Here is a 253,061-nt window from a genome sequence, read left to right as displayed (position 1 = left end):
ACTCCAGGTGTCTGGACCACAGGATCCTCAATATAACAGTCCCAGCCTTACTTCCAGGCCATCCTCTGAAGGGAGGACAAGGAAGCCTGGGTGCCCAGCCCTGGCCAAGGGGGCCGATGTCTGCAGGGGGTCTGAGGAGAGGGTGCTTCTGCAGGACACGTGGTACAGGTGTGCAGGTAAGTTCTCTGCAAGTTTGAGAGACAGATGTGGGAAGGAGGAGGTGGGGAAGGACCACGGGCCAGGCATCAGGGCCGGATTTCCTTGTTCAGACATTTTCTGCAGGTGCTATGAAGAATCTTTAGGCTATTCCATCAAGCCTGACTGTCTCAGTTGTCATAAAGGCACAGTGTCAAGGTCGGGGGCTGGCACACATTTCATTCAGTGATTAGCCTGATCAATGCAGAAATAGAGACATAGAAATCAGATGTGGGAAGTGGGGGATGGAGTGAACTGGGAGACTGGGACTGACGTATATACAGTATCAGTACTATGTATAAAACAGATAACTAATGAAAACCTGCTGCGTGGCTCAGGGAACTCTATGCAGTGCTCTGTGGTGACCCAAATGGGAAGGAAATTAAAAAAAAGGGGGGATAATATATATGCTGCTGCTGCTAAGTTGATTCAGTCGTGTCCGACTCTGTGCGACCCCATAGACGGCAGCGTCCCTGGGATTCTCCAGGCAAGAACACTGGAGTGGGTTGCCATTTCCTTCTCCAATGCATGAAAGTGAAAAGTGAAAGTGAAGTCGCTCAGTCGTGTCTGACTCCTAGCGACCCCATGGACAGCAGCCTACCAGGCTCCTCCGTCCGTGGAATTTTCCAGGCAAGAGTACTGGAGTGGGGTGCCATTGCCTTCTCCAGATAATATATATACGTATGGCTGATTCACTTTGCTGTACAGCAGAAACTAATATAACATTGTTAAGCAGCTATACTCCAACGAAAATATATTATAAAATAAAACTACATAAGATTAAAAGTAAATAAAACTGTATGTGATAAAAATACATTAAAAAATAAAACTATAGACAATAAAAATAAATTTTTAAAATAAATGAAACTATACACATTAAAAATAAATTTTAAAATAAAGCTATATATAATAAAAACTATATATAAATTTATACATATAAAATTATTTATCGCTTCAGTTGTGTCCAACTTTTTGCATGCTCATGGACCATAGCCCACCAGGTTCCTCTGTCCAGGGGATTCTCCAGGCATGAATACTGGAGTAATTTGCCATTTCCTTCTCCAGGGGATCTTCCTGATCCAGGGATCGAACCTGCATCTCTTGAGTCTCCTGCAATGACAGGTGAGTTCTTTACCACTAGTGCCACCAGGGAAGTCCTATATACAACATAAATTTATTTATATACAATAAATAAAACTATATACAATAAAATAATTGGTCTGATCAATAACATTTAAATATTTACACATAGTATGTGGGCCTCCATAATGGTATCCAACTAACATGGCAGTTGAGCTGGGGACCCTCCCCCTGGCCTTGGGCAGCCACATTCTCATCCTTCTGATACTTAGTGAGGGTAAATGGGGCCCAGAGACATCAGTGGATTCTCCCTCCTTTTCCATCCTCTTAAAAAGAAAGTCAGCCTTAACATAACCAATCTTGGTGAGTTACAAATGATATTAACAAAGTTCCGTCTAGTCAAAGCTATGGTTTTTCCAGTAGTCATGTATGGATGTGACAGTTGGACTGTAAAGAAAGCTGAGCACCGAAGAATGGATGCTTTTGAACTGTGGTGTTGGAGAAGACTCTTGAGAATCTCTTGGTCTGCAAGGAGATCCAACCAGTCCATCCTAAAGGAGATCAGTCCTGAGTATTCATTGGAAGGACTGATGCTGAAGCTGAAACTCCAATACTTTGCCCACCTGATGTGAAGAACTGACCATTGGAAAAGACCCTGATGCCGGAAAAGATTGAAGGTGGGAGGAGAAGGGGACGACAGAGGATGAGATGGTTGGATTGCATCACTGATGCGATGGACATGAGTTTGAGTAAGCTCTGGGAGTTGGCAATGGACAGGGAAGCCTGGCATGCTGCAGTCCATGTGGTCGCAAAGAGTCGGACATGACTGAGCAGCTGAACTGAACCATTTGAAAATACGAATGGGAGATGCCCATTCAGGAACAAGGAATAAAAACAAGATTTCAGTCAAGAAGGTGGATCTTGTTCGAAAGAGCTAACCACTCATTTGTGATCTCTGTGGTTGGTGTTATCAGCCAAGCAGTGTTGCCATGGAAACCCCTTTCCGGCCTCGTGGCCCTATTCTGGTCCTTGTCACCCATGACGTCCAAATGCTCATAAAATTGTAATGTATTCTAATTGTTCTGAGTCTGCCCCCTGCATAACTGCTCTCCATGTAACTGCACAGTGTGCCCTGTGCTTCTAGTTCAAAGTGGAACTTTACCTTTCTCAGGAGCAAAATTCAGTTCAGCCACACATTCAGAGACATGGCCCCCAAAGGGAAGGTCAAAATTCTTTTTCCTCTGCTTCTGGGTATTGTCCAGCTGGTCTCTAGAGTAAGGCCATAACTTCTGCGTTATTCACTCAGTTGTGTCTGACTCTTTGGGACCCCATGGACTGTAGACTGCCAGGCTCCTCTGTCTATGGGATTCTCCAGGCAATAATACTGCACTGTGTTGCCCTCCACTCATGCAGGGGATCTTCCCGACCCAGGGATTGAACGGGTCTCCTGCATTACAGGAAGATTCTTTACTGTCTGAGCCACCAGGGAAGACCAACAGCCTCCATGGGCTTCATTAAAGGTTTCCTTCTGTGAGAAGGAAGACAGATTACAAAATGAGATTTCTTCTCCCAGCAGAAATATTTATTGCACAAATGCCAGGCGTCACAGTGGAATCTGTTCAGTTCCAAGTGCAGGCTTTCAGGATTGTAGACTTATCATTCAGTTTTGTAAGCATCGTAGAAAACGGAAGGGAAAACAATGACTTTCCCTTAGAAACACAAACTTGAGTGTAAATATTAAACCTTTGGTGAACTGGCAAAAATAAAATGAATTTCCAGATTGCACAGAGCCCTTCACTCCACACCCCTGTGTGTAAAAAATCAGCTTTCAAAGGAGGTATCTGAGCTTAGAAAAACAAAGCTCAAAGTGGCCACCGCCAAAGCAACTTTGGACCAGGGACAACTTTGCCCAAGGTGAAGTCCAGGAATGTCTTCATTTGTGTGTGGTCAGTCATTCAGTCATTTCCCACTCTTTTTAGCTCCATGGACTGTAGCCCCCTAGGCTCCTCTGTCCATGGAATTCTCCAGGCAAAAATACTGGGGTGGGGAGCCATTTCCTTCTCCAGGGGATCTTCCTGACCCAGAGATCGAACCCACGTCTCTTATCTATCTCCTGCATTTGCAGGTGGGTTCTTTACCCCTAGAACCACCTGGGATGTCCATGCCTTCATTTGGATGCTGTTTAATAACACCAGTGCCGGATTCATCCATTATAATCCGAAAGAAACATGACAACATTGCTAGCAGAGAGCTGAAAATTTGAGTGGAAGGAAAAACACATAAGAACAACAGAATTTGAACTTTTGAGGGTCAAACAGGATTTTTTAAAAAAAGAGAGAGACAAGGAATGAAGCAAAGAATGGACAGTATGGCATTAATATTTGCAGCAGAAAATTTCTGGTTCTAAGTAATGAGATATCCAATGCAAAATGGTTTAAGAGAGAATAGGAAGGGTGTGACTAGATACAATTAAAAGCCCAGGAACCTTCAGGTATAGCTGCGTCCAGGCTCTCCTGTGAAGTCCTCCAACTGTTGCCACTCTCTCGGGCTCTCAGTCCTTTCTCTGTGTTAATTCCATGCCCAGGCAGGCAGAAAGATGGCCACCGGAAGCATCAGACTAGCTCTATAATTTCTCAGTTGTTGTTCTTGTTTAGTCATTAAATCATTAAGTCTTCATGACCCCACGGACTGTAGCCTGCCAAATTCCTCTGTCCATGGGGCTTCTCCAGGCAAGAATACTGGAGTGAGTTGCCGTTTTCTCCTCCAGGGGATCTTCCTGACCCAGGGATCAAACCCAAGTCTCCTGCATCTCCTGCACCAGCAGGCAGATTCTTTATCACTGTGCCACCTCAGAAGCCCATGATCGCTCAGGACCTCCAGTGAAAACAACCATTCTTTTTTGCTAACCATGCAAACAAAATACTCAGAATTGAATCTCTTTAGATCACAGTATTGTGTGTCTATTTATCAAGCCACTGCAGTGTCTACGCGTATTGGATGCTCTTGTTACCTGGGTCAAATGCCTGCCTCCAGAGCCAAAGAAAACTCAGATTAAAAGTGGGCTCACTCCCCTCCTCCACAAAGTATATGGTTTTGCTAACAGAAGGACAGAAATTAGATGCAGACTGGATGAAGATGGTCCAGTTTTACCTAACATCTTAGCACTCAGAATATCAGTGCCCTTCAGGGGCCACAACAGTGCTCACCTGTGAAGCCTGCAGTGGTCATAAATGAGTCCCACTGTGCTCAATTCCTCTACCCAATCAGCACCTGGAGAATGGACACAATTTCGAACATCTGCATCTTATTCACTGCTGGCTCTGTACTCCACCACACACAGGCATTAAAATAAAAAAGTGCTTGTGTGTCTAGATAGAGGAATCAGAAGTTACTGAACAGAAGTGAACATATGTTTTGTCATTTCTTCTTGCCTTAGTTAATATTTTTGTGGTTTTGACAGCCAGTCTTTAAGAAAATGTCAAATCCCTCTTTTCACTTTCCTTTTCTTTGCTCCCTCCATCCCCACACCGCCACTCTGATAGCCAGTGATGCTGGGAAAAGATAACAAGATCTTGGGTATGATACAAATGCATGGGGTTTGGGGCTGACAGCTCTGAGATGCTGTTGGATCTCTCAAGGGGAGTTCTGCACATCCTCACTGGGGCAGCGCTAAAACGGCTGATAAAGTTGCGTTCAGCCTTCATCGGAGCAAGTAACAACCTCTCCAAACAGAAAGTAAATCAATAGCACTTGAAGGCTGGGTTCCTGGTTCAGAGGCAGAAAATGTTAATCACGTTCTCCTCTCTGATTCCCTTTTGCATCTCTGCAGATACCCATGTAGAAGAGTCAGCAGAGGAAATGGTGAACTGGGAGATGAGTATATTTAAGGAGGTATTTTCACTTACTGAACCAGCAGGACCCTGAGACACATTTTATATCATGTTTTTACAGGAGTCAAAATAGCATAAAATTGGGCTAACTTCTCCTGGTTTTCCTTTGCTAAGTACACACACACACACACACACACACACACACACACACACCCCAGTTCCCACATTGCCAACAAAATAGCAGATAAGCAAAAGAAGAGACAACGGTCCATTAGCCAAAAGTAATATTTTAAGAATAGCTTCCTTGGGAATTTCCCTGGGGGGTCTAGTGGTTAAGACTTCATGCTTCCTATGCAGAAGGTGCAGGTTCAATCCTTAGTCAGGGAACTAAAATCCCACATTCCACAAGACCAAAAAAAAAAAAAAGCTTTTGTTGAGATACTTGTGACTTTCTTGGTCACAAGCATCAGGAGTTGACTCTAGCTACTGAGCTCAAAAAAAGTGTCCTCCACAGCTGTTGGGGAGCTCACAGAACCCTGGGCAGGACAAGAGAAGCAGTGTGGAGGCTAAGATTCCAAGAACCACATCCAACGTCACACAGCAGACCCAGCCAGATACGCAGAAACTGACATTGCTATTGCTGGTCCATGGAGCCCTAGAGAAGACCCCCAGCTGGTACAGAACTCCCGCTCCCCTCAGTGATCCCACCTCTGCCCCAGGAGCATGTCCCTGCATCACTGAAAAAGGACCAGAGACACTCCTACCGCCAACAGCTACGCCTTGTTTCAGCCAACAAAAATGACAGTGCTAGGCTGAACTTTATTCATGGTGCCGACGCTGGAACCCAAATAGCATTGAGTAAATCTCAGTGATTCAGCTCAGGTGCTTGCCCTTGGGAAAGGCAGTGCCATGGCCCTGGAGCATCTATCTCTGTGCGTCATTGCTGCAAGAATTATCACACCCTGATACTGAGCACTCTCAGTAGCTAATCATGTAGGCAGCCAAGAGGGTCATTAGATACATGAGCTTGGTGAAGAGGGTGCTGCTGCTGCTGCTAAGTCACTTCAGTCGTGTCCGACTCTGTGCAAGCCCACAGATGGCAGCCCACCAGCACACATTTTGGCAGAAGATGGCTGCTGGTCACAAGGAACAGCTGTCTCCATTCATGACGTTAGTGTTTTCCTACATATAAGAAGATGGGAGAAATTGGACTCACAAAGTCTTCTCCTGAAAATATCTATCTGAAGCCCTGTTCTGCCAGTTTTTCCCAGAGTACAGAGTACTTCCCTCCTGATCTCCACCTTGAACTCCTTTCAGGGTGTGTCGAAGGTCAGTGGCTGCAGTGGCCAGTGACTTCATCCCTGTGGAACCAGACAGAGAGTGACAATTTGTAGTCACTTGCTGTGAAGGGAAACATTAAGAGTAGACCCCAGTAGTGAGGACTCAACTCCTCAAAACTGAGTCCCGACTGCCCTCTCTGCTCCATCTCTGTACTGTACCCTGCCACCTGCTAAGCTCCTCTACAGCCTCTTCACCAGCACCCCCTCCTCTGAACCCCACAAACTTAAGTCCCCTCTACCTTGCCCTGTTCCTTTCCAATCACCCTTCTGATGCCACCTGAGACTTTGGCTGGAAAACATAGAACTTAAATGGAAGATGATAGGGGTGTTTCCAGCCAGGGTTCTTGGCCTTTCCCAATCAATAGAAATTGATCAGAGGGCGGACAAGAAATTCAGGCAAGGTTTTACTGGGGCTCCTGCTGCAGCAGTGGGGAGCAAGAACAAATAACTGGCTCCCTTGCTCACTCCCAGTGGAGGGGGGTAGCGAGTTGGTTCCTTATGTGGCATGAGGGTAAAGGGGTGTTCAGGGGTCAAGTCCGAGGGGAAGCTTAGGTGGTTTGCCCACCCCTCTGGTGGTGGTGTGTGTAGGGGTTATGTACAGTACCCTGCTCTGGCTCCCAATGCCCTGTTTCTGCCCCCAGCTCCTCATAAGTGATAGTTGGGTTTTGGGGGGTTTTGTATCTTTTGGGTCCAGAATTTGCCCCAACCATGCATGCATTCAGTTATTTCTAGTCCTATATAGTTTCTTTGTATTTTGTTGCTCAAAGAGAGGTGTATCCAGGTGCAAGCTTTGCAGCAAAGGGTCCCAGGTCCCAAGCCTGCCTCAGGGGCAAAAAGCAAAAAAAATTATTTATTTGGAGGTATAGGTGAGAGTCGTGATCTGAAAGGTTTGAAATACATTTTCCTTTGCTTTCTGGAACTGAGAAAAGTAATAAAATAAAAAAAATATATTACTCTATGGTTATTACATTAGTCAGGGTTGTCCAGAGAAACAGAACCAATAGGATCTATAAAGAGAAAGATAAGAGGAGATTTGTTACAGGAACTGACTCAGGCAATTACAGAAGCGGAGAAGTCTCACAATCTGCCATCGGTTAGCTGGAGATTCGGGAAAATGTGTTAGTCACTCAGTCGTGTCTGACTCATTGCGACCCCACGGAGTGTGGCCCGCCGGGCTCCTCTGTCCATGGAATTCTCCAGGCAAGAATACTGGAGTGGGTTAGCCATTCTCTTCTCCAGGAGATCTTCCTGATCCAAGGATCAAACCTGGGTTACCCACATTATAGGCATATCCTTTTTTATTATTATTTTTAATTGAAGGATAATTGCTTTACAATATTGTGTTGGTTTCCGTCATACATCTACAGGAATCAGCCATAGGTGTACATAGGTCCCCTCCCTTTTGAACCTCCCTCCCACCTCCCACCCCATCCAGGCAGATATTTTACCATCTGAGACACCAGGGAAGCCGGTGGTGAAATTTAATGTAGATCAAAAGGTCTGAAAATCAAGAGGCGGATGGCGTGGGTTCCCAGTCTGAGGGCGCTGACCTGAGCAGAAGATAGATGTCTCAGCCCCCTAGGGAGAGAGAATTTACATTTCCTCTGCCGTTTTTCCTCGGTGTATGCGATGAGGCACACCAGGCACTACCAGGTGAGGATGATTTTTTTTTTTTTTTTTGCCACAGCAGATCTTAGCTTTGGCCTTCAAGATCTTCAAACTTTGTTGCAGCACGTGGAATGTGAATGTACAGATTCAAATGCCCATGTCATCCACAGACACCCTCACAGATGCCCCTAGAAGTAATATAGACCAGATACCTGGGCATCCCCTAGCTTAGCCAGTGAGCACATAAAATTACCCATCACATTGGATTTCCCTGGCGGTTCAGTGGTTAAGACTCTGTGCTTTCACTGCAGGGGGCACAGGTTCGATCCCGGTCAGGAAAATAAGACCCCACAGGCCTCGAGGCTTGGCCAAAAATAATTAATAGAATTAAATTAACCATCAGAGTGATGAGACCCACACTTCTAAGTAAGCTCAAGATGGAGATAGGTGTCTGTGTTTTGAAGTATGTGTGGCGGTGGTGATTTAGTCGCTAAGTCGTGTCCGAGTCTTGTGACCCCATGGACTGTAGCCTGCCAGGCATGGGTAAAATTGTTGAAAATACTTCATGAAGATTATATTTAAAAGATGAGGTGTGATTACCGATTTTATAATGTTTTGTTATGATTTTTTGCCAAGAATAGACATTCCTTATCTTCAAGGTGCACTTATCCATAAGACTATTGCTTGGCGATTTTCAGGAATTGGGCAGGAAAATGAAAGGGCTCTTTGGGCTTGGATGATGGAAGGTTCTGGAATCTAGCAGGTTTGCACTTCCATTGGGCTACTTGAGTCTCTAGTTACTTAAGAGAACTTAGAGCTTAGGCTGTAATTAACGTGAATTTGACATAAGTGAAAATTTTTTTTTAATGTGGCAACCATAAGGTGTCGATAAAATTTCAATTATCAGCAAAATTTAAAACAACATGGATCTCATAAATGTTTCAAAAATCACATACATTTAAAGCTATCAGATAAAGTCAGTTGTGTGCTGTAGGCTGTCTAATGATATATTTTGATTCCACTTTTTTTTACCAGGTAAACAGAATTAACCACCAACATCCATTAGGAATCTTGAATGAAATGTCAGGGTACCCCAGGCCTTTGGAAATGCATTCTCATCAAAGAGCAGTTTTCCTAAATTCTCATGTGTATAGTCTCGGGCTTCCCAGGTGGCTCAGAGGTAAAGAGTCTGCCTGCCATGCAGGAGACACAGGAGGTGCATGTGGGTTCAGTCCTTGGGTCAGGAAGATCCCCTGGAGGAGGGCAAGGAAACCCACTCCAGTGTTCTTGCCTGGAGAATTCCATGGATAGAGGAGACTGTGGGCTACAGTCCACAGGGTGGCAAAGAGTTAGATATTATTTAGCAACTAAACAACAATAATGCTTCTCATCTCAAATGCAGAAATACCCTGGCCATTAAATCTTTGAAAAGATTCTCAGTTGCAGTGAAGATGGGGAAAATATACAAAGTGAAATTGAAAGTGAAGTTGCTCAGTCTTGTCCGACTCTTTGCGATCCCGTGGACTATAGCCCACCAGGCTCTTCTGTCCGTGGGATTCTCCAGGCAAGAATACTGGAGTGGGTTGCCATTTTCTTCTCCAGGGGATCTTCCCAACCCAGGGATCAAACCCAGGTCTCCCACATTGCAGGCAGACGCTTTAACCTCTGAGCCACCAGGGAAGCCCAGTATACAAAGGAAAACAAAATATTTTTGACTTCTCAGATAGTAAAAGATGATGACAAGATCATATGCCAGGCATAGTACCTACATTGTTTGCAATCACGTGTATGGATCTGATTCATTTGGAGGGCAACTTAGGAATGGCTCCAAGTGTGACAGGGCACAGGGAGTGACTATTGATAACTTGATTTCTTTCTGGGGTGGTGAAAACTTGCATTGGTTGAAATGATTGCAGTTATGTGAATGTACCAAAAACGTAAGCATGTGTACTTGCTCAGTCGCTTCAGTCGTGTCCAACTCTTTGTGAACCTATGGACTATAACCCGCCAGTCTCCTCTGTCCACAGGACTCTCCAGGTAAAAATACTGGAGTGGGTTGTCATGCCCTCCTCCAGGGGATCTTCCCAACCCAGGGACTGAACCCGCATCTCCTGCGTCTTCTGCATTGCGGGAAGATTCTTTGCTTACTGAGCCACCTGGGAAACCCAACAAAAACTGTATAGATTGTCAGTTCTACTCTAAAAAGTATTAAAAGGTATTTGAACATGTGTAGCTTTCCTCCACTCTTCTGAGTCACAGAATATAATAAGTGGCTACTTTATCAGTTTTCCCAAAAGTGCGATATACACTAACACCATTTTAGATGCGTGGGAGAAAAGTTAATTTATTACATACAATGGACGCCTTAGGGCAAAGGGTGTAATTCTTGTGGAAACCCTAGTTGAGAAAGCTGTGGATTTCTAAAATGCTGGAAAATTGGAAACAGCCTAAAAGTTTCAGCAAAGGGGTAATGACTGAACCAACACATTCACCTAATGCACTAGCCTGAAGCTATTCAACAGAATAATAGAAGTAGCTACACTGACCTACTAATATTTCCATGATAAACTGCTAAGCTTAAAAGAAAATTGTACCATAATGAGATACCGCTTCACACCCACTAGAATGACATTTATTTTAAAAGGCAGAGTAAAACAAGTGTTGGCAAGGATGTAGAGAGGTTGGAACTCACACACTGCCGGTAGGAAGGTACAATCAGATGGTCACTTTGCAAAACAGTCTGACAGTTCCTCAGAAGTTCAAACATAGAGGTACCCTTGTGCTTGCATGCTCAGTAGCTCAGTTGTGTCTGACTCTTTGCAACCTTATGGACCAGAGCCCCCCAGGCTGCTCTGTCCACGGAGTTCTCCAGGCAAGAATATTGGAGTGGGTAGCCAAGTTCTCCTCCGGAGGCTCTTACCACCTCAGGGATCAAACCCAAGTCTGCTGCTGTCTCCTGCATTACAGGCAGATTCTCTACCACTGAGCAACCAGCGAAGCCCAGAGCTACCCTTGTGAACACAGTTCTACCCCGTGGTATATACTCAGCAGAAACAAAGACACACGTCCTCTCAAAACGTTGTACATGAATGTTCATGGCAGTGTTTTTCATGTTAGCCCCAAAGTGTGAATAATCCTAATGTCTATCCACAGATGAATGAACAAAAGTGGTATAACAATACAATGGAATATTGCTCAGCCAAAAAAAAAAAAAAGGAATGAAATGCTGATACATGCTATAACCCACGTGAACCTTGCAAATGTGATGCTGAGTGAAAGAACTCAGGCACGCAAAGTTCCCTAGCAGTCCAGTGGCTAATACATTCAGCTTCCAATGCAGGAGGCAAAGTTTTGATCCCGGGTTGGGAAGTAAGATTCCACATTGGCAAAAGGTTTTTTTTTTTTTTTTTTAATTAAAAAAAATGAAAGAAACCAGGTGTAAGAGTTCACATATTGTGTGATTCCATTTGTATAAAATGTCCACACAGGCAAATCCATAGGGACAGAGACTAGGTTAGTAGTTACCTGGGACTTGGGAGAGGGCAGTGTGGGGAGTGGTCATTGATGGCTACAGGGTTTCTTTCTCAGGTGGTGAAAATGTGCCTTGATTGTGGTGATAGTTACACAATTCTGTAAACGTACCAAAAGCCATCAAACTGTACACTTTAAATGGATGCATTGTACGACACATAAGTGTCTCAATAATGCAAGCAAGAAAGTTGCAAGTGAGGGATTTCCCTGGTGGTGCAGTGGTTAGGACGCCAAGCCTCCACTGCAGAGGGCACAGGTTCAATTCCCCATCGGGAAACTGAGATCCCACATGCCACACAGCACAGTTAAAAAAAGAAAATTGCAGGTGAAAAAGAAGTTGCTGGGGAAATGAAGGTTCAGAGGCAGGACTGGGCTTGGTTCTGGGCTGAAGAAACGCTGGAGTTGGGTAAGGAATACATGAGAGCCCACACATGTCTCTCTACTTTGCATAAAAAAAACAGTCAACAAATACATGTATGTATATGGTAGATCAAACCAGCCTGGCAGGGTGTTGATTCCTGGAAGCTGAATGATGAACCTGTGAAGTAAGATTTTTTTATTGAAGTACAGATTTTTTTACTGAAGTACAATTGATTTAGGGTTTCCAAGGTGGCGCTGGTGGTAAAGAACGCACCTGCCAATGCAGAAGACATAAGAGACACAGGTTCAATCCCTGGATTTGGAAGATCCTCTGGGGGAGGGTATGGCAGCCCACTCCAGTATTCTTGCCTGGCGAATTCCATGGACAGAGGAAGCTGGCGGGCTATGGTCCATAGGGTTGCACAGAGTCAGATACGCCTGAAGCAACTTAGCATGCACACACACAGTTGATTTACAGTGTTTCAGGTTTACAGAAAAGTGATTCAGTTATGCATATATACATTCATTTTCATATTCTTTCCCTTATAGGTCATTACAAGATATTGGATATAGTTTCCTGTGCTGTATAGTAGGTCCTTACTGTTTATCTGTTTTATATATAGTATCTACTCATCCCAAACTTCTAACTCATCCCTTCCCCTCTTTCTCCTTTGCTAACCGTAAGTTTGCCTTCCTTGTCTGTGAGTCTCTTTCTGCTTTTTAAATAAGTTTATTCATATCATTTTTAAGATTCCACATGCAAGTAATATCATATGATGTTTGTCTTTCTCTGATTTATTTCATCAGTATGACAATCTCTAGGTCCATCCATGTTGCTGCATATGCCATGATTTCATTCTTTTTATGGCTAAGTAGTATTCCATTCGGAGAAGGCAATGGCACCCCACTCCAGTACTCTTGCCTGGAAAATCCCATGGATGGAGGAGCCTGGTGGGCTGCAGTCCATGAGGTCGCTAACAGTCAGACACGACTGAGCGACTTCACTTTCACTTTTCACTTTCATGCATTAGAGAAGGAAATGGTAACCCACTCCAGTATTCTTGCCTGGAGAAGCCCAGGGACAGGGGGGCCTGGTGGGCTGCCGTCTATGGGGTCGCACAGAGTTGGACACGACTGAGCGACTTAGCAGTATTCCATTGGATATTTGTACCACATCATCTTTATCCATTCCTCTGTCGATGGACACTTATGTTACTTCTGTGTCTTGTAAGTAGCGTTATAATGAACACTGAGCTGCATGTGTCTTTTCAAATTATGGCTTTTGTCTTTACTTTTTAAATTTTGTTAGGAAATTCCATACTGTTTAGGAAGATTTTTTCCAAGTAAGACAAATAACAACATTAAGATTATAATTTCCTCTTAGCTAAAGTAATCGCAATAATCCAAATAAAACTAAAACATGCAAAGAAGGTTATAATCAGTACCAGTGGTTATCTCTGATGTGCTGGGCTGGGTCATAACAAGGTACCCTCATTTTGTAATTTATATGTTTTTTCATTGTTTGAATTTTTACAACTAGTAGGTACTGTCTGAGAACAAAAATAGAGATCGGGTATTTTTTAATTTAATTTTTATTTTATACTGCAGTATAGTTGATTTGGGCTTCCCTGATGGCTCAGATGGTAAAGAATCCACCAGCAATGCGAGAGACCTGGGTTCAATCCCTGGGTTGGGAAGATCCCTGGAGAAGGGAATGGCGACCCACTCCAGTATCCTTTCCTGGAGAATCCCCATGGACAGAGGAGCCTGGTGGATTATAGTCCGAGGGGTCACAAAGAGTCAGACACAACTGAGCGACTTAGCACAGCACACACACATGGTTGATTTACAATGTTCTCTTAGTTTCGAGGGTACAGCAGAGTGATTCAGTTATACATATACAGATATCCGCTCTTTTTTAGATTCTTTTCCCAGATAGATTTTCACAGAATATTGAATAGAATTTCCTGTGTTATAAAGTAGGTCTTTGTTGATTATCTATTTCATATATAGTGATGTGTATCTGCTAATCTCAAACTCCTAATTTATCTCCCCCCTCCCACTGAAGCTTTCTGATAGGGGATATTTTTAATTGCACAAATAAAACCAAGAGCACCCCAGCTCTTAGTTCTCCTGTGCTCGGTGTCCTCAGCTAGACCACATGTGTTCAAAGCACCTTGCAAAATTCTTGTGAGGTTGAAACGGACTCACACACCCAGGCACTTGGCCAAGAGCAGCAGAAACCATCTCTTACCTCCCCCCAACCTTCCTTCACAGAGGCAGCGATCCTGAACAGAATTTTGACTTTGGTGAATGGCCCGCCATTCACCCAAATACCACATCATCATCTTTCTTCCTTGTGATGTGTCCTCTTTGCCCTAGCCCCTAAAAGTCCTTCTCATAGGTGTGAGTCAGGTGCATCCATTACATCTGGTAAGTGTATCTGCTAAGTCACAGCACAGGTGACCCGTCAGCGCTGGAACACCAAATGGTTCTCCAGGGGTCTGAAAATTATGACTCTCCCCAGGTGTCTGCCCTTCAACAAACCAGCATCTGTACAGACAAGCTCTGACCTTCAAAAGTTTGCTGAGTGTCAGGGAGGGTCAGGAAAGTACCTTGGGCTGACACAGAGCCCAGGGCTCTGATGTTGACTCAGACGTGATTACATCTTACAACTGGAATCTTATCTGGGTGATTTGTGGCTGGACCTGTGACTCTTCTCCAGCCTGATGAAACGATGCCGATAAAGGCTTTTCCAATCCCATCGAGGAAAACAGATCACAGCTGGACCCACTGCCGACAGTGAGTTTTGAAAATGAAGGACATTTTTTTTCTTTAAATGAAAGACTTTGTCAAGGTTTATGGTGAGGCAGGCCTAAATAACCTTGTAATTCATTCCCACCAGGGCCCTGGAATTAAAGTAAACGCGTGGATAGCCAGGGTGGAGCGTGGCCTCCATCATTCCCGAGAATGTACTTAGAGATGGAAAGTGATGAGCAAGTGTGGGGAACATTTTGCACCCGAGGCAAAACTAGTCTCATTACCAGGTAAGGAAATATCCCTCATCTTCCACTGTCAATTCCGTCAACATTGCCAGAAGCAAAAGAAGAGATTTTACTTTTGTTGTTATTGTTGTGCGTTCATAATCAGTCATGTCCAGTTCTTTGCGACCCCCTGAACTGTAGCACACCAGGCTCCTCTCCATGAGATTTTCCAGGCAAGAATACTGGGGTGGTTTGCCATTTCCTGCTTCAGGGGATCCCCCCATCCCAGGGATAAAACCCAAGTCTCCTGTGTCTCTTGCATCGGCAGATGTATTCTTTTACCACTGGGAAGCCCGTTATTGTTGTTAGTGTCCAACTGCAAAAAGCACTGTCAGCTCTGTTACACACTGGAACCAAAAGGGATGAGGCTTGAGAGGGAAACAGCTGCTCCTTGGATTCGGTGGCCCATACAGGGTGGCCTGATGGGGATCGAGGTCCTCACTCTGCCACTATGTGACAATGACATCCTGAGACGTGGCCTAGATCAGACAAGCATATCACTCAGTAAAGCCCCCAGCCCTTCAAATACTCACTCAACATTTTAAAAGCTTTTCTATGGGGACATCCTGGCAATCCAGTGGTTAAGACTCAGTGTATCCACTGCAAGAGGTGTGGGTTCAATGTCTGGTTGGGGAACTACAATACCACATGCCTCAAGGAACCGCTAGAAAGTAAAAAAAAAAATAAAATAAAATAGATAAATTTAAAAAATTAAAACTTCCCTATTAATCCATTCATTCACTGAAATAGTGTTCTGTGTGTAATGCTCATTTCTAGGCAATGAGGGTGCTATCGTAAACAAGACAAGCAAACTCCCTGAATACATGAATCTTACATTTTCTGGGAAAGATAGATTGCTAATAAGGAAGCAACTAAGTAATACTCTTAATATAAAAGTTATATTGTTAGCTATATTACCAGTGTGAAAGAACTTCAAAAACATTATGCCAAGTGAAAGAAGCTAGGCACAGAAAGGCGTCTATTGAATGATTCGACTTACACGAACTGTCCAGAAGAGGCAAATCCATAGGCAAAGAAAGTAAGTCAGTGCATGCCAGCGGCTGGGGGAGGGGAAATGGGGGCCCGCTGCTGGGTCCTGGTGTCTTTCTTGAATGATGAGAATGCTCTAAATTTGGTGTGGGCATGAGATACACGCATATGTATGGCTAAGTCTCTGCTGGCGACCCGAAACTATCACAACACTGTTGATCAGCTCCAATGCGAAGTAAAAAGCTTCATAAAAAATAAATTATTTATTTAAAATAAAAATTAAAAAAAATTTAATAAAATTGATATGGGCATGGATCTATAAGTTTGTGAATGCAAGAAAAAAAATCACTGAGTTGTATACTTTAATAAGGTAAGATGTAATAGACATGAACTATGTCTCAATAAAGCTGTTCAAAGAAAGTGATGCCCTGGAAATAGGTTCATCTGTGGTGATCTAGATGGGTAGGATGGGTTGGGGGGGCGGTGGGAGAAAGGCTCAAGAGGGAGGGGATATATGTATCCATATAGCTGTTCACTTTTTTGTACAGCGGAAACTAACACAACCTTGTAAAGCAATTATACTTCAATTTTTTAAAAATCTATATACCTGAAAAATAGATAAAGACAGTGGTGATAGCAGCTGTATGTTTTTGCTGAGTAAATGCTACCCCAAGACAATGTGAGTTAATAACTGCTTATTGTTGATCCTGAGCTTATGGGTCAGTTCAGGGGCTCAGTTGATCTTGGCTGGCTGCCCGTGAGTCTGCAGTCAGCCAAAGAGGAGGCTGAGGGTGGTGATGGCCTCACTCACCTGTCTGGTCATTGGCATATTCTTGGCTGGGCAAGGGGACATGAGTGGGCCATGTGTCACCTTCCACCAGGCTGGTCTGGGCTTATGGTGCCCACAGGATCCTAAGAAACAGTGTGTGAGGCTTTTAGAGACCTTGAAACTGACAAACACCACTTCCTCTACATCCTTTGGACTAAGGCAAGTCCCCAAAATAGCCCCAAATCAAGACTGGAGACTCTGTATTAACAGCTCTATTTGGCTATAATTCACACACCATCTAATTCATTCATGTAAAGTGTCTCAGTAGCTTTCAGTCCATTCTGCATCCATCACCATGATCACTTTTAGGACATCCTTATTAGCCCCAGAAGAAACTCTTCATCCCTTAATCTGACATCCTATTCCTTGAATCCCCAGTCCAGGCCTGTGCATGCCCTAATCTCCTTTCTGTCTCTATGGATTCGCTTGCTCAGGATATTGGATAGAAATGGAATCTAACAAACAGCACTTGGCCTTTTGCATCTCATTTCTTTCGGTTTACACATTTTCAAGGCTCATCCATGTTGCAGCCTTCATTCTCTTAAAAAAATACTTCTATATATATTCACTGCTGCATGCGGGCTTTCTCTAGTTGCAGCAAGCGGGGGCCACTCTGTGGTTGCAGCACACAGGCTGCTCGTTATGGTGGCTTCTCCTGCTGTGGAGCACGGACTCCAGGCATGCTGGCTTTGTTAGTGGTGGCACATGGGCTCAGTAGCTGTGGTAGACCCCGCTTCCCAAAGGACTTGCCTGGTGGCTCAGTCAGTAAAGAACCTGCCTGCGATGCAGGAGATGTGCGTTTGATCCCTGGGTCAGGAAGATCCTCTGGAGAAGGGCATGGCTACCCGCTCCAGTGTTCTTGCCTGGAGAATCCCATGGACAGAGGAGCCCAGCAAGCTACAGTCTGCAGGGTCACACAGAGTCAGACATGACTTAGCAACTAAACCACCACTGTTCCCCCAAACTAGAGAAAAGCCTGAAAAACAACAAAGACTCAGCACAGCCAAAGGAAAGAAACGAAATTATTTTTAAAAAAGAAGAGGGAAATTCAGACACAGAGACACGGGAGAAGATGAGGAGAGCAGAGACCAGAGTGATGAGTCTACACTCCACGGATTGTCGGCATCTGGTTGCCACAAGCCAAGCCTGCCACCGCCTTGACTTTGGACGTTTACCGTCCAGACTGAGAGGGACTGAGTTCCCATTGTTTTAAGCCACTGTGCTACGGTACTCTGTTATGGTGGCCCTAGGAATGGCATGTATTACGAATTCCAGAATTTTGTTTTTTAATTCCTTACAACAAAGGGACAGGAATGAGAGCCTGTCTGGAGTTTAGAGGTGGAAATAAAAGGCTTGCATCACACCCTCCAGCCTCATGCTCAGGCCCTCCACTCTCAGAGCATTGCTCACCCCCCAGCTCAGCTCACCTGTGACGGGACAGCGTGTTTCTCTGTCAGCGAGTGAGTGACCTTCGTTGTGATGACTAGAGCAAAAGCTGCCGCATGCTTGTCTCTCCTGCCAGGACAGAGCCTTTTTATCGTAGGAAAGAAAATATACGGTTTCTCATTTTAAAGGATTATGGGCCGTGGATGCCTGCTTTCTGTACCTTGGAAGCATATAAAAATGTAGGAGTGATGAAAGTGAATAACTTGAAGTCTGCATACGATAAAGTAATTTTATTTTTATTATAAAGCAGTTTGGCTTGAGGTGACAAAAAGATGTTAATATTTGGGAGGGCTGGAGTTTTTCCTTTGGTCAAGGACAAGGGTTGGTTTGGGGGAGGGCATTCAGTTACAGACAATTGAAGCTTTGGACTGACTCTTCAAATACGAACTTGGATGAGTTGGACATCCTAGGGAATGGAACCCATGTATCATTATTATCATATGATACCCTGAGCTTGTCCTGTGCTATCACATGATATCCTGAGACTGTGTCTCCAAGGTTGACACTTAGCTGATCTATGCCCATGTATGCACACACACACACGTCACAGACATGCCCCCACACAGATGCACACACACACTTTGCACGTGAATTCACATACACACACATAGACATGAAAAGATACATGTGCACACATATGCATAGGTGCATATGCACACACACACAAATAAACGTGTGCACACGTGCACACATGTACAGAGTTGTTTAGTTGCTAAGTTGTGTCTGCCTCTTCGCAACCTCATGGACTGTAGCCCGCTAGGCTCCTCTGTCCGTGGGATTTTACAGGTGAGAATACTGGAGTGGGACACACACACCTGACAGTCATGGGCTGAACACACATGCACATTCAGATGTACAGATACACGAACCCATAAACACACATGAATGGTCATGCACACTCGTATACACACACTGACACGTGTGCACGCACACAAACATAGATGTGCCCATATACGTGCACACGACTCTCCCTCCCCATCACCTGTTCCCAGATCTCACACTCGGTGGGTGGGTTCAGTCTGCTCTGGTGGGTGCTCTTCTTGGGATCTTTACTGGAGACCCCAAGGAAAGGTGGACCACCCGAGGCCCTGCTGCTTCTCTGTTGACTATGTGGACACCTTCTTTGGGAAGGGTCCTAAGATGGAATTCCTAGATTGTGATAAATCGCATGGATCCTGCCCCCCACCACCACCCTTCTTCCTGTAGCTCCGTCACCTGGGAAACTGTTGCAGGCAAGGACCCTGACCGTGCGACTGGGACCCGGAAGACCAAAGGCATCAATAGGACACAGTGCCCAGAGGCCAGCGGAGAAGATGCCTCCCAGCGGAGTAAGCCTGGGAGATGGGGCCCTTCCCACCTCCTGGAGTAATTGCGTGCATGCTCAGTCATGTCCGATTCCTTGCAACCCCATGAGCTGTAGCCCGCCAGGCTCCTCCATCCATGGGATTATCCCGGCAAGAACATTACAGTGGGTTGCTGCTTCCTTCTCCAGAGGATCTTCCCCACTCAGGGGTCAAACCCACATCTCTTCTGTTTCCTGTATTGGCAGGCGGGTTCTTCTATTACTGAGCCACCGGGGAAACAAACGCTTCCTTATCCACCGTTATCTCTTCTTATCGCGAGGGGGCGCTCAAAACATTGCCTTCTCCTGTGGAGGTGACCTCGTGAGGTGATGTGATGCAGAGATGTTCAGTCCATTCACATCCTTGGGCGGCCACCACCTTCAACAAATCCAGAGCAATTTCAGCCCCTAAAAGGGAAACCCTGTGCCCACCAGTGCTCACGCCCCTTCCCTCCCCTTCCGGCCCCTGGCACCCACTAGTCAGCTCTCTGTCTCTACTCTAGACATTTCACATAAATGGAATCATACAGAATGTGGCCTTTTGTGTCTGGCTTTCACTTACCACCACATTTTTGAGATTCATCCTTGCAAATATTTGTATGAGTACTTCATGCCTTTTTATGACTGAATACTGCTCCAGTGTGGATATATCACAGTGTGTTTATCCACTCATCCATTGATGGGTATTTGCACTATTTTCACTTTTTTTTCTGTCAAGAATATTTGTGTAAAAATTTTTTATCTGAACACTTGTTTCCATTCTTTTAGGTAGGTGGTTCAGCAGTAAATAATCAGCCTGTAATGTGGGAGACCTGGAGACATAGGTTCGATTTCTGGGTCAGAAAGTGCCCTGGAGGAAGAAATGACAACCCACTGTAGTAATCTTGCCCAGAAAATCCCATGGCGGTTGCAAAAGAGTCGGACGTGACTGAGCGACTAAACAACAATAACAACGGGAGGAACGGAATTGCTGGGTCATATGATCGTTCTGTTTAACGTCTTTCTCTTTTTTTAGCTGTGTGGAGTCTTAATCCCCAGACCAGGGATCAAGCTTGCATCGCCTGCATTGCACAAAGGATCCTTAAACACTGGAAGCCAGGGAAGTCTCTGTTTAACTTTTTGAGGGTCTGCCAAGCTGTTTATGCCTTTTTTTCCAGTTTATACATTTTAAGTAATTAAATAGAACACAAATACAGAAGGCTGAAATGATACATTGTAATCTATTATTAAATTATAATTTACATAAATTACTATGATAATACATTATTCTAAGATGAACACCCTGGTAACTAGCACCTATACCATCTAACCCAGAAGTTCTTTGCCCTGTGTGTGCCCCCACAATTGTAATCCCACCTCTTCCTTAAGGATAGCCAGTACCTTGACATTTAGGCATCATTTTTTCAAGTAAGTGAACACTATAGCTTGGTGATCTTTTCAGTCTCAAACATAAGGTTCATTCCATTTAGTCACTGCCTATGGTGGTACAGTAAATAATCTGCCTGCCAATGCAGGAGATGCAAGAGACCAGGATTCAAATCCCTGGGTCAGGAGGATCCCCTGGAGAAGAAAATGGCAACCCACTCCAGTATTCTTGCCTGGAGAATCCCATGGACAGAGGAGTCTGGCGGGCTTCAGTCCATGGAGTTGCCAAGAGTTAGACACGACTGAGCTCACATATATACCAGCACGACACGACTGAGCGACTGAACTGAACTGGACTGAACTCTGTGTGGATGAGCTATCATTATATATGTGAGATACATTATAATCAGTATCTGTCCTTGAACATAAGGATTGCTCCCAATGCTTTGCTATGACTTTTAGGGGACTCTCCATCCCTCTAAGGCCATTAGCTCCTCTTCTGTGAAAGAAAAGATGGGGTGATAATAACTTCCCCATTTGAAAGGAAGTCAGGAAGAGGATCTGACAAAGTGTAAAGCATCACAAAAACGTAGGTCCGGGTCCTGTGCTGGATCCTGAGAGAACCTAGGTGTCCAGGGAATGATTGTGGAGTGGAACGTGTTCATTAGGGAGCGCCTTGCCAAGTCCAAGCAGCAAGGTGTGCGTGCATGCGTGCTAAGTCACTCAGTCATGTCCGATACTTTGCAACCCTGTGGACTCCTCTGGATCCCCGTGGACTGTAGCCCACCAGGCTCCTCTGTCCATGGGATTCTCCAGGCAAGAACCCTGGAGTGGGTAGCCATGCCCTCCTCCAGGGGATATGCAAGGTGAATTTTCCTAAATAACCACACCACTTCCCACATTCCACCTGTTCTTAGAATGTAACAGAGGCTCCTTTCCCAGGGAGGTAGTCTCAGTTCTTCTTCATGTATCGTGAGGGGACCCGGTGACTGCTCCACTGACAGCATATGGTGGAGTTGATGCTACATGACTTTCAAATTAAGGTCTTAGAAAGAATACCACTCCTATTTGCGTTTCTCTCGTAATGAATGATGCTGAGCACCTTTTCATGTGTCTGTTGGCCATCTGTATGTCTTCTTTGGAGAAATATCTGTTTAAGTCTTCTACCCATTGTTTGATTGGTGTTTTTTTTTTTTTATATTGAGCTTGTATATTTTTGAGGTTAATCTTTTGCCCCTTACTTCATTTGTAAATATTTTCTCCCATTCTGAGCTTTGTCTTTTCATCTTGTTTATGATTTCCTTTGCTGTACAAAAGCTTTTAAGTTGCTCTGTGATGACCTAGAGGGGTGGGATGAGGGGTGGTTGGGAGGGAGGCTGAAGAGGGAGGTGATATATGTATACCTATAGTAAGTAAGTGTTGGTCGTTCAGTCGTGCCCGACTCTTTACGATGCCATGGACTGCAGCCCACCAGGCTTCTCTGTCCATGAGATTTTCCAGGCAAGGATACTGGAGTGGGTTGCCATTTCCTTCTCCAGGGAATCTTCCCAACCCAGGGATAGAACCCGGGTCTCCTGCACTGCAGGCAGATTCTTAACTGACTGAGCTACAAGGGAAGCCCGTATGTATACTTATAGCTGATTCGTATTGTTGTGCCGCAGAAACTAACACAACACTTTAAAGCAATTATATGCCAAATGAAATTTTTCCTTAATTAAAATTAAAAAAAGAATACAGTTCCTGCCTGGCTGTATCTGGAAAATCCTCACTTCCTGGAATACACTTGCTCCACCTCGCTGTGAGGAAGCCCACACACTGAAAGAGATCTCCACGGAGAGCTCACGTAGAAATACCACATGACACACCCACGTGGAGAGGGTCACGTGGGGCCTTCCCTGATCTCCCTCTGTCTGGAATGGTTTCATATCCTCATTCCCAAACCAGATCTGTCAGCAAAATGAGATTCTCATGACTGGTTTAGGAAAGCATACAGCTCTGTGGAGGGACAGTCATTAACCCAATAAAGATGGGTACTCTTTGCAAGAAGGAAGGCAGGTGGATGCTTGTTTTTTCCTATTTATTTATTTATTTATGGCTCCAGTGCAGGAGACCTGGGTCAGGAAGAGAATGGCAACCCACTCCCAGTATTCTTGCCTGGAGAATCCCATGGGCAGAGGAGCCTGGTGGGCTACAGTTCACGGAGTTGCAAAGAGAAGGACACGATTCGGGAACTAACACTTACACTATGGCTGTGCTGGGTCTTCATTGCTTTGTGCAGCTTTTCTCTTGTTGCGACAAGTCGAAACGACTCTCCAGTTGCGGTGCCCGGGCTTCTCATTGTGGTGGCTTCTCTTGTTGTGGAGCACAGACTATAGGCACTGGAGCTTCAGTAGTTGCAGCCCACAGGCTCAGTAGTTGTGGCACATGGGCTTAGCTGCTCCATTGTATGTGGGGCCTTCCCGGACCAGGGATCGAACCTGTGTCCCCTGCATTGGCAGGTGGGTTCTTATCCACTCTGCCACCAGGGAAGTTCAGCAGGTGAATGGTTTAAGGAGATTCCTACAGTATCTGCTGGAAGGGAGGAGAGGGGAGGCCAAGTGCAGGTAGAGCTGAGCTGGTCTTTGAAGGATATGATGAACGGTGGAGAAAAGAAAACATTCTTTTGTACAAAAGAGTTCTGTTGAGACTTTTTAAAGCTAAAAACTCCTAAATCTTCCTTCCAGTCCTTGTGAGCTTCAATCCTTTTACCTGACCAGCATTTTAAGACATTTGTCTGTGTTCAGCATTTTACCACTTGGATCAGATGTCCGCAGACTACTCAGCTGTTTAAATACCCAAAGAGTGGCACTTTCTTATCTATTAGCATCCTCAGCAGGGCTGCAGAATGTGTGAACCAGATTGAATTTCCCATCAGCCTTGAGCTTCCCCTTAGCGGCAATCCACTCCCAGGGAGAGAAATCAATGGAGAGGTAATTAAGGATCATGTCGTATCGGGAAATAATTACGGGGGGAGGAGGACCCCAGACAGTAGTTCTCAGATGTTGTGTCTTGCCAGGTGATTCACCAGCAAACAAAGACGTGAAGATTCCTTTGTGGGAAGGAAGAAAGGTGTTCTCAATATGGCAATCAAAGGGATTGAAGATGGCAACGGAGGTGTCATCCTTCTAGGAAAGAAACCACCCTTCTTCACAGAAGGTGTATTGGAAACCTCACAGGCTTCGCTTGCTGTGAGTGCAGCAGGGTGGGGTGGAACTTAGAAATATCTTTCAGATATTGGTAGAAAACAATCTACTATGTGTTAAGCTCATTTCACTTGGAATCCAGGGAGCAGCTGAGCCACTGTTCTCCAGAACATAGGTTAAATTTGACCCCAGTCCTTTCTCTTTATAACCATAAAACCTTTATACATCATTTCAGCAAATTCTTCATCCCCCAACTCCCCAGACATACAGCTCTGGCCCTTCCCTAGAGAAAGCCAGTCACGTGAGCTTCTTGGATTTCATCAATGTCTTAACAAACTACTATTATGGTAGCAAATCTCCATTGTCTTGGTAGCTTGAGTGGTCAGTTGCTCAGTCGTGTCTGACTCTTTTTGGCCCCATGGACTGTAGCCCTCCAGCTTCCTCTGTCCATAGAATTTTCCAGGCAAGAATACTGGAGTGGGGTGCCATTTCCTACTCCAGGGGATCTTTCCAACCCAAGGATCAAACCTGTGTCTCTTGAGTCTCCTGCACTGGCAGGTGGATTCTTTACCACTAGCGCCACCTGGGAAGCCCCCTTGGTAGCTTACTGCAGCTCAGATTGGTTTCTCACTTACATTCCCATCCAAGGCAGGGCAGGAAGGCTTCTGTGGACACACTCATGAAGCATGTGACTTCCAAGATCACTGTGGCAAAAGATGAGTGTGATCGCCTGAATAAGAGACCCTTGAAATGTCAATATTCGAATCCCAAAAACCCTTGAATATGTTTCATTCCATGGCAGAAGGGACTTTGCAGATGTGATAGGATTTAGCATCATTGTTGAAAAGATCATGTTAGATAATGTGTGCTGTGCTTAGTTATTCAGTTGTGTCTGACTCTTTGCGGTCCCACGGAGCCTGCCTGACTCCTCTGTCCATGGGAATTCTCCAGGCAAGAATACTGGAGTGGGTTGCCATGCCCTCCTCCAGGAGATCTTCCCAACCCAGGGATCAAACCCAGGCCTCCTGCATTGCAGGCAGATTCTTTACCATCTGAATCACCAGGGAAGCCCAGATAATGAGGGTACTATTACCACCAAGTCCTTGTAAGAGGGAGGCGGAGAAAATGGACAACCCAAGAGGAGTGTCAGAGAAGAGTCAGATGGCAGAAGCAGAGATTAGAATGAGATGGCTGGACCATCACCATATTGTAATTATCATCCAAATAAAATTTTAAAAGAATGAAATGATAGGGAGCCAAGAAATGCCAGCAACCTCTGCAGGCAAAGGACAGAATCTCTCCCCGGGAGCCTGTAGAAGGAGCCAGCCCTGGCTTCCACTGCATATCAGTTTGTAACTGCACCCATTTACAATACACACACACATACACACACACACTCACACACACACAGACACACACACACAGAGACATACATACATACATACACACACACACACACACACACACACACACACACAGGGGAAGCCAATGTGAAGATACAGGGAGAAGATGTCTGTCTACAAAGCCAAGGAGACAGCCCTGGACAGACTCTCCTTCACAGCCTTCAGAAGACATCAGTCCTAGGACTTCCCTGGTTATCCAGTGGTTAAGAATCCACTTTCCAATGGAGGAAACTCAGGTTCCATCCCTGGTCTGGGAAGATCCCACATGTCCAGGAGTGACTGAGGCCAAATGCCCAACTACTGAGCCTTTGACCCACAACAAAAGCTCTCACGTGATGCAGTGAAGATCCTGAGTGCCACAAAGACCCAATGAGCCAAATTAATAGTAAATAAATATTTAAACAAAAGAGAGAGAGAGGGGACAGCCTGCTGAGACCTTGGTTTTAGACTTCTAGCCTTCCGAATTTCAAATCTGTACATTTCCATAGTTATGCCAGTCTATTTTTTGCCACTTCTGTGTTCTCTCATCAAGGAGACTTGTTCCAAAATTAACCAGTGATCAGAGCCTTTAGAAATGTAGTACTTTAACCAAAGTTCTGGTAGTTGAGAAATCTTTAGGACTGTGGACTCTGAGTTTCCAGATATTTGGGAAGACGTTCCTTGGAATGGGAATGGCTGGGCAGTTTTTCAGTTCAGTTCAGTTCAGTCGCTCAGTCGTGTCTGACTCTGCGACCCCATGAATTGCAGCATGCCAGGCCTCTCTGTCCATCACCAGCTCCAGGAGTTCACTCAAACTCACGTCCATCGAGTCGGTGACGCCATCCAGTCACCTCATCCTCTGTCGTCCCCTTTTCCTCCTGCCCCCAATCCCTCCCAGCATCAGAGTCTTTTCCAATGAGTCAACTCTTTGCATGAGGTGGCCAAAGTACTGGAGTTTCAGCTTTAGCATCATTCCTTCCAAAGAACACCCAGGGCTGATCTCCTTTAGAATGGACTGGTTAGATCTCCTTGCAGTCCAAGGGACTCTCAAGAGTCTTCTCCAAAAAAAAAAAAAAAAAAAAGAGTCTTCTCCAACACCACAGTTCAAAAGCATCAGTTCTTCGGTGCTCAGCTTTCTTCTCAGTCCAACTCTCACATCCATACATGACCACTGGAAAAACCATAGCCTTGACTAGATGGACCTTAGTCGGCAAAGTAATGTCTCTGTTTTTGAATACGCTATCTAGGTTGGTCATAACTTTTCTTCCAAGGAGTAAGTGTCTTTTAATTTCATGGCTGCACTCACCATCTGCAGTGATTTTGGAGCCCAAAAAGGATAGCCTATCTCCAAAGAGGTGCTGCCAGAGAGAATCAAAATATGGGCTCCACTGACATTCAGCCATATTCATCTTTGTTCCCTTTTCCCACTTGGAATAGCTGGAGACTCTCTCCATTTCCTGACAGGGGAGGAAACAGAGGGCGCTCCATGTAAAGAAATCCCACCAGGAAGAATCAGACCCAGAGAGGGGCAAGGACTGTGCTAACAACCTGTGCCTTTGTTTCCCCATCTTACGATGAGTCTAATAGGGACTTTCCTGGCAGTCCAGTGGTTAAGACTTCACCTTCCAATGCAGTGAGTGCAGGTTCAATCCCTGGTCTGGGAGCTAAGATCCCTCATGCTCCATGGCCAAAAAAAAAAAAAAAAACATAAAGCAGAAATGATGTTGTTTGTAGCAAATCCAATGAAGACTTTAAAAATGGTTCATATTAAAAAAAGGAAGCTTTTTTTAAAAAATGAGTCTAGTAAAAGGATGCACTCTGTAGGGTTGCTACGAGTATTCGGTGACTTAAGCCAGGGCCAAGAGTTTAGATCCATGTCTGGCGCTTGGCCGGCATTCAACAATGAGAGTTTGCAAACAAGAATTGTGGGCGTTTGGAGACCAGTCCATCAAAATAAGAGAGGAAGGGGAAAAAAAGCTCTGCAATTAATTGCAAAGTCATAAAAACATGGGTAAATTTCATGTTTCTTTTGAAATTTTTCAGACTTCCTGATTCGTTTTTGTGGATCTTTGCCATTCTGGTCTAGACCTGATTATAGCATAAAGGCATATTACTGTTAGCGAATATTGGTATGTATTTATATTCTGGACGTATGAAAATGCTCTGTAATGAAACGCTACCCATCTTTGATTTATAAAAGCTAAGAAAACAAACCCCAAACATAAGGGACTTCCATGGCGGTCCAGTGATTAAGATTCTGCACTCCCAATGCATGGGGGCCAAGTCCGATCCTTGGTTGGGGAACTAAGATCCCAAATGCTGTGCAGCACAGCCAGAACACACACACACACACACACACACACACACACACACACACACACCCCAGCAACAAAAGCAGGGCTTCCCTGGTGGCTCGGTCATGAAGAATCCAGCTGCCAATGCAGGAGACTTAGTTTCGACCCCTGACCCAGGAAGATCCCACAGGCCACAGAGCAACTGGGCTAGCACACCACAACTATTGGAACTGTGTTCTGGAGCCCAGAGCCGCAACCGCTGAAGCCCGAGCACCCTACAGCCTGTGCTCCCAAACAGGAGAGGCCACCGCAGTGAGAAGCCACAGGCCGCAACTCGAGAGGGGCCCCCGCTGCAACTAGAGAAAGTCCACGCCCAGTCGGAAGACCTCGCATGGCCAAAACCATAAATAAGTAAGTAAAGTAAAAAATGTTGTACAATCTGGCACAAATTAGGCACTTGTGAATATTAACTCCCCAATGCCAGCTGGTCTTTGCTCCACTATGGGATTTTTGAGGTTGTTTTGTCATTTCTCTGAGAGAAACCAGTGTCTGCTGCAGCCTTTTTGCCTAATTATTCTCAGTTCATTTAAATCCACCAGAATAGCAAGGTCTGGCCTCGTGGGCGGTGTCCCCTCACTGCCTCCTCCTGTTTATGGAGAATTCAACCAGTCTCACTCTCCCAGGCTTCAAACCCACAGAGTTGCCACAAAGAAGAACACTTCCGCGTATCTCTTGCTTCTGTTTTCACTCTCCATGCACTTGGACAAAATATTTACTCTCTCCTTCTAGGAGTGATTGGAAAAAAGATTCTGAAGTTTGATCTAGCATCTGCTGCTTCCAGAGAGAATCAATATTTAGATAACACCAAAGCCAAATGAAAATAACCCGGTAACAATTCATTCACAGCTCTGGAGAGAAGGTGGAGGGGCTGTGGGAAATTTCCCTCTGCTGGACTTGAAAACTGCCTATCGTGGAAAGAGGCAGGGTTGCTGGTAGGGCCTCCAGGCTCTGAGGCAGCCCAGGCCCTGTGGTGTCTTCATCATGCAAAATAGGACCAGGAATTCCCTGGTGGTCTATGGTTGAAAATCCACCTGCCAATGTAGGGGACATGAGTTTGATCCGTGGTCTGGGAGGCTCCCACATGCCGTGGGGCAATTAAGCCTGTGTGCCACAGCTACTGAGCTTGTGCTCTAGAGCCGGTGCACCACAATAAGAGAAGACACCGCAATGAGAAGCCGTCGCACTTCACCTAGGGAGTAGCCCCTGCATGCCGCAACTAGAGAAAGCCCTCAAACATCACCAAGGACCCAGCACTGCCAAAACTATAAAAGATAAAATGATAAACATTTAAAAAAATTAAAATGGGGGTCGCAAAGAGTCGGACACGACTGAGCGACTGAACTGAACTGAAAGCAAAGATCTGGTTCCAAAGAAGGACAGTGGAAAGATGCCGATGATCATGGCTATTTGTCTTTGTTTCGGAAAATTCCTCCCCTCTTCACCAGGAGAAGGCACCTGTCTTTAGATGGAGACTCACCTCTGTCCGCTTTCCATCCCTTGCTTTTCAGGGATCCCCTTTACCTGCCTCCTCCCTTCACAGGGCGCATCGTGGTGTTCATCCTTAAGGCAGCCAGTAACAGTTCTCTCTCTGGCCTCCAGGCTTGGTTCAAGGGTAAACCTGTGGCCTGAGTGTATCTCACACCAGCAGATCTCAGAACTCTTACAGAAGAAGCTGAAAGAAAGATGTTCAGTCTCCCTGTTGTCCACGGAGCTGAGAGGATGTGAGGCTCTGGCCATTTTGCCAACTCTTAGAGCATGAAAAAGACTCCCCAAAACACCATGTATAACTTGAACCTTGAATGGAGGCAGGTTTGTGGGATCTGAATGGAAGGAGCAATAGAGAAAAAAGATCCAGAAATGAAATAAGTATGTTTATCACTCAATGGCAATGCAACCTTATACGGAACGTGACTCAAACAAACTATAAAAATAAATATGTACATTAAACAGGAGTCCACGGAAAATCTGAACAGTGGCTGGGTCTTTGATGATATTATGGAGCTACTGTTAACTTTTTTAGGTGTGATCATGGTACTGTGTGCATGCTAAGTTGCTTCATTTGTGTCTGACTCTTTGCGAACCTGTGGACTAAAGTCCGCCAGGCTCCCCTGTCCATGGGATCCTCCAGTCAACAAGACTGGACTAGGTTGCCATGTGCTCCTCCAGGGGATCTTCCTGATCCAGGGATCGAACCCACTTCTCTTATGTCTTCTGCATTAGCAGGCGGGTTCTTTGCCTCTCTGGTGCTACCTGGGAAGGCTGGTCATGGTATCCTGGAGTTTTTAACAGGTCTGATATTTTAGAGATACAAATAAAATTTTTATGAACAACATGACATGAACAATGTCTGGGATTTGCTACAAAATAATACATGTATTAATACGAAGGAGGCAGACAAAGTTATAAAGGAACAAGAGTAACCAAGAAATGATCATTGTGGGCACTGGGTTTGGACTAGATGAGAGTTTTATTTTAAAGATATGTATGTTTGGCGCTTTCTGTAATAAAGATTTTGAACAATTAGTAGTTCTTTAAATGTTCTTTTCCCCCAGATGGAGCTATTTCATTGTGAAGTATGACATTTCTGTTAAATCAAATAACTGCTCTGCTCCGTTAAATTTGTTCATTAAAAAAAAAAGTATTTACTTGGCTGCCCCGGGTCTTAGTTGTGGCAGGTGGTATCTTCATTCTTTGTTGTAGCGTGTGGAATCTAGTTCCCCAACCAAGAATCAAACCCAAGCACCCTGCACTGGAAGTGCAAAGTCAGCCACCGGACCACAGGGAAGTACTTAAGCTTGCTCATGTTTGATTCCTTCATTTCTTGCATATGTCCAAACAGTGGACCAAAAGGCATTGTATTGGCTTCTCCAGTAGAAGATGAATTTCTCAAGCAGATAAATGATGATGGTTTTACATCATATCTTGAATAAAAATCTGTTTACAATAATGGTTCAAAATTTTTCATCCAATTCATGAAATCAAAGTTTTTGGAAGTTTGGTCAGTTGAAGATCTAGTATGATTGTCAATGCTACTTTAAATTCAGCAAGAAGTTCAACACTGAAGACCAAATAGTTATTCGTTTTTATGAGAATAATATGAATACAAATTTTAGTGTAGTAGAAGATTCTGATTTTAAAAAGCAACCTAAATGTCCATTGACAGATGAATGGATAAAGAAGATATAGTACAGGAAATTCCTGTTGGTCCAGTGGTTGGGAATTGGCATTTTCATTGGCAGGGCCTGGGTTTGATTCCTTGTTGGGGAACTAAGATCCTGTAAGCCTAGCAGTGTGGGGTTAAAAAAAGATGTGAAAAAAAAAATATATATATATATACACCAGGGCTTCCCTAGTGGTTCAGACAGTAAAGAGTCTGCCCTCAATGCAGGAGACCTGGGTCCAATCCTTCTATCAGGAAGAACCCCTGGAGGAGGAAATGGCAACCTACTCCAGTATTCTTGCCTGGAAAAATTCCATGGATGGAGGAGCCTGGTGGGCTACAGTCCATAGGGTTGCAAAGAGTTGGACACAACTGAGTGACTTACACTATATATATTCCATTACATACATACATTCTATTACCTACATACACACATATTCCATTATATACATACACATATATTCCATTACATATGTGTATGTGGAATGGAATATTACCTGGCCATAAAAAAGAATGAAATGCTATTTGCAACAACATGTATAGACCTAGAGATTACCAAGTGAAGTAATTCAGACAGGGAGAGACAAGTATTATATGATATCACTTATATGTGGAATCTAAAAAATGACACAAATGAACTTATTAATAAAATAAAAACAGACTCACAGGCATGGTTACTAAAGGGAAAGAGGGGGAGATAAATTAGGAATTTGAGATTAATATATGTACACTATTATGTATAAAATAAATAAACAACAAGGTCTTACTGTATAGCACAGGGAACTATACTCAGTATCTTGGTTTTTGCTTGTGATTATGCCTGACAGCTTGTGGGATCTTAGTTCCCTGACCAGGGACTGAACCTGCGCCATTGGTAGTGAAGACACAGAGCCCTGAGCATTGGACACCAGGAAATTCCTTCAATGTCTTGTAATAATATATAAGAGAAAAGAATCTGAAAAATAATAAAGATAGAGAAGACATACAGATAGCTAATAAACACATGAAAAGATGCTCAACATCACTCATTATTAGAGAAATGCAAATCAAAACTACAGTGAGGTATCATCTCACATATAATGGCCATCAACAAAAAAATCTTCCAACAACAAATATTGGAGAAGGTGTGGAGAAAAGGGAACCCTCTTGCCCTATTGGTGGGAATATGAATTGATGCAGCCACTATGGTAGACAGTATGGGGATTCTCTAAAAAGCTATGAATAAAACTACTATATGACCCAACAATCCCACTTCTGGGGGTACACCCTGAGAAAGTCATAATTTAAAAAGACACATGTACCCCAGTGTTCATTGCAGCACTATTTGCAATAGCTAGGACAAGGAAGCAACCTAGATATCCATCAACAGGTGAATGAATAAAGAAGCTGTGGCATACACACACAATGGAATATTATTCAGCTCTAAAAAGGAATGCATTTCAGTCAGTGCTAATGAGGTGGATGAACCTAGAGCCTATTATACAGAGTGAAATAAGTCAGAAAGAGAAAAATATCATATATTAACATATATATTATGCTAATATATATATTAGCATATATATGGAATCTAGAAAGACGGTACTGGTGAACTAATCTGCAGGGCAGCAATGAGAACACAGACACAGACTTATGGACCTGAGGGTAGGGAGGGAAGGAGGGGGTGGGACGAAGGGAGAGAGTGCGTGCAAATATACACACCACCATATGTAAAATAGATGGCCAGTGGAGATTTGCTGTATAACTCAGGGAACTCAAATCGGGACTCTGTGACAACCTAGAGGGGTGGGATGGGCTGGGAGGTGGGAGGGAGGGTCAAGAGGGAGGGGACACATGTGTACCTATGGCTGATACATGTAGGTGTATGGCAGAAACCAACACAATATTGTAAAGCAATTTTCCTCCAATTAAAAAAAATAAAAATTTAAAAAAGAATATAGATAAAGATGTATAACTGAATTCACTTTCCTGTACACTGGAAACAAATACAACGTTGTAAATCAACTATACTTCAATTTTTTAAAAAGGGGAGAAAAAAGCAATAGTGTCCTAAATTAAAAAAACCTTAGGAAGTAGAACATGACTTGATGACAGCGCATAAACAATCCATAATTGTGTACAATCAGGTTGCGTATTTAACAGTAGTACACAGCAGGTTAAAAAGCAGAGACACCACTTTGCCAGCAAATGTCCGTAGTCAAAGCTATGGTTTCCAGTAGTCACAGATGTGAGTGTTGGACCATAAAGAAGGTTGGGCACTGAAGAATAGATGCTTTTGAATTGTGGTGCTGGAGAAGACTCTTGAGAGTCCCTTGGACAGCAAGGGAATCAAATCAGTCAATCCTAAAGGAAATCAATCCTGAATATTCACTGAAAGGAGTGATGCTAAAAGCTGAAACCCCAATACTTTGGCCAGCTGACGCGAAGAGCCGACTCAATGGAAAGGACTCTGATGCTGGGAAAGATTGAAGGTAAAAGGAGAAGGGGAAGACAGAGGATGAGATGGTTACATAGCATCACCGACTCAACGGACATGAATTTAATCGAACTCCAGGACATAGTGAAGGACAGGGGAGCCCAATGTGCTGCAGTCCATGAGGCGCAAAGAGTCGGACACGACTTGGCATCTAGACAACAACAGAGGTTGCGGTAACCTAGCAGCACAAGCGATAGCTGAGGCAGGCAGCCTTTTCAGTGGACCTCAGTGATCCCTGCTCCCACCAGCTCGTCAACGCCCTTGTAATTCTCTCCCTAAGCGTGGGCTGGATGAAGGGGCTTCCATCTAATTGCTGGAATGCAGCAAAAGTGCCTCTTCCTTTGGTTCGTCAATTTCTGTTTCTCTGCCTCTGCTCCCTCTCTCCCTGATTTCCATCTCTTGGAGAAGCAAGCTGCCAGGTTGGGACACCCTACGGAGAAGCCATGTGGCAAACATCCGAGGTCCTGCCAAGAGCCGCATGAGTGAGCTTAGAAGTGGGTCATCTACCCGTCCAGCCTTCATTTCCACCTGACAGGAGGACCCAGGTAAGTTCTGCCTGGCTCAAAACTGTCTCGTAACCACTGTGTTAAAGTGCCTCTTGATGAGGGTGAAAGAGGAGAGTGAAAAAAAAAGCTTAAAACTCAATATTAAAAAAACTGAGATCATAGCATCCAATCCCATCGCTTCATGGCAAATAGAAGGGGAAAAGGTGGAAGCAGTGACGGATCTCCTGTTCTTGGGCTCTAAAATCACTGCAGACGGTGACGGCAGGCATGAAACTAGAAGACAATTGCCTCTCGGCAGGAAAGCTATGACAAACCTAGACAGTATATGAAAAAGCAAAGACATCACTTTGCCCTGAATATTCACTGGAAAGACTGAAGCTGAAGCTCCAATACTTTGGCCATCTGATGAGAACAGTCAACTCATTGGAAAAGACTGTGATTCTGGGAAAGTTTGAAGGCAGGAGGAAAAGAGGGCAACAGAGGATGAGATGGTTGGATGCATCACCAATTCAACAGACATGACCTTGGGCAAACTCCAGGAGATGATGAGGGACAAGGAGGATCAGTCTGCTGCAGTCCATGGGATCGCAGAGTCGGACATGACTTGGCTACTGGACAACAACGAACAACTGTGTTTTGTTTTAAATGGTCCAGTTTGGGGGGTAATCTGTGCCGCAGCCCTTGATAACTAATACCAAGCTCTAGTTGTAAGCGCTCAAGTATATTTCTATATATTCAGAGTAAGTGGGCCTCAGTGACATTTAGCTGAGTAAGAATAATTCACCAGTGCAGAACACATGGTCTGTTTGGTGCCACTGTTTCATCCGATGTTAGGATGTCTGAGTCTTTGGAAAAAGTAAAAGTGAAAGTCGCTCAGTCATGTCCAACTCTTTGTAACCCCATGAACTATACAGACCATGGAATTCTCCAGGCCAGAATACTGGAGTGGGTAGCCTTTCCCTTCTCCATGGGATCTTTCCAACCCCGGGATTGAACCCAGGTCTCCAGCATTGCAGGCAGATTCTTTCCCAACTAAGCTATCAGGGAAGCCCTGGAAAACTGCTTTGTCAATTCATCTGCCTGTCCTACGAAGGCCTTAAACTGTTTTGTAAAAATTCGAGATTCTGTTTGCAAAATCAGATGCAACTCTGGAATCAGAGTATTCAACCAACTGAAGCATTGCAATTTGCTTTTAGCAATTGCAGTCAGTGGGGTGGGAGGTGGGGGTTGGGAAGAAGGAAAATGCCCTGTGAAGGCAGGTGATTAGCAGAGCAAATGAAACAATAAGAGTGCAACCCCACAGGCAAGATTTAATTTTGAAACATCGGAGGATTTCGCTTTGAAGGATCCTGAACTGAAAGAAGAATCTTGTGATAGAGTTCCTCTATTTAATTAGAGAAATTGATATTCTGGGTCACAACGGAGTATGATTGAGAAAGCCTGCAATTTTGCAGGCTCTAAATGTGGTAGAATATTAAAAGAAACCTTAAGGAGAGGTCATTCATTTGATAGGTTTTGTGTGGTAAAAATATTTGTCAAAGAAAGGTCTTCTAAAGGGAGGTGAAAAGCACATTGCCTGTGAAAATATTTGGACAGAATATTTTATTATTAATTGCAATGTTCAACATCTTAGTGGAGGGGGGAAACCACTTTTATGTAGCAGCTTTGTTTCTGAGCTTGGATTGATTATATTAAAGAATCTTTTGTCTTCTTTAGAAAACTAACGGGGCCATAGTATTCAGGACACGTGACCAAGAAATGAATTAAAGGATGTGAGTATGTGCTATGGTAGTCAACGTCATGGGTCAGTTTGACTGGGTTTCCCAGATACCTGGTTAAACACTTTCTGGGTGTGTCTCTGAGGGTGTTGCTGGAAGAGATTAACATTTGAATGGATGAATTGAATAAGGCAGGTGGTTCTCTTCAAACTGGGAGGGCATCACCCAGTCCACAGATGGTCTGAATAGAACAAAAATGCAGAGGATGGGAAAATATTCTTTCTCTCTCCCCCTCCATCCATTCTTCCCTCCCTCTCTCCCTCCCTCTCTCTCTGCTCTTCTCTCTCCGTCTCCATCTCTTTTTTCTTTCTTCCTCTCTCCTTCCCTCTCTCTCCCCTTGCCTGACTTTTGACCTGAAACATCCATTTTCTTATGCCCTCAGAATGGGACTTCCACCATCTGTTCTCCTGGTCCCCAGGCCTTTAAACTTGGACTGAATTATACCGTCGGCTTTCCTGGGTCTGCAGCTTACAGATGGCAAATCGTGGGACTTCTTAGCTTCCATAATCACATGAGCCAATTTCGCATAATCAGCCAGTTCATATATCAATCAGTCATTGGTTCAATCAATTAATATATCAATTCCATCATTGGTTCTGTGTCTCTGGAGAACTCTCATCAATACGGGCACCGAGAATAATTCACCTGCTTCTGTTATCTTTCAGTTAATATAAAACATTCATAGAAAATGTAATATACATTTTAAAAATTTTTTTTTTTTTGGCTGTGCTGGGTCTTCAGTGCTGCATACAGGCATTCTCTAGTTGTGGTGAGCAGGGGCTGCTTTTTCTTGCTGTGCTTGGGCTTCTCACTGTGGTGGTTTCTTGTGTTGTGGATGGAGTTCAGGCTCCAGGGCGTGGGCTCAATAGTTGTGGCCCGGGGGCCCAGTTGCTCCGCAGCCTGTGGAATCCTCCTGGACCAGAGATCAAACCCGTGTCCCTTGCGCTCACAGGCAGATTCCAATCCACTGTGTCACCAGGGAAAGCCTACACTTTTAAAATTTAATGTAGAGAATTTAACATTTTTTTCCTGTCATGGGCACGGGCATCTAACCCGTATGTTTTAGGCAATATTGTTATATTTTCAAAAATAATTTTTGAGTGGATTTTATAGGTGCATCAACATAATAAAGGCAGTATTTTCTAGCTCTGTTCACAATTACAAAACACTCAGTTCAGTTGAGTTCAGTCGCTCAGTCGTGTCCGACTCTTTGCGACCCCATGAATCGCAGCACACCAGGCCTCCCTGTCCATCACCAACTCCGGGAGTTCACTCAGATTCAGGCTCATCGAGTCAGTGATGCCATCCAGCCATCTCATCCTGGGTCGGCCCCTTCTCCTCCTGCCCCCAATCCCTCCCAGCATCAGAGTCTTTTCCAATGAGTTAACTCTTCTCATGAGGTAGCCAAAGTACTGGAGTTTCAGCTTTAGCATCATTTCTTCCAAAGAAATCCCGGGGCTGATCTCCTTCAGAATGGACTGGTTGGACCTCCTTGCAGTCCAAGGGACTCTCAAGAGTCTTCTCCAACACCACAGTTCAAAAGCATCATCAATTCTTCAGCGCTCAGCTTTCTTCACAGTCCAACTCTCACATCCATACGTGACCACTGGAAAAACTATAGCCTTGACTAGACGGACCACCCAAATGCCACTAACTGGAGCCTGGATAAAGCAATCCTGGCAGATTAGTCTAAAAGAATACTAAGCATACTGTAGAGCACAGAGAACTGTATTCAATACCTATAATGGAAAGGAATCTGGAAAAGAATATTTACATATATGTATAACTAGTCACTTTGATATACATATTTAGTTACATATATGTATAGTTTATCACTTAGTTATACATATTTGTATAACTAATCACAGCAGAAACAAACACAGCGCTGTAAATCAACTGTACTTCAGTCTTTTTTTAAAAAGGAAAAAAAAAAGAATACTGAGTGGAAATGAATGAATGGCCACATCAGCAGAGCTGACTGTCATATGTGAAATAACTGAAGCACGTCATCCAAGGATGCATATGGTGAGTTGACTTATGCAAAACTTCAGTGCTTATGAAACTAAAAAGCAATGCACATACACATGCAGACAAGAAAGAGTGATAAATACAAAACTGACAGTGGAGGAGGGCCAGGGATGCGGGTTGTGGGCACACGGATGCTCTGAGGGTTTTGGTAAATTGCTGTTCCCATCACTGGGTGGTGGGGACATGGGGGCTTATCTTATTCTTCTAAGTTTGTGTGTTATTTTTAAGTATGGAATTTTGTATAATTTGTGTAATTTAAAAGGGAGGAGCCTTCCATGTAGAAGAAACATATGCATGCTTAGTAGCTCAGTCGTGCCAGGCTCTTTGCAACCCCATGGACTGTAGTCCGCCAGGCTCTGCAGTCCATGGGATTCTCTAGGCAAGAACACTGAAATGGGTTGCCATATCCCCCTCCAGGGGATCTTCCCAACCGAAATCAAACCCATGTCTCCTATGTCTCCTGCACGGTAGGCTAATTCTTTACCCGCTGAGCCATCAGGGAAGCCCCTTACGAAGAAGGAAACATGCATGAAGAGTTTAGGAACCCAAGGAAGGTGAATTATTAGAGAAAAGGGTAACATCATCTGAGACACAAAACCAGTGCTCAGCTCCACCCAGTCTTCATGCCTCCCCTTCTCCCTTAACTGCTCTTCTCCAATCTCCTCCCACCAGATTCAGGAGGCGTGATCTTCACATGCTTTTCCGCTGCTTCTCCAGGCATGGCTTCCCTGATGGGGAAGCTAGTGGGAGCCAGAGGCTAAAGCTGACGTGTGTTTCTGCACACTGAATTGTGCACGTGTGCATGCGTACAGGAGATTGTTGTGTGTGTGCGTGCATCTGTGTGCATGTATTTACGCTTGTATCCATGTGCGTGTTCATTCATGCACGTGTACACACATGTATGAATGTTGATGTATGTGTGCAAGCATATGAGTTTGGATTTGCATACACATAGTTGTATTGTGTGCACACGTGTGCATGCATGAGTTGGATGCATGTGTGTAAGTATATGCATTTGTGTGTGTGCACTCACATATGTGTATATGTGTGTTTTTGTTCATGAATGTTTACATGTGGGTTTCCCTGGTGACTCAGATGGTAAACAATCTGCCTGCAGTGTAGGAAGACCTGGGCTCGATCCCTGGGTCGGGAAGATCCGCTGGAAAAGAGCATAGCAACCCACTCCAGTATTCTTGCTTGGAGAATTCCATGGACAGAAGAGCCTGGTGGGCTCCAGCCCATGGGGTCACAGAGAGTCTGACAGGACGGAGCAACTAGCACACACGTGTGCACACGCATACATGACTACGTGTATGCACGTGTTTCAGCACACGCACGCATGTGTGTTTGTGTGTGAGAAGGCGCAGTCGCTGCGCTCTGCTATTGGCAGGTCCTGCTGTCTATGCAGAATCTGGAGACAAAGACAGCCTTTGTTTCACAAGCTCCAACAGCTGACATCACTGCCAGGGCTGCCGCTGGGCCCTGAAGACCAAACACCCCCACCCCTCTGGGGTGAGCCAGGCCCACCCCTTCCTGCAGCAGCTGGACCATCTCTGGGGAGATGGCTAAGCGGGCCCTGGCATGTGGGCGTGCTGCTGGTCTGGTGAGGCTGCCCCAAGGATGTCTGACACCATTCTTATAATCTCCAGAATGAAGCCTCTGAGGGAACCTCACCGCAGCCCCTGCTTACCACTGCCCCAGCCCTGACGGACCCTAGGCACAAAACAACATTGATCCAGATCCTGAGAAAAGTACTGCCACCTAGGTCCTCCCTGCGGGTCCCAGAGGCAGTCTCAGTGGGTGCTGGCTTGCTTTACCTCTTAAAATAACTGCCTTGTTTTAAGGCCTGAGCCATTGACAGGCAACAGTATGCAGCTGTGTTTGTGGAATTTGAAGGTTCTCCTTTTTCTTGCAGGGTGAGGGGGACTTCCTGGTGGCTCTGACAGTAAGAATCTACCAGCAATGTGGGAGATCTGGGTTCAGTCCCAGAGTAGGGAAGATCCCCTGGAGAAGGAAATGGCAACCCACTCCAGTATTCTTGCCTGGAGAATTCCATGGACAGAGGAACCTGGTGGGCTACAATGCAGGGGGTTGCAAAGGATCAGACTCAACTGAGTGACAAACACTTTCACTTTTCACTTCACTTTCTTTTTTTAAAGTAAAAAATATATATATGTATTTATTTATTTGGCGGCATCAGGCCTCCACTGCAATGCACACGGGCTTCTCTCCAGTTGTAGCACTCTGGCTTAGTTGCCCCACAGCTTGTGGGATCTTATTATAACCCCCTGACCAGGGACTGAACCAGCATCCTCTGCTTTGGAAGAGGGACTCTTAACCACTGGACCACCAAGGAAGTCCCAACATTGTATTTTATTCATTTTAAATTAATTTTGGCTTCACTGGGTTTTAGTTGCAGTGCATAAGCTCTCTTTGCTGAGGCATGTAGGATCTTAGTTCCCCGACCAGGAATCAGACCTGCATCCTTGCACTGGAAGGCTGATTCGTAACCACTGGACCACCAGGGACGTCCCTTGGTGGTTCCCTTTCATTGGTAGTACCAGGTTGTGGTCTGCCCTTTGAGGCAATGATACCACTTCCTTTTACAACAAATCCTATGATGACTAGAGCTCCCCTCTCCTGTGTGTTAGGCGCCAGTTAGGACCTGTGTATGTATTCCTATATTTAATTCTCATTACCAGCTTATGAGGCAGATGCCGTTATCACACTGAAAAGGATACAAGCACACAGAGAAAAAGCAATGTGTCTCTTTCCTCACCTAGAAAGTGGAAAAGTGGGATGTGACCCACCCCCAACCTGCAGGGAATCTGTTTTAAAAATCTACTTCCCACCAGCTCTCTGCCCACTCTCACTTAGGCAGGAAAAAGAGTTGGCTTAAAAATATATATTAAATAAATAATACCCAGTGTCATGGGTTGGAAGGTGTCCCTCAGAAGAGATACCCAAGTCTTCCCTGCTAGGACCTGTGAACATGACCTTATTTGGAAATAGGGTCTTTGTAGATGGAATCAGGCTGAGGTGATGTGTTTACAGCATGAGGGTGGGGAATCGTCTCCTGGGTTGAGCCTCTGTGTTGTGTTGTTTTAATTAAAAGATCTTGTTTAGTTCTGATGACAACTCGAGATGGTTGAGAGGTTCAGTTTTGGGAGATCTTGTTTAGACAGTAAGATAAAGCACTATAGGCAAGACTGTGAGTAAAATGGGTAGGAGATTTCCCTGCTGGTCCAGTAGTTAAAATCCATCTTCCAACGCAGGGGATGCGGGTTCAATCCCTGGTCATGGAACTAACATCTTACATGCCTTGGGGCAACTAAATCCACACACCTCAACTACAGAAACCCCCATGCAGCAACCAAAAATAAATAAATGTATTTATTTATAAAGACCTGGTGGAACCAAAAATGAATAAATATTTTAAAAATAAATAAAATGAGTAAAGTCTTTGTATTGACTGCTGAACTTGGGTGAAGGGCTGAAGTCCTAAAAGAGTCCAAACAGATAAAATGAGTAACAATATATAACACTTATTAGTTTGCTAAATTTGTTTCCCCTTCCTGTGGGGACCATCTCCTGTGGAGAGCCGCCCTCCCCTAGTCCTTATTTGTGCGGTTTAAAGGAGCTGAGTCTGACCTTGTCTCCAAGGTGGCATGAGATACAGTCCTGGGCAATCAAAACGCTGTAACACCCTGGGCATGGTGATGGGCATGTGTCTGTAATCCTGCTGGTAGAGCCAATGAGATCACCTCCAAGATTTTCAGTGGAGTTTTGGGAAACAGAAACTCTATTTTCATGGGACTTAAAGTTGGTAGAATGAAAGCATATAGCTCCTAGGGATCAGGGACTCTTGCAGTCTTGTGGGGAAAGATGATCCGAGAGGGATGCCAACACATATAAAACCACATCCGAAAAATGGGAAGAATTGGAGTCCTGACAACATAATGTGAGCTGCTGGACCCAGCCATACTTGCAGTTCATGTCTGGGCTCCTCATATCCTTAAACCAATGAGTTATGTCTCTTATAACTTCATGACAGTAACCTATTTCTCCAGGACTGAATCTTTGCAGGATAATGGGCAACATGAGTCAGATTCCCTCTTACCAAGGACAAAAATTTAAGACCACACAGAATCCATCTCGTGGATGGACTTTCCCTCTCCAGGAGGGAGGCGTTATCTGGGCTAATGAGTAAGATAAAGAGAGTAAAGCAGTGGCTTTACTTCTTCAGAATGATACAAATGTCCATAATATGAATTGTCTGCCCCAAAACAGAGAAATCCATCGAGGGACTATGTTCTAACTTGTGACCCACCATTAAGAAGGTTCTGAAGACAGAGATGTGAATGACTACTTTTTATACTGATGTGCTGTTTGAGACAGAGAAGGCAATGGCACCCCACTCCAGTATTCTTGCCTGGAAAATCTCATGGACGGAGGAACCTGGTAGGCTGCAGTCCATGGGGTCGCTAAGAGTCAGACACGACTGAGCGACTTCCCTTTCACTTTTCACTTTCATGCATTGGAGAAGGAAATGGAAACCCACTCCAGTGTTCTTGCCTGGAGAATCCCAGGGACGGGGGAGCATGGTGGGCTGCCGTCTATGGGGTCACACAGAGTCGGACATGACTGAAACGACTTCGCAGCAGCAGCAGCTGTTTGGGAGAGGTGCTTTTGTTTGATTTTGGCCGCAATGAACCATAATAGTCATTCTCTGCTATCAAGTGAATTCTGTCACATAAAGGACTGGAAACTTGCCCGATCCAGGCAGAAGATGTAAATACAGTAACCAGCCTGGCCAAAGGTGTGTACGCATGCCTCCTTGGAGGGGCAGGTACCAAGACAAACCAGACAACATCCCTTCCAAAGGAGGTGGTTCCAGCTTATACCCCAGGGACTAGAATTCCATCTTGACCTATTTCCAAAAGTATGGACGTTTTTAAATAGAAAAATCTCATTTTCCAATGCTGGGTATAGTGGTTTGAATAGTATTCCCCCTAAATTCACATCTACTTAGAATTACAGAATCGGATCTTATTTGGACATGGGGTCTTTAAGGATGGAGATAAGATCACACTAAATGAAGGTGACCCTAAATCCAATGAGTGTCCTTGAGCCATTCTGACCTCCCTCCAGCCCTCAGGGAGGACTGCCTCCAAGAGGCCAGCAAGCAGCTCTGGGCACAAGGCTCTCAGAACCTGCAGGCATAAACACGGGTCCCTCGAGACCCTCTTAGGAAATGTTTTTGCAACTGGAAGAGGGGAAGACCCCTCCACGGAACACTCCAGGGAAGGCTCTGTTTCTTGTCACCAGGCGCTTTCCTTCCTGAGAAGCATCCGAGTGGAGTTGGGAGGGGGTTGTCTACTCCAGCGCCTGCCCCTGCAGTCTCCTTCTGTCTTCCCTTGTGAAAGCTCCCTTGGTCCCTGAGATACCTTCCTGGGAGACTCCCAGGCTAGCCAGCATACCCTCCCAGTGCCCTGGACACTTCTCCCCATTTAAAAACCCTCCCAGCCCCACTAGGTGGGCCAGGAAGCCTCCAGAAAATGCTGGGATCTTTCTGTCTCCACTGGGGTCGAGGAGTTGAGGAGTGATGCACGGGGACCTGCTCAGCACTCACCCTTCACAGCTCAGAAACAGTCGGGGAGCAGGTGCTTCACTGGAAAGGGTGAACAGGTGGTCCCCGTGTCCCCAGCAGACAGCTCTGAGATGCACTTCAGCTTGTTGCTATTCAGTCACTCAGTCATATCCAACTCTTTGCAACCCCATGGACTGCAGCACACAAGGCTTCCCTGTCCATCAGAATCTCCCGGTGCTTGCTCAAACTCATGTCCATTGAGTCAGTGATGAAATCCAACCATCTCATCCTCTGTCCTCCCCTTCTCCTCCCACCTTCAGTCTTTCCCAGCATCAGGGGTTCTTTTAATGAGTCGGCTCTTCATATCAGGTAGCCGAAGTATTGGAGCTTCAGCTTTAGCATCAGTCCTTTCAATGAATATTCAGGACTGGTCTCCTTAGGATTGACTGGTTGGATCTCCTTGCAGTCCAAGGGACTCACAAGAGTCTTCTCCAACACCACAGTTCAAAAACATCAGTTCTTCGGTGCTCAGCCTTCTGTATGATCCAACTCTCACATCCATACATGACTGCTGGAAAAACAACACCTTTGACTAGATGGACCCTTGTTGGCAAAGTAATGTCTGCTTTTTAATATGCTGTCTAGGTTGGTCATAGCTTTGCTTCCAAGCAGCAAGCATCGTCTAATTTAGTGGCTGCCGTCACCATCTGCAGTGATTTTGGAGCCCAAGAAAATAAAGTCTCTCATTGTTTCCACTGTTACCGCATCTATTTGCCATGAAGTGATGGGAGCGGAATCCATGATTTTCATTTTTTGAATGTTGAGTTTTAAGCCAGCTTTTTCACTCTCCTCTTTCACCTTCATCAAGAGGCTCTATAGTTCCTCTTTGCTTTCTGCCATAAGGGTGTTGTCATCTGTATATATGAGGTTACTGATATTTCTCCCAGCAATCTTGATTCCTGTTTGTGCTTCATCCAGTCTGGCATGTTGCATGATGTACTCTGCATATAGGTTAAATAAGCAGTGTGACAATATACAGCCTTGACTTATTCCTTTCCCAATTTTGAACCAGTCCATTTTTCCATGTCTGGTTCTAACTATTGCTTCTTGACCTTCATGCAGGTTTCTCAGGAGGCAAGTAAGGTGGTTTGGTATTCCCATCTCTTGAAGAATTTTCCACAGTTTGTTGTAATCCACACAGTCAAAGGCTTTAGTGTAGACAATGAAGGAGAAATAGCTGTTTTTCTGGAATTGTCTTGCTTTTCTATGATCCAACAGATGTTGGCAATTTGATCTCAGGTTCCTCTGCCTTTTCTAAAACCAGCTTGAACATCAGGAAGTTCACGGTTCACTTATTGCTGAAGCCTGACTTGGAGAATTTTGAGCATTACTTTACTAGCGTGTGAGATGAGTGCAATTGCGCAGTAGTTTGAGCATTCTTTGGCATTGCCCTTCTTTGGGATTGGAATGAAAACTGACCTTTTCCAGTCCTGTGGCCACTGCTGAGCTTTCCAAATTTGCTGGCATATTGAGTGCAGCACTTTCACAGCATCATCTTTTAGGATTTGAAATAGCTCAGCTGGAATTCAATCACCTCCACTAACTTTGTTCGTAGTGATGCTTCCTAAGGTCCACGTAGCTTCTCCCTCCAAGATGTCTGGCTCTAAGTGAGTGATCACACCATCATGGTTATCTGGGTCACTAAGATCTTTGTAAAGATGCATTTCGGGAGGACTCACCAAATCCTGTGCCAGGGACCATAGTGGCAGCATCCAGCTCAGTAACTTCTGTTGCCTGCTCTCTCTCCTCTCCTGTTTCTCTTCCTCTTCCTCCTTTCCTGCTCTGGGATCGCACTGCAGGCTCTCCCCATGGAGGTGCAGATTCACAGTCATTTTACAAGAAAGAATCCTGTATGAGAGAAAGTGAAATAAAGTTAAAGACAAAGGCAACTTAGCTCTAATAAATTCTTCCCCGGTAGCTCAGCTGTAAAGAATCCACCTGCAGTGCAGGAAATGGGGTTCGATCCCTGGGTCGGGAAGATCCCCTGGAGAAGGAAATGGCAACCCCCTCCAGTATTCTTGCCTGGGAAATCCCACAGACAGAGAAGCCTGGCTTGCTACAGTCCATGGGGTCACAAAGAGTTGGACACAACTGAATGATTAAACATACAAAGCACACAATAAATTCTAAGTAGATCTCAAATACTTACATTGACTCTAAGAGGTTTTGTGGAAAAAATGACTTGAGGGACCAGGATTCATACATTTTGGTGGATTCTAACTATTTTTCTTCTCTTCGCAATTAAAAAAAATTCTTTGTAACACAAATATAATTAACACATGACATTGTATCAGCTTAGGGTGTCTATACTGATTCAATGCATTTATGTACTGCACTGTGATTACCCCCGGGTGCTTTTGTTAAGATCTCATCTCATTACATAATTATCATTTCTGTTTTTGTGGTTGGGATCTATCAAGAACTGGTCTCTTATCAGCTTCGAAGTTTATATCACAGTATTGTCAACTATAATCACTATGCCGTGGATTTGAACTCCAGGACTTATTTATCTACCACTTTGTACCCTTAACCAATGTGATTTTTTGGTATCAAAACTTTTCTATTTTGGGGAAAGTAGTCTGTAGTTCTATGTCCAGCCACTAGATGGCAGGGCAAACAAGAAATGGCAGACAACTTACCAGCTTCTCAGTAGCCTGACCAGAGGAGGCAGGACCACCCTGAGAAGGGTTTTAAGTCCAAGTCTTGCTCTGCATTCTCATCACGGGAGATGATGCCACCCTATCATCTTATACTGTTTCCAGCAGAACCCTTATGCTTTCTGCAGTGTTATTGTTTGCTTACATGTTTACTGTCTCCCGCATTAAGACATGAGTTCCAAGAGAACTGAGACTTCGTTTTGTTCACTGTAGCTTCCCCCCAGGTTTAGAACAGAGCCAGCACACACTAGGTTCGTAAGGGCGTGTTTGCTGAGCGACTGAATGAGAGGACTGAATGCGAGCAGGCTGATTCTCCTTCTCTGACTTTGCTGCTTCCAATGGCATCGTGGCTGCTTGTGAATGATGACTTGCACTTAACACGGTATCCAGGACATTAGAAAACTGCTGAATTCTGTGGTTTGGTTTATGTCTCTGAAATATCTGAGCCCTGAAGAGCAGTAAGCAAGAAGTCCTCTGGGTCTAACTAGCTTGCTTCGAGTTTAAAATTTAAAATGGCACGCATAAATCCACTCAGAGGCTTCTCCAACCATCCCTGAAGTGTGTCCAGTCCCTTTCAGCTCCGGGAACGACAAACGGCTCAGACGGGAGGGAAGCTGTAAATTCTGGCGCATTGAGGTCGCTTGAGATAAATCACCCATCTGCAATTAGTCAAAGCAGGCAGAGATTTTGCTGGATTCCCGGGGAACGCCGGGGATGCCCCATCCTGGAAATGAACAAGCCACAGGCTGAGATTGGAGTGAATTCACACAATGGGGCCAGAATTAAGGGTGAGGAGAGTGAGAGAGTGAGGTTGAGTCTTGTAAAAAAAAAGAGGGGGCTCATTGGGGACTTTCCTGGTGGTCCAGTGGTTAAGAATCTGCCTGCCAGTGCAGGGGGATGTGCGTTCGATCCCTGGTCAGGGAACAAAGATCCCACATGCTGCAGGGCAACTCAGCTTGTGAGCCTGGTACCTGTGAACAACTAGAGAGAAGCCCGCACTCCAATTGAAAGATCCTGCAAGCCTCAACTAAGACCCAAAGCAGCCCCAGATAAACAAACCCCAAGAAGAGCTCGTGGTCCCTCCTTCCTTCTTCAAAGCCAGTGATTGTATCCTCTGCCCCCTCCTGTCCTCACTTCTGATGCTGAACTCCAGCCTCCTCACTTATGAGGACCCTTGTGATTCCAAAGGCTCCCCCAGGTAACCCAGGGTACCATCTCCCTCTCAGGATCTCTAATCACATCTTCATCTTTTACAGCATGAGGGAACATAGCCCAAGTTCCAGGGGTCTGGATGCAGACATCTTTGAGGGAGGGTGGTATTCAGCCTAACACAAGGCTGATCTGAACTTCTTTTTCTTTTTTGCCTCCGTTAGGCCCTGGCTTCCTCACACAGGCTCTTCTTTGGGGCACATGTGCTTCTCTCTGGTTGTGGTGCACAGGCCCCAGAGCGAGCGAGTCAGGAGTTGCCAGGCATGGGCTTAGGTGCCCAGGTCATATGGGATCTTAGTTCCCAGACCAGGGACTGAACCTTGGTCCTCTGCAGAGGAAGTGCAGAGTTCTAACCATTGGACTGCCAGGGAAGTCCTGAACTTTCAGCCTGTTGGAATTTGCTTGACTCCAAACACACACTACTTTTGTGTTCAAAATGTAGAAAAATTAAAATCCTGGACCAAAAATGAAAAGGAGGGACTTCCCTGGCGATCCAGTGGTTAGGGCACCTGGTTCTCACTGCCGAAGTCTCAGGTTCAATCCCTGATTGAGGAACTAAGATCCCACAAGCCACATGGCAAAGCCTAAAAAAAAAAAAAAAAAGGAAACCAGGTGACGTGTCCATGGCTGTTCTGCTTATCTGACCAGCACACTGTGCCAGGTGGCTTGGATGGATGACTCAATGGAACCAGGTGTATGAGAGAATGTCCCACTTTCTAAGTCAGTTTTCTACAACAAATTCAATTTTTCATATGCACATCTGTATCCATCAAATGCATTTATGCCATAATACAAAGTACAAAAATTCATGTCTGGATCTGTCCAAAAAAATTAATTTTGTTGGCTATTAGCACTGCCAGAACAAGAGAGGGCGAGTTTAGCATTTTTACCAGCTATGTGTGGAAGGTAGTTTTGATTGATGACGGGTTTCTCCTGTGGCAACATGTCTCCTCACACAGTGCCTTGAACATTCGAAACTGACTGCGGTCCGCTGCCGGGAGCCAGTGTGAGGAACTCCGCCCGTGGCAAAGGTCACGAGGAAGGAGGCTTAGGCATACGCACAGGTGGGATCGAGCCTCAGGAAACCCCCTGTTCCCGAGCACCTACCCCCAAAACCAGAGTCTGCCTACTTTACTGTGTCATGCTCTCACCTACACCTCTGACTTTATGGGGGGCTGTTCCCCACCGGTTCTCTCGGAGAAGGAATAAACTTGCAGCTCCAGTCAATAAAAATTCCTGGGTGTGACAAGGGTGTCTTAGGTCAAACCTCTCAGACTAGCTTGTGTGACAGGATTATCCACACTCCTGTCACTACCCACATGATTGTTTACTACCTCTCAACCATAAACAGCACAGAGAGCTTGGAGTATTTTGAAAATCTTAATTAGCATAGGGCTTTTCTCATTGTTGAGTCAATGATTGCTGCCAGGCCTCCATATCCTTAGGAACCTGAGAATATACTAATGTATTTGTAATATAGAAAAGGAAATATAGTAGTTCTTGATGTTAGCAATACTAGACTTTTTGAGTTAATGAATTTTTTCTTTTGTTATAGATCACCGTACTTTGTTATAAATCACTGTGTCCTTGCTATGTAAAACTGTAACTTTATCACTATCTTAAGACCAAATAGATTTTAAGGGGAACATTGGTGAAGGGTTTTCATTTGTTGGGCTGATGTTTGCTGCTAAATCTCCATATTCCCTGCCCTTATAATGAATATAACTAGCATATAGAAGAAATAAATATTAACCTTTAAGATTAATCATGTTAACCTTAGGTTAAATAAATTCCTTTCTTGTAACCCACTACACCCTCACCCTATAGGAATGCAACTTTATCTGGTACCTTCAGAGGGTGGTGCCTCATTTAAGAAAAAACACCCTTGGAAAAAATAAGTTTTCTGGTTAACTGACTGTTATCAGAAAGAAAGGGTCGTAAAATGTCAGCAGGCCTCATGGCCACAAGATGATGTAAAACCCCTAAGACCTTTTTTTTTCTACATTTATGTGAAGCACCTGATTTTGATAAGGTCAGGACTGCTGACCCCCGTGTGACTTTAAAATTTCCATTTGTCTCTATGTGTAACAAAGGGTATATCAGTTCATTTCAGTCGTTCAGTCGGGTCCAACTCTTTGTGACCCCATGAATCGCAGCACACCAAGCCTCCCTGTCCATCACCAACTCCAGGAGTTCACTCAGATTCATGTCCATCAAGTCAGTGATGCCATCCAGCCATCTCATCCTCTGTCGTCCCCTTCTCCTCCTGCCCCCAATCCCTCCCAGCATCAAAGTCTTTTCCAATGAGTCAAATCTTCGCATAAGGTGGCCAAAGTACTGGAGTTTCAGCTTCAGCATCATTCTTTCCAAAGAAATCCCAGGGCTGATCTCCTTCAGAATGGACTGGTTGGATCTCCTTGCAGTCTAAGGGACTTCTCCAACACCACAGTTCAAAAGCATCAATTCTTCGGCGCTCAGCCTTCTTCACAGTCCAACTCTCACATCCATACATGACCACTGGAAAAACCATAGCCTTGACTAGACGGACCTTAGTCAGCAAAGTAATGTCTCTGCTTTTGAATATGCTATCTAGGTTGGTCATAACTTTTCTTCCAAGGAGTAAGTGTCTTTTAATTCCATGGCTGCAGTCACCATCTGCAGTGATTTTGAAGCCCCCCAAAATAAATTCTTGACACTGTTTCCACTGTTTCCCCATCTATTTCCCATGAAGTGATGGGACCAGATGCCATGATCTTAGTTTTCTGAATGTTGAGCTTTAAGCTAACTTTTTCACTCTCCTCTTTTACTTTCATCAAGAGCCTTTTTAGTTCCTCTCCACTTTCTGCCATAAGGGTGGTGTCATCTGCATATCTGAGGTTATTGATATTTCTCCCGGAAATCTTGATTCCAGCTTGTGTTTCTTCCAGTCCAGCGTTTCTCATGATGTACTCTGCATAGAAGTTAAATAAGCAGGGTGACAATACACAGCCTTGACGTACTCCTTTTCCTATCTGGAACCATTCTGTTGTTCCATGTCCAGTTCTAACTGTTGCTTCCTGACCTGCATTCAGGTTTCTCAAGAGTCAGATCAGGTGGTCTGGTATTCCCATCTCTTTCAGAACTTTCCAGTTTATTGTGATCCACACAGTCAAAGGCTTTGGCATAGTCAATAAGGCAGAAGTAGATGTTTTTCTGGAACTCTCTTGCTTTTTCCATGATCCAGCGGATGTTGGCAATTTGATCTCTGGTTCCTCTGCCTTTTCTAAAACCAGCTTGTAAACCTAAAAAATAAAGAAATCAGATCAGTTTCTGGAAAGACTGATTCCCCTGTGTCGTTCTTTCTTTCCCCTTCTGGCTGAATTACTTGTTGTGACTTCTAAGATCCGTGAGAGAGGGAGCCCAAGGCGGGGCACCCTCTGATATTCAAACGGGCGCTGGTGGCCCAACATAGATGGTGCAAATTCCTTGTCTTGGAGTTTTATTGGTATTCCACATAAACCAAGTTATTCAGCCTCTTTTTCTCCACTAATTTTCCTACTATGCTATTTCTTTCTAATCTCCCTCTATATCTTTAAGCAATTAATTCCTAGGATGCTGACTCTGTCTCCCCTTCGAATTACCCTGGATCTACCAGGGCTGGACCCCGGCAGTCAGCCACAGTGATGGGCAGAAGAAAGGCCCCCGAAGATGTCCACATGCAAACTCTCGGGACCTGTTTACAGGTCCTTATCGGGCAAAGGTAACTGCATTTATTAAACAACTTGAGATCAGCCTGAGTTATTTGCATGGTCCAGGCATCATTGCAAGAATCCTTAAAAGTGGAAGAGGAGGCAGAGGTCAGAGGGATGTGGGTGACTCCGAATGCAGACTCTGGCTTTGTAGAGGGAGGGAGGGGGTCCTAGCCAGTGGATGCAGGAGCCTCCTGAGGCTCAAAAAAGCCAAAAAGGTCATCTCTGGTAACTCCCTGAAGGCCCAACGATAAGGACTTGGTTGTGCTTCCACTGCAGGGGGCCCGGGTTCAATCCCTGGTGGTGGAACTAAGATCCCACACACCACGAGGCACTGCAAAAAAAATAATCTTTCTTGGAGCCCCCAGAAAGGAACACAGACCTTGACTTTGGCCCAGTGAGAACTGTGTCAGATTCCTAACCTGCAGAAGCCTGAGAGAATACCTTTCTATGGCACACGGTGAAGGCAGTCCTGGGAAGGTGTTAATAGAATCGTTTCTTCTTGGGACTTCCTTGGTGGTTCAATGGCTAAGACTTCATGCTCCCAATGCAGGGGGCCTGGGTTCCATCCCTGGACTAGATCCCGCATGCTGCAAGTATTAGTGTTTGCAAGCTGCAACTAAGGATCCCATGTGCTGCAACCAAGATCCAGCTCAGTCAAATAAATAAATAACAAATATTTAAGAAATGTCTTTTCTCCAGGTCTAGAGGCGTGGGTGGGGCCATGCCCTCTGAAAGGTCTGCGGGAGGGTCATCTGGCTTCTTCCAGGCCTGGAGTCGCCGTGTCATCCTCAGTGTCCTTGAGTCGTGGAAGCATCGATCCACTTGCCTCAATCGTCACATGCAGGGTGTCTCAGCCAAACTGCCCTCTTCTCATAAGGACACCAGTCATATTGGATTTAGGGCCCACCTTGCTGACCTGATCTTACCTTGATTCTGTCTACAAAGATCCTATTTCCCAACGAGGGCACACTCACAGGGTCAACCGAGCACAGCAGCTGTACCTCTACAGGGATGGCTAAGAGGCAGGTCTGGTACAGGGAGGGTCTGGCCTTTCACGCTCTCAGCTTTGAGTCTGGGGGCCTGTCTAGCCACACTGTGCAGAGTTGTGGTGGGTGCATAGATTTTTCTGTGTCCTCTTCTCTTCTCCCTCCCAAGTTTGTGGTCCCAAAGGCTTTGACTAACAGTGTGAGGACACTGAGAATGTGTCCCCCACACACTGGGGGTGGCAGGTTCGGGCTCCTGTGGGGGAGGGGCCTTTGAAAACCTTCACCCCCATTACTCCCTTCTTTTCTGGCTCATCGGATCCAAGGCCAGCCCCAGCCCCACCCCCAGCAGCAAGAATGTCACTTCAGGCTTCCACCACTTTCCCAAGACACTTTCCCAAAGTTCACTTTATACAAATGCTGGGATTTCATAAAGCTTTCCCTTTCCTCCATTCTCAAAAACAGAAGGAACGCAAAGCCCTCCCATGCCCCACTTGGTCCCTGGCTACCACCCATCATTTCTGGTTCCCTTTAGGGTGAAGTTAGGGCGATTTTCAGAGAAGGCAATGGCACCCCACTCCAGTACTCTTGCCTGGAAAAATCCCATGCATGGAGGAGCCGGGTAGGCTGCAGTCCATGGGGTTGCTAAGAGTCAGACACGACGGAGCGACTTCACTTTCACTTTTCAATTTCATGCATTGGAGAAGGAAATGGCAACCCACTCCAGTGTTATTGCCTGGAGAATCCCAGGGATGGGGGAGCCTGGTGGGCTGCAGTCCATGGGGTTGCTAAGAGTCGGACACGACTGAGCGACTTCACTTTCACTTTTCACTTTCACGCACTGGAGAAGGCAATGGCACCCCACTCCAGTACTCTTGCCTGGAAAATCCCCTGGATGGAGGAGCCTGGTAGGCTGCAGTCCATGGGGTCGCGAAGAGTCGGACACGACTGAGTGACTTCACTTTCACTTTTCACTTTCATGCTTTGGAGAAGGAAATGGCAACCCACTCCAGTGTTCTTGCCTGGAGAATCCCAAGGACAGGGGAGCCTGGTGGGCTGCCGTCTCTGGGGTTGCACAGAGTTGACACGACTGAAGTGACTTAGCAGCAGCAGCATGATTTCATGGGTGCCTAGCCCTCCCCTCTCAGCTGTCTGCAGACCCTCCTCTCCAGCACACCAACCCTCGACCGTGGTCACCAGGGTCCCCACCTCTGACTCATTGCTCAGCAGAAGAGACTTGGTGTCTCTCTCTGCTTCTTTCTGGAGACACGCCCACCCCTCATCCCTCTGACCTTGGAACATGGGAGCAGCCAGGTTATGTCCCTTCTGTGTTCTGACAAACTGCGGCTTCAAGCATTGCCTACCCTCTAGAATCTCCTGCCCACATTCTGTGGTCGGTCAGGCAGAAACCACTGTGGTTAAGATATTGGTCTATTTTTAAGAACAACTCATGACTGCAGCTCCGAGTCAGGAGTTAGGGGAGGATTCGAACTTTGGGCAAGTGAGAGATCCTGACTGGCCTGTCCACCTCCAGCTCTACTGCTGGTGTCCCAAGATCAAGGGCTTCATCATGCATTTCTTTAAAGCACCATGCTTGGGTGCCTTCCTCTCCACTCCTTACCCAACCTGTTTTGCCAGGAGCCAAAGCCGCTGGAAAATCAGCCTGGCACCGGGAAGAGAATGCGGTTCCTGTCGGGTCGTCGTCACTATGGGGTCTTGGCTGCGGTGAAGTTGCTGCCGTTGGGTCTGCTCAGCCGTCAGCCTTAGACCCTCTTCCCTGTGCTGGGGTCAGGAGGAGGCACTAACATAGGTGAGACTGCAACTCCCTGGCCCTACCCTGGCTTCCTTTCCGAGGTGCGTGCCTCTTTTAGCCCATTTGGAAATTAACAAATGCTGATATTCCAGTTATGCAGTCTGGAGGTGTTTTGTTTTTTCCTTTGCATTTTGTATTGCTCCCTTAATTTGTCTTAGTTCCAAAAGCACTTTTTAAACATGTATTATTTCCCCTAAAAGGCCTTATTTTCAAAAGAGCAAGGTGTTACAATGAACATTTGAAAGTATCTGCTCAAATGATTTCTACTTGAAGATGCCCGTAAACTGTGTGGTGATCTCGGATTATCACAGCGCTCTGCTCTTCTTTAATGTGCTTTTTCAAGCAACGGGGTTGTTTTGCGCTGAGTGGAACAGTTCACTAATATTGAAGATCATCCATTCTTTATTACCTGGACTTAAGAAGTGATTAGAGTTTCATAAAAGGCTGCCTGTAATTTTGAAAGGACTTGTTGCTTTGAAACTTTGCAGTGTTATATGCATCATTTTGTGCTTTCCCTGCTCTCCCAAGAAGAGGCCACCTCCACATCCGGATGGTGAGGTGGGGAGAGATGCTCCAGTCGCCCCTTGGAGGTGGGACTCCCGCCCCTGAAGCCAGACAGACAGACAGCAGCCTGGGAGCTCCGTGAGAAACCAGGAGATGCGTGAACTCCTGGGAAAGAGCTCAGCCATATGACAAACCTTCTCTTTAAACCCGCCCATGAGATTGTGCAGAAATGGAGCGCTCAGTTTCATCCACCTTCAAGGAAGAGGAAGCAGGGACGAGTGTCTTCCAATAGAGGCCAACACACACTGGCTGGAGACCCACATCGAGGTCTCCAGGGCAGGCATGTGTCTGAATGAGAGCCCCGTGACAGCATACTGGTTTTGTGGATTTGTTTACTCAACTGCTGTTCAGCGCCACACAGCGAGCACAACTGTACACTCTAAACTCAGGTGGAAAGTTAAAAGGCCGTCAGTTCTTTAACCGACTGGCTTTCTAGACAGCTTCCCCCTGATGGGAGAGTGTGTACCTGGCTACCTGTACAGAGTCCCAGTCCATGTAAGGCCCGGAGGCTGGGCAAGGACCTGGACCCCACTAGCCTGGGATGCACCCACCACACAGAGCCCAGGGACAGGCTGGGCTCTCGTCACACAACCCTTTTCCCTTTTGTGCCCAATTCCTTACAGAAAAAAATGTGATTTTTTGACAACATGGGGTAATGGTTTTCAGTATGTAATAGATCCTGAAGGCTGAAACTATACTCCTGGAGGATGATGTATTTATTTCCTAGAGCAGGGCTTTCCAACCCTTATTTAACACAAACTCACACCCAGATGAATAAGGTGTTTGCTTTTCCAAACAAAATAACATAAATAATATAAAATTGTATTTTAGTACAGAGCAGGCGCAAGTATCACTAGGAAGTCAAGAGTTGCATCAGGAGGAGGCATTTTATTGAGACTTTTCGTCAGTTCCTGCCGGCGGACCCCTCACACGGTCTACGTGACAGCTGAGGAATTCACATGAAGTCCACACAGAAAACGCACATACATGACGATGGTGGACAGAGCACAGAGAGAAGCAGTCAGTGGGTCTCAAAATCAAGGTGTTTTTTATAATAAAGTTATACCAAAAGCACAGCAACAAATGAAGAAGAGTTTATTAGACAAAACGAGAAACCCCTCATTGTGTAACACCCCCGCCACCCAGAGCCTGCGACTGTCGACAGTTCAGGCTCACAGTGAACACTGCCAACCGTCCCCGATCGCGCCAGTGCTCTTCAGGGAGGGTCCTTCCCCCCTCAAGCAGGTCTTCAGACTCAGTGGTGCCACAGTGAAATCGTACACGAGCATTGACTAGGCGAGGTTTTAAAACACGTGTCAGGCTGCTCCACAGGTTGAGATGAACACACGGTCTTAAACAGTTCTTAGTACAACATCATGTTCTTAAGGAAACAATAGGAAAGCAATCTCAACGGTTTAAAATGTTAGCACTATTTGCAGCAGCAGATAAAATGCATTACCGCCGGCCTGTACCGAGGAACCTGGTGTTGGCAAGATTTGCGGCTTAGGAGAGAAACCATGAGCAGGACTTCTCTATAAAACTTCGTGGCACTTGACCACCCTTTCATTTCTTAACAAATCCTCCTGTTCTTCAATGGAAACAGGTGTCTATTCATCAAGAAAGAAGCAGGTGAGCGCAGTTTTACAGGAAGGAGATGAGATACTTGTTTAAAATACTGGGATGCCAACCCGCATAGGTGTCGTCTCCGGAGACTCGGTGTCACTGTCTGCGGGTGTCTGCCAGAGGAGACTAGCTGCAGGGTGAGCCGGGGTCTTCGGTGGCGAGAAGCCTGCGGCAGCCTGTGCATCTGCTCCAGAAAGGCCCGGGAAGCAGGAGATGAACCGCAGGAAGGCACTCACCTAGGTCACCCGTAAAAGAAGAGACCAATCCTGGTGTCATGCCAAGCCTCAGGAAAGTCAGCCATCCACTCTCCGAGTCCCCGCAGCCCCTTTCCCCGGATCCATCCGTCCATCAGACCCGACAGGGGTGCGGGAGCGTCAGGTCCTCCTGCTGGCGGGCATGCCGTTCGCTCTTGACCGCTGATGGTCGTATCTCACGGAAACAATAAGGAAAAGCAGGAGGGTGGCTCCTTGAATGGCCGCCAGAAGGAAAAAGTAATAGTTCAAATAGCAGCCGTTGATGTTGCCTGGAGAGAAGGACAGAGTTTAGAAAGAAAGTTTACAAGATTTTCTTTCTTTTAACTTAGTTCCTACCAAGGTCAGGGTGACTTTTAATGTTGTCATTAAAAAAAAAAAGGAAGAAAAAAGAATACCCTACCCCTAATTCGAAGTACACAAGTGCTTTGCTCCCAGAGCCACCGTGAAGCTGGCTGACATCAACACCAGCTCCAGGCCGGGGCCCTGTCACCAGACTCTCTTGCTCCACAGACAAGGATCCCAACTGTCCCCAAGTCAGCTCCAGAAGCGGAGGGTCTTGGTATCCTGGGTCCAGGACACAGCCTGGACATCATGTCTCATAGGAGTCCTGGACCCCTGCACTCCTGCGTTGTCACCTGACATTAGACACACTCCAGTGTACCCTTCACAGGCCAGGGCAGGTGGCTGAACACACAAGCCACACGCTATGGGGAGACACAAGTCTGCTTTTTAAATTTCTCCTTAAAAACTTCAGGTTGCCAAAGAGCTGACATACTGAAAGCCCGAGCACCACGCAGGCATCCTATGTGCAAGGTTCCATTTAATTCCTGATAAACCCTGAGGAGGCAGAGGTTAAGATCATGGACCTCAGAGCTCAACCAACCAGGCTCAAACCCAGTGTCATGGTCTCTGGGCCCAGTCTCCTCATTTGTAAGATGTGAAAACATAGCGGCCAGGCCCCACCCTGCCCCCAGGCAGGAACAGCGCTGCCGTGAGAAGCACCCAGGGCCTGTTACAGCGCCCAGGGCCTGAGGCCGCCTCCTCAGCAGTACCTGTGAGGAGCCTCAGTCTTCACGGAGGTCTGGGGTACCAGGTCTGCACACCAGAGAGAACCGAGGTTTCACAGCACCACCCAGCACGGCCCCTTGGCGTGGAGACGCAGGGCTGTGGGTGAGGGATCACGTCACCCCAGCTCCCTGCAGACGGCTGTCCCCACAGGCCACAGGTGGCCTACCGCTTACACTGCTTGTCACCAACTGAAAAGGGCCTGACACATGGTCAAGCAGAGGGGCGGGGAGACACGTCCATCAGAAACATGTCCAGAGGAAGCTGGCATCTCGGAAGGAAAGCCGTGGTTCTCTCCGACAGGCTTCACAAGGATTTCCACTTTGCTTACTTAGAACACCAGACTTCCTTCCCTCTGATGGTCTCCCTCAGGCTGGGTTATTCTGGAACTTCCAGAATACTGGACATATACTGGAGAGAACATATACTGTCTCTGAACATATACTCATTAAAATTAGACGTTCAACACTGCTTTCATTAAACAGAATGAACAAATAGATATAATACACGCGTTTTTAAAGAATTCTCACTCAGGTTGTAGAAGACAACGATTTGCTGTTTCCTGCTTTGGGAAGAAATCCAGTAATACCTAGAATTTCTACTAGACTGTGCTATTTATTCAACAGATACGTAAAAGCCGTGGTTAGGTCCTCACTGCCTGCGGGGCTCCGCCCTGGACAGAGACCCCCACTCCTGGAGCCTGGTGTGCCCGCGCTCACCACGGCACTGGTGGGTGGTGCCAAAGTGCCAACCCTGAAACATTCATCTCCCCAAATGACACAGGCAGTTAAAACTAGCAAAGCTGAAAGCCGGCAGGCCGAGTGGACTGTACACGGCGTTTTCGCTGTCAAGGCGAGTCTCAGCCTGGGCTAGGAAGGGTGTTCAGAACTGGGTCCACCAGCTAAAAGCTATCACAATCAGCCTTTGCTTTCTTGGGCCTCTTCTCAGACAGAAGGTAACTGCATACGAAGGTGGTAAACTCTGGGTGTTCTTTATTTGATAAGATAGACTGCTGGGCCCCAAGGAACAGGCTCACGTGTCACCAAACACATGCACGAAAGCATTCCCAGCTGCTCTATTCATGACAGCCTCCAACGGGCACCGCCCGCAACACCCATGCACAGCACAGTAGATAAATGAACTGTGACTTATTTGTACAACAGATACTCCGCAGAAATAACAAAAGAACCGGTTACTGGGGACGACTCGGAGAACTCAGCCCTGAGTGAAAGACGGCAGCCGCGGCAGAGGACTGGGAGGCCACAGGACTCAGTGGGCTGACATCACAGCAATTCATCCTGCCAGGGCCTGGGGGCTTAACGCAGCAAGGACAGGAAGAAGGCTTCCAACTGTCCTGCACTTGGGTCGGGATGAAGAGCACACTGAGCTGCGCCAGAGCCCCTCACAGCACAGATGTGCTTCCCAATCTAAATACAGCAAGGACAAGCAGGCCAGGCAGAGGACGGGGAGAGAAGGACACAGTGAAGAGAAACTCAGACCACAGCCCAGGGACCCGACAGGAAGTGATCCACACGTCAGTCGGGAAGCACTGAGTCAGCTCCCACCGCCACATGAGCCCTGGCGGAGCAGGGAGGAGCAGGGGGCGTAGAGAAGCTGGCCTGCTGCTCTTCCTCTAGAAGAATCTGGCACGGCTTGGGGGTGGGAGTGGAGTGCCCCGGGCCCTGCCCCTAACCGAGAGGGAGCCCTGCCATGCTCTCCTGCGTCACCGTCATTGCACCCAGCTCCCGGAGCTCCAGGCATAAGGGGCACAAGCTCTCTGCACTCGAGGGAAAGAGGGGAGACCACCTGCACTCCTAGACAGGGCAGGCGATCCAGGACACACGACCCGGCGCCTCCCTCTCGTGGAAATAACATCAACACACAGGACCCAGGTCCAGCGCCGGTACCTGTGTGCATCAGTGCTGGAGGTGACCCTCACAGCTGCAAGTATTAAAATTACCTGTCAGAAGGAAAGGATGAATGACAGACAAACCACAAGTTATTAAATTAGTAGTGGGGGGATTAAATCACCGGAAGGCAACAAGGATAACCAAAGCCAACCAATCCATGATGCATTTAAAAATGAAACAGAAACTAAGAAAGAGCATCTACATCTAAAGAACTACAGAGGTTTGATCTCTGTAACAAATCTCTGAAGGAGGTCTGCTCTGTGACACCAAGAACCCAGGAGAACTCTCAGAATCCCTGTGTAACGGAACCTTACCCTCCAGGAGTGGGGCAGCCCCTCCACACCACAACCAGGCTGGGCCTGCCCACCCACATCACCCATGGCGCCCAGGGGGTGCTGGGGGCTCTGGTTTCTGTTACAGCAGGGCTTCTCGGGCCTAAACCCTCACCTCAGGACAGGAATTTTAACTGAAACATGGGAGGGCTTTTGGAATTCTGCCATTTCTGGAGACGTCTCTAGGCTTGCATCAGGTTTCCAAGGGGATTTACAACCTAAAAGTACCAGGGGACAGCAAATACCACACAACTACACAAGGAAAAGCAACCAAAAGCAATGGTGGTTTTTACTGGTGAAACATATAAAGAAGAAAGACGCCTCCATCTCTGGATCCGTTTATAGGCGACATCAATCTGCAAACAGCAGAGCTCTCATCTCTCGCCAGTGATTTTGCTCAAGATGCCACCTACTGGCAATGGCTGTAAAACTCCATTATGATTGATCACGAGTCATATTTGTTTTTAAAAAGGCAACTTATTGTCTATCTTTATTTTAACCGCAAGGAATTAAAAGGTACTGCCAGGGAAAGAAAATACAAAACTAAGATAAATGAAGGGAAACTTGTGATACAGATTTTAGTTGCCTCCTAATGAAATAAAGACAATGCTGGACCTGACGGTAGGGAAAGAAGGCGGTCCGCCCATCACGGATGTGGGAACAACAGGGGCCACTTGGCCGCTGGTGGCGGGTGTGGCCAAGGCTGACCTGGGCAGGAGAGGCTCACCTGCCTCTGGGAGATAGCGTGTGACATGGGTAACGGGGTGAGGTGGGTGGTCTGATGCAGCTCGGGGAGCAGGGTGGGGGCTCCTGGCCCAGCCCAGAGACACTCATCACATCCGGTCCCAGCTTCCCCACATGACCCAAGGGCTGGGGCTCTGGATACTGGTCACTGATGATGGGGTGGGCAGGGGTGGGGTGGTCCTTACCGAAGTCCGTGTGGCTGCTCATCCACCCGATGGCCTTCAGAGACACCAACGCCAACAGTCCTGAGCCCACGAAGGATCCGACGCCAGAGAAGAAGAAGAACAAGCCCATGATGGCGCTCTGCATGGACTTGGGGGCAGCCGAGTATGCAAATTCCAGGCCTGGGGGGGGTGGAGGATGAAGGTTGTTTCTGGAGAGGACACAGCGCTGCCTCCGCACTGCGGCCCTTGGGGACCTGGGACTCTGGGCATAGCCCCTCCCTGCCCTGAGACAGCCCCCAGCTGGCTGCTCGTGTCCCACCACAGCCCCTGGAAACCACAAGAGGCGGTGGTCACCCCCACCCTCACATCAGAGGGCAACATTTGACTTGACAGCTCTTGGAATTTCCTGTTCCTCAGGGAAAGAAGTTGAAGAAGCCAAATTTCCTACATTCTTAATTGATGTGAGTTTGCAAATGAACCACTGACACTAAAATGGGGAAATCTACTCAGGAATTCTACCTGAAAGGCAAAGTGCTTGAGAACAGTTTTGGCAGGCGCATCTATAACCCAGCTCTTGCCGTGATAACCAGACATGGAGATGTGCGCTGGGCTCTAAAGGAAGGGCCGCCCCCTTTGATTTATTCCCTCCCAAGTTCATGAGCCAGTTCTACGTGAGCACAGGGGGAGGGGCAGAGAGGAGAAAACCACTGCCCACAGCCCGGCCGGCTCTGGTTATCACTCATTTCCTCCTTCCCTCACTCCAGGCAGCGGGAAACAGGCCTGCACAGAATTCACTTGTCCACATGCCACCACAGGATCTCAGCAATAGGGAAGACAGGCCTGTGAGAACACGCTCTATAAATGAGGTTTCTCCCTGACACATCTAAAGGCAGATACCGCTAGCCGGGCAGCAAGGGACCCGAGGCCTGGCCGCGGCCGCAGGACTGGGGAGCCAGTGCCAGGCCAGGCAGCCAAACCCCCCGCCCTCCCCCCACCAAAACGGGGCTCATCCTTCTCCTTTCCTGTCTCCTGTGGATGCGCTGCAGCAGGTGATTTTCATGTTGATGTTGTGGGAATCCTACTTTTACATCAAGAAAGGGGAGCCTCAGCCATAACGTCACCCTTTCCTCACCGATTCCCATTCTGAACCACACCTGCCCACCAACACCCACCAAGCACTGTGTGGTTCCGTCTCGACGCAGCCTAACAAGGGAGGAAACAGCACGGCCTTAATCATGCAGTGAGGGGACTGGACACAGATGCCCCCGACAGGAGGAAACCTCACCTGCGATGCTGGCGAATATTTCACTGACTCCGATTAGCACGTACTGCGGGACCTGCCACCAGATGGGCAAGTCCGCGGCGTAGTACACGACGTTTCCGATGGTCTGGTTGATGGTCTTCTCCTTCACGAGGTCCAGCCTCTTGCTTTCCAAAATCCCTACAATTCATAAGTAGCTTATGAGTATTTATTCACTAACATTTGTAATTAAACTGAAAAACCAGATCCTTGGGACAAGATACCTGTCGATGATTCTGAGAAACGCATGAAAGGTTAACACCAGATGACACATATCCCGCCAAGCACCCAAGCTCAGGAATTACCCTTTCCCCCTTTCAGCTTCCGAAGTAGGTCACTGAAAACCAGAGGTCGTCATCCATATCTCACACGGGTGTTCTGCACTGCCTTATAAAACCAGCGTTCAGCGTGCTTAACACAATCCTCAAAGCTCTGGATCGCTCACCTAAACACCTTTTGCTTCCTTCAAAAAGAGGAGCAAGAGAAAGCTACACAGTACTGCAATAAAAAGATCAATCACGCTATTTACTTACCAGAAGGTAATAAATCTGGAGATGCTTTTCCCTTCAAGGTAACATATTTATGCTGATTCACTGACTGATTATCCTGACTACAACGACTACCAGTACCACTACTAATGCCAATTTCCCCGTTAGATGGGCTCAACCTTATCAACAAACTACAGTAGTCCCCCTTATCTGTGGGGGATACGTTCCAAGACCCCAGTGGACGCCTGAAACCGAGAACAGTTCTACATCCTACGTATACACATATATATACACTATTTTTTCCCTGCCCACACAAACCTCTGATAAAATTTAACTTATAAATCCGGCACAGTAAGAGATTAACAACAGTAACTAAGAATAAAACAGAACAATGATAACAATACAGTGTAATAAAAGTTACGTTAAGTTGGTGGTCTCCCCAGGTATCTCACTGTACTGTAGGTATTTTCAGACTGGCTGATCCTGGGGTCACGGAAACGACGGGAACCCCAACCAGGGATAAGGGGGATGGCTGCACACTGGGCCTCGCCCCCCACCAGTGGCCTTCTGCCCTCAGCAGCAGCCAGGACTCCCTGGACTATCAGTCGTCTGTCAGGTGGGACAGACAGACACAGGAAAATAAGCAAGATCAGAAATAGCTACTCTGCAAAAAAAAAAAAGATCGAAATGAAGTTTAAAACAACCACCCGTAGGACCAAGTTCTTAGAGTAAAGATGTTTTTAAGGAATTCTAGCTGCCAATGAAATAACGGACTCTCATAGCTAATGTATATGTAATAATTATGTGTTTAAAACAGTATGAGGAAGGACAGGAGTCTGGGTAGAGGAATACTGGAATATACATACATAAGGGGCTTCCGTGGTGGCTCAGTGGTAAGGAATCCTCCTGCCGATGCAGGAGATGTGGGTTCGATCCCTGGGTGGGGAGGATCCCTTGGAGAAGGAAATGGCCACCCCCTCCAGTATTCTTGGCTGGGAAATCCCATGAACAAGGAGCCTGGTGGGCTACAGTCTATGGGGTTACAAAAGAGTCAGACACGACTGAGACACTAAACAACAAATATATATATATATATCCCTTTTAAGATCTGAGCATGAAAAAGGACCAGGATTTGACGGACAGAGTGAAAGAATCTGCCCCCACACCACATCTCAAATATCCAAAGAGAAAACACATCAAAGGCCCAAGAGAAGGTGAGGCCTCCTAGCTCATTTCCACGTGGAAAGCCCACGTCTCCTCCCTGATGGTGGGTGACACAGGCAGACCTCAACCCTCACAACTGTCCTGTGACTGAGAAACAGGAGCAGACCAGGTCTGCAAAGCATCTGCTGCTCTGGAAACGGGAATATGAGGCTCAGCCCAGTAGTGATCTCAGTAAACTGGTGGTGGCATTAAGGGCCTTGCCCAAAAAAAGCAGCTTTGCTCCCTGGCAGGGCAGCAGGCAGCACCACTGGGCCCGCAGTGTTACCCTGGTTGGAGTACCTTCAGACGCAAGGTGCTACAGGCTTCCTCTGGGTCAGCCGAGGTCCAGCCAGCCCTGGGCCACCGCCCTCAGACTGGAGGATCACTGCACTGCACTGGCCACCAACCCTCTAGCTTGGAAGGGTTAGATTTAAGTACACAGAGAGGAAAGAATTCACTCAGCCTGGTTTAGGAGAATAAATACTGAAGCTGGATAATCTCTTGCCCTTCATAGGAAAGGCAAGGGAGCATGAAGACACCAAGTGTGCGTGTTTATGGCGGGGTGTCACTGGTGGGAACCATATACGGGTTTAGTACCAGGAAGAGAAAAGATACCATTGACTTCTGGCAAGCTGGCAAAGAACAGGAATTTTTAAGCCGTAGGACAGAATCTGTGGTGGTCTCATCAGTTAGGAAAACGCAGACTCTTGTGAAGGCTGAGGGTGAAAAGGTAACAGAAATCAAGGGGCAATGGCAAGGGGGACATAAACAAACCAGGACCAAGCCCTGAGACAAGAACATGAGAAATCAACACAGCGCCTCTTTGGTGGGACCGGAGGAAGGATGGGGAGGTGTGGAGCACACGGCTGACACTACAGAGAACAGAGGAAGGAGCAGGGTCCTGAGAGAGCCCAACAGAGAATCAGAGGGGTCCTCGGACAACGGCGGTCCTGCGGGGTCTGGGCAGGCCTGTCCCTGAGAGGCTGCAGAACTAGTGACGGAAGAGATAAGAAGCGTGGGTACAAACCAGTATAAAGACAGAAGCTGGGAGAACCAAGACAGAAGGAAGAGGGGCAAATTCTTCAATTAACAACACAAACTTACATCAGGTCAAACACAAAAGAAAACCCAACACTGTGGGTGAGAAGGAAATGAAGTGTGGCAGCCGCAAAGGTCGGATAAGAGGAGGGGCGGGCAGTCACCTGGAGGGAGACGGGACAACGGCAACACAAGGGCAGGAAGGAGGCATCAGGAAAACACACCGAGGGTCAGCAAAGGGCCCCTGTGCCCACTCGACCCTGCGCCTGCTGCCAGCTCATCTACACTCACGACGAGCCAGAGCGAAACATGCAGCAAGAACACCGACCAGGGGTGTTGACTGGGCTTTCACTGGGCCTCCGCACACGGTGCCACTCCCCCATAAACCTTTATGAGTAAAACACCATCACAGGCTAGAAGTGCAGAGAGAATCTGAGGCACACCAGCACTGCTGGTCATCAGAGCACATGGACGGAAAGGATGGGGCTTTGTCTTGGCTTCCCAAATAGCGCTAGTGGTAAATAGCCCACTTGCCAATGCAGGAGACACAGGAGACGCAGATTCAATCCCTGGATTGGGAGATCCCCTGGAGGAGGAAACGGCATCCCACTCCAGTATTCTTGCCTGAAGAATCCCATGGACAGAGGAGCCTGGCTATGGTCCATAGGGTCACGAAGAGTTGGACACGACTGAAAGGACTTAGCACGTAGCACATGCTAGAAATGCAGTGAGAATCTGAGGTACACCAGGCCTGCTGGTCCTCGTCAGAGCAAGCAGATGGAAAGATACGGCTTTGTTTGGTGACGGGTTGCTAACTGGAGGAGACCCAGGGTAGACCCACATCCTGAACTTTAGGGACACTAACATCTGTGCCTCCTCGGGGCTTAGTTCTAACAGACTCATGCTGCCTAAGAGAGAACAGTATCTCTCTAAGGACACTGTCCCCCAGACTGGACAGTGCTTCCCATTCACCAGAGCCTGCACAGACCGTCGCATCCCTGGACACACGTCATCCCCGTCACCCCAGGCAGCACTGGACTCCAGGGCTCCTGCACACAGGATCTGAACTACCACGGCTGACAGCGCTGCAGCTACCCTACCATCCTGTGCAGCACCCCACAAACACTTTTAGAAAGGAATACTGGCCAAAAAGGAAGCCTTGAAATGCATGATACAGGAATCATAAAGGCACGATCTTGCTCAACTCCTCAACTAAAGCTTTCTCGGTAGCAAATGGACAAACAACAGCATCAATTATTATGAACTGAAAAAAGTTCTCTAAAAGTACTCTTGGATCAAAAAGAAAATAAAAACCACAGTTTCAATATTCTCCCGGGGAAAAAAATAGAAACCATTACAACAAACCAAAGTGCAAGAGACCTTGATAGAAAGGCAGTAACAGGCCAATTAAAAGAATAACATGGTCTTTACTGTTAAGCACGAATGAATAAATAGTGAAGTGAAGTGAATTTTAACTCAAGTGATGAGAAAAAGAAATCAGCAAAACACACTGAAGGTAATAAAAGTTAATATCTTATTTATTCACTGAGAAAACATAAAAACAATCAAATGATAAATTCAAGAGATACAGCTAAGGAAAAACTGTAAAATACAGTTTGGGGCAATCTAATAAAAGAGAACACATAGAAAAGTGAAACTGGAAAAGAGGAAGGAAACGCAACAGTTTATTTAAATGACCATTTTTATCTCCTCTCAGTTTCTCTAACTCAATAAATTATATTCTAAGGACACTAAAAAATAAAAAGCTTAAGTGATTCAGCAAAAAACAAGATCTGTACAAAACTGAGAAAAAGGTGGAAAAATGATTATATTTCCTTTCAGAGAAGTGATGCACCCTTGTAATTTTCTAGGTAAAGACTTGGAACTTCCTGGGAACAGACAGAAATTTCTCATCCTGTTAAACACAGCCTGCCTCCAGAAACAGGGCATTTACCAACCCTTTAATGAAGCTGTGCAATCCAGACACCAAATTAGACAGAGATGCGCAGTCACTCAGCAAAACAGCAGCAGAGTCCAATCAGACCATCAGGGTCAGCCCTTTTAACAAAGAGGGTTTATTTATTTCAACAGTTAAACACCAGAGGTTAAAATAAATAAAAACATGAGCTGCCAAAGGTGGAGGGGGGAGGGCATGTCATCCTTCTGAAAACCAACGTAAGATATCTGAGAAAAACTCAACATTCATTTCTGCCAAAAATACTCAGTAAACTTGAAATAAAGTTTAGATAGTTAACATCATCATAAACACCTATTTCAAACTAAGAGGTGAGAGTGAACTGCGAACAGTGAGCAGCTGAAGGCATTCCATCAAAGTCTGGGATAAACGGAGGGAGTAGGACTTCCTTGGGGGGCATTTGAGAAGCAAAGTAATTTCACTGGGCATGGCAACCCACTCCAGGATTTTTGCCTGGAGAATCCCAAGGACAGAGGAGCCTGGGTACAGTCCACGGGGTTGCAGAGAGTCAGACACGACTGAAGCGACTTAGCACACACAGATGCATGATGGTAACAGTGAGAACTAGAATCCTAAATAACCAACAACAAAGGACTGCAGGTGAATGTTTGACATGGAAGGATGCTTTAGTTTTTTTTTTCTTTTTTAACAGCGGGTGACAAAGGAAATACACACACACACATCACATCATATATAATTTTTCTCATGCACTTGCAGACTGATAGTAGAAGATAGCCTTGGGTGGAATTATAAGTGCTTAAATCTCTGTGTGTGTTGAGACAGACACAGAGACCGAGGAAGGAGGAGAGCAATGGGGGGAGATGCTCATCTGTATTTGGTGGATTTTTTGTTTTAACCTGCCTACAGTTAACAAGTGTTTCTTTATACCTTTAAGGGTTTCTTAGGTTTAGTTTTTAAATCAGGCTCAAATCACTGTACACAACAGGATTTCATTTCTGCAGAAACACAAAAAGTGTATGTGTATGTACACACAGATACACAAACAAAGTCAGACAGACATGCACCATCACAGCAGTGAGCATCTCGGGAAATTACAGCTGATCTTATTTTCTTCTTTATGTTTCTAAGGTTCCCTTTTCTCCAGTGAGCATCTATTAGTAAGTTAAGAACACATACAATTTTGACGGGGAAAGCACACTTCTTTTTTCCTCAAGCAGAATGGAAGAAAACCCGTTGGGTGTGCCTGATTCTCACCTGAGAAACTTTAAAGAAAGAGCTGTTTCCAGCAGGGATGGCACTAAACAGAAGATTCTGATTTATTATGGATGAACATAGCAAGTTAAAAGGCAAAATCATCTCTTTCCTATTAAAATGTTAGTCTGCTGTTATGATTTCTGGTTTCCATTCAAAGTTCATTAATGCCCCAGTTAAATAATATTCACTAGAGCTGGAAATGAAACGGCATGAAACACCAGTCACTGCTTACATTAAATTTAATAAACTGTGCCTAAGTCAAGTTATAAGACATTTAAACTCTGTAAATCAGTGATGGTTAAGTTCCTTCCTAATATCTGGTCACTCAGCAAAGAAAGCCTCTTTAAGACTGTCAGCACTGGAGGCGTTTTCCGTGGCTAAGCAAGTGATCTGGATGCTGACATTCAGAGCGGCCGCGGTCACACAGGTGCAGAGCACCTGCCTCCCCACAGGTGCCTGCGGCCACCTGATGGCAGCCCGGTCCTGCTGAGCAGGAAGTGAGCTGCTGGCACTGCTTGTGCTTTTAAAAGGCAGCACTGGGGCTCCCTGCGATCCAGTGGCTGAGACTCTGCACTCCCAACACAGGGGGCCCAGGTTCGACCCCTGGTTGGGGAACTAGATCCCACATACCACAACTGAAGATCAGAAAGACAGAAAGAGAGAGGAAAAAAAGGAAGAAAGAAACAGCAGCGCTGCCCGCCCAACTGGACCCGCTCAACAGACTCCCGTCTGCCGTCACTTCCTACAGAAACAGGCACAGAAACCACCCAGAGGGATGACCCCAGGGTTCTCAGGGCCCAAGAAGCTATTCAGCCATAAACGAAACTGAAAGAGAAGAGGGTGTATTAAAGGAACCAAACCCAGAGTCTGCTAGATGATGCCTGGGAAACCAGCAATCTCTCCTTTTCCACAGGCACCTGACAAGGATAGCTATCCACTGGGTGCGACTGGCTGGCTGGGGTAGAGGGGGTGCTCTCCCACCCAAAAAGAGCAGAGGTGCTGAGGCTGAAGTTGGGCTCTCGGCAAGTGCTCAGGAACTCCGCCCCCTGCCCTGCCAGCACAACTGCTCTGCTCCAGGGCGCCTCGCCCATCGCCGATTCCACGTCAGGAAACCTGCCACCAGAGCCCTGCTGTGACCTAGCTCTTTTTCGCTCAGGCTTATTTGCCCACGTGCACAGAACTGGAAGGGAAACGGGTCACATGGCCAGCACACGGCAGGAACTTCATCCAGAGACGACCTCCCTTTAATCACCTATTTCATTAAGAAAGAAATGTAATTGTCCCCTATGATGTCCCAGCGTCTAGAATATAGATTTCTTAAGCCTAGAGACTCATTTCCGTAAATCTGTTAAGTACTGTATCAATATGTTCACCTGGGCGACAGCTGATGGAGGCTGCGGTGAAGCCTTGTCAGAGAATATTAAATTCCATCTCAGCAGTGCTTAACATTAAAAATTCCTCATAACAGAGATGATATATAGGTGATTCAGGAATATCAGCTTTTCTTGTCTTGTTATATAACTAAGCTATTTTACGGTTCAATAATTTTCAAATATTAATGAAGGAAGAGTGCCAAAGCAAGGTAAGAAAGTCAGAAACACTTCAGCCTTATCGGCACAAGATAATTCAGCTTATACTTCAGAATCTAAGAATTATGAACTCAGAACCGAGCCCCCAACAGATGTTAGAATACCTGAGCATTAGTTCTTAACAGCCTTCTTTTTTTTCTGGGGGATGGAGGCTGGTTCCAAACCTGTATTTGATTTTTAAAAAAATAACAAAACTTTCTCTCCAGAAAAACGCACATGAAATTTTACATAAAAGTGCAAAGGGTTCAGGGCATATGACACTGATTAATGGACCTGACGTTAAGAATCACAGGTCTGAGGATTATTTAACATCTTTAATTTAGAAAATTTCCTCTATCTAGCAATTACAAGTGGTCTAAAATCGAAATCAGTAAGAGACAATAAGTCTCCCTTGACTCAACCCAAAAGTCATATTCCAGAGCATTTCACTGGCTACAGTTCTTCAAGGAAAAAAAATAAGGACTCGTTGGTGATCAGGTGGCTAAGACTCCAGGTTTCCAATACAGGAGGCCTGGGTTTGATCTCTAGTCAGGTAACTAGTGGAGAAGGTGATGGTACCCCACTCCAGTACTCTTGCCTGGAAAATCCCATGGACAGAGGAGCCTGGTAGGCTGCGGTCCATGGGGTCGTGAAGAGTTGGACACGACTGAGCGACTTCCCTTTCACTTTTCACTTGCATGCATTGGAGAAGGAAATGGCAACCCACTCCAGTGTCCTTGCCTGGAGAATCCCAGGGACGGGGGAGCCTGGTGGGCTGCCGTCTATGGGGTCACACAGAGTCGGACACGACTGAAGTGACTTAGCAGCAGCAGCAGGTAACTAGAAACCCATGCTGGAACTAAGAGTTCACTTACCACAACCAAAAAGCTTCCACAGCCAAATAAATAAAATACATATTTTAAAAAACGTAAAAGAGCAAATCCTTAGAGAAAAATCTTAAACTTCATATACTACTCCAGTTTAATAAAATAATCCTTATATGTACACGCTTCCTAAAGAACACATGAGTGACTACCATATTCTGAATCACCCACAACGGGAAGCAGGTAGGAGCAGAAACGGAGCTGACTTCTCACCTGCGGCGAAGGCTGAGCACATCACGAAGAACATCCCCACGGCGATCCTTTTCAAGGATGATGGGAGCAGGCCGTTTCGTTTCAAGATGGGATCGACTAGTTTATCTTTCAGGGGAATTAACAGGAGGATGAGCACAGCATCAAACATGGTCAGCCAGGCTGCCGGAAACTAGAATTTGGAGATGCAGAAGACACGGGCTTATTTTTCTGCGGTGTCAGCAGCTGCTTACTTGACAACTAACGTCTAAATGGGAAAAGCTTATTTCAAAAACAGCTCATTTGTACAAGTATGACCTCCTAGGAAAATAGTCTGTCTCAAGACACTGGATCTGAGGAAAGGCTTTCATTTCTAAAGGGATGTGATTTGGGTTTTCTGTGCTTTCTGGGGGGAAGAAGAAACGGGTCAAATATTCATGTTTAACTGACAGTAGCAACTTAGTTTGGGCTTCCCAGGTGGCTCAGTGGTAAAGAATCTGCCTGCCAAGCAGGAAATGCAGGTTCAATCCCTGGATCCAGATGGTCCCCTGGAGAAGGAAACTGCAACCCACTCCTGTGTTCTTGCCTGGAAAGAGCCTGGCAAGCTACAGTCCATGGGGTCGCAAGAGTTGGACACGATTTCTTGACTAAATAACCACCACAAAGTCAGTTTAATCTAGTAAAGGACATAACCAACGGAAAGACAGTTTCAGAAGTGAGCAAAAATTCCATTTCAATAGGAACATGTTTAGTTCAAGCTACCTATATCATTTACAAAGTATCTGTGACTGGCAGAAGAAATTCTGTCACGTAAACCCCCAATGACAATTTTCACAAAATTTCAATTGTTCTCACCGTATGAGGATTGGTTGTAATACTGGAAATTTCTGGAATCTTCAAATGAAGACTCTGTAAAACATACGTCGTCTGCATCTGGGTGTAAAAAGCAGTGTCATTACACGTGCACGGCTGTCACAGGCCTGCAGCGAGCCGCCCCGCCCCCAGAGTGCTCTGTGATGAGACTCGCAAAGGTCAGGTTGGCAAATGGGCAGGTCAATCTCTTGGCCACCATAAAAGTCGTCTGGTGGTGAACTTTAAAAGAGAAGTAACGACTACCCCACTGAGAAATTAAAAGGTGGGGCCTGGAAAAACAGAGGTATGCCCATTCTTAGCTTCATTTTTAAAAAGGTTTTCAAAACATTTAAGTCCACAAAAATGAGTCCATAACTAACATCAAGACTCCAAGATCCTGGAGACTTATGGCAAGGAAAGCAGGGAACCCAGGCACTTGAGTGCCGGGGCAGTGTTCATGGTGGGGGGAAGAGAGGAAATGAGACCTGAATATAAGACTCACTTGAAAATACACTGTCCAGTAAGGTATCAAAGCCAAGAAAACGGGGACAATCTTGACAAGAGCTTTCACATCTTCCACTTTATCTTCCGGGAATGGCCCTCCTCGAGACATCTTACATGAATCAAACAGACTGTGTTTAGAAGATTGCTGAAAGACTCCAATGCCTTCACTTTGGGAAATAAAATGAAGGAATTAGTTTTCTTCCACCCCCAGAAATCAGTTATTTGGTAACAAATTAGGTTTGGGGATAGGAAATGAGCTTGCTGCACTGAATCTGCTCAAACCCCCTTCCGTTACCTACTAATCGTCGCCTACCCAATGTGGCCACCCAAATTACTCCTCAAAACAGGGAGACGTCCGGAATCAGCAGATGGAAGCGCTTCCTAGCCAGAGTGCGATGCTGGCCGCCATCACGGTGGGATCACCCAGCGCTGTCTGGAAGGTGGCCGACCTCATCCCCAGCTTTGTCACACTGGCCACTGGTCCTGTGGTGTGGAGGAAGCCTGCAGCTTCATCTGAAGCTGGTGACACCTACATCAGCTACATCACCGGGTGAGCATTTGAAAAGACCACTGTCCCGATTGTTTGGGCCTTAAATTAGGCTATTTACCAAATGTCAAGCCTCGATGACCAACACAAAACTCTTACAAAACCGAGCTGGTTTACTGTATTGCAGTCACACTGGTGTGACTGGGAGGGAGGGCTCTGTTACAGCAGAGAAGACATCAGCTCTTCTCTTAAGGAAAAGCCGAGACGGGGAGCGGGTGATGCTCCTGGTGATAACCTGACGGTGTCACCTGGGGGAAGATGACAGAGTGCCCACTGGCGAGCCCTGATCACCACCCTATCAGGCACCAGGACACTCATACTAGCATCCCCCTCCCCCCGCCGCAAGGAGGAGGAAGTCCGGGCACAGAGAGGGTAAGGAATGTGCCCAGGGCAACAGAGCCAGGGAACGGGCCGGGATCTGACCCCAGGCGGTCCTGGCGGTAGAACCTGAGGTCCCAATCGCTGTACAGCCACCCGTCCCTCTGCTTCCGCCCTCAGGCCTCCCCTCCATGCTCCGGCCCGCCCCACAGTCCAGAGCTCTCGGCTGGCTCTGGTACCAGGAGGCCGCCCGGTCCTGGCTCCGGTGCTGGCAGCCCTGCCCACTCGCTCACCCTGGCCTGCCTTACTACACTATTTATAACATGCACAGGTCCCAGGTCTCAGAGGTACCCAACCCAAAATACTCTTAATGGAGAAACAGGCTCTAAGGCCCTTTGTGGTAAAATAGGAAAAAAAAAAAAGTTTTAATTGCACACCCTTCTCTAAAACCAGAAATAAATTACCATTAAGAATGCTTGCAATTCTGGGACTTGGATATAAATGGGAGCTGTCAGCTTTCTAGTTTATAAACTCCCGACCCATTTGACTGAGTCACCAACTACTGTGAATAATTTTTGCCTTTTAACACTGACATTTTAAATCTGAACTTTCTGAGCACGGAAAAATTGAAAACTATAAAATTTAAACCAAGTTTTGGACAGAAAAAGTAAATGCAACAGACATTTACTGAGCACCTACTATATGCCTCATTCTGTTTCTGAGTGCTGAGGAAACACACATAAATAAAGAAAAGATACATCTCTTGTCCTTATGGAGCTGAGTCTGGTGCGGAAAAATACTTAGAAAAATACACTTAATGTGAAAACACTAAATTCCAAACATATTATTATTCATACTTTTATTTGAAAAAATTCATAGCTTCTCCTTTTTTTGGCCAAAGGCGTAAAGTACCTATAAACCTAATATAGATTCTATCAGTGATTACTACATCATACCGCCGACGCTTCTCTAAATAACATTCAAATGTCAAACAGCAAATTCACTTCACACACAGAGTCATGAACACAGGTTGCTGGCTATAATGCTTACGTTTTCATATCATTAAAGTATTTTAAAAACTATTTTAAGTCACTACACATCTAAAACTTTGCCCAGGGCACACACATTGTTAGTGTTATTATTCTGTAACATACAAGGGTCCAACATGGAGCCACAAGTCACCAACGGCAAGGCACACAGACAAGTGCTCCCTGAGACCCCCGGCCGAGGCTGTGTGTGCAGCTGTGCACCCTCTCCCGGGAGGAGGGGCGGGAGGTGGGGCTGTCAGCTCTCAGATCCTCAACTAACAGATGCGAAGTCTCTCACAAAGGTGTAGCACTGTTTCCACTCACCAATGAACTGAACTGACAGGCATGGATTTCATGTCTAAAACAGCATTAAAACATCTTCAAAACAGAGACCCCCCCCCCAAAAAAAACAAAAGAGACCACTTAGAGCAGAAAGAAACTGGAATTGGGCCAGATGAAATTGGCCCCATAAATAAGGGAATGCTGGGTGATGCTGTGCTTCCTTCGCTTCTAGAGCGACATTCTGCAAAAGCATCCTTATCAATTAGTTACCACTGACTGGCCTCTTATCAGCTTACAAGGCCTCACAATGATCCTATGAGAGGGGACCTCTCCAACTGCACAAGAAGGAAAAGCAGGCTCTGCAAGGTCATTGACCTGCCCAAGATCAGACAGCCCCGACCCGTGGATAAGGAGAGTACAGTCAAGAGAATTTGCCAGAGCATCATCTTCTCTACAAGCTGGTCCTCTTTGAATTGTGCCAAGGAAAACATCAAAAACCAACATAAAGGGAAAACAGATTCCCAAGTCCCAGTAGTCTTTACCCCGCCATTTGGGCATCAAAACCCACATGTCCACAAAGCAACAGTGTCCTCTTACACAGGTGTACCAGGTATCACCCAGAAAGACACTCTGAAACTTTAATGATACATTTTGCTAGTGGGTATTTAATCTATAGGCCAAACATCTGGGATCTGAATCATGCTTTTGCTGAATTAAAATGAGGCCCCAGTAAAGCACTACTGCCGGCTGCAGAGGCAGCAGGGCTTCAATCGTTAAAAATTCGTCAGTGTGGTCCCACCATCAGCTGCTCTGAATTGAGTCTGAACACGACACTGTATGAGTCTGCGGAGGCCTACCCGGGGACAGCTAAAGCAACCAGAGGCGTTGAGCCTGGAGTGAAGGGGCAGGGCTGTGGGAGCTGTTTTGGTACAGCTTCAGATCCACCACGTGGGAAGAACATGAGACATCTGTGATGGCTCCAAGGACATAAACAGGATACAGGCAGACAAGCCACGAGGAGGCAGACAGACGCGGGTCAGTCTGCAGAACATTCTTGCAACATGGGCCCTCCTGGTGGAGGGGCAGGAGGCTCCCCAGGGCTGAGCAGTCCCTCTCCAACTCAGGGACTGAGCACCCATCTCAATGCCTGTCTTGATCAAAATCCTGAGAGGCTCAGCTCCAAATGGTTCTGAGGACTTTTCTGGGGTGATGGACACATTCTACGTTCTGACTGTAGTTACCTGACAGAATAAATCTGTCATAATTCCCAGAATAGTACAGTTAAAAGGCAAGTCTTTTAATACACGTTAATTTACATGTCAAAAGTAACATCAAAAATTTCTGAGGGCTTTTTGTGAGCTAAGTTCTGGACTTTTCTTCACTACTCTGCAACTAGGGTGACCGAACTTCCGCCAGAGCTTGCCCGGGATTCCCTGGAACCCGGGACTTTTGGCTTTAAAACCTCAGGTCGTGGGCAGACAGTGCTCCACCTGGGAAGTCCCGTGTTAACGGGACAATGGCCTTACCCTACCAGCATCTTAATTCTGCTATCCTGTCCTCAGAGAACGGCTGACGTGACCACTGGAGGATGGCCCGTGCTGACCTGCTCAGCTGCTGGCCCTGTAGTGGGAGGCAGCGGCTCACTGCTTACGGAACACAACACGCATCTACACCTACAAACTAAACAACTGCTCGGTGTCTGAGCCAAAGGACTGTCCAGGCCTTCTAAAATTCAGATTTCAGTGTTCATAAATAAAGTTTTGTTGGAACATTGAAAAAAATAAAATAAAGAGAAATGTATCAAGTTTAACACTGTCTCTTCGATGCCCCTGGCAAGCCTCTGTCTTTATCCTCTTTACACAGCTAAGCAGCCGTGGGCCTCCGTCTACATCAGCAGTAAGTGGAGGGTCAAAGTGCAGGTTAGAAATGAAAAAGCGCGAGCCGGGGAAGGAGGGAGGCCGCTGGCTCATCTTTAAGATGGAGATGGGACACCTCACACTCCTGGCGCTGCTGTGGGACATTTCAACTCCAGCCCCATGACCCTCCCAACGGTGAGCACAGGACAGACAGAAGCGAGCACTTTATTTTAGAGTGGTTAATAAGTCATGTGGAACCGTCTGTGATGAGAATAAAGCCGCTCACCTGCTAGGACTGGGCTCCCTGATGCGCTTCTGGGGGCGGCAGGAATACACCAGTATCCTGAACATGTCGGTGAAGGCGCTGCCGTCGGGCGGCTTGGTGATGAAGAAGGTCTGGCCGCACAGGAAGACCGCGAAAGCGACACCGATGCAGACAGCAGGGACGGCGTAGCCGGTGACAAAGCTCACATTCTGCTGGATGTAGGCAATGCCCCCCAGTGAGACGATCGCTCCCAGATTAATGCTCCAATAAAACCAATTAAAAAATCTTCGCGTGGCTTCTGGACCCCGATCTTTAACCTAAAATAGCAGGGAAGAAAAAGACTTAAACCCGTGTGATCACCTTTAAGGATGAAAAACATATATTATGCTTTTATATACGTTGTTTTATGTATGTGTGTGTGTGTGCTCAGTCATGTCATTCTTTGAGACCCCATCAACTGCAGCCTGCCAGGCTCCCTTGTCCGTGGCATTCTCCAGACAACACTGGAGTGGGTTGCCATTTCCTCCCCCAGGGGATCTCCCAAACCAGGGATCGAACCCAGGTCTCTTGCATCTCCTGCACTGGCAGAAGATTCTTTACCATTAGCGTTACATGGGAAACCCACTTTACACATATATATAAAATAGTATGATAAATTGATACAGCTTTCTATCAATTACTGTTGTCATCATAGTCTTTAAGAAATGCAGCACACGGGAATTCCCTGGCAGACCAGTGGTTAGGACCTGGTGCTTTCACTTCTGGGCCCCAGGTTCAATTCCTCTTTGGGGAACTAAGATCCCACAAGCCACGGCCAAAAAAAAAAAAGGGAAAAACAGCACCACAATCAAATGGTATTTACAGGTAAGCTCAAGGGTCCCTTGACAAAAAATGTGTTTTATATTTTCAATTATTACAGATTTGTTAAATATACTTAAATCTTAGAGCATTTCTCAAAGTAGCTCCCAGGGACCACGTGCTTTGGGAATGCCAGGAATGCTCCTTAAAAATACAGATTCACAGGACCTATTTTTATCCAGGACCAGCCACTCATCATCTCTGGGGTTGGGGCCCAGGAGTCTGCGTTTTAAACAACTTTCCAGAGAACTTCTACTCAAAGCCATATAGCTCCAAGGCTTGATACATCTGGAACCAGAGGAAAATTAGAGAGTGCAACTAAAACCACGTGCTGTTTTCAGACCAGGAAGCCTCTCAGGAAATCAAGAGAAGTTCTGATAAGAACAGGATTCCTTAAAGGTTCAAAGATCACGGACTTCCTGAACGTAGACAAACAGAAGCACACAAGCACTTTCCTCGAGACCTACCCAGTGGGAGCCTGTCCTGGTGCGGACGAGACAGTCTGCGTGGGCACGGGCTCCCTGTAACATCCCTCCCTGAAGACAGCTTTTCACATCTACGTGACACCCCGAGACTGTGCTTGAGCCAGTCACTGCTAGCCAGTTCCATCTCATAAAATGTTTAAACAAACCTCCTGGTTTAAAGGCTGATGCTGGATTGTGTACAAGGACTGCTGGGTGTTACTGTCTCGGGAACCTCTTGTTGTCTTGTCCTTACATTACAGGTTATGAAAAGGTTGGACAATTTCTGGTCCAGTAACAGATCTGAATTCTGATCCACAGAGTAATCTCTTCTAAGTAAGAAAGGAGGTTCTCACCGGGGGCCTAAACAACCAGTTATGATGCACAAAAACCATCTTTTTAGCAGCCATATTATGTGATATGACATTTTAACTTCTATTTTTTAAGATCAAAGTACAGGTATAAATACAAAATCAGAATCATGTGCCCCTCCAAAAAATTTTAATCCAACATGATTAAATATGCTATGGGGTCGCAAAAGAGTCAGATTCAACTTAATGACTAAACAGCAACATGGTAAAAGTTAACATGCGTGAAGAAATTATCTGGTAATCACCGTCTAAAACTGAAAATGAGTTTTTAAACAAACCTCATGTCATCAGAATGAGCTTAAACTTGACTCCCTTCCACGTCAGAAATGAACAGAGACCCAAGAACAAATGATGGCAAGACTAATGAGTGAATAAATGATTTGTATGGAGGATGTCTTACGTTTCTAAGAAAGAGAGCTCCCTCTGAGGACACAATACATTTGTTTGTTTATTTAGGCTGTGCCATGTGACTTCTGGGCTTTTATTTCCCCAACCAGGGGCTGAACCCATGCCTGCAGTAGAGGCGAGTCCTAACCACTGGAGTACAAAGGAGGTCCCCATAATGCATTCCAATGTCACTAAAATGGACTCAAATATTCGTGATCTCCTGTGAACAAACCAGGGGAAGAAAAAATTGTAAGCAGGCCAATGGCTACAGAGAAAATGTAACTAAAGATAAGAAAACAAGTAATTAGGGTGGGGGACAAACTTAAAAGGGAAGAGGGCCAGTAAACAGAATACAGAAAATTAACACAACTTCTGCATTAACTGAAATATATCAGGGCCCTCCCCATTGTCTATAGAGGCACTGTGCACATCCCGGTGAACTTGGCAATCAACTGATATGAACACCGAAGTGTAATGCACCCAAATTACTTTAAAAACCTAAGCCTATTACTAAAGCCCTAAATAACCATATAACCAGTAATTTTCTGGAACAAATGGGAAGCTGCCCTTGTAAACTGCAGATCACATGCCTCCGTGCCCTGGACTGACACCCTCAATTCACGTCGGTCACATTACATCACCATCTCTACCCTCGCCTCCCGCCCCACCAGATCAAGGGCAAACAAGACCATCATGTGACTGGTCAAAAGACACCACTACACCACTGCTGCAACTCAAAGAGCAGCTGCAAGAACAGGATCCTGTGCAGTGAGTCAAACAGTAGGCTGACTTGGAAAAATTCCTTTAAACACACACGAGCGCAACTTTTCTTTCCTCTAGGTGAAATGTAGCTTTGCTCTTGTTGTAAAATAAGTTCTTTCAGTCTGCTATTTCAAATACAGGATCCATCCCTTAAGAACGATTGTGACCTCTGAGAAAGGTTAAGCACTGGGGGAAAGGTGGGGCTGACAGAATTCAGATCAGCATCGCCCGTGGACTCTGTGGTGTAAGTCTTAATTCCAAAGCCAGCCAAGGCCTCCTTCTCAGAGCTGCATAGCCTGACCCCATTCATCTCTCCCTCACACTGCTTCCCAGAAGCCCTGTGTCACAAAGGCGTAAGTGATAGAGAAGCCTAAAAGGTACCTTCTGCGCACCACTCAGCCACAGAAAAGAATGAAATCATGCCATGTGCAGCTACATGGACGGACCTGGAGATTATCACACTAAGTGAAGTCAGTCAGGCAGAGAAAGACAAATGCTACGTGATATCACTTATATATGGATAAATGAATTTATTTATAAAACAGAAACAGACTCACAGACATATAGGAAACAATCCTACGGCTACCACAGGGAAAAGTTGGGGGTGACATAAATTAGGAACTTGGGATTAACAGATACTCACTACTATACATAAGACAGATAAACAACAAGGTCCTACTGTATAGCACAGGGAACTATGTTCGATCCCTTGTAATAGACTATAGTGGAAAAGAAACAGAAAAAGGATATGTATAAATGTATAACCAAATCACTTTGCTGTATACCTGAAACACAACATTGTAAATCAATCATATTTCAATCAAACAAAAAAGCTCCTGGGAGCTCCCTGGTGGTCTAGTGGTGAGGATTCAGCAGCGTGCAGTGGCCCAGGTTCAACCTCTGGTAAGAGAAGTGAGATCCAGCAAGCTGCAGGGCACGGCCAAGATTAAAAAAAAAAAAAAAAAACCACCTTAAAAATACAAATAGATTTCTTCAAACTCAGACAGGCCAGGAGATGCCAAACTAGCTCCTCTTGAAGAACAGATTACAGGCCTCATGCCCAGAGGGCAGGCTCCTGGCCATACCTCCCCACACCTGCGGGGGAGGGAGGGGAGACTTCTGAAATCCCCTTCAACCAGCCAGCACCTGGCACAGAGCAAGCACTGCAGCTGAAGAGTACCAACATTTTCTTTTCCACTGAGATTCAATTCTCACTATAAAATTCACCCTTTTGAAATGTACCAGTGTTTTTCAGTCTTCACAGATGTCCAACCACCACAGCTTTCCAATTCTACCTTCTCATCACACCAGCAAGAAACCTGGTTCTGGTCACAGTGGCCTCCCCGCCCCCATTTCCTGACTCCCGGCAACCACTCATCTCTTAAGTCTTTATGGATCTGTCTATTCTGGACATTTCATATAAATAGAATCCTATGATATGTGGTATTTGGTGCCTTGCATCTTTCAACGGCATGATGGTTTCAGGGTTCATCCACACTGAAGCAAGTACTTCATCTCTCTTTACTGTTGAAGCCTATCCCGCGTATGTCCATCCATCAGTTGATGGCCATCTCCTTGCTGCTGCTGCTGTTTAGCGGCAAAGTTGTATCCGACTCTTGCTAACTCATGGACTGTAGCCCACCAGGTTCCTCTGTCCACAGGATTTCTCACAAAGAATACTGGAGTGGGGTGCTATCTCCTTCTCTAGGGAATCTTTCCAACCCAGGGTTCAAACCTGGGTCTCCTGCTTGGCAGGCAGATTCTTAAGTTTAAAAAATTTTTAAACATACAGAAAAGTTGGAAGAACAGTAAACCATACACATCCTTAGTTCTTTTTCTGTACATACACAAAATACTCTTTTGGCTGAACTATTAAGTTGTAGCATATTTCACCCCAAAGATTTCATCATGAATCTCCTAAAAATAAAGCTGTCTTCTACAAGACCACAAACCATCATCTAAGAAAATTAACATTAATGCAACTTTATCTACTATGTGGTCTAATCAAGTTATCCCAGTCATCCAGATAAATGACTTTTAAAGAAGGTGGGCTACAATCGCAAAGCATGTGCTGTGTATGGTGGTCAAATCTTTGATAGCCCTGAATCTGTTCTGCATGACAGTGTCAGGTTACAAGAGATTGGGTCCATTCTCTTGCAGAACAGCACATTTCTTTTTAATGTCCACATTTAATTACATGTCAAAAGAGTCCAAATTCTGTCATGCCTTCTAGAGAACTTCTACAGGACCACTCATTCTTCTAAGGAGTATTGATCACTTATCTATTATCTACTGGAGAGCAGTCATTTTTAAGTCAGACTTTCTGGGTTCAAATCCAGCTTCCCCATTCACTTGCAGTGGACCAGGGCTGGTCAAACCTGCTAAGCCTCTGTTTATTGCAGAACAAGGATAATTATGGGATATAAATTGTTGCGGGGTTTTATTTAAGACAGTGTAGGAAGAGCACTCAGTACAGTGGGGCATAACCTACACACTCAGCACGCACTGTAGTCCTGTGGCCTGCACTTTAGAGATGGAGCAACTGCCCTGGTGGTCCAGTGGTTATCGATCTGCCTAATGCAACTACTGAAGCCTGAGCACCACAACTACTAGCATGCCCTAGAGCGTGTGCTCCGCGATAAGAGAAGCCACCACAATGAGAAGCATGGACAACGAAGAGTATGGCCCCCAATCCCTGCGACCAGAAAACGCATGAGCACTGCAATGAAGACTCAGCATAGCCAAAAAAATACTAAATTAAAAAAAAAAAAAACACAACATGAAGAACTCCCAGTTCTGGGCCTTGAAAGTTGGCAGAACCATCACAGAATGCCCATCTCAGCTAAAGTATACATTAAGAAATCAAACCTGCACATAAACCATGGTGTGCCACTCACTGCCTACAAAATAAAAGAAATATATCTTTTTGCACTTCCATTTCCTCATTTTAAAAATAGGTCTAGATTCAAAGAGATTCAAATGAGTTCAGGTATGTAAAGCACATTCCATGGTGCAGAGAAAGGAGGTTAAGAATTCAGGACATTAGGCAACTATTATCTCCAGCATCATTATAAGGAATCGCCTTACCATAACAGCCTTTCACAGGTGTGATTAATGTTCAGATTCAAAGGATGCACGTTCTTGCATCCTGGCTCAGTCACATACTAGCTCTGAAACTTTGGGCAAATGATTTAACCTCTCGAGTCTTCATTTCTTCATCTGCAAAATGGGCACAGTTAACAGCAGAGGCGTCCTATAAACTGGCAAAGTACTCAGCACAGGGCCTGATGCACAGTAGGCTCTCTGTAAATGCTGGCAATCACATGGCTACTTGGCCCAGAAACCTAGGAGTTGCCTTCTCTGCTGCATAAGATGAGCCAGCAATTCTGGCACCCTCTCTGCATGCAAGGCAGGAGACCTGGGTTCGATCCCTGGGTTGGGAAGATTTCCTGGGGAAGGGAATGGCTACCCGCCCCAGTATTCTTGCCTGGAGAATCCCATGGACAGAGGAAGCCAGGCGGGCTACAGCCCATGGGGGGTTGCAAAAGAGACACTCACGACTTGGCCACTAACCAACAACCATCACCTTCGTAACATCCTAAATCCACCACTTCATCCCTTGTCCATTGCCCCTGTCCTACTGCAAATCTCTAATTTCTCACCTGGCCAGTGCAACAGACTCCTACCTGATCTGCCTGGTGTCAGCACTTTCCATACAACTGAGGCTCTATCAGTTCAGTTCAGTCGCGACCCCATGAATTGCAGCACACCAGGCCTCCCTGTCCATCACCAACTCCTGGAGTCCACTCAGACTCACGTTCATGAGTCAGTGATGCCATCCAGCCATCTCATCCTCTGTCGTCCCCTTCTCCTCCTGCCCCCAATCCCTCCCAGCATTAGAGTCTTTTCCAATGAGTCAACTCTTCACATGAGGTGGCCAAAGTACTGGAGTTTCAGTTTTAGCATCATTCCTTCCAAGGAAATCCCAGGGCTGATCTCCTTCAGAATGGACTGGTTGGATCTCCTTGCAGTCCAAGGGACTCTCAACAGTCTTCTCCAACACCACAGTTCAAAAGCATCAATTCTTCGGCGCTCAGCTTTCTTCACAGTCGAACTCTCACATCCACACATGACCACTGGAAAAACCAAAGCCTTGACTAGACAGACCTTAGTTGGCAAAGTAATGTCTCTGCTTTTCAACCATGCTATCTATACCAGACTGCAAACTTTTTCTGTGAGGGGCCAGGGTGTAAACAGCTTACATTTTAAGTAACATTCAGTCTGTCACAACTACTTGATTCTGCTATCCTATTGTGAAAGCAGTCCCAGCATGGATGATAGGTGACCAGGTTAGGTGCAGGTCTGCGGTCCAATAAAACTTTATTTATGGAGGCTAAAATTTGAGTTTCCCGTCAGTTTCATTTGTTACACACACACACACACATTTTTTTTTTCAAAGACAAAAAAAAAAAAGCACCTAAGAATCATTCTTAAGAAAGTTGCGGGCTCTCCAAAAACAGGAAGTAGACCAGATTTGGCTGGCAGGCCACAGCTGCCAGGCCCCTGCCCTACAGAGACTGAATATTTTTGAAACTAAATCAGATCACATTACCCTCCGCTCAACCCCATAAAAGGCTTACTACTGTATTCAAAACAGACCTCAAACTCTTTACAAAGCGTCACATCACGAAGCCCTACCTGCCACCTCTGTTTCCATTTCTTTTCTGTTTGAGACATACTTGTTGACAACCTTCTGTAAGTTCAAGGCGTACAATACGTGTACGTGTTGTAGGTGTTGTACACAATACGTGTACTAAAGTGTTCCGTGCTGCAAAACGACAGCTACTGCAGCTGCTATGACAACCGAGCAGCCCTCTCTTCTGGCCCCAACTTGCACTTGCGGATGCCCAGTACAGAAACGCCTCTGTCCCCGCCCCCGGGACTCAACTCCAAAGGCCCCTCGGTGCGAAGGAGGTCCCCCGAGTTTGCAGCTCCGCTCGCTAGCGCCCACCGCAGGCAGCCCGGGTGGTAACCTGGGTTACCGGGTCCGCGGCCAATCCCGCCCCCTCGCCTCGCACCTGCGGACCCCTCACCTGGTCTGCGCCAAAGGGCGTGATGTTGGCCTTGACTGCGCCCACGCCCAGGCCCACTAGCGCGAGCGCGGAAAACACTGCGGGCGCGCAGTAGCGAGCGGGTGCGTCGGTGCACGGCGGGGCCGAGCAATTGCGGACGTTCGTAGGGCCGGGGACCCCGCAGAGCGCCGAGCGTGTAGCGGGCGCGGCCAGCAGCGGGAAGGCCAGCATGCCGAGCAAGTAGAGCGCCAGGCTGAGTAGGATGGCGCGCGCCCGGCCAAGCCGCGCATCGGCGAGCCAGCCCCCGAACGGCGACACCAAGTAGGTGAGGCCCATGAAGAGCAGCAGCGCCTGGCTGGCCTCCGCGCCCTCCCAGCCGAACGCCGTGCCGTTGAGGAACAGCACCAGGTTGGCCGTGACGCCGTAGAAGGCGGCGCGCTCCAGCAGCTCCGTCAGCAGCACGGCCGCGCACGCTGCGCGCCGGCCCGCGAACGCCGTCCGCCGCGCGCCCAGCAGCGGCGCCCGCTCGTCGCCAGCGCCCTCCATGCGCCCACTCGCGCGCCGCCCGCCGGGCCGCTCTGCCGGATTCTGTCCGGCTCTGCAGCCGCCTTCGCCGCCGCCCTTCTCGCGAGACTCGTCCCGCCAGCCTCTTCGGCCCGCCCCACGACCGTCCCCATAGGGCGAGCCCGCCGCGAGGCCCCCTGGACTTCCGGTCGCGCCCCGGAAGTCTGCTCGAGAGGTGGCCCGGCTTCCTTCAGCTGCAGTGTGGGAGGGTGGGGGCGTGACTCCAGAGAGGGTTTTAAAAGTAAAAATCAGAGTCACTCGCTCGGAGGTTCCCAGATTTCTTGCAGTGATCTCAGCCTTTCCTTGCCCTAGGCCAGTGTACTCAGGCTGGCCGCTGCACCCGCGCCGGCTTCCTGGCCCTGGAATTTTGTCTCTCTTGTCTCTGGGAGCAGATAGTTCTTTTGGCTGTTGTCCTGTGCATTGTAGGATGAGTAATGGCATCCCTGGCCTCTAGTCTCCATTAAATGCCTGTTGCACTCTGTTCCCCAGTTGTGACAATCAAAGTTGTCTCCAGATGTTCCCAAACGAGCCATGAGTGCAAAGTAGTCGACACTGAGAGCCGCTGCCTGAGAACAAGCTCAGAGCCGATTTCCTTGTCACATGGCTAGCATTCTGTTTTCCTTCAGCCCTCAACTGGAGTGGTGACTCCTTGTAAACATTTCCTGCCCAGTCCATCTAAAGTGGATTCCACGCCCATCCTATTAACCTGTTTTAGTTTCCATATACTCTCCGCCACGTTTTTATGCTTATTCCTTTGTCCGCAGCTTGTACGTGGCCCCCACAATTATGAACTCTATGGCGGCAGGGTTCTTGTGTGTCTTTTTCGTCACCGTGCTTCACCCCCGCCCCCATCCTCCCCACCCCACCGCCGGGCACCTACGTAAGACACTGTCACAGTGCCACGGGTACTGCGTGGGACACTGCACCAGTGGTGCAACTGAAGAGGGTCCTGCAGAAACAGCCCTCAGCATGCTTCAGAAACTGGGGAACAGGGCTACAATGATTCAGTTCGAGCAAGACCACATCCTCTTCTTCGTCCATCCTTAAATCCAGCTGCTTCTGCTGCTGCTGCTGCTAAGTCGCTTCAGTCGTGTCCGACTCTGTGCGACCCCAGAGACGGCAGCCCACCAGGCTCCCCCATCTCTGGGATTCTCCAGGCAAGAACACGAGTGGGTTGCCATTTCCTTCTCCAATGCATGAAAGTGAAAAGTGAAAGTGAAGCCGCTCAGTCGTGTCTGACTCTCAGCGACCCCATAGACTGCAGCCTACCAGGCTCCTCCCATGGGATTTTAAACTGTGGGCTTGCTGGTAGGTCATCTGGGTAAGTAGTCATTCCTAAAAGGCTTGAAGCAGCATGTATTAACTTTTTTATTTTTCAAAATGTCTGACATCTTGACTGTAGCAGAGCAAGGTGCTGGCACACAGCGGGCAGTAGATAAATATTTAATAAATATTTAATGAGAGATAACTGAATGCCACCATAGGACTTTTCCCACCACATCCATTAGTGCTAATTTTAAGCTGTCAGCTCCAGTGTCCCTTTCCTGATCTTCCCAGATTTGAACAGATCCCCCTTTTATGTGTCATTAGAAGGCAGGATACAATTTTCTTACACACCACCCATGATAATTTATGCTTATTTGTTTTGTGAAGATGTTTAGTAGCTGTCCTTAAAGCTCAGAGTGCTAAGATTTTGTTTTTTCTGCTACTAGATTCCTACAATCTAGGACAGTACCTGCCAGTGATAGATATGTGTGGAATTAAATGAATAAATGAATGACTATTTGTTGAATTGTAAATGGTGTTGGAAGAACTTGTTATGTTCACCTATTCTTTCTTTCTTTTTTTTCTGAGACTTTTGTGATGTTCTGCAGCATATATTAGTATCCAAATTTTGCTAGTGGAAAAAGCAACCCCCTCAAGATTCCTGTCCCGAATCCTACATCTAGTAGGCATTAGAATTTAGACTTGAGTAAAAGGCTCCAAAACTAATTCCTAGTCCAGTGCTTCTTCCACACTCCAGCTTGTAGATAAGTCAAAAACTATGAGTCTCTTTTTTAAAGACTGACAGCATGATACACTCAGACAAAGCACAGAATAATATTAGCATTAAACATGGAATGAAAATAAAGCTCTTCAAGTGGAATCACATGGTGACTTAGTAATGGAGCTCTGCCCAAAACAGATGTGCCATTTTGAATGACAGCCAACTAACCCAATTAGATTGTCTCATTTAAGAAGGATAAAGCCAGGCAAAATGGGGGACAGTGGGGTGAGGGGAGGGGAGAGGAAGGCAGTTATAGAATTCAGGATGTGCACCTAGGACTGGTGAGCACTTGTACCTGGTCCTCGGGAGGTAATGCCATGCACCCCAATGTCTGTACCCAGAGGCTGCAAAATATATTCAGCGGGCAGGAATGTTTTCCTTTGATTGTGGTGTTTAAAAGAAGTGAGTCAAAACCACATAATGCAAGATTCAGTTTCTTTGAAATGTCCAAAATAGGCAAGTCTATAGGGATAGAACTTAAGCTAGTGTGTGATACCCAGGTGCTGGGGGGATGGAAAGATTGAGGGGTGACTGCTAAAGCCTGTGCATTTCGTTTTGTGGTAGTGAAATATTCTGAAATCATGATGATAGTTGCACAACTCTGTGAATATATAAAAACCATTGAATTGTACATGTTAAATGAATGAACCGGATGGTATGTGAATTGCATTTCAATACAGCCATTGCCCCAAAAAGTGAGCCAACAGCTAAACACTGGGAGGTTTCACATGTAAAGTTAGATGCCCTGCTGCTCTTGAAAAAACAGGAGGAAGCCCTGGCAACACTGGGACTTGTGTTGTGATACCAGTCACCACTCCCCCAACCCCCTACTTGAACTACGATGCTGGTATTTGTGTCTTTACATATTCTTTGCAGGCCACAGTGCCAGAGGGCTGTCTGTGACCTGCCCTCGGTGAAGAAACTGTGGCAGAAGTATCACTGAGCTAGGTCTCAGGGTAAACCTTGAGAAGTTCTGGCAGCTTCCACTTTTGTGCCTTGGGAGTCCTGGACCAAGCTACCTTGCTGGAGAGACCATGTATTGGGAAAGATTCTGCAACTCCGTGGAGAAGGGGTCCCAGCACCCCAGCCTTCCAGCAGGCCTTCCCGCTGAAAGAAGACACATAAGTAACCACCAGCAAGAGCAACAGGAAAAACTGCCCCACTGAACCTCCACCCAGATCACAAAAAAATGAACGGATTGAATAGTTGTTATTATTTATTTTTTTTATCTTTTTGTCTGTGTAGCACGGGAGGTCTTAGTTCCCCAGCCAGGGATTGAACCAGCAGTTCCCAACAGGGAAGTCTTAACCACTGGGCAACCAGAAAGTGAAAGTCGCTCAGTCATGTCCAACTCTATACAGTCCATGGAATTCTCCAAGCCAGAATACTGGAGTGGGTAGCCTTTCCCTTCTACAGGGGATCTTCCCAACCTAGGGATCGAACCCAGGTCTCCCACATTGCAGGCAGATTCTTTACCAGCTGAGCCACAAGGGAAGCCCAAGAACACTGTAGTGGGTAGCCTATCCCTTCTTCCACAGATCTTCCCAATCCAGGAATCAAACCGAGGTTTCCTGCATTGAAGGCAGATTCTTTACCAACTGAGCTATGAGAGAAATCTGGACCACCAGGGAGGTCCCTAAATAGCTGTTACTTTAAACCACTAAGTTCTGTGGAGGTTTGTTAGGCAGCATGAGAAAATGAAACATGCCTGCATTCTCCCATAGCCACCATCTGTGACTCCAGGTAACCACCCAGTCTTTAGATGGAGCACACACTGTCTAGCTCACACATGTCATCCCAACTCTCTGTTGTCTTACTTTTTTCACAGCAGAGAAATTGTTCCCCATGTCTACACTGACTGCTGTCCAACTGAAACTAGTTCAAATTGAATAAAATGAAAAATTCTGTTTCTCAGTCACACCAGCCACATTTCAGGTGTGCAGTGGCCCCAGGTGACGGGTGGCTGCCATTGTGCACAGCACAGTCGAGATCACTCCACAGCGACAGGAAGTTTTACTTCTCTATATGAATGTGCAACAGGCATGGTTGGTTACTTGTTACCAATGTCCACACCCTCTTTCTCCTTCCAAACAATCCTAACCCCACCCTGCTCTCCTTCAACTACCCATGTAGTTCAGGAGAAACTAACTTCATGTTTGTTTCTGGATCTGACTAGTCTGTACCAGTGCTAGATCTCTGATGCTTCTTCCTTTTTAAATTTAGTTTTTATTTTTTATTACTTATTTTTTGTCTTCACTGAATGGCATGTGGGATCTTAGTTCCCCGACCAGGAATCGAACCAGTGGCCCCTGTATTAGGAGCACAGAGTCTTAACCACTGGACCACCAGGGAAGTCCTTCTGATGCTTCTTCTCAGCTTTCAGAAACCCAGCCTGTAGCCATTCAGGATGTGAATTTCCACCAGGGCCCAGGAGAAGACAAGTGACATAGATGGGCCCAGTCAGGCTAAAGGAAAGGACTCTTACTCAATGACTGCAAGAGAAATACACTCTTCCAGACTGGGCGTGAATGAGAATGCCCATAGACCTAGTTGCCAGGGATGGCTGTTTCACAATCACGTGGCAAATCAGTGTAGGATGAAGCCAGCTTTGTGGATGGCGCAGTGATGAATCAGGGAGATGTCACACAGCAAAAGAAACAAAAGATAGTAAATCTGACATTGTTTAAGCCACTCTGCTGGACTTTATGTTAGTATGACCCAAAACCACCTGTTGTGATTCGATCAGAACATGGGAAAACTGGGATTTCCCTGGTGATTCAGTGGCTAAGACTCTGTGCTCCCAGTGCAGGGTGCCTGGGTTCTATCCCTGCTCAGGGAAGTAGACCCTCATATGCTGCAACTAAGAGTCTGTATGCCACAACTAAAGATCCTGCACACTGCAACAAAGACCCTGCAGCCAAAGAAATAAATAGATTCACACTGGTGTAAAGCAGAAACTAATACAACATTGTAAAGCAATTGTGCTCCAATTAAAGTAATAATAAAAATTTTAAAAATGGGAAAGTAAAAAATAGAATAAGGGAAAGCAGCCTGATTTCCTACCCCTTCCTCCCAACACATGGTCCAATTCGCTCTTAGAATTTTCCACCTGGTCCCTGTAATCAGTGACTTTTGCAGACTGCATACTAAGCCCACAATGATTGTATAGCTAAAGGGTTGATATACATTGACTCTCACCTCTTTGTTGGGTATATATATGATCCATGCCCTCTTCCTGAAAATAATTGTATAAGTCTCTCCCCTGCACCTAAAACAAATAAATGTGTAAAGGACCAAACTCATGCGGCAAGCATCCAGGGATAGGTGACATCACCTTATTATTAAGTTCTTTGGGCAGCTTCTCCCCCTCCAGGGCCCTCTGGGAAAGAGGATCTTACTGCAAGGACGCTTGTAGTATAGATTGACTTTGGAAATGCCCTGTTTGCTCAAAACACAAATGCCCTGTTTTCTCCACCACCACCCTGCCCCCTGTGCCTTGCTCAATGCAGAGCTCAGAGAAGATTCTCTCAAAAGGGAGGTGTTCAGAAACCACCAGAGGCTGAGGACATTTCAGGGGCTGCCCAGTCTCTCTGACTCTTTTTCATGACATTTCTGCTTCTTGTTTCACATCTGTGTGGCTCACCCCTTGGAACCAGACAGTGGCATGTACTTACTTAGTTTCAGCTTCCTCAAAGTGCTGGTTTACAAGTAGTCATCATGGACTTTCTGCATGTCCGTACATCACTCATTTGTTCAACAGACTGCCAAGCACCTTGCCTGCATGTCACAACAGCTCAGGTCAGCACCCACGGCCAATCCTTCTGCTTTTCTGGTTTCCCAGTTCCCTACAGAGGAACTCAGGCACAGCTCATCTTTTGTGCATCATTAGCTTTATTAGACTCACAGGTCATGTCATTGGTCTTCCATCACTCCATGGAGAGCTATCAGAAGTTCTCTTTATTACAGGGAATCCCTATTGCAACAGTTCTATCTGGCTGCAGATGGTCTAGATAGAAGCAGAAAACAGGACTGAAAACAGAGTCAACCAACAAAGTGGAATCAAGTCTTATTTTCTGAAGCCCAACCAAAGCTACCCAAACCTGCCTTGGTGGGAATTAACTCAGCTCTCAGAATGACCTGTATTTTATTTTTACAGAGGATGTGAGAGTGTGTGACCACGAAGATGGGTTTTGATTTGACTTTTTTGAAACACTCGCTATGTTGGACCTTTGGAGTAGCAACCTCTGCTTCTTGGGTTTTTTCCCTCCTGGCTTTTAAAAACCTGTGGGACATCTGCAAAAGTCAGACATTCACCAATAGAAAGGGGGAGGTAGAGAGGGAATGAGAGAGTAAGTGAAAGAAAATGAACTTCTGTTTCCTCCTATTTGAAGAAGTAACAGATGTGAACACATAACAGATGTGGACCACGCCTAACCATTCTCTTTGCACTCCCACTTTAGAATGTTTCTTATAAATACCTTAATTTATGTTGCAGTTGTAAAATAATTGCTAGTTATAAGTGTATTTATTTTTTTAATTAGGCCTTACAGGAAAGATAAATGGAGATGAATCCAAAGGACAAAAATTGAAGCACGTATTAATACATAAAGTAACTCAGCATGTGAAAATTAAAGGCATTTCCAATCCATGGGGAAAATAATAGATTATTCAGTAAATTTTGTCAGCAGAGAATAAACATGTGTGGGAAATAGGCTTCACATATTGTACTGACATAAATTCTAGATAGACAAAATAGTATCATGGACAAATTGAAAAGATAAAAGCATTATGGGAAAATATGGGCAAATATAAAATCTCAGGGTGGGGAAAGCTTTTCTAAGCCTAAGGCTAAAACCATAAAGGAAAAGTTAATTGATTTCACTCCAAAAAGATTTAAAACATACTTGTAGAAAAAAAAATTGCAGTTGACAGCAAACAAACTGAAAAAAATTTTTGAAATACATATGACAAAGTTATTGTCCTATTACACAGAGTTCTTTGGAATCCTATGAAATGTATTGAATAAGCGTCCAATAAATAAAACTGGCAAAGTGAATGTCCAGGCATTATTGAAGAGAGCTATCCTTTGGGCTTCACCAGCCTCTGTTCCTGCTCTGGCAACAGTCCCTGGATTTTCTAGGGTCATCCATGCTCCCTGTGGTTCTAGTAGGACTGGCAGAGAGTGATCAGAAGTGGTCGTGTGACCTATGCCCATCCAATCAACAATAGTTCATCTATTGCTCTACAGTGATTGGATCAAAGATAGACATGTGACCCAAGTCAGTTTAATCAGAGCTAACCCCATGACTTATTCTGGAGTAACCAGGAAGAAACATTCCCCTTTCTCCTGGATTTGGAATTTTAAGGATATAAGCCTGGAGTTGCTGGGGACCATCTCGTAAAACCTAAGGATGAAGCAACCCAGAAGCAGGCGGAAATGAAGAGAGAAAGCCCTTGTTTCAGCGTGGCATTTTCTAGGTCTTAGTTCTGACCCTGACTCCCCTGCCTCCCACCCCAGACATTTCGATTTTGAGTCCATAAATTCTCATTTTGATTAAGCAAGCGTGACTTTCTTTATTTGCAGTTGAAAAAGTGCCAGTTAATACAAGCAATACATACACAGAGAGAAAAGCAAAAATGCCAATGCCCTTCATGGAAGGAAAAAAAAAATCACATTTCACCAATACTTTAAAAATGCAAAAAGAGAGAACGTTTCATCACTAGAACAGAAAAATACCCAGAATTGGCAAAGCTTGGGGAGATGAGTGTGCTTGTAAATGACCAATACAAAGTCAAATTGTACAACTTTTCTGGAGGACAATTAGTCATTTGTATCAAAATCACATTTGCTTACACTTGGAATGTGCAATTACATTTCTTGGAACATAAGAATGTGGCAGAGACTTAGCTATAAAATGCTCATTGCAATGCTGCTTGAAATAACAAAAAGATTAGAAACAGCAAAGATTTACAATCAGTTCAGTTGAGTTCAGTTCAGTCTCTCAGTTCTGTCCAACTCTTTTCCACCCCATGGACTGCAGCACACAAGGCTTACTTGTCCATCATCAACTCCTGGACTTTACTCAAACTAATGTCCATCGAGTCAGTGATGCCATCCAACCATCTCATCCTCTGTTATCCCCTTCTCCTGCCATCAATCTTTCCCAGCATCAAGGTCTTTTCAAATGAGTCAGCTCTTCCTATCAGGTGGCCAAATATTGGACCTTCAGCTTCAGCATCAGTCCTTCCAATGAATATTCAGGACTGATTGCCTTTAGGATGGACTGGTTGGATCTCCTTGCAGTCCAAGGGACTCTCAAGAGTCTTCTCCAACACCACAGTTCAAAAGCATCAATTCTTCGGTACTCAGCTTTCTTTATAGTCCAACTGAGTGGTTAAGAGACAGGAAGGCCAGGGGTCTCCAAATGGAGGAAATAGGCTGAAAGTGTCAGACATTTTTATTTCTCTTAAGTGGCAGGAGGAAACAAACTAGTGATATTTTTTCCCTTCTCTATACAAATTGAAAAGGTTTTTCTTAAAAATATTGTGTTGCTATAATGACACATGGTTTCACCTGAAGTTAACTATTCTCAAACCTTGACTTAACCAATTTTGAAAACTCACTAGTGGCCACAGGACTGGAAAAGGTCAGTTTTCATTCCAATCCCAAAGAAAGGCAATGCCAAAGAATGCTCAAACGACTGCACAATTGCACTCATCTCATATGCTAGTAAAGTAATGCTCTAAATTCTCCAAGCCAGGCTTCAGCAATACGTGAACCGTGAACTTCCTGATGTTCAAGCTGGTTTTAGAAAAGGCAGAGGAACCAGAGATCAAATTGCCAACATCCACTGCATCATGGAAAAAGCAAGAGAGTTCCAGAAAAACATCTATTTCTGCTTTATTGACTATGCCAAAGCCTTTGACTGTGTGGATCACAATAAATTGTGGAAAATTCTGAAAGAGATGGGCCAGACCACCTGACCTGCCTCTTGAGAAATCTGTATGCAGGTCAGGAAGCAACAGTTAGAACTGGACATGGAACAACAGACTGGTTCCAAATAGGAAAAGGAGTACGTCAAGGCTGTATATTGTCACCCTGCTTATTTAACTTCTATGCAGAGTACATCATGAGATACGCTGGACTGGAAGAAACACAAGCTGGAATCAAGATTGCCGGGAGAAATATCAATAACCTCAGATATGCAGATGATACCACCCTTATGGAAGAAAGTGAAGAGGAACTAAAAAGCCTCTTGATGAAAGTGAAAGAGGAGAGTGAAAAAGTTGGCTTAAGGCTCAACATTCAGAAAATGAAGATCATGGCATCCGGTCCCATCACTTCTTGGGAAATAGATGGGGAAACAGTGGAAACAGTGTCAGACTTTATTTTTGGGGGCTCCAAAATCACTGCAGATGGTGACTGCAGCCATGAAATTAAAAGACACTTACTCCTTGGAAGAAAAGTTACGAGCAACCTAGATAGCATATTTAAAAACAGAGATATTACTTTGCCAAAAAAGATCTGTCCAGTCAAGGCTATGATTTTTCCTGTGGTCATGTATGGATGTGAGAATTGGACTGTGAAGAAAGCTGAGCACTGAAGAATTGATGCTTTTGAACTGCGGTGTTGGAGAAGACTCTTGAGAGTTCCGTGGACTGCAAGGAGATCTAACCAGTCCATTCTGAAGGAGATCAGTCCTGGGTGTTCTTTGGAAGGAATGACGCTAAAGCTGAAACTCCAGTACTTTGGCCACCTTATGCGAAGAGTTGACTCATTGGAAAAACTCTGATGCTGGGAGGGATTGGGGGCAGGAGTAGAAGGGGACGACCGAGAATGAGACGGCTGGATGGCATCACTGACTTGATGGACATGAATCTGAGTAAACTCCAGGAGTTGGTGATGGACAGGGAGGCCTGGCGTGCTGTGATTCGTGGGGTCGCAGAGTTGGACACAACTGAGCGACTGAACTGAACTGAACTGAACTGCCCTTCTACAAGATTCAAGTCAGTCGTTTTATGGCCTGGGATGAATCATCTGGTGCCAAGACTATCCCAAAATGCATCTTATGGATGGTGGACCTCGTGCCATTCTGGGTTTTAAGACATTCCTTTCTTTCATTAACAGACTGGTAGTGACTATATAGGGGCTTCCCTGGTGGCTCAGACAGTAAAGCGTCTGCCTGCAATGCGGGAGACCTGGGTTCGATTCCTGGGTCGGGAAGATCCCCTGGAGAAGGAAATGGCAATCCACTCCAGCACTCTTGCCTGGAAAATCCCATGGACTGTACGTCCATGGGGTCGCAAAGAGTCAGACATGACTGAGCAACTTCACTTCACTTCACTTCAGTGACTATATAACATCCAGCTGAAGAATAGCAGTGGGGTACTCTCTCTGCCCCCTTTGATGCCTGTGTTAGAAGCTTTCTCAATCTCCTTTATACTTTAATAAAACTTTATTACACAAAAGCTCTGAGCGATCAAGCCTCATCTCTGGCCCTGGATTGATTTCTTCTCCTCCAGAGGCCAAGAATCCTGGCATCTTTTCGTTCAGCAACAACCTTTCATCTTGGGGGCTCATCCGGGATCCTTCAGGACAAGGTAAGGATGCTTGGAGCTCCAGTTCTTTGTTCTCCTAGCGAACACATTTCCTGCTGTACTTTACTAACTGTACGGTGTGGTTGTGTGAATGAATGAAACACCATGCGCGAAGCAAGTGAGGAGCCCTGCTCTGCGGTTCCACAGTGATCTCATACAGCTTATGGCATAAACCTGTTGGAGGTTTATACCGACCTGCCAATACCAAAAGGCACCCAACATCTCCTTCGGGGACCGACCAGAAATGGGAAAAGCATGTGGACTGAACTCTCCTTTCTCGGTCAAACTTTTCAGTCTCTTTGACCATTTCATAACTCCTTGGGAATTAGAAGTACTAACCTAATCTATCAGATCATAGACTTTCAAGGGACTTGTGATCTATGCTATTAATTACTGTGTACTCTTACTTAGGTCCCAAACTTTGATTGGTAGTCAGGAAGCGCCTAGCCTCACTAGGAATCAAAAGTTTGGAAGCTAGGTGGAGCTCTAGCTCCAAGAGCATCTCTGAGGTTAAAAGGTTACTCAGATTGGAACTGCAGTGGGACTTTTCCTTTGGTAATGCTGGCTCTGCAGATGGTGACTGCAGCCGTGAAATTAAAAGACGCTTACTCCTTGGAAGAAAACTTATGACCAACCTAGATAGCATATTCAAAAGCAGAGACATTACTTTGCCGACTAAGGTCCGTCTAGTCAAGGCTATGGTTTTTCCTGTGGTCATGTACAGAGGTGAGAGTTGGACTGTGAAAAAGGCTGAGCGCCAAAGAATTCATGCTTTTGAACTGTGGTGTTGGAGAAGACTCTTGAGAGTCCCTTGGACTGCAAGGAGATCCAACCAGTCCATTCTGAAGGAGATCAGCCCTGGGATTTCTTTGGAAGGAATGATGGCTAAAGCTGAAACTCCAGTACTTTGGCCACCTTTGACTCATTGGAAAAAACTCTGATGCTGGGAGGGATTGGGGGCAGGAGGAGAAGGGGATGACTGAGGATGAGATGGCTGGATGGCATCACGGACTCGATGGATGTGAGTCTGAGTGAACTCTGGGAGATGGTGATGAACAGGGAGGCCTGGTGTGCTGCGATTCATGGGGTCACAAAGAGTCGGACACGACTGAGCAACTGAACTGAACGCTGGCTCTTAGTGGACCAGAGGAGCCTCCTATACTGGTGTGGTGATGTTTGGAAGGAACATCTCAGGTTTATGTTGGTATTGGTCTTATTGTGGTCAGAAATATACTCAGGGTTGTGCACAGGCACTCAGGTGACGAATGTTTCCCCCAGCAGTCTTAGCTTGGGAGGCATTCCGGAAGGTTACTCTGATTGCACCCCGGGTGGCATCAAAGACAAGCAAGGTTTTAATGGTGAAGAGCTGGATGTCAATCAGGGATGCCCATCAGGTCTACCCCTGGTGCATCCCCACCCTGTCTCAGTGGTAGAACTGGGAGGGACGAGTGTGACACCTGTAAAGTCTGTCTACACCCCCATGTAGAGCAGGGAGGGACACCTTCGGTAGAAAGATGGCCCTGATCGCTTTTTTTCTCTCATACAGATGGAAGCTAACAACTCCAGCCTCACTCCTTTGAACTGTATCCTGAAAAACGAATAGATCTGATCCCCAGGGCTTAAAGAAGACACACCTGGTCTTCCAAGTGATACTGCATGGCTGCAGTACCCACTGGAGGATGGCGAATGGTGGCCGGTTGGAGGGTCTTTTAAGTATAATACTGTTTTACAATTAGACCAGTTCTGTAGAAAACAAGGAAGATGGGATCAGAGTCATTTTATCAGATATATTCTTGAAGGACTCAGGCAGGCGTGTTCTAAGCCTTTCAGTTCAGTTCAGTTTAGTCACTCAGTCGTGTTTGACTCTTTGTGACCCCATGAATCGCAGCACACCAGGCCTCCCTGTCCATTACCAACTCCCGGAGTTTACTCAGATTCCTGTCCATCAAGTCAGTGATGCCATCCAGCCATCTCATCCCCTGTCGTCCCCTTCTCCTCCTGCCCCCAATCCCTCCCAGTATCAAAGTCTTTTCCAATGAGTCAACTCTTCGCATAAGGTGGCCAAAGTACCGAAGTTTCAGCTTTAGCATCATTCCTTCCAAGGAAATCCCAGGGCTGATCTCCTTCAGAATGGACTGGTTGGATCTCCTTGCAGTCCAAAGGACTCTCAAGAGTCTTCTCCAACACCACAGTTCAAAAGCATCAATTCTTCAGGCGCTCAGCCTTCTTCACAGTCCAACTCTCACATCCATACATGACTATTGGAAAAACCATAGCCTTGACTAGATGGACCTTAGTCAGCTAAGTAATGTCTCTGCTTTTGAATATGCTATCTAGGTTGGTCATAACTTTTCTTCCAAAGGGTAAGCATCTTTTAATTTCATGGCTGCAGTCACCATCTGCAGTGATTTTGGAGCCCCCCAAAATAAAGTCTGACACTGTTTCCACTGTTTCTCCATCTATTTCCCAAGAAGTGATGGGACTGGATGCCATGATCTTCGTTTTCTGAGTGTTGAGCTTTAAGCCAACTTTTTCACTCTCCTCTTTCACTTTCATCAAGAGGCTTTTTAGTTCTTCTTCACTTTCTGCCATAAGGGTGGTGTCATCTGCGTATCTGAGGTTATTGATATTTCTCCCGGCAATCTTGATTCCAGCCTCTTCCAGTCCCAGCGTTTCTCATGATGTACTCAGCATAGAAGTTAAATAAGCAGGGTGACAATATACAGCCTTGACATACTCCTTTTCCTATTTGGAACCAGTTTGTTGTTCCAGGTCCAGTTCTAATTGTTGCTTCCTGACCTGCATACAGATTTCTCAGGAGGCAGGTTAGGTGGTCTGGTATTCCCATCTCTCTCAGAATTTTCCACAGTTTGTTGTGATCCACACAGTCAAAGGCTTTGGCATAGTCAATAAAGCAGAAATATATGTTTTTCTGGAACTCTCTTGCTTTTTCGATGATGCAGTGGATGTTGGCAATTTGATCTCTGGTTCCTCTGCCTTTTCTAAAACCAGCTTGAACATCAGGAAGTTCACGGTTCACGTATTGCTGAAGCCTGGCTTGGAGAATTTAGAGCATTACTTTACTAGCATGTGATATGAGTGCAATTGTGCTGTAGTTTGAGCATTCTTTGGCATTGCCTTTCTAAGCCTTTAAACTATGGCAAATTGGCAAACATAAAACAGGAGGAGAAGGAAGCTCCTGGTAAATTCCTAGATAGACTAAGAGAAGCCCTTCGCAGGTTCACTGAGATTGATCCCAAAAGTGAAGAAGGAAAAGTGATCTTAAAAGATAGATTTCTCACTCAGTCGGCTCCAGATATCTGCTGTAAGCTATTAAAACGGGTGTATGGACCAAATCAGCCTTTAGATAATCTGTTACAACTGGCTCAGACAGTCTATTATGGTAAGGAATATGAGGGAAAAAAAGAAAGGCAGAGAAAGACAAAGGAACAGGCAGAAGCCTTCGCAGTGGCTATGAGAACCATTCTTAAACAGTCTGAGAATAATGCCCAGAGGGACCCAGGTGAAAAGGGGTGGGCTTGCTATTACTGTGGAAAGGAGGGGCACCTCAAGCGGGATTGCCCTCAGGCATCTAAGCCACCTCCGGCTCCATGTCCGGTCTGCAAAGGACCACACTGGAAGAGAGACTGCCCCCAGAGGTATAGGTCTCCGGGGTCGGACTCTCAGGACAATGAGGACTGAAGGTGCCTGGGGGTCTCCACACAAGCTCCCATCCTAATTACACCTGAGGAACCCCGGGTATTAATAACTGTGGGGGCCAATCTGTCTATTTCCTTTTAGATACTGGGACAACTTACTCTGTGCTTATTGAAGCCCCTGGCCCACTTTCTTCCCAATCTGCTTCTGTAATGGGACTGTCTGGATGAGCCAAAAGGTATTATTTCAGTTGTTCTTTATGCTGTAACTGAGATTCTATGCTATTTTCACACAAGTTTCTGACTGCCAGAATCTCGTATCCCTTTTGGAGAGGGATATACTGAGCAAGGTCCATGCCTCTGTTTTCATGAATATGGAGCCCTCCCTTTCTCTCCCTGAATAAAATGTAAATCCTAGAGTATGGGCTGATGGAAAATCTGTGGGTCAAGCACAAAATGCTATTCCTGTAGTTGTCAAGTTCAAAGCCCCACACTTATTTCCACATAAGAAGCAGTGTCCACTGAAACCCGAGGTTAAGGAAGGGTTAAAACCCATCATCAAAAATTTAAAGGAGCAGGGACTATTAGTTCCCTGTAACAGTCAATGCAACACTCCTATTTTGGGTATACAGGAACAAGCGTCTTTTAAGTTCATGGCTGCAGTCACCATCTGCAGTGAGTTTGGAGCCCCCCCCAAAAGTCTTTCACTGTTTCCATTGTTTCCCCATCTATTTGCCATGAAGTGATGGGACCAGATGCCATGATCTCAGTTTTCTGAATGTTGAGCTTTAAGCCAACTTTTTCACTCTCCTCTTTCACTTTCATCAAGAGGCTTTTTAGTTCTTCTTCACTTTCTGCCATAAGGGTGGTGTCATCTGCATATCTGAGGTTATTGATATTTCTCCCGTCAATCTTGATTCCAGCTTGTGTTTCTTCCAGTCCAGCGGTTTCTCATGATGTACTCTGCATAGAAGTTAAATAAGCAGGATGACAATATACAACCTTAACATACTCCTGTCCTGATTTGGAGCCAGTCTGTTGTTCTATGTCCAGTTTTAACTGTTGCTTCTTGACCTGCATACAGACTTCTCAGGAGGCAGGTCAGGTGGTCTGGTATTCCCATCTCTTTCAGAATTTTCAGTTTGTTGGGATCCACACAGTCAAACGCTTTGGCATAGTCAATAAAGTAGAAGTAGATGTTTTTCTGGAACTCTCTTGCTTTTTTGATGATCCAGCAGATGTTGGCAATTTGATCTCTGGTTCCTCTGCCTTTTCTAAAACCAGCTTGAACATCTGGAAGTTCACGGTTCACATACTGTTGAAGCCTGGCTTGGAAAATTTTTATCGTCACTTTGCTAGCATGTGAGATGAGTGCAATTGTGCAGTAGTTTGAGCATTCTTTGGCATTGCCTTTCTTTGGGATTGGGATGAAAACTGACCTTTCCCAGTCCTGTGGCCACTGCTGAGTTTTCCAGATTTGCTGGCATATTGAGTGCAACACTTTCATAGCATCATCTTTTAGGATTTGAAATAGCTCAGCTGGAATTACTTCACCTCCACTAGCTTTGTTCATAGTGATGCTTCCTAAGGCCCACTTGACTTTGCATTCCAGGATGTCTGGCTCTAGATGAGTTATCACACCATCGTGGTTATCTGAGTCATGAAGATCTTTTTTGTATAGTTCTCCTGTGTACTCTTGCTACCTCTTCTTAATATCTTCTGCTTCTGTTAGGTCCATACCATTTCTGTCCTTTATTGTGCCCATCTTTGCATGAAAAGTTCCCTTGGTATGTCTCATTTTCTTGAAGAGATCTCTAGTCTTTCCCATTCTATTGTTTTCCTCTATTTCTTTGCATTGACCACTGAGGAAGGCTTTCTTATTTCTCCTTGCTATTCTTTGGAACTCTGCAATCAAATGGGTATATCTTTCCTTTTCTCCTTTGCCTTTGGCTTCTTTTCTTTTTACAGTTTTTTGTAAGTCTTCCTCAGACAGCCATTTGGCCTTTTTGCATTTCTTTTCCTTGAGGATTGTCTTGATCCCTGCCTCCTGTACAGTGTCAAAAACCTCCGTCCATAGTGCTTCAGCCACTCCATCAGATCTAACCCCTTGAATCTATTTGTCACTTCCACTGTATAACTGTAAGGGATTTTATTTAGGTCATACCTGAATGGTCTCATGGTTTTCCCTACTTTCTTCAATTTAAGTCTGAATTTGGCAATAAGGAGTTCAGGGTCTGAGCCACAGTCAGCTCCCAGTTTTTGCTGACTGTATAGAGCTTCTCCATCTTTGGCTGCAAAGAATATGGTCAGTCTGATTTGGGTATTGATCATCTGGTGATATCCATGTGTAGAGTCTTCTTTTGTGCTGTTGGAAGAGGGTGTTTGCTATGACCAGTGCATTCTCTTGGCAAAACTCTGTTAACCTTTGACCTGCTTTGTTTTGTACTCCACGGCTAAATTTGCCTGTTACTCCAGGTATCTTTTGACTTCCTACTTTTGCATTCCAGTCCTGTATAATGAAAAGGACATCTTTTTTGGGTGTTAGTTCTAGAAGGTCTTGTAGGTCTTCACAGAACTGTTCACCTTCAGCTTCTTCAGCATTACTGGTTGGGGCATAGACTTGGATTACTGTGATATTGAATGGTTTGCCTTGGAAACAAACAGATCATTCTGTCGTTTTTGAGACTGTATCCAAGTTCTGCATTTCGGACTCTTTTGTTGACTATGACGACTCCATTTCTTCTAAGGAATTCTTGCCTACAGTGAAGTGAAGTGAAAGTGACATCGCTCAGTCGTGCCTGACTCTTTGCGACCCTGTGGACTGTAGTTTACAAGGTTCCTCTGTCCATGGAATTTTCCAGGCAAGAGTACTGGAGTGGGTTGCCATTTCCTTCTCCAGGGGATCTTATAATAATGATTATCTCAGTTAAATTCACCCATTCCAGTCTATTTTAGTTCACTGATTCCTAAAATGTAGATGTTCACTTCAGAAGGCATTGATTAAATGAATTACAGTGCATACATACTCTGTAATATTATGTAGTTATTCACACGATACTATTGAAGTGGGTTCTAAGTATTGCTGATATGTTTTTGTATTACTTTCCTGTGAGTGAAAGTTGCTCAGTCGTGTCTGAATTCTCCAGGCCAGAATAGTGGAGTGGGTAGCCTTTCCTTTCTCCAGGGGATCTTCACAAGCCAGGGATCAAATGCAGGTCTTCAGTATTGCAGGTGGATTCTTTACCAGCTGAACAACAAGGGAAGCTGTGTAACAAATGACCACAACCTTAGCTGCTCAAACAACACTGACCTATTATCTGGAGGCTTTACAATTCAGGAGACTGGGCGGGACTGACTGGGTTCTCAGCCCAAGGTCTCACACAGCTGACATTAAGGTGTGGGACAAGGGTGAGAGGTCACCTAGAGCTCCTGTACTAGTGGTTGATTCTAGTTCTTTGAGGTGGTTGTGGGAGGCGGGGAGTAGGGGTATCCATTTCCTGCTGGCTGGCATCTGGGGGTTGCTCTCAGCCTCTACTACCTTCTAGTACTCCTTGTCATGGGACTTTGTTTATGCCCAAAGCCATCATTAAAGAATCTCCCTGACATCAAATCCTCTCTCCTACTTTGCACCTTTCCATCATCAGGAAATGCCCGGTCTCTTTAAAGAGACAGTGGGTTTGACTTAGCTTGCATAATCTCCCTATGGAGGGCAACTGATTAGTTTTGTTTGATTTTTTTGTTTGTTTGTTTGTTTTTTGTGGACCATAAGTCTTTATTAAATTTGTTCCAGTATTGCTTCTGTTTTGTGTTTTGGTTTTTTGGCTGCAAGGCATATGGGATAGCTCCCCAACCACAGGTCAAACCCACACCCCCTGCATCGGAAGGCAAAGTCTTAACCACTGGGAATTCCTATGGGTGACTGTTTTGGGGATTTAATCACTTTTTCAAATTCTCTTCATAGCATCACCTGGATAAGTGTTTAAATTGGAAGAATGTAAAACAAGAAGTGGGAAATCTTGAGGTAGAATGTTGCCTATCATAATTGTCAAAAGAGCAGTGACCTCCCCCCAGCCCCCGCCACCAAAAAAAGTGTAGAGTGTTTCTACCTTTTGTAGCAGTCACAAACACAAAACAGAATAAAAATCAGCCACAATAAAATAGTGAGTCCAAAGCAGAGCTAAAAAAAAATCACAGTAAAAAATCCACACTCCCTGTGTTACTTTGGGAAGTTTCTATGCCTGTTTCCTCATCTGAAAAGTGGTAAGAACCATAGTACCTACCATCTAGGACTGGGGAAATGTCCAGGAGTATGCTGAGTATTTAGAACGTTGCCAAGCTCAGGGTCTGTAACCACTGCTAGGCTGATTATATATTTGCCTGTTAAGTCTGGAAAAACCTGAAACAGTATTAATAGCGCTGCTCTCAGTGGGATGCTGTGAGATTTTAAAAACCTGTTTATCTGTATGGCTGTATAATAAAACTTGGTCATGTAATAAAAATAAGTTGACAACCTGAAAGAATAACTATGGGCCTCTGCAAGCAACAGGTTGTTACTGGAACATCTTCCATTTAGTAAAGCTCCAATATGCCCAGAATTGGACCTGTGTCTCTTACATAATTAGAAATAGGAAGCCATATATGTCAGACTCACTGTCTCCTTCAGCACTGATGAGGATCTTTAGGGTGAGCATCCTCCTGCTGAAAAGTTATGAAAAGAGTCTGCTCAGCCATCAGAACAGCAGTGGGAATCAAAGGCCTGCTTTCTTGCCCAAAACTAAAAGGGAGAAGCACTTAGTCCTGGTTTGCCGGGGTCCAGCCCCGGTGGATCCAGGGTGATTCGAAGGTGGGGGGACGGAGTCGGTGTCTTTGGAAAAATACATATTTAATCACAGATAGAGAGAGATTAGAAATGGATAGTGTAGTAGGAAGATTAGTGGAGAAAAGGAGGCTGAATAACTTGGATTACGTGGAATAGCATCCATGCTCCAGATGGGAATTCAGCCAGAAAAACCGGGAGCAAGAGAGAAGCGACATGGGGGAATCAGTCTTTCCGGAAACTGATCCGATTTCTTTATTTTTGGGTTTGCTTATATACCTTTTGTTACACATAGGGATGAATACAGAGTCACGCGGGGGTCAGCAGTCCTGACCTTTATCAAAATCAGGTGCTTCACATAAATGTATAAAAAAAGGTACATCATCTTCTGGCCATGAGTGAGACCTGCTGACATTTTATGATGCTTTCTTTCTGATAACCAAAAAACTTATTTCTTCCAAGGGTGTTTTTTCTTAAACCAGGCACCACCCTCCAAATAAAGTTACATTCCTATAGGGTGAGGGTGTAGTGAGTTACAATCAAGAAAGGAATTTATTCAACCCAAGGTTAACATGATTAGTCTTAAAGGTTAATACTTATTTCTTCCTATATGCTAGTTATATTCATTATAAGGGTAGGGAACATGGAGATTTAGCAGCAAACATCAACCCAACAAATGAAAATCCTTTCACCAATGCTCCCCTTAAGATCTATTTAGTCTTAAGATGTGATAAAGTTACATTCTTACATAGCAAGGACACAGTGATTTATAACAAAGTACAGTGATCTATTACAAAAGAGAAAATCCATTAACTCAAAAAGTCTAGTATTGCTAACATCAAAAACTACCATATTTCCTTTGCTATATTCCAAATACATTGATTAATATATTCCCAGGTGCCTAAGGATATAGAGGCCTGGCGGCGATCATTGACTCAACAAGAAGAAAAAGTCCTATGCTAATTAAGACTCTCAAAATACTCCAAAACTCTCTGTGCTGTTTATGGTTGAGAGGTAGTAAACAATCATGTGCCTAGTGGCAGCAGTAAGGATAATCCTGTCACACAAGCTAGTCTGTCAGCAGAGAGGTTTGACCTGAGACAGCTTTGTCCCACCCAGAGCAGGGAATTAGCAGCAATTATTGACACAACAAATGAAGAGACCCTTCACCAATATAATTCCTAACCAACTATACTAATAATTTCTAACTCCCCAAAAGAATTTGCCTTTAGTAAGTCTAAAACATCTCGTGCCTCTCAGGTTGGGAGGCTGCAAGCAATCACATGTGGCCGGACAAACCTATACAGGTGGGCTAGATAACCTTCAGAGGAGTCCGTAAGCTGAAACACTCTTGTCACGCCCAAGAATTTTTATTGCCTTGGAGCTGCACGTTTACTCCTTCTCCGAGAGAAACGGTTATGGGGGAGAGCCCCCCGTAAAGTCAGAGGTGTAGGTGAGAGCATAAAACAGACTCTGGTTTTGGGGTTAGATGCTCGGGAACAGGGGGTTTCCTGAGGCTTGATCACGCCTTTGCGTATGCCAAGCCTCCTTCCTCATGACCTTTGCCATGGGCGGAATTCCTCATGCTGGCCCCCGGCACTGGTTGACTTCCTCCTGTTCATTAAACAACACTAGAAAGAACTAGTTACTCTCAGACTAACAGCTTTTTTTTTTTTTTTATCACTTTCAAGTGCTGTCAGTGAAAGCCAGGAAAAGGAAACATAAGCAGCACACTTAAACCACAGTTCTACATATATCTTTTTTTTCTTTTAATGAAGATTTCTCACTTTCCTTCTCTCTCCATCTCTCTCTCTCTCATACACTCACACACACACCCCACATTTGTAGTTCTCATTACTAAGGAGAGGAATGAAGATGCAAAGATGGAAAACTCTGGGGACTTCCCTGGCTGTCCAGTGGTTAAGACTACACTCCTCCACTGCAGGGGGTGTGGGTTTGATTCCTGATTGGAGAACTAAGATCCCACATGTCAGGGTGCAGCCAAGGGTGCGGGGCGGTGGGGGGGGGGGGGCGGGTAGGGGGAGGAAATAAAAAAAGATGGAAAACTCTGATGGAAACAAAGAAGCAGAATACCTCATTTATTAATGTCAAGAAGGGTTGGGGTAGGGGAGATGGGGGAGTGGGGGATGGGGGGGAGATGTAAGTGTTGACTTTTTTTCTAAGTCACAGAGCCATTTTTGAAGCCAACATGCCCACAGTGACCTCCCTTGAAAATGCTATCACCTTATGCAGGGTAGATAATAAATTTTCATTTTTTTCCCACCCAGAGCTAGGAACTAGCGAAATAGTCTGAACAAACACTATGATCAAAAAAAAAACCACACACATACATGTTATGCCCAGAGTCCGAGTCCCCAAAACTGAGAGAATAAGACGTCCACAGCAATGCAAAAGCATGAAGGGGTTTTATTTCTAGCTCGAGCTAGGGCTCCTGCCACATCCAACTCAGTGGAGTGGAGCAAGGAGCCCAGAGCCCAGATTTACAGCAGTATTTATAGGTTTTAGAACAGAGAGTTGGCAAGCGCTGATTGGCTGCAGGAGTTTCCTAGTATTTACTAATTGGCTAATCTTTATTGGCTGCAGGGGGATGTCTTTTACGTCCTGATAAACTCAAACCAGGTTATGGGGAGTATGCTGATTAGGTAAGTCCTGGCATCCATGGGGATGACCTCACTGGGCAATGACTCAGCCTTTCCCGTGAGTCCTACCTTAGTCCCCGAAGCCTATCATGGCGTTTGTTAGGTCCCAACAATACATACATTTTGCATTATGTATATTTTAAGACCCTTATGTTAGAAGCATCTGGAGAAAACTCCTACGAGATGCCAAGTTCTACCTCCTCTCCACCTCATAATTATTTCTATATCATTCAATAATAACACAGTTGTCTTTGTACCCTTTTATATTACCTACCTGGGAAAATCATAAAAGACTTCATCAAAATGAATGCATTAACTATGATTCTGTTTATAGCTTTTCTCATTTTACAAATGGGTAAACGAAAGCCATGAAAGGATAAAGTAATGGTCCCCCAAAGATGTGTCAGAATATCTTACCTCATGCAACAGGTGTATTCCAGGAAAACTGAATAAAAGTGAGTTTCAGCCTAGCAAAGCCTACTGTGGCAGCACTGACTTTAACTAAAAATATCAGAAATGCATTCTCAAGGAAATAAAATCTCACAACAGAGCAAATTCAGTGATTTTACTTAACTTAACAAGCATCTATTGATGTCTGTTTTCTGGTGCCAGACAAGCGAAGGTGAGCACTTCACCCTGATCACAAAACATAATGAGGTCAGTAGAGAAGAGACAGAGAGCATTAGGGGCGGGGAGGTATAGAACAATCCCAGATGAGTCATTGGGGACCTTCATACATGCAGCCATCTGTGAAAAGGAGCCTCTGAAATGGATTAAATGGCGGGCATGAAAAAGAATATTTTTGGTCACCCAAGGTCACTGTTTTATTCAGGGTGGCAATATACCCAGCTAACAGACTGCATTTCCTAGCTGTCTGGGATGGACGATGTGGTCATGCACACAGTAAGATAAAGTCATAAAGGCTGTGTGAAATTCCAGGAGGAGCCCTTAAAATGAAATACAGCATTATATCCTTCCTTCCTGCTGACCTGGAATGTGCATGCGATGGCTGGAGCTCCAGCAAGCATATTACACCTAGAAACTATCTTAAGAATAAAGGCCAGACATTATGATGCTGGAGTAGAAAGAAAAAAGCCTCTGTCCTTGGTGACTATGGAGCCAAGATATAAACTTCAACTTCTAACAACAGGAATACAGATTGAGCTCACAAAGAAATTGAAATGCACCTACAACCACTGTGGTAAACTGGGAAGCTCAGGTCCCATCTGTTAAACAAGGAGGCCCCTTGACTGAGGGCTTAAATGCCCCAGTGCTTCCTTAACCACACCAAAAGAGAAAAAGTGAAAGTGTTAGTGGCTTAGTTGTGTCCCACTCTTTGCAACTCCATGACTGTAGCCCACCAGGTTCTTCCGTCCATGGAATCCTCCAGGTAAGAATACTGGTAGCCAGCCATTCCCTTCTCCAGGAGATCTTCCCCACCCAGGGATGGAACCTGGGTATTCAGCACTGCAGGCAGATTCTTTCCATCTGAGCCAATCAAACCAAAACCTAAGCTGTAAATGCCTCAAGGTTACAGAACTGAAACCTAAGGATAACCAATCACAGAGAGCCAACTAAGCGTTCAGCAACAAGATAAAACTCTACCCGGATGGTCAATACTGAAATCATATTGATTATATTCTTTGCAGCCAAAGGTGGAGAAGCTCTATACAGTCAGCAGAAACAAGACTGGGAGACTTAAATTGAAGAAAGTAGGGAAAACCACTAGACCATTCAGGTATGACCTATATCAAATCCCTTACATTTATACAGTGGAAGTGACAAATAGACTCAAGTGATTAGATCTGATAGAGTGTCTGAAGAACTACGGACAGAGGTTTGTGACATTGTACAGGAGGCAGTGATCAAGACCGTCCCCACGAAAAAGAAATGCAAAAAGGCAAAATAGTTGTCTGAGGAGGTCTTACAAATAGCTGAGAAAGAAGACACAAAAGGCAAAGAGGAAAAGGAAAGATATACCCATTTGATTTCAGAGTTCCAAAGAATAACAGAGAGAGATAAGAAAGCCTTCCTCAGTGATCAGTGCAAATAGAGGAAAACAACAGAATGGGAAAGACTAGAGATCTCTTCAAGAAAATTAGACATACCAAAGGAACTTTTCATGCAAAGATGGGCACAATAAAGGACAGAAATGGTATGGACCTAACAGAAGCAGAAGATATTAAGAAGAGGTGGCAAGAATACACAGAACTAAACAAAAAAGATCTTTATGACCCAGATAATCATGATGGTGTGATCACTCACCTAGAGCCAGACATCCTGGAATGCGAAGTCAAGTGGGCCTTAGGAAGCATCACTATGAACAAAGCTAGTGGAGGTGAAGTAATTCCAGCTGAGCTATTTCAAATCCTAAAAGATGATGCTATGAAAGTGCTGCACTCAATATGCCAGCAAGTTTGGAAAATTCAGCAGTGGCCACAGGACTGGAAAAGGTCAGTTTTCATTCCAATCCCAAAGAAGGGCAATGCCAAAGAATGCTCAAACTACCACATAATTGCACTCATCTCACATGCTAGTAAAGTAATGCTCAAAATTCTCCAAGCCAGGCTTCAACAGTATGTGCACTGTGAACTTCCAGATGTTCAAGCTAGTTTTAGAAAAGGCAGAGGAACCAGAGATCAAATTGCCAACATCCTCTGGATCATCTGAAAAAGCGAGAGTTCCAGAAAAACATCTCTTTCTGCTTTATTGACTATGCCAAAGCCTTTGACTGTGTGGATCACAATAAACTGTGGAAAATTCTGAAAGAGATGGGAATACCAGACCACCTGACCTGCCTCTTGAGAAATCTGTATGCAGGTCAGGAAGCAACAGTCAGAACTGGACATGAAACAACAGACTGGCTCCAAATCGGGAAAGGAGTACGTCAAGGTTTCATATTGTCATCCTGCTTATTTAACTTCTATGCAGAGTACATCATGAGAAACGCTGGACTGGAAGAAGCACAAGCTGGAATCAAGATTGCCAGGAGAAATATCAATAACTTTGGATATGCAGATGACACTACCCTTTGGCAGAAAGCAAAGAAGAACTAAAGATCCTCTTGATGAAAGTGAAAGAGGAGAGTGAAAAAGTTGGCTTCAAACTCAACATTCAGAAAATCAAGATCATGGCATCTGATCCCATCACTTCATAACAAATAGATGGGGAAACAATGGAAACAGTGAGAGACTTTTTTTGAGGGGGCTCCAAAATCACTGCAGATGGTGACTACAGCCATGAAATTAAAAGATGCTTGCTCCTTGGAAAAAAAGTCATGACCAACCTAGACAGCATATTAAAAAGCAGAGACATTATTTTGCCAACAAAGGTCCATCTAGTCAAAGCTGTGGTTTTTCCAGTAGTTATGTATGGATGTGAGTGTTGGACTATAAAGAAAGCTGAGTGTCGAAGAATTGATGTTTTTGAACTGTTGTGTTGGAGAAGACTCAGCAGTCTCTTGGACAGTAAGGAGATCCAACCAGTCCATCCTAAAGGCAATCAGTCCTGAATATTCTTTGGAAGAACTCATGCTGAAGCTGAAACTCCAGTACTTTGGCCACCTGATTCAAAGAACTGACTCATTTGAAAAGACCCTGATGCTGGGAAAGATTGAAGGCAGGAGGAGAAAGGGATGACAGAGAATGAGATGGTTATGGCATCACTGACTCAATGGACATGATTTTGAGTAAACTCCAGGAGTTGGTGATGGACAAGGAGGCCTGGTGTGCTGCAGTCCATGGGGTTGCAAATAGTCGGACACAACTGAGCAACTAAAGTGAACTGAACTGAACTGAAGTTCCTTACTTTGCTTCTGCCTTTTAGTTATAATAGCCTCTCCCCTGCTCCTGTCTGTGGAGAGCTGCTGGCCACTTCTGGTTCGGTACTGCCTAATGGGAATGAATTTTTGCTTAAACTTAAAATTATGCCTTCAATCAGTTCAGTTCAGTCACTCAGTCGTCTGACTCTGAGACCCCATGAATGACAGCACGCCAGGCCTCCCTGTCCATCACCAACTCCTGGAGTTCACTCAGACTCACATCCATCGAGTCAGTGATGCCATCCAGCCATCTCATCCTCTGTCGTCCCCTTCTCCTCCTGCCCCCAATCCCTCCCACCATCAGAGTCTTTTCCAATGAGTCAAATCTTCACATGAGGTGACTAAAGTACTGGAGTTTCAGCTTTAGCATCATTCCTTCCAAAGAACACCCAGGGCTGATCTCCTTCAGAATGGACTGGTTGGATCTCCTTGCAGTCCAAGGGACTCTCAAGAGTCTTCTCCAGCACCACAGTTCAAAATCAATTCTTCGGTGCTCAGCTTTCTTCACAGTCCAACTCTCACATCCTTACATGACCACCGGAAAAACCATGGCCTTGACTAGACAGACCTTTGTTGGCAAAGTAATGTTTCTGCTCTTCAACATGTTATCTAGGTTGGTCATAACTTTTCTTCCAAGGAATAAGCATCTTTTAATTTCATGGCTGCAGTCACCATCTGCAGTGATTTTGGAGCCCCCCAAAATAAAGTCTGACACTGTTTCCACTGTTTCCCCATCTATTTCCCATGAAGTGATGGGACCAGATGCCATGATCTTCATTTTCTGAATGTTGAGCCTTAAGCCAACTTTTTCACTCTCCACTTTCACTTTCATCAAGAGGCTTTTTAGTTCCTCTTCACTTTCTTCCATAAGGGTGGTGTCATCTGCATATCTGAGGTTATTGATATTTCTCCCGGCAATCTTGATTCCAGCTTGTGTTTCTTCCAGTCCAGTGTTTCTCATGATGTACTCTGCATAGAAGTTAAATAATCAGGGTGACGATATACAGCCTTGATGTACTCCTTTTCCTATTTGGAACCAGTCTGTTGTTCCATGTCCAGTTCTGACTGTTGCTTCCTGACCTGCATACAGATTTCTCAAGAGGCAGGTCAGGTGGTCTGGTATTCCCATCTCTTTCAGAATTTTCCACAGTTTATTGTGATCCACACAGTCAAAGGCTTTGGCATAGTCAAGAAAGCAGAAATAGATGTTTTTCTGGAACTCTCTTGCTTTTTCCATGATCCAGCAGATGTTGGCAATTTGATCTCTGGTTCCTCTGCCTTTTCTAAAACCAGCTTGAACATCTGGAAGTTCACAGTGCACATATTGCTGAAGCCTGGCTTGGAGAATTTTGAGCATTACTTTACTAGCGTGTGAGATGAGTGCAATTGTGCTGTAGTTTGAGCATTCTTTGGCATTGCCTTTCTTTGGGATTGGAATGAAAACTGACCTTTTCCAGTCCTGTGGCCACTGCTGAGTTTTCCAAATTTCCTGGCATATTGAGTGCAGCACTTTCACAGCATCATCTGCCCCAACCAGCAACGCTAAAGAAACTGAAGTTAAACAGTTCTATGAAGACCTACAAGACGTTTTAGAACTAAGACTCCCAAAAGATGTCTTTTTCATTATAGGGGACTGGAATGCAAAAGTAGGAAGTCAAGAAACACCTAGAGTAACAGGCAAATTTGGCCTTGGAATGCGGAATGAAGCAGAGCAAAGACTAATAGAGTTTTGCCAAGGTAATGCACTGGTCATAGCAAATACCCTCTTCCAGCAACAAAAGAGAAGACTCCACACATGGCCATCACCAGATGGTCAACACCAAAATCAGATTGATTATATTCTTTGCAGCCAAAAATGGAGAAGCTCTATACGGTCAACAAAAACAAGACCAGGAGCTGTCTGTGGCTCAGATCATGAACTCCTTATTGCCAAATTCAGACTTAAATTATGCCTTAATCTATCTCAATACCTCCAAAGGGGCAACGCTTCTTAGCTCAGGCAACTGTGGGAATGGTGGCTGAATATTGCAAGATGTCCCATTTTCAAAAGATATCAGAAATCCCTTGTGGTGGTACCCATGGGAGTGGACATCAGGTCAACCTGATCCCCTTGGGAGTCCACTTGTGGCCTCCTCTGGTTCCTGTAGGAGGGACTTGGTCATCACTCCTTGTGACAGCCGCTGTGGAAAGGGACTCGCAACCCTTGGTCCCCAGGGGAGCAATGGGCAGCCACCTGGTTCGTGTGTGTGTGTGTGTGTGTGTGTGTGTGTGTGTGTGTGTGTGGTGGGGAACCTGCGGCTAACCCTGGTCCCTGTGGGAGGGGACTGTGGCCACCCAGCCCTCCTTGTCTAAGCGGGAAGGGACCTGTTATCATCTCAGGTTACAGGCCACAGGGATGCAGACCTATGGTCACTCTGGGACCACCAGAGGAGCCTCTTTTGGTTCCCATGGAGGGGACCCGCGGATGCCCCGGTGCTGGTCCCATGGGAGGGACCTCCGGACCACCCCCACCCCTCACCTTCCCGGGCACGAGCCCCACTCGCTGCCCGGCTCGCCCCAGACCCCCGGCGCCGGAACCGGCGAGCGCGGGCGCGGCCTGGGGAGCGGCGGTCGGACTGACTCCGCCCGGCCGCCCGCCGCCCGGGTCCGCGTCCCCGCCCCCGCCCCGGGCCGGGCCTCAGCGGGCGGTGGATGGCCGGGGGGCGGCGGCGGCGGCAATGCGGCTCCTATTCCTGGCGGTGCTCCGGCGGCACACGGGCAACGCAGTCACCGCCCAGCGCGTCCGGTAGGTGCGGCGGCGCCCGGGGCCTCGGCGAGGGCACCGGGAGGGGACGGGGAGGGGGTCGGCCTGGCTTCCCCGACCGAACCGCTCGCCCAAACGGACCAGCCGGCGGGCGCGGGGCCCGGGGAGAGCGGGAATGCGAGGCGCGCGCTGGCTCTGCTCAGGCGCGGGGGCTCGGGCCCTAGCCTGGCGCTCCGATTCTAATGAGCCCCCGGGGCTGCTCGGCGGGGGATCCCAGTGATACCCGGCATCAGGGTGGCCCCGCGAGGCAGCCCTGCGGAGGCTTCTCGGCGCTCTCCGCGCGCATCTCGCTGGGGCCGCCTTCAGGGATGCCCTCTATTGATTGTGAGTGCCTTAGATTTGGGGAGACAGCAACGAAACCCCAAGTCGGGGCTTCCGGACGCCACATTTCAGTGGGGACGCTGGAGAAAGAATAAAAGCATATGGGTCCATGTATACAGTGATACCTATAGACCCGTATAGGCACAGGCCGGGGGCCGCGTGTGCGCGTGTGCTGTTTCAGGCAGGATGCTCAAGGAGGCCTCCCTGTTGGAGTGACATCTGCGCAGAATCCTGGGTGCCTGGAGCGTTCCTTGAAGCCGGGCGGCCTGGCAGGGTATGGGGGGAGGGCGTGTGGCTAACCAGGATTTCCAGGCAGAAGGCGCAGCAAAAGTACAAACCAGTGTTCCTGCATCCTGCCATCCTGAGTACCTTCCCTTGGACTTCCCTGGTGGTCTAGTGGTTAAGAATCCACCCTGCAATGTTGAGGATGCTTCTGATGTTGTGGAGCAGGGGCTTTAGGGTATGTGGGCTTCAGTAGTTGCAGCTCATGGGCTCTAGAGCATAGGCTAGTAGTTGTTCAAGGGTTAGATGCCCCACGGCATGTGGAATCTTCTCAGACCAGGGCTTGAACCCATGTCCCCTGCATTGGCAGGCGGATTCTTATACACTGGACCACCAGGGAAGTCCTGTTTGCAGAATTTTAAATACCCTAATCAAGGCCTACTCTCTAGGATTGTCTCCTAAGCCCTATGAATGTAAGAAACCTGCATCAGAGGTTTGTTCACCAGCATGCAGCGTGTCATAAAGAAGAGAACTGTTTAGGGTACGTGGTTTGCTGCATGGTTATGGGGGCCTTTGTGTGGAGGAGAATCAGGGAGCCCTGCCCACCCAGCAGCCCTGCTGTCTGCATCTCCCTTTGGTCAGTGTCCCCACTGTGTCACCTGGCTCAGATAGAAGCCAGGTCCAGCAAGGGGATCCATGTTTCCCTCCTCTCACTTCTAATCCCCTGAGGCTGTCAACAATTTCCAAAAGAACCCCAAAATCCTGAGGATCCTCTGAGCCAGGCGAATGGGTTCAGGTCAGTTCCTCACAGTAAAGGTGGAAATTTAAATTGCACAAATGAAAAAAAAAAGTCATACCATTCTCTTTGGGACAAAGTAGCGGGAGATCAGTGTCAAAGGACACCTCCTGTTAGGATAAAATCAATAGCAGGGTCAAGTAGTAGGTCAGAGATCCTCCACCTCTAAACTCAAAGCTATTTACTCTCTGGCCATTTCCAGGGAAGGGTGCTGACCCCTGGTCTAAATCACACCATCAGAGACTTGATAGATTACTACGTCCCATACCTAGAGTTTTGTCTGCAGTGTTGTAGCCACGCGTTCTGGGGAACAAACTCACTCAGAAGGACAACGCAGATAGTGAAGTGCAGTTTATTACACCGGCGGGCCCAAGGCAGTTTACTACTCCTCTTAGCCAAGGACCCCGACCAGTTTTTGTGAAAATTTTATATACCCTAAGTGTACTTGCTCAAACCCACCTCCCCAAATTCCTTGAAACTAGTCTGGACAAGGTAAAAGAGAGATATGATCAAAGTTAACCCATGATTCATGTGTCACAAGACTAGGTAAACAGTGGACATTTATCAATAGACCTGTGGTCACATCCCGATAAACATAATGGAATTGATCACTTTGTTCTGTTACAGAGATAATTAGCATATTCTTTTAGGCAACGGAGAGTCCAAGTATAAGTCCTGAGGCTCTTTTATCCGTGGTGGGGTCTGGTTTTCCATCGGTATGCCATTTCTACAGACATCGGGCACAAAGTTCAGAGTCCATTGGGAGGGTGACGATGCATGTAGCGTAATGTTGGCAGCCTGGCCTAAGATGGAGTCCAGCTCTGTCTGTTTCCTCCATCAGTGTGGCTAAAGGTTTAAGGATGTCAACGACAAATTGGCATTTGCCAAGGGCACTGCCAGCGACTGAACAAGGGCATTTGCCATCTGCCTCTGTGGAGACTGAACCCTGTGCTGCTTTAGCTGTTGACCTTCAACAGCCCCTGAGGGAGTTCAGGGGGGAGTGAGGACTCTGTGCTCCAGGGAATCTGGTGGAACAGGTCTTTAGACAGTTGGATATTTTCAGGAACAGATTTTATGATCCCAGTCCTTTTTGTTTGTTTTGTTTAGTTTCCCAGTTGTATCTGACTCTTTGCAACCCCATGGACTGCAGCACGCCAGGTCTCTCTGTCCCTCACCATCTCCCTAAGTTTGCCCAAGTTCGTGCCCATTGCATTGGTAATACCAGCCAGCCATCTCATCCTCTGATGCCCTCTTCTCTTTTGCCCTCAATATTTTCAAGCATCAGGGACTTATAATGAGTCATCTGTTCCCATCAGCTGACCAAACACTGGAGTTTCAGCTTCAGCATCAGTCCCTCCAATGAGTATTTGGGGTTGATTTTCTTTAGGATTGACTGGTTTGATCTCCTTGCTGTCCAAGGGACTCTCAGGAGTCTTCTCCAGCACCACAGTTTGAAGGCATCAATTCTTTGGCACTCTGCCTTTTTTACGGTTCCGCTGTCACAACCGTAAGTGACCACTGGGAAGAGTATAGCCTTGACTATACGGACGTTTGTCAGCAAAGTAATGTCTCTGCTTTTCAGCACACTGCCTAGGTTTGTCATAGCTTTCCTGCCAGGAAGCAAATGTCTTCTGACTTCATGGCTGCAGTCACCATCTGCAGTGATTTTAGAGCCCAAGAAGAGGAAATATGTCACTACTTCCACCTTTTCCACCTTTTCCCCTTCTATTTGTCATGAAGTAATGGGGCTGGATGCCGTGATCTTAGTTTTCTGAATATTTAGTTTTAAGCCGGCCCTTTACTCTCGTCCTTCACTCTCATCAAGAGGCTCTTTAGTTCCTCTTCTCTTTCTGCCATTAAAGTGGTATCATCTGCATATCTGAGGTTGTTGATGTTTCTCCCGCTTCTCTCGATTTCAGCTTGTAACTCACCCAGCCCGGCATTTCTCATGATGTACTCAGCACATAGGTTAAACAAGCAGGGTGACAGCCCTATCATACTTCTTTCTCAATCATGCACCAATCAGTAGTCACATACTGAGTTCTGACTGTTGCTTCTTGATCCTCATGTAGGTTTCTCAGGAGACAGGTAAGATGGTTTGGTATTCCCATCTCTTTAAGAGCTTTCTACAGTTTATTATGATTCACACAGTCAAAGGCTTTGGTGTATTCAATGAAACAGAGGTAGATATCTTTCTGGAATTCCTTTGCTTTCTCTGATGATCCAGCAAATGTTGGCAATTTGATCTCTGGTTCCTCTTCAGATCCTCATATGACTAGCAGAAAACCTCCTGTAAAATGAATGCTTAATGGTATTGAGCTCCGCCTTCACCAAAACCTTATATGTTAATCTTCCCCTCTGCCTCTTTGGAGTAGTCTCTCAGAGCTATCTGAGGTGTTGCCTCTCGGGCTGCAGTCCTCATTTTGCCCCAAATAAAACTTAGCTCGCAACTCTCAAACTGTGCATCTTTTTAGTAGAAAAAAAAAATGCAAGAAAAGAGATGGAAAAGAAGGAACTTCCCTGGCGATCCAGTGGTCAGGGCTCAGCACTTTCACTGGGCCCTGGTTCAGTTCCTGGTTGGGGAATTAAGATCCCACAAGCTACTTATTTTGGCAAAAAAAAAAAAAAAAAAAGAAGAAGAAGAGACGGAAAACAAGAAAAGGTGGTAAAAGATTGAGGCTTGCTGGGTCCACAGTTCTGGGACTTCCCTGGGGGTTCAGTTAGTTTAGACTCTACACTTCTAATGCAGAGGGCATAGGTTCAATTTAATTTTTAATTTTTTGATGGGGCCAAAAAATTGAAAACAAAAAACCAGAATCACACGGCAGAGTAGGGAGTTCTAAAAGTTAGTGCTTGGACTAACTTTTGGAGTTAGGGCTCTGACACCAGAGTGAATGCAGTGTCCCTGTGTTGAGAGAGCCAGACTTTGTGCAGGAGTGTGTGGCTGTGTGTTCTCTTTTTCCTCCATCTGAAACACAGTGTGAAGTGATTTTATTTGATGGGAAGTAGTTTAGATAACAGAAGCAAATAGAAGACTTTGTGGAAATGCACTGGAGGGGAAAAAAAAAGGAGGAAAGCAAATATCATCACATCTAGTACAGCCCTGACCCTACTGCCCAGGGACCCTCTGCTGGTATAGGTCTGAATTCTGCTGTAACCACCTGCTGGGGGTTTGGCTCTGCAGAAGAGCTCAGAGATATTGTTCTATGTACCCCTTGACATGGAACCAGGACCCTGTCCCAAGGCTGCAGTATTGTTTCTTGACTGCTCTTCCCTTTTCTCCGCAACCCCTCCCTTCCCTGATGAACAACTGTTTGAACCTGCTCTTTGGAACTCAGGGAAGGTCACCGAGGCTGTATGAAGCCTATTTCTTGTAAAGGTTTCCACACCCAGCAGCCCCACAGGGTCCTGCCCAGTTTCAGAAACTGCAGGTGTACATTAAGTCAGTGGGAAGAGGCTCTTTCATCTTTTCCCCTGATAAAATCATTGTTGCTTATTGTTTTCATTCAGCAAATATTTATTATTGAGCATCTCCAGGGCCACAGTGCTGGGAAGGCTCTGGAACAGAGGAAAACAGGTGAGCCCTGCAGAAGCCAGCAGCTGCTCAGCCAAAGAATTTTTAGCACATCAGCTCAATGCTATGCCCTGTCATTTGAAAGAAGGTTTCAGCATTCTAGCACAAAAGTACAATCACACAGATTCTTTAATTACAATATGATCAATGCTAGGAAGACCTGCCAGGTGGTAAAACTGTGTTCCACCTGCCAATGCAGGAGACACAAGAGACGTGGGTTTGATCCCTGGAATAGGAAGTGGCAACCTGATCCATTATTCTTGCCTGGAAAATTCCACGGGCAGAGGAGCCTGGCAGGCTACAGTCCGTGGGGTTACAAAGAGTTGGACATGACTGAGTGCGCTCGCACACACACACACACACACACACACACACCCAAGAGTGTGTTCAAAGGACAGACCTATTTCTAGAGGGTCTGGGAGGCTCCCCAGAGAAATAGCTTTTCCTTTCTCATGCAGTTTTTTTAATTGAGATATAATTCACATGCCATAAAATTCACCCTTTTAAAGCATCCAATTCAGTGGTTTTTAGTATATTCATAAAGTCACACAACCATCACCACTATCTCATTTCAGAACATTTTTAGCCATTTCAAAAGGCACCCCAGACCCATCAGCTGTCATTCCCCCCTCCACCCCCAAGTGCACCTCCCCAAGCTCCAGGCAGCCAATAATCTTTCTGTCCCCGTGGATTTGCCTCTTCTGGACATCTCATATAAATGAAATCATACTCTATATGGTCCTTTCTGAAGACTCTGCAGAATGCATCAGTACTTAATTCTTTTATAGCAGAATAATATATTCCATTTATGGACGTATCACATTTTGCTTGTCCATCCATCAGCTGAAGGACATTTGAGTTGTTTGTACTTACTGGCTACTGTGAATAGGGCTGCTGTGAATGTTTGCATATGAGAAAAAACTTTTATTTATTTATTTTTTATTATTTATTTACTTTGGCCACACTGCACAGCACGTGGAATCTTAGTTCCTCAACCAGGGATGGAACCCACGCCCCATGCATTGGAAGTATGGAACCTTAACCATTGGGTCACCAGAAAAATCCCAAGAGAAATAACTTTTTAAGCTAGAGCTTAAAACCTGTGGGTTAACTGGGTGAAGAGGGAAAAAGGTTGGGAACAGCATTTCTGGCCAAGGGACCCTCCTGTGGGGATGCCCTGAGACAGGAAGCAGCTTGTGGAGTTGAGAAGTGGAGGCATCTGAAGAGTTAGCAAGAGAGGGCAGCTGCCAGGTGAAGGTTCTGGATTGAATGCTAGTAAGACTTCAGAGTGAGGGGCTGCGGTGGTTGACATAGGAACAAAGGGAGAGTAGTTTTGAAAACGACTTGGAAGGACCTGGGATGATGTAGCAGAGGAGAGAGATGATGTAAGGGATGTGAAAATTTGAATATTTCCTGCCATATCAGTAGACAAGGACGTCACAGTCATTGGCGATTGCAGCCGCCACTGATGGTGAGCTGGTGAGCCCTGAGGGAACTCAGGAAGGAAAGAATACCTGCCATCTATTAATAGCAGACATCAGACTGCAGCCTGAGGAATCTCAGGATGTGAAAACCCAGGATACTGGCTCCAGATAGCTGAGGTGCATACCAAAGGAATGCTTTCAGCAAGCCCAGACTCTTGCATCTTCCCAATACATAGAAAAGTCCTCAATTCCTTAACTTGAGATATCTGGTTTTCTTTTTGTTGTTGTTGCTGTAATTTTCATTTTTTAAAACTTTTTATCTTGTATTGGGGTATAGCTGATTAACAAGCAACGTTGTGATAGTTTCAGGTGAATAGTGAAGGGACTCAGCCATACGTATCCATGTATCCATTCTCCCCTAAACTCCCTTCTCATCCAGGCTGCCACATAACATTGAGCAGGTTCCCTGTGCTATACAATAGGTCCTTGTTGACTATTCATTTACAATATAACAGTGTGTATAAGTCAATCTCAAACTTTGAAACTATCCTTTCCCTTCATCCATCCTCTTGGCAACCTGTAAGTCTGTTCTCCGTGTCTGTGAGCAGGACTCTTGCTTTATCACTAAATTATCCTTTCTTATTTTATTTTCTATTTTTGGGAGTTTGTTTTTCTTTTTAATATTTTTCTTTATTACTTTTTTGTTTTGAGCAATTGATGGTTGCTTCTATTGTTTCCATGCTCCCTCCCTTCCCTAATTAGTAACTGCTTGAGTCTGTTCTTTGGAACTCAGGGAAGGTCTAGGAAACTAAAGCCTTTTTCTACAAACAAGAAATAGGGGACAGGGAGGGGCTTTGTGACCCTCTGAGGTCAGAGAGTACTGTTGCTGTGGAAAGGATGAAGGACCTTGGGGAAAGATCACCTCTGTGATTAGAGACCCTGATGGTTTATGAGAAGCTAGACAGGATTTTAGATCAAGAATAAGAAAGGCTCTAATCCGATGGTCTATAATAGTAGCAGAGATTTGCAGCCTCATGTCACTGAAAACCCAACCCTAATCGCCTGGACAAGGAAAGGGATTTAGTTGCTTATCCTATAAAAAGTCTGAAGGTAGGGCAGACTGCAGGCATGATATTGCTTTTAAGATGGTGTGGATGGGAGTCAGTTGCTCTCTGCGTCTAGGATCCACTTCTCATTCTTGTCAGGATTTCTTTGCTGACACCTCCCAACTCTATATCTATTCAGTTCAAGCCCAGCAAGAAACAGAACTCTCCCTGGTGGCTCAGACGGTAAGGCGTCTGTCTGCAGTGCAGGAGACCAGGGTTTGATCCCTGGGTTGGGAAGATCCCCTGGAGAAGGAAATGGCAGCACACTCCAGTATTCTTGCCTGGAAAATCCCATGGACGGTGGAGCCTGGTAGGCTACCATCCATGGGATCTGCAAAGAGTTGGACACAACTGAGCGACTTCACTTTCAGTTTCAGCAAGAAACACAAGTCTGAGTCCCTGAAAGTGCAATCCCAAGTCTCAAAGTGCCTGCCCCAGGCTGGTTGTATGCATAGGTGGTGTGCTCTGATTGGATCCTGGAGTTGAGTGCTGCACACTGAAATGAGGGATGCGGATGTTCAAGGAAGAGGGGAAGTGGAAATGGATGTTATCAAAGTGTCAACAAAAGAGATGTGCAACGTGAGAGTTGTGAGCTAAGTTTTATTTGGGGTAAAATGAGGGCTGCAGCCTGGGAGATAGTACCTCTGATAGCTCTGAGAGACTGCTCCAAAGACGCAAGGGGAAGAAGGAAGGTCAATAGGGGAGTTCAATGCAACTGAGCGCTTACTTTACACAAGGTTTTCTGCTAGTCACGAGAAGCTGATGTCACCATGAAGGGATTTAGTGCTTTCCTAGATATGAAGAGATACAAAGTTTGGGATCATGAAATCAGTTCCTGGAAATATCTAACTATCTAAAGACCTGCCCCCCCAGATTCCCTGGAACACAGAGTGTCTCATTCCACCCTGGATTCCCTCAGCCGGTATTGAAGATCAGTAGCTGCAGCAGCACAGGGTTCAATCTTGCAGAAGCAGATGGCAAACGCCCTTGTTCTTGTTTGGTGGTGGTGGTGGTGGTTTAGTCGCTAAGTCGTGTCCGACTCTTCTGATCCCATAGACTGTAGCCTGTCAGGCTCCTCTGTCCATGGGATTCTCCAGGCAAGAATACTGGAGTGGGTTGCCATTTCCTTCTCCAGGGGAACTTAACTGACCCAGGAATCGAACCTGGGTCTCCTGCATTGCAGGCAGATGATTTACCAACTGAGCTATGTAGAAACTGGCAAATGCTCTTGGCAAGTGCCAATTTGTAGTTGACAGAGGTGACACATTTCAGAGTGAAAGCTTTACTGATACTTATCAGTAAAGGAAAGAGGAAAAGCAGACCTCTGAACTTTTGAAGTTTTAGTTCAGTTCAGTTGAGTCACTCAGTTGTGTCTGACTCTTTCTGACCCCATGGACTGCAGCAAGCTAGGCTTCTCTGCCCATCACCACCCCCCAGAGCTTGCTCCAACTCATGTCCATCGAGTCAGTGATGCCATCCAACCATCTCATCTTCTGTCTTCTCTTATCTTCCTGCCTTCAATCTTTTCCAGCATCAGGGTCTTTTCCAGTGAGTCAGTTCTTCACATCAGATAGCCAAAGTATTAGAGTTTCAGCTTCCAATGAATATTCAGGACTGATTTCCTTTAGGATTGACTGGTTTGATCTCCTTGTAGTCCAAGGGACTCTCAAGAGTCTTCTCCAACACCACAGTTCAAAAGCATCAATTTTTGAAGGTTTAAGGGAAAAATAAATGTTTTAGGTATCTCTTGACTTCCTACTTTTGCATTCTAATCCCCTATGATGCAAAGGACATCTTTTTTTTGGTGTTAATTCTAGAAGGTCTTGTAGGTCTTCATGGAACTGATCAACTTCAGCTTTTTCAGCATTCGTGGTTGGGGCATTGACTTGGATTACTGTATTGTTGAATGGTTTGTTTGTTTAGAAACGAACAGAGATTGTTCTGTTATTTTTGAGAGTGCACCCAAGTACTGCATTTTGGACTCTTGTTGACTGAGGGCTGCTCCATTTCTTCTAAGGGATTCTTGCCCACAATAGTAGACATAATGGTCATCTGAATTAAATTTGCCCATTTCTATCCATTTTAGTTCACTGATCCTTAAAACGTCGATGTTCACTCTTGCATCTCCTGCTTGATCATGCCCACTTTACCTTGATTTGTGGACCTGACATTCCAGGTTCCTATGTAGTATTGCTCTTTATAGCATCAGACTTTACTTTCATCACCAGACACATCCACAACTGAGTGTCATTCCCACTTTGGCCCAACCACTTCACTCTTTTTAGAGCTGTTCATGATTGCCCTCCACTCTTCCCCAGTAGCATATTGGACACCTTCCAAACTGGGGGGCTCATCTTCTGATGTCATATCCTTTTGCCTTTTCATACTGTCCATGGGGTTCTCTTGGTAAGAATACTGGAGCGAAAAAAAAAAAAAAAAAGAATACTGGAGCGATTTGCCATTCCCTCATCCAGTGGACCACATTTTGTCAGAACTCTTCACTGTGACCCATCCACCTTGGGTGGCCCTGCATGGCATGGCTCACAGCTTCATTGTTATGCAACCCCTTTCTCCATGCCAAAGCAGTGATCCATGAAGGGGGTCTAGAGCTGAAGAGGATGTAATCCCATGTGTTTAGACATAAAGTGAGCCACGTGTGTAATTTAAAATATTCTAGTAGTCACTTTAAACAAAGCAGAAACAGATCAAATTAATTTTAATAATACAGGCTTATGAACTCAGTATATCCAAATATCATTTCAACATGTCGTCAATACAAAAAGTATGATTGAGCTGTATTTATTTATCTGGTTGCACCAGGTCTTCATTGTGGCATGCAAGATCCTTAGCTGTGGCATGAGAACTCTTAGTTGTTGCATGCGGGATCTAGTTCTGTGGCCAGGGATCGAACCCAGGCTCCCTGCAGTGGGAGTGCAGTCTTAGCCACTGGACCACCAGGGAAGTCCCTGTATGTATATTTTATACTCAGCACATCTTTTTTCAACTTGCCACATTTCCAGTGCTCAGTTGGCTTAATTATTAGACAAGGTAGGACTCACCCTGCAGATGGGACCTGTCTCTTCCATTTGGTGTAGGACTCCTCACTTCTTGTTGTCTCCCCTTCCCCTCAAGTTCATTTACTTCATCAGTCTGAGCTCAGCAGTCTTTTGGGTTCAGGAGACCTGATCTAGATGCTTTACCTGTTTTGTGACTGTATGTTTGCATTCTTTTTTTAAAAAAGTGACTTCCTAACAGGAATCTCTTGAGTACAAGAATCACATTAAAAAGTAGATTCACTTTACAGTTTGCAGAACTCACCAAAGGAGATAATATGCAAGGTAACACCATGTCCCACAAATGTGCTGTTATTATCTCACTGCATTTATGGAGAGGCAAGAGGGGCAGTGTTCTCTCCAGTTTATCTTCCTGAGCTAGGGCTCACGGGTTCATGTGGGCATTGCCTTGACAGGTCTTCATCTTGCTGAGCTTCATCATGGTTTCAAGATGAGCATGGTTTCCCTTAACTTATCTGAACTTCCTTTCTTAAAAAAGTTTTTATTTACTTAATTACTTTTGGCTGCATTGGGTCTTTGTTGCTGCACGTGGGCTTTCTCTAGTTGCAGTGAGCAGGGGCTACTCTTCATGGCGGTGCACGGGCTTCTCATTGTGGTGGCCTCTCTTGTTGCAGAGCTAGAGGTCTAGGGTGCAGGCTCAGTATTTGTGGCTTGTGGTCTCAGTAGTTGTGGCACACAGGTTTAGCTGTGCCGAGGCATGTGGGATCTTCCTGGACCAGGGATTGAACCCATGTCCCCTGCATTGGCAGGTAGACTGTCAACCACTGGATCACCTGGGAAGTCCCACGTCTCAAAACTTCTTGAAATATTATCAGAGTGTGACATCTTACACGTCAACACAGATGACTTTACTCCACCAGTGACGTGACATTCTTTCCCCCCAGGTGAACCATAGTTGAGCCAGGTTGACATCACGAGACATTAATGTCAACACCAGGTTGACATTAGGTGCAATGTTCTATGAGAATCAATGGGCCCAGCCAGCTGCTCACACTTAAAGGCCCACAAGGTGAGATGGCCTTAAGGAATATTAGATTCCTGTTTCCTGTCTTAGGATCATGCAGGGGCTCGTGGCTATGGAATGGGATGCAGTTTGTGTTGTCTGCCCTGTATCAGTTTTTCTTGCCTTTTTTTTTTTTTTAATGGAGACATCATAGTTTATCAAAATCCACATAGGATAAACACACAAATGATTAAGCTCTGTTTGTGCATTCAGTTAAATAGGATGGCTTTCAGCCAGGTAGAAGCAGGTAGAGTCCTACTGAATCTTTGAATCTTGAGTCAGGGATGTGCAAGGAGGTTCAGTCAATTTCTAGAACATGCTAAAGGCTCTTAATTTGTTGGAGATGCTTTTGGTCTCAAAAAAAGCCTTCGTTAAGCCAAAAAAGCCAGAGTTCCTCGGACATAACAGGTGCTCGGGGAATTTATTAGTTGAATCAAGTTATCACTCATGACAAGTGAAAAGTGAAAGTCGCTCAGTCATGTCTGACTCTTTGCGACCCCATGGACTATACAGTCTATGGAATTCTCCAGGCCAGAATACTGGAGTGGGTAGCTGTTTCCTTCTCCAGGGGATCTTCCCAACCCAGGGATCGAACCCAGGTCTTCCACATTACAGGCGGATTCTTTACCAGCTGAGCCACCAGGGAAGCATAAGAATAATGGAGTGGGTAGCCTATCCTTCTCCAGTGGATCTTCCTGACCCAGGAATTGAACCAGGGTCTCCTGCATTGCAGGCAGATTCTTTACCTGCTGGGCTACTGGGGAAGCCCAGTGATGCTGAAAGGTCAGCCTCTGTGCACGGGTGCCAAATCTGTTGCAGGAAGGGGGATCCCTTCCAGGGCCTGAGAGTGGGCTCTTGTCTAACACGTGACAATGAATTGTTGGAGGAAATACACGTGCTGACAAAGCAAGAGACTTTATTGGGAAGGGGACTTGGATGGAGAGCAGTAGGGTAAGAGAACCCAGGAGAACTGCTCTGCCATGTGATTCACAGTCTGAGTTTTATGGTAATGAGGCTAGTTTCCAGGTTGTCTCTGGCCAATAATTCTGACTCAGCGTCCTTCCTGGTGGCAGTTGCATGGCTCAGCCAAGATAGATTCCAGTGAGAAGGATTCTGGGAGGTTGGTAGGACCTAAGTACTGGTGTCTCCTCTTTCCTTTTGACTTTTCCTGAATTCTTCTGGTTGATGCTAACTTGTTAGTTCTACATTCCTTTCGAGGACCTCCTGTGTAACACAACTCATGCACGTGGTTACTATGGTGCCTGGCCAGGGCAGATGGTTTCAGTCAGCGGTTCCCCTAACAAATCAAATCTCGGAGATAGAGTTTTGAGTGAAGTAGAAAAGAATAGCTTTATTGCTTTCCCAGGTAAAGGGGAGCCCTTGAAACTGTGTGTCCCAACCCTGAACAATTTGGTGAGGATTTTTATAGCAGTGGTCCAAGGGTAGTGTTGCCGATAGGATTAGGGTGTGTGCATGGCCTGTACTCAGCTAATCTCAAACTTTGACCAGAAGCAAACAGTTGCTTCTTGGCTGTTCCTCTCTTGCCTCTTAACCCCTTCCTTCTCTGATTAGCAACTGTTTGTATCTGCCTTTTGGAACTCAGTGGAGATCATGGAGATTGAACAGAAAGGCCCCTGTACCCTGGAGCCCCACAGGGTCCTGCTTGGTTTCAGAAGGAACCAGGGCAAAGCAATTTGAAAGTGTTATTTCCTTAAGATCTTATGGAAAAGCCAGAAAGAACTTTTTGGCCAGCCTGATACAAATCAGCAGGAAACAAGGCTCAAGTCTTGGTCCATAGAGAATTAAGATTAAAAAAAAAAAGACTATTTTTAAATATTTATGAGATCATAAAGCTAGTGTTGAAATGCCATTTGAAAATGTGTTTAATAGACAAAGAACAAGGCATTGTCTATACCCCATCACCCAATCTAATGTGCCCTGCCCTATAGATTCTGCATCAGCCAGAAATTTCTCAGGTATAAATTTCTTAAGTAGAATTCAAACTGTTTCCCATCCATTTCCCAACACCTTTGTTTTTGGCTTCTCATTTTAGAGTTTTAAAGATGGAATAACAGTCATTTCGCAGTTATGCTCTGAAGCTCGTTGTGTCCTTGTTTTTGCATGATGTGTATTAGGCTGAAGTGAGCAGATAACTAGACAGCCTGCAGACTTCTTTCCTGGTTTTGCTTAATAGTTGCCATCATCATTTCCAAAGGAGTTGAGGGGGTTAGGTGGTGGTGGTTGGGGGTGGGGTTGAGGGGCAGTGACCATGGTCAATTAGCATTAACAACAGAAATGGTAAGGTAAAGATACTCAATACGTTGTAAGAGCAGAAGCCAACTCAAGTCTCCAGGCCTTAGTTTTTCTTTCTTGGCAAGGTGATAGCTGCAGCCTTATGCATTTAATTTACAACATAAACGAGAAAACAGAGAGAGAAAAAATTTATCCTTCACGTAGTAGTATCGGTGATGATTCTCACCATATTTCCCAGAGCGGAGGTGGGCTTGAAGATTTGAATCTAACGTATCTTCTGAAGACCCGAGTTCTCCTGAGGCTCCCACTGTGTAAGGAAGTTGGTCATTTTATGATCATTTGGATTGAATGTTCTAGATCCTTGTTCTTCTATGTTTACTCTTATTATTTCATACAATATTGCCCCAAGTGCCACCCAGCTAACTCCTCTGATGTTCAGCTGAAGAATAACCATCTTTATTATCTCTGGAAATAGGGGGGAAATAGCTGTGTTAGGTTTGGGCTTTGTACTCCAGTACCTTCTGGATGATTTAAGAACTTTTCAAGAGTAATTTTAAGTGTCCTTGATTGCCACCAATGTGCTGATTTTGTGTTTTTCTGTTTGTTCTTTTTTGATTTTGTTTTTGGAGTATAGTTGATTTACAGTGTTGTGTTCATTTCAGGTGTACAGCAAAGTGATTCAGCCATAGCTATATATTCTTTTTTCAGATTCTTTTCCCTTACAGATTATTACAAGGTATTGAGTATAGAGTCCCCTGTGCTATAGTAGGTCCATGTTGGTTTTCATTTCTGTAATAGGAGTTCTAAGTATGATGTGACTCGCTCATATGACTGCAGCCCAGAGGGATGGTGGTAGCGATAGGCTTGGAGCACAATGGAAATAGTGAGGGGACAGCTGCTTTAGGAGCAGAGGCTGTCAAATTTTACTGACGGGAGCTGGTGTTGGGGAATGTTGGGGCCATGTCAGGGGGCTCAGAAGGCATGATGCATTGGACATCCTCCAGATGGAAGGGCAGGACTGGAGCTAAGGGTGGCAAGAGTGGGATGCGCTTGGCCTTGCAGGGGAAGTGGGATATGAAGGGTGCTCTGTGCTAGGCTAGGGCGCTTGGACTTGATCCCAGAGACACATCCAGCCATCACTGCTTGCTTTATCCAGTAAGCAAGAGAGGTGTATGCCCCATTCTCGCAGAGGTGACAATTGAGCTGGCTACTCTTAGCCATTTGAGGGTTTTAATCAAGGGAGAGGCCAAGTTGGATTGGCTGTATATTCACATGCTCACACACACACACCTCAAGCAATTACAATAAGTTCCACTTATGAACACTGCAGATTTTTAAAAATGCAGAATGTGCGTTCACATGTCTAACCATATAAGTCAGTCCTGTGTCCTTGCCACATGTCATACGTTGTCACACGTGTGCATTGTCTACAAGTTGGTTATGCTTCTGTGTACTTTACTGTGCACTACTGTATAGAGGCTGGGGAAGGAAATGGCAACCCACTCCAGTATTCCTGCCTGGAGAATCCCATGGATGGTGGGCTACAGTCTGCGGGGTCGCAAAGAGTCGGACATGACTGAGCGACTTCACTTCACTTCACTTCTTCACGGTATAGAGGACAGTGTGCAGTATCTTTATATCAAGCCCAGGATATCTGGAAGTGCAAAAGCAGCAGGCATATAACTGTTACTGCTGTACTTTTCAAGGTTCTGTACTGTAGGGTTAAAAATGTTTTCTTTATTTTTTTGCGTTTGTTTCCTTTTTATGTATTATTTGTGTGAAAATTATAAACCTATTACAGTACAGTAATATATAGCTGATAGTATTAGCTGGGTACTCAGGCTAACTTTGTTGGACTTCCCAATAAACTGGACTTAGGAACATGCTCTCAGAATGGAACTCATATGTGTGTTAGGGACTTACTATATTAAAAATCATATATGCACCTGGTCAAAGTATCTAGCCATGCAAAAGGGTCTAGCCATGCAAAAAAGCTCTGGTCCCTGGTTCTCTTTAGACAGAATCATTGTTACCTATTTCTTCTAAAGCTTTCTTCAGATATTCTATGCACACATGCTATATATACACAGGGTTCTTCACTTTGCTGTCTTTTCATTAACTGTGTGTATTGAGTTCATTCTAAATAATGTCACAGTGATCTGCATTTTCGTCATAGAATCAGGGCTTGATGGCCTCATATGCACTGTAGTATAACTGCCCCTCCTGTTGCACACTGAGGACAGCTTACGTTTTTTTGCTACCTCAGTGCTTACTCTTGGGTGTTGCACTTGGGTGTTGCACTCATACCCTAGTGTGCTTTTAGAATCAATTCTGAGAAGGAAAGTTATTTGATCACAGAGTTTGTGCATTTTAAATCTACTAGTGGTTGCTACTTTGCCCACAGAAGAGCTTCTTCCTGTTTCCCCAGTATGAGTTCAGTTCAGTTCAGTCTGTCAGTCATGTCTGACTCTTTGGGACCCCATGAAACGCAGCACGCCAGGCCTCCCTGTCCATCACCAGCTCCTGGACTTCACTCAGACTCACATCCATCGAGTCAGTGATGCCATCCAGCCATCTCATCCTCTGTCGTCCCCTTCTCCTCCTGCCCCCAATCCCTCCCAGCATCAGAATCTTTTCCAATGAGTCAACTCTTCACATGAGGTAGCCAAAGTACTGGAGTTTAAGCTTTAGCATCATTTCCTCCCAAGAAATCCCAGGGCTGATCTCCTTCAGAATGGACTGGTTGGATCTCCTTGCAGTCCAAGGGACTCCCAAGAGTCTTCTCCAACACCACAGTTCAAAAACATCAATTCTTCAGCGCTCAGCTTTCTTTACAGTCCAACTCTCACATCCATACATGACCACTGGAAAAACCATAGCCTTGACTAGACGGACCTTAGTCGGCAAAGTAATGTCTCTGCTTTTGAATATGCTATCTAGGTTGGTCATAACTTTTCTTCCAAGGAGTAAGCGTCTTTTAATTTCATGGCTGCAATCACCATCTGCAGTGATTTTGGAGCCCAGAAAAATAAAGTCTGACACTGTTTCCACTGTTTCCCCATCTATTTCCCATGGAGTGATGGGACCAGATGCCATGATCTTCGTTTTCTGAATGTTGAGCTTTAAGCCAACTTTTTCGCTCTCCTCTTTCACTTTCATCAAGAGGCCTTTTAGTTACTCTTCACTTTCTGCCATAAGGGTGCTGTCATCTGCATATCTGAGGTTATTGATATTTCTCCCAGCAATCTTGATTCCAGCTTGTGCTTCATCCAGCCCAGCATTTCTCATGGTGTACTCTGCATATAAGTGAAATAAGCAGGGTGACAATATACAGCCTTGATGTACTCCTTTTCCTATTTGGAACCAGTCTGTTGTTCCATCTCCAGTTCTAACTGTTGCTTCCTGACCTGCATATAGGTTTCTCAAGAGGCAGGTCAGGTGCTCTGGTATTTCCATCTCTTTCAGAGTTTTCCACAGTTTCTTGTGATCCACACAGTCAAAGGCTTTGGCATAGTCAATAAAGCAGAAATAGATGTTTTCCCCCAGTATAGTAGTGTTTATTTCTTGAAGCCTATGGCAGACTTTCCAAATAGTGTACATTGGAAAGATGATCACATTAAAAAGTTGATCACCATTTCGTGTATGGAAAAGCCCAATTGTATTATGAGGGGTATGGACTGTAATTTTATACTGATCTCTATTTGGGTTTACTGAACTTCCCTGGTGGCACAGATGATAAAGAATCTGCCTGCAATGCAGGGGACCCAGGTTTGATCCCTGGGTCGGGAAGATCCCCTGGAGAATGGAATGGCAACCCACTCTAGTATTCTTGCCTGGAGAATCCATGGACAGAGGAGCCTGGTGGGCTACAGTCCATGGGGTCACAAAGAGTCAGACACGACTGAAGCGACTAACATTTACTCTTTCCTTCCTGCTACCCTTGGTCCCAGCCCTGGTCCCAGTCCCAGTTCTGGTATTTGAGGCTGATGGATGCATGTCTTTTAGGTGGATTGCTTCTAGAGGACAATTCAGAAGATATGTATTATTAACTTTTGGTTTAGTGAATCTTTTGATTGATTTAAAGTTTTGACCACAGCAGCAACCTGTTCCATTTTAATTTTTTGTTTTCCTATCTTTTCTCTCTGTTATTTTTTTGATAAAGGGACCATCTAGAAGCTGCAGGTCATGTGTGTATTCTGAAAGATGCCTTTGACTTTGAAAGTCCATCTGAAATCTCAAGCTTCATCAAGGCAGAGAACTTGGAGGCAGCTGTGGCTCTGCATTTGTATAGAGGAGGCAGACTTTTGCAAGGTAAGCCCTTCTCTTCAGGGTGAAACGCTAGGGGCCACAAAAACCACCAGGGCCTATAACGTCAACTTGAAACATAGATGAAACAGTTTATCCCATTTATCCGGCTCCGAAATGGAAGGAACACAATCATCTTTTCGGTTTGTTCTTAACAGAGTGATTTTCTAAAATGATGTAACTACGCCAGTTGAGATTGGATGTATATTGAAGCTGTTTTTACTACATTAAGAGTCTTATCATGAATGTTTTTGACGTGTTTTTCTTCACTCAAAATCTAATGTTCAAAAGTTAAAAATGGGACTCTTTCACAAAATGTAGAAGTGAGCACATAGAGAGTTTATTCAGTTGATTTATTAATGAGGGAACTACTAAGGTGCTAAAGCCAGTTTAAAGAGCATTTGGGGAACTGAGACTTGAGGTAATTTAGTAAAGAATATTAGGATAAGCACTTCCCTGGTGGTCCAGTTGTTAACGCAGGGGACATAGGTTCAATCCCTGGTATGGGAAGATCCCACGAACCTCGGGGCAACTAAGCCTGTATTTCACAACTACTGTGCTCGCATGCTGCAATTACTGAAGCCCGTGCACCCTGGAGCCCATGCCTCACGGCAGGAGAGCGACTGCTGTGAGAAGTCTGTGCACCCCAACAAAGAGTAGGCCCCCACTTGCGGCAGCTAGAGAAAAGGCTGCACTTAGCAAGGAAGACCCAGTGAAGCCAAAAATAAATAAATAATAAAATTCTTAAAAAAGGATATTAGGATGGGGTTGGCTGTAGAACTGGTTAATGTCTAGCAGGGCAATCAACTGTAAGCTCGCTGTCTGTACAGCAGCTTCCCACTAGCTGTGTGTTCTATAAGTGTGTGTATATCATTGCTACTCTCCCAGTTAGTCCAACACCCGCCCCCTACCCCGACGTTACCCACCCCATGTCTGCATGTCTGGTCTCTATGTCTGCATCTCTATTCCTGCCGTGAAAATAGGTTCATCTGTACCATTTTTCCAGATTCCACATATGTAAATTGATACAGCCACTGTGGAGAATACTATGGAGGCTCCTAAAAAACTAAAAATAGGGCTATTATATGACACAGCAATCCCATTACTGGGCATATACTCTGAGGAAACCATAATTGAAAAGGCCACATTCACCAGTGTTCACAGAAGCTCTGTTTACAATAGCCCCAACAAGGGAACGACCTAACGTCCGGCGATAGATAAAGGATGAAGACGTGGCACGATGTACAGTGGGGTGTTACTCAGTCGTAAAAAGGGATGAAACTGAGTCATTTGTAGTGATGAGGACGGACCTAGAGTCTGTCATACAAAGTGAAGTAAGTCAGAAAGAGAAAAACAAATATTGCGTATTAACACATACATGTGGAATCTAGAAAAAAAAATCCTGATATTTTTCTTGAGTGCTTGTTAACTTACAGTGGTCTCCCAAAGTTCCGCTGGTGTCCCTCTCTATCTATAATTCCCTACTGGGGAACTCTACAACTACCTATATAACTATCTTAGTCTATTCCTAATTACAACTTCACAGAGTAAGAACTTTTAATTAATAGTAAATACTGAAGTCACACAACAGTCTTAGAAAACTAATCCACAGGGCACCTTTAAACACTGCTTTCTTGCACCTTGAAAGGATGTGCATGCAATCATTCTCTTGGCTTTATCTACAATTTTTGGATAGTTCTTCTTTTCCCTTCCAAGGTTGGCTTGACTTCACCGAGAGCCCGGTGGCTACCAAGGGGAGGCAAGACAGATAATTTTGTTGTTGAGCCACAAGTGGCTTTTTCCAAACATGAATTAAATGACATGGCAGCGGCAGCTTTTCAGGAGATAGTATGTCACTTGAGGCCCCACATTATCTGTAGTAATCATCATACGGGGGTAACACTTCACTCAGCAAAATGTATCAACCTCTGAAATTTTCAGACATTTCATTGCTAAAGGTGAATTCCTGTTTCCCTGCACTAACAGTTCAGTTCAGTTCAGTCGCTCAGTTGTGTCTGACTCTTTGTGACCCCATGAACTGTAGCACTCCAGGCCTCCCTGTCCATCACCAACTCCCAGAGTTCACTCAAACTCATGTCCATCGTGTTGGTGATGCCATCCAGCCATCTCATTCTCTGTCATCCCCTTCTCCTCCTGCCCCAATCCCTCCCAGCATCAGCCTTATTAATCTTCTAGCTCTGTCTCCTGCTCCTGCACCATAGGAAGTAGGACCGTCTTTTCCCATATAGGTATCACTCAATGGTGCAGCGGTAAAGAATTTGCTTGCCAAAGCGGGAGATGCAGGAGACAAAGGTTCAGTCCCTGATCTGGGAAGATCCCCTGGAGAAGGAAATGGCAACCCACTCCAATATTCTTGCCCGGGAAATCCCATGAACAGCGGAGCCTGGCAGGCTACAGTCTGTGGGGTTGCAAAGAGTCAAAACATGACCGAGCGTGCACACATACATGTGGTATATTTAAACACATAACTTAGTGATCTTTCCAAATCAGTGCTTATGCTGACCATTTGTCACTCCCAATCGTCTGCTGAGAAAAAAAAAATCTCATGGTTTCCTGAACCTGGCTTCTTAAAGCCACCTGATGTCTGTTCCTTGCTAGATTCAAGCCTAAAGCCTATTCTCAACAAGAAACAAAGGGAAAGATTTGTCAAAACCATGATTTCTCCTTCCTGTGTAATGTATTCACAGATTCTGGGAATTATGGACATCTTTCACACCCATTATTTTAACTGCCACAGACCTTTCTCTGGTCCCCCAACTGTTCATGTCCATCCCATGTGCTAAAATCTGAACATCCCCCAAAGTCTAAGCCCCTGGCAGAGGGTAAACCATCTCTACATGGGGTGCTTTTCCACGTCTGGCTGTATGTATTTTTGGAAAAGGTCACAGCTGTCAATAGTAAGAAAGGCAAGCAATATAAAATGTTATAGAGAGAAAAAGTAAGTTTCTCTACCATCCCAGATTTGTGATCTTCTGGGTTCCTTTTTTTTTTGCCTGCCACACCAAGCAGTTTGTGGGATATTAGTTCCCTGACCAGGGATCGAACCTGTGCCCCTGGCAGTGAAAGCATGAGTCCTAATCACTGGACCATCAGGGAAGTACCCTGGGTTCTTTCCATAGAGGCAATGGCAGCTAGGTTTTTAGGCTTATATTTTCACAGATATTCTTTATACAGAGAAATGTATGTTGATCATTTTACTATACACATTGTGTTCATCAAAATGCTCTTGATTTTTTTTTTTACTTAAATTCCTTTTTAAAGTTTTCATTTGAATTTTTTACTTACCGCCTTTCTGTACCTCCTGTGTGTTGTCAGAGTGCTTAGTATCTAAAGGCTGTGAAGTGAGAGGCACTTCACCAGAAAGAAAAAAGATAAAATCTGCTCCTTTTCATGACAAAAGACTTCTAAGGTAAATACTAGGAAAGATCACTACCTTTTCGCTGCAATGTTGAATCTCTGTAGCGATGGTTTGTTTGAGAAACCCCAGTATGAACTCAAATTAGATCTGGTCTGTTTAGTGGTTTGCTTTTGCTCTTTTGAAATTTTTATTGACCTTTGGAAGTCCTTCTGGGAAGCCCTATTTGATGAACACATTGTTTAACTTGATCTGTGCATGCTCCATCAGAGAAGGCGATGGCACCCCACTCCAGTACTCTTGCCTGGAAAGACCCATGAACAGAGGAGCCTGGTGGGCTGCAGTCCTTGGGGTTGCGAAGAGTTGGACATGACTGAGCGACTTCACTTTCACTTTTCACTTTCATTCATTGGAGAAGGAAATGGCAACCCACTCCAGTGTTCTTGCCTGGAGAATCCCAGGGACGGGGGAGCCTGGTGGGCTGCCGTCTCTGGGGTCGCACAGAGTCGGACACGACTGAAGCGACTTAACAGCAGCAGTGCCTTTTGAGATTACCAAGGTAGGAAATGTGCCATCAGGTTAGGGATCATCTTTCAGAATAAATATGCTCCTGGTGGGGAGGGAGTGGAATCTTTTTGCACTTGACATTCGCAGCATCTCAGATATTTTTGGTTCCCATACATTTGTGCCCTCCGTGATTTATCATACTGCATGTTCCTGGAAGATACAGTCTATGTCTCTTTCCTTTCCTTCCTGGTTCCTCGCCATCATGGTGACTGATATCATGAACAGCAGGCCTACATTTGAAGCCATCTTTTTCCATCATAAACACCAGCAGTTCCAGATGAACCCATTTTCCAGGGACGATACACTTGGCTTTGTTTATTTTAATTTAAATTTTTAATTGGAGGATAATTGGTTTACAGTGTTGTGTTAGTTTTTGCGGTACAACAATGTGAGTCAGCTGTTTAATATGTGTATAGAGATTCCCTTTCCGCGTTGAGCCTCACTCCCACCTCCCCCATCCCACCCCTCTAGGTCATCACAGAGCAGTAAGCTGAGCTCCCTGCGATCTGCAGCAGGCTCCCACTAGCTGTCTGTTTCACACCTGGTAGTGTACATATGTCAGTGCTACTCTCTCAGTTCACCCCACCCTCCCCTTCCTGGCTATGTCCACATGTTCATTCTCTACGTCTGTGTCTCAGTTCTTACCTTGCAAATAGAGTCAACAGTCATCACCATATTTCTAGCTTCCAAATATTTGAGTTAATATTGCTGTTGTTTAGTCACTAAGTCATGTCTGACTCTTTCGTGACCCTCATGGATTGTAGCCCATCAAACTGCTCTGTCCATGGGATTTCCCAGGCAATAATACTGGAATAGATTATTATTTCCTCCTCCAGGGATTCTTTCCAAAACAGGGATCAAACCTGCATCTCCTGCATTAGCAGGCAGATACTTTACTACTGAGGCACCAGGGAAACCTCATGCATTGACAGACAATATTTGTTTTTCTTTTGCTGACTGACTTTACTCTGTATGACAGACTCTGAGTTCATCCGCATCACTACAACTGACTCAATTTCATTACTTTTTGTGCCTGAAAATATTCCATTATATATATGTGTGTATCAGTTCAGTTCAGTTCAGTTGCTCAGTCATGTCCGACTCTTTGTGACCCATGAATCGCAGCATGCCAGGCCTCCCTGTCCATCACCAGCTCCTGGAGTTCACTCAGACTCACATCCATCGAGTCAGTGATGCCATCCAGCCATCTCGTCCTCGGTTGTCCCCTTCTCCTCCTGCCCCCAATCCCTCCCAGCATCAGAGACTTTTCCAATGAGTCAACTCTTTGCATGAGGTAGCCAAAGTACTGGAGTTTCAGCTTTAGTATCATTGCTTCCAAAGAAATCCCAGGGTTGGTCTCCTTCAGAATGGACTGGTTGGATCTCCTTGCAGTCCAAGGGACTCTCAAGAGTCTTCTCCAACACCACAGTTCAAAAGCATCAATTCTTCGGCACTCAGCCTTCTTCACAGTCCAACTCTCACATCCATACATGACTACTGGAAAAACCATAGCCTTGACTAGATGGACCTTAGTTGGCAAAGTAATGTCTCTGCTTTTGAATATGCTATCTAGGTTGGTCATAACTTTTCTTCCAAGGAGTAAGTGTCTTTTAATTTCATGGCTTCAGTCACCATCTACAGTGATTTTGGAGCCCCCAAAAATAAAGTCTGACACTGTTTCCACTGTTTCTCCATCTATTTCCCATGGAGTGATGGGACCGGATGCCATGATCTTTGTTTTCTGAATGTTGAGCTTTAAGTCAACTTTTTCACTCTCCTCTTTCACTTTCATCAAGAGGCCTTTTAATTCCTCTTCACTTTCTGCCATAAGGGTGGTGTCATCTGCATATCTGAGGTTATTGATATTTCTCCCAGCAATCTTGATTCCAGCTTGTGCTTCATCCAGCCCAGCGTTTCTCATGATGTACTCTGCATATAAGTGAAATAAGCAGGGTGACAATATACAGCCTTGATGTACTCCTTTTCCTATTTGGAACCAGTTTGTTGTTCCATGCCCAGTTCTAACTGTTGCTTCCTGACCTGCATACAGATTTCTCAAGAGGCAGGTTAGGTGGTCTGGTATTCCCATCTCAGAATTTTCCACAGTTTCTTGTGATCCACACAGTCAAAGGCTTTGGCATAGTCAAGAAAGCAGGAATAGATGTTTTTCTGGAACTCTTGCTTTTTCCATGATCCAGCGGATGTTGGCAATTTGATCTCTGGTTCCTCTGCCTTTTCTAAAACCAGCTTGAACATCAGGAAGTTCACAGTTCACATATTGCTGAAGCCTGGCTTGGAGAATTTTGAGCATTACTTTACTAGCATGTGAGATGAGTGCAATTGTGCTGTAGTTTGAGCATTCTTTGGCATTGCCTTTCTTTGGGATTGGAATGAAAACTGACCTTTTCCAGTCCTGTGGCCACTGCTGAGTTTTCCAAATTTGCTGGCATATTGAGTGCAGCACTTTCACAGCATCATCTTTCAGGATTTGAAATAGCTCTACTGGAATTCCATCACCTCCACTAGCTTTGTTCATAGTGATGCTTTCTAAGGCCCACTTGTCTTCACATTCCAGGATGTCTGGCTCTAGATGAGTGATCACACCATCGTGATTATCCGGGTCATGAAGATCCTTTTTGTATAGTTCTGTGTATTCTTGCCATCTCTTCTTAATATCTTCTGCTTCTGTTAGGTCCATACCATTTCTGTCCTTTATCAAGCCCATCTTTGCATGAAATGTTCCCTTGGTATCTCTAATTTTCTTGAAGAGATCTCTAGTCTTTCCCATTCTGTTGTTTTCCTCTATTTCTTTGCATTGATCGCTGAAGAAGGCTTTCTTATCTCTTCTTGCTATTCTCTGGAACTCTGCATTCAGATGCTTATATCTTTCCTTTTCTCCTTTGCTTTTCACTTCTCTTCTTTTCACAGCTATTTGTAAGGCTTCCGCAGACAACCATTTTGCTTTTATACATATATATATCACAACTCGGGGCTTCCCTGGTGGCTCAGAGGTTAAAGCATCTGCCTCCAATGCAGGAGACCCGGGTTCGATCCCTGGGTTGGGAAGATCCCCTGGAGAAGGAAATGGCAATCCACTTCAGTATTCTTGCTTGGTGAATCCCATGGACGGAGAAGCCTAGTAGGTTACAGTCCACGGGGTCACAAAGAGTCGGACATGACTGAGCGACTTCACCTGTATCACAACTTTAAAAAATCAATCAATTTATTTTAATTGGAGGCTAATTACTTTACATTGTTGTGGTGGTTTTTGCCATACACTGACATGAATCAGCCACGGGTGTACATGTGTCCCCCCATCCTGAACCCCCCTCTCACCTCCCTCCCCATCCCATCCCTCTGGGTTGTCCCAGTGTACCAGCTTTGAGTGCCCTGTGTCAAACACTGAACTTGGACTGGCCATCTGTTTCACATACGGTAATATACATGTTTCAGTGCTATTATCTGTAATCATCACACTGTCGCCTTCTCCTACAGAGTCCAAAAGTCTGTTCTGTACATCTGTCTCTTTTGTTGTCTTGCACATAAGGTCATCATTACCATCTTTCTAAATTCCATATATATGTGTTAATGTACTATATTGGTGTTTTTCTTTCTCACTTACTTCACTTTGTATAATAGGCTCCAGTTTCATCTACCTCAATAGAACTGACTCAACTGCATTCTTTTTAACAGCTGAGTAATATTCCACTGTGTCTATGTGCCACAGCTTTCTATCTGCCGATGCACGTCTAGGTTGCTTCCATGTCCTAGCTATTGTAATCAGTGCAGGGATGAACATTGGGGTACATGGGTCTCTTTCAATTCTGGTTTCCTCAGTGATATCACAACTTCTTTATACGTAGGTTCCTTTCATGTCCTAAGTATTGTAAATAGTGCTGCAGTGAACATTGGGGTACATGTGTCTTTTTGAATTATGATTATACTTGACTTTGATAGATGGAGGCTAACAATATTTTTCACATGTTAAAATTTAAAGTGTATTGACTTAAAATGGCCTTGCCTCACATGAGTAACCCCATGTCATGTTCACAATGGTGATACGTCTTCTATTCAGGGGAGTTAGATGTAATTGAACAAACAGCATGACATAGTCCATATGTTTTGGGAACTTTGGTTTTTTATGTCAATGCTTGGGGGTAATTAGTGAGAGGGTGTTTTAAAGGTAAACTGTGCTTTGTTAAGTATCCTAATTTTGCAGGTAATGGAATTCCTTTTGGAATCATCTTTGGTGGAACTGATTTAAATGAAGATGTTAACCAGGGAGATAAAAACAAAGTGATGGGAAAAGTCCTTGAAGAAGCCAGGTAATAGAATTTCACAGGAGTTAAGCGTTTAACCCTTTTGGATAAAATTCATTAACACAAAATGATGGAGTAAACCAGTAGTTTGGGAGTTTTTATGTCTTACCCTAAAAAACAATTTCTTTCTTTCTTTCATTTTTTCATGCAGCCGGCACATGTTTATTTTACCAGGAATAGTCATTGTAAACAAGTTACTGGTCTTGAGCAATTCTTTGACTACAGTTAATATTGGATGAATGTTCTTAAAATGTTTGTTGTGGTGGAAGAGATAGAATTATTGCTAAGAGTAAGTAAGGGTAAACTCAAGCTTTATTAGCACACAGTTTAGGGTCAACTTTGCATCGGGTTTGCCCAAGTAGAATGTTTTCATTTTTCCAGTTTTATTGAGATATTATTGACATGCAGAACTGTATCGGTTTAAGGTGGTGGTTTCTTGCTGAGTCCTGTCTGACTCTTGTGACCCCATGGACCTTAACCTGCCAGGCTCTTCTGTCCATGGGATTTCCCAAGCAAGAATACTAGAGTGGGTTGTCATTTTCTTCTCCCAAGGATCTTCCCTACCCAGGAACTGAACCCAGCTTTCCTGCATTGCAGGCAACTTCTTTACTGACTGAGCCATCAGGGGTGAATGGCATAATGATTTGATTTGAAATGATTATCACAGCAAATTTAGTGAACACCCATCATCTCCTATAGCTACAAATTTAATTAAGTAGAAAAGAGATTTTTTTTTCCCCCTTGTGGTGAGATTTACTTAAATGCTTAAGATTTACTCTCTTAGTTCCCCAACCAGGGATAGAACCGTTGCCCCTTGCAGTGGGGAGCATGGCGTCCTAACCACTGGACAACCAAGGAAGTTCCTGAAACTTTGTGCCCTTTGACTAATACCTTTCTGGTTCTCCCTCCCCTACCTTCTTTCATCTTACTCATGCTTCCATGAGTTTGCCTGCTTTAGATTCCACATATTGGTGGAGTCACCCACCCCCCTGCCCCGCCCTGCCCCCTGCCGCCATTTGTCCTTCAATGTCTGGCTTGTTTCTCTGAGCATAAGTATGCCCCAGGTTCATCCATGTTGTTGCAGACGACCGGTTGTCCTCCTTTTTAGAGGCTGAATAGTATTCTAGTGTATGTGCATGCCACATTTTATTTTTTAAAAAAATTTATTTATTTAATTTTGGCTGCTCTGGGTCTTCAGAGCACACAGCCTCTCTTGCACACAGCCTTTCTCTAGCTGGGGCAAGTGGAAGCTACTTTCTGTTGCAGTGTGTGGACTCAGTGGTTGCAGCGCACGGGCTTCATTGCTTTGTGGCATGTGGGGTCCTGCCCCACCAGGGATCCAACCCCTGTCCCCTGCATTGGCAGGTGGATTCTTAACCGCAAGACCACCAGGGAAGTCCCATGCCACATTTTATGTAGCCATTTGTCTGTTGATGTGTATTGCTTGCATGTCCCCAGTATGTGGGCAGCCTTGGTTTTTTTGTGGCTCATCTGTCACCCTTCCATGACTGAGGAACTATGGTCAGGGAATCCTGGCCTCTTCATGTCTATATAATTGTCCCATTTCTGATCCATACCAAGGACAGAACTCCAGGTTCTGTTGTACAGCCTAGTTCAGTTCAATTCACTCGCTCAGTTGTGTCAGACTCTTTGTAACCCCATGGACTGCAACATATCAGGCTTCCCTGTCCATCACCAACTCCAACTCAAACTCATGTCCATTGAGTCGGTGATGCCATCCAACCAACTCATCCTCTGTTGTCCCCTTCTCCTTCCCACCTTCAATCTTTCCCAGCATCAGTGTCTTTTCCAGTGTGTCAGTTCTTCGCATCAGGTGGCCAAAGCCTTGGAGTTTCAGTTTGAGCATCAGTCCTTCCAATGAATATTCAGGACTGATCCCCTTTAGGATGGACTGGTTGGATCTCCTTGCTGTCCAAGGGACTCTCAAGGGTCTTTTCCAACATCACAGTTCAAAAGCAACAATTCCTTGGTGCTCAGCTTTCTTTATAGTCCATCTCTCATATCCATACACGACTACTGGAAAAACCATAGCCTTGACTAGACGGACCTTTGTTGGCAAAGTAATGTCTCTGCTTTTTAACATGCTGTCTAGATTGGTCGTAACTTTTCTTCCAAGGAGTAAGCGTCTTTTAATTTCATGGCTGCAATCACCATCTGCAGTGATTTTGGAGCCCCAAAAAATAAAGTCTGACACTTTCCACTGTTTCCCCATCTATTTGCCATGAAGTAATGGGACCAGATGCCATGATCTTCATTTTCTGAATGTTGAGTTTTAAGCCATCTTTTTCACTTTCCTCTTTCACTTTCATCAAGAGGCTTTTGAATTCCTCTTCACTTTCTGCCATAAGGATAGTGTCGTCTGCATATCTGAGGTTATTGATATTTCTCCCGGCAATCTTGATTCCAGCTTGTGCTTCATCCAGCCCAGGATTTCTCTTGATGTACTTTGCATAGAAGTTAAATATAGCAGGGTAACAATATACAGCCTTGACGCACTCCTTTCCTGATTTGGAACCATTCTGTTGTTCCATGTCCAGTTCTAACTGTTGCTTCTTGACCTGCACACAGATTTCTCAGGAGGCAGGTCAGGCTGTCTGATATTCCCCTCTCTTTAAGAGTTTTCCACAGTTTCATGTAATCCACACAGTCAAAGCCTTTGGCATAGTCAACAAAGCAGAAATAGATGTTTTACTGGAACTCTCTTGCTTTTTTCGATGATCCAACGGATGTTGGCAGTTTGATCTCTGGTTCCTCTGCCTTTTCTAAAATGAGCTTTGAACATCTGGAAGTTCACGGTTCATGTACTGTTGAAACCTGGCACCAGTGTTTTTTGGTTAAGATAGGTGTCAGTCTTGCTTCTTAAAACTAGGTCACAGTTGGATGTAGTTGCATTGCAGGACCTTGCTTCTTCCTGAAGACTTCCTGGAAACAAATGTGGCAATACAACCTTTTTAACATAAGGAGTACCTTCTGTGTATGTGTTTGTGTTTTACAATAAATATAGGCATGAAAACAGTGCCAGCTCACCTTGAAAGGCGATGTATCATTGTAGGTTTTCTTCTTGTTGTTGTTCTTACACCCTAAAAATTTAATGTCTTTAGATTCCTTCAGTCTGTAATGCATTGCCTTTTAGAAGGAAAATCATTCTTCTTGGGATAAACAGTATGGAATGAATCATCTTATGATATTATCATTAGCATTATTCATTGTGTTATTATTAAAACACATATTGATTTTTGTTTGGGGGCTATTGATTGAAGTTAGTGGGCAGGGAAGTTGCATGAATCATAGGTTTTTTTGGTCTGACACGGTACAGCACAGTTTTCTGTAAACAAAGTATTGAACTTGTCTAGCTTTATGACAGGTGTTTCATTTGAATACTTATATTTTTCCTGTAAGGTATACTTTTCAACTTTAAAATTTTATTTATTGATTGGCCCCACCATGCAACAAGCAAGATCTTAATTGCTAGACCAGTGATCAAACCTGTACCCTCTGCAGTGGAAGCTCAGAGTCCTAAGCACAGGACCACCAGGAAATTCCCTCAACTTTTTTTAATATTTAAAACTTCTTTTTCCGTGTATGGTATAGTATGTGAACTTATTTTAGCACTCACTTTTTTGGCTTCTGAACACTGTGATAAGTATTTGGTAGTTATAAATACCAAAATTAAATAAGGAGTAATTGAAATTTGTGAAAATTGCTTAGTGAAGGCTCATCCAGTTGCCTATTAGAAAAACTTAACCTTGCCAAGCAAGTGACCAGTAGTTTGTATGGAATAAATTGCCTCATAAATATTTCCACGATTATGAAATCTATAGCATATTAGTAGGTTAAACCACATGAAATTACTGTTTTGTAGCTCAAAAATGGTTGAATGGCAGTAATTTCATATGGCTTTTGAGCTACTTAGTGTTACTGAAGATGTTTTTGACAAACAGAATTCTTTGTCAATTTTGAAATGGCAGTATTCAAGCTAAAGTACAAAAGTGGTAGTTTTTATATTTTTCCTTTGTGTTTCTGTTTATGGTTTCCTCAGATAGTATTTCTTTTATTTTTATTTTTTATAGTTGATTTCCAATGTTGTGCTAATTTCTGCTGTAAAGCAAAGTGATTCAGTTATACACATATATATTCTTTTCAAATATTCTTTTCTGTTATAGATTATCACAGCATACTGAATATAGTTCCCTGTACCATACAGCAGGACCTTAGTGTTTATCCATTTTATATATGATGGTTTGTATCTGCTGACCCCAACCTCCAATCCATCCCTCCCCCTGGCAACCATAAGTCTGTTCTCAATGTCCCTGAGTCTGTTTCGGTTTCATAGATAGGTTCATTTCTGTCAAATTTTAGATTCCACATAAAAGTGATAATACATATTTGTCTTTCTCTGTCTGACTGACTTCACTTAGTATGATAATCTCCAGGCCTATCCATGTTGTTGCAAATGACATTATTTCATTCTTTTTTGTGGCCAAGTAATATTCCAATGTATATATGTACCACGTTTTCATTATCCATTCATCTGTTGATGGACATTTAGGTTGTTTCCATGTCTTGCCTATTATAAATAGTTGAAATGAGGAAATGGCAACCCACTCCAGTATTCTTGCCTGGAGAATCCTACGACTAGGGGAGCCTTGCAGGCTACAGTTCATAGAGTTGCACAGAGTCAGACACGACTGAAGTGACTTAGCACATGTTATTTTAAATGTCTTTTTCTTCTGGGGATCTTTGGGCTAAGAACTCTTTTAAAAGGTTATTTGTTAGGTGAGTGTAAAGCCAGGGCTACTGTTTCTATATAAAGGGCCACAATAAAGACTGTGTTATCTGCAGCTCTGAAATAAATGACATGTCTGACAAGTTAATTCCAGTTGACCCTCCTGACTCCTGGACCATTATCCTGTGCACCTTTGATGAAAACCCTCCCAAGAATCTCATCCTTCCCTGTTGTCTTAAATATGCTGTAGCTCCTACTGATGCCTCATCCTGGGTGTCAAATGAGCAGGATGTGATGGTGGGGACCACTACGTAGGTAGGAACAGTCACTGTCGGCCTCCAGGCTATGATACACACACAGTCTGCTCTGCACACCTGGGACATTTTTCATTTATTTTCTCCCTCTCTCCATTCTTTTTTCACCCTCACCTGTTTGGATTTTAGGGCAAATTCCTGTTGGAATTTAGGGCAAAACTGTTCCTTCTCTTGCTTAGTCACTCATTCAGCCAGCAGGTATTTTTGCCTCCTGGGTGCCAGACGCTCCAAGGGGCTGGGGCGGTGGATGTGAGCAGAGCAGTGTTCCAGCACACGTGGAGCTGACATTCTCACAGGAAGCGAGAGCGTCAGGCTTGCCGAGTGAGTGGATTTCCCTTCCCACAAAAGCCTGAGGACTGCACTTGTGCATGTATTCATCAATGCTGCTATGAGGTACAATGCACAGTCCTAGTGTCACTGAGCTCGTTCTCTGTTCAATGGCTCTTCTTGGTTCTTGGGATCTTTCTTTTTTGACAGTGTGAGGCTGTCACTGGCCATGGTGGGTGCCCTAACGTCTTGCAGATGTTCTGGTAGTTGTGTGAGTACTAGTGGAAAATAATAATAGCAGATGTGAAATGAACGAGGGACCAGGAACTGTGGCAGGCAATTTACAGGCAAGATGCTCTTTGTTTGGTTCTTAAGTTTCTCAGCTTCCCTGGCTTGGGAAGATCCCCTGGAGAAGGAAATGGCAACCCACTCCAGTACTCTTGCCTGGAAAATCCCATGGACTGAGGAGCCTGGTAGGCTACAGTCCATGGGGTTGCAAAGAGTCGGACATGACGGAGCGACTTCATTTCACTTCTAAGTTTCTCATTTTTGCAGTTTTCCGCCAATGAAAGTTTCTACACTCCTTGTAACTGCTGTTTAGCTCCTTGTCTCTCCTTTTTATCCCCATTTTTTGGAAAAAAGCCGATGGCCTTAGAATACAGTTGATGTTATCATTTCGCTAGTGTTTGCGGAGGGGGGCATAGAGAACATCTCACTGGATTCTCCAATCCCTACTGGACTCAGATGCAAGGTTTAATGTGGTCTGGTCCTCGTTGCTCATGTTTAACATACACAAAGGGAAGGATTCTGTATTTCTCCCTTAAGTAAGGGGCATACGATTGGCTGTGTCTGGGATTGGTTGCTGGTTGTAAAAGTGGGAGGGGAGAAGGGAAGGCTTGGAGAAGACACAGACAGGGGAATACAAGCTCCCCTTTCTGGGTCATGCCACAGGGGAAAAATCACATAATAATGCCTTTCTTTTGTTGACTCTGCTGTGTGTGCAGCTTGTAGGACTTTAGTTTTGCAACCAGGGATCATATCCAGGTCCTGACCACAGAAGCACCAAGTCCTAACCACTCAACTGCCAGGGAATTCCCTATGAATGGTTCTTTGCTCCAACATTCTTTACTGCGCTATTTGTCTAATGATGATTTTCTATTTCTACCACTCCTACATTGGTTAATTGGAATTCTACTACAATAAGAGTTGTCTGTTTGACCCTAGTTACTTCTTCAATTATTTATATGGTTACATCAACATGGACTCATGGCTATTTATTTTATTTTATTGGGTTGGCCAAAAAGTTCGTTTGGGTTTCTTCATGCTATCTTACAGAATAAATTTTTTAAAAATAAATTTATTTATTTTAATTGGAGGCTAATTACTTTAAAATATTGTAGTGGTTTTGCCATACATTGACATGAATCCGCCATGGGTGTACATATGTTCCCCATCCTGAAACGCCCTCCCACCTCCCTCCTCATCCCATCCCTCAGGGTCATCCAAGTGCACCAGCCCCGAGCACCCTGTCTCATGCATCGAACCTGGACTGGTGATCTGTTACATGTTTCAATGCCATTCTCCCAAATCATCCCACCCTCACCCTCTCCCACAGAGTCTAAAAGACTGTTCTATACATCTGTGTCTCTTGCTGTCTCTCATATAGCGTTATCATTACCATCTTTCTAAATTCCATATATATGCATTAGTATACTGTATTGGTGTTTTCCTTTCTGGCTTACTTCACTCTTACAGAATGAATTTTCGGCCAACTCAATATTTGACTCTGTAGCTCATATTACCTTTTTTGCTGCCCAAATCACCCCAGCCACAGCTATCGGAGATATTTTGAGTTGACTTCTGCATCCTTTCAACAAGCTCTCTCTGTATTTTGAACTCTCTTACTTTCTGGCACCATACCTACTTCATTCTGTGGGTACCCAGTCCTACTTCTGCAAACACGCAATTCTTAATGAGTAGGGGCATTCACATTCTTTGTCCACGAACATTCAATAAATCTTGAGCACATCAGCCTAGTCTTCCTTTAGCGAAGCTAGTGAACCACATATCCTGCCCCTGAATATCAAGAAGTTCCTTGCTTCTCTCATCCATCTTGCTTTCTGTCGTTATCTCTGCTCCTCTGTCCTTCCATAAAGGAACAAGAAAAATAGGAAGCTTTGAGCTTCATTTGTTTATTTCCTGCCTACACAACTTCTTTTTTTGGATGTGAGTGGAGATGAGACCTCATAGCCAACGACCGCGGCTAATAAAGATTGATTGCGCTGTAAATTCTGCTTCTCACCTGTCTGTCACCATTTGTTCCAGAGCGCTGTTTTTCAGTTATGTTCATTAGATTCTGCCCTAATTGTTACCATTCTTTCTGTTCGCTTTCCTAGATTTGCTGTCGCTTTCACGGAGTCAATGAAGGAAACGGCCCAAAGACAGTGGGTAGGTGTTCCTTTCATGTTTTGATTGGGCAGGACTGGTGAAGTTGCAGGATTGGAGAACAGGAAGGCAGTTTTATTAAAGAGCTAACAAACTTCCTATTGGCACTGCCCGTCCTTGGTGGCCATCATGGTGTATTATATTTCTCATATATTGACTTTTTCTTTTTTTTTTTTTTTTTAATTTGTGTAGGTACTCTTAAACCTTCACTGATTTTTTTTTTCTGATGTTCTTCTTGAATAGCAAAAATAGCCCAATACCCAGATCTTTTCATGCTTTGTCAGTTCTCCTTTTGTGGGCTGCTGCTAAGTCGCTTCAGTCGTGTCCGACTCTGTGCGACCCCATAGACGGCAGCCCACCAAGTTCCTCCGTCCCCGGGATTCTCCAGGCAAGAACACTGGAGTGGGTTGCCATTTCCTTCTCCAGTGCATGAAAGTAAAAAGTGAAAGTGAAGTCGCTCAGTCATGTCCGACTCTTAGAGACCCCATGGACTGCAGCCTACCAACCTCCTCCGTCCATGGGATTTTCCAGGCAAGAGTACTGGAGTGGGGTGCCATTGCCTTATGGTTTACAAATCACACTGTAAATGTGGCAGCATCCTCGTACACATTGAGAAAATCTGATTGCACGAGTAGTCCCTTAGGTGGCACCTGGAGTTTCCTAGGCTGGACTCTTATTAGAAGAGCAGTAACAAGCAGAGGGCTTTGTCGCTCTGTGAGTTAATGCCCTTATTGACTTTCTAAATTCATTACAACTTAGGGGATGGGTGAGAGGAGCTGGCCGGAGTCTAAATCCTCTGTAGAGCCCTGGTGGAGCCAGTGTATGCAAAACTAGAGAAAAAAGCCAGCTGAAATGCCACTTGCCTTGGGTGGTCCATAGGCGCGTGGCTATTTTCTCAGGTGGTGGCCCCCTGCAGTGTGCCTGGGCCACCAGGATTGCTGGCCCCTGGGCTTTGCCAGCCAGTCATTGTGCTGGCACACTTATACCACAGCACTTACACCCTTGTCATCTGGAAGCATTATTCCTGTTGGTGGCATTTTGCTGGCTATGTGCATTCTTTATCTATAGGATTTCAACTCATAAAACCTTATGCTTGGAAACGGCTACAGTGCAACAAGGGCAGACACAGTCTTTTGTGGGAATGGTGGTCCTTTACCAAAGCCCAGAGCACCGTGTGTACTTGAAGATACCCTGCAGCCAGAGTGGGGAGTCTTTTTTTTTTTTTTTTCTTTTCACCTCGAACTCCCCAGGTGGAGAATCCGAGGGGGCATTTTTCAGGGCAATGTAATGAGTGAAAAACAGCAAGCTTCCTGGCTGCCAGTTTCATGTCTGTGTCAGTCTGACTGTTCATCAGCCTTATGGCGGTGATGTACCAGTGGTTCTCAAAGGGGTTTCCCCGGGACTCTCTCAGGATCTCTACAGAGTCAAACCAATTTCCTTCATAGTGCTCAGACTTTATCAGAGGCATGATGAAAGGCAAAAACCTTTTTCACCATGTGGAGAGCACTGCTGAGGAAAACACTGATGCCTTTATCATCATGAAGGCAGGGGTACCCATGGATTATTCACCACCACCCACCTGTAGTTAAAAAACAAGAGCCAGTTTCACTTACGGAGAAGGCACCACCCTTGCCTGGAAAATCCTATGGACAGAGGAGCCTGGTAGGCTGCAGTCCATCGCGTCGTGAAGAGTCGGACATGACTGAGTGACTTCCCTTTCACTTTTCACTTTCATGCATTGAAGAAGGAAATGGCAACCCACTCCAGTATTCTTGCCTGGAGAATCCCAGGGACGGGGGAGCCTGGTGGGCTGCCATCTATGGGGTTGCACAGAGTTGGACACGACTGAAGCAACTTAGCAGTTTTGCTTAAGAATGTCCTTGATGAAGCACAAAAAGTATTGATTTTCTTAAACATTAACCTTTGAATACATTTAAAAAAATGTTTTGTGTGATGACATGGGAAGTATACATCAGCTGTTTCTGCTGGGTATCAGTGAAGGATGGGGTTATCTTGAGCAAAAACCCTGGTGGGATGTTGAGGTTATAGACTGAACCAGTTACTTCTTCATAGGATTTTTTTTTTTTTTTAATCTGAAAGACTGGTAGACAAATTATGTTTCCTCAGACTTGGGCATCTGGCAGTCATTTAGTCATTTCCTTAAAAATGAGATAATTGAGTGAATTGCTTCCAGAAAAACACGAGTAGTATTTACTGCCAATGATACCATTTGAATTTTCAAGCAAAAATTAGAATTTGGTAGAAAATCCCAAGGACAGAAGAGCCTGGCGGGCTATAGACCATGGGATGGCAAAGAGTTGAAGGTGACTGAGAGATGGAGCACACACACAGGCTGCCAAGAGGCAGACTGCTTTCCTGTACAGCTTTTCCTGATGACATCAGCGGTCATGTTAACAAATGTGATTTTTTTTTTTTTCAAATGCTGTTTAATGAAATGGTTCCATGTTAGGAAGACCTGTGTCACCCAGTGAACCAATATTTTTCAAAAGACTAATCAGTGGCACTGCAGAACGATACATAGATAACGGAACCATCAAAGTGCATGGTAGACCTATGGATTTTAATATATCAGAATGTGATGTCATTTCAGGTTCCGTCTTGCAACTCACATATAAGAAATAACCATTTGTTGAGTTTCGGGGTCATCAGTTCAGTCGCTCAGTCATGTGTGACTCTTTGTGACCCCATGGACTGCAGCACACCAGGCTTCCCTGTCCTTCACCAACTCCCAGAGCTTGCTCAAACTCATGTCCATCGAGTCAGTGATGCCATCCAACCATCTCATCCTCTGTTGTCCCCTTCTCTTCCCGCCTTCAATCTTTCCCAGCATCAGGGTCTTTTCTAATGAGCCAGTTCTTTGTATCAGGTGGCTAGAGTATTGAAGTTTAAGCTTCAGCATCAGTCCTTCCAATGAACATTCAGGACTGATTTCCTTTAGGATTGACTGGTAGGATCTCCTTGTAGTCCAATGGACTCTCAAGAGTCTTCTCCAGTACCACAGTTTAAAAACATCAATTCAGCTTTCTTTATAGTCCAACTCTCACATCCATACATGGCTACTGGAAAAACCACAGCTTTGACTATACAGACCTTTGTCTGCAAAATAATGTCTCTGCTTTTTAATATGCTGTCTAGGTTGATCATAGCTTTTCTTCCAACAAGCAAGTGTTTGGTGTCATATCCAAGAATAAAACCCATAATGATCTGAAAAGGCTCAGGAAAGGCTCAGATTAAAATACTCCTCTCCATTTCAACTACCTATCAGCAAGAAGCAGAATTTTCTTTCTATACTTCAGCCTAAACAACATATGGAAACAGATTGAATAGAGTAGTAAATATGAGACTCCAGCTGTCTTCTGTTAAGCCAGACATAAAAGAGAGGTTTTCCTTGTTGAAGCATTTTTCTCCCCCATGAGTTCCCCACCCCCTTCTCTAATTTCTCAATTAAAATTTATTTTTTAATCAGAGAATAATTGCTTTACAATGTTGTATTGGTTCCTGCCATACAACATTGGTTCCTGCTAGTCATAACTGTATGTGTATATACATATATCCCTTCCCTCTTGAGTCTCCCTTCCACCCTACCCTCCCACCCCTGTAGGTCATCACAGAGTGCCAGGCTGGGCTCCCTTAACTTCTCAATTTAAACGTCACCTTTGTCCGTAAAATCTATGTGTCTCCCAAATTGGTAGAGATCTGTTCACTGCTATATCAGTTATTTTTTGCTACATAACAAAGCTCATCAAACATAGTGCTTTAAGACAAACATTTATCGTGTTCTTTGTGTTGTCTGGGCATTTCTGGCTGAGGTCAGCTCAGCAAGGCTGGGTGCTCCAGTGTGGCTTAGCTCACATTCTGGAGCCCCTCAACTGGGCTGACTGGGACACTTGCTGTCTCTCTCTACGTGGTCTATTGCCCTGTATTAAGCTCAGTGGCAGGAGAGTGCAGGCACCAGTGCCTGAGCTGGCTGCACGCTTCTGCCTGTGTGATGTTTGCTCCTGTCCTGTTGGCCAGAGCAAGTCAAGAATGGAGACGTTATCTCCTCCTCATTATAGGATGATCTTCAAGATAGCCTTGAAAAAGCTTGGATTCAAGGAGGTGGTAATCTGTGGTCCATTTTAATAATCCGCCACACTTAGCATTTGTCCCTCACGATTATAACACTTCTTTCCTTTACTTTTCTCTCCGTGTGGCTGTGAGCTCTTTGAGGTCAGGAACCAGATATGATTCACCCTGTTATCCCCAGAGATAGCATAACACCTCCCATTCAATACGTTTTTGTCCAGTTGACTTTGTCAGGAATGGATCTTTCTTTAAAACTTTTTAATACAGAAATGTCCAAGCATGCACAAAAGTAGCATGAATAGTCAGGTAAAAATCTATACACGTACTGTCTACTTACCATTCTCCAATCCTTATTTAATCGACTCTTATTCTCTACTCACAACTCCTACACACACACACACACACACACACACACACACACACACACACACACTTCTTTTTTCTGGAATATTTTAAAAAATCACAACCACCATGCCATTTTATTGTTTTAACGTTCTAACCCAGCTTTTTTCCTGAACAACTAATTGCCGTAGTTAGCTTCCAGTTTTTGAGTCTATAAACCCCTTTGGCTGGCCCCGATAAAAGTCCCCTAAGCAGCATTACAATTTGATGAATGTTTTATGTTTCATTATGTTTTTTAAAAAACTTTTTATTTTATATTGGAGTATTGATGATGAACAATGCTGTGATGATTTCAGGTGCACAGCAGAGTGACCATTCCATTTTATCTGTGCATATATGCCATTTACCTGCAAATATTCCTTGGGTAAAAGCTTTTTTTTTTTTTTTTTTTTTAACATAAGCTCCATGTTATGGATCCATTTGTGGGCAGGAAGATCATAGTGTGTAAGGAAGAATAAAAAAGGGCTCAGGGATGTTAACATTTTATGAATAAGTTGGAAGAACTTGAGTCAAGGAGTTTAGATGAGGAAAGGGAGGAGTATGGAGCCTTTGAGTTGCAGACACATTGAATTAGAGACAAAGATGGAACCTGAGGGGTAACTATCCAGCTGTGGTCAGAAAGGAGTGCAACTGGAGATAACAGATGTAGGAGTCAGCAGTGTCAAGGTGATACTTGAAGCATGGAAATGATTATTCTTAGATGGGATTAACTTTTAGACGTGATGATGAGAAAGCAGTGTTAAACGCATAGTTCAGTTACATTTGGGGCCGACTTTGCAGTCCTGGTGATAATAGCCAGCAGTATCCTATATGAAGAGTCATTTCTTGTTTTTTTGGCTGGGCCGAGGGGCTTGCTGGATCTTAGTTCCCCTTCCACTGCAGTGAGCCCTGAGCCACCGCAGTGCAATGAGAGCAGAGTCGTAACCACTGGACAACCAGGGAATTCCTGGAAGGATCATCTTACATTTCAAGATTAAGTTGGCCATTTGCCTGTCACCCAGGAGGTCAGTCACACTCTAAGCCTGGGTTAGCAGTCTTTGTTTTCAGAAAGATACTTTCTCGAATATAATAACAAGGCATTTGAAGAAAAATGGGAGAAGTCAGCAAAACTTGTTTGGTTTTGGGTGATGATATCAGAGGCAGTATCATAAAAGCTCATAGCAGAAAGGATGAATTTATTTTTATAGTTTAAAGTGGTGGGGTTAGTTATTAAATTCGAATGTGAACCTGTTTGTTTGTTTTTTTTTTAATACAGCTTTATGGAATTTTTTTTTTTGGTGGATGATTTTTCAATAAAGTTAGCTCAATATCTTTATTTGATTAGTTTTTAAAAATAAAAACTATATAGAAATAATATAAAGGTTAACTGTTCAGCCATATCTTCGGAATTCTTTGAGATGGATTTTTGTGGAAAGACTGTTTATAGTTATGTGTTCTGAACAGTGATGTAGTTTTTGAATAATTAAGGTTTGTTCTTCATTATTGAACTGCCAGCTCTTGTTTTTAATTCTTTCTTCTTTATTTTGGTGAGCAGGCTTGACTCAGGTATAAATATAGTTAATCCTTTCTAATTATTATCAGACCAGAATCAAGTTCCAATAATCCCAGATTAGAAAGAAAGACTTACAGCCCTTGCTTCTTACTGCTTTTGTGATTTCATTAAAGTCTGTGTAGATAAATACAGTTTTGAGCATAAAAGCTGGCCTAAAACTGATATTTTCTTAAGCTTCATTTGTATAAAAACACATGCACGCTCTTATAAAATTTTAATTTTATTTAAAAAAATCTAATTTTATTAAAAAAATTTTTTTTGCCTCTGCCATGTGGCATGTGGGATCTTAGTTCCCTGGTCAGGAATTGAACCCGTGCGCCCTGCATTGGAAGTGTCCTCGCACCACTTAACCACTGCATCACCAGGGAAGTCCCCATAGGCACTCTCTTGATACCAGCACTATACTAGAAGTTCAATGCAACCGACAAAGGTGAGCCATGGATCTAATTTAAAATTTTCTGGGAGGGAGGGAAAGATGGCGGAGGAATAGGACGGGAAGATCACTTTCTCCTTCACAAATTCCTCAAAAGAACATTTCAACGCTGAGCAAACTTCACAAAACAACTTCTGTAGGCTGGCAGAGGACATCAGGCAACCAGAAAAGCAGACCTTTGTCTTCAAAAACAGGTAGGATAAAATATAAAAGACGAAAAAGGAGACAAAGGAGGTGGGGAGGGAGCTCCGTCCTGGGAAGGGAAGCCCGTCCCGGGAAGGGAATTTTAAGAAGAGAGGTTTCCAAACACCAGGAAACACTCTCCCTGCCGAGTCTGTGGCGAGCCTTGGAAACACAGAGGGTAACATAACAGGAAGGAAAAATAGATAAATAATTAAAACCAACAGATTACAAGCCCAACAGTAACTCCCCCAGCCGAAAAGCAGCACAGACGCCTGCATCCGCCATTGGGAAGTGGGGGCAGGGCAGGGACGCGCGGGAGGCGCGGGCTGCAGAGCTTTGTAAGAATCGGGCAGGAACGCCCCACGCGCAACCAGAACGACCTAACTTGGGCTAGCAAACCAGACTGTGGGATAGCTACCACGCGAAAAGCTCGAACATAAGACCCCGCCAGGACCGAGCACAGAACAAAGGACGGAACGGAAAAAGCCGGCTGCAGACCATCCCCCGCCGGGGACAGGCAGCCAGAGCCGTAAGGTCTGGAAAGGGGCAATTGCAGACCCGGAGAGACTTTACTTACCTAACTGCAAGCAGGCTCCTTTGCTAAGACTTCTGGGGGTGTTGGACAGTCACAAACTGCCTCACGGGGTGCGCCAGCGGTCCACCCAGAAAGCTGAGCAGCAGCGGCAGAAAAGGTGACAAGCCTCGGCGACCGCGCTCGCCAAACTCCTGAGCTACTCGGACCTGGGAAGGGCACAAAGCGCAGTTCCAGCCGAATCTGTGCCTCTGAGGGCTGCCTGAGCGCCGAACCTGGGCGGCTTGGACCGGGGAAGTGCACGCAGCCTAGGGCCGGCCCCAGATGGTTCCCGGCTGAGCATCGTAGAGCCGGAGCGGTTTGTGCCCCGCGAGAAAGGACAGGTCAAGAGGAGCAGAGATACTGTGTACACACGACAGTGCTATTTGTTTGCAGCATCCCCCCTCCCCACAGCGCGACTGAACTAGTGATCCTAAAAAACCAGCAAACAGAAGAAGTTAATCAGAGGGAACCACCTTGGAAGTGATCCCACACGGCCCATAACACCAGAAAGGGCCAGATAAATATTCTTTTTTAATATTTTTAAAAGCATTCCCTTTTTTTTTTTTTGCTTTTTTTTCTAACTTTTTTTTAAATTAAGTCTTCTATTTCTCCGCTAATTTTTATTTCTATAACCTATTATTACTATTTTTTTTTAAAGACCTTTTTTTTTAAATTTTTTTTTTTTAAGGCAAACACCATATATAGTCTTTGGATGGTTGTTGATGGTTTTTTTTTTTTTTGATTGTTTGTCTGTTTATTTGTTTTTTAATAATTCTTTTTCTTTCCTTTTTTTTCTTTCTTCCTTTTTCCTTCTGCTTCTCTTTAATATTGTATCTTTGAAAATCCAACCTCTACTCTAGATTTTTAATCTTTGCTCTTAGGTGTTTATTGCCAATTTTGTACATTTAAAAACCCAAACTTCACTACCCCAGTTTACCTGAGAGCGAGATTACTGGCTTGACCACTCTCTCCTCCTCTGGACTCTCCTTTTTCTCCACCAGGTGGCCTCTGTCTCTCCCCCCCCCCCCCATCTCTCCTCTATCCAACTCTGTGAATCTCTGTGTGTTCCAGACGGTGGGGAACACCTAAGGAACAGGTTACTGGCAGGATTTGTCTCTCTCCTACACATTCCTCTCTCTGATCCTCCTGGTCACCTCTGTCCACTTCCTCCCTCGCCTCTTCCCCGTATAACTCTGTAAATACCCCTGAGCGGTCCAGACTATAGAGCGCACATAAGGAAGTGACTACTGGCTAGTTTGCTCTCTTCTCTTTTGATCTCACCGCATCTCATTCCAGTTACCTCTAACTACCTCCTCCATCTTCTCTTCTCCTTATAACCCAGTGAACCTCTCTGAGTGTCCCTCAATGTGGAGAAACTTTTCATCTTTAACCTAGATGTTTTATCATCGGTGCTGTATAGATGGAGAAGTCTAGAGGCTACTGTAAAAATAAAACTGAAAACCAGAAGCAGGAGGCTTAAATCCAAAGCCTGAAAACATTAGAGAACTCTTGAATTCAGGGAACATTAAGCAATAGGAGCCCATCTAATGCCTTCATACCTACAACGAAACCAAGCTCCACCCAAGGGCCAACAAGTTCCAAAACAAGACATACCACGCAAATTCTCCAGCAACACAGGAACACTCCCCTGAGCTTCAATATACAGGCAGCTCAAAATTATCCCAAAACCTTTGATGTCTTGTAACCCATTACGGGTTACTCCACTGCACTCCAGAGAGAAGAAACCCAGCTCCACCCACCAAAACTCCAACACAAGCCTCCCTAACCAGGAAACCTTGACAAGCCACTGATAGAACCCCACCCAAAGTGAGGAAGCTCCATAATAAAGAGAACTCCACAAATTACCAGAATATAAAAAGGCCACCCCAAACGCAGCAATATAACCAAGATGAAGAGACAGAGGAATACACAGCAGGTAAAGGAACAGGAGAGCTGCCCACCAAACCAAACAAAAGAGGAAAAAGTAGGGAATCTACCGGAGAAGGAATTCCGAATATTGATAGTGAAAATGATCCAAAATCTTGAAATCAAAATGGAATCACAGATAAATAGGCTAGAGACAAAGATTGAGAAGATGCAAGAAAGGTTTAACAAGGAACTAGAAGAAATAAAAAAGAGTCAAAATATAATGAATAACGCAATAAATGAGATCAGAAACACTCTGGAGGCAACAAATAGTAGAATAACGGAGGCAGAAGATAGGATTAGTGAAATAGAAGATAGAATGGTAGAAATAAATGAATCAGAGAGGAAACAAGAAAAACGAATTAAAAGAAATGAGGACAATCTCAGAGACCTCCAGGACAATATGAAACGCTCCAACATTCGAATTATAGGAGTCCCAGAAGAAGAAGACAGAAAGAAAGATCATGAGAAAATCCTTGAGGAGATAATAGTTGAAAACTTCCCTAAAATGGGGAAGGAAATAATCACCCAAGTCCAAGAAACACAGAGAGTTCCAAATAGGATTAACCCAAGGCAAAACACCCCAAGACACATATTAATCAAATTAACAAAGATCAAACACAAAGAACAAATATTAAAAGCAGCAAGGGAAAAACAACAAATAACACACAAGGGGATTCCCATAAGGATAACAGCTGATCTTTCAATAGAAACTCTTCAGGCCAGGAGAGAATGGCAAGACATACTTAAAGTGATGAAAGACAATAACCTACAGCCCAGATTACTGTACCCAGCAAGGATCTCATTCAAATACGAAGGAGAAATCAAAAGCTTTACAGACAAGCAAAAGCTGAGAGAATTCAGCACCACCAAACCAGCTCTGCAACAAATTCTAAAGGATATTCTCTAGAAAGGAAACACGAAAAGGGTGTATAAACCCAAACCCAAAACAACAAAGTAAATGGTAACGGGATCATACTTATCAATAATCACCTTAAATGTAAATGGGTTTGTCCCAACCAAAAGACAAAGACTGACTGAATGGATACAAAAACAAGACCCCTCTATATGCTGCTTACAAGAGACCCACCTCAAAACAAGGGACACATACAGACTGAAAGTGAAGGGCTGGAAAAAGATATACCACGCAAATAGAGACCAAAAGAAAGCAGGAGTGGCAATACTCATATCCGATAAAATAGACTTTAAAACAAAGGCTGTGAAAAGAGACAAAGAAGGCCACTACATAATGATCAAAGGAACAATCCAAGAAGAAGATATAACAATTATAAATATATATGCACCCAATATAGGAGCACCGCAATATGTAAGACAAATGTAACAAGTATGAAAGGGGAAATCAACAATAACACAATAATAGTGGGAGACTTTAATACCCCACTCACACCTATGGACAGATCAACTAAACAGAAAATTAACAAAGAAATGCAAACTTTAAACAATACATTAGATCAGTTAGATCTAATTGATATCTACAGGACATTTCACCCCAAAACAATGAATTTCACCTTTTTTTCAAGTGCTCATGGAACCTTCTCCAGGATAGATCACATCCTGGGCCATAAATCTAAACTTGATAAATTCAAAAAAATCGAAATCATTCCAAGCATCTTTTCTGACCATAATGTATTAAGATTAGATCTCAATTACAGGAGAAAAACTATTAAAAATTCCAACATATGGAGGTTGAACAACACACTTCTGAATAACCAACAAATCACAGAAGAAATCAAAAAAGAAATCAAATTATGCATAGAAACTAATGAAAATGAAAACACAACAACCCAAAACCTGTGGGACACTATAAAAGCAGTGCTAAGAGGAAAGTTCATAGCAATACAGGCATACCTCAAGAAACAAGAAAAAAGTCAAATAAATAACCTAACTCTACACCTAAAGCAACTAGAAAAGGAAGAGTTGGAGAACCCCAGAGTGAGTAGAAGGAAAGAAATCTTAAAAATTAGGGCAGAAATAAATGCAAAAGAAACAAAAGAGACCATAGCAAAAATCAACAAAGCCAAAAGCTGGTTCTTCGAAAGGATAAATAAAATTGACAAACCATTAGCCAGACTCATCAAGAAGCAAAAAGAGAAAAATCAAATCAATAAAATTAGAAATGAAAATGGAGAGATCACAACAGACAACACAGAAATACAAAGGATCATAAGAGACTACTATCAGCAGTTGTATGCCAATAAAATGGACAACGTGGAAGAAATGGACAAATTCTTAGAAAAGTACAATTTTCCAAAACTGAACCAGGAAGAAATAGAAAATCTTAACAGACCCATCACAAGCACAGAAATTGAAATGGTAATCAGAAATCTTCCAGCAAACAAAAGCCCAGGTCCAGACGGCTTCACAGCTGAATTCTACCAAAAATTTCGAGAAGAGCTAACACCTATCCTCCTCAAACTCTTCCAGAAAATTGCAGAGAAAGGTAAACTTCCAAACTCATTCTATGAGGCCACCATCACCCTAATACCAAAACCTGACAAAGATGTCACAAAAAAAGAAAACTACAGGCCAATATCACTGATGAACATAGATGCAAAAATCCTCAACAAAATTCTAGCAATCAGAATCCAACAACACATTAAAAAGATCATACACCATGACCAAGTGGGCTTTATCCCAGGGATGCAAGGATTCTTCAATATCCGCAAATCAATCAATGTAATTCACCACATTAACAAATTGAAAAATAAAAACCATATGATTATCTCAATAGATGCAGAGAAGGCCTTTGACAAAATTCAACATCCATTTATGATAAAAACTCTACAGAAAGCAGGAATAGAAGGAACATACCTCAACATAATAAAAGCTATCTATGACAAACCCACAGCAAACATTATCCTCAATGGTGAAAAATTGAAAGCATTTCCCCTAAAGTCAGGAACAAGACAAGGGTGTCCACTTTCACTGCTACTATTCAACATAGTTCTGGAAGTTTTGGCCACAGCAATCAGAGCAGAAAAAGAAATAAAAGGAATCCAAATTGGAAAAGAAGAAGTAAAACTATCACTGTTTGCAGATGACATGATCCTCTACATGGAAAACCCTAAAGACTCCACCAGAAAATTACTAGAGATCATCAATGAATATAGTAAAGTTGCAGGATATAAAATCAACACACAGAAATCCCTTGCATTCCTATACACTAATACTGAGAAAGTAGAAAAAGAAATTAAGGAAACAATTCCATTCACCATTGCAACGAAAAGAATAAAATACTTAGGAATATATCTACCTAAAGAAACTAAAGACCTATATATAGAAAACTATAAAACACTGATGAAAGAAATCAAAGAGGACACTAATAGATGGAGAAATATACCATGTTCATGGATTGGAAGAATCAATATAGTGAAAATGAGTATACTACCCAAAGCAATTTACAAATTCAATGCAATCCCTGTCAAGCTACCAGCCACATTTTTCACAGAACTAGAACAAATAATTTCAAGATTTGTATGGAAATACAAAAAACCTCGAATAGCCAAAGCAATCTTGAGAAAGAAGAATGGAACGGGAGGAATCAACTTGCCTGACTTCAGGCTCTACTACAAAGCCACAGTCATCAAGACAGTATGGTACTGGCACAAAGACAGACATATAGATCAATGGAACAAAATAGAAAGCCCAGAAATAAATCCACACACATATGGACACCTTATCTTTGACAAAGGAGGCAAGAATATACAATGGAGTAAAGACAATCTCTTTAACAAGTGGTGCTGGGAAAACTGGTTAACCACTTGTAAAAGAATGAAACTAGATCACTTTCTAACACCGTACACAAAAATAAACTCAAAATGGATTAAAGATCTAAATGTAAGATCAGAAACTATAAAACTCCTAGAGGAGAATATAGGCAAAACACTCTCAGAAATAAATCACAGCAGGATCCTCTATGATCCACCTCCCAGAATTCTGGAAATAAAAGCAAAAATAAACAAATGGGATCTAATTAAAATTAAAAGCTTCTGCACAACAAAGGAAACTATAAGCAAGGTGAAAAGACAGCCTTCTGAATGGGAGAAAATAATAGCAAATGAAGCAACTGACAAACAACTAATCTAAAAAATATACAAGCAACTTATGCAGCTCAACTCCAGAAAAATAAACGACCCAATCAAAAAATGGGCCAAAGAACTAAATAGACGTTTCTCCAAAGAAGACATACGGATGGCTAACAAACACATGAAAAGATGCTCAACATCACTCATTATTAGAGAAATGCAAATCAAAACCACAATGAGGTACCACTTCACACCAGTCAGAATGGCTGCGATCCAAAAATCTGCAAGCAATAAATGCTGGAGAGGGTGTGGAGAAAAGGGAACCCTCCTACACTGTTGGTGGGAATGCAAACTAGTACAGCCACTATGGAGAACAGTGTGGAGAGTCCTTAAAAAATTACAAATAGAACTACCTTATGACCCAGCAATCCCACTGCTGGGCATACACACCGAGGAAACCAGAATAGAAAGAGACACATGTACCCCAATGTTCATCGCAGCACTGTTTATAATAGCCAGGACATGGAAACAACCTAGATGTCCATCAGCAGATGAATGGATAAGAAAGCTGTGGTACATATACACAATGGAGTATTACTCAGCCGTAAAAAAGAACTCATTTGAATCAGTTCTGATGAGATGGATGAAACTGGAGCCAATTATACAGAGTGAAGTAAGCCAGAAAGAAAAACACCAATACAGTATACTAACACATATATATGGAATTTAGGAAGATGGCAATGATGACCCTGTATGCAAGACAGGAAAAAAGACACAGATGTGTATAACGGACTTTTGGACTCAGAGGGAGAGGGAGAGGGTGGGATGATTTGGGAGAATGGGAATTCTAACATGTATACTATCATGTAAGAATTGAATCGCCAGTCCATGTCTGACGCAGGATGCAGCATGCTTGGGGCTGGTGCATGGGGATGACCCAGAGAGATGTTGTGGGGAGGGAGGTGGGAGGGGGGGTCATGTTTGGGAACGCATGTAAGAATTAAAGATTTTTAAAATTAAAAAAATAAATAAATTTAAAAAAATATAAAAATAAAAAAAAATAAATAAAATTTTCTGGTAGCCACATTTTAAAAAGTAAGTGGAAACAAGAAAAATCAGTTTTAATGGTCTGTTTGACTTAATCCACCTCCTGGAGTTAGCCAACCTGTGAAAGATCAGCCAGCCTGCAAAGACTGCCCTCACTTTTGACATCAAGTTCAGGGGGTCCCCAGAACCAGCCTCAAGTTTGAGAATTTCCTTGCAAGATTCAGAACTCACTGAGTGTTATTATACTCACAGTTGTGGTTTACTGCTGGGAAAGGATACAGACTAAAATCAGCCAAAGGAAGAGACACAGGGGCTGATCCTCCATGGCCTTGCCCTGGTGGAGCCAAGACTGTGTGCCCTCTGGTTATCCACCAGTGGTCATTTTAACCTCCAGTTATTTTAAAACAGATTTTATTGGTGTATAGTTGCTTTACGATTTTATGTCAGTTTCTGCTGTACAACAAAGTGAATCAGCTGTATGTATACGTATATCCCCTTTTTTTGGATTTCCTTCCCGTTTAGGTCACTACAGAGGACAGAGTAGAATTCCCTGAACTATACAGTAGGTTCTGATTAGTTACCTATTTTATACATAGTAGTATATATACAGGACTTCCCTGGTGGCTCAGATGGTAAAGCATCTGTCTACAATGCAGTAGACCCGGGTTCGATCCCTGGGTTGGGAAGATCCCCTAGAGAAGGAAATGGCAATCCACTCCAGTACTGTTGCCTGGAAAATCCCATGGACAGAGGAGCCTGGTAGGCTACAGTCCATGGGGTCGCAAAGAGTCTGACACGACTGAGCGACTTCATGGTTCATGGTTGGTAACTGAAACCTTTTCTCTCTGCAGAACCAGTGAGTGTGGTTTAATTTGTCTCCATTGAGTTCAAAACCCCAAAGGCCTGTGTAAAGTTTAACTGCACTGTTTATGTGCTTTTTTTCTAGTAAGTACTCAGCTAAGAGGACTTTTTCTAAATTCAAATATTTATTTGTTAACTATTTTTACAAAATTGTGAGCTTGAGTCAATATTGCTTGATGCAATTATCAGATTCAGAACAACATGTCACATGGGTACTCTTTGCTGAGTTTAGTGCTGAGCTAAGTTTCCTGGCATTGTTACTTTTCAGTGGTTTTTTTTTTTTTTTTAATTTGGAAACTGAGTCACTGCCTCCAGAGCCCTCGTGTATCTACCCTGCCTTGGCACTCCTTAAAGAAAAATAACTTTGTGGAAGCAGTTAGGCGATGCTTAAAGAGTAATTTTCCTTTCATTGTGTACCTATACTCATCAAAGTTCTTTTGGAAGTTAAAATACAGAAAGCCAGACAGATCTCATTGGCTGTCATATGCCCGGTTCATGGCACAGGTGAGCTCAAAAGGCCAATGTCCGTGTTAGTTCTGTTCTAATCTGAATGGGCTGCCTCTTGCCTAATTGCTGAAGTTTGTTGTCCTGAGGATTGCTTATTTCTTCTTCTTCCTGCATGGCCTACTGCTTTATATCTGATCATCTTTGAAAAAATCACATTGACAGAATCTATACAGACCACATCTTTTATTATGGCTTATACTATAGTGGAAACTTAGGAAACATTTGCTTCCTTTGTTTCATCTTTGGAAACCCTAGTTTGTAATGCTGGCCCTCCCTGCAAATAGGCTGCAAAGGAAGCTCCAGGGACTGGTCATATCCTAGGGAGCTAATCATTTCTAATAACTTCTATTATGATTGGCTTCCCTCAGAGATTTCTTGATAGAACTGCAAGTATTCTTTGCATTTTTCCCCCCATGTGAGATCCTTGAGAATTGAAAAATTTTAAAGTTTTTCCAAAGAATAGAAAAACTCATCATTTTCAGAGTATAGATTCTGAGTTAACCTTTCCCATAACCTGGGGCACAAACTTTTGAAATGATCTGAAGCATTGCTTCTAATTCAAAAGATTACTAAGGCACAGAACAGTAGGGGAAACTTGTGAATAAAATCAGCAATGCGTGCATGAATAAATCATCTATGCATACGTGCTAAGTCACTTCAGTCGTGTCTGACTCTTTGTGACCCTGTGGACTGTAATCCACCAGGCTCCTCTGTCCATGGGATTCTCCAGGCAAGAATACTGGAGTGGGTTGCCATGCCCTCCTCCAGGGGATCTTCCCGACCCAGGGATGGAACCCCACGTCTCTAATGTCCCCTGCATTGGCACGCAGATTCTTTACCACTAGCGCCACCTGGGAAGTCCCAGATCACCAATGATTCCACTTTATTTGCTCCATAGATTTAACTGTATTTTTTTAAATCTTCCTGGGGATTTTCCTGTTGGCATTCCTATTTCTTGAATCGCTGGACTAGATTACCTACTACGCATTCATGCCTTGATTTTTGCCCAGGGATGTTTTAGTTTCATTTTTATTGCCTGTTCCAGATTGGATCCCTGAAATGGGACCCCAATTTAGTTTTAAGATTTCTCCCCCATCTCATTCGTGGATTTTTTTCCTTTTCTTGAAAAGTCTTGGCTTGGTTTAGTTGTAAGAATTCTGTGAAAAGTCATGCCCCCTCCTTTTTTATTTTTAGCTCTTTTTTATTTTTTAGCCTTGCCTCTCAGCTTATAGGATCTTAGTTCCCCAACCAGGGATTGAATCCAGGGCCCCATCAGTGAAAAAGCTGAATCCTAACCACTGGACCATCAAGGAATTCCCTGGACATTATTTGCTTTTCTTGCTTAAAAACAATTTTTAAGGGCAAAAAGAAAAAGGAGAAAAGAAGAGACCTGTGTCACCTGAAAAGTGCCCAATTTCTGTGTTTTGTGATATATTTCGAGTTTTACACTTATTAGTCATGATTTCTTTGAACTCACTTATAACTACTTTAAGAGGACTTTTAACAAATCCATCATCAGAAATTGAAAATAATTAATGATTTTTGCCACCTGTAGAGGATGAAACTATGCACAGATTTTTAAAAATAATATTTATTGTGCTTTCCACTTAGCATAAACTTTAATTTCAGGTCATATTAATCAAAGAGTGGGAAATCTTTCTGTTGTTTCCATCTGTCTGGTATTCCATTATAAAAAGGCATAGATGAGTATTTAAGTTTGTTACAAAGTCCCATATACTTATAAGTATTTATCCAAAAGGGCCTTGGCTTTTTATATCTAGTAGTGGGTCAAATTAAGTAATGGTTTCACATAGACATTAAAAATGGAGAAAAAAAATGGAGAATCTTCCTTCTCCATCCTTCCCACACACACACATATACACAGTCTTCTTTTTCATTTTATGCATCGGTGAGCTCATCTTGCAAAGGAAATGATATATATGTAAGGACTTCAACTCATGTTATTTCAAGGCAAGTGAAACAACAATAAATATTGAGCAAAGAACCCTGATTTGTATTTAGAATATTTTAATATAGAGAATGATTTTCAAAATCAATATAAGCCAATTGGCTTTTGCCAGATAGCTTTTTAGTGATTGAAAATAACTCAGATGCAGATTTCTTTTATATTGTGCCTCTATTTTCTTGATTTGCCTGGGTAAGATCTTCAGATATCATTTATGACATGTTTTAAAAGCTTATGTCAGACTTGAGGGGGTTCAGTAGATTCTGGGGAAATAATCCTCATAGACATAGGTAAAGATTAGCAGATAGACCCAGATGTTTCTACATAGAGTCAATTTATTCTGTTTATTGAGTTGAAATACCCATTTAATTAATTAATCTTTGTTTGTGCCCAAAAGAGCTTTCTTGAGAGGAGCTTTTGGGGTTTACTTATTTATTTTTAAAAATCCTGCATATCTTTTAAAAAATAAATATTTATTTATTTATTTGGCTGTGTTGGGTCTTACCCGTGGTGTGCAGGCTGAGTTGCCCCACGGCACGTGGTATCTTAGTTCCGTGATCCCTCAGCAGGAATCGAACCCACGTCCCCTGCGTAGGAAGGTGGTCTCTACCCACTGGAACACCAAGGAAGTCCCCAAAGGGGTTTTATGTGTTTCTAATTGCACAGCACAGTTCTAACAAAAACAGTAGCAAAGCTATAAACTCCATGTTGCCGGACTTTCATGAATCGAATTTATATAGAATTATATTGAAGCTGTTTTTGTCAAAAACATTGTATTACCTTTAAAGTTAAAATGCCATCTGGGTGTATTTTTTTTTTACCATGCTTCAATATCTTTTCTATAGGCATTTTCTAACCCAATGTTGTAGCCTTTAGGGCTGGTTAAAGAAGAGATGCTCTTAAGCCTGTACTGCATTCCAATACAATTTTCTTCAGTTTTCTAATGAAATTATAATTAAACAAAAAGGAATGTTTTAGGGCTCTGAGCTAAATTCTGACATCAAATGGTTACTATTATCCATTTTTTTTCCCATTTAGGGTAACATCTTTTTTAACTAGTAGAGGTTTTTGAAGTTTGTGTGTGTGTGTGTGTATTGGAGGCTTGCTATTTTAAGGTTTTTTTTTGTTTTAAGGATGCCTCTCTGCTCTATGGTGAATTGAGGAGGATACGCAAGACTTTTAGAGGTCTCAGATGCCTCTGATGGTTAAATGTAACATGTCATGCTAAGGTGAAAAGCGAAACGAGACTGGTCTCCCTGTACCAAGTTCCGATCAGCCGTCATCCTAGCATGGCTGGAAGGTGCCTCTCCCAGAAACTTCCCGTCCAGCAGGGAGAGGGCAGGGTAACTTCTACTTCTCCTCATCAGTTATCTCTCCCTTCTTGGGACTGCCTCACCTTGAATTTGTTTCCTAAAACATAAAACTGATTTGAGGATGAAGGTCAAAGTGGACCAGCAGATCACATGCAGTACATGGGCTCCAGGTCACCTTAAGGAACACTCGGAACACTGCCCCCACCACACACACACATTCAGAGCTCAGCGTGGGGGATGACCTCTGGGATGGCCACTCTTTACCTAGTTTAGTCATTTCATGCATGGAGCTAAGACTTAGGCCTCTTGGCCCAAAAGTGCACCTTTTAAGACTTTTTCACCCAGGTGACCGTATCTTTGGCTACTTACGAGAAACACCCATCGGAACCTACTTGACCCTGCCGCCCTTTACAAGCGGATGTCTCACTTGGCTCTTGCAACCTCCGTCTTGGAGGTCTAACCCTGATTTTAAAAATATTTATGTCACTGTTTCAATATGAACTCGAGAAATGGATTCTTTTTCTTTCTAGCAGTTTTGTGAAGTTCCACCAGAAAACATCACCAGGAGTAGTGAGTTTATCTCTGGGGACCCATATCTAGGTTATCATGCAAGTATCGCCTTGTCCCTTGATGTCGAAGAGGCTCTTGGGGAGATGCTTTACAGGGTCCTTGAGACTAGTCCATTCACCTCCTGGAAGAATCTGCCCCCTGATGCCTGTCCTCCCATTTCTCAACATATTTGGTTCCCTTCCTCCATCTCCATCTTCTCCTCCATCTTTGTCTTCATCTCCTTCTCACTTCCCCCTCCTCCTTCTCACTTCCTCCTCCTCCTTCTCCTCTGCCCCTTCCTCCTTTCTTCTCTAGAGGTAGGGAATGTACTCTCTCTTATTCAAGGACTTGTATCCTCAAACCACATTTCCCCCAAAAAACTTCGACCTTCAGCCTCAGCTCCTGATGGGCACTTGATGGGCTTTGTCCCTGCCATGTTTTCTGTCTGAGCTTCATAACTTTTCGACTAACATGGCAACTATATTACAGATATCTGTTATGTTGCATAATGCTTGATTTAAGGGAGATCTTTGTGCTTCTTAGCTTAGAAATGCTGCATTTTTAAATGGGCTAACATCCATTAAAAATAGAGGTAACTCTTTGCTCTTAAAAAGTAACTAGTCTATGAGCAGCTGTATAGATGATTCTTTCCGATGTTTCCAAGAAGATATTTTTATGACCTTCATTTTATTTCTAAGAAAGAATGGAAATGGATTATCAAATTTACTTTTTTTTTCTTTCTCCCCTTTTCAAAAGCCGCATGCTAAGGATAAGATCTATGTCCAGAGTCAAGGTAAGAAATTTAAAATATATATATTTGAAAAAAAAAATTCTTTTATCTTTTAGAGACATGTACTGAAATGGAATAATATGATGTCTGGGATTTACTTGAAAATAGTAAAATGGGTACATTTTTATTATTTTTATCATTAAGATAAAAAAGGAGAACCTTATAAAAGAATAATTTAAACTGCAGATCGCAGATCACTTAACAGAGTACAAATACTCTATCAGTGATATGTTTACCAAAGGAAAAGGATGAGATTCTCCATTTATGTTGAGTTGAGATGGGGGCCCTGGAACCCTCTGCCTCCATTCCAACTCTTCCTGCCCTCCTCAGGGTCCTGCCCTGGTTGTGATTCATGACATCCTTTCCTGAGACCCTCAGTTCAGTTCAGTTCAGTCGCTCAGTCGTGTCCGACTCTTTGTGACCCATGAATCACAGCACGCCAGGCCTCCCTGTCCATGACCAGCTCCCGGAGTTCACTCAAACACATGTCCATCGAGTCGGAGATGCCATCCAGCCATCTCATCCTCTGCCATCCCCTTCTCATCCTTTCCCCAATCCCTCCCAGCATCAGTCTTTTCCAATGAGTCAATTCTTCACATGAGGTGGCCAAAGTACTGGAGTTTCAGCTTTAGCATCATTCCTTCCAAAGAACGCCCAGGACTGATCTCTTTTAGAATGGACTGGTTGGATCTCCTTGCAGTCCAAGGGACTCTCAAGAGTCTTCTCCAACACCACAGTTCAAAAGCATCAATTCTTTGGCGCTCAGCCTTCTTCACAGTCCAACTCTCACATCCATACATGACTACTGGAAAAACCATAGCCTTGACTAGATGGACCTTTGTTGGCAAAGTAACATCTCTGCTTTTCAATATGCTATCTATGTTGGTCATAACTTTCCTTCCAAGGAGTAAGCATCTTTTAATTTCATGGCTGCAATCACCATCTGCAATGATCTTGGAGCCCAAAAAAATAAAGTCTGACACTGTTTCCACTGTTTCCCCATCTATTTCCCATGAAGTGATGGGATCAGATGATCTTCATTTTCTGAATGTTGAGCTTTAAGCCAACTTTTTCACTCTCCACTTTCACTTTCATCAAGAGGCTTTTTTAGTTCTTCTTCACTTTCTGCCATAAGGGTGGTGTCATCTGCATATCTGAGGTTATTGATATTTCTCTTGGCAATCTTGATTCTAGCTTGTGCTTCATCCAGCCCAGCGTTTCTCATGATGTACTCTGCATATAAGTTAAATAAGCAGGGTGACAATATACAGCCTTGATGTACTCCTTTTCCTATTTGGAACCAGTCTGTTGTTCCATGTCCAGTTCTAACTGTTGCTTCCTGACCTGCATATAAGTTTCTCAACAGGCAGGTCAGGTGGTCTGATATTCCCATCTCTTTCAGAATTTTCCACAGACCTCTCCTAAACACACCTAGTAAAACACTGACCCACACAATAGAAATCAGGGAATCAATAGTTCCAGGAAGAACACAGCTTAATCCAAGCTGAGACTATAACCAATGCTGAGCCCAGGGTCACAAGTTCAGTTCCACATTATACACATCACATTATTGTTATTGTTGTCGTAGTTCGTTCGCTAAGTCCTGGCCGACTCTTTGTGACCCCATGGGCTGCAGCATGCCACGATTCCCTGTCCTTCATCATCTTCCAGAGTTACACATTTCATTGTCATGGTATAAATGCAGTAGTGGTGTCAGGGATGATTTCAGCAGCAGAATCACTCATCAGATACACTTTTTGTCAGAGCTCCTGTTTAAAAATGATGCGCTGACTCAGTGTGTATAAAAGGAGTGTGTCTGTGTCAGGGCAGGCCTGGAGTTGAAGCTCCCGTTCCTCCTCCATGGCCCCTGGTTTATAGCCACAGAAGATGGTGGTGCAGCAGGAAACACACGGGCTTTGATGTACCACGTGGGTTTGGACCCAGCCTCTAACACCTACACACTGAGTCATTTTGGATCCGATTAACCTCAGTGAACCTCGGTTTCCAGCCGGATAAACTGGAGGAATCAACCTGCTTAATGAAGCTTAAGGGTTTCCAGGAGGGCATGGAATATACCCACCCAGACTCTGTGCCAGGGCCAGCATGGGGTGGGCACCCCTTAACTAGCTACTCTTTGTTTAGGCAGTGTGAATGGCCAACTTAGAGGTGTCTTGGAGAGGTGGTTCAACAATGTCATTTATACTCCATAAATTTTTAAATCTTTTCTACTCTCAAGATAAATTGTTAAATGTTGCCTCTGGACTTTCAGACATTTTAGTGTTCATTTTTACAGAGCATTTTAAATGAAAATCTGTCTGAAGAAGTGACACAGCTAGCAGGCAGTCATGTATGGTTTAGACGGATGAGATGAGGAATTTTAAGTACAGATATAATTTCTGTGTAATTTTTAAAAATATAATTTTATTCATTTATTTTTGGCTGTGCTGGGTCTTCTTTGCCGCGAGGTCTTTTCTCTAGTTGTAGCAAGTTGGGGCTACTCTCTAGTTGCATTGCACAGGGTTCCCATTGTGGTAGCTGCTCTTGTTGCGGAGCACAGGCTCTAGGGCGAGAGGGCTCCAGTAGTTGCAGCCCCCGGGCTCTAGAGCACAGGCTGAGGCTCAACAGTTGTGGCACACGGGCTTAGTTGCTCCACGGTGCGTGGGATCTTATTGGACCAGGGATCAAACTCATGTCTCCTGCACTGGCAGACGGATTGTTCACCACTGAACCACCAGGGAAGCCCTGATAATTTCTTTTAGAGTTTAGTTGGTAGTGGTTTGGATACTTGTTACCTAAGTGAATTTTTTTTAGGAACTCAAGCTTTCTGTGATCTGGAGACAGTTTGACCCAGGAATGGGTGGTGGGGTTGAAAGAACGTATCTTTTCTCCTTGGGAGCTGTGGGCTCATTTTATTTTATTTTTAATTTATTTTTAATTGTTTTTTTGCCACACCATGCAGCATGCAGGATCTTAGTTCCCCTACCAGGGATCAAACCTGTGCCCCCTGCAGTGGAAGCATGGTGTTCTAACCACTGGAGCACCAGGGAAATCCCTCATAGGCTCATTTTAAACCTAAGGGGCTTGGAGAGATTAGTGGGAATTCAGTGAAGCCCTCAGAACTTTAATTCTGTGTGAGAGCCGAGTGTGACAGTTTTTAAAATGTCAACACAAGATAACCGTCTATGTTTCAACAACATGAACTTTCCTCTGTCCTCTTTCTTTTGACCCAGGAATTGCAACAGTGCCGAACACCGCCTTTAACTGGAATACTTTTCTTCAGTGTTCAGGTAAGAGATGAGATCTTCCAGTACGACTTTTACACGTGCATCTTGTCAATGCATCAGTTTCTTGCTAGGTTCACGTGGTTTTGAAGAAGGAGCTGTCAGAGTCAAAGAAACTGCGTGAAACAGCAGGAAGGGGCAAGGCACAGTTAGAACAAGCTTTGTTTCTCTCCATCAGTGGTCTCATCCCCATGAACCTGGGGATGCAGGTGGAATGCAAGAGGAAGAATAACACCAGCCTTTCTGATGCTGCTCTTGGGACAACCCCTCAGATGTTTAGCATCGTGTGACAGCTGTTCTTATTAAGGATGCTGACCTCCTGTGTTCATTTGATGTATCTTTATTAGGTACACACATAGTAAGTCACCACGATAAAAAATTTTTGAAAAGGATATCATATTGAGAAACAAAATTTTAAACCACTTGAAATCTCAGCACCCAAAAGGAACTGCTATTAGTGTTTTGATTTATCTTTTTAAAAAATTTTATTTAGTTTTCAATTGAAGGATAATTGCTTTACAGAATTTTATTTTCTGCCAAATATTGATGTATCTTTCTCAACAGTTTTATATACATATTAATGCTTTTCATAAATTTATGTATAATGCCAATATTGTGTGCTGTGTACTAAATTGCTTCAATCATGTCTGTCTCTTTGCAACCCTATGAACTGTAGCCCTCCAGGCTTCTTAATCCATGGGATTCTCCAGGCAAGAATACTGGAGTGGGTTGCCATGCCCTCCTCAATATCAATGTTATAGCTGTATTAATGTATTATATATTTAATACATTAATATATATTAATGTATTAATATCATTATTATATATTATGATATCATCATATATTAGATATATAAAGATGTGATATTTATTATACATGCATAATTATGTGTGATATCTATATTATTTATATTGATAATATATGAATTATATACAATGTAGATATGGTTTTATATTTTAATGTTTAAATAATACATGTGTACAAATAACCCTATATATAATGATTTTTAAAGACAAAAGTGCAGTCAAGCTATGTTTACTGCTCTAACATGCTGTATTCATTGTGTTAATAACAATACGCTCTAACTTACTCTTTCTTAAAAGCTTCTGAACTAAAGTAATATTTACATGGAATGAGATATAGACTTCTCATGTAGAATTAGATGATGTCTGACAAATGTATACATACCCTAATCCAGACAGATCACCATTCCATGACTCAAGAAAGTTCCCTCTTGTGCTTTTCCGTATTTAATTCCCATCCTTCTATAAAGGACTCTATTCCAGTTTCAATCACTCTCAGTTAGTTTTGCCTAGTCTTAAACTTCTTCTCAGTGGAATCATACAGTAAATACTGTTCATGTCTGGCATCTTTTTTGCTCAACATAATGTTTTCGAGATTCATCCATCTTGTAGGATGATGTATCTGTAGTTCTTCCTTTTTTATTGTTGAGTCGTATTCCACTGTCCATTGTATGGATCTGTCGCAATTTGTTTCTCCATTCTCCTATTGATGGACTTTTGGGTGGGCTTCCCTGATAGCTCAGTTGGTAAAGAGTCTGCCTGCAATGCAGGGGACCCTGGTTTGACTCCTAGGTCAGGAAGATCCCCTGGAGAAGGGACAGGCTACCCACTCCAGTATTCTTGGGCTCCCCTTGTGGCTCAGCTGGTAAAGAATCCACCTGCAATGTGGGAAACCTGGGTTTGATCGCTGGGTTGGGAAGATCCCTTGGAGAAGGGAAAGCCTACCCACTCCAGTATTCTGGCCTGGAGAATTAAATTAAATTAAATACTAAATTAAATTCTAGTCCATGGGGTTGCAAAGAGTCGGACATAACTGAGTGACTTTCACTTTCTTTCACTTTGGCTTGTTTTCCATTTTTAGCTGTTATAAATAAAACCACTCCCTGCATGTTTGTACAAGAAATCTGGTGACCTTTGTTGGGATTTCTCTTGGATAAAGCCTGCAAATTCAATAGCTTGAGTATAGGGTGGATACATGCTTAACTTTATAAAAGAACAGTCAAACACTTTTTGAAAGTGTTTTATACTTTACACTCTCAAAACTATTTTACACTTCCACAGACACTGGTGAGAGATCTAGTTATGGCACATCCTTGCCAACAATTGGGGTTTTCAGACTATTCAATTGTAGTTATCCTAGGTGATCATGAATTGGTATCTGACTACGGTGTTGGCCATTCATGTGTCTTCTTTGGTGAGATGTCTAGCCAAGACTTTTGCCCAAATTTTTTAGCGTGTTGTTTTTTAATTCTCAATCTGCAGATAGTTTCTTAATTTATTTATTGTTGTTGTTTTGGATGAAAGCTCTCTCTCTATATATATACATATATTTTTAATGTTGACAGATTTGTCTTTTTTTTTTCGGTTGTGCTGGGTCTTGGTTGCTGTAAGGGGGCTTTCTCTAGTTACTGCAAGCGGAGGCTACTCTAGTTGCAGTGAGCAGGCTTCTCATTGTGGTGGCTTCTCTTGTTGTGGAGCACAGGCTCTAGGTGTGCAGGCTTAGTAGTTGTGGCACACGGCCTTAGTTGCTCCGCAGCTTGTATAATCTTCCTGGACTAGGGGTTGAACCCACGCCCCCTGCATTGACAGGTGATTTCTTAACCATTGGACCACGAGGGAAGCACATGGGTACAAGCTTTCTGTCAGAAAAGATTGTGATACATAGATTGTGAATATTTTCTTTCATTCTCTGGTTTACCTTTTTGTGTTCTTAACCATGTCTTTTGAAGAGCAGAGGTTTTAAATTTTGTTGAAGTCTAGCTCAACAATTTTTTCTTTAATGGTTAGTCTTTTGGAGTCCTATCCAAGAAATCTGCTTACTCTAAGGTCAAAAAAAATTTTTCCTTATTTTCTTCTCCAGAAGTCTTAGCTTTTCCATTAGGATTGTAATCCTTCTGAAATTAATTTTTGTGTTATGGTAGGAGGCAGGGATTGAAATTCATTTTTTTCCTATAAATTCCAATATCACTGAAAATGCTTTTCAGTGAATTGCTCTAGTCCCTTCGCTGAGAATCAGTTTACTGTATGTGTTCCTTTTATGTACCTGTATGTTGTTGTTAGTGGCTCAGTTGTGTCCAACTCTTTGTGAGCCCATGGACTACAGCCCACCAGGCTCCTCTGTCATTGGAATTCTCCATGCAAAATACTGGAGTGGGTTGCCTTTCTCTTCTCCAGTGTATCTGTATATACCCACTCTGACGTCAGCATCGTGCTGTCTTGTTGCTATAGATTTATGGCACGTCTAGAAATCAGGCAGTGTTAGGCTATGACTTGTTTCAGAATTGTTTTAGCTCTTCTAGGTTTTTTGCATACCCATATAAAAATTTTAAAATCATCTTGTCAGTTTCTATAAAATCTTGTTGCACTGAATCTACAGATCATTTTAGAAAGATTTGATATCTTAGCAATTCAGTTCAGTCCCTCAGTCGTGTCTGACTCTTTGCGAACCCATGAACCACAGCACGCCAGGCCTCCCTGTCCATCACCAACTCCCGGAGTCCACCCAAACCCATGTCCATTGAGTTGGTGATACCATCCAGCCATCTCATCCTCTGTTGTCCCCTTCTCCTCCGGCCCTCAATTTTTCCCAGCACCAGGGTCTTTTCCAATGAGTCAGCTCTTCGCATCAGGTGGCCAAAGTGTTGGAGTTTCAGCCGCAACATCAGTCCTTCCAATGAACACCCAGGACTGATCTCCTTTAGGATGGACTGGTTGGATCTCCTTGCAGTCCAAGGGACTCTCAAGAGTCTTCTCCAACACCACAGTTCAAAACCATCAATTCTTCGGCACTCAGCTTTCTTTATAGTCCAACTCTCACATCCATACATGACCACTGGAAAAACCATAGCCTTAACTAGATGGACCTTTGTTGGCAAAGTAATGTCTCTGCTTTTTAATATGCTGTCTAGGTTGGTCATAACTTTCCTTCCAAGGAGTAAGTGTCTTTTAATTTCATGGCTGCATTCGCCATCTATGGTGATTTTGGAGCTCAGAAAAACAAAATCAGCCACTGTTTCCACTGTTTCCCCATCTATCTGCTATGAAGTGGTGGGACTGGATGCCATGATCTTTGTTTTCTGAATGTTGAGCTTTTTTTTTTTTTTTTTTTAATTTTAGTTTTTTATTTTTTAAATTTTACAATCTTTAATTCTTACATGCATTCCCAAACATGAACCCCCCTCCCACCTCCCTCCCCATAACATCTTTCTGGGTCATCCCCATGCACCAGCCCCAAGCATGCTGCATCCTGCGTCAGACATAGACTGGCGATTCAATTCACATGATAGTATACATGTTAGAATGTCATTCTCCCAAATCATCCCACCCTCTCCCTCTCCCTCTGAGTCCAAAAGTCCGTTATACACATCTGTGTCTCTTTCCCTGTCTTGCATACAGGGTCATCATTGCCACCTTCCTAAATTCCATATATATGTGTTAGTATACTGTATTGGTGTTTTTCTTTCTGGCTTACTTCACTCTGTATAATCGGCTCCAGTTTCATCCATCTCATCAGAACTGATTCAAATGAATTCTTTTTAACGGCTGAGTAATACTCCATTGTGTATATGTACCAAAGCTTTCTTATCCATTCATCTGCTGATGGACATCTAGGTTGTTTCCATGTCCTGGCTATTATAAACAGTGCTGCGATGAACATTGGGGTACATGTGTCTCTTTCAATTATGGTTTCCTCGGTGTGTATGCCCAGAAGTGGGATTGCTGGGTCATAAGGTAGTTCTAAAAGAAGAAGTAAAACTGTCACTGTTTGCAGATGACATGATCCTCTACATGGAAAACCCTAAAGACTCCACCAGAAAATTACTAGAGCTAATCAATGAATATAGTAAAGTTGCAGGATATAAAATCAACACACAGAAATCCCTTGCATTCCTATACACGAATAATGAGAAAGTAGAAAAATAAATTAAGGAAACAATTCCATTCACCATTGCAACGAAAAGAATAAAATACTTAGGAATATATCTACCTAAAGAAACTAAAGACCTATATATAGAAAACTATAAAACACTGATGAAAGAAATCAAAGAGGACACTAATAGATGGAGAAATATACCATGTTCATGGATTGGAAGAATCAATATAGTGAAAATGAGTATACTACCCAAAGCAATTTACAAATTCAATGCAATCCCTGTCAAGCTACCAGCCACATTTTTCACAGAACTAGAACAAATAATTTCAAGATTTGTATGGAAATACAAAAAACCTCGAATAGCCAAAGCAATCTTGAGAAAGAAGAATGGAACGGGAGGAATCAACTTGCCTGACTTCAGGCTCTACTACAAAGCCACAGTCATCAAGACAGTATGGTACTGGCACAAAGACAGACATATAGATCAATGGAACAAAATAGAAAGCCCAGAGATAAATCCACACACATATGGACACCTTATCTTTGACAAAGGAGGCAAGAATATACAATGGAGTAAAGACAATCTCTTTAACAAGTGGTGCTGGGAAAACTGGTCAACCACTTGTAAAAGAATGAAACTAGATCACTTTCTAACACCGCACACAAAAATAAACTCAAAATGGATTAAAGATCTAAATGTAAGATCAGAAACTATAAAACTCCTAGAGGAGAACATAGGCAAAACACTCTCAGACATAAATCACAGCAGGATCCTCTATGATCCACCTCCCAGAATTCTGGAAATAAAAGCAAAAATAAACAAATGGGATCTAATTAAAATTAAAAGCTTCTGCACAACAAAGGAAACTATAAGCAAGGTGAAAAGACAGCCTTCTGAATGGGAGAAAATAATAGCAAATGAAGCAACTGACAAACAACTAATCTCAAAAATATACAAGCAACTTATGCAGCTCAATTCCAGAAAAATAAACGACCCAATCAAAAAATGGGCCAAAGAACTAAATAGACATTTCTCCAAAGAAGACATACGGATGGCTAACAAACACATGAAAAGATGCTCAACATCACTCATTATTAGAGAAATGCAAATCAAAACCACAATGAATGTTGAGCTTTAAGCCAACTTTTTCACTCTCCTCTTTCACTTTCATCAGGAGACTCTTTAGTTCTTCAGTTTCTGCCGTAAGGATGGTGTCATCTGCATACCTGAGGTTATTGATATTTCTCCCGGCAATCTTGATTCCAGCTTGTGGTTCATCCAGCCCAGTGTTTCTCATGATGTACTCTGCATAGAAGTTAAATAAGCAGGGTGACAATATACAGCCTTGACGTACTCCTTTCCCTATTTGGAGTCTGTTGTTCCATGTTCAGTTCTAACTTGCTTCCTGACCTGCTTACAGGTTTCTCAAAAGGCAGGTCAGGTGGTCTGGTATGCCCATCTCTTACTGAATTTCCCACAGTTTGTTGTGATCCACACAGTCAAAGGCTTTGGCATAGTCAACAAAGCAGAAATAGATGTTTTTCTGGAACTCTCTTGCTTTTTCCATGATCCAGTGGATGTTGGCAATTTGATCTCTGGTTCCTCTGCCTTTCCTAAAACCAGCTTGAACATCTGGAAGTTCACGGTTCACGTATTGCTGAAGCCTGGCTTGGAGAATTTGTCTTAAAACCTCTGAACATGAATATCTTTCCATTTGCTTGGGTCTTATTTATCTTCATAATGGTTTGTAAAGAAACATTATGGTTTCTTTCATGTCTTTTAAAAATATTTGTAAGGATTTTATTATTTTTGATGTATTATGAAGATTTTTTTATTTCAGTTTTGAATTTTAGTTGTTGCTAGTATATAGAGGTACATTTGATTTTTGTACATTGACATTATATCTTGAAATCTTATTATTTATTGATTCTAATTACATCATGTTCTTAATTCCTTTTTTGTATTTAAAATACTATAAATGTATCCTAACAATCCTTTTTGTTGGACATTTAGATTTTTATTACTTATTTATTTATTAAGTCATTTTATTTATTATTTTTATTTTTGGTTGCCCTGGGTCTTTGTTGCTGCACGAGGGCTTTCTCTAGTTGCAGTGAATGGAGGCTACTCTTCATTGTGGTGCACGAGCCTCCCATTGCGGCGGTTTCTCTTGCTGCGGAACACAGGCTCTAGGCACACAGCCTTCAGTAGTGTCAGCACTTAGGCCCTAGAGTGTGGGCTCAACAGTTGTGGAGCACGAGCTTTAGCTGTTCCATAGCATATGGAGTCTTCTCAGACCAGAGATAGAACCCATGACCCCTGCGTTGGCAGGCAGATTCTTAACTACTGTACCACCAGGGAAGTCCAGGGCATTTAGATTTTTTAAAACCTTTTTGATATGCAGTGATTGCCCAGGTCCAGCCCGGGTGGATCCAGGGAATTCGTGTCTTTGGAAATAACTTAATTACAGATAGAGAGGGATTAGAAGATTAGCAGAGAAAAAGAGGCTGAATAACTTGGTTCACCTGGAATAGCATCCATGCTCCAGATGGGAATTCAGCCAGAAAAACAGGGAGCAAGAAAGAAACGACATGGGGGAATCAGTCTTTCTGGAAACCGATCCGATTTCTTTATTTTTGGGTTTGCTTATATACCTTTTGTTACATATAGGGATGAATACAGAGTCACGCGGGGGTCAGCAGTCCTGACCTTTATCAAAATCAGGTGCTTCACATAAAAAGGTCTTAGGGATTTTATGATTCTTTCTTTCTGATAACCAAAAACTTATTTTTTCCAAGGGTGTTTTTTCTTAAACCAGGCACCACCCTCCAAATAAAGTTACATTCCTATAGGGTGAGGGTGTAGTGAATTACAATCAAGAAAGGAATTTATTTAACCCAAGGTTAACATGATTAATCTTAAAGGTTAATACTTATTTTTCCTATATGCTTAAAGGTTAATACTTATTTCTCCTATATGATAGTTATATTCATTATAAGGGCAGGGAACATGGAGATTTAGCAGCAAACATCAGCCCAACAAATGAAAATCCTTTCACCAATGTTCCCCTTAAGATCTATTTAGTCTTAAGATAGTGATAAAGTTACATTTTTACATAGCAAGGACACAGTGATTTATAACAAAGTACAGTGATCTATTACAAAAGAGAAAATTCATTAACTCAAAAAGTCTAGTATTGCTAACCTTAAAAACTACTATATTTCCTTTTCTATATTCCAAATACATTGATTAATATATTCCCAGGTGCCTAAGGATATGGAGGCCTGGCGGCAATCATTGACTCAACAAGAAGAAAAATCCCTATACTAATTAAGATTCTCAAAATACTCCAAAACTCTCTGTGCTGTTTATGGTTAAGAGGTAGTAAACAATCATGTGCATGTATGGATAATCTTGTCACACAAGGTAGTCTGTCAGCAGAGAGGTTTGACCTGAGACGTCTTTGTCCCACCCAGGGGAGGGAATTAGCAGCAATTATTGACACAACAAATGAAAAACCCTTCACCAATATAATTCCTAACCAACCCACTATACTAACAATTTCCAACTCCCCAAAAGAATTTGCCTTTAGTAAGTCTAAAACATCTCATGCCTCTCAGGTTGGGAGGCTGTAAACAATCACGTGTGGCCGGACACACCTATACAGCCGGGCTAGATAACCTTCAGAGGAGTCTGTAAGCTGAAACACTCTTGTCACGCCCAGGAATTTTTATTGCCTTGGAGCTGCACGTTTACTCCTTCTCCGAGAGAAACGGTTATGGGGGAGAGCCCCCCGTAAAGTCAGAGGTGTAGGTGAGAGCATAAAACAGACTCTGGTTTTGGGGTTAGATGCTCGGGAACAGGGGGTTTCCTGAGGCTTGATCACGCCTTTGCGTATGCCAAGCCTCGCTCCTCATGACCTTTGCCATGGAAGTGCTAGGATTTTAATCTTCATGTGTCTGCCCAAATGTTTTCTTAGGAGCAATTCCTAGAGAAAGAATTGCTGGATTAGATTATGCATTTAACCAGAGCTTTCATACATTTTGTGTGATGGTCCCTTGGAGAGATGCCATCAGGATGCGTGTCCATGAGTGAAGCTCTGAGAGTTCCATTTTCCCTACGTATGGTGCCATTGTGTTTTTTGTGCTTGGTATGATCAAAGGATAATCATGGTATTTAAGCAAAATCTTATTGTACAGGATCTTTAAGTGTAGAAGTTAAGTTGTCCACAGATGAAGCCCATAAGCGTAAGCTGCTTGAGATTATAACTGCCTTACAGGCTTATCAGCCCAGTAATTCTGATCAAGGTGCTAGAATAGCTATCTAACAGTCTATCTAGAATCTCAGCAAGGACTTCCCTGGTGGTCTAAATGTCAAGAATCCACCCTCCAATGCAGGGGACATGGGTTCAATCCCTGGTCAGGGAACTAAGATCCCACATGACGCAGGGAAACCAAGCCCACTACGCCCACGTGCCACAACTAGAGAAGCTGGTGCATTGCAACCAAGACCCAAGGCAGCCACGAAATTAAAAAAGAAAATATAGAATTATTTCAGGAAATGCAATTTGAAGCCTAGGGATTCATCTCTTTTAACTTGAAATGCTTCTCCTTAAAGACAACAATGCAAGGGTATCTTTAGAGGGAGCTGAAGTTGCAGGTCCTGCTATAAATGTCAGAGAAGAGCATGAAAATGCAAAATCAGTGCCCTAATCACCGCAAACAGGAAGACACCCCAGGCCTGCTTTTGCTCCAGAAACTTCAAACAGAACCTCCATCACGTACTCCAATCCCTTCCCTTGCATTCCATTCCCTTGAAAAGAAGAAATTTTCAAGCATTTGATGAGAAATAATTTTCCAAGTGTTTTACATCAATCTCGGCTACAATGGCAGAGCTGCTGTCAGCATTACAAATGAACCCATGCAGTCCAATTGCTTTATCATGTCAGGAAGTGTAAGCCGTTATTCAGAACCTGGGGGCCTGTTTTAAATCGCCTGCTGTAAGGTTATTCCATCATCTGTATATCACAGGTCACCGTTGCAGGGTAACTAAGATTCATAATTTCCAAAAGAGGGTGATTTGTCATCCAGTTCTGTAGCCTGATGTTTGCTTGTTTCATCAGTCTTACTGTTGAGTGATTAACGAAACAGCCAGGAGATTTTAAATACTCCTTAGACAACATTCCCTCTGGAGACCTGCTCGGCTGCAGTCCATTCTTAATGTGTGCAATTAGAAGGTGTAAATGTATTCAGAATAGATGGGCTTAGGGGAGCTGTGGTTGTGGCTGCGGGAGCTGACTGTTGGATAATGGCTTCAGGATAAGATGGAGAACTCAGCAGCAACTCTGGGTTTTATGATCAGATGTCTGTTCTCATTTGTATGGTCGTTCATCTTTGTCAGTTCTGCAGTTCAGACTCCAGAGACGGACCATCTTTCTCACCCATCTTCTGTCTTAACGCTGTCCTCTGGAGAATTCGAAATCTGTGATGGTGTTTTGTCACTTCCACCCTGAGACAGTGAAAACAGAAGTTACAGTGAGCGACTTCTCTGGTGGTCCAATGATAAGGGCACTACACTTCCACTGCAGGGGCCATGGGTTCGATTCCTGGTCGGGGATCTAAGATCCCGTGTGTGCTGCAGTGCTGCCATTAAAAAAAGGTTGTAATGAAGTGATGAAGACTGTTAGTGATCAGTTACTCACCTTCTGGATTCCTATGAATTGTTAACCTTAAAATCAAAGTTGTGTTTTTTTTTTTAAACTCTTTATTCTATATGGGAGTGTAGCCGATAACAATGTTGTGATAGTTTCAGATGGACACCTAAAGGACTCAGCCATACATATACATGTATCCATTCTCCCCCAAACTCCCCTCTCATCCAGGCTGACATATAACATTGAGCAGAGTTTCCTGTGCTATACAATAGGTCCTTGTTAGTTATCCATTTTAAATATAGCAGTGTGTACATATCCATCCTAAACTTTCCATCTCTTCCTCCCATTCTTCCCTACTGGCCACCACAGGTTTCTTCACTAAGTCCGTGAATCTGTTTCTGTTTTGTAAATAAGTTCATTTGTGCCATTTCTTTTCAGATTCCTCACATATAGGATACCGAATTTCTCCTTCTCTGACTTACTTCACTCAGTATGGATGGGTTGGGAAGGGTCTTAATGAATACTTGGTTTAAATAGGTAGATAGCTAATTAATCCCCAGGGTTTATAGTCACCTTCTTAAACATCTGATGTCAATTTTAGGATACATTCTCCTTTAAGGTACACCTTAGGTTTGCTGAGAATGTTCAGTTATATTTCTAAATCTCCTTTGTTTAAAACATTAAATCAGTTTTATGCCAACCAGATTTCATGTTCAAACAGGTCAACTAGGAACAAATAAAGAATAAAATAGATTAAAGGCACTAAAGAAAGTAAAATGTTAGTTGCTTAGTTGTGTCCAACTCTGCTACCCCCATGGACTGTAGCCTGCCAGGCTCCTCTGTCCATGGGATTCTCCAGGCAAGAATACTGGTGTGGGTTGCCATTCCCTTCTCCAGTGATCTTTCCAACCCAGGGCTTGAAACCAGGTCTCCTGAATTACAGTCAGATTATTTACTGTCTGAGCCACTAGGAAAGCCCAAAAAGGCACCAAGTGGCATTGTTACAATTTTTTCACGTGATAGTCACCATAGCACTTCTGATCCAGAGGTATGTGTTTAGACATCAAGTTAGTGACCTGGTCTTTGAGTTTTCAGGTATGTCTTAAATGTTGTTATGGTTCTATCATCCATGATTTTTGCTTTTATTTTTGTTTATTTGTTTGGCTGCACCTGGTCTTAGATGCAGCATGTGGGATCTTTGATCTTAGTTGCACCATGCAGCTTAGTTGCAGCATGTGGGATCTAGTTCTTTGACTAGGGATTGAACCCAGGCCCCTCTGCACTGGGTGTGCAGTCTTAACCACTGGACCACTGGGGAAGTTCTAATTTTTGTTTTTAAATACCAGTAACTAATGCATGTAGAGTAATGGTGCCTTGAAGGTCATCAATCCTGAAACTGTAAAACTTAAACTTGACCTGGCCACACCTTCTTGGGTTTTATTCTCACTTTATTTTTATTTTCGTTGTTTATTTGATTTTCTCTCTCCTTTAAAACTCAGTATTCCTATATGGATACTCTAACATGCCAACTCAGATGGTCATATTTTCCTTCCTCAGGCTCCTCTGAGGAAAACTCACTTGTTTTTCAGATGGAAAATTCCTGTTATTAGATCTCTTTTTGCATTCACAGCCCCCCAAAACAGATTTTTCAACTTAACATTCACTAAGTCTGATCACTCAGCAGAAGTTCTTGAATTTTTTTCTCCCTATAATAACAAGAAAAAAAAAAACACCCCAACAAAACAAGAGCTGCTGGAATAGAAAGCAGCAAAGAAAGTGACTTTAAGAAGGATTGGGTTTCTGTTCTGGAACAAACTTAGAAGACTTGAGTGCGGTGTTTAGTCTGTCGCGACCGATATGGTGTCAGACCGTGAAAATGACACATTTTGTTTACAAGATAAAAATACCATTCTCTAGGAAATGGTAATGTCGGAAAGACACGTAAATGGGTGTTTAAAGGATGAGTTCAAACCTTGGTTCATGTGAATCCTGGATCTTAGAGGAAAAGTCAAGAGAAGAAAAATAAGTTTCATGTTAAAATGAGGAGATGAAATCCACTGAAAAGTTTAGGTGGGTCTGTGCCTGACCTCCAAACCTCTACAGGCCAGTCTGTTTTGTTCTTTTTTAAAATCTGAGAATGAACATAGTACATTTCCCCAGGAGAGGCTGAAATGGAATTACTCCAGATTGATGCGCTCCCGAGGTGGGCCTGAGACCTTGGTTGTTTGATCAGGATTTTTGAACTTCATTTCCTGAAAATGGTATTGGTATATCTGAAAAATGCACATAAGCTCTCAAACCCAGGTGCTGTCTCTGCATTTAATTTAAAATTTGTTTCTAAAAAATTCCTAAAATAAGACAAAGCATTTGGTTCTTTGTTTGATCCTGTTCTAATGTCCTTTTCTAAATTCCTGTGACATTTAATCTCCAGCCCATGAAGAAGTGGGGGGAGAGAAGCAAGGGGATATGGGATTAACTCTGTCTCCTTCTGGAGTCTAGTAGGTCGGGGAGGCAAAGGGCAAGGAGGATCTCAAACTCAGTTTAGTGAGTTGGGTACCAGCACTTTTAAAAAATGAAGTGAAATGGAATAGAAAATATCAGAGTGCCTGGTATGTAATATGTCTAAATTATTCTTTGAGACCATACTGTGTATGTGTATATCTGTGTGTCTGTGTGTGTAAACAGTTATATCTCATGTGTGCAGGGTGGCAATATAAGTCACAAAACATTCTAAAGATCAATGTTACTGATTATGGATTATTTTCTTACAAGGTTGACTTCCCTAGGGACCCTGGGGTACAGATACGTCGAAGATCACTTTTTTTCAGGGGTCTTCCGAACCTGCTTTTCTTAAGAGGTTTAAGGGTTTTCTAAGAGAACATCTGAATCTCAACATTTCAGTTAAGATTTTCTCCAGAGCTAGTTATGCATTATTATTATTAGCTTTTATGATTGTGTCAGAGTGCTCTCAATGTATCTTATTATATTTATTCTAATTATGTTACTAAAAAAAGCACAGAAGAGGGATTTCCCTGGCAGTCCAGTGGTTAAGACTCTATACTTCCAATGAAGGGAAAGCGAGTTCAATCTCTAGTTGGCTAACTAAGACCCCACATGCTTTAAGGCATGACCAAAAGATTAAAAAAAAGAGAAAAAAGTCACAGAGGAAATGAACTTGTTTCCACTGAGAATTCGATGAATGAGGGGACTTCTCTGGCAATCTAGTGGTTAGGACTCGGTGCTTCCATGGCAGGGGACACAAATTTAGTCCTGGTTGGAGAGACCCCAGCCATATCCACATACCCATACCATACCCGACCATACCCACATACCCACATACCATGCAGTGTGGTCAACAAAACAAAACAAAACCAGAAGAGTGCAACAAAAAGAGAACTGATGAATGAAATGAAATGTATGAATGAACACGTTCTCCATGCGTGGTTTTATGTCCAGTTACATGCATTTGCAAATGATGAAGTTTTAGGTTCACTTGGGTTAATGATATTAATACAGTCTGTTGACCCTGTGATATGGCTGTGTAACAAACCACCTCAGATATGATGACTTAAAATAACCACAATGTATTTTGTTATGATTTTGTGGGTCGGTGGTTTAGACTTGGGGCTTTCCTGGTGGCTAAGATGGTAAAGAATCTGCCTGCAGTGCAAGAGACCTGGGTTTGATCCCTGGGTTGGGAAGATCCCCTGGAGGAGGGCATGGCAACCCACTCCAGTATACTTGTCTGGAAAATCCCATGAATGGAGGAGCCTGGTGGGCTACAATCCAAGGAGTCGCAAAGAGTTGGACACACGACTGAGCGACTTCACTTTCACTTTCTTTTCACTTTCCAATATTCTTGCCTGGAGAATTCTATGGACAGAGGAACCTGGAGGGCCACAGTCCATAGGGTCTCAAAGAGTCAGACATGACTGAAACGACTTAGCACACACGCACAGTTTGGACTTGGCTCATCTCTGCTTCCTCTGTGTGTATTGGGCTCGCTTGTGAGTTAGACTGAGGCCTGAAAGGTCCTGCATGAGTGTCTGAGTCTCTCTCCTCCAAGTATACTCGTAAGGAGGCAGCCCAGCCTGACTACGAGGCAGTGGTGTCCCAATGGGTGGGGGCTTCCCAGGTGGCTCGGTGGGTAAAACATCTGCCTGCAATATAGGAAATGCAGGTTCAGTTCTTGGGTCGGGAAGATCCCCTGGAGGAGGGCCTGGCAACCTGCTCTAGGATTCTAGCCTGGAGAATACCATGGACAAGAGGAGCCTAGAGGGCTACAGTCTCTAAGGTCACAAATTTGACACAACTGAAGCGACTTAACATGCAGGCTCACGTGTCCCAACGGGTGAGGGCACTGGACACCAGCCTTCAAGACCAAGACTTGGGAATCACTTCCACTTGCTCTGTTATTTTTAAAATGTTATTTCATTTGGCTGCACTGAGTCTTAGTTGCAAAATGTGGAATCTAGTTCCCTGACCAGGGATCAAATCCCGACCTCCTGTACTGGGAGCTCAGTCTTAGCCACTGGACCACTAGGGAAGTCCCCTCTTGCTGTGTAATTAATGCAAGTCACCAGGTGAGCCCAGTATCTAGGGGTGGGAAAATGGGTTCCACCTTTTGTTGAAAGGGACCACAAAGAATGTGTTTTACTTGTGTGTGTGTGTGTGTGTGTGTGTGTGCTCAGTTGTATTCGACTCTGTGGCCCCATGGACTGTTGCCCTAGGAGCCTGGCGGGCTACAGTTCATGGCATTTTCCAGGCAAGAATACTGGAGTGGGTAGCCATTCCCTTCTCCAGAGAATCTTCCTAACCCAGGGATCAAACCCAGGTCTCTTAAGTCTTCTGCACTGGCAGGCTGGTTCTTTACCACTAGCACCACCTGGGAAGCCCCAGTCTTACATGATAGCTTTCAAATGGCAAACCAAAACATTTCTCTATCCAGGGGTGTGTATATGTACTAATATATGAACTTAAGAGGACATTCCTATATAAACCATTTTTCTAGTTTCATAAAGAAGACATTCTTCTTCACTGGGATTTCACTGAAATATTTTCTATGACTGATGGCTGACATTTCAGTAATAACTGAGTAAGTTCTCTTTTGCCCCCTCCCCCTGCATTGCAGTGGGAAGTACTTGTATGTTTATTAGGCCAGGCTCAGCTCAGGTTGAGCCATCAGAACTGTTAGTTCATGCAGTGAAATGAAAATTAAGGTTTGGTATGGGCACAGCTGGCTGAAAGTTCAGAACCGAACAGTCTTTGACCTTTCATCGTCATCAGGTCATGGAGCTGCGTTCTCTCCTTTGAATATACCCTGAACTCTTCTGTTGCAGAGATTAACCAAAGTGCTGACAATCTACACGTGTTTCTCCTGATCTGTGGACTCAGACAAGTGAAAGGCCCTCTCTATTTGGTGGATGCATTCTCCGGTATGTGTTCTTGGGTGACCCTTTGCCTGCGGGATTCCACTGGGGTAATATTGTTAACATTTGTCACTAAGCTGTGTCTGACTCTTTGTGACCCCAGGGACTGCAGCCCGCCAGGCTCCTCTGTCCATGGGATTCTCCAGATGAGAATTCTGGAGTGAGTTTGTCATTTCCTCCTCCAGGGGATCTTCCTGACCCAGGGATCAAACCCACATCTCCTGCATCACCATGCAATAGTTACCATCTAAACCATGACATGATTCTGTTCAAAATCACTTAGAGTAAAATCCAGAATCTCTGATTAGACCTGTGAGTCCAGCATGATTTCTTCCTCCCTGCAACTGATCTCAAACAACTTGAGATTTCTCTTTTTTTTTTTTTTGCCCACCAGCAGAACTGTTTCTAGACTGTTGCTTTGGAAACAACCAGAAAAATAATCACACCGTGTAGTCATTTCAGTTGTTTTTTGCTTTCCTGTAACCTCAGCTTCTGTTTTGCTGTTGTTGTTTAGTCGCCCAGTCATGTCTGACTTTTTTGCAATCACATGGGTTCCTATAGCCCACCAGGCTCCTCTGTCCATGGGATTTCCCAGTCAAGAATACTGGAGTGGGTTCCCATTTCTTTTCTCCAAAGGATCTTCTCAGCTTCTGAGAAAATCATAAAAAATAGCCAATAATGATAAGCCTAAAATAATTTTACCTGGAAATAATTTACACAGGCCGATTTGTATCATACATTTGGCGTTTTGTTGCCCTGCTTGAGTTTGTCTATAGACTCCAGTGGATACTAAAGTCCATATTGAGTTATGATGGCATATGCATCCTCACTACCTAATAAATTAGATATCTGAATAATATGTGATGGTCTAGAAAAAAAATTTATCCTTTAAACCATAAAATGTCCAGTACTTACATTTCAAATAATTGTAAGTTGACTAATATGGAAGCAAAAATGATATAAAAGAATTTATATTGTAGCACAGTTAATACTGAACTGACTTATGTTTTCAGCCGTAACTTAAAACCATTCTAAAAGTCTTTTTTTTTTTTTCTTTTTTCTCCCCAAGAATGGCATCAAGAAGAGGCCAACGTTTACATGGTTATTGTTGGTCCTGAAGTAAGTTGATTTGCTGTGAGCCTTGATCTCATTTCTATTTTCCTCCATTCTTTTTAGACATTTTGTAAAATTAGTTGCTTTTCTTACCCATATTTGATTTCTTTCTTAAGCAAATAAAGCCTGTTTGCCTTCTAAAAAATGAACACCAGATCAAGGTTAGAGATGATGGTGCTTTATAAGTCTTTACAATTAAGTTAATGCTACAAAGGGTAAGTAATGGATTCTCTCAGGACTAGAGGCATATAAAGAAAGTTTGTCTAAGTCGGCATATAAGATAGATGTTACATGTGGTCCAGATCATCTTTGAAACTCATTGAAAGTGCTCAACAGACTTGGAGCTATTTACCCTAGCACTGGATTAGGTAATTGACATGCAGTTAGAAGCCAAGTAGGGTGGAGAATAAGAATCTATAAGCACGAGAAATAAAGTCTTCACTGGGGGATGTACTTGGCTGACCGTGGCCATCGTCTGGGGAACAGAGGTCAGTGGAAGGGCTTGGGGGTGCTGCCTCTCATCTCCTGGGACTCTGGACACCCCCGCTCCCCTTTGGCAGATCTGGAGGAAGCAGGTGATCTGTTATGGAGTCGATTCTTTTTTTTTCAGTTGTTACCAAGGCTGTGCTTTTTTTGTTGTTTTATTTTACCTTTGGTTAAGCTGATCTTTGTTGAGCTGTTCTTTTCTGCAGGGACCTTCTCTAGTTACTGTGAACAGGGGCTACTCTCTAGTTGTGGTGCGAGGGCTTCTCACTGCGGTGGCTTCCTTTGTGGCAGAGCACAGGCTTAGTTGCCTCGTGAAATGTGGGATCTTAGTTCTCGGACCAGGGATTGAACTCACATCCCCTGTGTTGGCAGGCGCACTCCCAACCACTGGACCACCAGAGAGGTCCCTGCCTCCGCAGAGTCAATTCTAAGCGCTCAGGACTCAGAGAGTCTGGGTGGCAACATTGGTCATCTCGTGAAAACAAAGGTTGATTGGCTGTGTCCAAGCAGTTTAGGAAACAGAACTCTCATCCCGCCAGTTGGGATGTAACCCTGTAGTAAGGATGTCTCGTTTTCTCTTCATGGGGTGTCTGTATCAGGGCTGCGTCTTCTGTTCCCATGAATGGCATCTCCCACTGCCTTTCCCTTCTGCCTAGCAGGCTGAGTCTGGGCATGTTAAGTGCATTCGTGACATCCTTTTTCTATCCTGTCATTTCTCATCTTGTCAGTTTACTAGTTCCCTAGGGACCCATGAGGTATGCAGTGGAAATGGCAGGCTTTTCTCAGTATTCTAAAGACCTCTGGAATACTACATTTACCTGGAGAAAGGCCCCCTAGCCTAAAACATACACCAAGAGCTAGAATTTGTGGGGCCACACTGGTTGCCACATGGAAGATGAATCACCCCACCTTCCATGTTGTTTCTTTGTATAAGAGGCACTCACATATAAACACCTGCACACACATACACACATCACACACAGGCTCAGGGCCAGCCTTTAGATGGTTAGCAAGATAATTTCCAATGCACTAATGAATGTTAAGTCACATAGTGGCAAAGCTATTACTATTATTATTATTTTATTTCTCTTATGTCCTTCTGTTTGAGCAGCATGAATGAAAAGGTTTTAATTTGATACTGAGATTCTTGCTAACCAAGAGAGAAGGCTGCAAGCTTAGAGCCGTGGCAGCAGCAGCTATCTTGAAAGAATTTAGTAATGTGGCTTTCCTTTTCACTGCTTTTGTTTTTCTGGTTTGATTCCATTTATGATGCATGATACTGGTTTTCCAACTCTGAAAATTTCCTTTAAAAATCAGTTGATTAAAAAAATGAATTGATTTCACAAAAGTATTAAATAAACAATAGTAGAGAGGGGGCACAGATGTGATGAATTGCAAAAGTACACAAATAGCCAGTTTGGGAAACAGTTTTTATGAAGACTCAGTGTGCCTGGGAGATGCAGGTTTGAACCCTGGATCAGGAAGATCCTCTGGAGGAGGAAACGGCAGCCCATTCTGGTATTCTTGCCTGAAAAAAAATCTCCTGGATAGAGGAGCCTGGTGGGCTACAGTCCTTGGGGTTGCAAAGAGTTGGACATGATTGAGCACATGTGCACACGCACGCACACACACAGTGTATCTGGAGGCAGAAATACCAGAAGGACAATACTTGGTGGAGAAAAATGTTCACAAACAACTCTGGCCTAATGACGACCTGACTTCTCTGTTTGGCTTTTTCTGTCACGCTTCCTTTTAAGGAAGCCTGGAGAGAGGTGGCAAACTTCAAAGTATAGCACTAAACATGTGCCAGAAACGCTTTTCCAGGAACATAGAGACCGAGGCAGCATTGTAGCTGGTACTGGAGTCAGAGAAGAGGGAGCGGCTAGGGCACATGTTGTTCCCTGCATCTGTTAGCACCTTCCTGTTCAACTCACCTGCCTATGAGACAGGGACGCCATTGGTTTCATAGAGACTTTCTAAGTCATGGTCTCTTAGAAGAGGCACTTCTTTTGTTTTTGCTTTCTTGTGGCCGTGTCAGGTTTGACACGGGGCTTTGTTATGGCGCTGGGACTCTCAAGTTGTAGTACAGGGCCAAGTAGTTGTAATGAGAGGGCTTAGTTGCTCCGAGGCACGTGGGATCTCAACCGGTATCAAACCCACGTCCTCTGTATTGGAAGGCAGATTCTTAACCGCTGGACCACCAGGGAAGCCCCAGTTGTTTTTATTTTCTAAACAATTAGGAAGGCTTTTCTATCCCCAGGGGAAAGAACCATATTTTCCCATTTGTTTTTGAAGCATTCAAGCTTCCCTCTAACTTTAGTTGGCCTACTTTTGAAAGAACAGTGATTGTAAAAAATGTGTTTCCTTCCTCCTAATTTCACTGCAAAGAAATTACACTCTCGGGCTCTGGGTTGGGAGGCAGTAGGGGAGGGTGGAGACTGTGGCAAACTGTGGCATGACTGACTGGGAGCATGATTCAGCCACAGCAGGATTTGCATCTAGAGATGCAGGCTCCCTTGTCAACCTTCCAAGAGAAGTCACAGCCCAGAGGCCTTTTTATTCCTTTTGAAAAAAATGTATGTATGCGTGTGTGAAATTTTTAAGTGCTCGCAACTAGCTAGACAAACATTCATACGCGTCCACACTCTTTCTCTCTCTCTTTGCCTTGTCGGTCCTACAAAATGCATCTCTGTATTTTCATTCTTTTTTTAGAAGTTGTATTTATTTATTTATTTTGATCACATGAGTCTTCTTTGCTTCATATGGGCTTTCTCTAGTTGCAGCAAGCAGAGGCTACTCTCTTGTTGCAGAGCATGGACCCTAGGCCTGAGGGCTCAGTAGTTGTGACTTGGGGGCTCAGTTGCCTTGCGGCATGTGGAATCCTTCTGAACCAGGGATGGACTCCGTGTCCCCTGCATTGGCCTGTGGATGCTTAACCACTGGACCACCAGGGAAGTCCCTGTATTTCCTTTTTTTGTAACTTCCAGAGGGAGGCAGTGACTTTGACTATGACTTTGCCTGATGAGAATCAGGAAACAGATGGTGACTTGAGCTGGCCGAGACAAAGAAGGTTTACGGGGACCCTGGGAAAGTCGTGTCTTGGGAAGCTTTAGTGCTGCCACAATTTCTAGTGGAATTTCTCCTTTCCCCTTTTCTCCTCCCCTTTTCCAAGCTCGTCTAATACATCTCTGACATACCTGAGGATGTATTTCTTCCTGAGCCAATGCAGGTCCAGAACAAGTCTCGTAGAATGCCCCAGCCCTGAGGCCCCTGGAGCTCCCTTCTGAAGCTGCATCTTCAGCCACTGACTTAGTTTGTGTGGGTGGAGCCAGGAAAGCAAAGCAGCAAGGGAATAAAAGAGAAAGAGGAGCCTGGAAAGGGAGCTCTTGAGTGAAGGGCTGTGAAGGGTTATGAGCTGAGAGTTACTGGTCCTTAAGTTCATTGCCATGAATTAGTAATAATTCTCAAGCACTTATTCCACAAGGCGCTCCACTATCTGTGATTAAAAACCCTCTAGGAAACGGAGGAAGGCATCTTGGGTTGCAAATTTGCCACTTGGAAAAACCAGTTGTAAGCATCTGGCACTGTGCCAGGGCGCTACTCAGTCTAGAGATTTCCTGGGATCTGCTCACTTCTCCTCCACCGACCAGAGAAACTGGATCTTCCAAATCTAACTCTGCCTCCGGGGATGTGGCTGCCTTCTCAGGCTTGCACAGACCTGAATGCAGAAGTGAGCATTTGGGACCTGATTCCTGTTTCTTTGTCTTGGTCCATATGGGTGGCTATAACCATGTACCGCAGACGAGGTGGCTAAGAAACAACAAATTTATTTCTGACGTTCTGGAGGCTTTGAGTCCAAGGTGAAAGTGCCAGCTGGGTCATTTTCTTCTGAGGGTACTCTTCATCTATTTTTTTCCTTCAGTTTTTGGCTAGACTGGATCTTCATTGCTGCATGCAGACTTTCTCTAGTTTCAGCAGGCAGAGGCTACTCTCTAGTTGCAGTGCCCAGGTTTCTCACTGTGGTGGCTTTGCTTGTTGCAGAGCGTTCTCAAGGGAGGGCTCAGTAGTTGTGGTGCATAGGCTTAGCTGTTGAGGCATGTGGAATCTTCCCAGACCAGGGATCGAACCCACGTCCCCTGCCATTGGCAGGCGAATTCTTTACCACTGGACCATCTAGGAAGTCCAGAATGCTCTTCCTTGCTTGCTGAGTCCTCGGAGCTCTCCAGGATCTTTTATCAGAACGCCAGTCCCATTCATGAGGGTTCCTGCATCACTTCCCAAAGATCTACGCTCCCAAATATCATCACCTTGGGGATTAAGATTTCAGTGTGTGAATTTTAAGGGGGACACAAACATTCAGCCCCTAGCAATATCCCCACCTTCTAATGGGTCTTTATCAAATCTAAAGAGAATCAGTAGCCACCATCACAAACACCTTAGTGTTGTCTTAGTAGACAGAATAATTTGAGTTTCTGAAATACTAAGGCAGCACTGAATATGATTAGTCACAAATTCAAACCACTTGTTTCCTTCTTGGCTCCCTCTTCCCTACAAAAGTTTTCTTTTCTTTTTTTTGGTTACACTGCCCGATTTGTGAGATCTCAGTTCCTCAACCAGGGATTGAACCTGAACCCCTAACAATGAAAATGCAGACCACCAGTGAGTTCCTCAGAAGATATAAAACCAATATATTGATATGTAGACATACATTTCATATCCTCCAATAATTCAGATAAACTAGTATCTGTTAAGTGTTATATGTTTCTTTGCTTTCTCTCCATAACCAGTGGTATGCTGATCAGTGTTGAACAACTGGTTCTGTTGGGATGGGCAAGGTGGTAAACCCTATTTTTTAAAAAAATCTTTTTGATGTGGACCATTTTTAAAGTCTTTATTAAACCTCTTGCAGTATTACTTCTGTTTTATGTTCTTTGGGGTTTTTTTTTAAGCTCCCTGACCAGGATTGAACCTGCACCCTCTGTATTGGAAAGCGAAGTCTTAACCATTGGACCAACAGGGAAATCCCAAGCCCTATTTTATAAAAGCCCTATTTGCCTATGTCCGTAGAAAGGTTTTCCCATGGCCAGTTTCAAATTACCAGTCAGCAAGGAAAGCCAACTCCAGCACATTTTACATGGTGACCCACCACACACACCAGAAACAAGCTTAATTAAATAATCCTCTTACTTCATGTATTTCGCACACTCTGATATTTCTTTAAAAACCTGTTCCATGCCTCTGCTTTGATATTTCATGTCATTAAAACAGTGCCTATTTTTATTCCAAGATTGATTTCATGATGTGCTCCATGATTCAAAGTTTGGAAAACACTGACTTGGGCCACTCTGGATGGTTGTGTGTTTGTGTATGTGTGTGTGTGGCCCCTAGACATACTCCCTCTTGAAAGCCAATGCGTTGGCTGCTTCCTTAACGAGATTCCCTCCCCGGATTGTGGCCTGGCTTCGACATGCTTCTCTTGACCACTCAACTTAAACAAGCTCTTCCCTATTATCCTTACAAGATTTCTAGGCATCTATCAGTTTTCAGTGTCAAGAATTCAATTTAACACCACTTTTGAATACAGAAGTAGGAGGAGACTAAAAGCGTTTTACACTTGACATTGAATCTTTGCTACAATGTTATGGGTTAATACACTGATCTTTTGGAAATGAATTTGAGAAGTGGGTCAGAGGTCAAATCTTGGGACACATTGCAATTCATCTTTTAACCATTATCTCTTAGAGCGGATTAAACACCCAAGTACTACAATTATTTTTGACATCTGATGTGAATACACTCTTCTTCAATTCATTTTTTTTTTCTTTGTTAACTGCTAAGCTCAATGACTGAATAAACACTTTAAGTCTAAATTGCACCCTTTAGGAGGACTGTAGCCTTTCTGGGTCATGTGCAGGGCTTCTTAGAACAAAATTGCATTGACTCGGTTAGTGAATATGTCTTGAGAAAGAGCTCAGTCTGTTTTTAGGGTGTGCTCACAGTGCATACAGCAGTGATTCCTGCTCTCTTTGTCCGTGTCTCTGCATGCAGCGTGGTCAGATAGGAGATCCCAGTGAAGAAGCTACACAGCTCAGCCTGTGCCCCTGAGCTGCAGCCTCAGACCAACTTCAGTGCAAGGACATGTATTAGGAGATGATAAGAGCTTCTAAGAGAATTGTTGGGGAGGCTGAAGACCAGGTTTGACTGCATCCATTTCTTAGTCTCTGGGTCTTTCCCTTCAAGGTCCATGGTCTGCCGTGGGTTACCTCTGCCATTTTGTAAGGAGAGGACCAGGCACCTAATTCCACTTCCATCAGACCACACCCAGGGGGCAGAAGTGAGAAGATGCACAGGGGAAGCAGAAGAGGTAAAATGGAAGCCAAATATTCAAAGCAGAAAAGTGATGATCATGGCATATGCAAATTACCAATTTGTTTGTATGAACGATCAGACAAGAACCAAATACTTTTGTAGGTCACTTAATGGATATCAATGTGGCCCTTATGTTTAGTCCCAGAGAATAGAATAGACTTGGCCCCTGCCTGAGTGGACATGAAGTCTGGTTAGGAAGAGAGACGAGGGCAGGTAACTCTAGACTGGATGTATATCTGCCAGGACAGGGGAGCCCATGGGCTGGGCTGCATATAACATTCACGTTTGTTCCTACCATGTTCCATGGTCCAGCTCAGAAGGCAGTTATCACCCTCCTCTTTGGAATATTATTGCTCTCCTTTTTAATCGACACTCATCTCTGTACCAATCATTTATAAAATACTAGAGTGTATGTTCAGAGAAGGCAATGGCACCCCACTCCAGTACTCTTGCCTGGAGAATCCTATGGATGGAGGAGCCTGGTGTGCTGCCATCTATGGGGTTGCACAGAGTTGGACACGACTGAAGTGACGCAGCAGCAGCAGCAGCAGCAGCAGCAGCAGAATGTTGTTCTTCCCAGGTGGCACTAGTGGTAAAGAACCCACCTGCCAATGTAGAAGATGTAAGAGACGCAGTTTCGATCCCTGGGTTGGGAAGATACCCCAGAGGAGGACATGGTAACCCACTCCAGTATTCTCGTCCGGAGAATCCCATGAACAGAGAAGCCTGGAAGTCTACAGCCCACAGGGCCGCAAAGAGTCGGACATGACTGAAATGATTTAGCACGCACGCAGAGAGAGTGTTCTTAGATTGCTTTTTAAAAAATGGTGGTGCTGTGTATGTTACACATCTAAAAAATAAAGTGATCATTCTTAACAAGAACATTTCAAAAAGTAAGATCCCAGTCCCCTGTTAAATCTACTTAATCCTTCATTACTTCTTACTGCTGGCAAGTTTGTTAACATCTTTAGAACAAGATCAAATCATCCCTGTCAGGCAAAGGGTAGTTCTGCATGGCTGGGTAATAGAGTGATTGCATGCTAGCTGGGTACCCTTCACTGCTCTGGGCCTCAGTTTCTCCATCTGTAAAGTGGGCATGACTCAGAAAACACTACCTGCCTCATAGTTTTCTATGAGGCCAAAATAAGCGAATACTTGGCATAGCACCTGGTTCACTGGCAGCATCATAGGGGCGTTTAATTAAAGAATGAAAGAACTTTCTGTGCTGATGTTTCCTTTGTGTGTTGACAGGCTAAGATTCTGTTTTAGCTGCAGGATGGTTTGAGTTAGACGCTGATTTTCTATTAAAGCTTCTTTGATCTCTCTATCCAACCATTTTGGCAAAGGATTTGGTTTCTGCTTGCAGGGGCGTATGGAGTGGGTGCATTTTATGGTTCTCTTTGATAAGCAATGTGGTAGGAACATTCAGCTTGTGTGTGACAGCTTAATGACTTCCCACGATAATTTCTTATATCTAAGATGATTTTCCTTCAGCCTGGGAGTTGAGACAATGTATTTTGCTAGAAAGTAAATAAGCTTAGAAGGAGGAAATGAGAATTTTCTTTGCTGCTTGCCACGCTCTCACTTTTTAAAATTTCATAACATGCACTTTCATTAAATAAAAATATCTAGCCTTCTTTTTTTTTTCTTCTTTATCTTGTGTTTTGTTCCCCTTGGCTTCACTAAGAGATTTGGAAATGAACTGATGTGGAAGGCAAGCCAAGAAAAGTTTAATGCAGTTTGTACTTTCAACTTGAAAGTTGCTGTTACACCTTTGGCTAAATTTTAGTTAAAGGGTTGTGTTAGTTGCTCAGTCACGTCCAACTCTTTGTGACCCCATGGACCATAGTCTGCCAGGCTCCTCTGTCCATGGAATTCTCTAGGCAAGAATACTGGAATGGGTAGCCATTCTTTTCCCCAGTTAGGTATTTCAGCTGTCTTATTCAATTTTTTTTCCTTGATGAAATCGTTTACCCTAATCATGAAAGAAGACACATGTTTAAAAATTAAAAACAAAAGGAATTTATGTTTTTTTCCAATAAATAAGAAAAAAAATTTTTGGCCACACCATGGAGCATGTGGGATCTTAGTTTCCTGACTAAGGATTGAACTGGTTGCCCTTGTATTTGAAGTACAGAGTGTTAACCACTGGACCACCAGGGAAGTTCTGAGGAATTTGTAACTAAAAATTATCATAAGTAAAACATATATGTCAGAATTCATGGTGGTAGTTGTTTAGTTGCTAAGTCATGTCTGATTCTTATGATCCCATGGACTGTAGCCTGCCAGGCTCCTCTGTCCATGAGATTCCTCAGACAAGAATACTGGAGTGGATTGCCATTTCCTTCTCCAAGGAATTGAACCTGGGTCTCCTGCATTGCAGTGGGATTCTTTCCGCTGAGCCACCAGGGAAGCCTCATCAAAATTCATAAGCAAGTGTTAGTTTGTTAGTTGCTCAATCGTGCCTGACTCTTTGCGACCCCATGGACTGCAGCCCACCAGGCTCCCCTGTCCATGAGATTTTCCAGGCAAGGATACTGGAGTGTGTTGCCATTTCTTTCTCCAGGGGATCTTCCCAACCCAGGGATTGAACCTGGTCTCCTGCACTGCAGGCAGATTCTTTACTGACTGAGCTAGTCAAAATTCATATGTAATGCCAAAAGAAGGCTTTCATGAAATTGTTTACCTTTTCATGATGAGATATTAGGGTTATAATGTAATTGAATGGCTTAGGATAATTTAAGTAAAAAAAATCAAAAGTGGGAAACAGAAAGATAGAACCAGTTGGAAATCATTCATTTAGCAAATATTATCCAGCATAGAACTAGCATGACCTTGGGAGGAAAATGAAGAATAAGGAGAAGAATTGGACAAATACCCAACAAGTACCAAAAAAAGTAGGTCCATGTTTTATAGGAGGTGGTAGAAAAGTTTGAGAGGAGACTTTACTTCCTGTTTGGATGATCAGGCAAAGTTTCTCAGAGAGGGAGCATTTGCCTGTGCAGTGGGGAATGAATGGATTTTAAGGATTGAGGTTGGCCTTCCTGGTGGAGAAAAAGACATGTAATTAGGAGAGAGGTGAGAAGTGGAGAGTAAATGTTACTGAGTCCGAGTTCATACTGCCTGCTGCACGATAGGCCAATAAATCAAGAAACTAGCTGTTGGGGCAAGAAATAGCAACTTTATTTTGGAAGGCCAGCAGACTGAAAAGATGGTGAACTAGTGTCCCAAAGACCCATCTTCCATACAGATCTGCATCTACAGAGTGCAGCTCTCCATGCTTAGCAAGAGACAAGTGAGGCATCTGGTTGTCTTTTTAGAAGACATCAGTCTGTGGGCGATTCATGCCAAATGTGTCACAGTTATGCTGAAGGACATTGACGCAGCATGTTGCATACACCGAGAATATCCCTAAGACCCTACTAGGACAGAAAGCATTCTTAAAATAAAAAAATCTTTTTGTTTGATAGTTCTAAATGTTATATTTTCCCCCCATGGGGCCAAAAGCTACCTGTGTGATTTTTGAGTGGAAAAATAGGGGGCAGAAATCAGGGGTCGCAATTTTTCCATTTCCATTTGTTTGAGAATAGTATTAAAAGCAGACACATTAACACAGGTCAGAATGTTTCAGGAAGCAAGTTTCAGAAGTTGAATTTTATAACAATAAACCTGTTAAAATATTGCCAGCATTTGGATTTTCTTAAAACAAATGTCTTAAAAAAATTTTTTTATTGATATGGGTGTACCCATGGCTCGTAAAAAGCCTCTTGATGAAAGTGAAAGAGGAGAGTGAAAAAGTTGGCTTAAAGCTCAACATTCAGAAAACGAAGATCATGGCATCTGATCCCATCACTTTATGGGAAATAGATGGCGAAACAGTGGAAACAGTGGCTGATTTTGTTTTTCTGAGCTCCAAAATCACTGCAGATGGTGATTGCGCCATGAAATTAAAAGACGCTTACTCCTTGAAAGGAAAGTTATGACCAACCTAGACAGCATATTCAAAAGCAGAGACATTACTTTAGCAACAAAGGTCCATCTAGTCAAGGCTATGGTTTTTCCAGTGGTCATGTATGGATGTGAGAGTTGGACTGCGAAGAAAGCTGAGTGCCGAAGAATTGATGCTTTTGAACTGTGGTGTTGGAGAAGACTCTTGAGAGTCCCTTGGACACAAAGGAGATCTAACCATCCATTCTAAAGGAGATCAGTCCTGGGTGTTCTTTGGAAGGAATGATGCTAAAGCTGAAACTCCAGTACTTTGGCCACCTCATGAGAAGAGTTGACTCCTTGGAAAAGACTGTGATGCTGGGAGGGATTGGGGGCAGGAGGAGAAGGGGACGACAGAGGATGAGATGGCTGGATGGCATCACTGGGCTACAATCCATGGGGTTGCAAAGAATTGGACACAATTGAGCAACTAACACACTCACACAAACACACATTAAATATATTCTTTTAAAGGTTCTTTTCCATTATAGATTAAGTATTGTTCCATGTGCTATACAGTAAGACCTATTGTTTATCAGTTTTATATACAGTAGTGTTTGTATCTTGGGCTTCCCTGATAGCTCAGTTGGTAAAGAATCCGCCTGCAATGCAGGAGACCGCAGTTTGATCCCTGAGTTGGGAAGATCTGCTGGATAAGGGAAAGGCTACCCATTTCAGTATTCTGGCCTAGAGAATTCCAGGGACTATATAGTCCATGGGGTCGCAAAGACTCAGACATGACTGCTCTTAATATATCCCTCTCTCCACGCCTTTCCCCTTTGGTAACCATAAGTTTGTTTTTTGTCAGTGAGTCTATTTCTGTTTTGTGAATAATTTCATTTACATCATTTAAAAAATTCCAAATATAAACAGTATCGTATGATATTTAAAACAAGTACGTTTCTTGTTGATGGCAACTAAATGGTCTTTGCAGTATTTTAATCATATGGTAGGTTCCATCTGTTCAGTACACTTTTGAGTTGCTTTACATACATGTGTCTAGTGGTGTGTGTCTTCTGTACTGTTCCTGCAAGTTTGCTGTTAAAGTATATTAAGCTTTTAAAAAATCTAGGAATAATTTCCATTTGTTATACCCCCAGATTTGCTGTGTCCACCATCAAAGTGATATCATGACCTCAGGGAAATGAGTGAACTTTGCGTTACTGGTTCTTTGGGATACATCTTCGGCATATGAATAGTTTAAAGGATCTGGGCTCTACCACACATACACACACACAGCATTTCCTTGCCAGAGGAAACCAAAATGAAGTTTTTGGAAAACACAAAATTATTTCAGTATGACAAATTCTAGGGATATCATCATATTCATTAAGTCGACTTGGTTTGTAATTCCTGATACCTACTGGTGAGGTGTGAATGAGAATAGAAATTGAATCTGCCTTCACTTCTAAACTCATCTGCAGTAACAGAAGAGCTGGCAGACACTGTATTTGTAAAATGTGCTTACACCCTCCTCTACCTCTATCTCTGAAGACATGTTTAGAACTTTGTCTTACACTTGCCTAAGTTTAAGAATATTTTCTCAGTTATTTTAAAATTGTATTCATTGTTAATAAAACCTGGGGAGAGATGCAGGGGAAAAGCTATCTACTGATTGTTTCATTTTAATAGTTTGCAGTCGGATGAAACAGATGCGATAAACATGCACTGCAGCTTCATCCTAATAGGCTTGTAGGGACCCTATGACAGGTGGAAAGTTATCTGTAAAGATCCTCTTGGTACTTCAGGAAGTAAATTTACCTGAGAAGAGGTCATTGTGCATAAAGAGTACATTAGTTTGGCTTCTGATGGTCAGGGAAAAGGTGTGTTTTCTGTGGATTCTGTGATGACCGTCAAGTGTGCAGGTGTCTTGCTGAGGAGTATGGCAGCGTCACTGGGAAAGTGATGACCTTCAAGTGTGCAGGTGTCTTGCTGAGGAGTATGGCAGTGTCACTGGGAAAGTGATGACCGTCAAGTGTGCAGGTGTCTTGCTGAGGAGTATGGCAGTGTCACTGGGAAAGTGATGACCGTCAAGTGTGCAGGTGTCTTGCTGAGGAGTATGGCAGCGTCACTGGGAAAGTGATGACCTTCAAGTGTGCAGGTGTCTTGCTGAGGAGTATGGCAGCGTCACTGGGAAAGTGATGACCGTCAAGTGTGCAGGTGTCTTGCTGAGGAGTATGGCAGCGTCACTGGGAAAGTGATGACCGTCAAGTGTGCAGGTGTCTTGCTGAGGAGTATGGCAGCGTCACTGGGAAAGTGATGACCGTCAAGTGTGCAGGTGTCTTGCTGAGGAGTATGGCAGCGTCACTGGGAAAGTGATGACCGTCAAGTGTGCAGGTGTCTTGCTGAGGAGTATGGCAGCGTCACTGGGAAAGTGATGACCGTCAAGTGTGCAGGTGTCTTGCTGAGGAGTACGGCAGCGTCACTGGGAAAGTGATGACCTTCAAGTGTGCAGGTGTCTTGCTGAGGAGTATGGCAGCGTCACTGGGAAAGTGATGACCGTCAAGTGTGCAGGTGTCTTGCTGAGGAGTACGGCAGCGTCACTGGGAAAGTGATGACCTTCAAGTGTGCAGGTGTCTTGCTGAGGAGTATGGCAGCGTCACTGGGAAAGTGATGACCGTCAAGTGTGCAGGTGTCTTGCTGAGGAGTATGGCAGCGTCACTGGGAAAGTGATGACCGTCAAGTGTGCAGGTGTCTTGCTGAGGAGTACGGCAGTGTCACTGGGAAAGTGATGACCGTCAAGTGTGCAGGTGTCTTGCTGAGGAGTACGGCAGCGTCACTGGGAAAGTGATGACCGTCAAGTGTGCAGGTGTCTTGCTGAGGAGTACGGCAGCGTCACTGGGAAAGTGATGACCGTCAAGTGTGCAGGTGTCTTGCTGAGGAGTATGGCAGTGTCACTGGGAAAGTGATGACCGTCAAGTGTGCAGGTGTCTTGCTGAGGAGTATGGCAGTGTCACTGGGAAAGTGATGACCGTCAAGTGTGCAGGTGTCTTGCTGAGGAGTATGGCAGTGTCACTGGGAAAGTGCGCATCGAGATGAAGTGTATAGATATTCTTGTGTTAGTGCTGCCATCTGCAACAGTTACTGTGTTTAAGAAAAAGTTGTAACTACTGAATGTGTTTTAACTGTTTGATCCTCCCAACAGTCCCATGCTGCTGTTATCATTCTCTTCTCAGGGATGAGGAGCCTGAAGCCCAGAGAGATCCATTAATGTGCACATGGCCATGTGGCTAGAAATTAGTTTGGGAAGGATTTGACCCAGGTGGTCTGTCTCCAGAGCCCTACTCAGTCTGGACGTCTACATATGAGTTTTCTTAAAAGCATGTGGAATCAAAAAATGTTGGTATAAGAGACCAGTTTAAGAAACATTGCTATTAATGTTTGCATTAATTTAGCAAACATATTGACTACCAGGGATACAATGGGATGAAACAGGGTGCCTGGGAGCTCCACTAGGAGTCCAGTGGTTGAGAATCTGACTTGCAATGCAAGAGATACTGGTTCAATCCCTGGTCTGGGAACATCTCACATGTCACAGAGCAACTAGTCCCGTGAGCCACAACTACTTAAGCTTGTATGCCTGGAGCCTGTACTCCTCAACAAGAGAAGCCACTTCAACGAGAAGCCCATGCCCCACAACTAGAGAGTAGCCCCCAATCTCCACAACTAGAGAAAGCCCACATACAGCAAAGGAGACCCACCATAGCCAATAAATAAATCTTAAAAAAAAAACATGGCACCCGTCTCATAGGATGTATTTCCTCTAGATATGAAAGGGGAGTGAAGTGCAGACTCAAGAGTATCACATTGTAACTAATTAAAAGGTTGGACTTGGCTTTTTAAAAATGGAAATACAATTTGTATGTCATACAATGCACCGTTTTAAAGTATTTAATACAGAGTTTTGCAGTCATCACCCCTATCTAGTTTGGGGGCATTTTTATCATCTCCCCAAAATCCCAGACCCGTTAACAGTCACTCCCATTCTCCTCACCTCCCAGTGCCTAGCAACTAACCTACTCTCTTTCTTTACAGATTTGTCTGTTCTGGGCGTTTCGTATAAAAAGAGTCACAATTTAGGGCCTTTTGCGTCTGACTTCTTTCACTTAGCATCATGTTTTCAAGGTTCCCCCCTGCTGTAGCATAAATCAGTACTTCATTCCTTTTTGTTGGCTGAATAATATTTCATTGCATGGACAAGACCCCATTTGTTTTTCCATGTATCAGCCCATGGGCGTGCCTTTGCTTTAACATTGTGTGTCTGGAAAGGCTCCCTGTTAAAAATAAAATGTTAATTCAGTTAGATCTTTTATTTTAGATCTACCAATGGTTCCAACTCCTTCTACCTCAAAGGTTTTATGACAAAATCCACCACTGTAATCAACTAGGCAAGACTTTCATTGAAGTATTATGTTTTTGTCAGATTTTCCCTTGACTGTAAATGACTTCTGTTTTAGGACCTTGAGTTGGGTGGATAATTCTTGACATCCCATACCTGGAGCTTCACCAGGCTCTTAGCTTATAGGCCAAACAGGAAATAGGAATGCAGTTGGCCCTGTGTGTCATCAGGTTCTGTATTCTCAGATTGAGCCAACCATGGACTGAAAGTATTCAGGAAAAAAGATTCCAGAAAGTTCCAAAAAGCAAAACTTCAATTTGCTGTGCATTGGCACCTATTTACATTGCATTTATATTAGTACTGTAAGTAATCCAGAAATGATTTAAAGTATACAGGAGGATGTGTTTCAGTTAGATGTAAATACTATACCATTTTATATGAAGAACTTGAGCATCCACAGCATTTGATATCTGAGGGGCTCCTGGAGCGGTGGATACTGAAGGACAACTGTATGTGTTTGTGTCTTTATATTTTCTCTCAAGTGCTTCTTTTCCTTATTACTTTGCAGTAGCTGGACTCTGGGGTATTCTTTTGTATTGGATTTACTTTTTCCTTTTCTGAGTTGTTACGTCTGGCTCTGTTGCCATGATCTGCAATTCTCTTGAGACTTAGATTCATTTCTGGCTTTTCCTAAAATTCATCTGTGTCAATTTTCAGGTCGATCCAGTCTTCACAAGGGAAGTGAAAGCCAAAGTAAAGAGGTAAGTATTGGAGTTCCCTGGTGGCCCAGCGGTTAAAACTCCAAGCTTCCAATGCAGAGGATTCGGGCTTGATCCCTGGTCAGGGAATGGTAAAGAACGTGCCTGCCAATGCAGGTTCGATTCCTGGGTCGGGAAGATGCCCTGGAGGAGGGCATGGCAACCCACTCCAGTGTCCTTGCCTGGAGAATCCCATAGACAGAGGAGCCTGGTGGGCTACAGTCCATGGGGTCACAAAGAGTCGGACATGACTGAAGCAACAGGGAACTGAGGTCCCACATGCTGAGTGACATGATGAAATACATTTTTTAAAAAGAGAGAGAGAGAAGCATAGGGAGTGAACAGGTGTTTTGCAGGAGAGGAAGCCTAGTGACTGATAAATAATCCCTGTTCCCAGCATTCACCGTGTCCCAGGCCCTGTTCCCAGCACTTCATTAATAATTCCTCCTTTAATCTCATGATCCTGAGAGAATCTGGGTGCTATTCCTTTCCCCATTGACAACCCTGGAAGCTGACATGCTGGGAGCATCAGCAATTCCCTAGGGAGCAGTCGCATGGATGCACGTGTGAAGACATACAACCTCGCCAGGTCAGGAAATGCCCAGGAAACCCACTTTGAGGTTATAATTGTCCCTTACCTCTTGGGTCAAAACCGAAAAAAACCCAAAAAACCAACAACTAAAAATCTGCTGGTGAGGGTGAAAATCACAGCCATTCCTCTGGAAAGCAATTTGCCAGGGTCTTTGCTATCAATTGCGTTTGTCTGCCCGTAACAGAGACCAGGGCTTCCCTGGTGGCTCAGTGGTAAAGAATCCTCCTGCCAGTGCAGGAGATGCAGGTTTGATCCCTGGGCCAGGAAGATCCCCTGGAGGAGGAAATGGCAACCCATTCCAGCATTCTTACCTGGAAAATCCCATGGACAGAGGAGCCTGGTTGGCTACAGTCCACGAGGTCCCAGAACAGTCAGACACGACTTAGCAACTAAACAGCAACCACAGAGACCCAACAATGCTGGCTTACACACCCAGGGGTTTTAACTGCTCACATCAAAAAAATCGGATGTCATTGGTCCAGGACCAAGTAAGACTTCAGAGATGTTGTCTCCTGTCTCTCTTTCCTGTGCTCCCTACCTGTGACTTCCATTTCTAGGATGACTGTAGCTGTAGAACTCACACATCACTTTCCATGTTCTAAGTGGGGAGATGGGGCAGGACAAGAGCCAGAAGGATCCTCTCCCGTGCGGGTCAGCCCCCCTTTATGTGTATATCCTCACCCTCCCAGGATCCCAGCTCCTCCTCCTGGCCACTCCACCACCCTGGAGGACTGGGAAACACTGATTTCACCCCCATATGCAATCAGGTGTCTTTATATTGCTCACAGATACATAATGCATGTATGTAAAAGTATAACCAGTTATGTGAAATGATAACCTCAACACCGTGAGACTGGAGAGGGTTGGGGGAATGGGGAAGAATGTCCGTACTATCAAGTTAGAAAAATAAAACAAGGCAAAACCTCTGTGACAAAGGTGGTATTACACTCTTGGTTTTACTATTTCTATTTCTCTCTGTTTATGATACATCTATGATTATCTCTTTGAGTATCTTTTCTAATATTTATCTTTATTTATTTATTTGACTGAACTGGGTCTTAGTTGTGGCATGTGGGCTTTAGTTCCCTGACCAGGGATTGAACCCAGACTCCCTGCATTGGGAGCATGGAATCTTAGCCACTGGACCACCAGGGGTACTCACCCTCTTTGAGTATCTTTTAAAAAGCACTGGGACTGTTTATAATAGCCAGGACATGGAAGCAACCTAGATGTCCAACAGCAGATGAATGGATAAGAAAGCTGTGGTACATATACACAATGGAGTATTACTCAGCCATTAAAAAGAATACATTTGAATCAGTTCTAATGAGGTGGATGCAACTGGAGCTGATTATACAGAGTGACGTAAGCCAGAAAGAAAAACACCAATACAGTATACTAACACATATATATGGAATTTAGAAAGATGGTAACAATAACCCTGTATGTGAGACAGCAAAAGAGACACAGATGTATAGAGCAGACTTTTGGACTCTGTGGGAGAGGGAGAGGGTGGGATGATTTGGGAGAATGGCATTGAAACATGTATAATAATCATGTAAGAAACGAATCGCCAGTCTAGGTTTGATGTAGCATACAGGATGCTTGGGGCTGGTGCACTGGGATGGCCCAGAGAGATAGTATAGGGAGGGAGGTGGGAGGGGGGTTCAGGATTGGGAATTCATGTATACCCGTGGTGGATTCATGTTGATGTATGGCAAAACCAATACAGTATTGTAAAGTAAAATACAAAATTAAAAAAAAATAAAAATTATAAGTCATATTAAAAAAAAAAGCATTGGGAAAAAGGCTGCATTATTAGGAAAGGTTTGTTTTCTAAATCATTCAGAGAAAAATGTCAAGAGCCACATCTCTGACGTCCAGTATCTGAGAATCATGTGTCTTGTTGGTCAGGAGGATTCAGGATGGAAGCAGCTGTGTTCACAGGCTTCCTCCCTCCCTTATCAGGGATGGAAATAGAACGGATTCTCACTCCAGTATGGTTTTCTGTACTGAACCCTTTATCAATCATGCTTCCCTGGTGATCTAAGCTATTTCTCCAAAATTGTCATCTTTCCTCCCAGCCTCTCCCTGTAAGATTCCCGGCCGTAGATGCTCTCTGCTCCCTGTTGTTTCAGGAGCCCTGGGGTACGACTGATCAGGGAGATGGCTCAGGAAGACCTCCATGCTGTCATGAAGAATTGCTTCGCGCTGGTGAATAGCTCTGTCTCTGAAGGCATGTCAGCCGCAATTCTGGAGGTAATGATCTAACAAGCCCCGAGAGTGGAAATATGAAATTGTCGATCACCCCTTTTCTTAGTTATGGAGGTGATGCATTTGTCAATAAAGCTGTGTGCTTCTTAAAGCTAACAAGCACAGAGGCGTCTCTTTGGGAGTTCTAAAGCAGTTTTGAAGTTCTAGCTGGGATTTAAAAATACTGTTTTCTTTCTCCTTGCCATTTTTCCTTGCCAGTGACAAAATGAAATAAAACTAGGATAGCGTCGCCTCTCTGACTCACCAAGTAGCTTCAGTGGGAAGGTGACGGAGACTATGAAGGGCTGGGACAGGATGTGGATAAAGGTGTGTTTTGTAGGAAGCCTTCTTTTGTCTTGATTTCTTCTCCCTCTTTTCAGTGTGTGCAATGATCCCAGAAGTTAGGGGATAAGAAAGGGATGGGCTTGTGCACAGGGGGTGGGTGTGGTAACAGAGAGGAGTGGTTACAGATGCACAGGAGGGTGGGAATGAGGGTGGACCGAATCTCTTCATCTGGTGCTCAGCTCTGAAAAAATCGCTTCCTGGACTTTCCTGGTTGCCCAGTGGTTAAGACTATACCTTCCACTTCAGGGGACGAGGGTTCGACCCCTGGTTGGGGAACTAAGATTGCACACACCACCATGCTGCGCAGCCAAAAAGAAAAGAAAAGGAAAATTGCATACTACTCTACTTGGGCTAAATATGCACATCCCAGCACAACCTTGCAGTCCATTGCTGGAGTTTTCTGCATTGAAATAAGCCCCTGCTCTTGAAAACCTGGCAGACTCTAGTTTGACTGTATCAACTCTTGGGTAGAGGACTTAATCCAACCTTGAAGCCCTTTGCAGTCTCTTCTTACTGAGCGTTTTCCACAATTGGAAAAAGGATATCTTTTTTTTTCCTTTTTTTTTGGTATCTTAAAAAATATTTGTTTGGCTGTGCAGCATGGCATGTGAGATCTTAGTTCTCTGACCAGGGATTGAAACTGTGTTCCCTGCATTGATAAAATGGAGTCTTAACCACTGGACTGCCAGGAAAGTCCCAACCTGGATATCTTTTAAAACTTTTTCTGCTTTTTTTGGCCGTGCCCTGGAACTTCAGGGATCTTAGTTCCCTGACCAGGGATTAAACCCTGGGCCCACAGTAGTGAAAGTGCAGAGTGCCAACCACTGGGCCATCAGGGAATTCCCTTACCCAGGTATCTTAACGGCCTTGTGCTAGTGACTTGAGGTCATCACCAGTGTGCACTTAATACAGAAGGGTTTTTGCTTTCTTTTATTTTGCTGTTGGTTCATGGCATGCTGGGTTCCTTTAAGAGTGATATTAGTAAAGAGGAGATGCCATCTGTCCTGTCATAATCAGCTTTCAGTGCTGAGTTGTCTTCATATCCCTAAATCACAAGCCATTGAAAGTATGGAATTTCCTATAGTTCTTTACACATGCCTTACAGACAATGGATGCCACAGAAGTCCTATGGATTAGCACTTGATAAAACCCCCTGTTCAGTTCAGTTCAGTCATTCAGTAGTGTCCAACTCTTTGAGACCCCTTGCAGTACAGCAAGCCAGGCCTCCCTGTCCATCACCAACTCCCGGAGTTTACTCAAACTCATGTCCATGAGTCAGTGATGCCATACAACCACCTCACCTTCTGTCACTCCCTTCTCCTCCTGCCTTCAATCATTCCCAGCATCAGGGCCTTTTCCCTGATATGAGTGAGTCAGTTCGTCCCATCTGGCGGCCAAAGTATTGGAGTTTCAGCTTCAGCATCAGTCCTTCCAATGAATATTCAGGACTGATTTCCTTTAGGATTGACTGGTTGGATCTCCTTGCAGTCCAAGGGACTCTCAAGAGTCTGTCTCCTCCAACACCACAGTTCAAAAGCATCAATTCTTCAGTACACAGCTTTCTTTATAGTCCAACTCTCACATCCATACATGACCACTGGAAAAATCAGTTTTGACCAGATGGACCTTTGTTGGCAAAGTAATGCCTCTGCTTTTTCATATGTTGTCTAGGTTGGGCATGACTTTTCTTCCAAGCAGCAAATGTCTTTTAATTTCATGGCTACACTCACCATCTGCAGTAATTTTGGAGCCCAAAAAAATAGTCTCTCACTGTTTCCTTATCTGTTTGCCATGAAGTGATGGGACCAGATGCCATGATCTTCGTTTTCTGAATGTTGAGTTTGAAGCCAACTTTTTCACTCCCCTCTTTCACTTTCATCAAGAGGCTCTTTAGTTCTTCACTTTCTGCCATAAGAGTTGTATTATTTGCATATCTGAGGTTATTGATATTTCTCCTGGCAATCTTGATTCCAGCTTGTGCTTCATCGAGTCCAGCATTTTGAATGATGTACTCTGCATATAAGTTAAATAAACAGGGTGACAATATATAACCTTGATGTACTCCTTTCCTGGTTTGGAACCAGTCTGTTGTTCCATGTGCAGTTCTAACTATTGCTTCTTGACCTGCATACAGATTTCTCAGGAGGCAGGTCAGGTGGTCTGGTATTCCCATCTCTTGAAGAGTTTTCCAGTTTATTGTGATCCACACAGTCAAAGGCTTTGGCATAGTCAATAAAGCAGAAGTAGATGTTTTTCTGGCACTCTTTCCCTTTTTTGGATGATCCAATGGATGTTGGTAATTTGGTCTCTGGTTCCTCTGCCTTTTCTAAATCCAGCTTGAACAGCTGGAAGTTCACGGTTCATGTACTGTTGAAGCCTGGCTTGGAGAATTTTGAACGTCACTTTGCTGGCATGTGAGATGAATACACTTGTGTGGTAGTTTAAGCATTCTTGCCTTTCTTTGAGATTGGAATGAAAACTCATGTTTTCCAGTCCTGTGGCCGCTGCTGAGCTTTCCAAATTTGCTGGCATATTGAGTGCAGCACTTTCACAGCATCATCTTTTAAGATTTGAAATAGCTCAACTGGAATTCCATCACTTCCATTAGCTTTGTTGGTAGTGATGCTTCCTAAGGCCCACTTGACTTCACATTCCAGGATGTCTGGCTCTAGCTGACTGATCATACCATCGTGATTATCTGGGTCACAAAGATCTTTTTTGTATAGTTCTTTTGTGTATTCTTGCCACCTCTTCTTAATATCTTCTGCTTCTGTTAGGTCCATACCATTTCTGTCCTTTATTGAGCCCATCTTTGCATGAAATTTTCCCTTGGTATCTCTAATTTTCTTGAAGAGATCTCTAGTCTTTCCCGTTCTGTTGTTTTCCTCTGTTTCTTTGCACTGATCACTGAGGAAGGCTTTCTTATCTCTCCTTGCTATTCTTTGGAACTCTGCATTCAGAGAGGTATATCTTTCCTTTTCTCCTTTGCCTTTTGCTTCTCTTCTTTTCACAGCTATTTGTAAGACCTCCTCAGACAGCCATTTTGCCTTTTTGCATTTCTTTTTCTTGGGGATGGCCTTGATCACTGCCTCCTGTACAATGTCACGAACCTCCGTCATAGTTCTTTAGGCACTCTGTCAGATCTAATGCCTTGAATCTATTCCCTTTGAATCTAATCCCTTAAATCCCTTAAATCTATTTCTACCCCCCGCAGAAAAGGAAATGTTTGGCCATTGGTCCTCCGAGTCTTTGAATCACGTTTCACGTCTGCATTCTCATAACCCTAGTTTTTTACTTCAGGGTCTACTTAATTAGAGTGATGCTATTATTGTATCATAAGTGTTTGTAACATCCATTTATTCATTTGAACACTAGTTGAATTTACTGACCAAAGGTACAATTTGTCAATTTTGATGTTTCAGAGGTCATGGTAAATAATTAAAGCAGGAAAAAAAAATCATGCTCCATAAACTTAAGAAATGACTGATGTTGTATGCCTAATATTCTCTGCAAATGTGGCATCATTTAAAAAAGCAAACATAAAAAAATAAAATACTGTGGGCTGGGGTAGAAGCTATATACTGACGCCTATAATTCTTGTGTTCGGAAGCTTTTAGAGCACAGAGCCTGGATTTGTGACATGTTCTTCTTTAGCCAGATGTTGAATGCCTCAATATCTCAATCTGAGCTTAATGATTAGCATTAATCTCCATTGTGGTTTAAAATCAGCTTTCAAGTAGTGTTACTGGAGCAGTACATTGTACTCTTCATATTAGCTTTTAAAATGTACGTTCTTAGAGTACCAGTCCTCAAGCCTTGTTGAATCGCTCCTTTGTATGTAAATACGCATTTCCTCTCCCCCACCTTCTTAAGAAAGGGTAAAGTGGATTTGGGGAATGATTTTGTAGCCAGCACATACAGCATTTCATTGCAGATGAATTGCTGTCAGATCTCATTTACTTCAAAGGAAAGGCAGCTCTGAGTAATTCCGTCTGCTTTCAGATGCCGACCCTGTGTTCCTTTTGAAAACTCCAAAATAACCTTTGGGATGAGGGTTTTGAATGAAACTGATTTTAGAGAAGCCGTGGAGGGTGGATTTTATTTGAATCAATTCAAAGACCCAAAGTGGTTAATCACAGAATAAGTGCATCTCACTTTGGAGGGAGGGGATCTTTTGACCTTTCAGAATTAGCATTGTTTTGTCATGCATGGGTTCTTGCTAAATCGCTTCAGTTGTGTTCCACTCTTTTCGACCTTGTGGACTGTAACCCACCAGCCTCCCCTGTCAATGGGATTCTTCAGGCAAGAATTCTGGAGTAGGTTGCCATAACCTCCTCCAGAAATTCTTCCCAATCCGAGGATCAGCCCAGTTCTCTTCCGTATTCTCCGTTGGCTGGTGGGTTCTTAACCACTAGTGCCACCTGGGAAGCCCTTGTTTTGTTTCAGAGGCATGTAAAAATCCCATTTGTTAAGACATTTCTTTTAAACGTGAACTGTCACCCACCAGGCTCTTCTGTCCATGGGATTTCCCAGGCAAGAATACTGGTGAGGGTTGTATTTCCTCCTCCAGAGGATCTTCTCGACCCAGGAATAGAACCCATATCTCCTGCATTGGCAGGCTGATTCTTTACCACTGAGCAACTTGGGAAGCCCAATATAGACACCTATATAAGGCACCTTCAAAAGCTCACGTACTATGTTGATACAGAGCCCAGGTGGCTGTGTTTCCAAAGACTGTGCTGCAGTGCTGAGGATGGTGCTGAGGATCAGCCCTGCTGAGGATGGTGCACCAGAGACAAAGCTTTTAAATTTATTTTTATTTGTTCATTTTTTTGGCCACAACACCCGGCATGTAGAATCTTAGTTCCCCAACTGGGGATCAAACCCACACCCCCTGCAGTGGGAGGTGGAGTCTTAACCACTGGACCACCAGGGGAAGCCCCAACAAAACTTTTAAAAGTTCAAATGTGAAGCTTCTACCCACTTGCTGGGTGCTCGAAGAGCTCATGGTGGGCAGGAGAAATCCAGTGACTGCAAACTTGACCAAGTGTTTGGTACCTCTTGAGCTCTGATGTTTCCTCTTCTTAGTCCCCAGATGGGGCCCCAGGTACCAGATTTGAGATGATTTCTGCTCCAAGTGCCCCTCCTCAACACTGCCCCTTTCCCAGTATGACCTGCAGGGATTCAGAGGGTAAGCTCGCTCATCTCCAAACACCATCTCCCCAAGACATTCCCAGGCACTGTGTTCATCAGGACCAGCGTCACAGCACAGTCATATTCTGAGACTTTGCCTTTTTGAAGAGGTAACTTTACACCTAAAGAAAGTGACTTGAGAATCAACCATCCTTAATGTCACATCTTGGCTGAATGAAAATAGCATTTCCATATGCTTTTTAAATGACATGTTTTTTTTTTCTTTCTCTTTTATTGAAGTATAGTTGATTTACAATATAATATTAGTTTCAAGTGTACAGCAAAGTGATCCTGTTATAGGTATGCATCTATATTCTTTTTTTCCAATTCTTTTCTATTACAGGTTACTATAAGATATTGAATATACAGTTGCTTGTGCTATACAGTAAATCCTTGCTGTTTAAGATGAACTTTGTCTCCCCAAAATGATGGTGATGAGCAATGGATTTGAGACCCCTTGTCAGTCGAGAGCAAAGCTTCCACCAGGGCAAGACCACAGTTTTGTGATTCCTGGCCTGTGATCTTTTCCAGAATGCCAGATGGTGCTCACTGGAGGTCAGAACCCAAGGCCCAAACAGTGGGCTCATAAGGTGGCTGTGACCCTAATGTTGAGATGCGGAGTTACTTTCTGCCCGTGCCGCTGAGTGTTCTTGTTCCCAAGTGTAATGACAGTTGTTGTTGTTGTTCAGTCACTAAGTCGTGCCCAACTCTTTGTGACCCCATGTCCTGCAGCATGCCAGGTTTCCCTGTCCTTCACTATCCCCTGGAGTTTGCTCAAACTCATGTGTTGAGTCAGTGATGCCATCCAACCATCTCATCCTCTGCTGCTCTCTTTTCCTCCTGCCCTCAATCTTTCCCAGCATCAGGATCTTTTCCAATGAGTTGGCTCTTCGCATCAGGTAGCCAGAGTATTGGAGCTTCAGCATCAGTCCTTCCAAGGAATATTCTGGGTTGCTTTCCTTTAGGATTGACTGGTTTGATCCCCTTGCAGTCCAAGGGACTTTCAAAAGTCTTCTCCAACACCACAGGTTCAAAAGCATCAATTCTTTGGCGCTCAGCCTTCTTTATGGTCCAGCTCACATCCATACATGACTACTGGAAAAACCATAGCTTTGATTCTAATGACAGTGGAGGGTCCCAATCTTTACCCTACAAGATGAGAAGGGAAATTTATGATGTGGAAACTTTTATCATCATGAGGAACCCCATGCTGGCTGATCCCAGGCCTTTGAGACTGGAAAGGTTGTTTAGTGGGTAATCAGGTGATAAATCTTGTTCCCCCTTACGTCTATATCCATGCCAAAGGGATATGTACAGACCTGGTGGCATTTGTATGGCTGGTGCTGAAAGAAAATTACCCATCAAGGAAAGTGAGAATGATGGTAATTAAAAAATGTACACTCCAAGGACTTCCCTGCTGGTCCAGTGGCAAAGTCTCCATGCTCCCAATACAGGGTGCTGAGGTTTGATCCATGTCAGGGAACTAGATTCCACATGCCACAGCTAAGTTCACATGCCACCATGGAGATACTGTGTGCAGCAACTAAAACCCAGTGCAGCCAAATAGATAGGTAAATATTCTCAAAAAGTGTACTCCAGGCTGCCACTGAAGAAGTGTGAACTGAACATTGGAGAGAGAGAAGGTTTCTTTGTGACATTGCAATAAGACAGGCCATTGCAGTATATAATTTCCCAACATTTGCAAATACAGTCAGTCATTAAGATTCAGTGTGTAGTTGGAAACTCTGGGGTTTGTGTTGGAAAACCACTTTGGGCAAAGTTTTGGGGTGATTTTTGTGTGATGCCAGAGCTCCAGTGAAACCAAGGAGTCCTTCTGTCACAAATTGGCTGATCTCACCACACAGACTCTGACAGTGATCACCCACCTGTCTCCTTTGCTGTTTACATCCTTTCAGGCAATGGATTTGGAAGTCCCGGTGTTGGCGAGGAACATCCCTGGAAACGCCGCAGTGGTGAAGCATGAAGTTACAGGATTGCTGTTTTCAGACCCTCAGGTAAAGGAGAGCGATTTCCCTGCGTTCACCTGTGTGGTCTGAGTCGTTTTCATCTGCCTGTAGTTCAGAGAGTCTGTAATTTGCATCTATGTGATTATCTCTCAGTGTTCCCTTCATACAGTAAGTCCCCTACATACAAACAAGCCCAATTCTGAGAGCACATTCATGAGTCCAGTTTGTTCGTAAATCCAGCAAAATTAGCTTAGGTACCCAACTAACACAATTGGCTATATAGTACTGTACTATGATAGGGTTATAATACTTTTCATACAAATACTACATAAAAAGAAAACAATTAAGAAAACATTTTTAATCTTACAGTACAGGACCTTGAAAAATACAGTAAGACAATTGACATACAGGGGCTGGCAGTGAGTGAACAGGCGAGAAGAGTCACTGACTAGAGGAGAGAGAGGAGGTGGGAGAAGGCAGAGCTGGATTGTCAGCAACAGGAGATGGAGGGCAAGCTGCAACTTCACTCACGCCTGACGCTGATGGCTCAGGTTCCGGTTCCTTGCTGGATTTAATTCTATCGACCCTCTTAAAAAAACAATCCAGTGATGTCTGGGTGGTAGCTCCTTTTTTCTCGTCATAGATGACACAGTAGCACTGGATTGCTTTCTGAACGGCTGCTGCAACCTTCATGTACCATTCTACACTAGGATCCTGTGCCTCAAAACCTACCAGTGCCTCCTCAAGTAAAGAAAATCCGCGGGCCATTTCCTGCATCATGAATCTCTTCAGTTCTTCAGTTTCTCCTTCCTCTTGTCTCTCTTCATCCTTTCTCTGCCGCTGCTTTCAGGCTTGTTTCTGGGCACCCTGGACTTGAAATAAAGATGCTGGACTCATGTACGCTATACACTGCTTTACTGCTGTGCAGTAAAGTTCACAAAAGTACCGCCGCTTGTAGAGGACGCACTCACGTGACAGTGTGTGCCAGTGGTGGTGGTTTAGTCGCCAAGTCTTGTCTCGCTCTTGCGACCCCTGTAGCCCACCAGGCTCCCCTGTCCTTGTGGTTTTCCAGGCAAGAATACTGGAGCGGGTTGCCACTCCCTACATGATTGGACTCGCGAATGAGAATTAGCATCTTTGAAAGCTAGCAACTTGAAGGTTTACATGTAGGGGACTTACTGTGAGTATATGAAACACAGGGTCACTTTGTCACTTGGGCAGCCTCCTGGACATGTGACTAAAAGAAACCTAGGGACTTTCCAGAAACATGAGACCTGGGTTCTCTTTCTGATGCTGCTGGTGTTGATTACCATGACCTTGAGCAGGTCACTTCCCCTCTTAGATGCTTGAATTTCTAGTTTCTTCTTTTAAAGTTGATTTTATTGAAGTATAGCTGATTTACAATGTGTTAGTTTCTGCTGTATAGCACAGTGATTCAGGGATATATGTATATACATGTATGCATTCTCTTTCATATTCTTTTCCATCTTGGTTTATCACAGGATATTTAATATAGTTCCCTGTGTTCTACAGTAGGATCTTGTTGTTTATCCATGCTATATATAGTAGTTTGTATCTACTAACCCCAAATTCCCAAATAGATTTCTGGTTTCTGAAGCAGGTGTTCTTCAGGTATAATCCTATGCTTCTGGAATATCCCCTGGTGTTCAGAAGATGCCATATATCTGATCCCTTGCAGTTCTTCAGAACAATGTACCGAAGAGGCAGCATGGTTGTCTTCATACATGTATGGGTCTGATACATGTGTGCATCTGAAATTAAAATAAAGGCCAGTGCAGTTGACAGTGGGCACAGATGATGGGCACAGTGTCATCCGGGGCACACGTGTATGCCAGGACCTCCCAGGACATGTGTGATGGGGTTCCAGTCCCAAGGTCTGAAGTTCCAAGGATGTGTCTCCCTTTAAACCCCTGGGACCCTGTGCAGGGCGTGTAGCCTTAACCTGAGTCTCCAAGCTCCGTCCTCTCCTCGGTACAAGTGGAACTAATTATAACAGCACATAGAGGTGTGTCATGGGCTAAAGCTCCTGACATACAGGGCTGAGCCGTGGGTACGGCACGCAGCCCAAGGCTCTGGGTACCATTATCAGCAGAAGGAGAGCCCTTGATGCCCTGTAGCTCGTGTCGTTGTTGTTTAGTCAGTAAGTTGTGTCTGACGCTTTGTGACCCCTTGGACTGTAGTCCTCCAGAATCTTCTGTCCATGGAATTCTCTAGGCCACAATACTGGAGTGGGTTGCCATTTCCTCCTCCAGCAGACTTCCAGATCCAAGGATCAAACCCACATTTCCTGCATTGCAGGCGGGTTCTTTATCACTGAGCCACCAGGGAAGCCCTTTCCTTTGATTGTAGTTGTTGTTTGAGGAGGGCATGGCAACCCACTTTAGTATTCTTGCCTGGAAAATCCCATGGACAGAGGACGAGGGAGGGGGGTTCAGTATGGGGAACATGTGTATACTTGTGGCAGATTCATGTTGATGTATGGCAAAACCAATACAATAGTGTAAAGTAATTAACCTCCAATTAAAATAAATAAATTCATATTAAAAAATAAAGAGTCGGACACGACTGAAGCAACTTACCACGCACGCAGTGCACGTTATTTTTTAGTTGCTAAGTCATGTCTGACTCTTTTGCGACCCCATGGACTGTAGCCTGCCAGGCTCCTCTGTCCATGGGATTCTCCAGGCAAGAATACGGGTGCAGGTTGCCATTTCCTTCTCCAGCGGATCTTCCCGACCCAGATACCGAACCTGTGTCTCCTGCATTGCAGTCAGATTCTTTACCACTGAACCACCAGGGAAGCTGAGCCATCGGGGAAGCCCTTTCCTTTGAACAGTAACCCCTAAAAGCCAAAACAATACCAGGAAATGAAGAGTGTTAGTGGTTTCCTGCTGATTCTCTAGACAAAAGCATTTTGCTTTTTACCACGTTCTGCATCTCTCCACATCAGCACCAGCCATGCCGGAGGTCATAGGATATTGTCTCCCCGTGGGCAAAGAGATTTTATTTTTATCTTCCCAAACACACTGTCTATTTATTTTATAGCTCAATTTCAAAAAACTGAAGTTTTATCAGCAAGTGTCTGAATAGCCATCACTTATAAATGGGTGTATCAAGTCCAATGTTAGAACAAGTGCAGTTTGGCTCTTCTGACTTCATTTCATGTTCCTTGTAAGACATTCCTTTTAATATTTGCAAATAACGATCCTGTCGCTGACACATCCAAGTTGTTTCTGCTGGTTACCGGCTTCCTGTGAGTTATCAGACATAGCCCCAAAGCACTGACAAAGTTAAGGCTTGGGCTTGAGTCCAACCCTTTAATGTTACTTTTACAAAGGATGTTAAAAAAAAAAAAAAAACTGCTCTATGTTTCATACAGGGGGAGGCTGTGTTTTTTTTTTCCCCCTTTTTAATATCACATTTTGAAACATGTGCGAGACACAGATATCACACGTAGCTTTGTTTCATAGTCGTGATCAGACTTGACCTAGCATGGAGTGGGAGGTGTTGCTTTAAAAACAAATGTGCATTTTCCACAAGTCAGTGGCTGTGGTTGCTGTCATCTCGGTTCAGGAGCTCAGATGAAAGTAACCACTGATTGGTTGTCAGTGTTTGTGAGATTTATTTCGAATGTGTATTCAAATATGTCCTCAAATCTCCATTTCATTTATTAAGAAGGGACTTCCATACAAGGATGTCAGCCTCATAAAGTTAGTATAGATAGATACATACATAGAAACGTAGATCGATACATAGTTACGTAGATACATAGATACACACACACATACATACACACATGTACATTTGCTCTGTCCTGTCCAACTCTTTGCAACCCCATGAACTGTAGCCTGCCAGGCTCCTCTGTCCATGAGATTTTCCAGGCAAAAATACTAAAGTGGGCTGCTATTTCCTGCTCTAGGAGATCTTCCCGACCCAGGGATCAAACTCTTGTCTCTTGTGTCTCCTGCATTGGCAGGTGAGCGGATTCTTTACCACTGAGCCACCTGGAAAACCCGCATACATACATATAAAATGCAAAAAGTCATATTTTGAATTTTCAACAAAATGATGATTAAAAATATTCAGCTGTGGTAGGAACAAAATAACCTCTGTTTTTATACACCTCAGCCATGGAAAACCTTAATTTATGTGAAGCTTTCCAAACCTACTAAACATTGATTTTTGTTGTTGTTACCAGGACAATCTCATTCTTTTTCTTTTTAGGAAGAAAAGAGCTGAGCTATTTTATGGAACCATTTTATAGCTTCAGAATTAAAATCCATTTGACATTTAGTGGAAACTGTGAATCCATATTCTTTCTCAAGGACAGACTTTTGAAGTGTGGTCCAAACTAATTTTGCTGGGAGGTTCTGTTTGGTTTTTAGGCAACTGTAAAGAAAATCATAACTTTTGGAATAATGATGATGACAGCAAACATTTATCGTGTGTGTATTTTGTTCCGGCCTCTCTTCTTTTGTGTTCACCATATACTTTTACTAAGAATGTTTAATTTTCAAACTTTGATAGTCAATCAAAAGTTTCAGGTTTGGAAGAAGTGAGGCGTGTTGGAGACATAGCAGCCTCCTTCAGGCTGTGTTTGGACCTTGAGTTTTCTGCTCAAAATATGAGTGATCCTGGACACATTTCTTCTTCCTGGGCTCAGTCCTTGATCTGTAAGATGGAGATAATGATGCTGGCCTTTGGGGAACAGCAGAAAGCACCTGGGGTTGAGTTCTATCCTTGGTCTCAGAAGAGAGCTGTGTGGATACAGAGTTAATCGTATTCATGGTGCTGACTGCTGGGTGACATCATTGGTTGCCCCCTGGGAGCTATATAGTCTGCAGAGCTCTTAGACTTAAGCATTGGAATTAGGCTCAATACAGCGAGACGTTCTCCTTGTGAGATCTGGCCAGCGTCATGCAAAATATCATTTCTTTTTTAATTCAAAACAAGTTTTTAACTTTTTAATTCGATTTATTTTGATTGATGATTGCTTTACAATATTGATTTGATATCTGTCATACATCAGCATGAATTAGCTATAGGTGTACATATGTCCCGTCCCTCTTGAACCTCCCTCCCACCTCCCACTATTTCCCACCCCTCTCGGTTGTTACAGAGCCCCGGTTTGAGTTCCCTGAGTCATAAAGCAAATTCCACTGGCTAGCTATTTCTCATGTGTCCATGTATATGCTTCTGTGCTATTCTCTCCATTCATCTCACCCTCTCCTTCCTCTCCCCCACCTTGTCCACAAGCCTGTTCTCTGTGTCTGCATCTCCATTGCTGCCCTGTGAACAGGTTCAACAGGTTCATCAGTACCATCTTTCTAGATTCCATATATATGCATCAATATATGATATTTGTAAAGCAAATTTTTAACTTTTTAGTCAAACATTTAGGATTCTTGGATATTAAATAAGTGGCGCTGGTGGTAAAGAACCCGCCTGCCAATGGAGGGGACATGAGATGTGGGTTCAGTCCCTGGGTCGGGAAGATCCCCTGGAGGAGGGCATGGCAACCCACTCCAGTGTTCTCGCCTGGAAAAATCCCATGGACAGAGGAGCCTGGAGGGCTAGAGCCCACGGGGTCGAAAAGAGTCAGACACAACTGAGTGAACTTAGCATGAACACATGATGTATAAGCCCCCAACCAGTCCCTTCAGATGTAAAAGCACAGATGAATGTTCAGTGTTGATCGGATTTCCACTGAAGCCCAAAGGAAACTCAGGGCAAACTCAGTTCAGTTCAGTTCAGTCGCTCAGTTGTGTCTGACTCTTTGAGACTCCACGGACTGCATCAAGCCAGGCCACTGTGTCCACCACCAGCTCCAGGAGTTTACTCAAACTCATGTCCACTGAGTCTGTGATGCTATCCAACCATCTCATCCTTTGTTGTCCACTTCTCCTCCTGCCTTCAGTCTTTCATCAAGGTCTTTTCAAATGAGTCAGTTCTTCACATCAGGTGGCCAAAGTATTGGAGTTTCAGCTTCAACATCAGTCCTTCCAATGAATATTCAGGACTGATTTCCTTTAGGATGGACTGGTTTGATCTCCTTGCAGTCCAAGGGACTCTCAAGAGTCTTCTCCAGTACCACAGTTCAAAAGCATCAATTCTTCAGTGTTCAGGTTTCTTTATAGTCCAACTCTCACATCCATACATGACTACTGAAAAAACCATAGCTTTGATAAGATGAACATTTGTTGGCAGAATAATGTCTCTGCTTTTCAGTATCCTGTCTAGGTTGGTCATAGCTTTTCTTCCAAGGAGCAAGCATCTTTTAATTTCATGGCTGCAATCACCATCTGCAGTGACTTTGGAGCCCCCCAAAATAAAGTCTGACACTGTTTCCACTGTTTCCCCATCTATTTCCCATGAAGTGATGGGACCAGATGCCATGATCTTTGTTTTCTGAATGTTGAGCTTAAAGCCAACTTTTTCCACTCTCCTCTTTCACTTTCATCAAGAGGCTCTTTAGTTCCTCTTCACTTTCTGCCATAACGGTGGTGTCATCTGCATATCTGAGGTTATTGATATTTCTCCTGGCAATCTTGATTCCAGCTTGTGCTTCATCCAGCCCAGAGTTTCTCATGATGTACTCTGCATATAAGTTAAATAAGCAGGGTGACAATATACAGCCTTGATGTACTCTTTTCCCTATTTCAAATTAGTCTGTTCCATGTCCAGTTCTGTTGCTTCCTGACCTGCATACAGATTTCTCAAGAGGCAGGTCAGGTGGTATGGTATTCCCATCTCTTTAAAAATTTTCCAGAGTTTGTTGTGGTCCATATAGTCAAAGGCCAGGGCAAACTATGGGTGAACTAAATTGCAAGTCAATACAACATTTATTTACTTGGATTTGCCCTTTTGGGTGACCATATTGTTCATTGTGCAAAACCAGGATAACTTTGAGAGTGAAGGTGGTGTTATTGTGGTGTTATTATTATTGTGTTTAATCTTTTGGCCGCACTTTGTGGCATGTGGGATCTTATTTCCCTGACCAGGGATTAAACCCATGTCCTCTGCACTGGAAGTACAGAGCCTTAATCACTGGACTGCCAGTGAAGTCTCAAAGGGGGTGCTATTGATAATTATGTTGAGATGACAGCTTTGAACCTGAACCAAATGACTGTCTGCTTGAAAATCTGGGATCAGGTGCATGGCTGGTATTTGTCCCAGGACCAGGGTGAGTCCAACCACATGTGGGAGTTACAATTTCCTAATAGCCACGTTCAAAGAAAATAAAAAGAAACAGATGAAATTCATATCAATAATACAGTATGTTTTATTTAGCTCCATCTAGCCAAACTTGCATCCTCTCAACGTGTCATCGATAGAAATATTTTTTTAAAGATTTATTTGTGGTCGGTCTGCTTCTTCGTTGTTGCATCTGGCCTTTCTCTAGTTTCAGTGAACAGGGGCTTCTCTTGTTGCAGAGTGCCGGCTCCAGGCATGCGGGCTTCAGCAGTTGTGGTGCACAGGCTTAGTTGCCCTGCACCATGTGGGATCTTCCTGGACCAGGGATCAAACCCATGTCCCTGCACTGACCAGTGGACTCCCAACCACTCGACCACTAGGGAAGCCCGATATGAATACTGTTTAATGAGTTCTTCACATTTTTTTTTAAGTCTCTGAAATCTTGTGTGTATTTTACACACCAGCTCATCTCCATTTGGAGATTAAATTTGTATTGAACTACTTGGTTTGCATTGAGACTCCATGCCGTTTGCAGTTGGGAAAGTAGATGCACGTATGCGGGCTGTTCCAAATATACTTGAAAAGCTTTGCAATACCTGACTCGAGCACCAGTTTTCAAATTTAAATTTAAGTCCACTCAAGTGAATAATTAAAAATGCAGTTCCTCGGCCGCACTGGCCACACTTCCAGAGCGCAGAGTGGGTGGTGGGGCTGCGTGCCTGGTGGAACTGCTCTCAGGAGAGGGCGTGAGTGATGGGGCAGGTGGTCCCCGCCTGACCTCCTCTGGGTGCTGGGTGCCCTTGGATGGACTTTGCACATTTCTCTTATTATTTCTCACAAGAACCCCACACAGGCGTTACCATGATGCGCCCAGAGCGGGTAAGTGATTTGCCTTAGAAGTTCAGCTGGAGGTGGTGGGGCAGGGACTCAAGCCCGCAGCCTGACGGCAGAGTCTGCTCAGCAGTTCCTGAGAGCCTTTGCGCAGGGCTCCTCCTGTGGCCGCCTCTCCCTCTGCCTGTCTCCTTCTCTGTGTCCATGTCTCTCTGTCTTTCACTCGCTCTGTCTCTCCTTTCTCTGTCTGTCTCTCCTTCTGTCTCTGTATGTCCTTGTCTCTCCCTCTGCCTCTGGCTCTCACTCCCCGACTCTCCCGCTTCCGTCTGTGTGTCTCTCTCTCTTTCACTGTCTGTGGGTCTGTGTCTCTGGAGCCCCCTTCACTCTGGGTCTGTGTGGGTCTCTCCTCCTCTCTGGGTCCTTGTCTCTCCTTTATCACTGTCTGTTTTTGACTTTGCCTCTGTTTCCGTCTCCCTCTATCTGTGTCTCAGTCTCCCTGCCACACATCTGTATCTCTCTTTCGATCTCTGTCTCCCTCTCCATCTCTCTCTCCCTCCCTCCCTCCCCTTCTCTCGTTTGGGGAGAGAAGGGACACTTTCTCACAGGACCATGCTCTAAAAGGATTCTGCTCATGATTTTGTCCAAGTCCCTGGGGAGAGTGGATGTCTTTCTAAGTTCCAGTCCTCCTTGGCTTCTCCACCTGTGGCTGGTCTGTGGGATCAGAAAGACACAGATGGCAAGGGATGGCCCAGGTGGGCACAGCGCTGAGTGATGCTGCACGGAGCCAGACTTGGCCAGGTGAAGACGAGCGGAGAGCCACCAGGTGGGGCTCAATGCTCAGGAATGGCCAGGCCAGGCAGCGTATCAGGGATGGAGCGCAGGGCTCTTCCTGGTTCTGGTCTAGGCTCTTGCTTCAGGCCATCGGCAAAGTCTGACATTCCCCTAAAACAGGAGGAAGACAGGACAGGTGTTGTTGTTGTTTTTTTTTTTCCCTCAACTGTAGAGTCTTCATTTGCCTTTCCAGGGCAGGAGAAAGTATCTCGGACTTGACCTTCTGGCCTGACCTCTGCCAATGGCCTGCTTCTGGGCTTCTGGGACCCACCCGCTGTGCAAGTCCACTCTGCTTGTGAACAAGCACATTATAGTTTGGGGGCATTTTTGTTTTTTGAAAGTGAGAGGTTTTCGTTACTTCATTAAATACGAATATATTCAGTTTCAAAGCTTTGACCATCCCTAGTCACCATGATGTGGAATATGTGTCCCTGTGTAAAAAATACCCATTCAACATGCTTAAGAGGAATAACTGTTCTGCAGTCTATGCAACGTGCAATAGAATTTGATTTAAAAGAGAAAAAACAAGGAACTGGGGACTTCTCTGGTGGTCCAGTGGCTAAGACTCCATGCTCTCAGTGTAGGGGTTTGATCCCCTGTCAGGGAACTAGATCCCACATGCTGCAACTAAGAGTTTGCATGTCAGAACTAAAGATCCAGTGTGCCGCAACTAAGACCTAGCACAGCCAAAGAAATAAGTATTTTTAAAAAATTGCATTGTAGTTAGGGGGCTTGCAATTAGGAGAGTGGCCTTTGTGACCTGGCCTGACCACACCGAAGGGACCCTCTGTCCCCAGTGAGTGAAGTAAGTCGCTCAGTCTTGTCCAACTCTTTGTGACCCCATGGACTATACAGTCCATGCAATTCTCCAGGCCATAATACTGGAGTGTGTAGCCTTTCCCTTCTCCAGGAGATCTTCCCAACCCAGGGATCGAACCCAAGTCTTCCGCTTTGCAGGCAGCTGAGCCACCAGGGAAGCCCAAGGATACTGGAGTGGGTAGACTATCCTTTCTTCAGTGGATCTTCCCCACCCAGGAATCAAACTGGGGTATCCTACATTGCAGGTGGATTCTTTACCAACTGAGCTGTTAGGGAAGCCCATCTGTCCCCAGAGCTGCCAGCCAATGCCCTGTCCGTCACTCTGTGAGTTCCTCTTCCCAGGGGCCTAGTGGACTCTTCTAGTGACTAGATGTCAGGACAGCAAATGCGGTACACAGCTCGCTCTAGCAATCAGCCCTGTAGGTGCCTTTGAAGTTGATCCTGGAGTTCAGAACAAAGAGATGCCGGTGACTTCTTAGCACTTGCAAAATTCAGCCAGGTGGCCTGTTTAGGATCTTTGGGGACTGCAGCCACGAGTGGTGATGCTATAGGAGAAGGAAGGGGGACCCTGGCAGCCGACTCAAGCCCCCTTCCTAGGGGCTTCCGCCTTTGTCTGCAGCAAGTGAGGCAGTGAGTGCGCACTAGGAGCCCCGCACCTCTGTTTTGGGCTCTGTATCTGCTTCTGTCTGTCCCTCCGGGGCTCTGTCCCCAGAATACTGCTCAACCGGGACTCTTCGGAGGCATGACTGGGTCTTGTCTGGATGGTTATAACAGCCTCCACCATTCCACCTATGCACTCTCCTCCTGGCCGCCAAAGGGACCTTTATACAGTGCAGATCTTGGGACTTTCAAGGTGGTCCAGTGGTTAAGAATCTGCCTTCCAATGCAGGGGACACAGGTTCCATCCCTGGTCTGGGAATATTCTACATGCCACAGAGCAACTAAGCCCGTGGGCCACAACTACTGAAGCCAGCATGCCTGGAGTCTGTCCTCCGCAACAAGAGAAGCCACCGCAATGAGAAGCCTGCATACCACAACTAAAGAGTAGCCCCCACTCCCTGCAACTAGAGAAAGACAGTGTGCAGCAATGAAAACCCACAATAGCCAAAACATACAAATAAATCTTAAAAAAAAAAAAACACCTCAGATCCTGTCCGTCCATTCCAGTAGAAAAACCCTGGGTGACTTCCCGTGGTTGCAGAGAACATGCAGCTCCTGTCTCAGTTCCCCAGGCCTCCGTCAGCCCCCTCACTCCCCTGCTCTGATCTCCCTGCCCCTTCCTCCTGCCCGGTTCCACTCACATCCAGGCTCCCAGGAGCATCCTTCCCCCTCAACTTCACTGTCTCTTTCTTGAGAGGCTTTCGGTGGCCCCCGATCTATCACCCCATTCCCCACCCCATATACTCTATCCTCGCATCCTGTATTTTTCCTCCATAACCCTCTGCACAGTTCAGACGTGCGCACTTGTCCACAGCCTCACTCCCCCACCCCTACCCCAGACTGGATGCCCCCCAGGGTGTCAGTCATGCTTATTTTTTCATGCAGCCCCCTCGTGATGGTCCTGGCACAGATGGGTGCCCAGTAACTAGTGGGAGACGTACTTAGCACAGGGCATTAAAGGGATCATCTTTCTGGTAAACATCTTCGGTTATTTGAGTATGATGGGACTCTACACCGCGTGCTGTCCAGGTGTGATTGAGCTACTGTCTTTCCCTATTTTCTATGCAAAGTAGCCGATGACAGCCTTGGCCCTTGAGCTCTGCCTGGACTTAGAGGTGTCCCTGCTTAGGTGGTCCTTTCCACGTCCTCGCTGAAGTCAGCGATCCTTGAGTGACGTTGTCAATGTCGTGGTCACGGCATCCCCCCAAAGCATGACCAGGATGACTTAATTGCAGATGAACTCGCACATTTCTTCTGGGTTTTGCTCTTTCCCTCTGACATTTGACTGCTGGTAACGTATCCACCAGAACCATCTCCCGAGTCCACCTCTTCTCTCCAGAATCACTGCAGATGGTGACTGCAGCCATGAAATTAAAAGACGCTTACTCCTTGGAAGAAAAGTTATGACCAACCTAGATAGCATATTCAAAAGCAGAGACATTACTTTGCCAACAAAGGTCCATCTAGTCAAGGCTATGGTTTTTCCTGTGGTCATGTATGGATGTGAAAGTTGGACTGTGACGAAAGCTGAGCACCAAAGAATTGATGCTTTTGAAATGTGGTGTTGGAGAAGACTCTTGAGAGTCCCTTGGACTGCAAGGAGATCCAACCAGTCCATTCTAAAGGAGATCAGCCCTGGGTGTTCTTTGGAACGAATGATGCTAAAGCTGAAACTCCAGTACTTTGGCCACCTCATGCGAAGAGTTGACTCATTGGAAAAGACTCTGATGCTGGGAGGGATTGGGGGCAGGAGGAAAAGGGGACGACAGAGGATGAGATGGCTGGATGGCATCACCAGCTCGATGGATGTGAGTTTGAGTGAACTCCGGGAGATGGTGATGGACAGGGAGGGCCTGGCGTGCCATGATTCATGGGGTCGCAAAGAGTTGGACACGACTGAGCGACTGAACTGAATGTGTCTACCAGAACCATCTCCCAAGTCCACCTCTCCTCTCCAAAGCCGTTCCTCATTTTCTTCCCTTTCCTTCCTGCCACCCTCCTCTTCCCTGCCTCCAGAGCTGCCAGCATAGCAAGGGCAATGTTCTGCCAGCTCGTATATTTGAGCTGATGCTCTGAGAAGAATCTGGGAAGCAAGAGAGAGAGAGAATGTCCACCATCCTTGCCTTTAGCTTCATCAGTAGGTCCCGAGTCCCGTGGATGCATGTGATAGCTTTGTGGACTTACTCCATCCTGCTGTGAAGCAACCTTGCCTCTGAGGCTGCACAGTCCGAGTTTACTTCCCATTTCTGATACTTCCTGCTGTGTTACCTCGGGCAGGTTCCTGGACCTCTCTGTGCCCCCGTGTTTCTGTGAAAGGAGTCGTAGTCATAGCACAGAGTTCGTGCCCTTTTCCTGCAATTCCAAAATCCCAAAAGACACTTGAAAAAACAATTTTATTTTTAGTAAATTGGGTGCCAAAACTCCCTTGGAAGCAAACTCCTATCTGAGCTGATGTGAAGTTATTCATGGCTTTGTTTGTCCTGCTGGGTGGGACTATTCATAGTTTGAGTCAGAAGTTTCATTGTGTTGTTTACGGGGCTCTGTCTTAGACCTGCTGGAGGGTATATGTTAATAAAAGGGTACTTAAGCATCTTATTGGGCTTCACCGATGGCTCAGTAGGTAAAGAAAGTGCCTTCAATGCATTAGGCGCAGAAGACAAGGGTTCAGTCCCTGGGCCAGGAAGATCCCTGGGAGGAGGGCACGGCAACCCACTCCAGTATTCTTGCCTGGAGAATCCCTGTGGGCAGAGGAGCCTGATAGGCTATGATCCATAGGGTCTCAAAGAGTTGGATACGACTGAAGCAACTGGGCACACACACACGTAACCCCAAATCCTGTACGCTGATACATGATCAATGTCAGCTGTTGTCACTGTCAAATTCTGCCTGATTCTGGCCACCACGGAAGCCTTTTGGCCACAGACATCAGGAGTCATCGTTGAGAAGTTAGGGAACAGGCTGGCACCTCACTGAGGTCTTCTGCCTGACTCAACCGGGCACAGACGAGAATTGAAAGGCGGTTCACTTTCTCACCAAGTGGCCCAGGGCACTCATGCATTTGAAAAGATAACGTGCACCCCTATTCATAGGGGTGTTCATAGCAGCACTATTCACAATGGCCAGGACATAAAAGCAACATGTGTCCATCAACAGATGAATGGATGAAGAAGATATAGGGACATTTATACAATGGAATACTACTCAGCCATAAAAAAGAATGAAACAATGCCATTTGTAGCAACATGGATGGACCTAGAGATCATCAGAATAAGTGAAAAGTAAGTCAGACAAAGACAAATATCATGTGATATTGCTTATATATGGAATCTAAAATATGGCACAAATGAACTTATTTATGAAACAGAAATAGACTCACAGACATAGGAAACAAATTTATGATTACCATAAATTAGTGGTAAAGAACCTGCCTGCCAATGCAGGAGAAATAAGAGACGCGAGTTTGATCCCTGGGTTGGGAAGATCCGCTGGAGGAGGGCATGGCAACCCACTCCTCTGTTCTTGCCTGGAGAATCCCATGGACAGAGGAGCTTGGTGGGCTACAGTCTATGGAGTCGAAAAGAGTCGGACACGACTGAAGCTACTTAGAACGCACACAGGCTGGAGGTTTATGCTGAGCAATTCCAATACTATTTGTACGTTCTTATGAGTGGCCCCCACTTTACTTAATGGCAGGAGTTGAGAGAATAGCTAATATATGCAGACAGTTGGGAGTATTACGTAGTTATGTTTACACACCCATCGTTGCAAAATGTGGCATTTAATTAGAGCTTAACACTAGACCAATGAATGGTGTTGCACATAAGAAAAATAGACTTTTATAGATGGATCTTGAAGTGGGATTCTCACAACTGGCAGTTTCCAATAAGATCAATCTATTCTGTGGCCTAATAACTTATGTAAAATAAGGTAGGCACAGTGGTCCATCTTAGGCCAGAATCACCTGGGGAGGGGCGGAGAACTATTAGAAAACACACATGTATCATGGACCAAATGTTTGTGCCTCCACACACTCACCCTGAAATCCACATGTTGAAATTCTAACCTCTCCTGTGATGGTGTTAGGAGGCAGGGCCTCCAATAGTCCATTAGGACGTGAAGGTAGGGTCCTCATGAATGGAGTTAGAGCCCTAATAAAAAGGACCGTACATGGACTTCCCTGGTGGTCCAGTGGTTAAGAATCTGCCTGCCAATGCAGGGGACACAGGTTCAGTCCCTGCTCTGGAAAGATTCCACATGCCGAGCGGCAGCTGAGCCCATGCAATGCAACCACTGAGCCCTTGCTCTCTAGAGCCCGCGAGCTGCCACTCCTGAAGCCCTTGTGCCTAGAGCCTGTGCTCAGCAACAAGGGAAGCCACCACAAGGAGAAGCTCTCACACTGCAACAAAGGATAGCCCTGCTCAGTGCAACTAGAGAAAGCCTGTGTGCAGCAACAAAGACCCGTCGCAGTGGAAAATTAACCGATTTTTTTAAAAGGACCCCACAGAGATCTCTGATTCCTTCTGCCACATGAGATTATAATGAGAAAATGGCCATCTGTGAATTAAGAAACAGATCCTTTCAGCCTCCAGAACTGTGCGAAGTAAATGTTTGCTGTTTGTGAGCTGCGCCTGCCCCCCGCCCACCGCCCTGCTCAGCCTCTGGTATTCTATTGTTGTTGTTGAGTCGTGTCCCACTCTTTGAGACCCCATGACTGCAGCATGCCAGGCTTCCCTGTCCTTCACTGTCTCCCAGAGTTTGCTCAAACTCATGTTCATTGAGTCAATGACGCCATCCAATCATCTCATCCTCTGTTGCCCTCTTCTCCTGCCCTCAGTCTTTCCCAGCATCAGCTTCTCTTCCAGTGAGTCAACTCTTTGCATCAGGTGGCCAAAGTATTGGAGCTTCAACTTCAGCATCAGTCCCTCCAATGAATATTCAGGGTTCATTTCTTCTAGTATGGACTGGTTTGATCTCTTTGCTGTCCAAGGGACTCTCAAGAGTCTTCCCAAACACCACAGTTCAAAAGCATCAATTCTTTGGCGCTCAGCCTTCTTTATGGTCTAACTCTCATATCCATACATGACTACTAGAAAAACCATAGCTTTGACTAGATGGACCTAAGTGATGTCTCTGTTCAAACAGACTAAGACAACACTCCTGGACCCCATCCCCAGCCTGTCCAATCAGAATCTTATGGCAAAGTTTGAGAACCAGACGTACAGACAGAACCTTAATTAACTGCAGGATTCCATGCAAGAAAGCCCCGGGGAAAACCACAATCTTAATGACAGCACATCCGTCAGTCTTCAGAAAGCTCCTTGTCAATTTCTCCCATCAGTGAGTTGTATTCAGAGCAGCTGCAGAAGCAGCTTTGCTGCTGCTGCCAAGTCGCTTCAGTCGTGTCTGACTCTGTGCAGCCCCATAGACGGCAGCCCACCAGGCTCCACCGCCCCTGGGATTCTCCAGGCAAGAACACTTGAGTGAGTTGCCATTTCCTTCTCCAATGCATGAAAGTGAAAAGTGAAAGTGAAGTCGCTCAGTCGTGTCCGACTCACAGAAGCAGCTTTGGGGTTGTTTAGTTGAACATACACCCCGAGCCTGAAATGTAGAGTTTTTATGTGATTGACGTTTGCTCTTCCAGTAAGAATAAGTATGTATCACTCACAGAAGGTTTTCGGAATACAGTATTCTTTAAAACCAGCCCATGTTCTGTCTGCTAGCTCTCATGTTCTCTCTGTGTGGTCATTTGTTTCCTGTTGAGGGGTTTCCCTCTGCCCCAGGCTTTCAGCTGACATGGTTACGTGAAGGCTCCCAACAGAGGTCTAACTATCCATCCTGTGAAATGGACAGCTTCTCATGCCCTGGATCTGGTTGTTGCCTCAGGGCAACAAGGCAGGTTGGAAAGAGTCAGTGATAAAAAAAAAATTAATTGAAATATAGTTGATATACAATATTAAATTAGTCTCAAGTATACAATGTGGTGATTCATTATTTTTACATATTATATTCTATTTAAAGTTGCTATAAAATATTGGCTGTATTTCCCGTGCTGTACAATATACCCTTATAGCTTGTTTATTTTGTAACAGCTTGTACCTGTTAATCCCATACCCCTGTCTCACCTCTCCCCACTTACCTCTCCTCTCTGGTAACCACTGGTTTGGTCTCTGTATTTGTGAGGCTGTTTTGTTATATCCATTCCCTCATTTTATTTTTTTAGATTCTACTCGTAACTTACATATAGTATTTATTGTCCTCTCTCTGACTTATTTCTCAGTGAGAAGTTTTTCCGACAGTTTTTCCACCACTCAGAAAGGAAGAAAACTCTGAAAATGGTCAACAACTAATTGAATAATTATGAAAGCAAAACTCTACTTATTTGCATGATTAAAAAAAATTTTTTTTTGAAACCTATAACCTATGCCAGGGTTTGCACACCACTGGTCCTGGGCTAGATCTAGTCTGCAAACATGTTTTGTTTAGTTTTGCTGTATACTTAAGATTTTAAATTAGCTGTTGATATTTAACCTGGAGTGCCTTTACATAAATATTCAGAATTTCAACTTCTCTTGAAGATAATAGGAAATGTGGAGACAAGCAGAGGCCTCTATTCACCAAGGCAGCTGGGGTTTGACTTCCCTGCCAGGGCCTAGGAGGCAGGCACCTGAGTTTCCAACTCTGATTTTAAGAGGTGGGATCCTAATATTTGGTTTCTATTTTCTTTTACTTGCTTTAGTGTCACAGTTACAGTTCAGTGGCTCAATCGTGTCCAACTCTTTGCGACCCCAAGGACTGCAGCACGCCAGGCTTCCCTGTCCATCACCAACTCCTGGAGCTTGCCCAAACTCATGTCTACTGAGTCGGTGATGCCATCCAACCATCTCATCCTCTGTCGTCCCCTTCTCCTCCTGCTCTCAATCTTTCCCAGTATCAGGAAACTGATATTGACTCTTTTCCAATGAGTCAGCTCTTTGCATAAGGTGGCCAAAGTATTGGAGTTTCAGCTTCAACATCAGTCCTTCCAATGAATATTTAGGACTGATTTCCTTTAGGATGGACTGGTTTGGTCTCCTTGCAGTCCAAGGGACTCTCAAGAGTCTTCTCTAACACCACAGTTCAAAAGCATCAGTTCTTCAGCACATAGCTTTCTTTATAGTTCAACTCTCACATCCATACGTGACTACTGGAAAAAACCACAGCTTTGACAAGATAAACCTTTGTTGGCAAAGTAATTTCTCTGCTTTTTAATATACTGTTTAGGTCAGTCATAGCTTTTCTTCCAAGGAGCAAGTGTCTTTTAATTTCATGGCTGCAGTCACCATCTGCAGTGATTTTGGAGCCCAGGAAAATAAAGTCTGACACTTTCCACTGTTTCCCCATCTATTTCCCATGAAGTGATGGGACCAGATGCCATGATCTTAGTTTTTTAAATGTTGAGTTTTAAGCCAATGTTTTCACTCTTCTCTTTCACTTTCATCAAAAGGCTGATTAGTTCTTCTTCACTATGCACCCTTTAATGCCTCATAACTTATTATCATAGGAATTTTCGAGAATAGATCATTACATGAGTGATGAACACTCCCCTTCCCAACCAGGATTTGGCAGTCAGATGGTGAGTGTTCTGGCGAGTTCTGCAGGTATGTAGACACCGTGGGGCTTTGGTTGGGATGATGATGAATTGGCATTTGTACTTGTTTCCTAGAATTTTTTGAAAATTTTTTATTTATTTACTTTTGGCTGCACTGAGTCTTGTTGCTACACTTGGGCTTTCTCTAGCTGTGGCCAACAAGGACTACTCTCTAGCTGTGGTGCACGGGCTTCTCATTTGTCATGGCTTCTCTTGTTGCGGAGCACAGGCTCTAGCCATGAGGGCTCAGTAGTTGTGGCACACGGACTTAGTTGCTCCACTGCATGTGGGATCCTCCCGCACTGGGGATTGAACCTGTGTCCCCTGCATTGGCAGGCAGACTCCTAACCCCTGGACCACCAGGAAAGACCCTGGAAGTTTTGCTACAGCTCTTATAGCATGGTTCTTTGGTCCACTGGATGAGTGTCTGGTTGTGATGCAGGTGGTATCCAGGATTCTCTGTCAAAGTGGCCTTCTGTCTTCAGGAGGCTATCTCAGGCTTTTTTGTGGGGTGACCTCGGGGCCCCATGATGGCAAGGGTGGGAGCTGTAAGGCCTTTTGAAGCTTTGTTTGGAAGTCAGACAACATTACTTCTGACCTAGTCTGTTAGTAAAAGCAAATTCCAGGACCAGCCTAGATTCAGGAGATGGGGAAATAGATCTCCTCCCCACTTAATGGGAGGAGTGGGCAGGTCCTGTTGCAAAGAGACGTTCATGAAAGGGGTGGAAGGGCTGTGGCCACCATCTTGCACAGAGTGAATGGCAGAGTGTGTCAACATACTTTTCTCATTGTCCGCATGAGCGTGTTCAGAATATTGCCTTACTTGAAATGGGGAGCTGTTTCAGCTCAGAAGAAAAAATTTCAGAGCCTCAGAGAGTGACTCTCAACATTCCAGAGTGCGATTTTCTTCTTTCTTTTCTTTCAGTCCGTGTCCAGGGTTCTATGCCAGCGGCAAAACATTTCTCTCTCCTCACCCGACTCTCTCGTGCTGTATTTCAGTCTGTGCTTTTGTTGCTGTTGTTCAGTCTCACATGCAGAGAGGAATAAACAGTGTGCTTTATCACATCCTGTTCCTAGAAACTCTATCAGTCAGGACTCTGTTGTAAAACGGTCATAGATTCTACAGAAATCATAAGCTGGGCGGGGGGTGAGTTTTAGCCAAAGTCTCTGTATCGGTAAATCAAAGATATGACCAGCATCTTAAAATAATGTACCAAAGCTATAAGCCTCTAGAATAACTTTAATAAGGATGTTGTTATCCTATGAGATGAGAATAAATATGTTATATTTTTATTATAAAAAGAATACCAGTTTACCATAAAGTATATGCATACTGCTTAAAAATAAAATTCTACTCTATTATAAATATTGCTATTTATATTGCTAGCTATAAAAATCATCCAACATTTTATTAACAATAATTTTGAGGCTATGTGGATGTTCCTTGCAAACAGCAAAGCATTATGTATTAATCTCTGTTGTTTTATTGGAATTTACACAAGTTGGTGAATCATAATAATAATGATAGCTAAGTCTGTGCTAGGCTCTGCCCGGAATTCTTTGTATTAGCTCATTAAATCCTCTCAGCATGCTACAAAGCAGGTACTTTTCTTTTTAGTTGTTTAGTTGCTAAGTCGTGTCCAACTTTTTACCATCCCATGGATTGTAGCCCCACCAGGCTCCTCTGTCCATGGAATTCTCCAGGCAAGAATACTGGAGTGAGTAGTCATTCCATTCTCCAGGGGATCTTCCGAACCCAGGGATCGAACCTCCATCTCCTGCACTGGCAGGCGGATTCTTTACCACTGAACCCCCTGGGAAGCCCTAGGTACTGTTATTCCCATTTTAAAGATGAAAAAACTGAGGCTCAGGTTACAAAATGCATCCAGCATCACTTCTGTGATTGTTTTTCATTAATTTTTATTGGAGTACAGTTGCTTTGCAATGTGTGTTAGTTTCTACTATATAGCAAAGGGAATCAGCTATATGTATACATATATCCCCTCTTTTTTGGATTTCCTTCCCGTTTCGGTCACCACAGGGCATTAAGCAGAGTTCCCTATGCTATACAGTAGGTTCGCGTTAGTTACCTGTTTTAACCACAGTATGGTATATATGTCAATCCCGATCTCCCAGTTCATCCCACCCTCTCCCCCCACTTGGTATCCACACATTTGTCCTCAACATCTGTGACTCTACTCCTGCTTTGCAGATACGTTCATCTGTATAATTTTTCTAGATTCCACATATTCATTATATTATATGATATTTGTTTTTCTCTTTCTGACTTACTTCACTCTGTATGATAGCCTCTGGGTCCATCCACATCTCTGCAAATGGCACAGTTTTGTTCCTTTTTAGGGCTGAGTAATATTCCATTGTATATATGTACCATATCTTCTTTATCCATCTCCTCTTGGACATAAATCACAGCAAGAAATTTTTTTGACCTACCTCCTAGAGTAACAACAACAAAAAATTAAACAAATGGGACCAAATTAAACTTAAAGACTTTTGCACAGCAAAGGAAACTATGAGATGAAAAGACAACTCTCTGAATGGGAGAAAATATTTGCAAACAAGTTAACTGATGGCTCAGATGATAAAGTGTCTGCCTGCAATGCGGGAGACCCGGGTTCAATCCCTGGGTCAGGAAGATCTCCTGGAGAAGGAAATGGCAACCCACTCCAGTGTTCTTGCCTGGAAAATCTCATGAATGGAGGAACCTGGTAGGTTACAGTCCATGAGGTCTCAAAGAGTCGGACATGACTGAGCGACTTCACTTTCACTTTCTTTAACTGACAAGGGATTATTCTCCAAAATACACAAATAGCTCATGCATCTCAGTATCAAAAAAAACAACCAACCCAAGCAGGAAATGGTAGGGTGTGAATTTAAATGCAGGCCTCCTGGCTTATGAGCACTGCTTTGACTTATGTGCAAGCATAATAAATAATGCATGTTCCCTTCCTCTCTCTGAATACTCTTTTGCAATCAAAATAATTCTAATTCTTTCCAATTATGAAGGGTTTTGATTAAACCCTTAACCCTTAAACTCTTTAAACTCTTATTAAAAAGTGGCCACTTTGGGATTTCTCTGGCAGTCTTACTTTATTTTGGGCTTCCTTGGTCGCTCAGGTGGTAAAGAATCTGCCTGCAGTGTGGTCCAGTCACGCAAGGCTAAAAGATAAGCCTCTTTTTATTTTGTTGCTGCTGCTGCTGCTACTGCTGCTAAGTCACTTCAGTTGTGTCTGACTCTGTGCTACCCCATAGACGGCAGCCCACCAGGCTCCACCGTCGCTGGGATTCTCCAGGCAAGAATGCTGGAGTGGGTTGCCATTTCCTTCTCCAATGCATGAAAGTGAAAAGTGAAAGTGAAGTCGCTCAGTCCTGTCTGAGTCGTAGTGACCCCATGGACTGCAGCCCACTGGGCTCCTCCGTCCATGGGATTTTCCAGGCAAGAGTACTGGAGTGGGGTGCCGTTGTCGTCTCTGTATTTTGTCATTATACCGCTCTAAGTATGTGGTAACCTTATTGTCATGTAATTTTAAGTGACCCTCAGGCTTCACTTCTCCTATCCCGTGCTGGGTCCATATCACCAGAAATGGAATTGATGTATAAAGGAAAAAGTATTGCAATATCACGAATCAACCACTTATTAGCTGAATACATTGGGTTTCCCAGGTGGTTAAGTGGTGAAGAATCCACCTGCTAATACAGGAGGTACAAGAGTCATGGGTTCAATTCCTGGGTCAGGAAGGTCCCCTGGAGTAGAAAATGGCAACCTACTCTAATATTCCTGCTGGGAGAATTCCGTGGACAGAGGAACCTGGTGGGCTATAGTCTATGAGATCTCAAAGAGTCAGACATGGCTGAGCAGCTGAGCACACACAGACACAGAATGCCATACCTCAGTTTTTTTCCTTTTCTTTTAAAATATGCTTAGTGACATTTAATATATACCACAAGATAGAAAATACAGTAAAAAGAAAATTATGTACTTATTCCCCAGTGTGTGCATGCTAAGTCACTTCAAATAAAACATTACTAATGTAAAAAAAAAAAAAAAAGAATCTGCCTGCAACACAGAAGACCTGGGTTCAATCCCTGGGTTGGGAAGATCCCCTGGAGAAGGGAATGGCAACCCACTTCAGTATTCTTGCCTAGAGAATCCCATGGGCAGAGGAGCCTGATGGGCTACAGTCCATGGGGTTGCAAAGAGTCAGACACAACTGAGCAACTAAGTGTGCACTTGGAGACTTCTCTGGCAGTCCACTGGTTAAGACTGTGTGCTTCAAATCCAGGGAGTGCAGATTTGATCCCTAGTCAAGGAGCTAAGATCCCACCTGCTCACATTGAATCCAAAACAAAAAAAAAACATTTTTAATTATTAAAAGAGGTGGCCACTTTTTATTGCATCAGTGTCTACAAAAAAGTATGGATAAACATAGAGCAATGTAGACTTCCTCACTCTGAAGCTGAGCACCAGAAGCAAAGTCTAGAAACTTGAGGCTGGTTAAATCCCCTCTCCCCTATGGAGTCAGGGGCAGGGCAGGGCTTATCTGTCAAGTGCTCACTGCCCCTTGAGAGATGATCAGTGTGGGATTCAGAGAGGTTAACTAGTTTGCCCAAAGCTGCACAGCTAAGTTAATGTGTTTCAAAGAGGATTTGCACCCAGATCTGGGCCAGTAGAAGCCTGACCTTTTCCACTCCATCAGATGATGTCCATGATTTGAAGACATGCTCTGTGCCCAGAAAAGATGAAGGAATATAATGAAAAGCAAAACAAAAATAGAAACAAAATTGGGCAGGGGTTCTAGTGTCTATAATATAGGAGCTCAGATCCTGGAGTAAGACCTGACTCCATCTCCCAGCTGAGTACAAAGGAGGGAAGAAATAAATTATGGATCTAAGAGTCACTGTAAGAACTCGGTTACTGTAAGAAACAGCAAATTTGGGCAATCTAGAAAAGAAAGATGGAGGAAGCATAATTGATGGCTCCAGTATTTTTCCACGATGTTCACTCTTGCGCGTGCGCGCGCGCGTGTGTGTGTGTGTGGTTTGTGTATGTAATTTCTTATTCAGTCCCAATGTTTGCACTAACTTGCATGCCTCTGAAGGGCTATTTTTTTTTTTTTTCCCAGAATAAGGGAGGTGGACAAAAGAGGGACCAGGAGCAAAGGCCAACCCGGGCTTTCAGATGTGTTTGCATCCCCCATTTCACCAATTACTTACCTCTCTTTCTCCTCCACCTCCTTCTTTGCAGGAGTTTGTTCAGCTGGCAAAGAGACTGGTGAGCGATCCGGCATTAGAAAAAAAAATCGTGGCCAACGGAAAGGAGTATGTGAGAAAGTATCATTCGTGGCAGGAGGAGAGACAGACCTACAGGCAGCTGGTCAGGACGCTGGAGAGAAGCACTGAGGACTAAGTACTTGCCTGGTGCTGTGAGATGCTCAGCCGTGGGCGGATACCCTTGGACAGAGCTCTGGGCAAGGGGCCTGGCCAGTACAAACCAAGCCCAGTTCACTGGAATCGTAGACCTATCAGTCACAAGACGATTCATCCAAAAACCTCTCTGTGCTTCCAAGTAACATCCCAGATGTGCTTCCGGATCATACCTCCTGGAGATGCAGTCCTCACTGGGGTGGTGGCGTGGTCACTGGTTTTAAGGGGAGTTAGGGGGAGAGCTGGATTAGCTGCTTTAGGACGTTCCTAGGGCCAATAAGGACTTATTTTGTAAGCCCTCACAGGGTAGACACCTCTCTCCTGTCTTCTGATGACCTGTAACCCATCACTGCCTTCTCAAGGAGCAAAAGCAAACATCAGACACGTCAGCTGAGAGGGGTCCTGGCAGTGATTTTTAACATGATATAGACCCTGCAGCAAATCTGGGGCTGACAGATGTCTGGCTGCACCCCCAGGCTCTGCAGGTTTGCATCTCTGAACACCGGAAGCAGGGCTGTGTGTAATCAGTCATGTAACTGTAAGATAGCCCGGACCTCTTTAGATAAGCAGCCAGCACCACCCCCACTCCCCCACCCTGTAGGCTCCACCTACCTCTGGTTGAATTGGGGTTGAAAATCAGTTGGCACTAAGGCCGCATCACCCATGTCCTGGAAGACACTGGAACTGACTCTGGGTTCAGTATCAGGGACTCAGCCTTAGAGACCCAGCAGTGAGTGAAGATCAGGTCACTGGCCTCCAGCCCATCTCAGGACCGGCATGTGGTGACCTTATCCAACGTGGGGCAAGTTTAACCAAGTGTTCCCATCATTGTAAGGACATCCTGACCACACCAGTGGGGCATCCCCCAAACCCTGGGCTTGTTTTCTTTGGTGGCAGCATTTGCCTCTGTTGGATCCTGAAACCCCCACTTTCCAGTGGACATTCCGTGGTGACTGGGCACAACATGCTCTTTCTTGGGTAAAGTTGGAAGCCATAGGATCCAAAGGAGGAGATGAAGCCAGCTCTGAGTCCATCCAAGGAAGTGTTTCCTTAGGGTTTGTTCTGATGCCCGCAGACCCTGGAGGGGGCAGAAAGACCCACACTATCTTTGCTTCAAACTTCACAACATCTTGGGCTTTTTTCTTTCCAATCATCCTGTTTTTATAAACAGTCAAACCTAAAAGAGGAAGGCTCTGACTGAACACCTTAAACTCTAGTGCTAATGATGTGGAGATGAAAACAGCGTATTAGATTCTGTCCCGTGTCATTTCCAGTTTAATACTACTCTGACAACAGAGTACCTTCCCAAAGGCAGTTTTCTAGTAAACCTACTCCTCATGCTCAGGATTCTCTAACAATACCCATCACTATCCTCCTCCTTTTTTTTTTTTTGGTGGCATCTGAGGGTCACGAGAGTTGGGGCTCCCCTATGGTCATAGAGAAGAGAGGAAGGGAGAAACAGAGTCCTAATTCCTAGTGGACAGATCCATCTGAGTCTGGAATCAGTGATGCCAACCTAAGACAAGGCCAAGTGTTGTCCTGGGTACTGACCAGTGATGCTGCTGCTGATAAAATACTGGTCCTGGTCCACTGGGAGTCTCTGCTCTCATCCTGGTTGAATGATATTGTATGTGCTTGGCTCCACTGAACCTCAGCGTAGTTCTTCCATATCTTTATAGAAACACACACACATGCTTCATGCCCTTTGGGGAAGGGCATGTTTTTAAATGAATAAAGTGTCACCATCTGCTGTACAGCAAGATTCCCTGTGTGTTCCTTTTGTGAGCCTGATTCAACAAGAACCAGACCCACCCCACCCTCCAGTTCCTGCACTTTAAAAGCAGATATTAGTACACTGATGCAACTCATTAAGAAGGTTTAAAATACAATTGCTATTTTAATACCAAAGTATAGACGTAAAAAGAATGCTTTTCTGTAAATGTTCTAGATGCTCTCAGTTTCATACTCCGTTAACTTTATGTTTAAACATTTTGCGTATAGTTTCCAATTTGCTGATGTACAGGTTTGGATGACTCAACGAGTCAATTTCCAGATAGAACTAAGACACTATAACCTTCACATGTGGAGGGAAATTGCATTTAACGCAGCATGGTGTTCTCTAGCAAAGAGACACTGCTTGTACCTGACTTGCAATTGGTGTGATGGGCTGGCTGGCGCTCACTGCTTCTGCCAGAAGAGCCCTCCGCACCCCTTCAACCACACTTTTGCAATGAAGTTAATAGCTTTGTTTTGATCTGAAAGTTTCACCAGGTATCTTCAGGTTTCCAAAGGCAGACTGTGCAGGCTCTCCACGCCGATGGGAATGGGTGGTCCACACGGTGCCTTGGGCGCCCCGCAGACTGGAATGCGCCGCTAGCTAGTTTCCGTTCTGATGGCTTCCCTCACTGTGCCTCAGATGCTAAAGAGTTCGCCTACAATGCAGGAGACCCGGGTTTGATTCCTGGGTCAGGAAGATCCCCTGAGAAGGCAGTGGCTACTCACTCCTGTATTCTTGCCTGGAGAATACCGTGGACAGAGGAGCACAACAGAGCGACCAACACACTCACACACACTATCAGTTCGGGATGGGATTTGGAAATCCTTTGTACTCTCAACCGGCACGTGGCTTCAAGTGTTCATTGCATTTCTGTGTCATCTTCAGTAACAATACTTGGCAGAGCTGCATAAACTCTTCCCTAGAAGCTTCCTGGTGCTTGACCTTGCACTTCGTTAATTGCAGCCCATTAGGCAACTGAGCAACTTCACTTTCACTTTTCACTTTCATGCATTGGAGAAGGAAATGGCAACCCACTCCAGTGTTCTTGCCTGGAGAACCCCAGGCATGGGGGAACCTGGTGGGCTGCCATCTATGGGGTCACACAGAGTTGGACACGACTGAAGCAACTTAGCAGCAGCAGGAGATGGAGAGAGCCAGCTCTTGTCTTCTTCCTCCTCCACCTCTCCTCTCCCTTTCACGTACATCTCCCCATACCCCACCTTCCCACCTCCCTTCCCCTTTCTGACCCAGTCTCCTCTTGGAAAGTTAGGAGTCTGATGTGGGAATGACACACAGGAAGTCCTCCCCAGCCAAAGCCTGCCCTCACCAGGGAGGCCAGGTAGTAAAAGCAGCAGTTCCCCAGCCTCAGCTTTTATTTTTAATTTTATTTAATTTTTAAAAATAATTTCATTTATCTATTGTTGGCTGTTGCTGCCTGGGCTCTTCTCTAGTTGCAGAGTATGGGCTACTCTAATTGCCGTGTGTGGGCTTCTCACTGTGATGGCTTCTCTTATTGTGGAGTAGAGACTCTAGGGCGTGTGGGCTTCAGCAGCTGTGGCTCCCGGGCTCTAGAGCACAGACTCAATGGTTGCAGTGCATGGGTTTAGTTGCCCCGCAGCATGTGGTATCTTTCCGGAGCAGGGATCGAACCTGTGTCCCCTGCATTGGCAGGCAAATTCTTAACCACTGGACCACCAGAGAAGTCCCCTCTCTCACTTTGAAAACTCCTGATGCTTGGGCTGCCTCTCAGACTGATTACATCAGAGTCTTGGAGGTGGAGGCACCCAGGCCCAAAGTTTTCCTGAACCATCCAATGTGCAGCTACAAGGGACAAGGACTGACTGGAAACATTCACTTGAATATGGACCAGAATTTCAGGAAAAACAAGGACCATTGAAGTAAAGGTTGGTTGTGACTTTGTATTCAAAACTGAATCCCAACATTAAGAACATAGAGTACATTCATCTAATGTTTACTAAGATTTATTTCTGCAGATAGAATTGAAACTCTCAGCACAGTGCCAAGAAATATTTTGCACAAACAAGTAAGCAAAACCCATCCACTGGGACTTCATCAATATTCCTCAGAGCTTCTTTTCTTCATTTGATGTTGTTTTCTTTTGCAGTGTCTGCCCTGTCATCATCCTTAAGTCACTCATTACCTGGTTCCATCCTGCCACAGCCTCCTTTGCCTGGGTTTTAGGTAATTTGCCAGCATCCGTTTCATCCATTTCAGGAAATTCCTGCATCTTCTGCAAGGTTTGCTATTTCACTTTCTAGCTGACTTACATTATGTTGACATTTAAACATGTTGAATGTGGAACCATCATTAAGAGGGACCAACTCTATCCTGGGTAAGGGGAGTGGAAGGGTATCATTTAGAATTAACATTTGGATATGACTGACAGAAAATCCAAAATAATAGTGACTTAAGCAGAAGAGAAATATATTTTTATCTATCAAGTAAAGAGAGTAATTCAGCTCAGATTGTGCTTCCCAGGGTCAGGGACCCTCCATCCTCAGCAGGTGTTCCTTTCTACCCCCATGGTATAAGGTGGCTGCCCAAGCACTGCCATCATACCTGAATTCCAGGCTGCAGGAAGATGGAAAGTGGGAGCAAAGATTTATCTCTTCCCTTTCAGGAAAATTCCTGTTTCTAGTTACATACTGTGCCCACATCCCATTGTAAGGGAAGCTTAGGATGGCAGGCTTTTCTCCCAGCAGCCATGTGCCCAGTTAAAAACCAAGGGTCTATTATTGAGACTTCCCTGGTGGTCCAATGACTAAGACTCTGTGCTCCCAATGTAGGGGGTTCAGGTTCGATCCCTGGTTTGGGAACTAGATCCCACATGCTGCAATTAAGAGTTCACATGCATGCAAACTAGTACAGCCACTATGGAGAACAGTGTGGAGATTCCTTAAAAAATTGCAAATAGAACTACCTTATGACCCAGCAATCCCACTTCTGGGCATACACACCGAGGAAACCAGAATTGAAAGAGACACATGTACCCCAATGTTCATTGAAACACTGTTTATAATAGCCAGGACATGGAAACAACCTAGATGTCCATCAGCAGATGAATGGATAAGAAAGCTGTGGTACATATACACAATGGAGTATTACTCAGCCGTTAAAAAGAATTCGTTTGAATCAGTTCTGATGAGATGGATGAAACTGGAGCCGATTATACAGAGTGAAGTAAGCCAGAAAGAAAAACACCAATACAGTATACTAACACATATATATGGAATTTAGGAAGATGGCAATGACGACCCTGTATGCAAGACAGGGAAAGAGACACAGATGTGTATAACGGACTTTTGGACTCAGAGGGAGAGGGAGAGGGTGGGATGATTTGGGAGAATGACATTCTAACATGTATACTATCATGTAAGAATTGAATCGCCAGTCTATGTCTGACGCAGGATACAGCATGCTTGGGGCTGGTGCATGGGGATGACCCAGAGAGATGTTATGGGGAGGGAGGTGGGAGGGGGGTTCATGTTTGGGAACGCATGTAAGAATTAAAGATATTAAAATTAAAAAAATTGAAAAAAAAAAGTGTTCACATGCTGCAACTAAGACCCAGGGCAGCCAAATAAATAACTAAAGTTTTAAAAAACAAAACAAAACAATGATCTACAATCAAAAGAGAAGGGGTGAACAACCAGAGCAGACTATCCTAGAGCTGTGGGACAGTTTCAAAAAGTATAACATGCATAATGAGAATGCCAGAAGGAAAAGAGAGAAAGAAACAAGAAATATTTGAAACAATAACTTCGCTGGTTCTCCAAGATCAAGGTCAGACACCAAACCACAGATTCAGCAAACTCAGAAATCATCAAGAAAGGTAAATGCCAGAAAAATATACACGTAAGCTTAACACATTCAAACTACAGAAAATCAAAAATAAAGAAAAGAAATACCTTGAAAGAAGTCACAGGGGGAAAAAAACCCCACTTACGTAGAGAGGAAAAATTTGTAAGAATTATATCTGACTTCTATGGAACCATGCAAACAAGATGAGAGTGGAGTGAAATATTTGAAGTTTTTTTAAAAAGAAAGAGGGACTTCCCTGGTGGTCCAGTGGTTAAGAATCCACCTTCCATCTAGAAAGATGGTACTGATTAGCCTATTTGAAAGACAGCAAATGGGCATCCCAAGTGACGCAAGTGGTAAAGAACCCACCTGCCAATGAAGGAGACATAAAAGACGCAGGTTTGATCCCTGGCTCGGGAAGATCCCCTGGAGGAGGGCATGGCAACCCACGACAGTATTCTTGCCTAGAGAATCCATTGGACAGAGGAGCCTGGCAGGCTGCAGTCCATGGGGTCGCACAAAGTTGGACACAACTCAATCGACTTAGCACAACGGAGATGCAGATATAGAGAACAGACCTATGGACTGGAGTTTGGGGGAGGAAGAAGAGGGTGGGACAGAAGGAGAGACTAACATGGGAACATATACATTACCATATTTTAAATAGATAGCCAGTGGGAATTTGCTGTATGACTCAGGGAGCTCAAAGTAGTGCTCTGTGACAACTTAGAGGGATGGGATAGGGTGGGAACTGGGAGGGAAGTTTACGAGTGAGGGGTCATATGTGTACCTATGGCTGACTCATGCTGATGTATGGGAGGAACCAGTGCAATATTGTAAAGCAATTATCCTTCAATTAAAAATAAATTTTAAAAAATCCATCTTCCAGCGCAGGGGCACACGTTCAATCCCTGGTGGAGGAACAAAGATCCCACATGCCAGGGGGCTAAAGCTCCTGTGCTGCGACTACTGAGCCTGTGCACCGTACGTACAGAGAAACCCACAGGCTGCAATGAAAGATACTGCACTTTGCAGTGAAGATCCTGAGTGCCGTAACTAAGACTCGACACAACCAAATAAATAACTATTAAGCAATAGATAAATAGAGAGAAGGGGAAATGCCTATTTGGAACAGCTTGCAGTACAGTAGCCACTGTGAAAAACTGGTTTTAAATTCTGTAGTGGTTACAGCTGTATGACCTCTTACTAATCACTGAAGACCTTTTAATACCAAGAAAAGTGTTTTACATAAGGTTTTGATTAAGTTTTGAAGGCCATCCCAACACAGTTCACCTTTTCTTCCCAAGATCTCATTTGTATACAAACCCTCAGCTGGGGCCATGTATCGATTACTGCCTCAAACCCTGAGTACAAGGGTTTCCAGCTGAATCTCCTACAATGTTTCTTTGTGTGAGGTGAGACACAGTCCTGGAAGACATAATAAAATAAAATGTATTGACTTTATATGTAATCCCAGTCTTTCCACTTGTTGTTCTCCTGGTTCCCCTAAGTAAGTAAGCATGGCAATGCTCATGTCGGAAGGTCTTGGGAAATAGAAAGTTTCTGAAATGATCCATGAGTCAGTTTGACTGAGACGAAACAAAAATTTGGACTAAAAAATAAGATCATGCAGTATTTGTCTTTCTCTGACTTATTTTGCTTAGCCTAATGCCCTCCAAGTCTGTCCATGTTGTTGCCAATGGCGACAATTCACTCTTTGGAGAGTAGTAGCCCGTTGCATATATGTATCACACCTTTATCCATTTGTCTGTAGATGGGCGCTCAGGTGGTTTCCATATCTTTGGTCAGTATTTCTTTCTTTTTTAAAATAAAATAAAAATTTATTTTTTGGCCATGTCACTTGGGGCATGTGGGATCTTAGTTACAGAACCAGGAATCAAAACCATATCCTCTGCACTGGAAGCATGGAGTCTTAACCACTGGACTGCCAGGGAAATCCCCTAAGCCAGTATTTCTTATCGCAGTTGAGAAAGGCACTGCTCTCTGGTATGGATACCATAATGAACACTCCTTATCCTTATCAGAGGGGTCACTTCCTAGCGGGCTCAACCATTCACACAGACATGGATGGATTAGTACAAGCAGTCAGCGAGCATGCAACCAACACTCAGGAAGGGATCAGATCAAAAGTCTGTGAGAATATGATCCATAAGGCAGTTATGCCTCCAAAGTTAGAATGAAAACCCCAGCCAAGGCTCTACAGGTCATTTCCAAGAGAATTGTTTTAGACTGTAAAGGAACTTCTGGTAAAAATGATTACAAAAAAAAAAATCTGTCAGGGGGAGGGTGTCAATTTAAAAAAATTAAAATGACTTCATCTTTATCTGTGGCCACAATCTATTTTAAAGAGATTATTTTACAATCTACTTCTTTCTTCAAACTCATTAATAGTCCTTAAAAATTCAGGCTGAAAGAAATATCTTCCCTCCAAATTACACAATTCTGCTAAATTACAAAATCTTTTTTCTTAGGAAAAAAGAAAAATAACTTCATAATGCCATTCTCAGTAGAAGCCTTCGAACTCTTTCTACAGTCTTTAGAAAGCCCCAGCTATCAGGAGAGTCGTGGTTCATTTAAAGTGGATTTTCTTCTTTAGCATCTGATATAAAAATATGCTAAGTATTTCCTCCAAATCAGAAAGTTAATAACCAGGCATTTGCAAGAAGTCAGAGAATGAGGAACCAAGTAATACTAGGAGACTAGCTTTCTGACTTGGTATTTGGTGCAAATTCCCCCATTTTAGAAACAGCTGGAAAAACAACTCACAGAGTCTAAAGATCTTTTAGATTTCTTCTTGCTAAGAAGGGTTTCCTGTCTGTGTTACAGAGTCTAGGCTCATATTGCTCACTGTACAAAAGGTCAGTATACCGAGAGAGGAGATGTTGGGGCAAAGGATAGCGACTTCATTTAAAAAAACAGCAGATTGAGAAGATGGTGGACAAGTATCCCAAAGAACCATCTTCTCAAAGTTAGAATTCAGACTTCTTTGATACTAGAAGGGGAGAAGGTGTGGCTGGCTGTTGCAAACTTCTTGGTGTAGGAATCCTTTGTTCTTGCAGCTGTCCTAGTAGGTCAGGTCACCGTGTTCTTATAAGAGTCTAACAAGGCAAATATTATTTTCTGTTCTGAAACATTTTATCTCTGTATGGATGGAAGTTTTATACCTTTAAAGGTCAGAGCCTTGAGAAGGGCTCTCCTGTATATTTCAGGCTCTAGGGAACATTCTTTTACAAGAGGTGCAGGGCCAGCATGACTCAGCCCAGGCAAAAGAGCCCAAGAGTTGGAGCTAAAGGAATAGATCCAACATGGAGTCAGATTTGCCCTTCTCTGTCGCGTTGTTCCTTTCCTGTCCTATCTCTCCCAGTGTCTAATTCAGACACTATCCAGTGTCTAAATGAGTTTAGAGGCTCAGTGGGCATATAAAAAATGATAATACACAAGGTGATTGAAAAAACATCTGTGTTTATGACTTAAAATGGTGTCGTTACTCCAATTTTGTCAGTAATCACAAACATTAATTGGACACTGTGTGCTGGGCGGGGTGCTCAATGCTGATGACCTTGAACTTTCCCGGAGCTCTGTGTTCCTGGAAAGCAGCAATGGTTAAGAAATGCACTCCCCACATTTATGTTCAGGGAAATGGTTTACTGCAAAGGACTTCCCTTTCCCACATGGCTTACATGAACTCACAGATTGCCTACTCCCCCAGCTTCTCATGCACTTCTCCTTCCTCAGGTCCTGGTCCAGCCTTAGTCAGAGGCAGCAGAGAGCTCATCCATCACAGCCCCCCAGCTCGGCCCCCAACAGCCTAGTCTCAGGACACAGACATCTCCCGCACATCCCACTTCCCCATACCGGGCTCTTTCTAAGCCTTGTTTCCTCTTCCTAGATTTAATTAAAAAAATCCACTTTGCAAAATGCAGGAGATGCTTGCAAATCTTATTGTCAGAGAGTCCTCTCTATTGTAAGAAATCCTCACAAATCCACTCCAATAAAATCTCTCTTTGCTAACTCAGGATTTGCTTCTTTTTGACAGTGCCTTAGCTGCGGTGTCTCAATCCTCACACCAACCCCATGACTTAACAGGTGAGAAAACCGAAGTTCTGAAACTGGTCCTGAGTCACAGGCATGGAAAGAGATAGAGCCAGAAAGCAGACTCGGGGCTGCTTAGACTGTTTTCTTGCCTCTCTCATTCCCTGCCCCCACCCCTTCTCTCTCTGTCTCACATTCTCTCTCTCATTCTCTCCTTGTCTCTCTCTCCAACCCTACGTGTGATTGTCTCCTTATCCCATGCACTTAATTGTCAGCTAGACTCTAAGGAATTTAGTTTGCACATGAACTAGATAACTGTTCAACTCAAGTCAAAGGGAATTGGAAAGGATCAGAGTATGTGACACCCAAATGTGCCTCTTGGTCATATAGATTATTTTGAACTGAAGTTGGTGCCAAGATGAGTGACTGAAAGTGGCACAGTTGTGTCCGACTCTGTAACCCCGTCAGCTACAGCCTGCCAGGCTACTTGGTCCATGGGATTTTTCCAGGCAAGAATACTGGAGTGGATTGTCATTTCCTTCTCCAGGGGATCTTCCCAACCCAGGAATCAAAACCAGGTCTCCTATTTCGCATGCAGTTTCTTTACCATCTGAGCCATCAGACAAACTTTACTAAATAACATTCATCTTCCATTAGTTTCCCTATTTATTTTCCCACAACTGATTGCCCCTAGAATCTCAAATCCCTTTTCCATTTGAGGCAGGAGGTAGATGCCCGCCTGCCATTCCAGGGTAAAGCAATTGGAGATTCAATCCTTGTGGACTGAAACTCCAAGACAAGAATACCAGAACAATTAAGAGAAGGCTAGACCCTGCCCAGATCACATGTTTCTCATTCTTGAAGTCAGGAGACCTCCCTGACCAACGTGAACAGAAAGTCTCCTTGGAGGTCAAAGGGGAGTGACACTAGCTAATGCCAGGCTACCTATAGGCTTTTGCAGTAGAATCCATCTTGGCTAAGAGATGCGTGCACACACATGGGAGGATCTGGAGAGACACCAAAAATGGACTGTGAATCAGGCAAATCAAAATGATTGGTCAAAGGAAGCTAGGAGAAATGCCCTGTATAAGTGATTTAAACATGACTCAGGGACTCTCCCTCTGAGTCTAACACATCCTATACTCTTTTCCTCTTAATGAATACTTTGCTTGCTTCTCTACTTTCCATCCTTGAGGAAATTCTCTGCAGAGCTGAAAGGCCAGGGCCTTGTCACTGACCACTGGTCTAGTGGCTAGGATCTGGTGCTCACCTGAGCCCTACTTCAAGCCACTGCAGGCTGAGGCCACCAGAGGTCACTTTGTCTTTTCACGGCTCCAGATATATCTTGCCCTTTGTAGAAATTGTATGTAAGTCTCTGCCTCTGTAGGATTTTCACTTCCATGAGCCTTCATATGCATGTGAATAACCTTGCTCCTCCTATTCATCCATCTTTTGTCAGATACGCAGGATTCCGGCCCACGGATCCAACAGCGTAGAGGGAAGAGCTGTTTTCCCTCATGTAAGTTTTAATATCAATATGTTTATTTTGAATGAATTACATAGTTAGGAGTATTGTTATTTGTTGATCAGTAGAACCGAGATAGAATTTTGATCAATAGGTCTTAAATATGTGTGAAAGCATGCTAAGTTCCTTCAGTCGTGTCTGACTCTTTGCAGCCCTATGGGCTGTTGTCCGTCAGGCTCCTCTGTCTTTGGGATTCTCTAGGCAAGAATACTGGAGTGGGTTGCTGTGCCCTCCTCCAGGGCATCTTCCCAACCCAGGGATTAAACCCACGTCTTTTATGTCTCCTGCATTGGCAGGCACCACTAATGCCATCTGGGAAGCCCAGGTCTTAAATATAATAAGACTTTATTGTTTTTAGAATGTTTTTAGCAGCCTGAAAACAACTGTTCTTGAGATAACCTCATAAACTGTGATATTGCCTTTATTCAAAATTTTTCCTATTTTGTGGTGGCAGAATACTACACCAATATATAAACTATGCATATATTTTTTGCACGCACCCATACAGGTACACACTTACATTAATTCTTTGTGAAAATTGGACCATTTTGAGCTTATTGCATATGGGACTGGAGGTAGGCATTGTCAGACCAGATTCAGATACAAGAGTCAAATTCTTGGCGTGAGTTGCTAAGAAGACTTTGGAATTTCCAGAGGGAGAAAACAAACAGTCTTGAAAACCAAGGCTTTTGAATTGCAAAGCAGATGTTTTTGAGAGAGACAGAAAGGTTCTGTTGGTTCAAAACAGAAGGTCTAGACAGTTATCAGAAGCAAAGTCCTGAAGGACTCAAGGCATAATGTCTGTGCTTTAATGATCAGATTGGAAAGAAAACAGATGAGGACTCGGGTCACCTGGGCCTTGAAAATTTGAGGTGTAGTAAGGCAACAAATCAGCTGCCATTCAAAAACACTGACTCACTGTTGCCAGGTGGAGGGGGCACATTGTGCCTTGAGGACCCAAAAGGAAGCACCAGGGTACATCAGGAGGCAGAGGGAGCTGGTGAAGGGGATATGTGCATTAAGCCCACATTTTGGCCAGTCATGAGGAGCAGAAGCCTCCAGTAATGATTGTTTTTTAATTGGACAATAAATTTTTTAAAATATTTATTTTAATTATTTATTTGGCTGCTGCGGGTCTTAGTTGCGGCACACAGTATCTTTAGTTTCGACATGTGGGATGTCTCAACCACTGGACCACCAGGGAAGCCCTGGAACACAGTTGATTTACAATGTTGGGTTAGTTTCAGATGTACAGCAAAGTGATTCAGTGATACATGTATATATTCTTTTTCAGATTCATTTCCCTTACAGGTTTTTACAAAATACTGAGCGCAGTTCCCTGGGCTATACAGTGCGTCCTTGTTGGTTATCTATTTTATATTCAGTAGTGTGTTTATGTTCATCCCAAGCTCCCAATTTATCCCTCCCTACTCTCTATTAATGATTTTAGTGCTTTTCTAGGTATGAGAAGATGTAAAAAAACTGAGCTTATAAAATCTTCTCCTGGACAGGTCTTATTATCTGAAGGCATGTTCTGCCAGTATCTTCTAGAGCACAGAGGGCCCCCTTCTTGACTTCTGCTCTGAATTCCTTTCAGGGTGTGTTGAAGATCAGTGGCTGAGTGGCCAGTCACTTTGTCTTTGTAGAATCAGAGGGTGAGTGACAGCTTTCAGCCATCAGACCTAGGACTTGGAACTCAGGAATACCTCCAATTCAGTGTCTATTCTCCAAGCTAAGTCAGTTCTATGCCCCATTTTGATAGGAAGTTATCACAGTTATAGTTGCCTTGTTGTTGTGTTGTGAAGTCGCTCAGTCATGTCTGACTCTTTGCGACCTCATGGACTCTAGCCTACCAGGCTCCTCCCTCCATGGGATTCTCCAGGCAAGAGTACTGGAGTGGGTTGCCATTTCCTTCTCCAGGGGATCTTCCTAACCCAGGGATCGAACCCAGGTCTCCCGCATTGCGGGCAGATGCTTTAACCTCTGAGCCACCAATAGTTGCCTAGTTCCTTAAATTAAAACTGAGCAGGTCTCTGTGGGGCTCCGGAGTACAGATCTGTGTTCTGCATTTCTCATCTGCATGATATAGGCTTCATTCAGCCTCTTTGACCTTCCCTGAGTTCCAAAGGGTGGATTCAAACAATTGCTAATCAGGGAAGGGAGGGGATAGAGAATCAGAGGAGAAACAATCAAATGGTGGTCCAGCCTTGAGACAGCATCCTGGTTCCTATTCAAAAAATTTGCATAACAATATCTTTTAGTTCTTTTACAGAACTGGGGCTCCCACCTCGGTGGAGGACGGTAACTTCAGGCTGAGCACAAGATTCCTGGAGCACAGCTCTGTTGCCTCACCACCAACCAATCAAAGTCACAAACTCTGCAGCCCTCACCCCAAATGTTGCCTTCTGTTTCTGGGGACCAGTGATGACCATCCTGTTAGGTCTCCTGTTTGGCCCCTGTCTATTTCATCCCTGAGAGACACCAACAGTTTCAAACTAAATTGCTCTTATTACAAGGGTGAATGCTGGTTTCAGACAAAAAATACCTTGGCTTAGATCAGGTAGAGAGAGACTTCTGCTCTGCTAGGCAGGCCTACACCCATGCACAGCAGGAAGAAGTTACAGAAAAAAAGAGACCTCAGCCTCAATTCCCAAGAAGTATCTTGAGTATGAAGTCTCTTAGGGGGAGGTTGTTAGGGGAAGCACACTGACTGAAACCGCCCACCCTGGCCAGGCACCATAGTAACCATTCGCATGAGTTGTTTTACAACAGGAGGTCCTGGTAAGGAACAGGGAACTAATAAGCCACCACCAACTGAAAGAGTGTGGGAAAGGTCAAAAGGAGACACCACATGTCCAACCACCTCTCAGAATCCTTCTCTCTGGCATCCATCTTGGCTGAACAAGGCGTGCACCACCATGGACTCTGAGTCAGAATGATTGGCTAAAGACAACCTGGAAGCTAATCCCATCACCATAAAACCAGAGACTGCAAGCCACAGAGCTGCACTCCTGGGTTCCCTTACCTACTGCTCTCCACCCGGGTGCCCTTTTCCAATAAAATCTCTTGCTTTGTCAGCACATGTGTCTCCTCAGACAATTCATTTCCAAGTGTTAGACAAGAGCCCAGTTTCAGGCCCTGGAAGGGGTCCCCCTTCCTGCAACATTTCATATTTAGTATTGTATATATGTTCATCCCAAGCTCTCAATTTGTCTCTCCCTACTCCCTATTAATGATTTTGGTGCTTTTCTAAGTATGAGAAGATGTAAAAAACTGGGCTTATAAAATCTTCTGAAAAGGTCTAATTTTCTGAAGGCATGTTCTGCTAGTATCTTCCAGAACACAGAGGGCCTCCTTCCTGACTTCCGCTCTGAATCGTTCAGGGTGTGTTGAAGATCAGTGGCCAGTGACTTTGTCTTTGCAGAATCAGAGGGTGAATGACAGCGTTCAGCCATCAGAGTAAAGTCAGGTCCCTGATACTGGGCCTGCCTGTGCAGGTAATGAGAAAGAATTCCCCAGGTGTCACCTCGTTTTTTTTTGCGTCTTTTAAAAAAATTATTCATTTCTTTTTGGATGTGTTGGGTCTCCACTGTTGCGCGTGGCCTTTCTCTAGTTGAGGCAAGTGGGGCTACTCCCTACTTGCAGTGCTTTGGTTTCTCACTACGATGGCTTCTCCTGTTGCGAAGCACGGGCTCTAGGGTGCAAGGGCTCAGGAGCTGTGGCGCACGGGCTTAGTTGCTCTGCAGCATGTGGGATCTTCCCTAATGAGGGATCGAACCCATGTTCCCTGCATTGGCAGGCAAACTCTTAACACTGGGACACCAGGGAAGTCCCACCCCAACTCTTTAACTCTCTCTGTTGGGCTTTCCTTTCTTACATTTATTTATGATGACCCAGCACATGCAGGTGAATCTGTACTGAGATGGGTGTTTTGCAGTTACCCACTCTCCATCTTCACAACTCTCTAATAATTGTCCTACTCTTGTGACCTCCAATCCATGGGCATGGGTAATATCACAAATAGAATTTTCAAAGTGTTAAACACATAATTCTATGAATGAGACTATGTCAGGTTTCATTTAACACATTAGTGAGGGAACCAGTGGGAAATCAAAACAAGCTTAAAGGACATGAGGAATTGATGTCTGTGCATCAATAAAATTCTAAAAATTATAAAATAGGATCATGTCAAATGGTAGGTTTAGTGGATCGGTTCTCTAAATAATTTGCGTTGCACCTTGACAAAAATTATTTTTAATATCTAAATTTGAAACTTGTAGCATATCTGACTCCTAATCCATTATACACCCACACACACACACACACACACACACACACACACACGAGTCTCTTCCTCAAAACTCTTAACGCTGGCTATGATTAGCTGGTCCAGGAATGAACATTCGATCCAAGATAGGCAATCAATCTTTCTCTGAGAATTTTGAGCTGGAAAGAGAGAAAACTGCAACAAATGTTACAAAAAAGAGCAGAATGTGAAATGAGAGAGAGAAAGAGAGTTTTAAAGAATTCAATTAC

General features: G+C 44.2%; 2 protein-coding genes and 1 non-coding gene across 5 annotated transcripts; 2 read left to right on the top strand and 1 right to left on the bottom strand.

The window, feature by feature from the left end:
- Positions 1–55,298: 55,298 nt before the first annotated feature.
- SLC15A4 (solute carrier family 15 member 4) lies at positions 55,299–84,640 on the bottom strand. The gene is made up of 8 exons (XM_069557591.1): positions 83,967–84,640; positions 76,056–76,351; positions 71,737–71,905; positions 71,238–71,315; positions 70,407–70,575; positions 61,808–61,963; positions 60,544–60,702; positions 55,299–56,576 (listed from the first exon to the last, which is right to left on the bottom strand). The coding sequence occupies exons 1-8, from the start codon at positions 84,489–84,491 to the stop codon at positions 56,428–56,430; spliced, it is 1,701 nt and encodes a 566-aa protein (XP_069413692.1). The 5' UTR covers positions 84,492–84,640; the 3' UTR covers positions 55,299–56,427.
- Positions 84,641–112,458: 27,818 nt separating this feature from the next.
- On the top strand, positions 112,459–239,108 carry GLT1D1 (glycosyltransferase 1 domain containing 1). 3 transcript variants are annotated; one of them, XM_069557588.1, is made up of 13 exons: positions 112,459–112,891; positions 130,845–130,993; positions 139,150–139,255; positions 146,974–147,025; positions 167,224–167,260; positions 170,488–170,544; positions 186,429–186,524; positions 187,588–187,637; positions 203,530–203,573; positions 206,301–206,421; positions 213,870–213,968; positions 231,817–231,913; positions 237,170–239,108. In XM_069557588.1, the coding sequence occupies exons 1-13, from the start codon at positions 112,512–112,514 to the stop codon at positions 237,322–237,324; spliced, it is 1,443 nt and encodes a 480-aa protein (XP_069413689.1). In that variant the 5' UTR covers positions 112,459–112,511; the 3' UTR covers positions 237,325–239,108. The 3 variants fall into 3 exon arrangements, with proteins under 3 accessions (XP_069413689.1, XP_069413690.1, XP_069413691.1); XM_069557589.1 differs by lacking the exon at positions 231,817–231,913; XM_069557590.1 differs by lacking the exons at positions 231,817–231,913; positions 237,170–239,108 and adding an exon at positions 214,564–215,453.
- On the top strand, positions 137,925–137,996 carry TRNAW-CCA (transfer RNA tryptophan (anticodon CCA)). The gene has a single exon. It is a non-coding gene; the product is annotated as a tRNA-Trp (tRNA).
- Positions 239,109–253,061: the final 13,953 nt, after the last annotated feature.

The sequence above is a fragment of the Ovis canadensis genome, chromosome 17 (genome assembly GCF_042477335.2).
Source record: "Ovis canadensis isolate MfBH-ARS-UI-01 breed Bighorn chromosome 17, ARS-UI_OviCan_v2, whole genome shotgun sequence".
Lineage (NCBI taxonomy): Eukaryota > Metazoa > Chordata > Mammalia > Artiodactyla > Bovidae > Ovis > Ovis canadensis.
The sequence above is the reverse complement of the archived record's forward strand: the minus strand, read 5'-3'. Positions and strand labels throughout refer to the sequence as shown.

What these genes read in the sequence shown, in the direction of transcription:
- GLT1D1 (XM_069557588.1), top strand. Translation starts at nt 112,512, where the DNA reads ATGGTCACTCTGGGACCACCAGAGGAGCCTCTTTTGGTTCCCATGGAG. An exon ending in GTCACCGCCCAGCGCGTCCG is followed by an intron (nt 112,892 to 130,844) that starts GTAGGTGCGGCG and finishes TTTTTGATAAAG; the next exon opens with GGACCATCTAGAAGCTGCAG. An exon ending in TGGTTATTGTTGGTCCTGAA is followed by an intron (nt 187,638 to 203,529) that starts GTAAGTTGATTT and finishes GTCAATTTTCAG; the next exon opens with GTCGATCCAGTCTTCACAAG.
- SLC15A4 (XM_069557591.1), bottom strand. Translation starts at nt 84,491, where the DNA reads ATGGAGGGCGCTGGCGACGAGCGGGCGCCGCTGCTGGGCGCGCGGCGG. An exon ending in AGGGAGCCCAGTCCTAGCAG is followed by an intron (nt 71,906 to 76,055) that starts GTGAGCGGCTTT and finishes TATTTCCCAAAG; the next exon opens with TGAAGGCATTGGAGTCTTTC. An exon ending in TTACAACCAATCCTCATACG is followed by an intron (nt 70,576 to 71,237) that starts GTGAGAACAATT and finishes TCCAAATTCTAG; the next exon opens with TTTCCGGCAGCCTGGCTGAC.